This window comes from Polistes fuscatus, unplaced genomic scaffold (assembly GCF_010416935.1).
Source record: "Polistes fuscatus isolate 324 unplaced genomic scaffold, CU_Pfus_HIC Scaffold7, whole genome shotgun sequence".
NCBI lineage: Eukaryota > Metazoa > Arthropoda > Insecta > Hymenoptera > Vespidae > Polistes > Polistes fuscatus.
The window spans coordinates 6,966,138-7,192,370 of record NW_025113151.1 but is presented as its reverse complement, the minus strand read 5'-3'; the positions used below and the strand labels follow the sequence as shown (position 1 = coordinate 7,192,370).

Here is a 226,233-nt window from a genome sequence, read left to right as displayed (position 1 = left end):
GCAAGGTCGGTATTGATAAGTGTGATTTTCAATGTGCATACATTAATGTATACATCATTTGTCAAAGGACGGGGACTCGGCGGAGCGGTTGTACGAAGGCTGATCCTTCAGGATTAGTCGTTGGGTTGTTGCTCGGCACGGTTTACCAGCATCTTTCTCGTGTTGCTCGTGCATCGGTAGGCGGCTGATTGCGCCGAGCGCGTGTATGCACCGGTCTCGCATTATGCACGCTTTGTAAGCCGAGCTGCTGAAAAATTAGTTGCTTTCGCGTTGGCGCTCTTTCATTCGCTCGCTCCAAAGTGCCAAAGATGCAACTTAATACGAACCCGTTGCTTTGTCTCGGCGAAACGAAAAGCTTGTCAACGAATCCTCTCGCTTTTCCATCATCGGACTTTCAGAAAGAGAATAGCCGCGTAAAAGGGATATTCCTTTTGTTTTCCATCCGACTTTTACTTGCGCGGATACAAAATAAATGTAAATTGTACGATTCCCGTGTCTCTTCTTCGTTTCACGAGCGAATACTCTTTTATTGTATTCTATTCTATTTCGTCATAATCTATTCTCTTCTCCCGTTGGGTCTGGATTCGTTCCAGCCCATATTATTTATAAGCCAGCTATTTTATTATGCGTCATAATTATTCAGTTCGGCTCTTTGTCGTTCTCTTCCCTTTGCTCGTTTTCTTAGACGTCTCTCGTAGTTGGTCGGCCAGGCCTCGACTAACGTAATTGTTCCTTCTGCTCGTCGTCGTCGTCGTCGTCGTTCGAAGAAATAAAACTACGACATTTTCAAACGTCTACGATAGGCCCCTACCTTATTCTCGACCAATCACGTTTCTTCGTATCCAAGCCGAACTTGGAGATAGCGACAAGTGTCGGCAAGTGACCCTTCGCCTTAACCTTTCGACAGGTCGTAAAGAACAACTCTAGAAAGGGGAAGTTTTAACTATAAAACCTTCCCGTCGGATCTGTTTCCAAGCACCGATACCGTTTCCGAGCACATGGAAACGGTAAATTTTCGATATCTAGATGTTGACCGTCGCGCGCAAACGTTCCAAAGAGCAGCGGTCCGTTCTCACGGTCAGAAGTCAACTCACGAGGAAGTTTAAAGGCGTCGAAAAAAAGCACTCGACTGGACGTACCACGACGAGAGCTTTAACTTAAACCGTAGCGATAATTGAGTTCGAACGCGAGACCGAACGATCGCCGGAGGGAATAAAGAAACGATTCGTTTCTTCGTTTCTTCGTCTCGCCGAACCAATCATATTTTACAAATATTGTTAACGTTCAAAATTGACCATAAGCTGTGGAAGGAAGGAAAATCTGTAGGCAATGTTTTGATTGGATCTCGACGCGAGCTGTCATCGTTCGTCGTTCCTCTTCGGACAGGGCCATTAATTCGAGCGCGTGTCGCGATATTTACGGGGGTGTACCGCTTCGTCAGATCCCTCTTATTTTTTCTCTTTTTTTCTCCGGCCTCCTCGTCAATTAGTCTCTCAACGTGGTCTCGCACGGCCCACGATTCTCTCCACTTGCAACCTTTTCTTCTCCCGCAAACTCTTTGCTTTTCTTCGTCCCACGAACGAGAGAGTCGGTGGCTCGTGTTTTATTTCGACCGTGGCCCTTCCTTCGTGCCATATTCCGTAGTCCGTGTTATACATATTGCAGTCTCACCGTGACACGAAAGACTCTTTTCTCTTTCTTTACGTTGCACGCCTCCGACTACCGAAGCTACGTCGATCGTCGATTCCGAGTCTTTCGATCTTCTCGTGACGAGATTAGTTTTGTTATCTTGTTCACCACCGAAGATGCTCGTAAAAGGCGTTATTGCTATTATTACTATTATTGCCATCATTATCGAACGTTATTGTCTCGTCCTGTAGGCTGCTCATGGCGCACGCTTAGGGGGAGAGAAATCGTGAGTCTCGAAGCGAGCCACTGATCGGAAATCCATCCCGATCGGTTGCCGTTACCGCGTATAATATACGACCGAGCTCTTCCGATACTTATCTTCTAATGACGCCGCTTTACGATCGTGACTTTATTCTCCTTTCTTCCGTATCGGGCGTGAATCGCGTTAATCGTACGGGTTTCATGGCACGACGAGCGAGCGAGCCAGCCGAGGAAGAAATTAGAAAGTAGCGACGAGTGATCTGGATCTTTCTTTCGTCGATTGATTGAACAGAGTTTATCGAGAAAACCGGGAGGATCGATATACCGGTCCCCGTCTTGTTAAAATTAGTGATATCGAGGGTGTTGGAACGGGAACGGTTCTCGGCTGAGAAATAGTCATCGCGGAGCGTTTCGATCACCTAACGATTTCGATCGGAATGCTCAAGCGGACACCGTACCGCGTCAATTAGACAGATCGGAATCTTGTTTTCGCATCGAAGGATCGTTAAGGACGCTTTGCTCGCTCGCTTCGACCATACTGCCCGAGGAAGTGGTACGTTTCTCGGCCGTGGGCTGCTTTTAACGACGATTTTGATGAATTTAGTCGGATTTAATTAGGAGTCGCGTATTTTCGTAGCCCGTTAACTTAAACCTCTTGCCCGGGCTACAATTGAAGAACCCTAAGAATCGAGTTTTGCATGCCTCCGGGACAAAGCCATAAAATACCAAGCGTAACAGCTTTCAATTACGAGTTCCCGTACGAGTTTGCCATAGGCCGCTCGTGCGACTAACAGAGGAAAAAGAGATAAGAGCGCCCTTCGAATTGCACACCTCGTCGGATCAGCTATGATTTTCTCTAACGGTTCCACCAAAATCTCAAAAATAACTCAACTCTTCCGAAATTCTTTCGACTAATTTCATTCGAGGATTCTTCTTACACGCCTCTAACCAAGGGCACATATGAATTTCAAATGATTCTACTCGTTGGTACGCGCTATCGAGGAGAGCTCTTAGCGACTTTTTTCCGACTAAGTTATGTCGAGATATTACGAGCCTTAAAGGTCGTCCCGCGCTTGATTGGTGTCGCGGAGGTTGTTGTCGCGACGATGGTACACGCGCATGATGTTATACGAAGGACGAAAAAGGACGCGAGTGACGGGTTGCATGGTAATTGGCGATTCATCAAGCTGCGACAAGATGCGGTCCTGCTAACCGAGCATACCTCGAGCTCTTCTCGAGGACGCGACGTGACTTTGCTGAGAACCCTCCTCTTGGAACACTCTGCCGACGAAAATGTTTGTCTAGGAGAAAACTGAGCGAACATTCTTCTTCTTCTTCTCCTCTCTTTCTCCCTCCCTTCCTTCCTCTTTTGCTTTTCGTTCTTCGAGCATCCACTCGAGAAGAAGAGTGAGTCCCCGCGCAACGACTTTCTTCTCGGCGTAATTATTTCCTTATTTTCCGCGGAGATTTCGAACTTTGAGAAAGTAAAATCGAGCATCGCGAGTAAAGGTGGCGAAGAAGAGAAACGAACGTTCGCCTTTAACGACCGTTTCTTTGATTTTACGATCGTCAGTTTGAGCTCTTATCCAATAGGACGTAAGAACGCGTTCACGACGGTCATTCCGTTCGTCGATCGATCACCGAAAAGACCACCACCGCGCGCGCGTATTTTCTCTTTCTCCACCTACGTCCTTTTTCGAGCACAAAAAGTGATATTCAAATCGTCGACTCTCAGGCTTTCTTCTCTTCTTAGAAAACAAAACAGTGGGTGGAATACCTCGACAGCTGCGCCCAAAGACTCTCCTCCTCTTTCTCTGCTGTGCCCCACCAGAGATCCGACGATGGTGGGTGGAATGTCGTAGATGCGCCGGACTCTCTCTTTTCGGCACCGGCCGTCGTCGTTATTATACAAGAACCAGTTTCTGTTTTTTTCGAGAAAATTAAAATTCCTCTCTCTCTCTCTCCCATCGCTTCCTTTTTTTTCTTTCTTTCTCATACCTTTTCTCTTGCGTCGATCTTCACCCACGATCTCGAAACATTGTCAAAACTCGACGATCGATCTTTGCGTCATCGATGCGCCCGACATGGCGTTACGCGTTCGAACGAAAGTCGTGTTTCCAACGGTAATCCGAGCCGTAATTCATTTGGAAGACATCTTATTGCGCCGTCGTTGTTCGAAATCTCGAAAGAAACGCTCGTTGAAAAAATATCTCGATAGGCATTAACAAGTTAATCGAATTCACAACCGGCTGGATCAATCGGTCCACTTTCGATGGCGCGAGAGACGATAAAAGAGATGGGATTTTAACGGATCAACTTTGGCCATATCTCGAGATAAGGTCTAATCGGGTCGGGCCCCTTTTAACGTTTTGTATCTCGCGAGGCTAAACGTTTCGCTGGAATCGAAAACTCGTCTTTGGACTTACGACGGAGTTGTTGACCGTAGCGGTGCACGCACACGATGCTCGAGCGCGCGTGATCGTGCCGTTAGTCGTCGAGTACGTTCTCACCTTCTGCCGTCTTTCTAAATACGCGAGCGTAGTCCTCTTATCGTCGCTCGGAATTGGCTTCTGCCTTGCGACGAACGACGAACGACGAACGACGAACGACCAGCGCTTACGAGGAATTTTGATTATCGTTTGCCACGGTACTTCTACTTAAGCGGTACTCTCTACTCGAAAGATCTTGGCCTCGTACGAATTTCCCTGTGTAATTTATGAAATATAAATCCAAAGAGAAAGCAACCCTCTAAGAAACTTGACCACACCCCACCACGCCTCTCATTTATGTCCCGACTACGTTTCCTTTCTACTCGGATCGTACTGCGATTCCCGTGTCCTTTTTTGCCACGAGTCTCTTTTGTTCTTTCATCTCGGCCCGTCTCGGCCGTTTGTTGTATCTTTCTCATCTCCACTCGTAGCATTTTCGAATGCTGTCAAAGGACCAAGAGAAGAGGGGCCATTAAGATGAAGAGGCCACGAGGAGACGAGAGAGAATAACTAAGTCATTTGTTTGGCGAATCGATTTTCGAGTCTCGAAGCACTTCGGTCGGCGTGTCCATCCACGGCTTCTCGATTTGTCCGTTTTGGGGGATACTCGCCGAGCGTGAACTTTCGCGCTCGTCTTTCCTTTCGAGCTTGACCTCTCGAAGTTCGTTTCGTTTTTTCCGTTCCGGCACCTCGGTTTGGCGCATTAATAACTGAACGTTTTCGAATTCATAATTATTTTTTGCGGTTGGCACGAGGATCGAGTCTTGGGTGGCGGCGCCTTCTTCGTAGGAACGGTCATTAATTATTATACCCGACAGAGGAATAAGGGAGGCGCGAGGAGACGTTGACTCCTTGCTAGTGGGCAGATAGGGAAAGAGTCTGCGTTTGCGTTTGCCTTTGTATATGAGAAGAGGAAGACCAAATCGAGAGAGGATGAATAGGGAAAAGAAAAATAAGTCGACCGCAGGGAGTAGGGAGTGCAAAGCGACGACCGTAAAAATGCTCGAGGACAGATCTCGGATTGGATTGGGTTCGTTTCGCGAACCGGATAAGATCTAAAGGGAACAACGACAAAAATAGACAAATTCCTTTTTTAATAACGTCGCGTTAGTTTTATCTTTCGTTTAGTTTTCTCGTCAATTTAGAAAGTAAATTGAAACTCTGGCTCTATTTGAATAGAGAAAATGACGTTCGGCGACTAGTAATAATGAGATTCGATTGGTCTCTATCGTGATATCTAATGGTCGGGGTTAGACGGTCGTTGCCGGCACGTCGTCCCATGTTTTTTCTCGACAAGGAGGGAGGGTCTTCTTTCGGAGGAAGGTTAGCGTGGGCGGGTCGTTTCTGAGATCTTTGGAATGTCACGGGTTATTACGTGAATTTACCGTGAATTCTGTATTAGTTCTCTCTCTCTCTCTCTCTATCTCTCGACGAAGCTTTACAAGGTGCGATTAGGTATCGATATATCGCGCTCCGGTGGTCCGTCTATTTCGTCGAGACGTAAATCGAACGATTTTATCGACGCTTACCGTGGCACGGACTAGACGTTTGCCACTTTGCATTTCGTTCCTCCCGATATCGGTCCAAGTTTATAGACGTAATCGTATAAATCAATATCTACGGATATCTACGGACAGGCTTTCCAGGAAGATATATCCGACATAAAAGATCTATTTCGCTATTTTGTTAGACCATCGTGATATATCCTATCTAGTTAGATATACATATACGCGTGTTTAATAGTCCGTTCAAATAATCGAAGCGTGTCGCTAGCAACTAACTCGAACCTTCCGACAACTTTGTCATCGAAGTTTCGAGTTTCCCTCTCCGCAATCTCGGAGACGACAGGTCGAGTAGATGCTTGGTATTGGTATTAGTATTACTGTCAGCCTGGCTGTCATTGAGCTTAGATCGCGTTCGTCGCAGTACCGTGACTTTCTACAGGGTGCTTCTGGTAGTACATAGGCGAGAAGTGGAACGCGGGATATCTCGATTGGCCGACAAACCAACGGATCGACAGGTGAATATACACATTACAAATAGTCCGTTAGGAAATTATCGATCGATCTGACATCCTCGGTGGCCAGTGGTATCGTCCAAAACCGATCGAACGGATCGAAAGCAAAGCTCTGAGTTGCTTTTAGTGAATTACGAGCTCCAATCGTTCTTTTTACTCTTTACTCCGGTATCCCTTTTTTTTCTTCCCGTCTACCGGGCCTCGGACGTTTCGTCAATTCATTTATATTTCATCTTTATACGATGCCCGTAATTAATAGCAAAGATACGACGTATTATGAACGATCTTATCTCCTTTTGGAAAGAACTGTCATAAAAACGTGTGCGCTTACTTTAACGGTGCGTGAAAAAAAAGGAAGAGAAAGGGAGCGTATCAACGCGCTACGCGGTCGGCATAAAAACGGCAAAGATATATTTTTGGAGATCCTTAAGGGGAAACAGGATCGCTTTTAACGTTATCGTTGGCAGAGCCCTAATAGGACACGGATCTTGCGCGTTTGCCGCTCGAATACCAATACGCGAGGAGATAAGAGCGATAAGGCTTTGGGTACGAACTTTGAATAATTATCGTTTCGCGTCGAGCAACGGCTTAAGACGAATTCCGCTAAACCCTCGTCAGATTTCAAGCCGATATCGCCGAAGAAGGACGTTCAAATTGACTCGCGTCAACGAAAATATATACTTATTTTCGGATAGAATTATCTCGAGTATCGATAATTTCTCTCGATGGAGTTGTTATTGCGAGAGAGAAAATATCAAGAATCACGGATCAGGAACGTTAATGAATTTTCGAATGCTCTCCCTCTTTCTCCCTTTTTTTTCCTCTCTTTTATTTTAGTCGAGAACATCGGCATCTCGATAAAGATCGAGAGGATATCATCCGTCGTTTCTCGATTCATCCTTTTACATCTATCTTCTCTCTTCTGGGAAGAGAATTCCTTTCTACGATCGTCTAGCAAGCAAGTTCTCCTTTTCGAGCGAGGTCTCTTACACGTGGTACGGGACAATCTGTCCCGTATGCAAATGCAATTTTGCGCGTGCACGCACGCACGCACGCAAGTGGTTGGCAATATTTCGGGTATAAGAAATGGGAAGCAATCTATATGTAAGTAAGGGCCCGAACCGTACCCGCGACCATTCGAAACAACGTTTCTCTCATCCGAAGTTAGAAGGAAACATTGGATTGGAGGATGTAGCGAAGGAGAAGTCGGAGGTAAGATAACATCTCGAGGATCGGTAGCCGAGGGAGCAAAGTTATAGATCATACTAATGGCACTCGAGCGGCACGAGACAAGCACTATGCCAAGCGGATAACCATCGATACCTATCGAATAGATCCTTCTCCTTTAAGAGTACCCGTGTAGTACCTACGTGTTATATTCGCTCTCGTACAATCATATTTTGCGGTAGCCATATTCCATCTTCATTTGTTCATTCGTTCATTCGTTCATTCGTTCATTTCTTCTAATATATACGATCTCCCCGTGAACTAGAGAAATGAATAGAAAATACCGTAACATAGTAAACATAGTAACGTAGTAAATTTGAAGATCCCATTAGCAGGACTCGGTATATATAGCTCTTATCGCAAGCTACGTGTACTATCATTTTGCGCTACCGTACCACTTGTTCTTCTACACGTATAACCGTGGACTTGCTCGTCCCGAATCGAGTTCGGTATCGAGCTCGCTATCGAGCTCGCTATCGATCTCTAGGCGTGGGTGTTGCCGATCTTTCGACGACGATCCCTCGACAATTTCTAAGCGCTTTATCGCCAGCGAACTGTGGCGCCACGGCATTGTTCTCTCCATTCCGTTTGTTTCCCTGAATTATCGGCGATGATATTTCTTCGAGCCATTTCGCGTTACGTCGCTATTTGGCTATTAGAGAAAATTGATAGGTCCTATCGGCAAGCGCGTTTTCCGTAAATTACGATGAAACGCGTGCTCGTTAACGGGCCCCGCTCGACGACCAAGGATAATACCTCGGTGACAGATAAAGTAACGGTACAACGATATCCGAAGAAATCGTAAAGCGACTCGATACGCGTTCGCAAATAGGCTGCAATTTTTGTCAAGTACTCGCACGTACACACTCTCTTTCCTCCTTTTTCTCCCTACTTCGATGAGTATAAATTATCCGCGAGAGATGATTTTATGTTTGCTCGCCTACGCTCGCCAGTTTCATTTCTCGCGGCTATAATCGCAAGCTTTCCCTCGCTTTGCTTACGCGTTTTCGGCCACTAACTTATGTTAGTCATACTCGGCAAGTCGACCGATTTCCTGGATAATTAAGAAATCGTTCGCTTTGGATCGTGGGAAGACGCGAACGTGGAATAAGTTTAGTGCCGAGAGAGAGAGACGGAACATGGCGCGGTAAATTATGGTAGTCGTCAAATTGTCAATCCTTGTACGTTGTCGAACGTAATTAATCGTAAAAATAAAGGCGTTCTCGAGAAACGCTTATCTCGTAGTAAGGACCGTGGTCCGCGCGCGAGCTTTTCGATAATAAATCGTCGGAGAAGGCGTCATTGTAGATAATAGTCTTTTCATAGTGGTTTTCTTTGTTCGTTGGTAATAACTAAACGAGCCCTCGTCTCGTGGTCCTCTGGCAGGTATCGCGCGACGAAATTACCGGTGCGCTCGTCGCGAGAAGCATCCTTCGATTATGACATTACCGACCATTTGTTACGACTGTCATTAACTCAAGACCTTCGACCTTTCGAACGCGTCGAACGGGCCCTTTGGGATCGATCGACTTGGACGCGTTCGCACGCACGCACTCACGCACGCACGCACGCACTCACGCACGAACGATCGAACGAACGAACGAACGAACGAAGATGGAGAGATAAAGTGGTAAAGAGTGAAAAAAAGAGAGGAAGAAAGGAAGAAAGTGAGAGCTTTGGAAGCATCGGACGAGCGTAAGATAGTCGTCGGGGGAGGCCGTAACAAATCTCGAAACAAACAGATGCCCGTAGATTCGCCATTTAAAATCACAGCATGAATGGCTCTCGTTGACCCGTACTAGAGTTTAATTTGGAAATATGTCGGTCGGTTAAGGGCTCTCAGAGGGGGGTATAACGCTCGTGCGAGTACTTTCCTCGTCGCTTCTCGAACCGCCTCTCAAACCGCCTCTCAAATTGTCTCTCTCTCCTTCCACGGTCTCGCGCAACCCTCTAGGAGAAAGGGGGTAATTTATGCTCCCGGGGATTTCGGGCTTTTAAACGCGAACTTAATAATAGACTAAACGGCTTGTTAACCTTAATTAGCCGTAAATCAGCCGCGAAATCCGTCCCACCCTTTCCTTCTCTCGAACGAACCCGGATTAACTGCCCTACGTAATATCTACTTCAACGAGATATTACCAAGTTGTTCTATTCCTTTCGAATTTCGTTGCAAGTTTGCGCTTCTTTTTGTTCTTTCCAGCAGCAGTCCACGATTATGACGGGAGGAATGCGGGAGGTAGAATTTCCCAATGATCCTGCTCGACCAGAAAGCGCAACACAATTACGGGTCAATGATCGTATTATTCATGTCGTGTCTCGCGAGCTCGGACCTGTAGTTAACTTATCTCATCTACATAACTTCTTCTCTCGCATCTCGTTCGAAGATTCAAACGACTTTGGTGCACCGAGAAACGCACCCTGCTTCTCCATTACGCCTTGGCAACAAAGAAAAAGAATAAATGCGCGCGAGAGAGCGCAAGAGTATCGAAAATCAAAAGGTTTGCGATTCGGTTAGCATGAGTGACATCGGCACCCTGTCGACACTTTCATTAGAAGCATCTCGAGAGAAGCCCATCGACGATATTAATCACCGAGCGGCACAATAATTATCTAGCGGTCGTGGTACGCGTTTCTCTCGCGCTATGTTCGATGTAGGCGTAAAAGCAAATATGGGTACCATTATCATGGGTGGTCGATGCGGAAAAGGTCAACATACTTATACTCGGTGTAACCGGAGAAGCTTGTAATGAATTACGAGCGAGCGTTCGTTCCTCTCGTAACTCAGGCAGGAACCCCTAGTTACCTTATCGGATCTTACGCGTACGTAACTTTCGATCGAATCGTATAATCGTGCGACACGCGACTCGATTCTAAAGCCTGTTCCTACGATGGAATCTATGGGAACGTGGGAAAGTATAAAGTCGGAAGGGTTTGGACAAAAAATCCATGGCGCCAAGGCACCCATTACGACGAGCACGTTATACAACTCGTGATTTTTGCGAGAAAGCGCGTCAACTCGATCGACACCTTCGACAACGTTCTTTCGCCTTCGCGAAAGGCATCCCTTGTTTTTCAGAGCAACTACGTTATCTCTTCGATCGGTCGTTCATTTTTCTTCTTCGTCTCGCGATAAGTTGAAATGCTTCTTCCCGTTGGATTGCGTTTGGACAACGTCAAAGGCGAGTCGTTCCGATAATTAAACGAGACGGAGAAAAATATCGCAACACGAGCGTTCGCTAATTATTCATCTTTCGCATCGAAGACGATAACGAAACCTGTACGAGCAACGCAATTTTGTCTACTACCAAAGACCGATCTATCGGTACCAAGAGAGCAGAGTGGCGCGGAAAGAACTTACGGGACAACCTAATATATCACGTTAGGAGCATTATTATAGTCGTTACTTCTCGGACGTTGCTACTGCCGCGTATTCTTTTACGCGTTCGCATAGCAATCGCGTCGGAGTCTTTAGCCTTTCGCTAATATGGCAAGTTTGCTAATTAATTACCCACTTATCTCGCTGCCCCGGCATCGTCGACTCGACTTTTATTACCTCCATGTCCAACACAATGGCGTTCGAGTACTCTCCGAGCGAGTACCAATTCTTGCAGCATCGACACTTTCGTGTTGCCGATGCGCATTCTATTAGTTTTACAATTTGATAACGTAGGAATTTCATTGTTATCTCTGGTTGTTGAAAAAAAAAGAAAAAATACAACTGTAATTTAACGCCAGGGCAATTTTCTTTTTAATTCGACCGACCAAATTCGAACGTGAACATTCTCACCGGTTCGGCGACGATATAATTGGCGCGGGAATTATTCAAGTGCTCCATCTATTCTCCCTTTTTTAGAAGAGCTGGAGAAGTTAATCTCGCGAAACGTGGCCGTTAATAGATTGTTAAAAGCGCGCTTAGAGAAGGAGTCGGCGAAAGCATTTATCATATAATGGATCGTCGAAATGAATTTTAATCGGATTCTCTGTAATCCCGTAGCGGGGCTGCGCGTAAAACACGTGGAATTCATCGGGGGAGATTATAGAAAGTTATCGTCGATAACGTCGTTATTAGACGTGGCGCGTTTTAATGCTCGGTTCGCATAGAAATCTGCTTGACAGTCGAACTAAGCCAAATGTACATTCGCGATAGAGAAGGTTTCTTGCTTCTCGTTCGATCGAATGCCCACCACCTCGTAGCGCTCTCGCAACTATGTTTGCTACTACTAATGGCAGCTATTACGGATTTCGTAAAATGTAATCGCTTAATATCCTAGCTGCGGTGGATCGAGCCAAGTCGCTTGAATGGCATTACGCGCGGATAGCCTCTTATAAATGGAACTTTGCAATTAAATGAAGCTACCGGCGAAAGAGAGAAGATCGCGTAGATATCCGCGTACGCTTTAGCGACGAGTAAAACATTTTTCGAAAATAAGGCTAAAACGAAACGGGCAAATAATAATAATAATAATAAAGAAAAAAAGAAAAAATACGCAAACAGATCGAAGGATATCACGGCGTACGTTACGCTTCTATCGTTTCTGCACTTGTCGCGCGTCGTTAATGTCTCTTGCAAATGTATCGAAATGGCACTTGGTACGCCCGTTCGAGACACTTTCGTAGTCAGCTGGACACCGTTAAGAAACTTATCTAGGTGATTCGACGACTCGTTTTATCAGAGTAAGAGAGAGAGGCGAAGAAACGAGGACGTATCGCGACGAGATTCTCTCTTATGGGGGAAATATCGAACTTTATGAATCCTTAAGTAGGATACGAATCGTCGAAAGGTAGTGCTCCGATTATATCGTTTCTTACAAAAGGCGAGGAGACGCGCGCGCTGTCTTTGAAACCTCGCTTGGAGATATATGTATCTCTTTTTCTCTCTCTCCGTGCCCATGTCGAGGCGAACACGACAATATACGCGTGTTTTACGAGAGAGAAATTCACGCGTCGACTACTCATTCGCACAAACGCCCACGTTGTTGCGCGAGTCCGCGGGCTCGCGCGTGTCGCACAATTTCGTACGGATGCGGGACGTGTACGCGCGCGAGCTTAAGTGCTTTCGATTTCCCCCTTCCCATCTCTCCCTAGTAGTCGCAAACACTCGCACGGATTACACGGAGTCGAGCGTCGGTCGCATGTAATTAAGATCCGTCTTGTCAGGGGCTTCCCCTCTCTCTTTTGCGTTCGGTCTCCTCGGCATGTTACAAGTACCTACACACTCGTCCGTAACATTCGCCTTCCCGTACACCTTTTTTTCTCTTATCATTAGTCACCCTTTGTTTTCCAATGCTCCTTTTCGTTTCGTTTCTTTTCTTCTTCCGTAATACGTCTATCGGAGCATCGATATTTTTCACTTTTAAATAATATTATTTAATGGATGCGCATACGCGCAATGATCTATCATTAGATATGCAAATGATTTACATAGTAGACACTTGTACATTTTTTGAATAAATAAGCAATACTTTTGTTTATTTTCTTCCAAGTAAGAAAAATTGTTGACGCAACCTCGCGTGCCTCTCTTTCTCCGCTCCCACTTTTGGAAATTCTTTTTCTCGAAGAAGGGCGAGTCATCTAGCACCACCTACCACGCTGTTTCCCGACGACTACCACGCGTTTACTTTTGTAGCTTGCTCGCGGCTTCCATTTGTATCCGATCTGTTACAGATACCGTGCACGTTGATACACGAGTGTAGAGGCACTTAACATAAGGTATACTTCGTTCTGTCCGATCGAATGGCTACCATGTACTCCTCTCCCATAGCGGCTCGTGTTACCGTGAAATTTACGGTCGGACGACTTTCTATGGGGTAGGATCGACCGTCGAGACGGAGCCATCACCTTGAAAAATGATACGATTGCGAGAGAGAAAGAGAATATAAGATATAGACGCGTTTCGAGAGCCCGCGAACGGGCGGAACGCTATCGGCTAGGCGATGTCTCTTTTTTCAAAATGAAAAATGAACTATTTCATTTTGACTGGGTAGTTTTCTCGGTTGTAACCGAACGCGACGTAAAAATACGGTACTAATGGAAAGTTATGAGAAGGGAAGAATTCGAACGGCCACGGCTCGCTCGTATTAGCTCAAGTTGGAATCTCCTCGTGGTCCGCATATATATTTTGACAGGACAAGAATGAAGCGTAAATAGTGGCGGAATGCATGCGCGCGGTGGTCCGGAAAGAGTCTTGGAAAGGCGAGGGAGAAAGGGACGGAAAGACTACGAAGATGGCTATCGTTTCACGACCGAGCGCGTGTTTACTCGGTTAGTATACGGAGGTGCATCGGTGGTCAAACACTCGAACGATGGCCAGAGGCCGGAGCGCATTAATACACGATATATCGCCAGATCCGTACGGGAGAACGGGAAACCCGTCTACTGGGACACAATGCTGCTAGCGTCTGTGCGTGGATGAGCGCGCGCGCGCGCGTTCATATTAGAGAGAGAGAGGGCTCTCGCATGTCGCAATCGGTAATAGAGAGAAGAAGAATTCCTCTTTCATAAATTTCTTCCTACGAGCGAGAAGCACGTGGCCTCGAGGAACAATGATTACGCGACCATCTGTGTTCTATGATGGATCTCTCTCTTTCTCTCTCTCTCTCGCGGCTTTTTTTGTCTCGTTCATCCGCTTGAACCCGAGGGTCAAATCTATGCAACTTATTAGATGATTTCGTGACGAACGGAAACTGCCCACATTCGTCACGATATTCCCATGTGTTCTTAAGTTTAAGAAAACTCCGCTCGCTCCACCGCTTATATCTGACGCAACCCTGCAAAGCTCGCTTTTGATCTTCCTTTGGTCTTGGACGAAACGGGTTTTCCAGCGCGTTCGTAAAAACGCGAGCGCGCACCCTCCCATCGCGTGACCAACGGCGCCAGATCCGCGCGCGTTACTTTCATCCTTTTATGGCGAAAACGGCCAAGTAAAAAATCGTGTAGCCAGGAGGGATTAAAGGTCCTTACGCAGGCCTTAATAGTCCTTAATTGAAAGGCCGCTTCGCGGTAGGGAAGGATTTTCGAGTGGACATCTTTATGCGTCGCGGTGTGCCGTGCGCGTGCGAAGTCCAACTTTCCGAGTCGACGAACAAGAGAGGAAAGAGGAGTGATCGCATTACGCTAACAACCAATTGCCTTCCATTTATCGATCCAGTTTAGAAAAACTACATTTTAGGATGTCGTTGCGTTTCCTTTCCCGGCAATACGAGGGTCTCGTGTCGCGTTACTGCTTCATTAGGCAAGAATTCCCAGGAACAGCGTGTTCTCGCGTCTTCTAGGCTCCAGTCGTTATCCGTGTCTCAAAGTGTTCCTTGATAATCTCCGAGAGACACGAAAGCAGAACGAATACCTACCAGTAATAAAAAGAACGATATTTTTGTTAGCCGAAAGTACGAGTTAAAAGCCGTGATTAAGGCGTTAAGCTTCGTCGAATAAGAGCGCGTAAGAGGATTCGACGATAAAGAGCCGTTTAGCGAATTCACCGGACGAACGTGGTTTTTTTACGAGCCGTCGCGTTCCCTCCGAAAGCGCTCGTTAACGATCGGCCCCCTTCGATCTCTCGGCTGAAGCGCGTTAACGCGTCTGTTTTGCGAATTCCCGGCAATAAATTCGAAGGAACCGCGATAGGGCGGAGTACATAAAGAGGATAGTAGGAGAGATCCTATCCCGTTTTGTTCTACGAGTCGATTAGGTATGCGCGTGGTCGTCGACGATGCCTAGGAAAGCGGATGACCGATATTCCGGAGCGCCGATCGAACGAACGCCGCGCTCTTATTGCTCCCATTAGTCGTTAATGTATGCAAAATATCCTTATTACGTCGACTGCACTCTGTCAGAGTTGATCGAGTTAAGGCTCGTCTCTCCTAATTATTTCGTGCGAGGATACTTAACGGCTGCCCCGCTTATACGTTCGTTTGTTCCGAACGATTTAAATCCTTCGACGAGAATCGCCCGCGCAGGACGACTGCCCGGCCCGTAATCTTCCGCTATATTTCACTGCTATTGGTATGGCGTGCAGGTTGCTTAAGCGGGATAATCCTCCGACTATGGACCAGACACAGAGAAGATTTTAATTAAGCCGTGACACTCGACGACTAACGCGCCAAAGCCATAATAATTTGTCCTTATCGCTTTTGCGGGTGGTGCCTTAAACCACTAACTTACATAGGAAGCATAGGGACTTTGGATAGTCGACGATATCGCGGGATGATTTACATCGGCCCTACATCGACGCGATTCGCCGTTTCTTTAAAGCTTATCTCTCTGGTATAATTAGTCGATCCGTTTAGAAGAGACCTTTTCTATCTTTTCACTGGCCCGCGTAAGTTTTATTGCTCGTAGAAGGAACGCTAACGCGTAGAGACGCGCGATGGCGCGCAGAGACGCGATGGCGCGCAGCACGAGCTTCCCCGAGAGTCACAAATTTAGATCGTTAAATTGAAAAATATATTACGGGTCCGTTCGATCGTCGAGCGGAAATCTAAGAAGGAGTCGTCTCTCCTCCCTCCCATTTAAGAACCGTTCGACCGCGCTTACATATATCTCGTAACGCGTAGTATTATATAGCGTATAACGTCCGTTTTCTCGGTTACTCTGGGAAAGAATGCAATAAAAGTGATCCCTTATATCGACGATGGAATTACGAGCGTGCGTGTTTTAGGGTGTGCGAGAAATTACGAGCGGTCAGTCGCGATGCGGTGCCATCCTCCTCTCGGAGGAATCGAACGGAAGCGGCCCCGGAATATTTGTAGCCTAGCCTATGTCCTCCCACGTGCCTTTAAACGTCTTCCTTGCTTCCAGCGTTAATGCGGGGACACGCGACCGACTACTCCTCGATCCGCGCCTATTTTCTTCGTTTCGCCATCGAAATTCCTTCGAGCGTAGTTAATGCTAAGAAATTAGACGATTACGTCGTTAGCGATTTAATGTAACGAGGGTAGGCGGTAATTAAGATCTCTAGGAACGAGTGCTGCGTTCCTACTTCTATCCTCTTCCCCGGTGACCGTGAATTAATTAGCGCGCGATTAATCGTCAAAGTATTTCTCCGAGCGATAGTTAATTGAATTTACATTTATTCGCGCGTCTAATGGATAAAACGAGGGACGCGGCCGTTCGACCGCGACGAGGACAAAAAGGTGCTTCGAGACTCTCCTCTCGTCGTAAAATCGTATCGGTAACCCAGTTATAATTTGTGGTGCGAAGCAATCGACTCGTACGACTCCAAATTATTATTTGGCGCGGTTTATGGGACACCGTATAAGCGGGCTAACGCTTATTTGCTCCACCGCAAAACGCCTGTCTGGGTGGTGGCGCGACCGAGACCTAATCTAGCTCGAACGTAAAGTCAAGAAAAAAGATGAAATTTATCTGCGAAAGAAGGAGGAACGCGAGAGGAGAGATCTCAGCGGTGGCCGTCCGAACGAGATCTCGCAAATCACGAGCCTCCTATCTCTTTCTAAGCGTATACGCGAGTACCGGGTACGGTATGCGTAGGTACTCGTATCGAGACGCGGAATGCCGTAGACCGCCCAGCCGCCATAACTTGGATTAGTTAAGACGCTCTTCGACAATGTTATGCGTGCTGCCTTCTCTTCTTCCTCCTACTCCGTCGCGTCTCGCTAGCCGCTTTCGATAAAATTTACGAGTACGACCAACTCGGGAGAGTAATTCGATAGTTTAGCCGACCGATTCAGGTTTCCTCGTGCAAGTTGACTCTCTCGGTCAGATGATTCCTATTAAACGTTTAATTGATAGTTTCAAGGAAGCCAACACGGTAGCCGGTCGTCCGCTCGCCATTTCCCTACTCGAGTTGACAGCAAATATTTCACGATCGCGAGATTCGTAAGTGGTCTCCGAGTCGTTCAAAAGTAACGACATTATTTTTTTATTTCTTCTTTCGACGAAACAAATCTCAGCTCTCTTCTTCCGCGAGTTCGTTGCTTTTAATGTTTCGTAATTGCTTTCCGTTTGCGGGCTGCGGTTAAATATTTCACGTACACCCAGTGGCGGATTTCTGCACGGTTGAACGAGGGGGGGGCCTCTCTTCGATCGAAGGAATTTCCGATATTAGGTCTACAAATAAAACCTTCGATTTGTACACTTATTGTTTATTACCTTTACCAAATACGTCTATGGCTTCATATTTAAAGAGGAATCTTAAAATCGAATTGTGCCTGGGGGGAGGGCCTTCCAAGTGGTAAATCCGGCAGTGAATGCATATACCTCTAAAAGCCACAACCACACTCTCCATGGTAACGTGCTTCCACCGCAACTATCATTCGCGATATTGTCTTTAATTCGTTCCTCGATGCGCTACCAACTTGTAAACTTATCTCCGAGTGGTAACTTTAACGAAGAGAGCAAGGAAAAGTGTAGGAAATAGTTGTTAGGTATATCCAGCTAGCTCGTGTTTCCTACCTACCTACCAACATCGTTATCAGCGGATTCACGGAGAAGTGGTAAATCGAGATAAAAGGACGAAGGCACCGAATGGTCCTGGGAATTTGCGTGCGTATTTCGTAAACGAGAGAGAGAGAGAGGAGAACGTGGGCCGTCCCGTTCATAAGGGCCGCGTGGTCGTCGTCGAATTGTCTTGCCAGAGATAAAAAGTTGATATGTGGACGTTCCTCGGTAAGAAGACGAGATGGGTTAGAAAGGGTAAGGACTGGCAGAAAAGGAGGGACGAAGATAAAAGAAGAAGCCTCTCGTACGCGTTTCGGACCCGGTGCACCAGTCGCCGCGGGTCGTATAGCGATCTTAAATTGGTTTTACAAATTTATCGCTCGAGGCGGATGTCTAAGTCGTCTTCCTCGTCGTCGTCGTCGTCGTCGTCGTCTTAGTAGCCGTTGTCTTTCGGTATCTCCTAACCCTCGAGTCCTTCCTTCCTTTTCCAACTAAACGCATCGTCTTTCTAGAAAAGGGTCATTTCGTTTCCACGTCCGAATTGAGATAGGAAAGAATTTACGGTTCGATCGCACGCCGATATTCGTTTATGTCTTATACTAGGTACGCCGTTCTTTTTCTTACACTCTACCCAATTTCTTGTTTTCTTTTCTTTCTTGTTTTCCCTTCTCTGATGTTCTTTGGAGAATTCGCGGTTCGCTCGATTCGCTCGAATTTCTCAAGGCAAAAGTTTGTCTCCTTTTTTTCGAGAGATAATTTACATCGATCGTAAAAGAAAAAATACCTTGCGAATAATTCGATCGACGAGCGATTATCGAACGCGATAAAGTGTAGTTGAAATATCTTCGGAATAAGAAAAGAAATAATCGACTCCGAGTAGTCGGCGGAGGTCGTTGGCTGGATGTGTCGGAGAGATGCGTAAAAAGGGCCTCGAGCGCGTGTCTTTCGTAGCGCGTAAATATAATCCGCACCGAAAGCGAACCAAGGTTTGCGGCCTTGTCCCTTGGTCTCGTCCTTTTTCTTTAGCCGTGAGAAAGGAACTGCTTGACCGATTTCTCATGTCACCGTCGCTGTTTCCATCATCGGTATCGACCGTTCGATAGCTTTATCATTGCGATGCAACGTCATCCTTCAGCCCGAGTGGAAAAGAGAAAAAGAGAAAGCGAGCGTGGGAGAGGGATAGCTACACGCGTCTATGCCTCGAGCTAAAGAATAGCGGTGGGACTAGTTATGAATTCCAGTAGCGGAAAGAAATAAATACTTTTTACCGTGCACTCGAATTACTTTCTTCCCGCGTATGTACGGTTATAGGAAAAATAAAGTCTATTAAAAGGGGAAAATGTGGGAGATGAAAGTATTGGCATCGGCGAGAAGCTCTTCTGGAGTGCTCTTCTCGACGTCGTCGTGGCCCTATTGAAAAGCGAAGGTAGATTTACAGCTACGGTGGGAAGGGTGAAAATTTACTACCGACTTTTGGCGGAGTCTCACCCTTTGCGCTCGTCCTGCGACTGCTTTAAACCAAGCACCGAAAATCGAATAATGACGAGCTTGTCCGCGTGCTAAAGAAAGCTTCGGTCTTCGCATTAAGCAAATAAATAACGTTCGCGAGGCGAGCATCTATGGTCGTGGTCGTCGTCGTCGTCGTCGTCGTCGACGTCGTCCAGTACGCGTTCGTCGATGAGGGGAAATTTATTTAAATTTTTACTACCCTATAAATAAAGTCTTGGGTATTGTGCGATCGTTATGGAAGGAACAACGCCGTGACGAGATGGTGGCCGGACGGATAGGAAGTCTCGCAAATGCCTTCTTCTTCCTTTCTACATTTTTTCTCGAAAGATCGTAACGTCGCTCGTAGCGTCGCTCGTAGCGTCGACATTCGAGCACCATTTTACTTTCTTACGAAAGTTTATTTCTAAATATCGATTAACTAATTGGATAAAAGTGAAAAGGTAAAGGTTTCGACCGGACTCGATCGGCCGACGTCCCGGAGATCTTCTAACGATCTTAACGCTAACGAGATAGGCCAGTTCTAGGTAGGGCCCCACGTTAACGACGGCCCCCATCGTCCGAAATATTTTATATCCGAGATATCTCGCAGAGCGGATCCACCATTAATTTCCGAGGCACCGTCGTTTCGCGCCTAATAAATGTTCTCGTGAAAGACTTTGGAGATCGTCAATGCACCTCGATTCGATAATTTACAATTTCATTCGCCGTAAATAAGCGCATCAGCCGCATTTATGGAGACGGCGTTGAAGGGACCCGAAGCTAAACACGCGATTAAGCGTCCAAAATAGATCTTTCCGAAGGATTTGTCGCGAAATAAAAGGAAATTTGGAAATATTCGTCGATCTTTGGGTTGCCAACGATTTTATTCCTCCCGCCGTATCGAAATTTCGCTAAACGATTCTCGAGTTCAATCTCGTCGATATTTTTGATATCGGATAAAATATTGATTTATTCAAAACCGGTTTTCGGCTGTTAGAAGAAATAGGTAAACGGTATAAATCATATTACGATATATAGTCGTGTTTGGATATTCCAGGGAAGGTTGGAAAGATCGTTACTCTCGGAAGATATCCGAAAACAGGTTTCGGTTCGTCGAGAGAAACGTCGTGCCGCGTGCTCCGCGTTCGAGCTCCATCGATTTCAAGAGAGAACCGTTTTCGACTCGAGTTATATATCTACGGTTCGTAGTACAGTTTTCTTCGGGCGGTAAGGTAGTCGACCACTTTGCCCGCAGTTGCATCCTCGAACGGCGATATGCCGATTTTATTCCTCGAATGAGCGGACGACGTTCCAAGGGATTATTAGTACCATTAGTACGATCGGCCTTATCCGCTATTGATAAAAGTATCCCGTTTTGCGGTATAATTGGACGCGTATACGCTATCTTTCGCACACACATATATAATAAATTACTATAGTTTCGACACAACCGCGTCGTAACTTTCCTATAACAATGTGGCTTGCGTATCGCGCTTAATTAACGCCATATAATAACGTCTATTATATTATGCCAATCCATTCATTAACACCTTTTTGTTCCAGTACACACCGTTGTAGATACCGTTATTAATTGTATTCTGCATTTCCGCTCGCATAAATTTACAATACTGGACGAATAAATATGCGAGGAGGAGGAGGAGGAGGAGGAGGATAGTTTTGTATGCAGAATCTGCGAACGCGTATGAAACATTAAATGCTTTCGTATAGTACGCTCGAAGATAAATCCTTGAATCGTTGACAACGCGATTGTGCTATGCGGAAGGAAAGTCGATGCAATTAGAGGGTTTTTCTTTTAATGACATCGGTTTATTAATCCGATATCATTAACGTTTTCTTTCGATTGGAAACAAACAGAAGGAAGCTTTCATCGGATATTCGATAAGGTTGCACGCTCGAGCGTTGGATCTAAAGCTAGGATCTATCGGGTAGGGACGGTGACCGCAGTTTATCGGTTTTAGCGATCACGCGACTATCATTCATCGTTTCGTCGCGATATAACGGCTTTCCCTGTAATCGCTCGTAAGAGAAGTTTCGATGTCGTCGGTACGATATAGGATCGTTTCGTTCGGTTCTATATACGTAATAATACGTGGAAACCACGCTAGTTTTGCTCCGCCTTTCTTGGTCACGTATGTAATCCCCACCTACCTGCAATATATATGCTGATTTTTCCATGCCCGGCCCGCGTAATCTACTACAAGGCGCGAGAAATTCAAGACTCGGCTGGAAAGTCTTTTTCCATTCGTAAACGATTTATTTTTCATATTTCATTTCGCGACGCTTTTGCGCTTTGCGACCCTTCCAATGTAATATTCGAAATATCATAATATTATACATATTCGTTGCGACGCGTTTACATTATCATCCAGCGAAATGAAATTATTCTAGCAATTGTCATTAAGTTGCGCTGCGACGACTGAAATCATAAATTATTATAACGATTTTCAATTCTCCCATGTACCACTCTCCATTAGAATTGTAAACAACATTTTCGATTTATCCGGGAATATGCAAATATCACCGTTAATGACGAATAAACGAGAATCTTCGGAATGTACGCGAGTCAAAGTTGTTAACTACAAACGAGAGAGGTTTATTTAAACATTTGATCGTTCGCATATAGGAGGCACGTTCGCTAATACGTCTTATTCGACGTATATTTATGATTGTCCCTTTTGGATACCTTTAGGGCTGTCGCGAGAGGAATAGAGGTGGTAGAGCGAGCTGCTCGGTAGCTCGGAAGCTCGGTCGGTAGAGCTCTCGGTAGCTCGGTAGGAAGGATCCGGTGTCCTGCGCGGGATCATCGATCACCCTGCCCCGAGGTAACGGCATCGCATTTAGTCGGGCCCCCTCTTGGCCCTTCTCCCGTTCTCCGCCACAGACAGCAGACCCTGGTTTCGCCCACCGCCTCTCGCTCATTGTCAGACAATTTCTCGGCTCTCTCTCTCTCTCTCTCTCCTTCTCTCGTAGGTAGCTCCACAGAAGCGTGACACTTCGGGGAAACGGATGAGGCTACCGTGACGAGACGTTGGGAATCCGTTGGCTGTTCGAGCGTGAGCCTTCTCCGATCTTCTTTGGCCCGTCTTCTCGCACCCTTTCGGGGAGGAGTCCTAGAGGGTGGGAGTCGCGTGATGGCATCCCCGTGCTCGGTAAATAAATTACCTCGGTCTTATCAGGAGTAATAGGAGCGCGCATGACACAGATTGGTCGGCGTCGAGCACGCGAATTAAAACTAACTGCGAACGGATCGAAGAACGAGGCGACGAGGCGACGAGAAAAAGCTACAAAGTTTTCTTCGACGATCGAATGTGCGTCCAAAGTCGAAATTTCTAAAAGCGTTCAATTGATTACTCCTCTAGTCGGAACAAAGAAGAAAGAAATCTTCCGTTTGTTTCGATGTTCTCTTCACGTACACGCGTTATTCTTCTTCTTTTTCAGGGGTCAATCGCCATTCCGCGCGAGACGTGGTAACACTTTGAGAAATCTCCGACGCTTAAGGAAAATCGAACGAGTCGCCTTTACCGATTCGTCGATCCCGTTTCCGTCGGATATATTTTACCGGCAGAAGCGATACAGCAAGTTCGTCTGTACGTATCTTACGTAAGGATAGCGAAGTCGATCGGATTCGCGGAGAATGTTCGAACGGGTTTGAGAAACTTTTCCTACTCACCTTCTCCCCCCTACCTATCTCGCGTGTACGCCACCTTATTTTCTTATTTTCTACTCTTTTCTACTCTTTCCTACTCTTTCCTACTCTTTCTCCCTTTTCCTCGGGCGAAAAGTTTCTTCTTCTTTCCTGCCCCGCGTGAAATAAGAGGGATACTTTGGTCCATCGCAAAAGTGCACACACGTCCGAACGACTTTGGAAAAGTTCTTCGAGGGAAAAAAGTGTATCCGAGTAGTAGCGTCGCGGCGCGTCATGCTCGCGCGGCTGATCGATACGATTTTATTGGCCCACCGAGATTTATCGAGGAGCTGTTTTGCATATGATCGATTTGCGTCGACTTTTCCTAAAGCCCTCTCCCCTTGTCTCGTTCCTTGTTCCCATTTCCTACTTACTACCTCGCGGATAATTCAACTTTTCTCTTTTCTTTTTGTTGCAGGTGAGTCAGTGAAACAATCATATTTGTCATCCACAAATTTTTCCAGGACTAATGGAAACTCTTGCGGTAAGACCGCTCCTTGATTTACGATCTCGGGATATGAATGTGCAGACGGAGCTTCGGTAGAAAGTGTCGGGGTTTGAGTTATTAGCTGAAAAATATGTTTTCGCTGGAACTTTGGATTAAATTGACAAAGAGCCCAACTTTTCTACGTTACGAATCGAGTTCCAAAGGCGTGATTTATGTATATCAAAGAATTTAACGGGATATTTCGACGTTTCTCCCTTTGGATTTTCCAAGTTCGATGAAACTCTCGTTATATTTTATAGCTTTTGCGAGATAGTCGATTTCATTGCGCGTCCGATTTAATGCTAATGCCATTGGAATTCCTCCCTAACAATCCTGAATTATGGTTTTAATAACGACTATTAGTAATTAGGCTATTCTCGATATTGCTCCGATCGCGTTTATATCGATGGAAATTAGTCCAATCGTTTGTGTCATTTACCATTTGACGATTTATACGAGATTCGACGTGGATCATTGGAAACATCGAGAAAGAACCCTCGAGTTCCAACTATCGCGGAATCAATTGCTAAACAATATCCATCCATCGCTATTGCTTTTTACTATTTTTATTTCATTCGCGATCTTTTATAAAACTTATAATAGCAAATATTCTCCATTTATTCATTAACCGCGCGAAGGAAAATTCAATTTCGAACGACCGGAAGCGTCTGAAATTATAATTAGTACTCGCTAATCCTGTTATCCTTTAATCGAGTTTATATAATAAAGAAAAATTCAACTCCCGCGACGGGATTTTCTCCGTTTCTGTTTTTTTGTAAATCGATTAATTAGAAATAAAATATCGCGTTGATCTTTCATCGTCTCGTTAGGAATAAATAGACAAATTATTGGAGAGGAAAAGCAAATTGGTAGATAATCGATGATAAAAGTTCGCGTATGTAAAGTTAGCGAAGAAAGTTTGGGAAGAATATCCACTCGGAGAGATAACATCTAGGTTGCGTCTACTTGAATCTATTCTGACCGAATCCTAGATTAGACAAGGGCACCGTGCATGTATGCGCGTATGCGCGACAATAAAAATAATCCTTTGAAAGTTGGAACGCGTTAAAGATTCGTATCTATAGAAAATCTATAGAAAATCTATAGAAAATCTATAGAAAATCTATAGGAAATCTATAGGAAAAAGCAAATGGTATCTCTCTCTTTTATCGAACGAATTTATCGGGGAGTCGTAGAAAAACGGCCGAGTTCTTTGAATTTCGTGGAACGATATCGCGTTAAAGTTGTTCATTAGACGACAATCCAGTATGTTGGAAATACGTAACACCTCTTTGACGGACGCGATCCTTAACGGATTCCGTTTTGTGTGCTTAAGGAATCGACGTCAAATATAATTACCGGTTTCGTCTGTTTGCTACTGGTAAACACACGGACGGCTAATACGGTCGAATACAACGTTCCTATCCTCTAAGGAACGGAAGCTAGATCCTGGTGCGGTATCGACCTCGGTCTTATGCACCCCACGGAAGTTAATTCGAGTCTTGCGAATCTTCGTACCGGCACAATTACGGTTTTAACCTCTCCCCCCGACCTCTCTTCCAGTTGGAGCTTATATCGCAAAGCCTTGTAAAAGCGATGATAAAGTCAACCAACGCGTTTACCACTAATTACCCAATATATTCCTTTCTGTCCTTTCTATCTAATTTAAATCCTACCAACTTTTCTTACTCGCTCGCCACGCGATTTTTCCTTACGCGAGATAGCAAATTTTCACGCTTTCAAAGGCATTCTCCCCTTCAAAGTTTCGTTTTGCGAGCTCGCGTCGAAAAGAAATAAAAAATATACGCGTGCAGTTCACATGCGGTAGAAATGAAACCTTTGTAAAACTAAACTTCGAAAGAATGAGACGAATGTTTATATTTTATACTATTAGGTTGTCTCTCCGTAAGTTCTTTCCGCGTCACGCTGATGTTTTATTAGGTGGAAATTTCACCCCACCTCTCCAAAGTTATCACTGCGCAGGAACATAGAAAATAATATACTTTTGTTGAAAAAATTACATAAAATAGATAAAAATACTAAAATGAGAACGTTACAATCATATATATATAATGTATTAGGTGTATGATTTCCTTTATACACACGCGCAACGTTCGGAAGGTCCTGTAAATAACTTTCACCCAAAGAACTTTAACAGAGGACAACGATTCATTTCAACGGTGGATTTCGAAGAGGATTGTACATAGATCGTATAATCCGAGCTTTTAGACAAGAATATACATTTCCTTTGATTAATTAATGATATTTTAAGGTTATATAATATATAATATATGTATATCTATATCCGATATAACAGGAAACGCTGTATAGTGTATTCTATCTCATTCTCTCGCAGGCTAAATCTTACAGATGTATATGTTTGTCTCTTTGTAATGTCGCTTCCTCGTTTCCATTTTATCGATTGCATTTCATCGAGTTTCAAATCGCAACGATTTAAAAGAAGTTTTTACTTCAAAAAATGGGGCGCAATAACATTTTTGTGAAAAGGATAGGTCGTTTCGGAAGGGAGAAGGAGAGTTCGTCCTTTCGACGAAGAATATCTCGTTGGCGGATACAAATTTTCGGACTAACGAGCATGTACAGACTTCGTATATATATATACATGTACATAGGTATATCTTTTTGTAGAAAGAAAAGAAGTCGGGTCGAGTTAAACGAGGACATTTGCGGAACGTTCTTTCAAAGTGTCGCCGCATAATTAGGTCCTGAGAGTACGTTTCCAGGTGGGATGGGGGAGAGTATAACTTTTTAAGAGAATCGGTACGGCGTACATTCTCTTCTCTCTTCTCTATCTTTCACTTTCTTCGAGATACTTTAAAAGCTGGTGTGGCCCTTTTCGGAGGAGCTGGAATAACGGCGCGTAACCTGCGCGGACTACGCGTTTATTAAATTCCTCAAAGTTTGTTCGCATTTGACTCTAAGGGTGGCACATCTCGTCGTCTGTGGTTCCTCCTACTTTCACCCTTTCAACTTAGTCTCTCTCTCGTCCTCCTCGTAACTACCATATCGTCATCTTTGCGGAAAGCTTCTAGCACGCGCCAGACTTAAGCGCAATTTAATATGGTTTAAGTTCGTGCAAGGGTTCCGGACGGAAACAAGTTACCGCGGCCTAATCAAGCCTCGCTTTAACCCTCTCGAGAACCTGTTTTCCGTCTCTCTCTCTCTCTTTCTCTCTCTTTCTCATTCGCTTTCCTCGAAATCCCGCTCGGAGAGCTGGCAACTACTTGTTCAACTAATAATCGCGCAGGATTTCTAAAGTGAAACTTGCCAGGCTGTGTACCGTCTATTTGCTTCGGGCATGTGCGTCGCGCGATAGCGTAACTTTGATGCATTCGAATAGAAAAAATACTTTTCACTCGAGTCACTTATTCTTTACGAGACGAACAATTGGTAGAAACCTCGGCGAAATGATCTCCGTCCTAGGATCATACGAAATGGCGCATATTAGTTTCTAGCCGAGAGTCGTCGCAGCGCGTTTAATTCGATCCAAGGTTTATAGAGATGACTCCGAGGAAGAGAGAAGGGTTAAGTAACGAGCTTATCTCGGAAGTATTCGACGTAACTCGAGCGAAGGAGCACGAGATCCGAGGCCAATCTCCGATTAGAGACAGGGAGACGGAGTAGAAGACAGTCGTCTTTGCTCCTATCTCCGATGACGAGTTTCCTCTATCTCCCACTAGCAAAACGTTACGAGTCGCCAGATTCAAATTAATTCCTTTTCCTGCGATGACTCGAGTCGTTTTTTTCTTCTTTTTAACAGCTCTCCCCTCTCGTTAGCGATCTGGAACAAGAAAAAGGAAAATAAGAAGAAAAGAGAACAACGTAGGTGCGAACGTGCTTTAGGTATACGGGCAAATAAAAGGAAAAACGAGAATTCGTGGAATTCGATATCGATGCAGGACAGAGAGTAGAAAGTGGAACGGAAAAATTCCGTCTGGTCAGATCTAGATGCGTTCGCGGAGGGGTAGGAGGAGGAGGGTAAAATGCGACGATAAGAAGACAACGTTCTCGTTGATACTCGATACGTTTAGCGCTGGGAGAATAACAGTATGTTAACAACATTAATCTATTTGAAAGACGTAAGATAGAATTTTCCTTTTGAAATTACCGTCGTTAATCATTTTGGAGGGAAAAATGTTACGCGAAAGCAACACGATTTTAATCTTCATTGTCCATCCACGAATCCGCACTCGTCGTACACACTTGCATGAAAAGAGGAAAATGTTCTCGACGGTATTATAAACATTCACTCTGGTGGAATAAAAAAAGAGGACGCGCCGCCGAGGAGACCCTCATAAGCCGGAACATATTCCGCGAAACGAGGAAGGCGTTTGTCGAGCGAGTAAAAAAGCTTGCGAGAGAAGAATACGGCAAGAGGATAGGGGAAAGATCTCGGCGTTGACAAAATTAGTTAGCGGCTATTTTTTAGTTCTCGACAAAAAAATATCTCCGATGGAATCATCGCGCGCGTTTTATTAACGATAATTTGCGCGTTATCGCAAATAGGGCGAGCTTACGAGAATTTGTTGTCGCGCGGTGGAAATGTCGCAAAATATCGGGTATGGGTAGAGGGGCGCAGGGAGGAACGCACGGAGGGAACGCAAATCTGAATCGATCTACTCGACGTAGATCCAAATCGATAGACTCGATAGAATCAAAGGAAAGAGATACGCAAGGTAGAACGCACGCGTCAGATTACCCAAACGACCAGTCAAGCTGACATCGATGCGGTAGAAAAGGGGGAGCACCGAGCTTGCCGCGTAAGCAGATTACGTGACTGTGTAATTGAATCGGCATTCTAAATGGTTGGCCACTAATTAAGAAGACGATCGATCGATTATCTCGTATCGATGTACGTGGAACGGCGGAGGGAAGGTCCTTTGCTCGAGCTTCTCTCCCTCGTGGCGATTCTAGCCTGAGCCTGGCCGGCCGGGCGATATAGCCCGGACCGATATATAGCTGGGCCGATATAACCGTGACGGTAGCACCGAGTTCGGAATCGGAACACGTTCGGGTGGGCAGCGCGTCGTCGGCGGGGGCTTTTGCTTCTCTCTGCGAGCAACCATCCTAAGTCCGTTATCAGCGAACCCCAGCTCCCGGACGCTTCTACCTCGACTAACTGCCGATTATTACCGGAAGCATAACCTCCGATTAAAATCACCCCTTCGAATCGTGCTTAAACTTTTCGTCAAACCGATCGATCGCTCGGAAAGATATAGATCCGTCTTTGAAGGATCTGGATCGTAATTGTGGGTCTTTTTTCTAGGTGGCCTCGATGATATAGATATACCACGATACACGTAGGTATCTCGCGTGCGTCAAGCTTTTTCCGAGAACGCAAACCGTATTTTTCCTTTTCTCTTGAGATTAACAACCGACGAATCTCCCTGGTTTATATAACGGTTGAAACGCGCTTGAAATATTGAGGCGCTAAGCTGGGCGTTTAGCATTTTTCAGAGAAGATTATGCTTCAAGGTGGATTCGGTATCCTGCGGGCAGACGGGCTTTCAAGGGATTTAAGAGGCGGGTGATAAATATTAAAATAACAATTTGAATTCCACTTTCGTTCTAGCACCCCGCCCCCGCGCCCCCACGCCCCCTGCCCCTCGCTCGAATATCCAGTGTCGACGATGGACGATGAGATCGAGGGAGAAGAAGGGATGGCTTTGCTTACTTTGAATTCATATAATAATCATCTTACGTACTTATTGTTAGTTCGTTTGCTCGTTCGTTTGCTCGTTCGTTTGCATATTCGCTGCTTTGAAACGATTCTTTTTATTAGACGCTGCCGGAAGCTTTGCGCGGGTAAATCATCAAAACTCGAAGGAGAGGCAAGATTCGTCTCTTTAGAAATGATTTTTCTTCTTTCCCGTCTCTTCTTCCCCTAGTCTCGACTGAAAAAAATCTTTCAAATCGATATTCGTAGGGTTGATGCGTTCGTTTGCGAAACGCGATCGAAGCTCCTCAAAGTTTCGGCAAATCGGGCGAGCCAAATTGCGATCGTTCCATTTGCCAGATATATTCTAGCTTCGGGGTCTCAGAGCGCACGCTCGAATACACCCTATTACACCGTTTGAATCTACTCTTAATCACGTGTATATCGCGATTCATACGGGACATTGAACTCTCATCTCGTCCGTAAGACAATTCGATAAAGTCGCCAGAATAGAAGACGATTCGCGAGCAAATTGTTAATCAAAAGTAACCCTTGCGTCGCGTACGACGTTTACCACAACCAACGAATACGCGATTCCCGGTTAAAGTACTTATTTTTTAATTACACCGTATTTGTGGCGGGGGAAAGAGAAACGCGTGAAACTGCAAAAGGAAGGAGATGAAAAAGGTGCTGGTATAGCTCGAGAGCCGCAAAGCTAGCAATTATTTTTTGTGTTTCGCGCACTCTTTCGCGCGTTAAAGCGACTCTGCTTGGACGGTTGGTGGATGTCACGTCGAGGTTCGGTAATGGTGGCGGTGTTGGTGGTGGTATTGGGGAGGAGTGAAAGGAGAGAAGGTAGAGCAAGAGGAGAAAAGTGGGTGGGCGGACTGTTGGTCGGTGCACTCGCGACAAAGGCTAATTGCAAAGCGCGGCTGAACCCCGTCGCAAACGGGAACAAGCCCATATTACGTTGGAACACAGTCGTCCACTCTCTTTCTCTCTCTCTCTCTGCCTGTTTCCCTCTTCAGCACATTCGACCGAAGCTTCCTTTTCCCACTCTTGCCAGCCTGCACACGCTTTGTCCCGTTTCTCCTCTCTCGGTCGTCCTTGTCCTCTTCGGCAGCCAGCAGCGCGGTGCTAGAGTAACGACGGGTCAAGCGATTTCAGGTTAGGTGTCGCCTCAAACTATGCCCTCCTAGGTACTAGTAGTTTCCTCTCGCTCTTCATTCTCGGTATGATACACGCGCAAAGCATTTGTGCACAATGGTGCGCGCAGGTAAACCTCGATCCGGAGACCGCACAGCATACAATTTCAGCTTGAGCGCGAATCTCGGCCGATCCTCTTTCCATCTCTCTCTCGGCTGGCGCGTTAAAAGCTCGTGTCGCTTGTTGAACGCCTAGTTCGCACACTAAACGATACGCTCTGTAGATTGCTTACTTGCTCGTGGTCGATGAATGGACACCGATCAACCGACCGACCGATCGCTCCGATGGGAATTACCTATTCTTTATTTTGCGACGACGCGTGCATAACGCCGAACGTATAATAAGTCTTTACGAGAGAATAAACGCTTTTCAAAAGAACGAAAATGGCAAAGAGCTACGACCAAGAGAAACTTTCTTCTTTCTTTAGAAAAGTTCTTCTTGATTTTTTGTTTCTTCGAAGGAGACCGTATTTATGCGGAAATGAAGGTGGAAATACCATATATATATATATATATATGCATCTAAATGTAACTGGCAGACCTTATTCTCGTAAAAAGTTTCCTCGGACGATTACGAATCGTGCTTGGTAATTGAACGGGCAATTGAAACGATCTTTATCGAGGTGCTACAAGGTTCTTACGGTGCGCGCTCACGGAAAACGCGAACTAGTTTTATCGAAAGTTCTTTTCAAACCCTTGCCTTTTCTCTTTCGAACGTGTCAGGATCATTCTCAAGAGTGTTCTTTCAGTCTTCTCGAGCAAACTTGTAATTAATCGTTTAAATATTGATTGAACTAGGATTCCTAGCTGGCAAAACAGAGAGAAAAAGAGAGAGAGAGAAATTCATTTACTTGGAGGATACTCGAGACTGGGAAAACAACGATTCTTCGTCAACGTCGTTATCGTTTCCATTTAGAACGCATTACAGCTTCGAGGTATATTTCCGAAAAGTTTGATCGGAAAGCACGCCGGACGATGACCGGCGTAACCCGCCGCGTCATCGAATCGATTTAGGGTGACGCTTAAGAAACGAGACGTAACAAGCGCGAGCGAGGGTAAAAGTGTCGGGAAGGACTTTGGATATCCTTTCGCCGTTGCCGCTTCTTCTTTTCCTTCCCCGAGGTAAAAATATCGATGCGCGAGCGATAGTCGATATTACATATAAATACCTGTATAACCTTTCGCACAAAAGACGCGGAGCACGAAATTGAATTCCTTTTGCTCTCGGCATCCTCGTGTCTCCGAGAAACGGCCATCTTGAAATTCCGTGGTATCGCAATATCCAGCAACGTCGTGACCTCGTATTGTGGAGGAGCATGGAGGAGCGTGTATAATGTTCTCTCTGTCTATCGCTCTCTCTCTCTCTCTCTCTCTCTCCTTTTTAAATATATAAAGTAGATACCTATCAAGCACCTATCAAGTATCCTCAGTCGTCGAATGCGTTACGTTAAACTTAACTCGGGATCTCGTTCTTTCAAATACATTTTTACACATTTGATCAACGAGCTGGTTTCGATGTCTACGGTAATTACGGTTGCACGCAGGTAACATAGCGAGGCAAAATTCGTTGAATTTGATTAAAGCTTAATTTTAAGGACCCGCTTAAAGCGGTCCTTTTTCGCGCGTGCTCGGCATAGACGCAAGCATATAAATCCTTAAGCACCGAACAAAAGACAATCTTGTCGTGTTCTCGGCTTGTTCCCCCCTCCCGTTGGAACGTTACGGCCACAAAATTGCATTGTTACCACGCCTCGGCACCTTTTCTCCTTTTCGTTGCATAAAAGAAAGAAGTAAAGGACGAAACGGGTGCGTTGCTTCGCTTGAAATTAAAAGGAGCTGAAGACAATAAGGTAGGAAAATGTAACGATCGAGCATGAAATTGAAAACAGCATTGATCCGAGTCCCGTCTATTAGTCGAGAAAAAGAACAAATTATGTATGAGAGCGAGTGAAAAAGGACGAAGACTTTTATAATCGTAAAATAAATAAGTCGCATACGCGCGGAGAAAGAACGTTCTCGCATTTTCACGTTCATGCCGAGCTCGAGAGAGCGTGCGGGGAAAAGGCTGTTTCCTCTAAGGGAAACATATCGATCGAGGCTGACGTTCGACTCGGGAGAGAGAAATTGGAGCTTTCTTTGGTGCGCGATCGGCGGCGATCCTTCTTCGAGGCGGATGACGAGACAGGTTTCGTTGGAAGAAGAGCGGGGGGGCGTCTTGGTTTTGTTTGAATAGAAAGTTATCTTCATTCCACTCGAGGCAGCGTTCTCCATGGCGGAGGCCGATGAAATTTGGCGGCGCGGCGCGCGAGCTTTAGAGACGAGCTTTAGAGATCTCTATGCAGCCAAGCCTCTCTATACTTTCGAACATCTTATGCGAAGACCACAATCGAGCCTTGGCTATTCGCGCATCGTCGCGCCGAATGCGCATTCATGCGGAAGGTACTTAAGATAAATTCTCTTTAGATAAACGGATCGCGGCGGTGGTGGTGGTGGTGTTTTCGTGACCTAGCAGCTGACGCGTTGCTGCCCTCTTCTTCGCCTATGCGTCCTCCTCCTTTGTCATCGCGCGAATAAATTTCTCATGGAATTCGTCCAATCTTTCTAATATTTATTTCTCGGTAAATAGCGTTCTATCGTTTAGCGGTTTTCTCTTAGCAACGAAAATGCTTATCTTAGAAGTATCGACGTTTCGAGTTTAACATCCAGAGTGACTGATTATGACGGAAGCGAGCACGCGATGGAAAGGGGAAGAAGAGTTCGACCCTTTCGAAAGGAACAATAATGGAAGCGGAGAAACGGACCCGCAGCAGCGGTGTAGCTGCTGCTTCTACCGAATCCCTCCAGGCACGTTCGACTATTAACCTCGCTGAGATTCGGAAACACTCGGAGACCGAAACCACCGTCTCTACTCGTAACCCCTTCTAGGATGTCTCAACGAGACTTCCAACCGGCATAGCAGCGTCTATACGTAATAAGACCGAATTCGAGCCCGAACCAGAGACAGACATAGTTTCCAACCTATTTTCCGAGCTATACTCCTTTTACCCTATTCTCTCTATCTCTTTGCTCGATTTTTCTCTTTTATTCCGTTCGCCGATCGATAGATTTGGACTCGGTTTCTCTCAATGAGAGAGAGAGTCGTCGTGGTGCATGGCGTATCGCAATATCGAGGTCACTCTCTCGATCGAAAGTTCTTTCCTGCGGAATTTCGGTGAGAGTATTCGCCCCGAGAGGAAGAAGGGGTCGGTCGCGCGTGCCCAGCGGACAGTTTGAAAAACGACACGGCGCGATACGCGTTACTCGAGCCCTGTAGCGGGAAATGAGACACGGAGGGGAGCCTACCTATGGAAAGGGTTGCTTTAACGTACGGTCAAAGAGATAAGGGAGATCCATACATAGATATTTATTATTACGACGGCGAGGGATCGTTATTCAAGGCCGTACGCCGGCCACTCGCTCAGTCACGAGTAGGATATAAAAACGTATAAACGATCGCAGCCTGCATAATTCGGCCAACGTTCTCTACCTTTCTTATTTTCTTTTCTCTTCTTTTCCCTATTATTTCATTTCCGTCATTCTCTTTCCATTGCTACAAGAAAATTCATTTTTATCGTCTTTTTCTTTCCGACTGCTTATTGTTTGATTAAACGAAGCAAGAGACAAGAGTCTTTTTTCCAAAGTAAAGAAAAAACGAACAAACCGAATGGAAACTCAAAGAGAAGGAAAAAAATGATCATAAAGCATAGATAGTAGTAGTACTTTGTTCGTAAGGCTCATCCTTGGGTAAAGCCAAAGAGAAAGAAAAGGACGCAACTAGGAAGGTAGAGACGCCTAAGAGAATATTTCTACGGCTTGTGCTGGCAAGCTATTGCCAATACCTATAATTCAGACTTAGCGTATATTATGATCGTACCCGGTAGAAACGAAGATGCATGCCGTATGTAGCGTCGATTGTCGAGGTTCCTTCTCTTTGTTTCTTTCTCTATCTCTCTCTCTCTTTCACCCTTGGTATAGTCGTGCCGTTTTGCGGAAGCCGGTGCTATTCGGATGGGAAGCAGCAGCAGCAGCACGTTTCGACGTCGCATTCCCCACGTAACGGTACTGCGGCGCGTCTTGGTGCGCGCGTTCGCGCGTTCGAGCGTTCGCGCGAGCATGTGTGCGTGCAAAGTTCTCCGAGTTGGAATTTACTGCGTGCTTACGCGAATGATGGTGCACCTGGTCGCGGATACTAACGGGGGGGCGCGAGTTGGAACGAGAACGTAAGAGAAACGTAAACGAATGAGGACGAACGAGTTTGTACGAGAAGGAGGAATCTAAGGGGGGAGAAGAAACTCGCTGCTTCCCCACGGTGTAACTTGGTTAACGGCAAACACGAACAATTTGCTATAATAATTGGATAACTGATAATAGGGGCAATTTGATCGAGACTAAACGGATCTCTCGTGGGTCGCCGCTACCCCTGCGTTATCTTGATTATCGTTATTGTCCGTACTCATTAAGTGGCCTCAACCGATGGGGGTTGGTTCGCTCTCCGGCAGACCTCTCCGTTATTTCGAGAAATATCTCGTACCACGGTCGACCAAAATCATCGCGAAAGAATCTCTTAACGGTTAAACTTTGAAAACCGAATTGCGCACATTCGAAAATATACATCTCGCGGCAATCGCGATAGAAAAGGATTCGATTTTAGTTCCTAATATGGAAAAGAAATTCAAGAAGTAAAAGTACAAGTAGAGGAACGGATAGATCGAGTTTCCCATTTAAAGACTCGCGGAGCGTACTCGATTATCGTTGCGAAAGCGATAACAGAAGTTGGGAAGGATCGTGCGTTTCTCCGCTACGATACTGACCTTTTTTTATCTTTCTTTTTCTCTTATAATAGTGATAGTAGTAGTAGTAGTAGTAGTAGTAGAAGTAGTAACAGTGCAATGCGACGGAATCGAAGAGAGCGCGGGGAGACGCGTTAGCAAAGTTCTCGGAGTTCTTGGTGGAAGTGGTTTTGGGGCTGATTGATTCCCTACACCGAAATGGGGATAACGATGGAAAGTGAAGGAAGGAAGGAAGGAAGGGAGGGAGGGGTTAAAAGGCACATAGCAAAGACGGCAACAGAGAGTGGAAGCAGAACCAAGACTACACGGATTGCCCGCGGAGAATCGTTGACTTCATCGAGAACAACGATTCGATTGATTTATCGTAACTGACGTTAATTAATCGGAGACGACGTCTGTGCATTCGGGCTCCCAACGGTACTTCTCAATTCGATGAGAGCTCGGGAGACTGTAAAGTGGCTTTCTTGGCTTTCGAATCTTACGGTTTTTCGCGATAATCGTTAAGAATTGGCGAAAATTCGACGAGGGCTTCGAGAAAGATCGTTCGGGTAGGTTGTCGTTTTCAAAGCTCGTTGTTCGCGTCATCGGGAATAAAGTTTTAATATGGTGCTTCGAAGAGTGTACCGAATAGAAATAAATGAAAAAATAGCGATTGGAATAACCAGAAGGAGGTAGAGTCGCGCGAGGATCGCGAACGTCAGCCGTCTGGCGTCAGGTAGAAAGTAGATATAGAGAGCGGCGATGTTCCTGTTCGTCCGGCGATTCACCTGGCGCACGCGCCGAGTGCTCCCGCCCTTTCGCTTCCATCCCTCGGTGCGCATGGTTCCTCTCTTTCCCCCTCGCGGAGACTACTCTCCTCCGTACCTCCTGCCCCGTGTCCCCAAGGAAAAGAGAGCGAGAAGGAGGGAGGGGGAGTCGGGTTTTGGGTTTGAGCTCGGTCGACGCTCGAGCCGTGCTTCAGTCGGCCGGCAAGCTCGCGTGCCGAGCCTTCGCGACTTGTTCCTCCCTTCGAGAGGTAGCCCTCTCGGCACCCCTTACGGATAATCTTCCGTTTGCGGCCTCGATCGAATGCTGCCACCCTACGCGCGCTATGGATCGATCTACAACGGAGGATGATATCGGATAGCATTCCGCACTGAGAACTTGACTTTCTTTTTCCGCTCGGTCTCCGGACCGGAGAATCCTGTGCGATGACGACGACGACGACGACGAATATCATACTTTCGGATAATACGGAGTAACGAGAGTGATAGGTGTGAAGTGAATTACTTATTCGAGTGGTCGGCTATCGATCATCCGAGAGATTCGTCCTATGTTTGACAAAACTTTTGCGGACATTCGTGGGTTTGTCGCGTCGTGCGAATGGCACCTCTTCTTACCTTGGGACGATCAAAAACGGACGCATCTCGTTGCTGGAAATAAATCCTTGTGCTCGGACAGGGGGAGAGTGGGGGAGGAAAAAATATAAGTTTGGCGAGCGCGAGATCGATATACGCGAGGCGGTGTTGTGCCGAAGTAACCTTGTCGCGTCGAGTTTTCGAAAAAACGATCAACGATCGCGTGCGTGCGTGCGTGCGTTCGTTCGTTCGTTAGTTTTCCCTGCTGCGTCGACGAAGAATATGATCGGTGAAAGAAGAGGAAAGGAGAGAACGCGTGACTCGAGCCGGGGCCCGAACGAGGGATCTTTCGCTCGCGTTAATCAAAGGGCAGCGCCTTTGCGAGATGAACAAAGAAATGACAAGGCCGACAGGTAAATATTGCTTGGCATCGTCACCCGATCCTATCGCCGTTCGAAGCTCCCCCTTTTTTTTTCTCTCGCCAAATAACTGTTACGCGACGAAAAAAAAAAGAAAAAAAGGAAAATTACATTTCCACTCTGCACGCGACTTCTTTATTTTTCTTCTCGAGATCGAAAAGTTAAATCGATAGATCGAAAGTTAAAGATATTTACTCGGAAGTCGAGTTTCTCGAAGAAATCAACGATGAGAAAAGTAATAGGAGAGAGTAAGTTGGAGAGAATGGTAATCTGCCTCGGATATGTTCTCGATCTTTATTTGTTCTTTTCTTTTGGTCGAATCCGCCGTAAGGTGGGGTGGGGGGGAGTTATCGATCGAGAACTCGCGCCAATTGAGATTTTTCGCGCATCTTTTCGCGTTCTCGCGTTTGTCACCTCGAAAGCGTTTCTTTCGCGTTTAGCCCGCGTATCGCGTATCATAGGGTAAATATTTGGGACGGAGATCCACGCCAGAAGATTAGCAAGAGCGATCGCATTTTCTCCGCTTGGAGGTTTGATACCTCGTTACGCGATTGCTCGTTTCAACGAAACGTCCGGAGAAGAAGTATCGCATCGCGTATTTACCTTTCACTCGCACTTTAGAAACTTTATGAGAACCCGAACACGCGCGCTGTCCGATTCGAAGGATCGTTTTATTTTGACGCGTCGAACATCGCGTTCGCGATACTTTGCTTATGATACAACGAACGACGATGTCGTTCGAATCTTTGTCGAAGATAAAACGTAATTAGCACGAGGGAATCATTTTGTTTCCATTATCGATCACCTACGATAATCGCGTTCATCGTTTTCATCGAAATCTCGATGAAACGTTAGTAAGCTCGGCTATCTACCGGTAATTCCGTGCTTTGCCCGTCTTAATCGCAGGAAAGTTTACCCCGAAGCTCACACCTGCTGCTTAAGTTCTCGCGATCTCAAGAGAATCGATTGCCACGGTATATTCCTCTCTCTTTCCTCGGCGTTGTAACGATGACGGCAAAGATAAAGTCCTGATTGGTCTGGAAACTTTGAAGGGAACTGTAATGAAGCTCATTGGAAATTACTCGTGGTGGGCTCGTTATCTATGATCGTACGAATGTTTGATTCGCGAGTTTCCGACGATTTAAAAGGAGCTATTGTTGCGAACGGTTTTGATAAATGTTAATTAACGGTGCTCGCTGCTTCTCGCGTTGCTATCGAACGATACGAATTATGGAGTAACGAGTTTATTCGAATCACGAATCGCGAAATAGTTTTCGACACTTTTCAATTTTCGTCTTTATTATCTTAGAATTCGCGTACCTGGGAAAAGAAAAGCGAGAATAAGATAGACTTTATTTGCGGCAAGTAGTAATATCGGCGTTTCGTCGGACTGTACCGCTTTCTTATCCGATGGATAATTAATTACTCGGCTTCCGTCACTTCTCTTTTCCTTCTTTCTCCTTTTCATTTTCCGTGTGTGTTCTAGCAAAGGTACTTTTCCTCTCTCTCTCTCTCTCTACGTTGTCGACTACTCGACGGAATCCTTTGTCCATTGAAATAGGTTGGTTCGCTGCGTTGCGTCGTTATGAAAGACTCGCGAACAGCCACGATTAACGGTGCTACGATTATTTCAACGCTCGAAGGAACAAAAGAATTAACGACGACGTTTGTTTTCAACGTATTATAATAGTGTTACCTTCTTTCTTTTTAGCAGCTATTTCTTGCCGATATATGTTAAATCACTTTTTTGCGCCCCTTAGTAGCTTCGTGGAACAAACTTTGAATTCCCGTCTATTTTCATTTTATATTTGTTTTTGTCATTTGCGTGGCCGAATATATATATATGTATGCGTTTGGTCGTTGTTACGAAAATACGAAGATGATAGCGAGCTGTCGAAAAAACCTAAAGCCAATAATTTCATCTCTTCTCGCATTTTACTTCACTCTTTTAATCTCCCATTGCGTCATTCTTTCGGGATTCTCATTAGCTCGCTTTTTCTAGCTTTTTATCTTTGTCGAAAAAGTGCTCTGCTAGGGAGAACCGGCACAAGCCTTCATTCGTACTACGCGTACTTTTCATATCTACTTTTTTTTTTGTCCTTTCATTCGACATTCGACCGACGAATGAAAGGAACATTTTCATATGCGCATATTATTTTATAATTTTAATATCCCCCCGCCCCGCCCCGGCCCGGCCCGCAAACCTTCTCGGTTTCGTTTCCCTTATTTTACAATTTATTACACGTCAATAGTATGCAATGTATACACGGTTATACCTGATTTTTACGTTATAGTCTTGCCAAAGAGAAAAAAGTAATAGCATAGACTGTGCAACAATTCGCTTCGATCGATTTTTGACCTATTTAATTAGCCGTTTATTTTGTTTGTTATTTTGAGGGAAAAATTTGTCGCGAAAAATTTGTGTTGATTTCGTAGGAATACCGTTGGTTGTTAGCCCGTTTCGGAGATATTAGCATCGACGGTTCGACTGTTTTCCAAGAAACGAAGTAGGTCATTGTGCCGGTGGCTCTTTCGAGAATTTATGTAGGTCAGCGGTATCCATACTATGGAAGGCTCATAGTATCGAGACACTTTTTTTTGCGTCTATCGCGACTCGTCGGAGCTATATACCGATTCCGGGAATTTTCATACACGTGTGTGGCGATATGTATGCGCAAACAACAGCTGTGTTTAGAAGAAAATGATGGTAGTAAGGGTATTTAAATAAACATACACACACGGTTTTCTCCGATAGAATGAAGAAGAAAACGCAACCTACGTAACTAACTTATGTAAGCGTTTTCGTGCTACCTTTTAAAATAACGCATCGGTATGAACGTTTATTTAGAAACTACATGCATACATAGATTTGTAATGCCGACAAATCAATCGATATCGCAACCATGGGTTCATTGTCCCTGCCTAGAGGTCTTACGTTAGATTGCTGGTCTTTCTCCATTTCTCTACCTCCTACTACGTTTACGGATGGGAAGTTTCCGACACGATTTCGTGGAATTATCCAGGCTAAGAAACAGGAACTGCGTTAATACTCCAAGAGTAGGGTACTTGTTAACGGCAACTCGTAACTTTGGATGATTACTCAGAGCTGTAATTGGACTGCCCGAAATCTTCGGACGGCGTGTAGGGTAACTCGACTTACGAGTACAACGGACATCGTCGTCTGAATTACATTTAAACGCGTTGCTCGGCAATAGTTTGCTATCGCTATTTCACCCTTCGTCGCTCTAATTCCCTTCGATTCATAAGAATCAAACGAAAGATCTCTAAGATCGTATTTTTCCTAAATTATTCTTTCAATCTCTTTCGCCGAGTATTTTCTTTCGCGAGGAGCTCCATCGAGTACTAATGAAACTTTGTTCAAACTCGTCTTAATCCGATATCTTCCGGAGCGGTCGACTTTTTCGAGCTTTTTCGAGCGGTCGAATCGAGTTTCGTCTGGACGGAGAAGAAAATACCGAGCGAGGACGAGAAAATTCGAACAACGAGTCGACCAAGTATTTATAGAGTCACGTATAAAACAATAAAACTTTAACTGGCTAAGAAAACGATGAAAGAAAAAAATCACGCGGTAATGGAAACTTTCCTAACAGTTTTGTTTCGCTTTGAAAGATACTCATTCTCTCCTAGTCCTTGCTCCATTGTACACACGCTTGGCGTGGTGTTTGGTCTACGTTTAGGAGGAAACGCAATTGAAGGTACATTTAAGGTAAATACCTTACTCCTCTCGCGGCGCAGCACCTCGAAGCGGCCGCAGCTATCAGAGGAATCCGTGCACTTTCAATTAAAGTGACGCAGTCCCGCAGCATTAAGAGCGCTCGAGGCTACCGACCTGTTATAGCTTCAATTAAGGGTCAGAAGATGCGGAGGGAAGCAGGGGAACGAACGGGAGAGAGAACATTTACTGGCTTTTGCGCTTACTTTAAGGCTCCTCGAAAGGAACACGGGCCACGTCCACCATGAGCACGACGACGACGACGACGACGACGACGACGACGACGACGAAGACGTCAACGATGAGCTACGGTTGCCGAGGAGGAAAAAAAGGGAGCATCTAAAAGCTCGACAAAGTTTCATTTAAAAAGCTAATTAACTTATCCAATTACCATCCTACTCGCGTCGGCGTCTTACTACGGTGAAGAAGGACGATGACGAAAACGAAGAGATAGTAGTTACATCGAAAAGAGACGGCGAACCTTCTAGAAGCTATCGGTTAAAACTGCTCTCGGTGGAATGTCACCCTCTTTATCTCGGGAAGATGGCGGATAAACGAAAGGACCTGCCATTTTAAAGGAAGCTAAAAGAAGCTAAGAAAAGAAGGAAGGAGGAGGGGGGCTGGACTAGAAGGCATCGAGAAAATCAATTTGGCCGCAATTGCACGACCTTTTTTTACGATCTTTTAAGTTTAGTGTTATATTCCGAACGAATAGAACTTCCTTAAAGTCGCCAAGGATCTTTTTATCTTTTTTCTTTCTAAATAGCGTATCTTGGTATTTTTTCGACGAAAAGAGACGCGGGGTAAATACCCTACGCGAAATCGAACGAAACGAGTTTATCCTTGTATACGTGTACGCGCATTTAAGCTTCCTCTATTATTTCATCGTAATTAATTCTACCACGTTGTCCGAATGCGGGTGATGGATTCACCTGCGTACACGTTCCGCGTACACGCTCCACCTACACGCTCCGCGTACACCTATGTAATATACATACATCTACATATATATATTTACTCGATGTAATATTTATACGTAGGAGAGAAATTTTTCTAACTCGAAGCTTTTGTATTTACGTGTATCGCTCAAATAATAGTGGCGTAAACTGACGCACTGCCAGGATTTGCGGAATACGTATCCACATGTGAGAAAATATCGTGTTTGCTCTACCTGATCAAATAGAAGGACGTATATACCTATTGCACGGACTACCGTCACCTTTATGAAGACTAACACGCCGAGAGAAAGGGTGAGCGAATGGGTCTCCTCCCTGCCGTTTGGGAAACTTCCTCCGTATACCTGTATCCCTGGTACCCCGAGATCGGCCAAAACCTAGGTCCTACATTTTCCATCGACTCCCTTACGTAGGATTGCTCCTGTATCCGCGTCGTTGCGCCATTAACCTTTCGGGCCAAGACCCGAATATTCCAACCCGACACTTTGACCCGGCCGCGTCGATATTTTCCCCCAGCATCGTTTTTACCGAGCACCCGATTCATTTTTTTCCCTTTGATTCCGAGTTTTTTTGTTTTCATCTCACCTCCGTCTTTTCATCTTTTCCAAGGATTTATTCGTTCTTTCCCTTTTGCAAGGTTGCAGCAATCATCTCTCGGAAAATATGCTTATAATGCGCTTCCCTTTTCGCGAGCGATTAGTACGCCCGAACGCACGGACACATCTTTGACCCTGGAGGCTTCGCAAACCTGCTTTTCATGCTTTCCCCTTGCGTCCTCGTACCTCCCCAGCTATCCTTCTCTCTTTCCTTATTTTCTCGTTCTTTCACCTTCTCTTTCTCTCGTGTAAATTCGCTCGAATGTCACTGCAGCAGCAAAGTACTCTCCTTAAAGCGAGATCGCTTTGTTATCTCGCGATTACGCGCTCCGTTGCATTTGCATTAATTGCCACAGGTGCGCGCGCACGCTCCGAGCGAAGATGCTCTCTCTCTCTCTCTCTCTCTTTTAAGTTCTATGCCTTCTGGAGATGACGTTCTTAACAGCGTACCGAAGGATTAGGTATATAATCCCTTATATTTTCCGCCTTTTACGAAATCTCCTTACTCTTTCCCTCCCTCCCTCTCTCTCTCTCTCTTGGAAATCTCTTTTATAGGCCTTGGGAATCTTTGCGTTTGCTCATTTTCTCCCTTCCATTCGTACCGATCGATTCTCGACGAAGGTAAATAAAAAAGTTTACTATTTTATATCAGATTGCGTTTAAAATCAAAGCAAATGAAAAAATACGCCGTGGGAACGGTCGCGCATTTGGGATTTACGAAACGTTTCTCTATGTCAGCGAATACGAATAGAGGATGTCAAGAGTAACAGTGACAAATACATAGCCTTCTTCTACGCGTAATTTCTTTCCTCTCATCTTGATCACGCAAACCCTTTGTTTATATATAGGTGTACTTTGCGTCTAGATCTCGTGGCATTTAAACTCGCATGGCTCCCTTTTCTCTCTTTCCGGTGTCGGAGAAAGGAAGGAAGCAAGGAAGGAAAAAATTGACAACGTCTAGCGAAAGAGTGTATCTAAGAGAAACACGGAGAGGAGAGGAGAAGAGCGTAGTCACGGAGGCTGCAGATTTATGCTTGTGCTTCATTAAGTTCAGACGACGACGGCAACGATGACGACGACGGCGACGACGACGACGACGACGACGACGACGACAACGCTTTGTTTCTCTCGTTTGCCAGAGACGCTGTGACTCTTGTTAGAAATCCAAAGCTTCTAGGAATTGAATGAAATGTGATAAAATGGAAGCAGCTAGGATAGCTCGTGACACAAATAGATGTCGTATTCTAACGTTACTTTTACTTCGCTACTATCTTTCCTCGAGATAGTCTTGACATTTGTAGCTAGCAGGATTCAACATTTTAACTAAGATCGTTAGATTTTCCGCTATAGACGGACTCGCGCGATCTCGATCGTCTATATTTCAATAATAATATTATTCGTGTCGGAGAGCATTAGATGGAATCTCGTTGAACATTGTATGCACGGACGCGCATGTGAGATAGGTTAGAGCGAAATCAGCGTCGAATCTCCGAAATCTCGTTCGACGCGAGATCGCGCGTATCGTAAGATCCCGTTGGCGATGAGACGTCACTTACAGGAGCGAATACAGAAACAAGATGGAGAGAGGCCGAGGGGAAAGGTATTCTCTCATCCACGCACCCGCCCACCACCCCTCGCGCGAAAGATGCTTTGCACGCGCACGTTTTCGCGTAAACCTTATAAACGTTTAACCCGCGTTGGAGTGGATTTGCGTGCTCTCCCTCGTTTTTTGCCTTGGTATATGATCTAACCCGGCTTTCTCGGAGATAGCGCGTAGTTTTCTTCGTTCCACCGGCGCGTCGTAAAATCATAGATCGTGTCTTTGCCTGGAAAGATTACGTTAACGCGATTTACGGAAGAAAATTGACAAAAGACCGTGGCCGTATCTTTGCCTTTTCGGAAAAACGATGTTGTTTCACGCTCAACGAATTTTCCCACGATTATTTTCCCGACGCTTCTCAAATTTGTTTCCGCTTTAGCAGACCTATGTAATACTCGAGTAGGATAGGAGAGCGAACGAGGATAAAGTCATTAAAGAAACACGCTCGTAACGTTCGTTCGACGTAGCTTCGTTTCGTTAAGGCTATACGTAAAAGGCGTGCACAGTGCATGCGTGTACGTTGGGGAGAATTTTCAGCGGAGAGAGAGGGAGAGAGACGAGTCGTTCGTTCGTTCGTTCGTTCGCTGTTAAAGGTGTCGAGTTCGATCGTGGATCTCTCTCTCCCTCTCTCTCTCTCTCTCGTTTGCCTAGCAGTCTTCTAATTACATCGAAGACTTGAAAACCGTCGATGAAAGGGTGGAAAGGGACAGAGGTCGATGGAACGGGGAGAAAGCCGACGGAGAACACGTCGAGCTAGCAGAAAAGATGGACGGGCACGCGTCTCGCCAACTTGAAGACTTAATAAAGGCTTTCCTGTTACAAACGCCTCGAGGAAGGATTCTAGGGGATAGAAGGGCGAAGAGGAGCTTCGGACGTGGTTGTTTAATGTATCGACTTCCTTTCGACTCGTAGTAGGCAAAGGATGTATAAATACATTTGTTTCTTTTACGAGCCAAGTATATGATAAAAGCTCGAGTTACGTGGCCCGTGCCGCGAGATTGCAATGAGGTTCGCGTGTTCGACTAATAGAATTAGCAAAGAGGAATTTTTTACCTCTTTGAAATTATGACCGGACGTTTGAAACTTTTCCATTCTAACTGGGATCATCGATCGTGTAACGATATTCGCGTTGAACGTATGTACGTCTGGTCGAAGGTTCGTATTTATTAAAACCGGACCGGCATTGTCGTTTAATGGAAATAAAACTGCAGTTAATTCTTATCACGTCGCTCATTGTATCGGATTTCTCCGGTTTGCGCTTTCGCGTATTGCGTTCTCGAGTTGTCACGGATTTCACAGTTCGCGTCCCAAGCGAGCAGGAGCGCATTTCATTCGGGTCAGTCCGCAGCCCTCGCTGCAGTCCTCGTTGCAGGACAAGCTCGATAGGTTTCGACGCTTTTTTGTCTTCCCTCCCGCTCTCTTCTGTTTTTTTTTTCTCTTTCGAATGGCACAAAATGGAGGATTGAGCGTAAACAAGTATTTATTAGGACTTTTTGTCTTTAGGCGTATTATATAAGAAACACAGTGTCAACCCTGTTTCGCTATCGAAAACGAAACGAGGACCGATGTTTTCTCTCTCCCCTTTTCTACCCTATATATAGACGCGACTTGTTTATTCTCCGCGTTAGCAATGAACAAAGGAAGACACGGAACGAAGAGGTAACTTTGGAAATCCGTGAAACTCAACGGCAAGGAGCGATCGTGAAAGGAAATAAAGAGAAACTAGCGAAGGAAAAGGGAGGAGGAAGAGCTGCGACTCGCTCGGAATATATTTCGTGCTTGTCTATTGCTCCTCAAGACGAACGTCGTCTCAAGGAGGAGCGACCTTTTTCTAATCTCGAGAGAAACGTGGTAGAGAGTGGTGCATCGGCTAAAAAGAGACAGGGGCGCAAAAGTATAAGAAAGAGAGAACGACCGAGCGAACGGCAGCCTTTGCTAGCGATAGAAACGAACACTGGGCTGGAGGGTGCTGGGAGGGTGCTGGGAGGGTGCTGGGAGGGTGCTGGGAGGGTGCTGGGAGGGAGACGGAGCACCACCGAACAAAAAGAAAAAAGAAAGACGAAGAGAAATTTCACAAAAGTTACTTTTCCGCCTTCCTCCTTCGCCGTACGATTGCACCGAAGTCCCCTCCCCCGCTAGAGAACAGAAGGAGATATTTTATTCAGGAGTCTCGTATGAGAAGCAGCTTCTACCTACGGATGCAACTTTATTATTTAGCCGAGGATCTCTCTTGTACCGGCGGTGAAGCATATCTACCGCGAATCCACGATCCTCGAGAATGTTTAAAAGGGGGACAAAAATTCTACGATCTCCCGGATGAGATCGCCATTATCCTAATAGCTGAGACATTATTTACGAAAGTTGTTTCTGAATATTGCAAAATGTTATCTCGGTGACGCGAAAGAAAGAAAATTGTGCTTTCAAACTATTCAGCATAATATTTCGAATGCGTATATAAACGTTAGGAAAAGCGAGTTAAAATGAAACTCTCGAACATCTTCGATTCGTAAAAGTTGCGAACAACTTTTATTTTTGTCCTTTGCCTATGCGAGTCTACTTTTCTTTACGATACCACGATACATTACATTACGCGTAGCGCACGAAAGCGCAACAAAGCGATTGTAACATTCGCCAAAGAGGCAACGATCAACGAAACGCGATCTTACGTATCGATCGATCTTTTCCAAAGTACTCGCAATTCTTACGGGGGTATTTAGAAGAGACTTCTCCGAATTGTGAAACTCCTCTTACCTCCGTGAAAAATTCGTTTCATTTATTTATTCATTTATTCCTTTATACGTCGGTAATTCTTATACAAAGATATTCATAGAAAATACAATAAGTCGTAATTCATATATGCGCAATGAAATTTTGCGTTTTTAAGTCGCGTAGCGAGTCGATATTCGAGCACGGGGATATTAGAGGTTGTTTTTTCTCTCCGAGAGAGAAAAGGAAAGGAAACAGCATAGCGCCGAAACAAACGATACGGGTGTAATATCGCGTTCTACGCCGAATGAAATACCGGCGGGATCCTATCTTCGCGGTGAAGACCGGTCAGTATATCCCATTTGTCTTTCGTAATAACTCGATTCAGAATTTTTCTGTCGCGAGTAGCGCTGCTACCCTAGCGTAGAACTATACTCGAAATCGATCGTAGACGATACACACGCGTGCGTTCACCTGCTTTTCCTGTTTTTACTCTCGACCTAAAGCTATCCCCTCTGTGCGAACTTTGATCCTACGCTTGGCTTTTGTCCGCTTCCCTCGAGCGTTCGATCGTTGGTTGGATGGTTGGTTGGTTGGTTGGTTGGTTGGTTCGGTCGGTCGGTCGGTCGGTCGGTCGGCCGGTCGGTCGGTCGGTCGCTAGCTCGCATGCGATGGAATCGAACGAGCGTATACCGTGACCTATCTCACAGAAATCGATACTCAGCCTGAGGATATCGAACTCTAATATCCTCTTCGCGAACCATAGACGTTGCGACGTCGCGATTCTGTCTATTTCCCGTTTGCCACCCTTTAGACGGTGGTCCATCGTATCGTCCCTTTCACGGACCTAACTACTGCCGTTCTCTGAATCTCCCCTTTGAATTTAACAGAAAACAGTTGTTTTTCTTTTGCCGTTGCAATTGAAATTTCGTCTCTATCGCGATTCTTCGCGCATCGTTGCGTCTCGTTCAGACAGAATGCTGACATATCACGAACACGTTACAAATGAATCGACGTACACGTACTACCCGCCGCTTTTTTTCATCAGCTGTCGCGAATCTTTCGGCGAATGAAACAGCATTTCTCTACGTTTTTACATCGTTCAATTTTCCTTTTATTTCCAAATACAGTTCTCATCGTTGGCGATCGTTGGAGTGCAAGCTCTACGCTGTGACCTGCTTTTCGTCTCAGCCCGAGGGCTCTACTCATAATCGAAAAGAAAACCGCGATCGGAGTTATAGATGATATGAAACGGGAGATGTTCCGTTGTAGCAATTCTCGACGTTGAAAGAAAAGTAAAAAATGGGAAGAAGAAGAAGAAGAACACGACGAGAGGGACGTCGTTGAGAAAGAGATACAAGAAACTACAGAAGAAATAAAAAGATACAGAAGAGGAAGGAAAGGAGGTTAAAGAACGTTCGGAGCTTGCAAGCAACATCGCGATGATAGAACGTCGGCTAAAGGAGGGCGAGAGGCAGCAGCCGTGGAATAGAAAGTGGAAGGGCTAGGGGATTACATCTAAATGGAGATGTCTTGTATGCAGAGGCGCGCCGTCAGAACGATAGCAGCTCCAAAGCTGCGCCACGAGTCCCGGCTAAAAGACAAAAGTTGCTAAAAGGAAAATCTATCGAAAGTCTGTCTTCTCCACCTTTTCGCATCCAAACCTCCTGCGTATTCCTTTTACTTTAAACTCGCCTTCTATCTTTTCCCTTCTCCGCCCTCCTCTCCTCTCCTCTCCTCTCCTCTTCCAAGTGCCATCCCGAAGAATAAAAACTCTTTCGTTTTGTATTTTTTCGTCTTGGGTACTCTTCGATGTACCTATCAGCTCGTCCTCGGATCATCCGTTTTTCTTCTTGCCTTTTTTTCAACGTTTCTTCCCGGATCTGCGACGATTCTCACGATATCAAAATGACGAGAAACTGCGCGATCGTATATCGTACTACCTACGATACAATAATTGGGCTCCGCAGGGTGCAGCTCCTCCTCTTGATCGGTTTTAACACCGGAGGCGATTGACCTAATTTTTTGTCTCTTTCTTTTTCATCGCTTTTCGAACACGTCGGCGTTGCACTTTTTCGAATAACGTTGCGTGTCCAATTAAATCTGCCACTCGTTTTTACCTTGCTCCTATCGCCCCCCGCCCTCTCACCCTCCTTTTCTCATTTCCCAAGCCGCGCGTGATATCCCTGGGCTCTGTGTAATCCTCTTACAAGCACTTATCACCGTCTTACACGCGAATGCGAATACGCGAGTTTCTCGAAATTAATTTCTCATATCTCGTTAATCCGCAAAGACACGAACATACATAGAAGGGAAAGTAATTTTAATTCTAGCGTTTGTCTTTACGTCGGAAGCGACACGTAGAAAGTGCATACTAATTTTCATTTCTATTAATTATCGTCGCAACAATTCTGACTAATTGTAAATGTATTTTTAATCAAACGCGAGAGGATATTTGTTCGACCTTATTCGAGCCGATCTACTTTGGAGATCGCAAAACTCGATTACTTTCGTCGAAAGCACCAGCCTATCCGTTTACTTTTCTATTCATCTCTATAATTTCCATCTCTCTCTCCCGTCGCGGATGCGAAGAGTTCGATATTAATTGGAAATGCTGTTTCTTTGAGGCAGGACGGAAAGGTGCACGAAGATTGGTCGAGAGAGGAGACGGAAATAATTTATTTAGTCGCTTTCTCGTAATTGAATAGCTTCTGGAGGTCACGGTCGATGGATCGACCGATGAAAGAAAGATCCGAATTAAGAGGGCTACCTCGCAGGAAATGGAAATCAGAAAGCGCAGGTATCGATAACCACCCTTCTTCCTTCCTTCCTTCCTTTTTCCAACTATTGATTTATCGGAGTTGTTACAGCCACGACCCATACCTCCAAAGTATTTTTTTTTTCTTCTTTTCTCATATTCAACCGGCAATACATATTGTATCATTTTTTTATTTACTTTTGTATCCTTTTTCTTCTTTTCCACTCGTAAACTTATTGCAGTGCCGCCATGCGAATAAGTAAGTAAATAAATAGATTAAGAGAAAAGTTACTTTACGGAGAAGGAAAAAAGTTGAAGCGTGCAGTTGAAAATCGAATCACCAAAGTAAGTTTTATGGCGACATGTCGTCCCGCGAGAAAGGATCGATCATCTTCTCGTTATCGCGTGGAAACTTTGTATCCACTTCTTTGGAAACCACTTAAGAGACTAAACGAGAGAGATAGATAGATAGATGGATAGATAGATAGATAGATAGATAGATATAGCCGAACTAATAAATAAATAATCCATTGTGACAGCTTAGCGGCTTTATTATCCTATTTCACAAATCCACCGGTATTGTTCCTTATGCGCGAGAAACGCGGATAGGAGAAACATAATCGATGAACCAAGTGTGCGCGTATCCTTTAGATATGGTAAATTATTGTTGCCTGTACATCATGGGTAATGTGCGGGGAAATAAGCTGTCTTAACCGTTAATAAACAATCTTAAAGCCGGGATGACCATAATGATAAATCCTATCTTATTACTAATGGCTGTCCAATTTTTTTGCCATTAATAATTCCTATTAGTTATCGGCATATACGAACCTACAAAATAGGATCTTTCGGATGGTTTCTTTTTTCCCCACCGAATTATTATTATTATTATTATTATTATTATTATTATTATTCGGTAGTCAAGCAGCAATGACTTTTTAATTATTATATTTGAATAACGAATGAAAGCGTAAATGATTAATCGAGTAATTATTACGACGTTATCATTTTATTCCTAATTAAACATATCATATTGACGTTGCTATCGGGAAAATGTTGGATGTACCTATAGATACAATTGGGCGTCTACGTGTGTGCTGCGTTATAATATTGCATAGATATGCATTTATATGTGTTATAGTTAATTTGAGGAATTAAATATTAAATTTTATCGATGAAATTAGCACAAGTACGGTACTGATCATTAAAATGCTTATGCGCATTCAAACTATCCTCAAAGTTATGCCCATATTTTTGGAAACACCGCGTATAGATGTACATATCCATATTAAAAAGGCGTCCTATTACAATAGTCGTTCAATGCCATTAAAATACATAGGCGTATTCGGTCCCCTTTAAGTTGGTAGCAGTAGTTCGTTCCGCATCCGCTGACGTTGAATTTTCTTCTTCTTTTTCCGTTCCCGTTGGTAGAGCGAGCGCGAATGGTTCATTATTGCAGTAGCACACCCTCTTGTCAGATACGACTGACGCTCGTCCCCCTACACCCTTCAGCGCGATCCATGTACCATGAACAAATTTTCTTTTCTACTCTTTCTCCACTTACTCCCTTTCGCTCTTCTTCCTAGGTTATACTTTCCACGCTTCTTTGACTCGTACTCTTCACCAATCTCATTTTCACTCGTATCCACGTTACTTGTATTTTTTTCTTTCTTCCCTTTTCCTTTGCATTTTTATATCGCTAAAAATAAACGAGTCATCTGTCATTTTATTTTGTCTATCCTCTCTACAACTACATCTTCAGATCGTAGAATCGAATTTATAATGATGTTTGCTCGATAATTAGTTCGTTATGAAATTGTCGATAAATCCGTATTCGCGTATTCGTCGCGTTCTCGAGGCCAGAAATCTTTCGCGTGTCACATATTTTTCCTTTGCTAGTAGGACGCTCGGTCAAAGTAAAAGGAATCTAACCGAGCCAAGTTCCACCTAGGAATCGTGCCAAGGTTCAACAATCTACCGAGGCACCGCCAATGCGCCGCGCTCTTTGGATTTGCCTTCCGCGTATCGAGCCGCCGCAGTTTATACGAATGTCAGGTAAGAAACCATCCGGCGGTTTTCGTCTTTCTTATTTTCGACCAAGAGCGAAAGAACATAGCTATCGAGCATCCTTTCTATTCTCTTCTCCTTCCACCCTTGGAGGAAATTCCAAGCTTCGCGAAAGCACCCAAGTAGAAATACAACCTACGAGGGATCGTTTGCAAATGTTTAGATTTCTTTAAGTCAGAAGAAAAATATTTACCGCGTCTCTTTGAAAGTCGGTATACTTTCTCTTGGTAGAAGTTAAAAGCGAAATAAGATAGCAGCATCTCTTGCTTCTCTTTCGAACCCCTTAACTCATATAACTATCGTTTCTACAAAAATTTAACGAATCTACGTTTTCGTCAAGCAAACGTTTCCTCTCTATAAACAAGAGAATTCATAACGACTTCGTATATTAGGAGGATTGACTACGAATGCAACATCGAATCCATTGAATTTGATCATTTTCGGTCCTTGAGTCAGAGCTAGGAGATTCGACGATAGCGATAAGCGAACGAGCGATGGGATAGAAGAAAAATGAAAAGACTTTGAATAGAAAAAAGGTCGTCACAAGAGAAGGAAAAAAAAAACGATAGAGGCTGTCTAACTTTTCAAGAGATACCTGGGACTGTAGTACGATCAACGGCACACCAGCACCAGCAGCAGCAGCAGCAGCATCAAGGAGACACGAAGGGACGCGTTGAAGAAGGGCGCGATTTAAGAGGCTCCGGGGCTAAAAAGGAGGGTGGAAGGGTGGAAATGACGGTTCGACTTAATGAAGTGCGACATTCGTCTTACTTCGTATCATGCGACGCTAGACGGCTTGGGTATATCTACTCGCCTAATGGCACGACTCACTCGGATCCTAACGAAATTAAATGGCTCCGGTGAGGCGAGCGCGAGGCTCGTCTCTCTCTTTCTGAATGTTCAAGCTCGTAAGCATAAGATATCGCCTACTCGAGCCTCGTAGATTTATTTTCTTAATTAAAATGCATTCTCTTAGAGCGACGCCGACGTAAGACGACATTCCGTTAAAAGACGGAAACTAACGAAGTGGATCATTTTATTTTCGATATTTCGATTAGTATACGTTTTTCAAGTTCTACACATTTAATCGAACTTAAATAGATGGCTTTTGCTTAGGTACTTACTTTCGTCGTGCTCTTTTTGCAAATGATTAAAATTCTCTTTCAAAAGCGTCCTTACGCATGTTAAATGAACGTTCCATTTCAATGCCTCTATCCAACAATAATTTTCCATTTCCCTATCTGCTTTGCCATTCTATCTACTTTATGTAGGAATATGCATCACCGTGCTTCTCTTCATGCATATGAGTACGGTTTTATTCACGATACTCGATATCCGAGCTACTTTCCTCTTCGACGGTTCAAAGATAGTCATAATTAAATGCGCGACCAATCTCAATAATGCGAGATAATCTTGCATGCGTATTCTTCCAGCGTGCTTTCCTTTTCAATCTAAATCTCCTTGGGTTTGTGACATAGATAAAAAGAGAGAGAGAGAGAGAGAGAAAGAAAAAGAAAATTGGTTGGCTCGGTTTCGTTAGTTCGACGTTACTCGCGTAAGGCGAGTTAAACATAACTCGCCTCAATTGGAGTCCGTAGAAAACAAACAAAAGTTACTTGCCAGGCAGTCGGTAGGACGGAAGTACCGGATACATTCCCGTTCTCTTTTCAACCAAAGTCGTCCTTCCTAGCAAACCCTTCACTCAGACCGGCTACCCCATCGTCACGGCGGGATTAACTTCCTTTGCCGGGTGAAATTAAATTATCAAGTTTTACCGTACGGCCAGTGTTGGAGAGAGAAAGAGAGAGAGAGAGAAAGAGAAGGCTCGTATACACCTTCCACAAGCGGAACCAAAGCGAGCCGTACTTTAATTCGATTAATTATTTAAATCAGCCGGCTTGCAAACACGTCTACGTCCGCACGGAATAGCCATCACCGACGGAGTTGAGCTCGACGAGGTCTTATCACTTTTGATCCAACTTCGACCTTGCAACGAATTTCAAAGTTCCCTTACTTTTCCTCAAATTTTCGATCCACCGTTATCGATACTATTTCCAAAGATTTCGTCATCGTATTTTTGCTGTTTACGTTAATATCGTTAAACTACTTTTCAACGGAATCTTGCAAATGGGATGAAAATTGGCGAAAGAAAGTATACTTTCAAAGTCGAGATATTTATTCGAGTCGTGAGAGTATATAGTTATAAATCTTATTTCACGTTCAGCGTGCAGCATTAATAATGGTTATCTTTCATAAAGTCGACCGGTAAAGCCTTGTAGAGCAGCGTTTCCCAAATGGTAGACCACAGACCACGGAAGACTCCTTCCGTGGTACAGACGGTCGTTTACGAGACTCCACAGCTGGCCAATGCAAGGAGAGAGAGAGAGAGAGAGAAAGAGAGAGAGGGGAAAGATGAATAGATCAATCCTGTGATATAGACGCCTCGGGTTCGATACTTGTATAATCTAACGAAAAATACTATGCATAGATCGTTTTTAAGTGGATACTAAAAATATCGGTCTTCATTAACTCTACCACCGCTGCTCGGTAAATTTAGTTTACCGATAGTATCGATCGATTTTCTCAAGGTAATAAGGTCATCTTTTAAATCTCGATAGGAAACGCCGAGCGATCGTGACCCAGTCGAGTCTGATTGGGTTAAAATAAATATAGTTTAGCGAGGCTCGCTTCTTGGTCAGACCGGATCGATATACGAAATAAATATTACACGAGACACTTGTGCCCGTTTACATTTAGAAGAAAGGGTGGAAGGGACGAGAGAATATCGTTGGAAAAGATTATCAGCGTTGCGATATGATTTAAGGTATATATAACTATCGAATCGATAAACGTTTCTTCCCACGCTGTGTTGAGTTAGGACAATCAACTTGTAAAGTTAAATACCAAAGTCCATCTCTATTGACGTAGGAAAGGATGGTTGCCCCATACATAAGCTGTCGGAATTATCCTCGCGAACATTCGACTTTTAACCATGATCCATCACGTTTGATGAATCGCTTACGTCCAAAGAATTACATCGAATCGAAGCTGCTTACTCTCGACCGAGGGGGAAACGTCGATAATCGGACCTGACGTCCATCCGATCTTTCCGTCGATTTTGACTCGTTCATCCTTTTTAAACGCGTTCCGCTTAATGTATAAATGCGCGCGCCGATTATTCGGAAAGATTCGAAGCGCTAATCGGCCGCGCATCCCCACTTTTCGCCCCAGCTACACGTTGGGCCCGCTGACGAAAGCGCTCTTTCTATTCTTCCGGTGGACGCATACCAGGACGCTGCTGCGTTCATAGATTATATTTAAACAGTAGGATCTGGTTTTGCTCTCGCGCGAAAGTAAAGGCAATAGGCGGCAGGATTGTCGTTGTCCGAGCGCTGGCTGCTGTGTTGGCAAGGAAACTACTATGAAACAAAGTATGTTTATACGGTTGGTTCGTTCTATTCTCGGTGGAAAACTAGCGAGAACATGGTGGTCCTTGCTATTGCGTCTCGTGCCGCTAGCCGAGAACTACTTACATACAGGTTCGGATACTAGACGACAAAGTCAGGACTTGGTACGACAGTTTGGAAGGTCGTATCTGCTCGTATTCGAGATGTGTTTCGGAGAAGAGCTGTATGGAAGTGAAAGGGACGGACGATGGTGTGTATTCGGAGAGGAGTTACGGTGTGTGCGAGAGGAAGAAGGGAAGTCGTATTACCGGGACGTGTCAATTGTTCGAGAAGACCGGAAACTTATCCTTCCTTCCGTAATCCTGTCCGAAATGTATGGAGTTTCGAAGCGAGACGTGTTTCAAGGACGCTACCCGAAGCGTCGAAAGTTCTCCAATAATGCGTGCTGCTTCTACCGAAAGCTCTCTCTCTCTCTCCCTCTCATTTTGTTCCACCTTCGCTGGTAACACGTTCGTCCAGCCATAGCTTCCGTGGTTTTCGACAATACGTTTGTCGAAGGATAAGAGCGATGTTTCGCAACAGTGTTTCACCTCGCCTTCCTCGGGCGAGTCTCAAGTATCGGAAACTAGTCGAGCGTACAAATTGAATCCATCATTGTTTCTCGTACTCCGAACGTTCTCCGCTAACTTTTCTCTTCCCTATTTCTTTCCTTCCTTCACCAGGTTTTATGTTCGCATAAGGAGGAAGAAAGAAATACGTGGATATCTTGAGAACATTTTAATGCCGGTAACGGGAAGATCGTGACGCGATTCGAATTTCCTCTCTACGAAAGCTCGGAAAGCTTGTGGCTGTAAATGCAATGCATTACAAGTAGCGTTAAGGAGAGATTCGATTTGCATTTCATGCGAGAGAGAGAGAGAGAGAGAGGGCTGGAGAGATTGTCGCATGTTTGCTATGATAGTATCGGATTGTACATAGAGAGATGGTACAAAATGCTCGTACCATCGTTTAATGCAAACGAATCTGATCGATGTTAAACGAAAATCTCGTATATGAATATGGATCATTTGCAAGGAAACATTTGCTCTAAATGAAATAAATGAACGTTTACGTCTGACGATATCGATACATTATTTTCTATGAGATATTGCGTTCGTATTATATGAGAAGATTAGTCGCTGTTTTACACAGGCCACAGACGTATTGTAGTCGATGAGCCATATAATGAAGAGATCTAGCTTTGATGAACAACCAATCGAAATTAAGCGATCGTTGGCCCAAACACGCTAGTATTTTCTCTTTCTCTCTCCCGCGTAATCAAATTTTATAGATATGGAAATTTTATCCGATTAAGCTCCATAATTAATGCTTCATCCGACGGCTAGTCGTATTCATTACTCATCGTTACAACGATATTACAGTGTAGCGAATAATTTTAATGGGAGATATATTTCGTCTCGTGCATTTAAACATAACAGAGAATTCTTTGAAAGCACTCGATATCGTTGCAATTGATAATTAACATAATTAATACGTAATGAATACGCGACATTCGCGATCGAGGAGGAATCAACGGCGAATTTCGAATTCCTGGCCTGATTCGATTTCGACGAAGGCTCCTCTCTCGTTTTTGGCAAAGCCGCGGTAAGTGCAAGTAAAATATGGTGGCCGGTCGGAAAGAGCAGACGCGGATGCAGACAGGGATGCAGACAGAGATGCAGACAGGAGAGTTATCGAAGCGTATACAAAAGCAGAATACAAGAGGGACCGAGGGACGGTAAACAAAGCAGGTGTGCGGGAATTTCGGCGCTCCCGCAACCGAGTCAAATATAGATATCTTTGCTGGTAGGGGTGGGTCTGCTGCGGTTTGCGCTTCGGTATTCGTTAGAACGTCCATCGGTCTCAAAAAACAAGTAGGGCGACATTAAAGGTAGGCTTGTAAGCTCCAATTGCCGAATCAATATCTTTCTTTTGGTATTTGCGCGAACGTAGTAGCCACGCGTACCGCCGCAATTCTCCGGAGGAAAATTCATGCCTGCTACGACGTTTTCTACAATTTCCTGGGAAATGAAAATATTTGTTAGAGGGAAGCGCAAGGCGCTACTGCTATTGTAATACCATTTTATTGTCGTATAATAGCAATGTTGCAACGTAACGAGCTTATCTTCTCAAGTTATCGCGATATTTGAGCGTAGCTGCGCGTACTACCGTTGCTGCCGCGGAGAGGGCGCGAAAGACCGGATAAACTGTTAATTATAATTACGGTCCCTGTCAGTGCGCATAACGATGAGTGATTTGTTTGGTCGGTTACATTCAGGAGCAGCTGGCAATAATGTTGGCCAAGCGGGGGTATAACGTGGTGGAAATAGGCGAGCATCGATAAATTATAATAAACTGCTGGATTGTCTTCGACGTTGGAAGGGCAGATGGAGGGGGATAGAGGAAAATGGCATTTCGAGCAGGCCGGAAATTCAGGGCCTTCGTGACCGAACGTGAAACTGAGCTGCCGTAGGATGAAAAGGTAATATCCTGAAAATCCCAGGGTTCCGTTCCTGCACTTTTTTACGCCATATCGCCGCGATCGATTATCCGGGCGTAGGTGCTGACGCCTCTTTTTTTTCTTTCCCCACGTGGACCAACTAGGAGCGATCCATCGTCGTTCGATCCTTGCCAACCCTACTATGGGCAGCAACCCTACTATTATTTGGCCCGCGCCAATTTCCAAACTTCCAGTCCGCGATTACGACGATCTCACGATCGTCCGTGTCCGTGTTGTCTCCTTGCTCTAGGAAGAAAGAACAAATAAAAAGAGTCTCGGGCCCTTATCGGGCTATTTATCGTCGCGATTACCACGGACATTATCGCGGATCGGATTAAAATAGTGATTAGCAGGAGAATCGGGTGTGTAGGTTGTGCGTGCTCTCGGCCCTTATCGGAGCGGGCCAGACGATAGCGATCGGACATTTAGTACCCTCGATAGTGACGCTAATCCGGAGTTACGAAGGAAGGAAGCAGTGGTTGTCAACCCTTATCCCAGCCTGGAACAACGCTTTCTCGCCACTGAACTCGTACACGCAATCAGAAGCGCATGTAAATTGAAGATTAGCAAGCCTCCTCCTAAACTGATTACCGTCCGATACCCACGATAAGCTCGTTAAAAAGCTCCTTCGCTTCCCAGATACTAAGCGGAAAACACTTTGCGAACGAATACTCTACACCAAGGTATATTATACTTGTATATACTTAGTAGTTGTTGTTACCTCGCTACCCATATTATCTATATGTAGTCTATAGTAGTAGGGTCGGTGCAACTCGTTACCGCGATACTCGACGATACTCTCGACGATACTCTCGACGATATACCCTCGACGAACGAATTTCCCCTGCGTTTCTATTCCGAGAAAATCTTCCCTTATCGATTTCTCCGTCTTTTCGGCGTTTCGCCGTTTCGTCCTTTCGCCCTTATTTTTAGGCTCTATTCTAGGAGGCATAAATTTACGCTCAATTTTAAGAGTGACCCTTGATTTATAACGTTGGTAATTCCATTATTGCTAGCTGTCGAGACGAATGAAATATGCGCCAGTGTAACGCGAAGGATTTGAAACGTTGGCCACCGTTGCTAGTGCTAATATTACAAAGGGGATCGCGTTTCATTGATAATACCACGCTGTGATATACACTTCTCTGTCAGGCAAATTTTGCCGCGTTCGAGGTGTGGTTCTTTTCTTTGCGGAAAGAAAGACCTACTATGGACGTTAATAGCCACCCTTTCTACCCTCCTATTCTAATATACCTACTTGGCAATCTTCTTGGGAAAAAGTGTCAGCTTTTCGGGTGAGCTTCGATCGCTCGTGAAATTACGTCCAACGTTCGAGGACTGATGAAGAGTATCTAGGGTAGAAAGGATAGCATCAACAGGGTGGAAGATGAATTGGCCGCGATTTCTTTCGTTTAATATTTTCTTTCGTTTTCCGCGTGAAAAGATCGGTGTCGCGATCAGCGCAATATCATTAACGAAGAGTAAAAGGGGGAACTTTTTCTTCTTATTACGTATACGAGATACGTGTGTGTAGTTATTTTGAAAAGTTTTAGCGATAAGACAACAACCTACGGGAAAAATCTTCAAACTTGGTAAAACATTTTGTATTTGCGTTGTATATTATTTCTTTTCGCATCGCTTCTCGATATCTTTTTAGAAGCACCGCTTTTTTTGATTACTTTCGTCTCGTTGTCGTCTCTTTGGGGAAAAGTTGGAAAGAATTAAAGGAGAGGTTCGACAAACTCGACGTTATTAGCAGCGCTCCGCAATAGCTGTCCCATTTCGATGGGATATTCTATAATACTTTTTTCTCGATCCTCCATTTGTCTTCCCCTTTCAAAGGAATATCTTATGTCGATAAATACATACGCGAGATATTATTATTTTATTGTCGTCCGTGATGGAAATCGATGAAAAGCGTGCATACGTAAATTGTACTTTCCTAGCTCGTATTTCATCGAATCTCGTTCCCCGCATCGACGTATACGAATCTCGTATGAATTTACCGTACTCTTATTTTCGAGCATTCCCTCTGCGAACGCCTTATTGCTAGGATTTCCGTGTTTTATTACTCTCGGCCGACTCTTTTCTCGATGCATCCTACAGATTCTAATAGTGGATATATTTCATCCAGTGGACAGACATAGAAGGAAAACTTTCGATAAACGATAAAAGCGAGTTCGCACTTCCGCGGTTCCTTCCATCGACTAATCGATACTATTACGGTTCGAAGCGAATCGCGTCGGCCAAGATGTTACGTTTACGTTGACAAAAAGTTTACTTAAACTAAATATTTGAACGATCCCCTTATATTCAGGTTGTTCGGCATTTTCCTACAGTTCTTCTCTCCTTTATGAATATTTAACGCGTACCTCTGGAAAAAACTGTCACGAAACTGTTTGAAAAATTGTCACGTGTTTCTTTCCTCTCGGTCGGTGGAAAAAAAATAGATACCCGATAGTATTAGATGGACGATATCTATTGCCTTGCGGGATAAAATAGAGCAAGGACCAATATTTTTTTCGTCGACGTTGAAATTTGTTGCGTTTTTAGGGGCGCTTTTCGAACTCTATGCTCGATGCGTAGTACCTACGTCGTTAACACGACGATCAGACATTTCTATTGGATTTTTTATTCGGAACAATGCACGATGCGCTCCCGTCGAAACCGTCGTCTCGCGTGGTACGCGTTTACGCTCATATTCTACGAATCGTTTTGTCCAGTTTACAGGATACCGAACGATTTTCATTTTTCCACTCCGCCACCCTTTCGGTCCTTACCGTACGATTCGCGCAGGTCTGCATGCAACAGGCGCTCAAATTCATTCGATTTGTATTTCGCTATCCTTTAATCCTCTTGCCGCATTTAAATTCCTATAAATATGCGCGAGAATGTCCCGTTGGAAAGATCGGGGGAGTGTATCTCTCTTTCTCTTATTATCCGTCCTTTCCTATTTTTTATCTATAGTTATTTTTATCGGCGATGCAGGCGCATCGTCATCTTTTTAATCTGTTCGCAATTTCGATCGGAGTACGTTAAAAAAAAATCCGATTTTTACGCCGAGAAAGGATATATACTCGGCGTGCACTTTAGTCGGCGAGCAATTTCGTCGCCTTTTCGCAGACTCCACTCTGGCGAGATGATGAGAAGCACACACCACTTTCGCTCTACGACGCGCATAAAAGCGTGCGGCTTTGATGAACGAGTTTATAGATTGTAAAGGATCTTACAGCGAGTGCAAACTTTTCCTTTTTATAAATCTCCTACGCTCGCTCGTGATATCCTTCGAACGACGTTCAAACCAAAACGCAACCAAACTCTATTTTAGATTTAAAGTTGAGGCAAAAGTTTACCATCTTCCCCGGAGACCAATTTCGTCGGGCCTTCGCAATTCTCGATGTCATCTGTATACGTATATCTCGTAACATCTACATGAAAATCGATACGCGAAAATAGATTTGCCTGATATACATGCTATGCATACAAAGTGTATGTGAAGTATATATTCCGATAAGAACGCGTATGTTTTTTGAATTAGGCGTGGAAAAACGTTGTCGAGATAAAAAGAATAGAAGCGCGCGAAGCGATGAAATTCCGTCCAGGAGCAGATTCCTGAGTAAACGATTCATTCGAGCTAATAGGCGAGAGTTTCTAACTTTCTAATTTTTATTGCGAATCTTGCCCCGTTTCGAAAGAAAGAAAGGGGCGACTCGTATTTCTTGCTCAACGTTACGCATTAAAGACTTTACCGTCTCGGTAAATGCACCTCGCTCGCCAACTTCGACTCGCAACGGCGCTAACAAGCCTTACGAATAGCTGCAAGAATTTGTAAGTTTAACGGACTATCCAAGGAAGAAATCCTATTGCTTTACACGCGATGGCGGTTGTAAAATGAAATCTACTACGAGGAAAGGATTTTGCGAAGAATCGTAAGCTCGCTAAAATTCGAAATGTGATGAATTTTCTATCGCCTATTTCGATAAAGGATATAGTATCAAAATTGTTTGTACGAAAATAACCAGCATCCCGTTGTCCTAGTCTGGTTAACTGGTAGGATAGTAGTTGCGATAGAGAGGGAAAGACCGTACAATCGTCCTATTACGCTCTAAAACTTCTTTCGGTTTCTCTCTGTAGGATCAAGAGCTTAGCCAGTCAAAGAAGCGTAACCGTAGAGAGACTGTAATCGGATTCTTCGTTCTTGTCACTCTTTTCGATGTTCAACTTTGTGTTTTCGCTCGGAGTCCATTTTCGGATAGGGTTTACGGTCAAAAATAAATTTCACGTCGCGCAATCCCTCGTCTTTGACAATTTATTTCACAAGCGTATAATTGACAAATCGTAGTTGGTAATATTTTGGCGTTCAAAGAAGAGAGAGAGATTGGTCGGATTTTTGTACTCGTGGAAAACTGGAATGAGGTAAAGAAGGCGTCAGTCACTAGTGATTTAGCTGGGAGGAGAAACGAGGAATTTATGCAAGAGAGGTGTCCCAACGGTACTATCTAACGACGATCCTCTTGTCTCCGACCTCATAGCTCCCGTTCTACTTTCTCTTTTTAGTTGCTCGTGTATCGACAAACGAGAGGGCGACCGCTAAATTAGATAAGGACGGATTTAAGCTTCAAATTTAGATATGCGTTGGAGATAAAAGCGACGGAGTAGAAAATAAGGAAAAACGGGCAAAAGGAAGAAAGAAAAAAAAAGTAAGGAGATGAATAGCGTGCTTTGACGAGATAGAGGGGACGACGAATCTTTCCACTCTTCCATATCCAAGAAGACATGCGCTTCCACGGCTTTCCTTTTTTCTTACCCCTTGTACATGTACTTGCGTGGATACTGTTTACCGATCGCTTCCGTTTCTTTCTTCGACGAAAGGCCTTGTTTTTATTTTTATCAACGGTCGCCGCGCGCGTCTTCCGTTCGTTACTTTTTCGCATTTTTCCTTTCTCCTTTTCTCAGGGGAAAAGCTTCGCAAGGCAAGAGTCCTTGTTCGTGCGGAGGGCATTAACGTATCGCGCGATGAATACAAAGTGGAAAAGAAAAGGCTTGCCGATAGAGAAAACGACTGTCGACTCGGGGATTTCGTTCTACGAGTTCGTACTATGAATTTACCGAGAGAAGCCATCTCTTCTTGATCCTCTCCTCGCCCCCACCTTCGCCTCCACCCTCGGCTATCCCTACCACTTTGAAGGAATAATCTTCCACGACCCTTTTACGCCCTTCCGTCTGCTATCTTCTTTCGCCCTTTTGATCCCGAAGAACGGACGCACCCTCGACCTTTTTCTTTTCTCTTGTTCCATTCGTACTTCTCTCTACTCTCCCTAGAGACATCTGCTTTTTTACCTTTTCTTTGTCTCCGAGCTCGCTCATAGCTCTTTTCCCAAGCCTTCATCTCGACCGGACACGGTGACGCGCTATTGCTGCGGAAAATTGTTGAAAAATCGCTTTTCCTTCTCTATCCTTTTCCGTCTTTCGATAATAACCACCTCGACGATTGTTGCGGCTCATCGAGGTTACGCCTTTTCAAAAGCGGTTAGTCAAGTGGTAATCATTTTCGAGAAGAAAAGATGGAAAAATAGGAAGAAAAATGCTGCCGGATGTCGACCAGCAGCAGTAGCAGCAGCAGGAAGTTTTTCTCCTTTTTCGACGAATGCTAAGCGGCTTATAACCGGCCGCGCCCACAAATAGTCATAGTCTCGCGGAGAGTTATATCACCTAACATACGAAAAAGGACGTTTTATTTTTATTTTATCTCAAAATCTTATCAAGATTAAGAGCGAAAACAAACAATTGCGCGCATCTAGCAAAAATCTATAAGTTTGAAAATCATTCCTCTCCGATAGTCATACGTAGAAACGTAGAATATCATAGTTCTCTTTTTGGCAAATAAAAACGAACGTACTCTTTTGAAAGTATACTTTATGTTTCCAACGGTTACGTTAAAGTTGACGCGGCAAGAATGTATACAATGGACGTAAAGAAAAATTTTTCAGCATGGCGTGGCGCATTTTATTGCACCTATTTCATCGTACATATGTAGATATATTATATGCACTTTATGTTTGAGATGCAACGCGTGTACGTACAATAATGAGAGGTTGGAACGGTGTAAAGTAGAAATTTCATTTGGACGTATTTACGGGTGTAAAAAGAACGATGATCGTAAAAGCGACTGTTCGTGTCACGAGTTCACCGCGTCATACCTCGCCTTCTATTTCTATTGTTTTTCACGAAATTCGAGAGATGAGCGAAACGTCTATTCGAGAGGAATACGATTTTTGTTTCGCGCGTGTAATCGTTTCAATGCTGCAAGCGAATTTATTGGAATTTGCAGGAAGTCCAAAACGAAACCAAAAGATGAGTGACGTAAAAAACAAAGTAGAAAATAGGAAAAAAGGAAAACTCAAGAAAGCTTTTATATATCAGAGAAGTAGTTTACAACAACATTTCACGATGCGATCTCGATAGCGTGTGTGCATCGAATTTTACGATTTTAATTCGAAAGAGATGATTTTATGACGGGTCATGAACGAGTTACGCGGATCGTTGTTTATTTTACTTTTTCTTCTGTGTGTGTGTGCGCGCGCGCGCGAGTGCATGGCCAATAACATTAGCTGCATATGCAGCACGCGCGACGAAGAAAAACGAGCAAAACACAGTAGCGGCGTCGAGAACAAATCGTGAAAATCGCGCTAATAATGCGTATAATTATACGTTCCTCTTTGGAAATAACTATTTTATCTCTGCGAAAGAAAATTGCAATTTGCGTGAGTTTCATGGTCCGTCGACAGTTATCGTCAACTTTTAGCGTCGAGTTTAACTCGTTAGTTAAGTACAATTATCACGCTTCGAATAAATCTTTCGTTGGAGCGTGTGGAAATTTGGAAACGTTGTCGAAACGTTGTCGAAACGTTGTCGAAACATTGTCGAAACATTGTCGAAACATTGTTCCTTCCTCGCGAGAGAAAGGTCCGGCTTATAAGGACTTATCGAAGAGGTTGGTAAAGACCGAAGAGATAATACCGTCTCCGACCGTCGATTAATATATTAGGAATTAGGAATTATTCGTAAAGAGGGTTAGGATAGAAATTCGTGCCTTTGGAAAAGCTTCCCATAAATGATGCATCGATTCAAGAATTTCTTCGATATACCGTTAAGGTGGGAACTAACGAAATAAAAGCGATCGCTCGATATTACATGGTTATTTACGAAGACAAGGTTTATCGAAGCGGAATGGCCACTCCTCCCGTGACGATCCTTTTGAAAATCCTATTCTCGTTGAAAGCGATCGCGGGAGTTCCATTTCGGTGAATAGGCACGCACGGTATAATCGAAGATGACTTTTCGGTCAGCGAATTTGACGTTTTGCATGGAAACGTATCTATACATCCCTTTAGTATACATATACCTCCTATATATACTATCTTAATATGCATAGGAAATATTTAGATCGTGATTTTGAAAGGTAGACAAAAACCTGCTAAGCTTTTAACGTAATGACCAAAAATAAAACCAATCGAAGCAATTTTTTTTTATTTATCGCTGGTCTTTTCAAATTGCATATGCCAGTTTAAAGAAAAAAAGGATATACCAAGAGGCGATCAAACTTGGACTCTTTAAATTCCGTTTTAATGGATCTCTTTCTTTCTCTTTTCCCTTTGGAGTTACTTTCTCTCATCGCAAAGCTTTTCATTTGAATGTAAATTTTGCGTCGACAGCGCGTAAAGCAGAAACGTTGAACAATGTTTTGTTGGCGGGGTAAAGGCGGTAAGTCAGCGGTAAAAGCAGTGGCATACGATTAAAATTTCATTTAATCGTAGTTAGCGAGAAAAATGATTCCTTTTATTCCGAGAGTACACGCATAGACTCTTACAGGCAACCTGACTGATATCTTCTTGAACGTAAAAGGAAAAGGCAGTCATTGGAAGGGAGAGGATAATAATATGCTCTTCAGTGAAATAACCTTTCTGCGGCGGTAGAAACGGAAAAAGGTAGAACGAAAGAAAGAGAAATAGGAGGACGTTCAGCCGGCCGTTTCCTTTTTATTGAAGTATTTGTTTAACGGTGCTGGTGCTGGTGCTGGTGCTGGTGCTGCTGCTACGAGTAACGAGATGGAAGAGTAGTGGTAGGAAAGAAAAAGAAAAAGAAGAGACGGAAAAAGGGTAAAGGCGTCTAAGGTGGCGCGTCGTTTCTGTGAAAATTCTTCTAGTCTAGATACCTTACGGATAGAGAAGTGGCCCCGGGGGCGTGCTCTCGACTTGGCCGGACACGGAAGTGCTATACTGGAGAACGCGTAACGACCACCTACCAAATGTACCTATCTGTCCTATTGTGTGCTCGTCCCTGCTATATATTTTTACTTGTAGAATGTGTCAGAGAGATACTTTTATATTGATAGACGTCGAGCTAAGCTTTACCTCTAAAGTTCTAACAAAAGGCTCTTTCGTATCATCTTTAGGTATAGGTACTGCGTCGGCTCATAAATTAATCAATCCATGGAAATCTTTAAAAATGTAGTTTATAGTTTTTAGTTAATATCAATCGCTAAATCGGTATATTATACTCGATCAAGGATATTAATCGATCGACCCTTTGGCCTATTATAAGTGGATCGTAATTTCTTGTTAAGATTAAGCCAACGTTGTTCGAGTACTAGATGCTTTCATAGCAGAAGACTGGCTTTTGATGCAATATCCGCTTAGGTTGGCGTGATTAAAGGTATGCGCGCACCTGCGTTCTCTAGTACTCGCAAGCCGATCGTTTATTCGTTGGAAATTCAACGAGACATTAACCATCGCTCTGTCACTGGCCTTAAAGCGACCCCCCTTGTATTCCTTTCTACTCCTAATCCTAACGTTTCATTGCACCAATTATGCTCGAAACGCGTAATACGTAACTTTGAAAACAATACCGCACGAAGCTCGCTATATTGTCCTTGCTAAACCGACTTAACTTATTCTGTTCTAATTATTAACGCCTTTGCTCTCTCTCTCTCTCTCTTCTTAACTTTAAACAGAGACAAAGAGATGGAGAATAACCAAATTCTTGTCGCATAATATATATATATATATATAATATTATTGCAAACAGTGTACCTATACGTATATCGAGCGTGCTTCGAAATTCTGCAAATAATGTAGATGGTGCAGAAAGAGCCTAGAATTCACTGGTAAATATTGAATTAGAATATCGGACGACGTTTCACGGATGTTTCCGTCTTGAAATATCTCTATTTGCTTGGCAGGAAGCTGTGCTAGTGTGCAAAGCCTCGGATATATTTGTAATCGACAATAAAAAGATAAGAGATAAGCGATAATTTGAAATATAGCAACATCGATGCAGGTACTAGCGCTATAATCGTCGACTACTCTGATAGCGAGTACAAAGCCACGAAGGAGAGGTCGCGCTCGTTCTCTGCTAAGTCATTCTATAGATAAAGCGGTCGTTATGTCATCCCTTTTTTCCGAGATCGATAGCACTTAACGCGGGAGCGTCGCGTGCCTTCGAACGCGTACACCAGTCATTTTCACGAGCTCCTACCCTTTTCCATTACTTTGAAATCCCACTCGAAGCACGTGTCCTCCTGTCGTACCGTCGTTGCGAATGTTAATTTACGTTGCTTGATTTACACCCGATAATTTGTCGACGCGTTAATCTTTTCATTTGACTGCAAGGCAACGACCATTCATTTACCGATTCTTGGCGGTTTCTCCTTCTTCGGGCGCGACGACGAGCGCAGACGCAAACGAAAACACGAACGAAGCTTGGAAATAGCTCGACGTTAAACATTCAAACGAATGGCAAAAAAGAAGATGCATTTGCATCTCGCGCTGCAACTGTGAATCCACGGGAAAAAGATAAATAATTCAAAGCTTTTTACCTAGCCGAGAAAGAAAAAGAAAAGAGAAAATTTGGAACGGTGGCAATGGCGATTCGGCCCAAATCGACGGCCCAAATCGACGGATAAATATCCGCTTGCTTCCTTTTTCGTCGTAAATATCCGCTTGCTTCCTTTTTCGTCGTAATCATCGACGACGTCATATCGTAAGTCGATGCTCGCGCAAAGTTAACGGGGTGACGAGGCATTTAACGAGCGGTTTATCAAGCATTCGGGGGAGCGTATCGTCGTCGTGCCATCTTTCGCTTACTATTTTCTTCCTTTTATTTCTCCTTTTCTTTTCATCCAACATTATTCCCGGTCGCGTTGTTCCTCATAATTCCTCGTAAAACACTTTTTCTTCTGCCCTCCTATCGTCCATTCGCGTTCTCCTCTCTCGTCCCCGCCCTCTTTCTGTCGTCGTTTGCATAAAGTGAACTATCCGCACTTTTAATATACGCAAATGAAGTTGCGCTCCGGAACTAATCATATTTGCATACGAAATAGCAATCTCCTTTGAGTCTCTGTCGTACTTATTAAGGCAGTTTAGTCGTCGACAAAAATGTATCGCGAATCGCCGAGTCTTTACGTTTCTTCTTTTTTTTTTTACGCGTTACGCGTATTTTCTTCCTATAGACATTTCATTTTTATTTTTACTTTACACTCGTACAAGATGGACCCCGCGTTATTTTCGTCCATCTATAAGATTTATTTCCAATCTTTCGCGTTATGAATAACGAATAAGATTTTTAGTTAAGCGATAATTCGAAGCGATGTTTTGTCTGAGAAATATTTGATGAAATCTATCTTAAAGTTAAAGATACTCCAAGAGTAGATTTCGTTGCGGGATTCGAAAAGTTTTCTAACTTGATTTTCCTACTGCGAGAACCCTATCGTCGTTTAGTTATGCAGTCGGTCGAAGTAATTTCATTGACGAACCAAACTGTTACGTTTCAGTCGGCGCTCGAGTTACATAACGTACACAATCGAAGTATTCCCATTAGAAATTAACAAAAGCCTGTCTTTGTGTACAATGGGTTCGGTTGACAGGCATAGAAGATTGGAAAAGGGTGAAAGGTAAACGTTCCTTTTCACTTGCTACCGTTTACAGAGCTCTCCCTATGTAGTTAGTACTTCTTTACTCAACTCGCAACTACCACCAGCGTATAATAATATTCCTTTCTCGCGTATGCTTCAACTGGGAAACTTTGGAGCCGCATACTAGAACGTTCCTCCTTTCTCTCGCAGATTCTTTTTCAATCGAACGCCAATCTTAATAACGATTGCATGCTATTTCTTTTCTCGCACTTTTGATAAACGATTAAAAACTCTAAAGTTCTTTCTCACTAACTCGCTAATTATCTTTTAACAATTTGACGGGCTATTTTACTAACATGATTAACGAGCTCTCGATTTTCTCATTTCCAGGTGCCGCTTTGTGCATCCACTAACCGCACGAAGAGCCGCTTGACTAATCTTCGAAAAAAATGCATCCTCCTAACTCTCCTTAAATCTCGACGATCGTCGTCGTCGTCGTCGTCGTCGTCGTCGTCGTCGTCGTTGTCATCGTCGTCGTCGTCGTCGTCGTCGTCGTCGTCGTCGTCGTCATCGTCGTTGTATGGGGTGGCTCGAAAGTTTCGTATTTTCCCTAGCGAACGTTTGAAATCCCGTGAGAATCGACGTGATATGAGTATTGCGAAGATGCGAAAGAATCCCAAAGATGCGCAGGACCAGTACCAATGGTTTAAAACTCGATCTAACGGAAAATACGCCAGGTAGCTCGTTGGCTAGGCTACCGAACTTGGTCGAGCATGCGGAGAGTTGTCAGGTCCTGGCCGCCGGCACGGGAGAAAATTTAAGCAGCAAATTGCCGAACGTGGTCGAGGGCTCGATGGACTATGGTAGCGAGCGTAGGTCTTCCCGATACTTGGAGTATCAAGATTCTAAACCCTACCAGGATGGTCAGGTCGCGTCGTCGGTGGGAGGATCGGTGGGAGGTTCGGTGGGTGGTACGTACGAGCACGTCGACTATCAGGATCAATTGAGGACTGGGTATAGCAGGAACTGCGAGAAGAAAAGCGGGACTGGCTACGGCCGAGAAAACGTCGATAGATACGTCGAGGACAATAGAATTTATCCGGAGGACGGTCTAAGGTACGACCGTCGAGGACCCCTAGAGGAGAGAACTTACGAGGAATCGGATTTAGACGGTTCTTACGAAAGAAGCGACGCTCAAAAGTTAAGCGTAAGAGCTTATCCCGCGGAACTTCAGGATACGACGACGAGCAGACGGTACTCGAGAGACTTGACGGATTACGAGTACGCCTCGAGATACGCAGAGGAAACCCTCAAGCTCGAGCCGAAGAAAGATCATCATCATCATCATCACCATCATCAACAACATCATCACCATCCCCACTCCGGCAAGATCTACGAGCCGGCCGGAGCGTCCAAGGGATACGAGTCCGGCGTTAAAACTCACGACTCTGCTTACGAGCTCGATAGCTGTGCCACCGCCCAACATCAGGACCCAACTCCTTCTTCCGCCACCGCCGTCGCCGCCAGGAAGTATGAGAACAAATATCATTCGGCAGGAAAAATGTACGGGACTTTACCGAGGTACGAGAGCACCGGGGGCAAATCTTCCGCTTACGAGACCGGCTACGAACCGAGATCGTTCGAGTCAAAGTACGAGGAACAAACTTACGACACCGGTAGCAAGGCTTTCGATCCGAAATACGAATTGACCAGCTCGAAGAGTTACGAGAGATGCAAGTACGATGCTTCCTCCTCCTCCTCTAACGCCAGGTATCGCGACAAATCTTACGAGCAAACGCTCAAGATCGGTGAACTCTCTTCCTCGTCGTCGGCCGGTCCTTACGCGAGAAAGCAAAATCAAGAACAAGAGGACATGACCGCGGAAAAGATGAACGGTTACAGGAAGAACAATTTCGAGGCCTACGGGGTTTACTCCGATCCGGAGGACGATCACGGTTTTCTAGCCGAAAAGAAAACTCCTCAGTACACGTACAAGGGGGTAGTCGTTAACGCCAGCGGAGAATCGAGCGTCATCGAGAAGCGGCCAAAGGACAACAGGCAAACGGAAATGCCCCGGAGCCCTTGGTGCAGGCCTATGATCTTGCTGCTCCTTCTGGTCCTCCTCGTCGTTATTTTCGTATTCGTCGCTGGAATACTTTTGTACTTTAATTGTAAGTCCACATTTATCACACATTAATAGATATATCTTATCATTAGTATATTCGATACACACGTTAATGATGCTCATTCGATAGCCGTTCTTTTTATTTATCGTCCCGAACCCGGTCGAGGCGGACACGTTCCGACGATACGTTAAGCCGGAATCGCTAACTGTCTCTACGGGTAGTTTTATACGTCGATATTTTGATATGCCCGGCACGTACAGTCTTGCCACTAGCGAAACTGTTTGTTCGGAATTACAATGCGTCTCGTAAAGAGAGCACAATTGGCATTGAAGAAACGAAAAGGAAGAAAAATAAACGTTAGACGTTTCGCGCTCGTAGCTCGTAGAAATGTAGCTTCCTCGAAAAGACGCATCTAACACGTCCAACTCGTTTTCTTCCGTCGAATCGAATAATTCCTTATAAACTCGAAGAAATCCTACCGACTTTCCGCGTTAAGAAAATATCTTTTCGCGCGAAGATTTTGTTCAGGGTTGCGTCAGGCTTTCCGAGGAAGGATCAATTTTAGCTTCGCGGTTCGACGTGGCCGAGTCCACCGCGGTCGCTAACAATTCCGTGATGAATTTCTATCGCGGACATTTGTTATTCATTGTTTCCAGCCTTCTTTCCTCGGCGCCCCCACCCCCCCCCATCCATATACGAGGATACCGCGCGTACGTAGAAAAGAAGGGAGCTGTCTACCTTGTCTCGGAGCATTATCGTGAAGGATCGTCTAGCTGTAGCGATTGGAATTTATTTCTCCGTAAGTTTTCTACACGCGTGGAATGGGATATAAAGAGAGGGAGGATGAAGCGAGACGGTCCCTGTAAAAGACGTTCGAAAGTCACCCAAGATTTGTCTTCGTCGTCTTTCATTCTTCTAACTCTATACGGCGATACTTTGAATGCTTAACGGAAAAGATAAAACTTGCCGTAGAGAAGAATCGGAGATGTCTTAGATATTTCATTACAAGGCCAATCTCGGGTTCTCGTATTTATAGTATGTAACGATCGATGAAGATCGTAAAAGGCGTTACGTTACGTCTCTGAAATCCAATTCGACGAAACCTCCTTAACATTCGTGTAATGGGAGAACACGCCCTGCTAAAGGGAAACAGGATGGTTATTTCCTCGAGATTTCTATTCTACTCAAACTACATTGCTTCTGTTGCTTTGTTTTCGCGACGGACGTTGACTCGTCGTTGTCGCCTCTAAAGGTGGTTTGATGAGAAACCAAAAAAGAAAAAAAAAAAGAGAAAAAAAAGAATAAAGAACGAATCCTCTCTCGCTCTTGGAACGATTTAACAATGGTATTCACCGCGTTAGAGTAGGAGGGGGGTGATAATGGCGACTAGTGTAGAGAGAAAAGTCGCGGAAGCGAAAGGCGAGCTCTCGAGTTTTCCCAGGGTAGACGAGGATCCTTTGCGATAGCGCTGATAGACGACGGGGATCGCAAGCGGGGATCGCAAACGGGCCGAAGGGAGTGGAGCATTCCGAGTGGCTGCATTTGGCAGCGGTCGACGGGTTCCGCCGAACGATTCGGTTTATTTTCGGGTCAAGTTTTCACCCGACCGCTTCGCAATCAGACAGAGCATAGTCTAGCGGACAACACATTTACTGCGACGTAGCACGAGCACGAGCATAGCATCCCTCCTCCCTACCTATGGTTTCATGGTTCTCTTCTGTCGACTCGACACCGCTCGTTCTCTCGCTCTCTCAGGTTTCCCTTCTACTACATACCATATATGTATATTTCCCTAGTCTTTTCTCTCCGACTCTATTTCTAGCTCGTACGCTCGTATTTTCAACGGGATTTTCGGAAAATTCGATTGCGCCCCCGGCAACGGTGGGATGTTACTACCGCGTCCTGTTCACGATTCCTGTCGACGCCATTTGTAACGAGCACGGCTCGACTTTCGGCGAGCATGTCGTTTCTATCGATAAACTGCACTCGGGCCTTTATATCCGTAGTCGAATCGCGGGAGTCGAGTTACCGTCCGTCCTGCCAACTATCGCTCCTCCAAAATTCCGCTTTTACATTTGTTCGCTAAAGAATTCGTGCGTTTACGGACGGACCCAGGGTATTAGGGCGTTGTTAATAGGAAAACTATTTCACCTTCGAGATAGGGAGAATACGAGAAAGGATGTTACGGGCAAATTCCTGCAGAGAACGCGCGAGTCGGCAAAAACTTCGAATTCGAGATAAAAGTTGGACGTGAAAGTATTAAGGACGATAGAACCCGAACAACAACCCTTTGGAAATATGAAATTGCGCACGTCGCGTAGCACTTTCCAAGATCTTTTCCATCCATTCTCCGGCATCGCTTTGTGCGACGAGCACGTGTCACTTTAGTAAGCGATGAAATTTATCTCGCGAGTGGATCAGCGCGTCGTTAAGAGGGATAACAAAGTTTTCCAAAGCTTCGGGAACCTCTTCCGAAGGTTGCAATTTAAACTAGTTACCGAAACGTTTATCGTCTCGCGGCAACGAATTTCGGTTCTCTGGTCGTCTCGTAAATGAACGAGAGCTTCGCCAACTAAGTTTCCTCGAATCGCAGGCGCGCGTATATTTGTACCAGTTTCTTCCTTAAAACGTATCTGCTGCTCGCCTATCCGTCTGGCTGCCTACCTGCCCGTCTGCTTGACGATTTCGCTTCAAGGTGCAAAGTGCTTCCGCTCGCAATTTTGCTATTACTCGAAGATCCAATTTTCTCCGTCTTTCTCTTTCTCCCGTTTTCACAAAATCTCCTCCTCCCTTTTCTCTCCCTCACCTATTCCTCCTCCATCTGCTCTCAGAAATCTAACCGTGAAGCTCTCTTCGCAGTTCTCCTCCTCTCGTCCCCCCCCCAGTCTCGTGCGTTTCGCCAAAGGAAGAATACTACTTTTCTCTCTGGATATATACGCGAAGAATAAATGAGCTAGCTATGGAACGAGCTTAAACGTTCGAGAGACGTTTTAAGGATAACGAGGGCAGTAACCGGAATACCTTGTAATAAAACACGAAATTGTTTGTGATCTCGAATAAGTATCGTAGGAAGGGTCCTCTACTTTTCATCGGAGTCCTCGTCATTCTACTAACGAGAGCAGGAGAGATGGCAACTACGTTTAACAATACCATGAAACGTAGCTTACGAGTACTATAGTTAAGATTACAAATATCAGAAATAAAAGTGACCCTGACGCAATGAACGTTTTTAATTGAGTTTAATCGAATCCGTCGAATAACACGTTTCAAAGTTTCGTAGGCAAGGATCGTCGTTTTATCTATCGACGCTAATCCCTTGGTTGCTAAATGCTCATCGTTAATCGCAGTAGAATAAGACCGGCTAAAATAAATGCGGTGATTTTGTCTATAAAGTAGCATCGGTGCTCTTCGTAATTTATATGGAACAAATGCTTGCGAGCGGGTTTTAGGAGGATCGTGGAAAAGCGGATAAGGAGGAGCCGAGGCTAGAGATATTCTCTGGCCTTAATATGATCGGCAGCGTCCTTAATCCTACAACCCTGAGCCCATCCCTGAGCCCATCCCTGAGCCCGTTCCTGAATTGTGGCGCTGCGAGCTTGCCTGAGAATGAGGACGAAATGGAGGAATCGCGGGAAACGCTCATAAAGGCGGATGCGAACGCGTGCCTTACATACTAAATTCTCATTCTACGCCAAAGGTCCGCAGTGCATGTACGGGACAGCTCGCATCGTAATCCCTTCACGTAAGCGAACCCTCTGCTCTTCGAACTCTGTCCTTTGTGCATCGACGCTTCGATCGATTCGCTTTCTCGACCTTCCGTCGTCGTAGGTTTCCTATTTTCTTCTTTTATTATTTCTATATTTCTTTGATACATCGACAATGGTCCGCAACGAATAAGCATCGTCCGATCCTCCAAGGTAGTAACTGCTAATCGACCTATCTTGCGTCATTAAAAAATCTCTTTAGGATTCCACTTGCGTATGGATGTCCAAAGCTTGATAAAACAATTACAAGCTATTGCTCTGCATGCATGGTCTTTAACAAACGGCTCCTTTAATGAAATTCTTCGTTGCCTGTTCCACCTTTGTCCGGGCATATATTTTAATAAAAGATAGTAATACCTTTGTTCTCCTTTTTTCTTCCTTTGTCGCAAGCCTTGTCATCGGGGTATATATATAATATAATAAGTAGGCCGAACTTTCTCTCTCTCTATCGTATATTTCGGCTAAATCCTGTTCTGCGTATGTACTCGTATAGCATTTCGAGCAAGTTGTCGCAACTTCTCGCGAGTTTTTCCGTCACGTAATTCGACCTTTATATCACTTAACGCATCCTCCATTCTATCCTCGGCGCGTCCGTAAATTTTCCTCCTATGCTTTCGTCGAAATAACGTTGAAGGCGGCCGCGCGTCCGTGTGTGCTTGACGCAAACAGAGAACTCACCGGAGTTGGTAAGTATATTGGGCACGTGGGCGCAGTTAGGAAAGACGTGAGCACGAAACTGGAAGGAAAAGTTTCTTCATTTTTCGCGTCGGTCTGTCGGTCGGTCGGTCGGTCGATCGATCGATCGATCGATCGGTCGGTCGGTCGATGAGAACTTTTGCTGAAATATTACGAGAATCAATCGCTTGCACGAGTGGCCTTGATCGAAGAGTCTTTCTCGTGCTTTTTCCGGATACTAGTCCAATCTCGAAACTCGTTGACGTTGAGAAAAGTAATGAGCAAGCTTTGAACTTTTCAAAGTGAGTTCTCTTAGTAAACGTCCCAAGTACAACTAGTACAGCTAGAGTCGATAAAGAATATAAAAATATCCTTACCAATATTAATTATTAATCATTTTTACTCGTTACCTGGAATAACTATCTAAAGTAAGGAAAAGGGGATACGGTCGGACTGCATTAATCGTCGCTGCTCGCACTGCACGTCAAGCGTCGAAGTTATCGATCTCTCGATATGGAAACGGATGACGTTACCGCATTTTCCTCGTATGATCCTCTAAAAAGGATCTTCATGTTCGTACGATAACGATAGGGACTGGATACGAGCATAGAACGTTTCACTAATTATCTCCTATCTCCTCGTGTGAATTTATCGGCACGAAATACTCGATGATTGAACGGATATTGGACGTGGAAGAAAGTACTATCGAAATGATAATTGCTTCGTTCATCGAGATTTTTGTGTTAGTAACGCTTATATGATAGATATAGATAGGGGCACTATTTCATTTAATCATACGACACAGAGAGGATGGATTAACTAGATTAAAGGCATATTACGGTAGAACGGTTATAAAAGGGAAAAAAAAAAAAAACGAATACGCTTGATTTTGATTGGACATCGTTGCAGGAAGTAACGCGAAAATACGCCGAGCGTAGAAAGGAATTTAATCAGTCGCTGTGTCGCATACTATTCAAAGAGCTTGACGGGTATGCTCGATTCGGATTTGCGTAAGCTACGGGAGCTAAAGTTAGCATAAAGGAATCGAACCGTTCGTTCCCGATTTCAGTGGCACATCGCCTCGAGATACATCGCCTCCCAGGGATGATTCCGACCGCGCGAATCAAAGCGCGGCGATGTCGTCACGCGGGACGAATCTTAATGGAGCTCGAGTTAAATATAATAGCGGAAAAGTTAATGCGTTTCCAACTTTGTCGCGCCGATTAAACGATCTAGGCCGATGCATTTTTAGGCACGGCAGCAGTCACGAGTCTAAGTGCTCTCAAACTCTTTCGTAAATGGAATATTTCGATTCCCTTTGAAGTTCCTCGCGAAAGTGTGTCTGTACGGTACTCGATCCTCGCGATAAAGAAAATTTGTCTTTTCCCAAAAACGCTAGAGATGTCTTCAGCTTTTGTCACGTTCATAAATCGTTTTACAAACCATCTCTTTTCCCCCATTCCTAATTGTACCGTGGCAACGCATTCCGTAAACGCCTGCGGCTCCGCGTTTCAAATAATTTACACAATGTTTTCCAACGCATTTTCTAACCGTTTAAACTCGCGCATTGTTTGCAACTTTGTAGATATTTTATCGCTACCCCATGACGAACGGACAAATATCGCGCAGCGACATTATTCAACAGCTGCACTTATTACTCTCCGTTGATAAGCGCGAGCGATCGAGAAGGAAAAGGAGAAGAAGAGGATCGATAAAGAGTAACGCGGCATTGGTAGTAAAATAGCAGGTGGATGGAGCACGTAGGACGTTTTGGTACGCAAAGCGAGCGAGTGTAACGGGTGGCGTGTTACGCGTTGCTTGTGGGAGTGACGACACGTGTTAACCATGTGCGTCAAGCCGCAGATAGAGCTCGACACGCGAAAGGGGAAATATCGGAGAAATATCGGCAAGATTTCGGCGAAATATCAGCGAGTTCTCCTGGAAGCCGGCTGCATACATATCGTTACTTTGTCGGCGCCGCGTGTCTTCGATTGCTCGCCGTTCGGAAGACGTTCTTCGTCACTTACACGCCACTTACACGCCACTTTTTAACGTCCTTGCAAAGGAAAACAATAAGTATCGTTGGATCACGAGTTTTCGACGAAAAAACCTCTAATTCTAGTTGCTTTCGCGTTCGTAGCAGTATAGCGAGCCTTATACGCCATTCGGATTTCGAATTCGGTTGCATCGCGAAACAATGGTTATTAAAAATTTTACGTTATCGCGATCTCCGGTCGTCGGTAACTTAATTATAGTCAAAATCGTCCAAATTTGCATTCGGCAAATATACGATATATAGTATAATTTTTTGCATTCGTAGATAATAAATTGAAGACTCGTAAACCGCGCATTATGAAAATTGTAGGAAAATATCGCGGCACGTTGCGATCGTGGGTAATAACAATAATAACGCTTGCTTTGAATACATCCAACAGCGGCCGCGAATTCAACTTTAATGGCACTCGTTTCCCAATCAACATTTCGCGTCGTCCGCGCAACCTTTTATAGATTTTCGATGTCGTAATTAATTAGAAGCACGAGCTTTATTTATTTGTCGTTAGTAGGCAACGTCTTTAACGCGGATTAAACGTTTGGTCGCAAGCGGCTTCTCCTTTATTTACCCAAATTCATATGTAAACTTGTAATTATTTTTAATGTCGTACGTATGTACCGGCACAACGGTCGGAGGCTCTTCATTAAAGAGATATCCAGGAAAGGATAATTAAAAGTTTCACGAGGAACATCAGACCAGGAGCCGGATGTTGCGCGAGTCAAGAACCCGAAATTCCCTGTTATTTGCTTCGGAAACTTTATCCCGGGCCGAGTTAACGTCGTCGTCGTCGTCATCGTCTAACCTTCCAGCGTGTTTCTCCGTTCCTAAACTGCCTCGGCAGGTTTGCGTACGATCAGGGATCGCGTTAGTCCCGCAACAACGCGTTCCTACTCTGCGTTTTATTTTTATTTTGTGCTTTACCTAAGAGATGATCGATCGCTAACATAATAGAAAGGTTCGCTTGCTTTCCTTCTCCTACGACTAATTTTTAACTAATACTAACCCTTTCTCTTTTCAGATATGTCCTACAAACCCCGCCATCCCCCTGTGGAGGGTAAGTAATCGCGAATGCTTGCAGCACGTTTTCGTCACGTTAATGCTTCTCGCGCGTCAACTAATCGATAAATACGTAGTCATCGCAAATCTTGATTTGCCGCGTCGACTATAGCTCTCTCTCTCTCTCTCTCTCTCTCGCTCGATCGAAACAAATGTTCTTTCTTCGAAGAAGGAAATTCGAAGAAGTAGATTCGATTCATAGAAAAAGTGCGAGCGGGGTAAAGGGAAAAAGCTACTTTGAAAAAGACGTATTGTCATTTTGAAAAGCGATCCTCGTTACTTTCGTTCGCTTTCATCGGACGATGAATAAGCGCGGGCTGTGTGTGCGCGTATTCTTTCCCTTCTTTGAAATCTCGGAGAGAAAGAGAGAGAGAGTATATTCTTCGCGAAGCAGACAACACCACGGCGGTACTATATTCATTCTACGTTGTAGACGTTTTGTGCCCCTAATAGCTCCTTTCCTAATCATCGACTTTAACAAATCGCTTGATATTCCGCTAAGCGGAATACGCACCGAACGAATTATCGGTCTAAACAAAGGCCACCCAAAATGCGATTACTTTCCATCACCGTTTCTCACCTTACCAGGGCAAAATCATTGACGCGGAGCAAAAGGAAGAACAGCTTCGCTAACGGATTTTCATCAAATGAAAGTAAAGTGTTTCTCTCGTGTTCGTTAGCGTTTCCGCGTTCAATTGAAAATGCAGCGAGGAAAAATAAGGCGCGAAGAGTTAGTATTACCGCGCGTTCCACGGAAGACAACGCTCGCACCGCACGGTTATGCGCCTCGTAAAGCTCGTCTTTCATTCTCTAAACTTTGTTACTTTCTGCAATGAAAACTGGAAAATTTGCCTACACTTTTATTTCCGCTCTGTCACGTTGCCGGAGACGCGGAATTCCTTCTCTCGTTTCGCACGCGTACCCACTATAGTGGATATACGTAGGTGTGCGTACACGTACGTGCATCCTACCTACGAGTGCACGGACCCACTCGAGTATACTGAAAAAACGTTTCGCGTGTTACGCGTCTAAACGTAATTCACGATATTTTTAGAGGAGAAAACGGAAACGTAATATTCTCCAAGCAACTACCTATGTATTATATAGTATTAATTTTCACATTTTCTTTTCACTCTTAATTAACAAAATGGCGTCGATGTTGTTACCTCCTATTTTTTTCTCTTAACTTAAAGGGGCGAAACAAATCGTAGCAACGACCTATGAATTTTCTCTCTTCGTCTTAGATTTTTCTTTTTCCACGCTCATTTCACAGTCTATTATCGGAAGCAAACGAGTTATAGGCGGTTAAAGAGAGCTAGAAAGACTACGATATGGAAAGGAGAAAGAGATCGAGAGCCGCGTTAAAAGGTAGAGACGGAGTAGTGGATGAGCGAAGGTGGATGGAACGGAGTAAAGGAAAGCAAAGAAAGGGAGGAGTAATGGATGTAAAAAGTAGGGAAAAAAATATACATGCATTTGTACGCGCTACCCCGCATCTTGCTCTCTCTCTCTCTCTCTCTCTCTCTTGGCGAGCGTAATTACAAACGTTTGTCGGCAAGCCTGTTAATTAACGGCGCGCGAATAACGAGGTTAGACAAATAGCGCGTAGAGGACAAATGACGAGAAAAGTTTTCGATTCTAGAGCCGTTAGTTTAATCGTGAAATACGATGCTTCCGCGGAAAATCTCTGATCGTTAAACGCTAATGCGCGGCTTTTCCGACACGTCCGAATACTCCAAAGGGAAACATCTCGGGGAATAGACTCGAGGATTCTTAAGTGAGCCTCGAGAATACTGCTAGCGGCACGATTATCAATTATTAGCAAAGTTAGAATACATACGTAGAGGAGCGAACGTAGGATAGGGTTACCATTGTTCGAATAGTTTACCAATACTAACGTTTCGACGATGCACCGCGCACGGATATTCAAAGTTCGAACATTCGGATATTGAATACGGTTAGGCGGAAATTGCGAATACTCCGGATGACGTGGATACTTTGACTGCGGTTACTTCGAGCGGTATTAGATGTTCCGATGACAGTGTTACGCACAACCGATGGACTTTGAGTTCGGTTATGGACTGGAATGCCGGATCATTTGGCACAATGTATACATTTATACGGCTGCATTCCGCGTCCTTTGACAAGCTTAAGCATTTTTCCATACCAGAGTTATCGTCGATTATGCATTTATTCGCGATATAATATCGTACACGTCACGATGTCGCCGAACACCTACTCCTCCATCGACGTAGCGCCGAGTATTTACGCAAATCCAGGCATCGCAAGATGGATGCATATCGATATACGTATCCGACACTCGAGTACAGCCGCGATATGGAGTCGTCGAATAAATCGTTCGCTCCCTCGCGAAAGCTTCATCGTTGTCGAACCAAGGGAAAACGACAAAAATAGAATAAAAGAGGAGGAGGAGGAGGAGACTGTTGGGAAAACTGATGGCAAAGTTGAGAGCTCTTAAGGGTTAAAAACGTCCAATGGTACTGCGTTCGTCGAAGAAACGAATACTCGCGAAATATTTGTCGTACGTTCGAGACTTAATCATTCCGGACGAGGAACAATGCGCGTTGGCGAGACGCGGAGAGCGTTCTCCGGAGAACGATCCGGCTGGTTAGAAATAAGGCTCGTAAAAGTATGGTCGCGTAGTCTCTGACAGTGCTCTAGAGGATGAAAGGTATTCTCGGAATGTCGGGGAAAGGCCTGGTAAAAATTTCTACCGAAAATATTCTACGACTACAGGGTGCAGTTACTATAAATCCCTGCGTCCTCGTGGTCTATTCTTTGCCCCTAGGAATGGGGAGAAAGAAAGATAGGAAGAAAGAAAAGTAAAGGGCTCGAAAGAGAGACGTAGAAAGGGTAGCGGAGGAATGCATACGGGGAAGAAAAAAGGAGGCATTCCTCGATAAATTACGCGCAGAATAGGAAGAGGTGGGAAAGTTCTCGTACGAGTTTAGGACGAAGCGGGGGGAAAAGGGCGATACCCGGCGAGATCCACCTTTTCTTTTCCGTTCGTCCTTTTTATTTTTTGCGCTTTTTTTCTTGCCTCTGCCCCGTTTGGAATCGCCCGCAGCAAGGCTCGGACGGACATTGGCCAGAATTATCGGACTATCCACTAATATCGGTCTCGAGCTTGTCGCGAGCACCATGCGCGCGCTTTACCAACAGCTACAGAGCAGGTGTGTTGGAGAGCTTTGAACTTTGGGTAATAGGTTACACGCTTTGGACCATTGGGATTGGAAAGTTGTTGTATATCGTCCGCTAAATCCACTATCCTCGTAATCATCTAACGACGATGACAATACGCCATCCGCTACTATCGTTCGAACGATCTTTCGGTAATCACTGGATTTAATTTTGCCGTTACGCAACTCCCTACAATGCTTTCGTTCCTCTCTCTCTCTCTCTACATCCATTTTAGTTAAAATTAAAAATCCTACAACGTTGTCGTTACCACTCTCTAATTATATGTTCGTTAATTAAGCCTTTTGGAGGAAAAAGATGGTAGCAGCAGTCGCTATTATTGACGCGCAATGTACTTACGTTCTAAGATAAGGTTTCGCTAAGAAATTGCTTTCCCCCCCCTCCTCCCGAGATAAAGCTAAGCTCTTGAGCTACCTTCCCTCTGCGCAAATCCTTTCCTTCCTCTTCTACATTCGTCCTATGCAACCAACATATTTCGATTATTCGTTCTTCGACTATTTCTCGGTTATCGTTTAAGAATACGATCAAAATGAAAAATATGTAAACGCGTATAGAAAAGTTACGATTTTTCTTTTTAACATCGATTAAACGGCAAAGTTCTTCGGATATTTCTCTTTCGCAAATTAATCCGCTCGGATTTGACACGAATTTTGACTAAATAGAATTCCATCTGGCGTAGCTTTTATCGATGCAAGTATCGAATAAGATCTTGATTTAGCAAATATTAGTTATACCGACAACATCGTCTATTGACACGAAAAATTGATTGATTTTATATAGCTCGGAGAGTATTTTACGTTTTCGAAAATCCATTTTCACGGAATCAAGGATACTCTCTCTCTATTTATTATTCGAAAAGCGTTGTTTAGTAGAATATCAGTGATATCGATTGCTACGGGTCGAGGGTGCGAAGCATCATTTTGTTGTCCGACAATCGTTTGTGCTCGACGCGAAAATAGCGCCGATTCGTGTCGACCGCATAATGAGCGACGTAATAATAACGTGTCATAACATTTTATTGTATTTACGTAACGATTGCTACCTCTACGAATTATAATAAAAATGGATACCGAACTGAAATTTACTTTTACAGATAATCCCTCTTATCGCCTCTCGTTCTCTCTCCCTCCCATCCTCCCTCCCATCCTCCCTCCTGTCCATTACCGCTTTGTTAATCAAAAATCATTTTATCGATGAAATGAAAAATTGTGATGTATCGCTTCATTCATTTATCGGCTTAAATTTTATGCAAACGTTCAATTTTGCATTCTGCTTATTACCAATCCCTCGACATTTTTAATCTTAATTTGACGTTAAACAGTAAACAACGATCGTGTTACCATTGACGTTCGCATGTTGTATTAGTCAATTTTATTCGTTACCTTTATGCAACGTTATAGAAAATGTCGATTTCAACCTTTCCAACGATTTAGAATGCTATTGTTCGGTAAATGCATTTGCTTCCTGCATAAAAGAGGTAAAAAATGAGGATGCACTTCTGCGTGCATTTTACCAAGTTCTACATTGACATTGTAAATTAATGAACTGCGGAAAGAGAGAGAGAGAGAGAGAGAAAGAAAGAAGCTCCATTTTTTATCATTTATCGACATTTCCGCTTCCTTTCGAAAGAAAGAGCGGATTTTTAACGTCAGCTACGATTTTACGTTGTACCTAGATATCTATCTACGTTTGCGCGTATATCTATATATAGGTCGAAACTACGGTTAAAATATATTCTGTTTGCTCGATCGATTCGTTCGAGCGCACGGAATACATTTTGCGCAGCGCAACGCGTATCAAAACAGCGAGCGAGCAAAACTAAGAGAGAACTAGAATCCAAAGTTTTCCTTTTTTTATATTCACGCAGTGATATTTCACGGGCGATAGCTTACGATCGCCGTCGTCGCAAATAGATTAAAATACTCGTCAATGTCGTAGTTTCGACGATCAAACGCGTTTAAACTTTCAACGACAACTGGAAATGTATAATTTAGTCATGTTAATGGTGTATCGAGCGAATTGTAAGCAGGCAAGATAGGATCTCTCTCTCTCTTTCGTGCGCGCGCACGTTTGCCACTATGTGTCGGTATAGGTGCATACTCAAGTGGGGAGAGCCTTTAACTTCTGTAGCCGCGTACTGTAACTGAGACATGGTCCCCCAGGGGCTACCGACCGAGATTTACGAAGGCAGTTTCCCTCTATCGTTCGTGCACTCCTACCCCTAGATAACTCATACATAAAGAAAAACACGGAGGAGTATTCTTCGATGTGCTCGCAAGGCTACTACAAGGATTCTTCAGCGCCTTCTGCAAACGCGCGTCGCTAAAAAGCATTCGGTGGCATTTGATTTTCCTTTCGAGCTCGCCTTCCATAGGGATGAACGAGAAAATGTCGACAATTTACCAACACACCATTGCCAAGAAATAGTTTCGTTGTGTAGTCATCGCAGTAACCGAGAGACCCGAGTCTCCTCCTTGAGAACATTCTTTTCGCATTCTTTATCGATATCATAAAAGCTCGTTTAATGACGAAGCGATCTTGCACGAAGAATGTAAGAGAAGAGCAAAGACAAAACTCTAACGTTTTCTTTTTACATTACGATCACGGTTAATTACTAAACTTTCCAAAACATTGATCAAAACACGAGCTATTGTTATACTTTTCTCATTAACACTTAGCGGTAGGTACAACGTCCAAATGTTTTTCATAAAATATCTACGCGTTTTTCAAATATTTTTAGCGCCATACAGTTGAAAGCTCGTAAAGGTTCAAATAAATATGCGTCTGTTGTTTTATAACGAACCTATGGGAAAAGTACAGCAAAATTTTGCGAAATATGATAAAAGTATCGTAGATATATATTATTCGTATTTCGTACGAGTTGGTCGTTCATTTCTAAAAATTCACATTTTCAAATATTCCCTAGTTCGTTACATACCTATTTTGTACGATATATCTCTCGTCGATATATTCGAACTGTTATCGTACTTAAAGTTTTAATTTTCCCTACAAAGACGCAATTTCAAAGAACGAGATCCGGATTTCATTCCATGGGGCTTTCTACGACAATGGAAGAAAACCAATTGAATTTTTGATGATAACCGTAGAGCACGTATTACAGATTGCACCGGCATGTCCCAAAGTACCCCGGCTTTCTCTCTCTCTCTCTCTGACTAACACTCTTCGATATCCAACTCTAGCTGCACGCTTGATTGCGACTCAATACCAGCTTTTCACTCGTCCTGATATGAACTCATATACCTTCCTATCTGACTGCACGTTCTAGCAACAATGGTACATTACGACCGTTTAATCGACGATAAATCATTGTACGATAACCGTGACCGTTACGGTTACGTTTCAAGAAATTCGCATGTTTTATTCCGATTATCTGCTTCGGCTTTGGAAATCCATTATTTATACCGGATAGTCGAATACGCGTACATCGATGACCATCGAGTACGTTTATTTAACGATTACAATTATTTCGACGTCAGTCGAAAAAGCATCTTTATGAGAAATAATCAAAGGGAAATAGCGATATTGTAGAGTAACGCTTTATATCGATTAAAAGCAAAGATACATACATAATTTGGGATTAGCATCAGAAATGGTATCCGATCAGCGAATGCGATTTCAACTATATGCATATAGGCGCTTTCCTAATACGTGGTTAATAATACCACTCTATAAAGGCTCAGTGTGAATCGTTTACGATAAGCTTTTACGCGCAGCCTGAATATACGATAAGGTCGTTCGTGCGCAAACTTTGCGTACGGATTTCACGGATCGTCGCTGTTTTAAGGATTATCGCGAGAGTACAAGGAATAATTTGAACCCACGATCGAAAGGAATATATTCCTTGGAGGGAGATTTACCACAAGTAAACGATAATGAGAGAAAAATAGTTTGCCGAAAAATAACGCATAGACGTCGCGAAAGTGGTACAGGTGCCAGCTACGCTATGCTCGTACCTATTCACTTATCTTTGCGTGTACATGCATTAAAATACACGTGGCTCTACGTGTATACGAGCCTCCTATGTAGGTATAGATATATGTATATTGCGTAGCAAATGGCCAACGCCAACCAACCGACTAGCAGCAGCAGCAGCAGCAGCAACAACAACAACACAACAGCAGTAACAGCAGCAGCAGCAGCAGGGATGTCGGTGGCACCACCACCACCAACCGGAGGGAAACTCCATAAAGACTGATTTACGCGTTGGATTTATGAAGACCGTTCGGTTTTCTGGCCAGTATTTCACCGATGCCAAGCTTTTTTCGCATGTGGAACTTTCGGTTTCTTTCTTTTTTCAGCCCCTACCTCCAGTCGGTCCCTTTTTTCTCTCAACCATGTTACCCCTATCCTCTAACTCTTCGCTTCCATTTCGCTGTCCTCCAAAAACGCGCGACGGTCGATGCACTCGATTTCGATCGTAACAATGCACCAAGTACGGAAACGCGCATCTACCTATTCGGTTATATAGGCTATGTATGGGCTACGTAGATACATAAAATGTATCACCGTTACGTTTTATCGCTTCGTTAGCGTTACGAACTTTCATTGCGCACCGGCGAAACTCCATCTTTGGAAAAGTGGTGCTAAAGCTACACTACGGTAGCGATATTTGCGATGCCGGCAAGAGTCGAGAAAGCACTAGATAGAGTGGTTTGATGATCGAATCGATCTTTGATTATTCGATATTATTAAACGAATATATAGCGGAGAAAGGCTGGATGGGTCAGCTGTAAGTGAAACGTATCGAGCTTTAAGTAGCCGTGGAATGCCTCACCGTTAAGTCGAAAGTAACCGCACTGGCGGCTCCAACTAACTCTCTCCTGCCGCAACTCTTACTTACTTGGTGCTATAACTCACTTAGACCGAATCGTTCGGCGCAGAGCTTCTTTCTCCGGAGTAAGTACGAGAAAAGACATTGAAAATAAAAGAGACGTTTGCGAGAACGTACGTTCTCTTATAATAACTACTATTCGCCTCTTAATTTGAGGAAGTGTAAAACTCGGGACTCGGACGCAGCTCAGCAGCAGCGCGCTCCGAAAGTATTTAATCTCCTCGGCTATGTGCTTATAATTGAGAATTTCCAACTCGAATAGTACTCCTCTTGGTTTTAGTTTGCAAAAAAAGTAGTAGAAAACGGAAGTAGAAATAAGCGATGGAGAAGCTTACGAAGGATTACGCGAAGAACTTGCTTCTCCCGCGAATTCCGTTATTTTGTCTTATTTTGAGCGAACCGAGTGTACATATGCGAATAATTACTACGAAGCTAGAGCAAAAGAATAGGTGTAAGAGTAAATTAAACTCTCGCTTGGAATAAGCTTTTCATCGGTCCGATGTCCCTTTTAAATAACGAAGAAATATCAGCAAAAGATTGACTTTCCGAAGCGAGTCGCGCCCCTCTTCGGAGACAAAGGGAAAAAAGAAGTGGTGCTCGCGAGAACGACTACGCCGGCGTGCTAGACGAAAGGGTTCGGGCTTAACGGGGGCTCTCTATGTTTTACGAGGAAAGCGTAGAATATTTTAGGCGGTCTCGTTGGTCCCTCTACGGCTACGGGGGGAGTAGAAGAAAGAGACAAGGGAAGAGAGAGAAAGGGATGGCTTTCACAAAGCTGTAGGATTTAACTCTCCAGTTCGGAGGGTGGACCGTAACACTTCTAGTAAGGGTGTCCAAATGCTTCGTACGGGAAGCGTTCCGAGAACCTTGATAGCGGCTGGCTCCAATCGAAAAGAGCTAATGAAAAGGAGAGAGAACGGTAGGACGGAGAAAGGAAAGGATTGACTGCTACAGGCGAGGAGTAGATGGGGCTTTTCGTGTCTGGGTCGCACGAACAAAAACAGGGTGTCGGGACAGAGTGCTCGGCTCGGACAAAGGAATACCTTTCGAAACCCTAGACAAAAGGTTAATCTTTCTTTTTTACAAACTTTACTCTACTCTCTCGCAAAACTCGGTTGGAAAAGTGCTGTTACGAATTAAGAACGCGAACATTAAAAATAGCGTAGCGACGATCGGTAGAAGAGCTATTTGAAGAAAATTCGTGCCGATGCTAAGTCAAACTTAGGGCGTATATATGTGTTCGACGGCACACGCCAACCAAGTCCTTTCCTACGAGTATATTAGACTTTCTAATACAAACCGCCGTGTCGGGTCTTACGTATATTAATGCACATTAGCCCGACCCTTCCTACCTGGCCGCGTAAGCAAAGGTTGCGCTCTCCGCGAATCACCTTCCTTTTCGTTCGAGTAAATTTGCTCGCTGATAATAATCGATCGATACTCGGACTCGCAACGGATGTTTGAACCGAACAACTGCGCGGACAATACTTTTATTACTTCGGTCGGACCGTAATTTTTGGAAAAAGCATTATTCTCCGATCGCAAAACTAATTTCGCGCTATTATTCGATTCGGAAGGGTGCGCGAATACTTGGAATATGCGGATCGGCCAGACAAATACGACTCGTGAGAGACGATAAATTCGCGAATATCGATCGTCGCGATAGCACCTAAATAGCGACTCTATTCTCTCGTTTATCGCCCAAACTACCTCCCTCTCCTCTTTCCCCTAATGACCGGCATTTCGATTCTTCTTAACGAGCGCAGACGTAGTTACGCTTTTCTCGATGACTCGAGCTGGCTTTGTCCGACCGACTCGATACGCGTCCGCAAAATGACCGGTTTTGCGATCGCGGTCTCCTCCAACCTTAGCAAAATTGTCCGACGAGAAAAGGGATAACGTTAATTAGGTACTTTACTTAATGTCCCTTAATTGGTTGATCGTTCGAGGTTCTTGTTTCGACCTCTATACGGGGGCCTTCTTCTCTCTGCTGAAAATTCAACTAAAATCGCTCGAACATATAAAAGAAAGCTTCTCGGATTTAAATGATAAATTTTGTTCCAGTTAAACCCGTCGGCTCCGTTAATCCTTGCAGTCGAATACTTCGTATTTCGATACTTTTATTCTCTGGAGGAACATTACTTCTTCTTTTTGCATTTTTTTTTTTTTCGTTATGTCATTCGTAGAATTAGCAACGCGCGAGTGTCCTCCAATGCAGCTTTTTTCCTTTGGGATTAATTGAACGAATAACAAGGACGACCTTTTTCAAATGTACTCGTATTGGAATCAATTGGCCGTCTGCAGTAGTAGGTCGTCGTACCTTTGGACGTTCGAAATAAACTGAAAGGAATAAGGCGACATCTTTTCAATCCCGCTAACCACTTCCATTTAGTTTGCCCGAATGCAAAAGTATCGTGTTTCTCGAAACCTTTCTTTCTCGTATCCGTGTTTGTAGTCGCATTAAAAATTCCTTACGTACGAATGGTATTTGTTCCGAAATAACGAAAGTCGAGTGAATCAATTAATCAAGAGGATGATCGAACGCGAAGATCATCGTTTTAACGTTTTCTCTTCTCTCCTTGTAACCAGAGAGACGACTAAGAGAGAAGGAGAAACGATAGCTTCCAAGATGAGGGAATAATTAACGCGAGCAACGATATATAGGTCGCGGCGTTTTCACGTAATTGCTGCAGAAATTGCCATCGCTACGAACATCGTCGTTGCTTCTTAGCGGCTTGACTCTAGGCTTATTTTAAATGTGACGTGAAATCTACTTAATCGTCTTGCGAGAAGCAATTAGAAGGATTTCTTTACTTTTCTCTCTCTCTCTCGTTTATTTTTTCCTTCTTTCGTAGTCTCGTCTGCTTATCTTTGGTGAATTATCGGACCGTATCATTTTTGATCCGCCTTCCGAGAGTTTAACGTTAAATCCTTAAGTCTCGACATCGAGCCGTGTCTATTTTGGAGGGGAGCCAAGGATGATCCGTAATTTGGTGGCATTATCGTCGTTAAAAGAATATACCCGGTTCCTCTAAGAAAATCTTGTCGTATTCGATATCGCTGCGATAAGGATAATAAAGCCGTTCACCTTTCTTCCGGCAATCGTTCGGCTTGATCGGGAGTGCCACTGCGAGTCGAGGGTGATTTCGAGCATGAAAGAAATGGTATCTGTTCCGTAACAAGCTGGCGGTTTCGCTCGTGCCGGTAAATGTACCCACTCGAAAACGCTGGAGTAGGTACAAGTAATGCCCGAAGTTAGAAATTAGTAGTGTTTCCGGCCGTTTAAAAGATAAAAGCAAACTTTTCCCATTAATGCTCCTAGGGCTGAACGTGGTACAAGAAGGAGTAGGGGCTGTGAAGGACGAGGTAACACCACGACGGCACTATTCGACTCAATTGCGATCCTTCAGCCACCACCACCACTCTCCCCATCGCGCGACGCGGTCGCATGTAATTATTTCTAAACTTTTCGGCTCTCGGACTTGCATTCGCTCGCGCCTAAATAATAATCATTTCCAATTGTTGTGGAGATAAAATAATGGAAAGATTCCTCCCTTACGAAGCGGCGACAAAAGATCGAGCACGGATATCCATTATAAACCGACGACGGTGGGTGCAATTTATTAGCCGTCTCGACGGTGCTCTAGGATTTGCAAGCGAAACGTTATAATGGCTATTTTTGGCAATTTCCATCCATCGACGCGGCGGCGTGCGTTCAACGACGATCGAGCTGCATCAGGATTCGCGAGCCATTTGAAAGGGAAATCGCATTTTCGAGGAAAAATCTGGCGGCTTGTAGGAAAATGCCGATTATATTCGGCCGGCATAAACGTACCGCTATCCTAAACGTCCTCGTCCTAGCGCCTAGGGAAATCATGCCGGCGATCGTTGGAAAAATCACTCACGTTTAATACAACCGATGTAGATTACATTTGGAAATTTGACGTTTCGTTACGAACGCCAAAAAAAAAAATGGAGCGAGATATCTCGTCCTTGCTCTCGGTAGTTGCATATCGATTGTCCGAGCACGTTCCAACCTCCTGCGTTATTTTATTAGATTTTCGATTGTTTTCAAGACTGCTCCACCGGGTGACGACAGATACGCGCGATTAGGGTAACAGCTTCAAATTTAGTCCTGTAATTTGAAATTTATGACGAGCCTTATTAAGTTGGATGTGGGAATAAGTAGTATTTTAGCAGAATCGTATGCACGAATATAAAATTTAATAGAAAAAATTTTTACGACGCGTACATCGTAAAAATTCTTTTACGATAAGAGCTCGGCCTTGTCCGCGTATTTCGAAAGAGGCACGTACGCCAAGTTCAAACACGAGAAAGAAATATAAGTTGCCGAACCACAAAGCTGAAAGAACTAATATATCCGGCAGACAGAAATAAAATTATTCGTCTGGAAGGATATTATCGATATTCCAGCAAAGCGAGACGAGCATTAAGAAGATATAGACTAGAAGGAAAAATGAAACTCCTGTCTCTCTCTCTCTCTCTCTTCCTAGAAAGTAGATTGCATAATATTCAAATGAACCAATACCGTCTGTTTTTCTTTTTCCAAAATTAATTTCGTTCGATATAACTCGACAAAGTTGTCTCTTCTCGCTCAGCGCCGTTATCTGATCACGCCGCGTCAATAACATTTACGAAATGAAAAATGTTCTTCTCCGCGAGAGCTTAAAACAACGCTGAAAGTTGTTTCAGTTTTGAAAAGCGACTTTCGCATCGGCCTACGCGCTATCGATTAATATAATGGACGAAGTTTCGAGTTTTTCTTGTTTTTTTCCTTCTAATATTTTATATTCGAATTTTATACAACAGAGTGATTTCAGAAGCGACGTTAGACGTTTGCCAAAGAGTCTCTTGCTTTTGGTTCGTTCGGTCTACGCGGATCACAGGGTTGACTGTTTGAGCTTGTTAAATATAATCAAAACCGAGATCTCCATTTCCATCGCATCGAGCGCTTTGCATCGCGGCGTCTTTTCAATAACCGTTCAATTTATTCTCCCTCATTTTAGCATGGTATTGTAAGAATGGAAGTTGAAGAAAGATGGATGTTTAAACGACGACGACGACGACGACGACGACGACGAGGATGCGTGGAAGGTGAATCGGAAGAATAATAAACGAAATTGCAGGAAATTATAAAGGACGGCGCAACCGGAGTGACACTCACTTTTCACAGTGACTTTATTAAAATGCTCTACTTCGAGACGGCGCTACACGGGCAACGGTACGATATTAAATTGGCAGGATATTAAAATGTACCTCGAAAAAGAGGACGAGGTACAGAGTTCTCCGACTTTTCTGACACAATCGTTTCCATAACATCCAGCAGCAGCAGCAGCAGCAGCAGCAGCCTGTTGTGCACTAAGCTAAATATATGAAGCTATCAAAATCGACGAATATCCTCTTAATCCGTGCATACATTTCTATGGGTTTTTTTTCGTTTCGCATTGAAGAAAAATGAGGAAACAAAGAAAGGGAACGTTCTCGAGTAGTAACGTTCGGACTGTGGTCAAACGCGATGCGAGAATAGTTGGGACGAGCAGTATTGTGAGCAGGAGAAACAAAGAATTGGCTCGTACTCGGACGATTATTCGCCATTTACCGAAGCAACTTGTGAAAAAGCAACGCTAAGGAATACTCGTGGTAAAAAAAATGTATGAGGGTATAAAGTACGTGTGCAAGGATAAGCAGTAGTAGGCGGTGGTCTCTTTTTCTTTCTCCTTTTCTCTCCGAGAGTCGAGTCGCCGAGATAAAAGGCGTTAAACGGAAAATGTGAACCTAAAGCCGGCCGCCATCGCTTGGGAGAAAGAATCCGATGGAACGGTGATAAAAATGAAAGAAGAAGAGGATGGATGCTAGTGAAGCTGAATCGGTAGGTAGCCTCGAGGATGAAAGAGAAAAGAATAAGAGTCGTCGTACGCGCGCTTACGTTTACGTTTTTTCGGTTAACCTTTGTGGCATTTTAATTAATCTTCCACCGTGGTCCGAGGGTTGAATATAAAAAGATAATAGGAGCGCAAGCTAGAGAACTTATTCATTTTTCTAGTAGGTAATACTTATTACATTAAATATCATTTCTAGCGTTAGGGAAAAGTAATAGAGGTCGCACGGGTTTTCTAGTACGTTGGGGAGTATTAAAGGAATCTTTCATATTTCCATGAGCATCATATGGAAAAACAATTTACCGCGAAGCACTCGGCGTATTACTCTAGGAAGCTAGAAACGCAATACGAAACGCAATACGGAACGCAATACGGAACGCAATACGAAACGTGTCGTCCGCGTATAACTCGTGGGAGAGTTTCTCCTCGGAGAGACGGTCTCTCGTTTTCTCCATATCTCGCTGGACGTTCGGATCGTGAAAATAAAGAGAGGAATATCGGAATTCGGCTTGGCTCGATGCCACGGCGCTTCGTCCTACCGGAGCGGGTTGGGGGGGGGGGGACTTTCTCGCCTTGTCGACAAAATCATTGAATCATTAAATCATTATCGAATAAAACGCTAAATAGTTTCCTTCTTGGAGGCCGAAGGAACGTCTTAATACCTTTAATCGAGCGAAAAAGCCGATCGCGGTAGTCCTCGGCTCATTGAATCTTTCGTATACATCGACTCGAGCTCGGACACGTTTCCTTTCCCCTGCACAACTTGCACATTTCTAATAACGGTTACTACGGCCAATTCTCATTTGCGTTCGACCTTATCGCTTTCCAATATTACGTCAATAATTTCCAGTTTGCCTCTTCCTAATGGCCGTTGTCGAAGGGCCGCGAATAAAAAGCAACTCTCGTTGGTATTCGTTTGTTCCTCTCCCTCTTCCGCCGTTGCCCGAGTCGAGTATCGCGAGGAATATTTTTCAATTATCCTACGGGGCCTTGAAGAGAGTTCGCGAAGCAACCATGGGGAAAAGAATCGTTATTATTGTAATCTAGCCTGGAGAATTCGATTAGAAAAGCGAGTATCGAAAGCGAATCCTTCGACGATGGCGAAACTCTATTCGGTCCTAGCGCGTAACGGCACGTTGCCTCCGTTCCGCCCTTCCTCTTGCCCCTCCTCCCCCTTAGTCGTGTCCATGCTTGCTCCTAGGGCTTGTTTCTGCCTTCGAGATTAGGAGGCTTTAAATCAGCCGTGGAAACGTAGGGATGGGTAGTATACCCGTTCTTGCTTCCTCTCCGTATTCCTGCATTTGCTGCACGTACAAGCGAGAAGGAGGGAGGAGAATAATCTAGTCGACCAACGGCGCGTGGAATTAAGGAAGTCTGCGGTCTTTCCAAAATCTCGAGCAGCCATCTAACCAGCTCCTCCGCACTATTGGACTTCCGCCTTTCGAATAGATATCACTAAAAAAGCTTCCTCTTAATTGACCGCTATGCATTCGAATCGGCTACGGCTTCGAACGAGAATTATCGGTTTCGTTTGATCGTCCAAAAATATGATTCCTCGTCTATTAACATCCAAAATTAATTTCCCTATTACTATGTTTCCTAGGCGAGGTCGTATTTCTTTCGGATCGAAGAGCGTGCGCCCGTTAGATCGTAAAAGGTAAAAAGTAAAAAGTAGAGAGAGATTGAAATATCATTCCACGTAACGTCACAGAGATCTGTTGATCCGAGGCTTTACCGCGAAAATTCTTCTCAACGCGTTGCGAGGATTTATCGGAGCGGATAAAAGGAGTGGCTTGCGTATGCTACCAACCAACCAACCAACCAACCACCTACGCGTTTCGTCTACATCGGAATGAAAGAAGAAGATCGGAGAAATAATTTTGACCTCTCTCCCATTCATTCTCTGGTCCATATAGTGCGAACGATGGGATTCGATAACACCCTGCAAAAGAATATCAAATCTCGGAGAGTTCTCCCCCCTCGCTCAATTTCCCGCTATGCAATTTTTTATCCAAATATTTTCGTCCCCACGAGCACGCGTTACCGTATCGTTCTTCCCTATTTTTACAAAACACTTTGTTCAAAATGTTCGGCTAAAGTGCTTTCGAGGTGAGTATTATCGGAATAGAAAGGAATCCATTGGCACGATCCCAACGTTCCTCGTCTTACGAAAAATTACAGAAATTACCGAGAGAAAACTTTTCGTTTCGTTTTCAATCCTTTTTATTCTTTTTTCGAAATTACCTTTAGCGATATATCTTATATTAGAGCATAGCATAGATTCTTTGAAAAACCAACGGGTCTGTTCAGCTTGAAAAATGTCGGATCTTTTGTCTCCTTTCTTTTTTTCCAAAATTTACATTTTCTTTCTTTCTTTGTGCAATCCCAATAGAAGCGTTCGCGTTTAATCCATTTGACAAAAGAGCCGAGAACGCCGTCTTACCAGTTAGAGATGGGACAAAGCCGAGAGATCGCGATAAATCTTTCGTCGACGTGGAAGATCGCAACTTCGTATTTGGAGAAAAGAAAGCCTTGAAATAATGCGAAAGAACTACCGCGTCCGGATGAAAAAAGCCTAATCGGCATATTTACTCGATTCTATCTAATATATCCATAGATGGGTTGGTATTATTACTCGGCTGTGTGTTTGTAACTCGAGAGGAAGACGTTTCAGTTGCAAGGGAAACACCTTCCGACGTTCGATAAATAGACTTCTCGATAATGATCCCTCAAGATCGCGAGTTCTCTTGGAAAGACCACGTATGATCCTGCATATGTGCTAGCGTGCATGTCATGTTTCTGCTGTACATTCCATTCCGCATATCCGACACACATCCACATAACTTTGGATTTACGTGGTTCTCTCCCTTCAAATTCCGAACTCCGACGTCCTCATCCCTTTTCCTCAGCTAAGTATCTACGTATTTCCCTCGTAGATGTACGAGTACATGCCGTATGTATATGGTACAACGTATTCCATAATGTTTGTATTACGTTTGCACGCTCGCGATCGTCCACGAAGAATGTGTATTTTCTCTTCGAAGAATTCCGTTCGGGAACGTAAACAAAATGCAACCGCTTGTTCGAGGTAGGAAACAATAATAATTTGCGAACAAAAATAAGAAGAAGAAGAAGAAGAAACAAGTCCAACCGACATTACTCACGGATATAGTATATCGTTATAAAGATGGAACCTTGGTTAACGTAGCAACGGGTGTATCATCAAAATATCTCCGAAAAAGCCTCGAGGCTTTTAGAAAATGCGAGCTTCAATTTTCTAGCATTAGATCGCGTAGATTAGATCGCTACGAGTATTCTCTCCTTTGATTTTCGACGGCGGCTTTCGGGTACGTGTAAATTTGTATTCAGCGTTCAGGAATTAATTAATTACGTCAAGTATCATCTCTCATCTGCTGGCATATCCGTTGCTGGATCCGCTACTGGCATTTACATGTGTATAATCCAAAACCAATATCTGAACGCAATGTTACGTTATGATAAGTATGCATGCGCCATATCGCGAGGATTATCTTCTACCGTGTTCGATACTAACGTATCTTTGTGCTTGTTCTGTTTTAGGTAAGGATCTAAATTTCGCCAGTAATAACGCCGGTGAGTGTCACATCTAACGTTTTTACTTACTTAGATAATCTAACTCGGTGTAATGTTAATTAAGTAGACAAAAGCCAAACCGGCTCTAATTTCACGTCGAAGTAACCCACCGCACAAATCAGGTTTTTATCCAAGATAGAGGGGAATGGTAGACGGGCAAAGAAGATATATTATTTGGAAAAAGCCTTCTCCGGTGGCGCGTAAAGATGGTCTTTCACGAGGAGCCATAGTTTCTGGAAAGCTAGACTCGCTGGATAGCTCGCTGGATAGCTCGCTGGATAGGGCAAAAGTCGAATAAGAGAACTGGATAGTACGGAGAGGGGTTTACTCGAGAAACGGGATGTACCGAGATAAGGACGGCAAATTGCAGGCAATCTTGCTGATTAGGCTCCACAGTAGTAATCCTGAAAGTCTCCTTGGTAGAAGCATCTATATACAGTTCTCCTCCTACCTTCGAACGCGTATTAGGCGAAGAAAAGCGAACGCGATCGGATGGTGGTAGTAGCAGCAACAGCAGCTGCACCACCAGCTGCACCACCAGATGCGCGAGGAAAGCCCAGTCCTGTGCTATCTAAAAGACTAGAAAGAAGGAAGGAAGAGCTGAATATCGAAGAAAAAGAGTCTATTACGTGCAAGCCGATCGACGATACGTCTCTTCCTCTCTGACTCTGACTCCGACTCCTGATTCGTGGATTCAGCTAGACGACTTTCGGAGAAAATTCTGCCAGCAATTTTCAGTCGACAAACGTTCCTCTCGTAGATGGAATTTTATCGTCCCTCGAAAGCAGTACGACCATTTACGAGTTATAACAAGTTCGTCGTTTCGCTGCCGCTACCTCGTTAATGAACTTCCTTGCTCGAGGACGATCGAATTATTCCAAGGAAAAATTATTTATCGGTTTTAAGTAGACCATGGGACCTACGGATCAAATATTTTAATAGCTTTTTATAGGATCTAACGAAATCTTTATGTACCCGTAACCATGTTCGGCTAATTAAAGAAACATAGTCCGAGCGTCGGAGACGAAACGTATCTAGATAAATACTTTGTACCTACAAAAATACGCGATCTCATTTGGCGATTACGCTCGGTGAAAAAATAAAGGAAGATGAAAAACGTATATGGTACGGAAAGGGGGGTAGTCGATTCCGTAAAAGTTTCAAATTCGTTTAGCCGTTACTATAGTACGCGAGCCTTGATTTTTTTTTTATTGCGGAATCGAAAATAGAGACAAAAATAAATCGACAGACGTATAAATAAATATATAAAAATCCGTCGCGCGCGCGAATGTATCGACTGGTCCCTACTGTCTATCTCTCCTCGTTCATCCCCTCGGTCCGTGTCTCTGTTTGCTCGTCTTTCTCCTTCTTGACCGCGCGTTTGAAAAAACCTGGACGTGCCCATCTACCGTTGCTGCTTCACTTTCCAACCACTTTTTTTTTCCTTCAAAAGCAATGCATTTAAATTATTTATAATGTAGTCGCTTTTTCAATCTACATAGCACGGCATTGGAAGTTGTGCAACGAAATGGCGGAAAAAGGAGGACGAAGGCTTTGGAGAGGAAGGATTTTCTGATTGGATAAAAAGAAGACGGAACGAAGCTCGTTCTTTACGACATTTATCCAAAATGTTTCTACGATTAGCCGAATGCCAGTGTGTATCGTCGAATTTGTTTGCATTTTACTCGTCCGTTTGAGGTAGGAAAAATTTGCTAATTATACGATCGGCATAGGAAAGCACGAGGCCATTTGCAATCGGGCTAATTTAGCGAGCGACGCAACCCGTTACAATCTCTTTCCGTAGCCTGCACATATCGACCCTCCCTTCCCGTTCGAGCCCTTCCGCGTACATGGAATATGGAGGGACAAAAAAAAGATTTCTCTCTAGTTTTTCTTTTTCGGTGGTCGTGGTTTAATTAGAAGGCTGGAAATTAAAACAAACGAACGACGGCGCGGGCCACACCGAGCGGCGGCGAGTCACGCGAAACCGTTGTTTTTCTTTTTCCCTTTCTGCCCTTTTTCCTTTTTCCATCTCTTTGACTTTTTTTTTCAAAAGCTCGCAAACGCCGCCATCACCGACGTACGAATGTTTGCAAGTCGACGATTCATAAAAGTACTCAAGCTATTATTTATTTTTACCACGACTGAATATTTTCTTTTCAAGCGAACTTACAAATTTGAGTACGTTTCCGATGATTATTTAATATCCTATCTTGAAATATGTCATTTCGTAGCGAGCATTCGAAAGACGTCGAAAGAAAAATCCGTGCCAGAGAGGGAGAAAGGGAGAGAGTTTGGATTATGGTGGAAAAACTCGAGGGGCGGAAACGAAACAAGGGATGTGATTACCGCGTCGTACTCGGAATAACGTAGATGGAGAAAAGTCGGGAAGAGCTTTGGGATGGGGGAGAGTAGGAGGGCAGGAGGGTAGGAGGACGCGCGGATCGCTCGAATTATCGAGTGCTACGTTACGGTTTTATGCAGATTTGCCAGAAACGGCCGGCAGTTTCGGAATTAATGCCGCTCGGACAAATGTTTCGTGGTTTTTCTGCTGAATTATCGTACCCTCGGGCGCAACAAAGCGCATCCTCCGCGAACGGAAACGTGTGTGGGTGGTTCGTCGAACGTGCCGGACGCGCGTTCGTGCACCCGATCACCTCGACGAGATCGGAAATATGTTATGGAACGTCGAACAAACAATCTAATCGCGTAGTCGCTGCTACCTTACGATTCTTGACGAAGAGAGAAACGAAAAGTAACGTATCCTACTAAAGTATATATTCGAGATTTACAATGTCCGGATTCTCTGCATTTACCCTAACATATATATATATATTATATAGCTAGATATAATATACCTTCATATATATGTAGGACGATATCGGAGTACGGTGGTTCGTACGGCCGATTGTAATATCAACGTGCCGCGGTTAGATCGCGTCCGGAATTACCGCAACGTCTACCACCGCGCGCAAGCCTGACTGCGTCTTTTCTCTTTGCGATTTCCGCCAAGGTGTATTCGGCAACTTCATTGTCAATTTTGAACTTGCGAGTTTCCTCGAACGACACGATACATTTATCTCTCTCTCTATCTCTCTCTCTCTCTCTCCCCCCCTCTACAAGTTGGAAACTTTTGTCACCATCTCGGAAACTTTCTTTCCACTTTCTCACATTTCCCGCCCACTGTTCTTGTAAAGATTTCCGCAACGACTCCTAGCTCTACATCTTCCTATTGCTTTCGGAAATATTTGAACGAGTCACGAACGATTTGTGAAATAGAACGACTCGCGTTTGAAAATGTCTTTTTTCTATTGAAAACAAATATCGCGCGAATCTAACGAGCAAGTTTAGTTAGGTTTCTCTAGCCGCAGGCTCGCTCGCGTTCCGTTTCCTATCTCCTCGAATTTAAACCTAGCCCGAAGCGTGAGCGATCCGTTGATCGCTTTCTATCCAAAAAGTGCGAGAAGCGATCGTTGAAATGGACAAAGGGCGTAGACTATCAACGAACTTATCGTTCGATCTTCCAACGAGAACTTTTCTTATCATCCGTCCGACAAGTAGATACTTATGTAATTTCTATCTTTTGAAAAAAAGAGTTAGATACAAATATCGAAAAAGTAGGTAAAAATAAGGTTTCGTTGAAATTGAGAAGTGCGACTATATGTAGTTTTCGTCCGTTTCGTCGAGTCGAACGCACGGTCTACTGGAAGTTATCGGTTTTCGGTCGCATCTAATGAAGAGCCTATAGTTGGCAATAGTTTCGCGGTACTCGAGAGATTCTTCAAATTCTTGGAATTGCATAATATCGCGCATACGTTTGCGAACTATCGCGTAAACTTAAATGAACCTCAAATATAATCGATGATCCTTATTCGTACTCTTCGATCGCCGTAGAAATCATCGTGATTCCGTAGAAATGAAAAATAAGTTTGAAAGTTTAGCGCTCGTAGCGTAAAATATTATGGCAAGAAGTTGCGTAACATAAATGAATGGACAAGTTTCGTAATCGCTGTCAGCATCTTTAATCGGTAGACTTCTCGGCTAATTCGAAGCGGTATGACATTGTGTCGTAGGCGCAGCGACAGAATTCAGGCCCGTCCAAGTTTCTCCTTTCGAAGTGCAGCCTTATTACGTCGAGCGTGCAATACACTCGATCGTATATTACAAACTTTAGCCGTAACTAATGGCGCGCTTTGCATGCGTTTGTTGAACAAACGCCTAAGACCTAGAGAGTGCCTCGGAGCCCGTCAACTTGAGAAACGAGCGCGAAATTTCGCTTAGACCCCCCCGCGGCTAAGTTCCTTTGCTTGCAAAGAGAACGTGCTTCGACGAGCGTCCATTTGTTGGCGACAATGGCAAAACTTTCCTTTCCCTTCCTATTTTTTTTCTCCTCTAACTCGTTCGACAGGACGAAAAAGACTTTAGATTCATTTTCCCGTAAATAAAAGCGAAAGATAGAGAAGCGAATGGAGAGCAAAAGATTCCAAGCACCGCGCGCGCGCCCCAAGAACAATCGATAGTCTATTATTCCGATTTCTATGTATATACTCCATCTGCGGAATTTAAGACCGTTCGTGCTACGTCTCGAAAATTCACAAAACTTGCTAACATAACGTTGTTAACTCTATTATATAACGATTATTTCCCGTGCCGATCCATTGCAGCGCGCGACCAACAGAAAATGAGAGGAACGGATATTAAGCTTGGAACTAGGACGAGTGAACTTTTCGGCTTTCGAACAAAGAAAAGTTTGGTGTATTTGAGAAAAGCCGTCGCCGGTCGGAGGAGAACTCGTTGTTGGACGGCAGTATCTGGTCCGAGTTTAACCCTTTTTCTAGCTTTTTCCTGACGGCGTGGAAGCAAAGTCATGACCGATGGTGCAAGGACTGGCTCCTAGCTACCCTTTATTTCCGGCGAATGCTGTCCAACAAGGCGTTCGCCACACAATAGGGCGAACTTTCCATTGTGTCCACACATAAACACGCTTCGCGAGCACAGAGACAAGGTCCCAAACGGTCACCCAGGAATCTTTGCTTTTTCACCCTCGCATGATTGATGATTTCCCTCGCGTCCTCTACGCGTTACGAAATTAAGGGAATTAACGACCGAGTCAAGATTACAAACTGCCCAATTCTCCCATGTCTTTGCGAGCTATAATCGCGCATTAACAACGAGTCGGAAAGTTTGACAAATTTTCAACTTTGTCGTAATGCCGAATCGAAGTATTTCCCACTTGCGTTTGAAACGTTTAAACGGGGCTTAAATACCCAAGTCGAAAGACGCTTTTACGCGCGCTGCGAGTTCCACCGTCTTCAAAGTTTCTAGCGCGATTTTGCGGAACGTCGAAACATTACCGCGAGCACACTCAATTACAAAACTGTCTTTAACAATCCTACTTCGTTATCCGATATTAATGCCTTATTGCTCTCATTATAACGCTTCCATAATTATTTCTAACGATACAATTAAGTAGCATTTATTGCGAATCTAGTTAGAATTTTTCAATGGACGAAATCGTTCGCCTAACTTTTCGGTTTAATTTTACGTAGCAACGTTTCCCGAATAGTCTTGCTCGAAGTAAATGATTCCGAAGGAAGGACGGAACGATGGAGGAGGCGGCTTGTCGTCCTATAAAATACCCGTTCAAACTTATCCTGTAAAATTAGGAACTCGCTCGCGTTTCTCTCGAATTATCGAACATCGTGGGAAACACGGGAACGCTTGGCAATCGTCGTAAACTCGCCAACCAGAAATGATGTTTTTACAAATTACATCGGAAGAAAAAAAGAGTCTCAAATTGTCAACAACGAGTTAACAAATTCGTCGAAGGAATGTAATAAGTTGGTAACATTGGACAGGGAAATATGTTGGCAATTTGATTCGATTGTCAAGACCATTCTCTAATGCAATGTCTCGCAAAGTTAATAGTCAATTACGGAACGATCGAAGGAATAGATAGCGCGGTAGGTATCTCCATTCAGGCGTCCGACAGCTTTGCTCTTTCTACTCTGGCCCATGGTATACATAGGTATATCTACGTGTAATAATTAAGTCCGTTCAAATATCGTAGGATGGCGGCCGCGGTAGGATGGCGGCCGCGGTAGGATGGCCGCGGTAGGATGGCCGCGACGAGACAAGCCAGTCGTCTACTCGGCCAAGATAATTGAATAGGGTTTTCGAGTCGATGCTCGCGTTTCCTAGCCCTGGAGAAATGGTCCACGGATCGGATGTATTGTTCGAACGCAGTCACTGAAACGGTTCGAGCAACGACCCTTTAGTATTTATAGCATCCAACTATATCTGGTACTAGAAACGTAGCGCAGCTACACTTTTTGCCCCCAAAGGAAATTCAACATTCCTCCTTGGTAAGCTTATTTCATTTACGAGTAAGCTGGTAAGTAAGTTACGGGGCTTATTTTTTATTTTCCGTTGAAGAATAAATCGGAGCCCTGGTTCTCATCGATCGATCGCTGCTCGTTGTAATCAGCGCAGATTTCGCGTGCAACGCGATCGTAACGCGAGAAAAAATAAGCCCTAAGAAAAATCGATTGGCCTGGTTATTCCTAAGATGAGGAAAAAGATTGTCGAGAACGGTTACCCGCAAAAATTTTTCGATTGAATTTCATACCAATTCTCTTTTCGATTTGCGTCTTTATTCGACTTTATTCGGTACAAACTCGATTTGACAATTCGACGAGTAACTCGATTAACAACGGAGTTCTCGATATGGTTCCGACCTTTATTTTCAAAGTAACGCGACATCGAACCACCTAATCGAATAACGTTTTCGAGCGATTTACTCTACCCTACGTTACATCCTTTCCTTCCTATACGACTCCACTGGGTCTCGTGATTGCATATTGTCTCCAATTGAACTCGAGCAAATCCTTCGAATTCAACGATCGTGTATGTACAAACTGCGCTGACTCAATTATGAAAAGATAATTTGCCTTCTAGAAACACGATTACATCTTTTTTAGTTATATTTTTCATTAGATTATTCTTTGCTCCCTGACATATATCTCATTCTGCTTAATTGTACCTTTCGTATCCGCATGAATATGAAGTATACTAAGATATAATATAATATTATCCGCAATATTTTTCTTTCATCGGTAGTTTGTTTAACATACAATATAAACAAATGTACATAAGAAAAGAAGATTTTTGCAATGAATTTAAAGAGTTCAAAGAGACGACTGATAGGGTTGTGTATTATTTAAGTTGAAGAAGCTCATTCGGTTTCGGTGCAGACCCTAGTCGTCCTTTGGAATCCCTTGAAGTGCAGGACTGCCTTCCTCCTCGAGTGTCATCATCAACGCAGTGCAACGCGCTAACGTTCGTGTTCGTGCTCGTGCTCGTGCTCGTGTTCGTGCCCGTGCTCGTGCTCGTGCTCGTGCTCGTGCTTTGTCTAGGTGTGCATGCGGCCAATTATGAAGGGAGCTTTAATTAGAGAACGCTCTACAAAGCTCGCACGTCTACTTGAAATTGCGCGTATATGCCGATGATACTCGACTTTACTCGCCTTCGTCCTTAAGCGTCGATTGATTCTGACATCCGAAAGCTTCTATCTCGAATATACGCCAAATAGAAAGCCGTTCTCTCATTAGCTTCGCCTCGAGAGATAGCTATTAATATTTTTTTCTTTTTAACTAATTGCTAGCCACAAATGACGAATCTTTTTATCTTTCCACTTTGATGAATTTATCTTCCTCTCGCTTCTTCTTCTTCATTTCGTTTTCGTTACGTTTATGCCAAAACGCAAGTTGTGCCTGCTCGCTCGTCAAAAAAATCCTCGACGGATTCACCCCTGCTTTCTCCTTCATTCCTATTTATTATATCTCCCGGTATACACCGATAAATTCCAGGGAATTTTCAACCGCGTTTAGTCGTTGCTTTTTATCCTACTCGAATCTCAGCTAAACAGCACTCAAAGATGTTTAGAAAAATGAATGGAATAAAAGTGAGACTGAAGATAAAATTGGAAATAAATCAATAATGGCAATCGCAAAACATTCCCTATAATTTTCTGTCTTGTTAAAAACTGATTGAACTCGTTTTTATTGACGTTCTGGGAAAAGTTTTAAATAGCTCGTTATATTATCACCTTCGATATCGCGTATCGTCGTATTATCCTTTTTAATTGTTTAACAGGACATATCGTGTTTTAACGCGAATATTTGTTTTCTTACACTCTACGTATGGTAAATAAAGGTATAAACCGTATTTATATTCGAGAACTACAATTAATCGTAAAAATAAATTTGGTATCGTTTCGTCGCGTTTCATCGCGATGGTAGGGATAAGAAGATGAGCGGAATAACGGTAGGATCGAATTTTTGATTGCGTTAGTATTCTCGTATTTTTTAGAGCGCTTGGAGATTCCCGTTGTCGATGGTAAAAGCAAAATAGGTCTGCTAGATGGAAGACTAAATCGGCAAAAGATCTTGCTCGACCATTCACGTTGGACTTTAGGTAGAATCTATATGGAAATGATGCGTCTGCTCCAGGCACTCGGATTTACTTAGATCCTTGCTGGCTGGCTGCTAGCTGGCGTATGAAGTGTACGGGTGCGATCTCGCCTAAGCTCGTATAAAACAGTAGACGAGAGAAAAAGCTAGCGAAAAGAGAGACTGTTGCAGTCGATCACGGTTAACTAACCTATTGTACCTCCGAATTAAACTCCTCTTCACCGTACGAGCGAGCTATTCATTTTGAATTTTCCTCGAAGGAGGATTTGAGAAAGGCAACATTTAAGAAACTGCAAGCAGAAATATGTTAGATTTGGAGTGTACTTTGGCCGCTAATTGTTTCCAAGACAAGAAACTTTTTTTTTGCGTGCCACGAACGATCCTCGCTTCACCGACTGTACCCTCCCTTATCGACGATGCACCCCAACTTACCCCGCCAATTTGCATTCACCATTCATGAGTTTCTCCACTGTAGAGAATCGAGATACGCGCAAGACCCTAGGAAAGTACGAAAGTTGGCTTAGGAAGGTAGGTCGCGATCTTCTTTTTTCCCCTTCTCATTATATTTAAATAGATGTACGCGTTCGGTACGAAGTAGACTCTCTTAACCGTAGCAAACTCTCGCGAAGAGAATATCAAGTTCGTATTAAATTGCAAATAGGAAAGATTTATAAAGCGGCATGTTAAAGTTTAATGTAAAATTGCTTAATAGACTCCTAAGAAAGAGTGGAAAGCGTATCGTCAATCTTTTCTTTCGTTTAGATTTTCATTATTCTTCTTTCATTCGAGGTGATCGCAGATTTCTTCGGTTCGCCCTAGCCTTGAATAAACATTGAGCGGATGACGCGGCAGGCCACTTTGTCGTCGAACGAGAGAAAGAAGAGAGCCGGAGGATTCCTGAAATATGCTCGAACAAATTCCATAGCGAGAGAGCTTTTTTCCACTCGATCGAGGCGCAAGGCAAGGAAAGGCAAGGCAAGGGAAGGCAAGGCAGCGTCGAAATGCTTTCCGCTCGCGTTAGGCCAAAATTCTCTCGGCAATGATTTAGTTGACCTTACACGGGAGCAAATCGAGTTTTCAATTCCGTTCTAGTCGGGTTGGCACCTTTGGAGATGGTACTCTGGTGTTGGCCCTTCGGAGTGGGTCCGATTACGGATATAGCGAACGGTCGGTTGTTCCGGAGCTAGCTCGGCTCGCTGCTTATCCGCTGAATTTCAAACAGTTCGCGCTAGAATTTGGCGCGTCCTACCCTCCGGATATTATCCACGTATATTCGGTGTACTACTCGAAGGTGTGGCTCGGTGCAGCGCCGTACCACTGACCACCGGCACTCCGCTACCGAGGTCCCGCGGTACCGGAGAACTTGGGAATCGAATTTGCATGGAACGAGTAGGTATGTCATCTCCAACCTATTTCCCTCTGTTTCTCTACTCTACCCTCTATCTATCTAGCTAGATTGTGAAAACTTTGCTAGTTGGAAGCTAGCAAGGTAACAGGGGAGATGCACCTATCGAACGAATCGAAACTATCCGGCATCCGTGTGGCGGTCGAGACTTTTTACGACTCGAACGATTCTAAATGTCATAGCTGCACGTGTACTGGCACGTAGGACAAACCGCTGCTGGATGGAACGGCTACGAGAACATTCCGATGTTCGATTTTCAACGAATTTTCCTCCACCTTTGGCTTTCGAGCACGAGACCGTGACGAGATGAAAGAACGAGGAATATGCCGATATGCGACATTGGATGCCCCCATACGTCGCGAATGCATAGAAATTCTCCGATGCGGAAATATTCGATGGGACGATCGTTTCGGTCTTCTTTCTATGATTTCCCCCTAAATAAAGCCAAAAAAGCAAACCAACGAAATCATTCGTACTCGGAAATATCCTGGCCAAAGTTCTGTTTCATTTGATCATTATACAAGGAGTAGCGCTCGTATCCTGGAGAGATATTTTTTTCGAATTTATTCGACGGTACGAGCCCGACGCCGACGCGTCTCTTCGGCCGAGCTATTTATTATTTCGCATATTTGTTCCTCTTAATTCGCGCGCGAGTCAAGACGAGTTATCCAAGTATCGTGCATAATTTAGCATTCCGTTCCGAATACGTGTAATAATGGATAAAAAAATGCGCAGGCTAGCGTTGGAGTTGTCGCGGTCGGCGGCGGCGACGCTCGTCTTCTGATTTATTCTCGCAACGTATGACGAGGAATCTTCAAAAATGCATGCTTTAGCCCGGTACGACCTAAGCTTTTTCGAAAGTTTAAGGCTAAATTGAAGTGCAATTAATTGCTTTGACGACGATAAAAAGATAAGACGTATCGCTAAAGGTGACTTGCAGGGCACACTTGATTACCGGCAAGAAATAATTATCTCGCGCATCGTCATCAGAAAATGATCTCGAGAGGAAACTCGGTATAGTCTGCGCTGATGAAAAGGTGTGCCAGTCGAATAGGGAGCTCGGGGAGGGGTGCGAGAGAGGGATACAATCTTGCGAGATGCAACTCTGCGGCTTCGACGAGAGAGAAGGGCCCTCGAAAAGCCGACCCTCGACCGGCAGCATGCTCCTAGCGGCCGCGCTGAGTAGGGTGTCTTATGGTTGGGAGCGGCGGAGGCCCTACGGCTAAGGGGTCCGCCGACTTGGATGGAAAGTGGTCGCCCAGGTAGGAGCTTCTTGTCTCCGTCGTTGGAGTGTACTTCCGGCCACCCTGCAGCATGCAAATATTGACTGCGTCTTTCCCCTCGATCTTTCATACCGTCATATCCGTCAACGCGAAATCCCAGTAGGAATGTGTCATTTGACCGACGAGGCTTGCCAACAAAAATAATAAGCCATCTTGCAACTTTTGCAGGGTGCTAGTAGATTGCGCGTAACAGCTAGAAAGGTTAGGTAGGCGGTGGGTGTAAACCTTCTCGGTTGGATATCGTAAAAAGATGCTACGCTCTATCCGAGGACGCCTTCGCGATCTCGTAGGTGGCCATTTCTTGGGAAATATTCTTAGCTGAGAGCTGGAGAACGGGCCTGAGAAAGAAGCACATTTAACGACCTCCTACGCGAATACTCGCGTTGTATTCTGCATGAAAATGTCGTCTGATACGAACGCCTAGTGGAAAAGAGAGAGCACCGGGAATAATTTTAAATTTAAATCCCTTTATGTATTTACCTATGTCGTCTTTTATATTCGACCATCGAAACCAAGGGAGATCTTTATTCGTTTTTCAGTTTTGCGCCCGGTGCCTCGATGGATCGAAAAGTGAAAACTTTGAATAACGGTTGCACGGAAATCTCGATAGAAATTCATTTATTTCGTGAATTTAGTGAAAATACTTAGGCGAAAATATTGTAGTCGTCTGGCGTTTCGGAGTAAACGATCCGACAGCATTAGCAGCTTTCTATTCGCCTAATGATCCAAAAAATGAATGGAGTGATTTTGGAAATCGTAGGGGATATCAATCAGTTCGATTCTGCGAAGAACGTGCTGGCCGATCGGCCGCGTCATTCATCACGAGAGATCAATGCCAGAAGCCCCGAAATGCCTAGGCACAATAATACCGTGAAGTGGAAAATTCGCATGTGTACTACTCGGCCTCTCCTACGTTCGATCCTGCACTACTCTTTTACTTCTTCCATTTCTTCTTCCGCGTCATCGCGGAACAGAAATTCTAATGCATTTAAAAAGGTCAAACTTGGAGTGTTACTTTGAAAACCACTTTGCGGCACTCCGGTAACCGCCACAGGATTCGTCCCTTCATTACGTCAGAGGCTCGACCTAATTTCGGATAGAGAAGTTTCGTCTTCGAAAGGGGAAGTTTGAGAGCCGCGCGAGAAGCGAGTACGCGTCGGCCACGACAACGATAACGCGCACTAACGATAGGAACTCTTGCGAAAATGGCAAGTAGCACGAGCCTCGTTCGAACGAGTAATTCCGTTTGGACTAATGTTCCCAAAAATACACGTAGCTTAGAACGTTACGAGAATATCAATTGAACGCAAATGTCAACGATTTTGGAGCAACGCGTACAAATATTTCTGGCAACGCTGCATTCTTGCTTATATGTAATTATTTCGGCATGCGACAAAAAAACACGCCCTCCCTAATGCCTTGGATAAGTGAAGTTTCATAGCTTATACGTTACCATAATAAAACGCACTTTTAAATCCTCGTCAAATTCCTGATCGCGAATATTCCGTGTATATCGTGCTCAAATTATTCCCCTGCCGTTATCGTTAATATATATATAATAGCAGAATATAGTCGAGAGAAAATGAAATTTATAATAATAGATCTAGTAATAGATGCGAACGAGCGGTCACACGCGTGTAACGTCGTCCCAGAAGAGTTTAACTAAGTGGCAAGTTTCGAGACGAAATTTAATTTATTATTTTAGTGGGAAATGTCGCGTGTTTCCTAACACTTTAATAAAAAGAGCATTAGAGGACAGAAGCGTAAATTGCGAGTAGAAAGCAAATTAGGAAGTGCCGTTTATGTTATAAGATCGACTACTCGCGTCGACCGAATTACCGCGTTTGCCCAAAGTATTAACTCTTTGCGATATTTGAAGTTTTACAATTTTATGAGAAATCGGGGATTCGAAAGTTTGTTCCCACGACAAGAAATACAATGGTTTCTTTGCTTTCGCGTTCGCGTTACTTAGGTAACGTTTAAGTAGACTCCGGATAGAGGGTTGCACGGTTAGGAAAGGTAAGCACGTATCTTCGTTATTACCTTTATTAACGAAAAAAGTCAACTGCGGTGGGTAAACTTGGCTGAAGGGAGAAATCGCGGTTATACCGCGGCAAAGTTGTTCAAAGTTTTCCCGTGCGCTAGAGAACTCGCGTCGAGATTAAAATGTTGCCGAGAGTATCGAAGTTTCGGATAGAAAATTAAAGGATAGATTTGCCCGTCGAAGTAATTCCATCGTCCGAGAATACCATAGCGTTGTTTTCCCTAACGGAAAACAAAGCATCTTGCAGCCGACCGATAACTAATTGCTACAAAGAGGTTAGCTACTTTTAGAACAATTTATCGATCGTTTAGACTTATTAAAAATATTCAACTGCGAGTCGAATCGTTTCTTCCTTATCCATTGACTCTTCTTCGAAGGAGAAGCAATTAAAAATTCTCCTCGTAAAACAAAGTCTTTTTCTATCTTTCAATGTTTTCCTCCCTCCGCCCTTTCATACTTTTTCTCGATTAATAACCTTTTATCCTTTTAACGAGTAGCTCGAAAAGTTACTCGACGCCGAAAGGAAAAATCCATCGAATGTCTGGAAAGTTGATGCAGGTTGGAGTACGCGTGCACGTGATATATAGAGAACCGAAGAAAAATGAACGATATAAAGATAGGATTAAACGGAGGAAGCTAAACAATGTAAAAAACATCTATTATGATATTTCGGAGCGTTCGTTTAAACGGTAAGGAGAGTTTTGGAAGGAGTATTTCGCCGTACGATAACTTTCACGAAAGAGAAAGACCAAGCTGTCGTGTATCACAATTATCCGAAAATGGTCGAGGAACAAGCTTTCGTAGCAAGTCCGTGCTGGTTACGAGCTCGAATCGAGCCACCTTCTGAAAATGGCTCGCGGGGAATGGGCAAACGTTGAACCTATACCTCCACTAAATTCTCATAAATACCACCCGATAGTAGTTACCAAAGATATCTCCGAGAGATCTCTTTTTCGATTCTTCCAAGAACAAGTCAAAACTCTTTAAGAAATCTTTTTTTCAAAGGAAGAAAAAAAGGATGCTCCGTGCATTGTATCCTATTTAGAAAAATTTATGAAAGAGAGCCGCAAAGACTTAATATTCCCCCTCCTCGTAGTTTACTACTTTATACTCATTCCTACTCCGGTGTTTCATTTTCATTTTAATAATCCCAATTGTGACATAATAATTACTGGAGCGAGTCGAGTGTTTCGCACAAAACGTACGAGGGCTTTGAATTTCTTTTTTCAGCATTTGGCTGGAGGAGAAAGGGCGGGCGGAAAGGACCCGTTGTAGATTCCGTTGGTATTACTAGGAATGAAGTCCTTAATCTTAATAAACTTCAGGGCTCCATGCCACCATTTACCTTTCCTTACTATGATATCTTTCCTTACTTTTCTCCTTATTTCTCTTCCACATTCTTTATCTCTCCTTTTCTGTCTTTCCTAATTTCTATTATCCGGAGGATATGGAATGATAAATTCATGCAAGGGCTTTCGCCATAGGATAAACTCGCGAATCGAGGCCTCGCGCACGAATAATCGGTATTCGTCAAATTATTCGAGAAGGATCCACGAAGTGTTCGCAAATTTCTCTTACTCGTCGGTACTTGGAACGTCCGGGTGAACGACACTATCCGATTGTCGAACAACGCGAAACATTCGTCGCGAAACTCTCCTCAAAGTTTCGAGATATCCTTCACAGAGGATTGCGTTCTATCTGATTTGGAAATTTCCTCGATCCCGTAGATTACACAGTTAATTACATTAATGCTTCTAATGCTATTACAAAAGTATGAAATTTATTTCGCCTAAATATACAAATATTTCTATTTTATCTCATATGTTTATATTTTCATATGTATATATGAAATTTGTTTAGGGAAGATTACAAACGGAATAAATAAAAGTATAACGAATGGCGCTTTCGTTTCAGAATAATATCGATACGTTTAAAGGTATTAATGTACGCTTGTTCCAATATAGAGGATATCGAGAATACGAAATCGATAACATTCTAATGGGATAAAGACAATGAAAATTTATGAAAACTGTCGAACATTGAAACGGTGAAACGGTGAAACGATGAAAAGTATTATCAGAAATAACAATGACGAAACGGTCAAAGGACTTCAAAATGAAACACATTAGAAGCAAGGAACTTGACAAAATGGATATATGAAAATATTATTCGCACGTAACGACAGCGAACGGATAACAGAGTTGACTCGACTACCTTCCTTTTCTCCTATTAAATGAAAACTTTCCCATTCTATGGCTAGCAGTAGAGTTATTAACGATCGCGTACAGCCCGACGTCGCATTCATTACGAATTATATCTATTCGTCTCTACATAGTATTCTAAATACTATCTATCCTATTTCAACAGAGCTGAAGACTTCTCTCCCTTTATCTATCACGTTCTCAATGGCTTTATATCTTTAGATAAATAATGGTATGGATGCGACCGAGTCGGTCCTTCTATCATTAGCATTTCACCTCGAATGATCTTACGAGATAGGAGCGGGAAAAAAGAGATACGATCCTATCGCCCCGGCCTCGATATATTTTCTATCATGGCAACGCATATGCATAATTATGCAAGCTCGCATTTACTCGATCACACGCCTGCGATAAAAAAGTATTCTCTTGCTTTTTAAAACGTCCTATTTAATAGAGGAGAGAGAGAGAGAGAGTACAAGACTCCTTTTCGCATCGACTCTCGATTGAGAAAAAGTTTAATCGTCGAGTTTCAAATACTTGGTTAAATACAGTAGCGGGAACGCAGAGTCGTTATACTATGTAACTTTGAAACCGTCGTGAAACAACCTCTCGTTGTTTGCGTTGAACTCGTTTGAGCATTATTCTACGCGAGCTTGATTTTCGTTTTTCCACTCAATCCGGGATCTTCCAACGTCGGCGTCTTTCACTTTACCGTACTTTGATGAGTTTCTCAAATGAGTTAGATGTTTTACAGTGATTGAGAGTATTGCTTAACAGAATCGCCTTGTAATAAGACAGATTAAAGAATAGAGAGAATGCAAAACTGCTACCTTTTCTTGCAAGATAAAACTCTTATACCCAAGCTGCCTTCGATTTTTTATTCAGGAAGGAAAGAAATGTCCCCTTAGAAATGAAACGTCGTCGTCTGGTCGTAATTACGTCGGAACGACAACGTCGGGGGCAAAGTCTTTGAACGAGGGAGGAGGAGGATTTGAAGAGCGAGAGGATAGGTCGACTGAAATATTCTATAGACTGACACGACGACGACGACACTCGAGTCGGCTGGTTTAGTTCGCCGTAGAGAAATTCTCTTCTTACGGGAGCTTCCTAGATACGTATGGGTTGTAACTCCAAGGTGAAAATGAAGGTTGCGCTAGGTCGAGCGTTAGCTGACGACGGAGGTGGAGGTAACTACCCTTGTAAGAGGATACCTAACGACGAATGCCAAAAGAAGGAAAAGAAGTCGTGCATCCTGCGGAGATCCGCGACACCTTCCAAGATTAACTTTTAAAGTGCTTTAAGAGCTCGGCCGACAAGCCACAGTTTATTACTCAATTCGGATGATGGACGAACCAAGCGGAAAAAACGAGGGAACGTCCCACGTCCCAAAGCTTTCTCTTGGCATGACTTTTTCATAACTTTTTCATGACTCTTGGAACGATGAGCCGCGGCGCAGGTCGGTAGGCTTTAACTCGCCGATAAAGATTACGATCGATAGGATTAATGGCAAATAAATATATGCACGCGGGGCTGCGCCTAAATATTAGATTCGTTGGAGAAAAATTCAATGAAATTCCGCAGCTCGGAAAGAGCAAGTAAACGCGGTAAAAGCATAATAAGCTCTAAGCTCTTCCGAATATCGGAGAACCGATATCGAGCACCGCGTTCGAAAGAGGAAAGCTGTATCGATGCTTTAGTTTCATTTGGAAAGTGCAGCAGAAGCGAAGACTGCGATTATCGAGATGCGTTGTAATCAGCTCTCAATGGCGATCGCCGTCCATTAAGGCTCCCCATTCATAAGGTAGTGAAAAGCGCTCTTAGGAGATCACCTCTCTTTGTCTCCGGCTAGCTCGTACAAAAGCCTTTTCTATCGTGACGTTAAACAGCCGGTCCCGGTTAAGGCCCCTACCTCGACCACGACTTTCTCTTCCTTCCTTTCGCGTTAACCGAATTGTAAGGGCACTTAGCGATACATGGGATATCCTGCTACGAAAGTATACGACGATAAGGCTGGCTAATTAATTCGACACACTTTTAACGCGCACTCGAGTAAAATTCTCCTTCCCCCACCTATACAATGGTGGGGGATTTACAACGTAAATCGATTATTTTCTTTCATCTTTCATCTTTCATTCCATTAACGAATAATTATTTTACATTTGGATATGTTAGGTTTAAAGCGCGATCGTAGAAAGCATTTCGATGGGAAACGTTCTAGTTCAATATCTTCCGTATAACTCGATTACCGTGCCACTTGGTACGTAGTAACGCTCTTATCGCCAAATGTTATTACGCGCAAAAGACTGAGATAGACCTTTGACCGAGTAAAAGGTGTGTTCCCTGATGCGCAAATTAGCTAATTATATAGACGAACTCGAATCCACGTTCATCTTTTCCGGAAGAACGATCACGCATTTAGCGCAACTATAATCCAATAACGAATGAGATTTCGGCATTAAAATAGGCGTGACGTTCGTTTACTTTCGAAAGCGCCTTCTATTATCGTATAATCCGCGGTGAGTAATAATTCGCATTTCACGAAGATACGATAGACGGTTGAGAGAGGATATTTTCAATGGTCGTTTCAATATTTACCGTTTACGAGAAAAATAAGTATGCATTTCTCCGAGATAGGAATCGAGCTAGAAATCGAGATACGACTAGAGATACTTTGTCCTATAACCCTCGGACAGCCTGGGAACGTCTTCAAATTAACTTCATTTACGTTGAACTTGTTTCGCAATTCCAAGTAGACGTTTCCGAGTTGGGAGGAAAGAGCTGTTTTAACGCGATTACGCGAGTATCCTACAAAGACCGTACGTAGCTTTTAAAGTAGTCGTCCTTCCGATTGGCTTCGCGAAGCGTTTGTATTCGGTACATAGACATAAGCTATTATCAGTTAAATGAATTACTCGTTGCTACTAGTGTCGGAAGACGCAACCCGAAGAACGGAGCACGCGCGGATACTTTTTATTCATCGGAAATGAACGTTAAATCAATCGCATTATATCGACGAATTACGACACGTCTTGGACCAATATAGCGCATACTGTCGCGTCGGGAAAAGACAGCAGATTGAAATCAGGGTCTATTGATTTTATGTTGTTATATGCCTAGATCAAAAGCAATCTCGTTGCCTTTATGAACGAGCTTTTATGTATCATACGCCATTTACGGGGTTAACGAGGGCGAACTGATTATCCTCGAAATCGTGAGATCAAAGCAGAATGGGGAAATCAATTTTCATATACTACATCCGATGAAAAACTACATAGATAAATCTCGAATATTTATAAATCAACAAACACGAGAAATCATCTCGTACACGTAGTTGATTTATATTCTTTAACGCAATGAGCGAATTCCTTTTTGCAATGAATACAAATGCTTTACTGCTTTGGTTAATGGCTTTTTCAACAAATGTTCTCAACGATCGTCGATAAGCTATCGATTAATCGCGCTTATCTAGATTAAAATACGATGTTACTGGTCGATATAGCGATTCTCCCATTTCCTTACAAATTCAAGTTACTTTGTTCGTTTTGTATTTTTGGAAAATGGAGCGCTCTTTCGAAACAGGTTATAGGTCATAGAAAATGGCGAAATAGAGGAAATAAAGAGGAAGGTGAATACACGCGTGGAAAGTGTACGAGTTGTACAAAATCAGGTCAGCGCCGTGTCCTATGTACCGATATATTTTAATGCAAACATTTCTAGCACGTTTGTAAGGGAAACCATTCGATTGGAAAGAAGAATCGATGATAAGAGAGAGAAAGAAAGAGATAGCACTTGAAAGTAGTTGGAAGAAAGAAGGTGCCAAGTTTTCAAAGAAGGTCTCGCATTGACAGGACGTCTGCTTCGCCACATTGTCAAACTTCTTTCTTTTAATCTTATCGTTGCTTTCTCCCTCCTAGGTGGAAAATGAAAGAAAAAGGACGGAAAGAGAAAGAGAAATAAAAATAGAATAAAAGAGTGCAAAGAAGAAGCAAAGGGGAGAGCCAAAATAGTTCGAATCCACTCTCCACGCTCGAGCTGCTTGATATTCTAGTTGCGGTCCGTTCGAAATTTAATTTCTAGACTTTAGTCTTACGAAAGATAGCCGATACTCGTAAAGAGAAAGGGCGGGACTACCGAAGGTATTGTCGAGGCTAGTGGACAAAAAGAATGCAAATTAGGAAGGAGTAACTCCTACACAATGTCGTCTCTTTAGTTAATATCTATCTGACGTAACTAGGAATTACATTTTTTTACAAGAGAAATGTGAACCCGAGAGAATCTTCTTTATCGATTTATCCAACGTAACGTTCGCGTAACGTTCGCAGGGGCTGATTTTGATTTTGACGTAGGGCAGTTTCGGTATTGTAAAACCGGCGGTTTTGTCTCCGAGCGTATCGACAATGGCGCCGGAGACAGGTTGCAAGAGGTACTCATGGCTTGACGCTAATTAGCTAGGCGTTCGATCGATCTATGATGGGATGATGGGAGGAGACGGTTGCGAGTGGCTTTGGCGTTTCATCGCGAAAATAATAATCTATAACGTCGGCGGGCTCTCTATCAAGCGGCTTCTCGCATCCTCGTTGCATTGTACTTTGGCGGACTCGTGTATCGACGGTACTCTGTCACCCCGGCCGACCCTGCCTTCGTGACGTTTAACGGGCCGCGCTTTGAACGAAAGTGCTGCCGAGACGAAACTTCTGAAACTGACAGATGGTCGAGCGCTGCAAAGAAAAACAAATGCCCGAAAGAGAGAGAGACGAATACCGTTACTATTGAAAATACATTTGATTTGAGTTATTTATAAGTTACAAGGAGAACAATTACAATCGTGTAATTCGGTCGATGCAATGTTCCACGCACCGACACGTACGAGTTTTCCCTCCGTTTCCTTCCTTCCTTCCTTCCTTCTTTATGCAGCCGCTTCTGACATCCAACGAAAGAGATAGAAGACAAAACTACACATATAAATATCATTAATTCATAAATTCGTTTTGTTTTTCGATTCGATTGCGATCAATCGTCTGTCAAATGCGTATCAACGACCGACCGATAGGTAGGTCTCGTTTTTAATTTACAGGAATGATCGAGAGTCAAGGATTATATTTTCAATGCTCGTAGAGTGACACAACGATCGATGCCAGTGGCCGAGTTCTACTCGTCTCACAATTAATTTCGGTTCGCTTTAAGTGCCAATCGATGTCACGCGTACTATACGTCGGAGTTCCAATTTTGAGAGATCTCGCGTCGAGAGTTGCTTTAATAACGAAACACTTCAATAGTCACCCCGTGAACACCTTGTCAAAATTTATTTCTTTTTTGTCCTTTTTCTTTATTTTAGTTTTTTCCTTTTCTATTAATAGAGATAACAAAAATTCAGCGATCGGCAGGCACATTGACTGACAGTCGTTCGAATCGACAAGCCAATATCTTCTCCCGTCGATGAACTCGAAGAGAGCTTAGAAAATATCGATGGGCTCTTTGAGAAATAGATGCTTCTCGTTAAAGTAGAAATTCGCTCTTTCAAAGTCTTCGCTACGATCAGAGAGATTCATTAATTAAACTCGTGTAACTTTGACAAGTTTCCGATGGAGCGAACTCATCGCGATTTCGAATCGAATAGGAGGCGCTAAAATAATGTCGCGGACGAGGACGAGGACGACGACGACGACGACGACGACGACGACAACCATATCCTCTCCAAATTTGTGCGCAAAGTCTTCTTCAAAATATTGCAATATTTAACAGAAGAGTCTCTTCTCTCCGTTCGATCGACTATCCCGACTAGTCGAGTTAGCTTTCCTTCGCGAAGAAAAGATCTCATCAGAGGCTTCTTGTTACCTCGCGAATCGATTTTCTGGCCAATCCTTAAAATTGCCACTTCAAGTTTCTTCCTCGAATCGCGAGGAGTATTTATTACAACGGATCTATATTAGAAGAAATGATTAACAGCGATAAATTGTATATTCGAAATATTATTGCGCGATCTATAAAATATTCTTCTTTATGCAGTTTGTAATCATCTTATTGGATTATCTGATTGAAATTTGCCCGGAAGAAAATGGAGAACTGCAAGAACGCCGATAACCATCGAATAGTGAAATTACTTCGAAGAGGCCCACCGACAGACTTCTGGGCTGACAGTTAAATAACTAGACTACTTAAAATACTCTCCATACCTTACTGCCGCTGTCTCGCGAAACGATTTGTTACTTCCTTCGCTTGTAATTACTTTCACGTTTTCCTTGAAACTCGTATAACGAGGCGATGCAGCCCACAGACTTTTACATGTTTTCGGCTAATTGTAAGTCGGAAAGTACGGAAACTCTGATACTTTGTACTCTTTTCTCTTCCTCTTTCATCCAGACGCTTTTTATCCAAGTTAAACGGCTTACGTAGACTGAAAGCACTCGAAAAGTCCGCGTGTATACGATTAATCAACGGTTAAATAATAGCAATAAAATCTTCGGTTATCTTTCGACGAGTACACGCTCAGCGAATATAGAGAAATAACCGTAAAAGAAATATGTTTTACGCTTTTCGATAGTGATGGATAGTAGATGGATTCTTAATAGTCGTCTGCTCTGAAACATGTTCGATGCGAGCCGCTGACACCACCGCCATCGACGTTGAACGTGTCTCGATCTCTGGATGAAGCTCCATTCTCCTATCGAAAATAGAAGAATTCACGGTGGAAGGTCGTGACAGTAATGCCAAGAAGCGCATTTCCTTTTCTCCCTCCGAACCTTTTCGCTTCCTATATGGAAGCGAAATCGATCCCTTTAGAAAGAACGAATCGAATTAAAGCTGCATCCACGATTTATAAATTAATGATCCTTCGGAGAGGTGTGGATTTTAATTGTTGCTTTACGATGAAGAAAAGAGACCAACGTCCGTTGGATGGACCTTCCTTCCTTATAGATCGAAGGAATGGTCGGAGGAATGATCGGAGGATTTGTGGAAGCTCGAAGACGACTACGAGCCGTAGTAGTAGTCGTCGGTCACCTAAGGTCCTGACAATAGGTTTTTACTCTTCTTTCTCAATACGTCTCTATCGTCTCTCCTCAATGCTTGACGGATGCCCGACCATTTTACACTTTTTCCTCCTTTTGTAAGAATCCGTGCAAGGATCAGCTTGATCCTCTCTCGCGTCGCAATCCATTTCTCCATTTTCCTTTTTCTTCTTCTTCTTCTTCTTCTTCTTCTTCTTTTTAGCGAAGATCGAACTCTTACATTTTTCACAAACTACTTTCCTCCTACTTTATTAATATCCCTATGCGACTTTCTTTCTTGGCGCTGTCACGGAATGGATGGAAGGAATAAGAAATGTTGGCAAGACAAAAGCGAGAGTGGTTTAATCAAAATAGACGCTAATCGCGATCGATCGGAGGAAAGCGCTAGTAGTAGATAGGATGCGTGTCCGGTTCATCGGGCGCATTATTCGGCCGAGCTCGTTCAGGATGATAGTGTGGTAATCGTACTCGAGCGGAGATACCTATATAGATATTTAATTGGTTGCATTTAAGCGCGCTTAGCAATTATAATCCGATGCGTTAGAGATTAACGAGCTACTTTCGGATAATAGAGAATGCCGAGTAGACGACGATCGCGCCGAGGACGGGACGAGTTTCTACCAGATTACTTGGCTAAATTTCCAATTTTCCGCCGTTGCGACGGTGACGACCAATCTCCGACGCCACATACTTGGCTGTAATCGAATCGAGATTTCATAAAGTCTCCCCGAGGCAAGAGGTTAATTGCCAATTGATACGAAACGACGAGGACGAAGAATTTTTCGAATGCTAAAGCTTCTCTACCTACCGCTACCAACAAACTTTTGCCTGCCTTGTCCCTGTAATACAATTCAAACGTATGCCAATATTTCTTATTTGTAGGATCGCTTTAATTACTACTTCGTTTGTCCGTACAACGGAGGAACACCGTATTCGTTGCGTGAAAGGTCGAGAACGAGCCAGCCAACCAGCCAGCCAACCAGCCAGCCGCCTCCTACCTATATCGCCGCCGTTCATTTATTCAATCCGATTTACGAGATGATACTTTTTTCTCTCCCGGTCGATCGGTCAAGGGAAAGATAACGAGATCGTGTTACTCGCGAATGCATTTAATCGATCACCCGCTTTCATTTTATTCAATTCGTTCTTTGATTTATTATTCTCGTTGACCCGATTGAAGAAGACACGAGAAAGATCAAATCGTTATATCGTCCCTTATTTATATCAACGCCGGGTGTCTCGCGGTAACGAGTCGAAATCGATATCACTCGACGAGAGCGTTCTTAGGTTTTCAAATAAAGAACGAGGACAAAAAAAAACGTTGAATTAGTTATCGAACGATCAAAAGACAATATCATTTGTATTCGATGCTGCTAAGATTACTTCGTCTAATTACGATATCGCATCGAAAGAGGAATTTCCTTGACCGAGTTTAAAGGGAAACAATTTTTGGCTAACAATTTATTCGATAACTTTTTCGTCTTTAGCGATCCTTTATTAAGACACGTCGGAGAGCTCGTCGATTATTCGAGAAATAAGGGTTTCGGGAGTCGGGGGAATGACAGATCGTTATCGTCGAGTGAAACAAGCTCGAAGTAATCGAAATTTGCGAGCAGGTGCGAGCTACGTCTAACTACGTAACGGACTAGTTCGAGTGCAATCGGAGAAGAGAAGTTGGCAAAATTGGAAAAATCTGACGGATAAAAAAGCGCCCACGCATACCCAATGTATACCTATCTATCTTTATTTCTAGGAACAACGAACAAGTCCAAATAGGTGAATAAATTCTTCCGATAACAATGAAAATAGCCACCGACCATCGGAGAGACATCGAATGCGTCAATAAACGATTAACAGAACGACATTTGTAAATCGTCTTCGTCCTAGTACGCACGGTACCGACAATTTCCGGTGTAGGATTTTAAGTGACACCCCCTGTACGCAGATATTCCCATTAAGTTCCATTTATAGGAACGCGAGGAGGAACGAATCGATAGGGACAGCGTCCCATCTCTCCGATATAAATTTCATCCGAAAAAAAAGAAACGAGAAAAAGACAAAATAAAGCACGCCGTCAACGAGCAATAATTCACTGATTTTGGAACAACGATCTTGCACGAGAGGGTTGGTTTACGAACGTAGCTCGCGGTATTCGTCGAAGCAACTTTGCACTTGAATAACTTTGCGAGAACTTTTCTTCTCCTCATCCGCAACGGTCATCGAAATCCATCGGAGTCATTCGAACGAATCTTAAGTACCTTATAATTCCGTCGACTTTTCTACTTTTCTACTTTTCCACGACTGAAAAGAATGCTTTTTTCCTTAGAACGCGATCTTATTATAACCCAAAGTTCGATTTTAATCTTTGGAGGAGAATGGCACGTTCTTGGCAAATTATTCGATCCAAATAAAGAGCAGTAACAACGTCAGATGGCGAAGTACGTGTACTGCCGCACACGACCTACGATATTAGTGCAGCAACCTTAAGAAATAGTTTGGAAATCATTCCGCGAAAGATTATGGCAAAATTCGTGGTCACGGAGCAAGTTTTCAAGCGATAGCAGAAAAGTAAGAGAAAGATATTTGAAAGATTACTTTTGTTTCCACCCCTCTCGCAAACACGAGTTTCTTTTGCTTCGCTTTTCCACCCTTTCCGAAAGATCTCTATTCGAAGAATTATCAAAGTGCTGAGCTCGCCGAACGGCGAATATTATGCATTAAACGCGCCCGTTTCCTCTCTCGCGCCTCCCTCGCGACACCTATGCCTCCAACGATCCCCTAAAAACTTGACATTTTTTCCCAAGGATGATGATCTTCGTTAGATCCTAAATCGAATACAATTTGTATCCAAATAAAAACTTACCGTCCACGAATGAAAAAGCAATATTAATTTCTCTGTTTGAGATGTTGGAGCCCCTATAGTCGGAATATTTTGTCAAGTGTCGAGAACGCAGAGACGTGGGTTTGCCGATTTGTCAGAATCGCGTACGCTCAATTTGTACATTTTATTTCCGTCGATTCGATGTTCCTGGTTGAAATAAAGCATCAAACTATAATGTATATAGATATATCGAATCGGGAACGTTGGATAGACCTTCTAGCGAATCGATAACAGTTCACGTCGTTCCCATGCATCTACGGTCTTTCGCGTAGATCGAAAAAGGCATGGAAAAGGGCATCGAAAAAGGCACCGAAAAAGGCATCGAAAAAGACATCGATAATAAAAATAACGTAAATCGCCCAAGTCGTCGAACTTGCCCGACCTGATTTACGATCGGTTTGCTGGAGAGGACGCAGTTTTCATTTCGGTATCGCGCGATTGACCGTGATTCCAAAAATCTATCGCTTATATGCTTCGCTATTATTGCCGAATAATAAATCTCCCGGTTGACGCGTTATAAGTTCGATAAAGTACATTCAACGATAACCACCTTTGCTCGGTGGTGCCGCGACAACGAATGCCGAATAATTCCTCCGGTTACAGCAGAGTTACGAATTTCTTTCGAAAAAGTGACAAAAAACAAATAATTGGCCTTCGATCGAGAAAACGCGTCGACGGGGAGGGAGATTTAATGGATCAGGGGAAGGTTATCGTTCATCGTCGAAACGTCGCTTCGACGAAACGGATCTCCATCATTTCCAATTGTCGGGTTGCTGGAAGGATGAGACGATGCTGCGAATAAACACGGAGGAAAGACAATTTCTACATCTTGTATTGCTTACATAACGTAGCCCGCGACTACAATGATTACTACGAGCAAACTGCTACGACGATTTCGGGTTAGTCGCGTTAAAATAACATAGCCTTATCAACAGCGAAATTACCAATTCGTTTCGTTTATCGGTTCTCTCCAATTACTTCACCGAAATGAATCATCTCGACTCGAGCAACGATTTCGTAGTAGGAAATACACGCTGTGCTCGCGTAATCTGTTGTTACAGTCGTGTAATTCTAAAAGTCCATCCTTCGGATCGATGTACTCATACATATGTAGAAAGTAACCACGCTATTTATGAACGTCGAAAGTTTCCGGCCCCAGCACCGAACGCGGTGATCTAAATCAGTAAAGTTCCTTTTCCCCGTGGAAATCTTCCTTGGTCTCTATGCTTTGTCGATTTACTTCTTCGTCTTCCTCCTCCTCCTCCTACTACTAACTCTCATCCTTTCTTCCGATGATGCGCATGACGCGAGACGACGACAACTTCGTCATAGATACGAAAGAGATATTTTCCAACGGCTGCAATTAAAAAGAAGAGAAAATGTTAGATATCGCGTATTCAATGGCCGATATATTTTCCGAATGATAGAACTTTGACGACAGGTAAAAGCAAGCATTAACCGAATTGCGAGCTTTTTGTCCGCGACCACTAGCCGACAGGCTGGATAATGGATACTTAACCGCTCTGTGTTACGCACCGAGTTCGACCCTCGTCGGTCAATTTTCGCCATATTCCGCTCGAGGATGCATCGGATCATCCCCCTCTTTCCATCTATCCATCCGCGTCTCGTTTGCTCAGTCGTTGCACGATCAATGAGGTCAAAGGGTGCTCGTTCAATCGAAGGTCGAATGGAATTGACGATGCAGATGCATACCAGTACATCAACTGCATCCGGGACAACGGATTATTAGCACGAATAACCAACGTATTGTTTTCATTCAAAGAGATGCGTTTTTCTCATCATTTTGTCACTCGCCTTTCTTTCTTCCGCCTTTATTTTCTAATGCTTCTTCCTTTCGACTCGTTCCTATGTAAATGGGGTAAGAGGAAGTAACGCACGTTCCAACCATTATTACGTATGAAGTGGAATGCCTTAAGACGTAACTCGGACGTGAGGTATAGCCTCAACGACACTTCAAAATTGTTAAGACGCCGCCGAGTAGCAACCTCTTTTATTCGACTTTTTATTACGAGAGAAAAATCATCGGGATGCGCAGGAGCTTGATTAAGTCGTTGTTTAAGTCGCCTCACGCAAAACTACGGACATATTATTCAAATTTTTATCCCCTTTTAAATTTACCCCATTAAGAATGATTTCTACCGAATTATACAAAATCTGAATGTTGCTTGTCCGCAAATTTCCTATATAAGATCTTGTAATTCTGCTTGTAGATCTTATATTACTCGAAGACATCCGCACCATCGATAATGAACGCCTAAACCTGTAAATCTAATTAAATCTTAATTAGATATCGAATTCTGTAATCAAATGTTATTTAATTACGGAGGAATAAATTTTGTACACGGAGAGCGAAAACGTTACGTCTTACCTCTTCGTCGTTCCAAATAATAATAAGATGTTTACGTACGAATCGATTTCCCTCTCTCGCTCACCTTAGAAGCTCGTTCGGGAATGTTTTTCTATGTATGATTAATAATAACCGAATTTTCTTTGTATTCACCGAGAGATATAAACAAAACCGTTCTTGCCTCGTTTCTCTTTCCCTCTCCCTCTTTCTCTCTCTCCCTCTCTATATATTCAATCGTATTGATTAACACTATGACGTCCGGAGGGGATCCAGGTTGGTGCCGTGCAAAAATATTGAATGCTGCTTTTTTTACCGATGTATATTTTCTATTTTTTTGATTTCTTAATATGTAGATTATTAACAAGAATATATATGTGTGTCTGTGCGTTTAAAACAGTTCTTCGATTGAAGTAATTATACAAATAATTAGCGAATGTATTCTTGAATTTTTAATAAACCTAATTGAAAAATAAACATCCATATTAAAATATATATGAAATAAATGAAACAAGTACCACATCATAAAAAGCGTGTGATAAATTCAAATGCTCGGTTGGGTTTTATTTTCTTTTAATCTTACTCTCTATTATTGTGCTAGAAAAACGTTTTTTCAATCAATTAAATTGCTGACATTGGTGCAGTTTTTTGTCGTGTTTGAAATTGTATCGCCTCCGTACCGTCGCTTCCACAAATCATGGCCGATCGATATTTCCCCGTTTCTGACCCGTTTCTGGCCCGTTTCTGGCCCGTTTCAGCATTGAAATAACGCGCTCCTCTGAAAAGCTTTCACTTTTGGTCTCGCTTGAAAATTGCCGGTACCCTTCCGCAAGAAGTTTCACTTGAAAAAGTAGTAGGAACGACGAGCGTTCTTCCAGTTATGCTTGCCATCCTTGCGGAATCCCGCCAGCGGCATGTACGAATTACAAGTTAGACTTCGTTAAATTTTCACGGAATGTCAGTCGCAGACTCGGTGCTGGGAGCTCAGCTAGACACGATGGAGGGAGAGAGCACGTTGGAAAAGGGGTGGACGAACAAACTCTATCCGTAACACGAGTTGGGTATATAAGGTTCTCCTGAAAAATAGATGGGATTCAAAAGAGGTCACGATCTACCATCGGACTCCGTGGGGTCTCCTTTCCCTCGACAGGAAACATCTACGTACTACGTTCTTCGCAGAACATCTGGGCCCTTCTATATCGATTCGCCCTTTTTTCCGAACAACTCTTTCAAACACGGAGGCTACTTTTATTTTCCAATTCCTATTATTTCCATATTATTGATGATAATCGCAATTAACATCAAATAGTTTTTCGTCTGAATTATTTCATTTATGTTTCTATCATACCTATACATCGTAGAGTTCCGTATAACTCATTTGAATAAATTATTATTAGTTTGCCATTTCGCGAAAGTGCGTGTCATAGGTTAATCGCGATAATCGTTTTCCATGGTGCTGTTTATGACAAGCTTGGTCGAGGGAATAAAAGCGGAGATATAAAAAAATGGAACAAATGGACGCGCAAAAAAGAAAAGAGAGAACGAAGCAACTCGTGCTTCCTCGGACACAATGAGATCGGCGCATAATAGAGTACCTACTTCGGTTTAAATTCGGGAATGATTTTAGAATGGGCTTGTGCATAAAACGAGGCAGTTAATTATCACGGCAAATGAAGTGGAAACAAGCTGATTAGTCGACAACTCGATCTTGGCTGCTTCTTTATACTCCTTCATATACGCTTCCATTTCCTTTTTCTTGTTCTCTCAGGACAGTTCGATATAATGGCAAATCAAATCCTGGTGCAAGTTTCGATGTCGGGATTAACGCGTCATTATTACTCCAAGCTCCGTTAACGACGACGCGTCGATTATCGCCGAATTGGATGTCCAATTGAATATTCCATAGCAACGTAATTACTGTATCCCATTGGTTGTCAACCAGGAGTAACCAGGTAATCACCGAACGCGCGTATCTAAGCAAACCGAGCATATCGCGTTTAGGCTCTCCTTCGACTTATATTTTCATTTATTTTAAGGCTTCCAACCGATTTTTTTCTTTATTCTTTAACGATTATTCTGGCTTCCCTTTCCTTGTCATTAACAATAGGACTTCTCTCTCTCTCGTATCAGAATACATTATATTTTGTCGAGACTATATCGTTTCCCGACGCAGATGCAGGAACATTTATTTATACCATCGATAAAAGTAGGTACTATTGCATTACGTCAGGGCTATTCGAGTAACTTTGAATGATCGGATTTTTCAAATAATAACCTATTTCAAAGATAAGGAGTTTGCTTGGCGTGATCGCGTTCAAGAAGAAAGTCTCGCGCGACAATTAACCGTAAAGGCCGTGTACGCGGAATTAGCATTGTAATTAGAGAGAATAGGACTAAGGTAAGAGCACCCTTTAACATTTGGCCTCGGCGTAAAACGTAGCCTGACCGATCGACCTGAGTTGACCTACTCTAACCACCCACCGAGCGCTGCGCCGCCGTGCCGAAAGGAGAAAACCAGACGACCGAACAAGACACCGATTGGAAAACTCTACCTTTTTCCTAAGGATGCAAGGCATTAGGGTTGCGTCAGGGCTGAATTGGATCCGTCCTACTCTTGCATCGTCGTTTAAGAAACGATTCCCCTTCGATGGGGTTAGGGAAGACTAAGCTATCGACTCGACATCCGCCACGACGACGAGCTAATGTGTGTTTGTTCGATCGCGAAGTGTCATGTTTCTCCGAGGAATGCAACGTGATCTTGGCGAGCGAATTGGTAATTAGCCGCGTTGCCAAGTTCCCATAACGATCCGTAGATACACGGAATGAGTTGGTGTCGCATCGGTAACGTGTCACCTGGAAATGCTGGATAACGGCAGCCGGGTCAAACGAGATGCAACGCGCGCGCATCTACGTAGATTAGCGTTCGCTAGTCAAACGTCGAGTATTCCAGCCAAGACACCTATTGTGTCACCGTATACATACCGAGTGTCTCGCGAGACGTCTATTTGCATAGCGATACAAATAGCGAACAAAGCTTTTTTCCAAAATAACGACGCAAAGGATAAACGGCACGAAGAAAAAAAGAACATTTCCCCTGATAACTGTAAACCAAAAATCAATGTCCAAAGATCTTAGATTCTACGCTCTTGTAATAGATATTTTTCTAGCTATGCGTTACTTGCGTACAAAGAAGAAATCAAATGAATATACCCTCTCTCTCTCTCTATATATATATATATATGTATATGCACTTTGAAAATATCGATAGAACGTCGCGCTCGCGCAAAGATGTCTATCGATTTTCAAGGAGTTACCTACCTACCTACGCGCTTTCCAAATGTCGTCGCAAGCATCGGTAATTAGTTAGTTAGATGGTAAAATTATCGAATACATCGATAATTCTTACGTATACCCGGAGATCACTTTTCTTCGATCCTGCAAACTTAAACTTCGACAATAATTTATCATTTCTTCTTCGTCTTCGTTTCCATTATCGTGATTTTCTAGCCGATCGATATTACTTATCGACGCGGATAGAAGTTCTCGATACTTTTAACATTAAACATTTGGAGCATTTAATAATTCAAGTACGCTGCATGTACGTTTAATCCCCTTAGAAATTTTTCATTCCCGTTATCGACGAATTTCAAGGAACTTTTTGGATCAGTTGTCCGTCGTCCTTTATTCCGTCTCTCTCGTCGAATGGAGAGATTTTCTTTTCTCCGTGGATCCTCGTCGAGTAGACATACGTCATAAAGCTAAAAGATTCGTACTTAAAGACGCGACGATGTGCCGACCCTAAAGCGAACTTCCTCCAACAGTAGGTAAGAAAAAACGGTACGGTTTTACGATGCCGTAGAATAAAATGAAATACACGAAGCCGTTTCGTCTTGAGTTCTTTCCCGAGATTTATTCCCGGCCGAACTAAAGAGTATGACTTTAAAGAGTTCACTCCCCAACCCCTCGTACGTTTTATTCCTCAATGAAAAGCGTTCTGGAAAAGTTCTCCATTATATGATCGTTGCTCACGCGTAATTACCCCGGACCGTAGTCAAAGCACCGCTCGATTATCGCGAAAGGAGGCAGTGAAAAGGATTGCAGTCACGAAGACAAGGATATCTTGGCTGCTGGCCCCGTGGATAATTTCATAAGCACGAGTCCCGTCTCGAGGAGTTTTTAAAAATGATTAAAGTTGGAGCAGCGTTGCGTTCTTCCCCAGCCCTTCGTTCTTGCGAATTCTTCTTCTTCTCCGCCCGCTTTCTCTTCCTTCGTCTTTTTTCTAACCGCACCCCACTTTCTCTTCTCACCTTTTATCTTATTCATTTTTACTAGACAAAATATCTGCCCAGAAATATGTCGATTATTGTTCAATTTGCTAACCCTTTGCGCTCGGCCGAACTCGCACCAACTTAAATTGTAGTTTTATTTAGTAAGACGGTAATAAAAATGAATGTAAAAATGAATGTAAAAATGATCAATGAAACGATTGAAAAGTCTTCAGCTCAATTCCTCCTCCTTTTATGAGAAGAGCGCGTGTAGTCTTACGCACCATGTAGTCTTACGGACCGCGACTCGACGCGGGTCCGATTGTCCCTTTCTATTATCCCTCTTTTACGAGCACGCTCCTACAGAAGATTCTCTTTTTGATATAATTACTGGCCGTCAGAAATCCTTGATGAATAAATTAATTCCACGTCCGCATCCTCGGGGCTCGTTTCCATTTATCGAGAGAGAGAGAGAGGGCAGCTATTTTTCTTTCGATTAAGAAATCCAACTCCCTGCGATACTAGCTTCCAATCGGAAAGTAGACCAAAATATTTGTGCTGATAAGAAAGGTAATGCAATAACTCGCGTTCGTATGTTTTTCGAGCAAACGAAAAAACCTTTTTCTTCGTTACATCGGAGTAACTATTTGGCAGTCTCGTTACGACGAATAGCTAAGTCTATAAAAAGTTGACACGAGCTTTTAAGCTTTTTACAAAAAATACCATTATATGAAATGCCAGTCAGAAGCTGTAAAGAAAGTTGAAAAAGATCGAGTAAAAGGAAAAAAGAAAGAGAAAAAAAAAAAGTATAGGTAGGTAGTATTTCCAATTTAACCGCGTCGCTCCATCCGCAAGTTCGGTATTCAGTACGCATCGCGGTTAACAGCGTTTCTTGGAACTCTAGTTAATTGAGTTTTATTCTCGGCTTTCTTAACTCGGCGTTCAGCACCGGCTTCCAGCCCTCCCGTGTATTATTATCAACATCGTGCTCCGCGTACCTCTCTAGATCTTTCTTCGAATGCTGTCTTTTCATTGTCGAATTTCTTAACGCACCTAAACGATCGCCCATACCTACTTACATACTTACGTTGGTTCGACATACTGGCGCAGCTGGCAACTAACGCTAATAAATTGCCACGAAATCGAATTACGCGCCAACTTCTTACTTTCTAGCGGAAACGTGGCCCATAGTATTACCAACCCGAATATATATTATTGGCGAACCTAGTGCAAATTGCCGTTCCTTCATATTACCAAACCTCTATCCCGTATCGATTTCTAGATTCAATTTCACTTCTATTATATAATATCTAATATGTCTTTAAAAATATATTTCTCTATTTTTGTAATATATCAAATGACATAATACGAACTTTAAACTAATACTGTATGATAAACTTGATGCTGGTGTAGAAAAAAGTTCCCTGTCGGATCTTCCAAAAATCGAATAAAATAATTAGAGACGATCAAAGGATTCCTCATTTTTCTTTTCTTTCGAAACGTTCGAGATACCAAAATGTCATTTCTTGTAGCGAAGAAGGATAACTACTTTTTCGAATCAACGAGCAAGACGGATTATGATCGATGAGAAAATTATCAGGAAACCGGAAGTCGAACCCCACAACTCTAATCTCTTATCGGATCTTTCATTTCTACTTTGTATCAATTATTCTCTTCAGCAGGGTTCTTAAATAATTAATCTCATTTGAAACGTCTATTTCGAGTAATGTCGCATTTGAAATTATCGAGCAATTCATTATTCTCATATCTTACTCGAAGTTTCGGTCTTAATGGATTGTACAATGGATTGTAGAATGGATTGTAGAATGGATTGTACTAGGGAATTCGACGTTTCGAAGAAAAATCTATTAAGGTAGAATTGGAGAAAATAATGAAAAATAATGGATAGGTAGAGTGGAAAGATAAGAGAGTAAATTAGGCCATAGCCTATAGACCTATAGGCAATGTACGGTGTGGTATTACGATCGTTGCTCGCGTCTGCGACTTCATCTTTCTCTTTTCTTGTGTGTTTTACAATGTGCGAACTCGAAGAAAAAGTCCAAGGAAAAAGTAATAGCCTCGTAATGCTCCTTCTCCCCCGTCACCCCCGATCGTGTTTACGACATATGCTGACGTAAGCAAGCATCATAAAACGTAGTCTGCTCGCCCGTGTAATTTCATTTCCTCCTCCGGCTCGAAATTGATGCTTCTATCGCGTCCGTTAGTTTTATTTCATAAAAAATGATGATACATTGTCGGCCCTGACAACGCGAAACGAGAGAGCGAATTTTTTAATAACTCCCAGTCCTTGCTCAATTTGCTAATTTAATTATAATTAAACGCGCCCGTTTCATACTCTGCTGAATATTTATGCAATGTCTTTGAATGACTCCGATACTACCCACTCTGATAGCCATATGTAGGTAGTACATATATGCTCGGCCATCACCCTTCGCTATTTCGTTCGCTTGCTACGGCCGCCCGTATTGAACGTATCGGACACTCGACATCAAAGAGTTCGCTGTTAAAAAATGTATTGCCTGAACTCGCTGTTATTTGATATTGATTAACTCCGTCGGCAGATGAAAATAATGATTTGCGATGCATGTTTGCGGTTCCGCCTTGACGTTTTGCTCCTCCTCCTCCTCCTCTTCCTCCTCTTCCTCCTCTTCCTTCCCTTTTTCTACCATTAACATTCATAGGAAGTAATTAATATATGCATTAATAATAGTAAATAAGATTTTGTAATGATTTTTGATCGATCGCCAGTTAAAATCATCTTTTACCCGTCGATGTCGTCGATGTCGTCGGTAGTCGCAATTATTTTAATTGCATTCGGAATGAAACGGAAGTTCTCGAGGTGGCGGGAGCTAAAGCTCGGGGTGGAAAGATCGATAAACGCGCAGAAATCTAAACAAGAGAGTAGGTAGAGCGGGTTAACGCGAACGAACTATAGGATAGGATCGAATCGTCGGAGCGTTGACCCTCCCAACTCTACCCGACTACCCGGCTACCCGACTATAAGCTGCAGGTTACTACTTAACGTAGTCCTATTTACCGTAACACGCAGTAAAGCGCCCTATCCCTTGCTTTCGCCGTTATAAACTACGTGAAATATGCTTCGTACAAGGGCGATTGCATCGGCGACTGCACCGGCGACTGCAAGAAAGAAGCTCGAACGAACTAACGCTGCGATTCGTGCTCGCCATTTCGACATCCCGTCGAAAATATAATTGGCAGGAGCAAATGATCGAAGCGCAGCTCGTAAAGAGATCGCTTTTCAAAGTTGACACAATTCGTCTGCGAAATTGTCCGTTGGCAAACATCGATTCTGATGAACTTTATTTGCATGCGCAGTTTTTTTCTTATCATAGAAAGAGGAAAAGAAAAGAAGGCGAAGAAAAAGTCGATAACTCTGGAAAGAGAAAAAGAAAGGTGAAGACACGTCGGTCAAAGTAACGAGAGTCGTGGAGTCTCTCAAAAATCATGAATGACGTTTCTCCTTCGGAGGGGAAAAAGTGCTCTTTATCGGTCTCTTTCGTCGCGTCCTCCTTCGGAACAATCTCTTTTCTTCGAAAGAACCCGACATCGAAGCGAGAAAAGAAAAGACCGTCTATCCGCAACCGCGGAAAAACCGATTGACCTCCGAGCTTGGCATGAACTGGACGATTTTTTTCACCGTTCGGGGATCAACTCGTCTACTATATTAATGATCGTAGAGCATGGATTATCCGACGAGGTTTCTCAAAGCGAAGCTTCTCTCTCCATTCGCGTAGCAACTTTCTTGGAAAATTGATTGTGCTCCCTCCTATTCTCCGTGTTGCTAGAGCTACGTGAAAAAAGGGAGAGAAGGAAAAAAGGTTGGAAGGAGAGTTTGAACGGGTGGTGCATTCGATCGAATCTGTCTTTTTTTCTTAATTAATATTTCAAGTTACTTTTCTTAATTGTCGGTTAGCGTTGTGCTAAATCGACGATATTTCACGTAGGTTGCAAGTAAGTATATCATCAACGAAATGAACAAATTTCTACGAGAAAGAGATCTATCGATCCAAGCGTCGAAGTGTATCTGTGCTCCTCGTACTTTGAGACCGACTACGGATATCTTTTCTTTTGCTTTTTCCAGAACCCTGCGAGAAGACTTACTGCGCTTGGGGCGCGACGTGCGTCGTATCCGAGAACGGAAAAGCTTTGTGCCAGTGTCCAACGAATTGTCCGTCAAATTCTGCACCGGTTTGCGGCTCCGACGACGTGACGTATACGAATCAATGTCATCTGAGACAAGCGAGTTGCCAGAGGAGGAAGAATACCAGGATAAAACACGAGGGTGCCTGCGGTGAGTAACGCGCGTACAACTTTTTCTTTTCTTCTCTCTTGCGGGATTATTCCGCTTTGGAAAAACTTTTCTAAGCCCGGGGCTAAGGAAATCCGATGTAAAAATATGGGAGCGATATCGATATTATGTCCGATCAAATTCTTTTCTTTTCCTCGAATCGGCTTACGATCGCGGCTTGTTTTCCAATATGTCGCCGTCGCGTTGCATACAAAAGAAAAAAGTAGAAAAGCAAAGAGACGCTCGAAACTGGAAGGAAAGAACTCGACGACGAGACTTTACACCCAAGTATGTAGACGCGTTGCTAAGACACGAATCCCTGACGAATTTTTCATCTAACAAATAGACCGAGGTAGAACCCGGGAATGGAGTTATTAATTTGATTGGAAGTACGATGCGCGATCCAATGATATCTCCCCTGTCGGAAATTCAATTTTGAATCCGTCGCATAAGATTGCGCGTAGAGTCGCTCTGCTACCGTGGAACTTTTATAACCAGCAGACATCGGGGGAAGTCAAAGTTTCCTTCTGTAATAAAGTTTGCAATCTCATCTAACGTCGCAAACGTCTCTGTGACACATCGCTTGATAGCAGGGAGGCGACCACCAACACGGGGGACGCAATCCTAATAATTAATTTTTATCCTAAAAACGAAAACCTATCGGCCGACCAACGACGATAGACGGACTATTTTCGATCGTCAACCATGAATTAATCAACATCCGATATTCGACTTGCCATAACTTCAGCTACTTTTCGCGAAACGTTCTTTCCGATCTTTCTTTGAATAATCCAAAAAGACAAAATTGTTATTAAACGAATGTTTTGGAATGTCGGTTCGTTGCTGTCTGCCCTTTGACGGATAACTTTCATCTCCGTCTCCTAGGTTAACGAGACGAAAAGTAAATTATTATAATAGTAATGCCTTGGAATCGCGCGACGCGTCCTTTGGGTGGTGGCAGCGATGTTGGTTGCATCAGGGTTGCATTTTCTAGGGGTGAGAACGAACCGTTTGTTCTCTCGAAGCGCATTTTCCCTCTTCTACTTCTCCTTCGGGGCTAAAACAAAAGGGGCATCCATTGTTTCCGTCTCGTCGGCTCGTTGCAAAATGAAATGTCATAGCAGGTCCGCGCATGTAACCCTTCGCGAATTATGTTTCTTTACACGCGTATGGATCATTTCAATCGCGCCTACCTATCACAAAAGAATACTTTTTCAATAGCAGGAATGCGAGATGAACGAAGACGGCAAGCGCAAGGTCGCCAAAGTTTATCGTGTTCTTGTTTTTTAATTGGGTCACATGTCTGTATCTCTTTCTCTCGTTGCTCCTATCTCTACTTGGATAGGAGGATGCGCGATGCAAGGTCCTGAAAGCTTTCGTGTCTCGAAAGTGCGAAAGTCGTGCTTCGGGCACAATGAAGGTGCGATCTAGAAAGAGAGAGAGAAAGAAATATCTCGAGCTTTCGTTGGACCAAAGTTACATGTATACTGGCAACGCGTCGACGCATACGCATACCAGAGAACGATGCCATATACGAACACCACTCCAAAGATGCACGCGATGCATCAGCTCCCGGTCTGGCCTCCCTCTCCTCTCTCTTGCTCTTCAGCCGCTTGCCCGAGGTCGCTGATTGTCATTTGCCTTCGCGTACATAGAGGCAGCAGCTTTGTTTACCAGACAATAGACAATCTACGAAGCGAGCGAGAGAAATGAAGAACGAGAGACGAAGGTAGGGAGAGAGAGAGAGAGGAGAGAAAAAGCTGGATGGCGTTATGCGAGGAACAAGGTAAAAAATGACAAGGCAACGTCTCCTAGCGGCGTTTTCAACGTTGCCCAAAGTACGCGTAGCCGATGCTATACACCGTGCTACTCTTTCCTAATCCGTCGATATACGTGGAATATCTCTCATTTAAACAACGAAATGGATAATATTAGATATTTTACAAATTCTTAACGACTAGAGATCGAGAAGGGTCCTTCTCTCCTTTTTGTTTCCTCTTTCTTTCGGCTCGAATGCGTGCACGCGCGCAAAATCTCCCCTTCGTGCATTGGAAATTAGAACACCGTGTTGGTTGGCGTTGCCGCTACAAGCCGCACCGTGCTACAATTTCCCAAAGGTACGCACTCCGTTATTAATTGCAGGCTATATTAATATAAGGGGACGGAAGAATGTAGTTCAAGAGAGAGAGATAGCATTTTCTTCCGCAAAAGACTCGCGTTTAAATAACAAATAGACTTTACAGAGTGGAAAGAAATGAATAAATGGATAGATCCAATTGGTAGAGTCAAGATTGCATCGAAAACATTAGCATAGATGAAAAGGCAATTAATCCATCGAACTTGACGTCGTTAATCCTCGGGATAAAAAAATAAGAAAAAAACACGAAGAAGACGAGGATCAATTAAGTTAACAGGAGGCAATCTCGGTCGTACGCTTCATTACATCTTTGAGGATATAAGAGGCAAGTTAACGGGGTGGGTACGTAGCAGGTACCGAGCAGGTATGTCGTAGGTGGTACTCGGCCAAGCGCGGCCGAGTTTTATCTAACTTTTTCTCGGTGATAAATCGTCGATATAAATGTCGTCTGGACTGGTAACCCGTTATACCGCCCTTCCCACTTTCCTACCACTTCTTCTCTTTTCTCCCTTTCCTCCATCAAACTCGGACGACGTACAATTCTTTTCCTTTTGCCGAGTTTTTCGTGCGACAGAAACGACGCAACCGTAAAAATAATATTTCCTATGATTCTAAGATATTTATATCGAGTGCGAGTCGAAGACAACGGCTAAGGATCGATGCGAAATGTCGCGACACGTTTTTGCCTCGCGGAATTACGCGCTCCTGGCTACGGCAGCGAAAGCGAATACAAAGAAAGATTCCTGGTCATGGGTCCATTCGCGATGAATCCAGTTATTCCAAGAATACAAGATGCGACTCGTAACGATGATTAATCGTCGAGAAGCGTGACAAGCTTCGAAATGAATACAAAATTCATTGCGTTTACCATTGCACTTAATGATAAATATTTTTTCAATATCCTCGCAAACCAATCTAATATCTACGCGTTTCAGTATCTCTCTTATTTTTTTATTTTCAATTGGAATCAGAATAGTCTATCTTACTTTTCGCAAAACTCTCTTTCTCTTTGTCTCATTGTCTTTTTCTCCCGATTCTCTCTCTCTCTCTCCCCCTCGAATTCATCCGGGAACAAAAAGGAAGTAATAAATCCGCTTGAAAGTTCCTTCTATGATTCGCTGTGCGAGTCGTCTTGGCTCTGTAGACGTGACGCACCTTCGACTGTTTGCTTTCCGTCAGTCGAAGTAGCATCTAATGTTCCTGTCCGTGACACCTAGTCTGCGAGACCTACTTTACTTCCCTCTCGCCATCTCTTTCAGTCTCACGAAAGGTTCCGGCCCGATTCTTCGCATACATCTTCATTCCGCGAAATGGCGGAGCTCTTTCTCTATCTCCATCTTCCATTCGTCTTTTCTCGAGAGACGCGTTCTCCTTAGGTCTTCCCGGAGTTTTACCGCTTCCTTCTCTCTCTCTTTCTTATAGGAAATATCTACGGAAGACATAAATTCGACTTAAAATCCTACGGGAGTCGTGTGATTTAGGCGAACTCGATGAAAGATAAACGTACGGAATGCCCTCGCAAAAGTGCCGTCGTCCTATCATAAGGAACGCGAAAGGTCTACCGTCTCTCGAAAAATACAAGATGTATCTAGTCAATTGGAGGAGTGCACGAGTAAAACCGAATCTGCCAAAAAAGCTTGTTTCTTTTGGAAAAATTGTCTTATTCCCATCGTCATAGTTGACAGCTCGAAATACGAAAAAGCGGAGATGGGAAGAATTTTAGAAAAGAAAAATAAATGTAAAATGTGGCCTCTTTCGTTCCCTTGTTTTCTTCGGGTCGCGGCGGTAGAGGTCGCATGTGGCAGCAGTCGGCTCGTTCTCCCTAATCCAAGGTGGCTCTCAATTTAGCTTCCTCAATTTCGAGCCATCTTTTCCGCTGATGCCTCGGGCTCTCTTCAATTATTACAACCGCCGAGGTAGGAGGTATTTTCAGGGTGTTTTGACGATAACTGATGGGACAGCAGCGTCTCGTGCACGGGAACGGTCGTCTTTTGCCATCCTCTCGCTTTGCCCTTTTTCTCCTGCCCCCTCTGCCCCTCCGTCATTTCTTCTCGCGCTTCGTGCATTCTCGTAGTCGTTGCCGTCGCGTCTGCTCTGGAAACTGCGCGTTGGCCTTCTCGTGAAATTTCATTCCAAGACCCATCCCGTCTCGACGTTCTTCCACCTACGCCATTTATGCACCTTCACGATTTATAACGTGTATGCGTGTCGAGAGGAGGAAGGCAAAAGAATTGACTAGAGCATACAGCGTACGTACGATCTGGCAAGACCTGGTATACCATTTTTATTAGCGCGCAAAGTACATATTTCTGGAAGAGCGAATATTTTCATAAGAAATAAATTACGTTTGCGTCGATATCGCCGCGATTCCAAGGAGGAATAAAATAAAGCAAGAAAAAGGGAGTAACGCGATCGGATTACCCGGAATGTTTATTACGCTAGGAACAACTCAAAGAAACGAAGGTTCGCCCGTCGCGTGGTTCAGGTGCTATCGCGTTTCTTCGTCGTTGACGAATACGAGAATGAATACGAGATTTGTCCGCATCCAGCATTCTCGTAAGAAAATGAAAATTTACATTACGCGTGGCCACCTGGAGAGCGAGTCAGCCGTACGAACGCCGCCAAGCTGATCCAACCAAGTAGAATCGTACTCCGTCGGGTCGGATGGTAGAAAAGTAGATAGACGAAGGGATCCCTGTCTTCTTGCTTTTCAAGACAGTAACGTGTAGAGACTACAGGACTATAGCAGTCCGCCAGGGTAGTAGCCAGACCCCAAGTATGAATGTCACGTGGCGGAAACACGACAAGCATTTCGTTCACTCGACGGCGTCACGCAATTTCATATCCGCTCCACAAATGCACTCTTTTTTCCTTTATTTCTCTCTAACCCTCCCAGCCTCCCCGTTACTCTCTTCCTCTTTCTACTTTTTTTTTCTTCTCCCCCCATTTCCGTGCCGCTTTTCTTTCTCCTTCCGTTGTATATATCTGCATTTGTAGATCCACGAATAATAGGTGGTAAAGGAGTATAAAGAAACAGTAATGTAACGAATAAAGAAGGAGTCGCTTAAATCAACGACTCGTATTTTACGTGCTTTAGCCAAGATTCCAAATATCAAAGATACCGCGTAAGAAGATGCATCAAATGTCGTTGTTCAACAACACTCGAGGAAACATGGGCGAAAATTGTACGCGAGCATAATCCGTACATCGTATTAAACTGTAATCACGGAAAATTTGCATTCGAATTAGCGAATATTTAAGAGACACGCCCAAAGACAATATAACGGTATAGCCGTAATTAGCACGAACCGCGCGCGCGCGTCCTCTTTTTGCTTTGGCTTCCTTTAAGAAGAAACTTTGCGTCGAGGATACGCGTTGGGATAAATCCTTGCGCATCGAAACAGATCTTACCTTTTCTCTCGAAAGATCGCACAAGCGCAGCAAAATGGTGGACTAGCGAGTAATGCCATACTAACGAATACATAAATTACGCGCTCTGGAAATTTCAACGAGTTCCGTTGAAACCGTCTTAATCCATTCACCAGAAGGAAGTTTCAATAAGAAGGCATGAGTTATGAGTTGCCATAAAGACTTCTCTATTTTCCCTTTTCCTACGTTTCGCTTCCAACCTTTCTCAGTTTTCGCCTCTTCTTCTTTCGCTCTCGCACACGCATCGTACTTCTTCGCAAACCTTTCGTCTCCCTCTTTCTTTTTTTCCTTCTTCTTTCGAAGACGTTAATCTTGAAGAATAGCGCGGAAACCTTTTTTTTTTTTTAGGATTCTACGATCGCAAAAATTGTTTGATCTCCTTTTCTTTCGCTACGCTCGCTCAATACCATAAGAAATAACTAGAATAATATTTGATCGAAAACGTATTGCGAAAGATTTTAAAGCGCGTGTATTCAATCAAAGGCGTTCCGCATTTCTACGAACATTAATAAAATATACATATAACCCGAGACGGAGGATAAAAATATTGACTCGGTGAAAATGACAGAAAATAAAATATATTTAGCCTGAGAAGGGATAACGGCCTACCCGAAAACGCATTAAAACTACTAAAAACGGATTTATGTACTCTGATCCTTTGCAAATTCCTCGTATGCGTGTTGTACATAGAATTGGTTCTGTTCAAATACATACGCGTGAAATATATCGAAATATATCGAATTCGATTGTAGGCAACTCTTGCTCGAAGACAATAACGACGTTCGAAAGTTGAGTTCGGGAAGGGTACGAGAACGACGATGCGTGTTTTCGTTACGCCCGTATCCAACCCCTAGAACCGTGATTCGACCTTAATGGATTTTTTGCTCGTCGCCGGCGGCGGAGTCATTAATCGTCGGCGTATGACTTTAAGGCGAGCGAAAGGTAAGAAAAAGCCCTTTGATTCGGGCCGCTCGGTCGTGCGATAACGCTGTCACTTAACTTGACCCTTCGATCTTTTAACTCTCTGCACTTGTGACGAGTGATTAATCGAGCGCGATGGAAACTCTTCTCTTCGATTATTTTTATCTTAACAAACATTCGTGAACGTCTAGGAGAACGGGTAAAAGTAAATACCTACCTATCGAGAAAATCGAAAGGAAAGAACAAAAATGTTCGTCGGCGTAAGGAGTATCGAGAATGACAGGTATTAGAGCATTTATCATTGGCTGGAACATTAGGATAGAGGAGAGTGGTACACTTATTAGCGTGCACCTCTATGCATGGCCTCATGCCAACTAGTTACCGAACCGAGCCGAAGTCCAGACGCGTACTCGAAGCCGGAACCCGGCTATGCATACTTAGTGCCTCGCTTCTGTCCCTCGCTTCTGTCCCACCAACTCGATTCTATCCGAAAGAAAGATGCCCGAGTAGAAAGGAGAGTAATAGTACAGACGCGAGATCGAGCCAAAGAGTCAATGGCCCGACGAGGAGAAACAATGACTAACTTATTTCGCGGAAAGCGTGTCTTATATTATTATTATTATTATTGTAATTATAGTATTCCTATAGAGATGTGAACGATCCCGCCGCAATTTCCGGTATGAGCGATTTTCATACCAATGCGTATTCCCAAGTACCCAGGTAGTATATTTTTGCAACATATCTTTACAAACTCATCGTTGAAATCGTAAATAGTATTTTGGAGACAAGTTAAAGAAATTTGAAACAGGCAATAAGGACGAATTCAAACGAATCCGTCAAACTTCTGTGCTCGAGAAAATCGAATCGTGATCGTAATGCTAACGCAGAGATTTCATTTTTTCCTCGATAATCTCCCGCTGGTACTATCCATATTTTCTTTGTTTTTTTCAATTTTCGGGATATGTATATTCACACAGAGATGTTTGCACGCTAGTTTTACGCGAATCAATCAGTTCACCTGTTAAAGCACACAAACGGATATATATTTATAAAGAGAGAGAGAGAGAGAGAGATGAAGAGGAAAGAGAGATCGAAGAGCACGCAGACCTAGCATAGCAAGCAATCTTTCCGCAGTGGAACGTGACCCGAATCAAAGCGAAAACATAATCTTTCTTTTGATACCTACATCGTTACGTTCCACCTACGTTCATTTGTTAAATTTAGAGGATAGATATACTTTTCTCGTTGAAATTTGAAAACGCATTAAACATAAGGCTACTCTTTTAGTCTTATAACTATTCTTTTATACTCAGCTTTCTTTTTTTCCAATTTTCCATTCATTTTTGAATCTGACACGTATACAATACATTTTCACAGCCTAGAAATTCCTCGTATTCGGAGTAATTGACTTTAATTATGCCGAAAACAGGATGACACCGCATTGTCTCATTGAGATAGTTGGAGATAAAGTGAAGAAGAACGAACAAAAAGAGATACTTGGGGGAAAAAAATGTTGATCCTCTTGGCCAGCTTGATCCTCGCTCTATTTTCATCCGTTTCTCCCTTCCTTTGGTCCTTTTTTTCCCTTCCAGGCTGTTCTTGCATCCCAAGCTCTCTCGCGAAACTTTCGACACGACCGCCAAAGAGAAAGTCGACGAGAGACTCGGTAAAATGCCGCCTCTGCCGCAGCCGCCGGGATCCTTTTGCGAAAAACTTTGACCGAGCATAAAATAACGCTTGTGCAAAGGAGAGAGAAAAGAGACTCGACGGGAGGCGCCTTATCTCTCTTGCGACCTGGATACTTGCTTCATTTTTTTCTCCTTCGTTCGATCCCTCTCTAGCTATCCACTCTGTCACGCTAACGCACCATTTTAACTCCGCCGGGAACTAATTACAAGAGAGAAAGTTTTCCCAACTTTTACCGAAAGGGGATGATATTCGACGAAAGCTTTCGATATTTTGTCGACTTCCCTGCTTCCTCGTCGTCTCTTGCTCGTTATTTCTTGTTTTATTCGACAATAAAAAATAACAATATCTTTCCATTTGATAGTAAAAACATCGAGCGACAGTCGTTTGCTCTAAAAAGAAATAGGATGAGAGGGATTTTCATAAAGAGGAAGAAACGACTTCTGTGGGAAGAAAAAAGCGAGATTCTCGTATCCAGAGGAAAGCCCGTCTCATCTGGCATTCATTTATTTGCCGACTAACTGGCCGGCCTCCGTAACCCGAGGGCAGCCGTGCTGGAGAGAGAGAGAGAGAGAGAGAGAGAGAGAGAGCAGATGAGCGCAACCTAGCAGTAGACCTAAAATTAGAACGGTGAAGAAATCGACGCACGTTTTTGGAACGAGCTGGCAAGTAGTAGTGGGCTTTCTGCAGTCAGACGTGCCGTCGTATAAGTGGCTCTGCAGTGCCGGAAGCTGGGTCAAGTCACGCGGAGGGTTGCCGTCGACGACCCCGACGAAAGTCGACTTTTTTCTTAAATTGTTTCTTGATGTTTAGATAGATACCACCGCCGCACCGATTTTTTACGGACGGATCGATAACATCGGCTGCGTTGTCGGCAGCTGTCGCGCCACGCTGCTACCACCACGCTCTACTCCCTGTTGGCACCTCGTGTTTTTGACGCGGCCGCGGCGGCTATTTGACCGATACGCCAATATGATAATACTCGCTCGCGATCCACGTACCGTAGAGATATTCGTTTCGTGCTTCCTTCCCTGGAAATTAGTTGCGTCGTTATTGATGATGGTATACTCGCGTTTCGAAAGATCTACACCTGTTGCTCGTTATTCACCGATTACGAATACCTAAATGAATCGGTTAGATTGCCTACGAAGAAACAACGAACAATAACTTCAATAATATTACACGTTATAATATACACGATATTATCTACCCTTTCATTTGGAATATTTTCTCTTAAGCAAAGATTTTCCGCTTGGTCGTTAAAAAAGCTTAGGTATACTAGGACTACGAGGAGGATCTAATGAGCTCTAAAGTTGGTAAAGCAAAGGAAACTTTTCAAGTCCCTAATACGTTTTACATTTCAAACCATAAAACTCGTTCTTCGTTTTGGAACTTTGGAACTCATCGAAATTCATGAATAGCATATAATACGCGCGATTAGAGTTTTTCGTGTCGTGTACAAAAATACTCAAAGTTTTCCAACTTGGCAAATTTAAAAAGGAAAAAAGGGGCTTTTGATAAAAACGAGGCTTTTTGGCGAACTGACGTAATAACAGTATCCGAATAAATGTTCGACGCGCTACAACCTTTCCTTGCGAATTTGGATAATAATTTTCTACCGATATCCACCACGAGGAAATCCGAAAGTAATTCCGCTCCGTTCGCAGTCGTAAATCGCGTAACTTTTTGCTTCTCAAACGATACCGGATAATAGATACAAAAGCGAGTTCTCCTTTTTACGATGCTTGAAAAGAAAATAAAGGGAGGAATTGAACCAATCCTCGATTTGACCATATTTACAAATCTTTTTAACGGAATGTAGAACGTAACAATGTGCTCGTTGGCAGCTCGAAAAGAGACAAAATCTCTCCGTGAACACGCCTTGGCGTATTTCAAGGCGACTATCAGGTATATATATATATATGTATGTATAGCAGTAACCTGGCGATGCTCCGACTCTTTCCTCTCGCGATTTTTCCTCGCTTGCTTTTCATATCTCCCAACTTCATCTTATTATACGAACGTGCGTATTCGTAGCGCGATGCATATTACCGACGTGCCATATTCTCTACCAGCGTTTTTACCTTTCCTACCAAAAGCGTGAAATAAGACACGGTTTGCAAAACTCCTAAACGGGATTACGAAAGAAAGGTAAAGTCTTTTTTTCCGCTTGGATTTCCTCCCTACGAATTTCTTCGTCGAAGGAAACAAGAAAAAAAGGGAAAAATGAGGAGTTAGACGGTAGCTTCCTCTTCGCGCCGGGTCAGTAATTTAAGGGCGTACTTTGTAATTTGCTTAATGCCCGAGACGCTCGAATAAATCGATGTTTTCGCTTTGGTTGAAGCACGCGTCTACCCACGCACGCACGCACGCACGCACATAGGAACGACAATTTCGTAGCGACGAATCGCAGTTGAACATGCCAATTCGAAATCCACGTTCTTGGAAAATCGGATCCGCGCGGAAGACTAAGAGGGTGGGGGGCCCTTTGAAAAGAGGATTCTCCGCTTTTGCGAACGATTCGAGAATATCTCGTGGAAAGTGTCGTTCTTCCTTTTCGTGGACACGCTTCGTCGTAGCTGACCGTATTGAAGGAAGGAAGGAAGGAAGGAAGGCTGATCACGTAGACCGGATTCTGCAACGCCCCGAATCGAACTGAATTAAACCAATCTCGGAGGGATTTAAATAATTGAAATAAACTTGGAGTCCGCCGAGTCGGCACATCGGCTACGACTCTCCTTCCTACCCCCTAAATAGCATCCCACTTTGAACGATTACTCCTAACCGTTCCCCGTCTTTTCCAACCCCGCGATTCGACTCCCTACGTCCAATAAAATTCTTCGCTATTCGAAGAAGCTAAAACCCTCCCGCCGACCTTCCTCCGCAAGACTCTCCCAACTTTGTATTCGATTTGAAATTCGGATCGAAGGCTAACTCGGAAGAGAAGAACCTTACGCGGAACGAGAGTCATTGTCGTTTAGACGCTTTTACGTGCCTTTATATTAATCGTGACTCGCACGCGATAATGTACTTTTAAAAGCCATCCCTCCGATCCATTATTCATGTATTTTACATCTCATTTAGAAATTTTTCTAAGAGTCAGCAGGATGCGCATGCTTTTTCTCTCCTCCTCCTCTCTCATTGTCGAGGAAAAATATCTCGGTAACTCTCCTAAAAACTAATTTCGCATCGACGAAACTTTAGAGAAAAGTGAAACTTCAAATATATTGTCATAATTCGTATCGACTCCGAATTCTTTGGGATTGAAAAAAAAACTCCAATGATCGCTCGATTTTCTTCGAATAATTTCATCTCTATATTCGCATATGCGCGACTCTAACATACAATACGGCTTTATTTTTCGATCGGCCCTTTTTCTTCCTTCCATTTCTCATATTTTTTCGTTCGAGAGATATTTCCCGTACGATCATTACGCTATCGGACTTATGACCCGTTTACTCTCCATAAAGGTGAAAAGGAAAATGGCGTGTCTACGAGACCGAGAGAAAAAGAAATTTGTCCGTTTTTCCTCTCATCGGTTCTTCCTTCTCTCATGAATCTCGGAAGGATAAGCGCGAGAAAAGATACAAGATCGTTGGAAAAAGAATATTAGCTCGGAACTAGCGCGTTCGTCGTTTGATCTAAGGAGGATGATTGGCATCGAGAGTGGACACGAGCGAGCTTTACGCTTAAATCACAGGCGTGGATTAGAGCTGGAAGAAAGAGGCTGAATTTTTCACGAGTTTTCAAGAGTAATCCTCGAGCGTCGTCGCATCAGGACACGAGAAGGCGCTTTGCTTTTTACTCGGACGCCGACTTTCTTCCTTCTCTCTATCTTTGTTCCTCCTATCTGATTGCGAGCTGGAAAAAGAAAGAAAGCTTCTTCGTCACTCGGCGTTATCGCGAACTCGTTAAAATCCCTCGGAGAACGGTAAGGATTTCCACCTTGCATTCGTCCAAAGATTCATTTCTCACTTTTCAAGTAGGTACGCGGTGGGGGGGGGCAGGGAGTTGGGGGGGGGCAGCGTCTAGAAAGCTCTCTTTCTCTCTTACCTCGCGCTATCCGCTACGTTCCCTCGGGGCAAAGTTATAAGCCACGGGATTATAATGACGAGTCGATAAGGGAAGACAGGAGAAAAAGGGAGCTCCCAAGAAATCGCTATTAACTCGGAAGCTTCCTGCTCTACCGTAAACCCTCCTCCCCATCGTCCCTTGGACTGCGAGTAGGATTGGCATCGATCGTCATCGAGAAAAGTAACGAGAGCAACCTATATCTACCTCTTTCTTCCTCATTTTTTTCCGTCTAGCTTGCTTCTATTATAATATCTACGTAGGTATGCGATCTTTTTCTCCGACCAAATGGGCACAAATTCCCGTTGTTTATCCATGAAAAAAGCCAAGGAAATAAATAAGATGACGATGGCGATAAAACAATGGAAAGAATTCGAGCAGCAGAGAGGAGTGGTATCGGCAAAGTTTATCGGTTCGATTCGCGCGTTCTAACTCCCTACCGCATTCGCAAATCATTCGGCAAAATATTGCCGAGCTTCCTGCACGTTCGCTAGACTGTTACGCGATACATTCTCCGCGAACGATTTGTTATCCGCTTAATTAATAATCTACCTTCTCGCGTTGGTATAAATTATATGACTATGATGCTCAAATGGCGCAATAAATATCAGAGAAAATTAATCTGCGACCGTCGGATTCGTCGGGTCGATGAAATTTTGCGATTACGAGACGCGTTGGTTTGACCAGCGCGTCGAAATATGATGCCTACAGGCTGCACCGTCGCGTTCCCTTCATTTTCCCAACTTGGGAGATCAAACGAAATTTGACGTGGGCTCGCGTTAAAAAGTATTATCGAACGAAACGGGTGCATTTCGTAAAAGAAATCGATGCGCATTACACAGGTATAGTAAAATAGGTGTGTAGAGAGCTTTCTCGATGTTATCTCTCGAGAGAGTCATTTTAGCAAGTATTACGACGGCGAATATCGACGAACGAATTCGAGCTTTATCGGGGATATCGTCTGGGGCCTCTATCCTACAAATCCAAGTGGAACTTTTCGAACGTTCAAACGCTCGTCCAACGAAAACTTTCAACTCGGAGCATCGAACTCGATTATTACTTCGGCAAAGTCGCTCGCGACCGAACGAGCTTAGAAGCAACCGAGCACAGGCTGCTCTTAGGATTAACAAGAACATGCTCGCTTATGGAAAATCGCTGTCGCCTTTTCGTATTTTCCTTCCTCTTCCTTCCTTCCTTCCTTCCTTTTGTTGGCTCTATTTCGTCGTGTTCGCCGTGGCCTCCTCGGTCTTGTCGCGGAACACGAAGCTGCGCCATGTGCAAGTGCTTTACTCAGCTCGCTCGTCCTTTCGAAACTAAACTTTCTTGTGGAAAACAAGAAAATTGTAAGAAGCTACTCGGTTTTCTTTTCCTTCCTCCTCCCATCCTATTTCCTTCTCCTTCTCTTTTCCCTCCTAAATCTAATCTCGGATACACTCTCCAGCTATAGAGAAGGTTCTTAGGATTCTGCGAGTCGATACCAAATGATTATTTTATGAGAGTCGAAAGGATGAAGAATCACGGCTCGAGGAAAAAAACGAATCGATCTCCTGGACAACGCATTTTTATCTTTGAATTTTACATCTCTCTCGCGCGGAAATGTATAAGACGAAAGAGGAATAATGATGGAAGCGAGAATACTAAATCACTGAGGAATCGGTGGAGCACGCGCGCACACGATATTTTTTATCGCGACAACGTTCTGCCCGTTAATCTGCGCGACAGGAATACGAACCTTTTTCTCTCCCTCTCTCCCTTTCCGCGCTATTTATAAACGTTATCCGATCTACTCGCGAATACGAGAAGGGAGGGTATTTTACATGATGTACCTTAACTCAGCGGTAAATCGCGAAACGAGTACTCTCGTAAACTACAAATATATTAAAGCAAAAACTTGGCGATCGCGAGCTCTCTAGCGCCGATTTTCCTCCAGGGACGAGGAGTACCCTAGAGATGGCAAAAAGAGAGGGAAAAGAGAGGGAGAAGAGAGAGGGAAGGGGATGCGCACGATGTACCTGTCGTAAAAGCAAAAATAAAGATCTGCCATCTGAAATGTCATGGGACTCGTTCTTCGTGGATTCCGCCCAATGGTCTACCGCTATTCCTATCAAACCCAAAACCCGACTGACCCGTTTAAACTTTAACATCAACATTTCGAATTAGTCGCTTCTCCGAACGACCAATGCTGTACAGCTCGATTATTCTTCTACCTGAGAAGTTTCTTTCTCTGATTCGATCGGGCGTCACCTCGTCAAAAATAAATAAGTCGTCAATTTATATCGAAGAAAAGCAATTTTTACGAGTACAATGGCCACAAAAGCGTAGATAAGAAAAGAATAGTAATGAATACTTACTCGATCTCGACGCAGCTGCGGATCGGCACCGACTCCAATAAGATAAATACTTAGTAAGTGAACGAGAACCAATTCAAAGGGAGAGCACACTATGAAAGAATAGAAGATAACGAAGAAACACGACAAAAATGAAATCTCGAAAACACGCGTGTCAAATATCGGGAATAGATTGCAATTGAGACTGAAGTTAATCGAGAAGAAGAAGAAGAAGAAGAAGCGATACTCGACTGTTTTCGTAATGAGTTATACCAGTAGATGCTGCCACCTCTCGGTGATCGGCCGCGTTTAAAAGAATCATCAACGGGAGCTTCGATACGCATGTGTGCGCGTGTACGTCATATAAAAAAAAAACATAAATGAAGTAGAAAATGTATAATACCCGATGCAGGAACACGTCTCGTCGGAAACCTAGAAGAATGACGACTGAGAGGAGAAGGGATATGCGCAGATGTTAAGTTCATCGAAAGAACGGTCTCTCGGTCGTTTAATGTTTTCTTTTTAATGTTTTTTCCTTCCTCTTCTCGGTCGGTGTTTATATTCCAACGTTGTGTCGTTTTTATTCCGTTATGATTTACTTTAGTCGACTGCGCGCGCCACGCCGAACAATAGGTCTTCCCACCGCTCGGAAAGAGAGTCGTTGTTGCCGTGTCAAAGTAAGTTTTATTATTATTATCGATTATTATCGATTTGCCTAGAGTTTGACGTACTTGATACGTGCACAGGTATAGGAATGAAAAGGAAGGAAGTTACGCCTGGCGATGTCGGTTTCTTTGGCCACAACGGGATTCCCCCATGAATATGTATGAGAAATACAAACAAGCTCTACGTACAGGTGAGGGTTGAAAGCGGCGGGGAGAAAGAAAGATGGATGGAAATCATAATTATACGGTCGTTTGATCTTTCTAACATGGACGAGTTAAAGGATAAAAATATGAATCGAGAGGTACCGCGTCGACGCGTACGAATAACGATCGATCGAACGGACGAACGAACGAACGAACGAACGAACGAACGAACGAACGAACAAACGAAACTCGAAAAACCTTCGTCGTACACGTTGCCACTCGTCTGCTAACGTCAATGGCAGTTACACGGCAAGCATGAAAATCGTTCGATTCACCACGCGTATATATAGGTATACTCGTATTTTTCCGAACTATGGCACTTATATCGGTGTTTATACGATACAAGTGGGACGACGAGTAGGACCTCTCTATATATAGTCATGTGGATACATTTTTCATTTCTCCTAGTCGTTAAATAAAAATGCTAAATCGTGCCAAAAGTTGGATTATTTCTTGGTATTATTCGACAACGACACGAATATTGGCGGGAATCGATATCATCGAGGGTGCGTTACTATAATATGGGGTTAGAAAGGACGGTTCGCTATTCCTATCGACGCTCTTACACGCTTCTTGATTCCACATCGAGCATTCTTCCAGCGAGCTAAAGTTCGTCTCTGCGGTGTTCCTACCATCCGGTATCGACTTTTCCGCAAATAAATAGTCGAATATTTAATCGAAAAGGTAAGAATAGGGTCCATTTAGAAATGACTTTCGTATCTCTCTTGAAATGTATTTCATTGAAGTTTGAAGAATAAATTTAGATAGCGAATCGGAGGTGGAGACAAGATGGGCTCGGGTAGAACGCATTCTCTCTAATTGAGTTCGGACCTTACACGACGGCATTTAGGGAAGGCCGCAAACAGATACGGGGCGCATATGTCAGGCAAATAGAATTTCGGGCGGGGGTGTTCGGAGGACTCGGCTGCAGGATGTTTAATCGGACAGGACGCGCTCAATGTTCTGAAAGGCTATCTGTCTCGATATAGGTCTCGCTGCGCGACCGCACGCAGCAGGACCGCCGAGTAGTAGGCGCTCGGAATACGTCGTTGCGTAATGCACTGACAATGAGGATCCATATTAAACCGGTAATGGCGCCATTCAGCCACGCGATAACCCTCGCGTCGCCGTTATCTCCTCGTTTCCTTTGGCCGATCGTTTCTCCTGCCAAGCCCTTTTTTTCCAACCGTTCTAACACGTCCTGATTAGATTTTATCCACCCATCTCCGTCTTTTATTATCTCTCGCTTCCTTCGATGCAATAAAGATCGATTCGAGCACGCTGCTAACAAATCTCCTAACCAAAAGTTTCCTCGTTTCGCATTTCCCTTTTGCAATTGTAAAAGAACGCGACTGATTTATTATTTATTTATTTCACAATTAAATATACAAACAATTTTCTTTTTCTATCCCTTCGTGGCAACGGTTTCGCGTCACGATTTTTCCACTCTCCCCGCCTCTTCCTATCCTCTTTTTCTGCCCGTTTCCGTCCTTGCTGAACAAGGTTACGAATAGGATAGCACGAAGCGTTCGTGAAAAAGCGAACGCAGTGTGCCGGATATGCGATCCAGGATGTACTTCCGGTGGCACGGATTCCGCCTCATCCCAAACTCTCGCTCCACTTCTTTACTCTTCGAGGCGCGGAATTCGCGAGCAAATATCTACAAAATCGTGTTTTCAGGCTTGTTCTCTCTTTTCCCAACTCTATGTTTGCTACCGCAGCGTGCCAGCCACCCTATGCATTTATCGTATATCGCGCGCCTAATGGAAGTGGGTGTTTAGCGAGAGGAGAAATTGTCGACTCTACCATCCAAAACAATCCACCCTCGCAATAGCTTGGTCGTGCTCGTGCTCGTGCTCGTGCTCGTATCTTTGTCCGACAGGACCCTATTTACGAGCATTTATCGCCTTCGATCCCGTCTATCCTCCAATCGATCCTAGAAACTATCGCGTCGTGTTCGAATAAATCACGGCCAAGTGTGTAACGCAGGAAATCAGCGTTTCAGACCTTTCCGCAATTTTCTCAATCGGTTCATTTGAATCGAGCCAAGTCTAGGACAAGCTACAATCTAGGTATGTACCCCATACCTATTATTCATATTTCTATATGTAATAGATTGATAAATGAAACGTAGGAAAAAAAAAACAGTGATAAAGTACGAATCAAGGTAAACGTTAATCCATTTGCGATGTCAGTTTTGGTTAACGAAGAAAAATGACGGAGCAATCGGTAGTTCGAAACGATTTCACGAGATTTATATTAACGTCTAACGGACAGCGCGCGGTCGACGATGATATACCATGAAATATTTTGCAAACATCGCACCTATGGATGATCGTTCGCGCTGTCCCATGTAAAACGTATTTTATTGGAAACTTAATTACTTGCAAATAGGAAGCGTATCGCGAACAGAATCTCCTTTCGGTATTTTTAACAAACGACGATGGCCCGAATTTAGAACGCAAATGTCAAGTTTCCTATCGGATGTTATACCTCTCTTAGATTTCTTTTCATGGAGAAAAAGGGAGATGAGGGCTTATGATGAGGGTTTAATCGTTAATGTAAACGTACTGGCGAGTCGGATTAAGAGGTTACGAGATATAAAGAGCGGCAAATGTTGTCGAAAGGTGTCTCGAGATGGTTTAACTAACCGCGGAAATGCCAAAGCATCTCGAAAGACCACTCGTTAGTCCTTCTCACAGGAGACGACGGAATCCTCTCTCTTTCTCTCTCTCTCTCTCTCTCTCTCTCCCGATGCGCTTCTCGATAATCTCATCTAAAACCTAACCCGGAAAGGGCTGGATATCGACGAGCCGATGACATCCGATCCTAAGAGCGGAACGAAATTACGGCAAACTTCGTTACGTTTCGATACTCTTCAATTTAACGACGTTGCATCATCGTCGAGGACTGTATTTTCTTCGAGACGGTTCCGACGATTTCCTTTCCAAGCACGAAACGAACGTCATCTTTTTTCAACGTTGTTTCGCTTGAAAAATGAAACACGTATTAATCCCTGTCACATTTTCTTCCAATACTTTCATCGGTAGATTTTCAAAGTGCAGAGTAAAAAAGAAAAATCCTTCTCATCGAAATTTTCGTAATCCTAACTAGAAAAAGTAAATCCATATCGTAATATGGATCGTAATATGATATTTTACCAAAATTTGCTCGTATAGCATTAGATAATCAGAGCACGCGATAACGTTGCCGGTAATGCATGCGCGAACAACGATTGACCCCAAGCTCTGATTCGGTTAAAGCTGCTGTGGGATTCGCCTATTATGAACGCTTAAGTAGACCTCCAGCACATATTAAGCTATTCAACAGCTAACTGACTTCGCTTCCTCTTCATCGCTATTCCTCTAAATGAGTATTTTTTGGCCGTTTATGAGCGATCTTTATGCAATCGCAGGGAACGTTGATGATCGAGTTTAGGGATAGTGTCGAACGAGGAATAATAGAAGGTGGAAGGAAGGGAAGAAGAACTCGGTGTAAAATTCGGGTCCGAGATTCGTGGGACAGGCCACTAAATTTCCTGTCCAATTTGGGTGTACACGATTGGTACGACTATCTTGTGTCGCTTGGATGTGTACGGGGATGCAGGGATGCGTAGTCCTGACCAGGGACAGCGAACGACCGTGTGCGTATAGTCCAGCCAAAGTACAACGCTTTACACCGTCATGGATCACCCGGTATATTTATGTACATATATACACTCGAGCGCACACGCAAGTCTATTCACGTAGATCGTATATTTAGTAGGCAAACGATCGAAAATTCGCGATGACGTTCTCAACGGAAAGCTGCGCGACTTTAAACCCCGACCGACCGTTTTTTCAAACTGGAAGCATCGTAAACTGCTTTACGTGGATGCATTTAATTCGACGTGTATTATATCTTTTATCTTGGATACCCTACGACTCGGCTATCGTTTAACTGGACCGTCGTCGAATGCTCGCTCCGTTGGTACGAGTTGTTATAAACTGTTAAATGTTCTAAAGACCGTAATCGACGAGTAATCGGTGCGCTTAGACACTTTGGCAAGCCCGCATATCCGTCGAGATCGTGTCGCAGTACAAATACAAGTTGCGATCCGTTCCAACGTATAAAAGTCTCTTGGAACGGAGTCTGCAGGAGTAAGCGGATCATCAAATGGTGTAGCGCAAAATCGATATCGATCTCAGTTAGATCGTAAAAAGTATTCTTAAGGAAAAGAGTAAATATAGCTCTCGTTAACGAAGTACGACGGGGTCGATACGTAATTAACCGATTTACCTCTACCGAGATTCTTGGATCGATTGATTTATCAATTTCATGCATACGTGTACAAGATGCATACAATACGTCGATAGATTGTGCTAGAAAGCGGACGACTAATAGGAAGCTCGCGTACAAGTACATTCACGCACACTCGGTCAGTACCGAGCGAACCGAGAAAGCCGCAAGCGAGTTCGCTTAATACATCGTTGTTCCGTCTATAGGAGTCAGATCGAAGCAACGCTAACCTAGAGGAAGCACCAAATCCGTGGAGGATACCTCTCAGCGTTGATTACGTGTTTGTCGACTGTCTTCAAAGTAGGTGCTTAGATCCGTCGTAGAGCCGCACACTGCCGTGCAACACCCTGCCGTGCACCACACCACCCATCAGTTCGCTGTGTATGAAGCCCAGGAGCTTCGAATTAGCCTCTCGAACCTCTAATTAGCTCTTAATTACTAATCGATGAGCAATGACAACGTACGAATTGTTTTCCTTAACCAAATATTCCTTTTTCAAAGCTAACGTTTACTCGACAAGGCTCCAAAAAGGATGATAATACGAATAATTTATAGTATTATATATTTTGTGCACGTCGATGCAAAAATACTTATACTTAAATTATAATATAATATAGACAAGTTCTCTCCATCCTTCGGAATAATTACGAAACGTACAAGATGCATTAAAAGGATTTGCTTTAACCGATGCTCGCTGGTGCTATAATTTCACGATAGAAGGGGTTAAAGGGATGAGAACGGGTAGATGAACGTGAAAAGGACCGCGTACGCTTTGAACTCGCAGTCTGTAAAGATTCGCTTTTATGTTGAAAATTTTCGCGTACGCATTTGGCGATGTGCGATAACTAAACGGATCGAGCTCGTTTTAGTTCCAAATACGCTAGTCTAGTAGCTAGTTGTATTAGCGGCTTCTTTCACGCGAGATGCGAATCAGCGCGAACGCGTTTCGATGTAACCACTTGTTGCGGAATGACAAACCGTTATCCGTACGTATATCAGCAAGCGTCTAATAAAGTTAACGAGTCGATCGGCTAAACTCCATCCTATACAAGAATATCCAAATTTACCCATCAATTCGCAATAGGAAAAATCCTCGCACTTGGACGCGCCCATATACTTTGCTACTTTGTCGAATTCCTCACACTAATTGTATGTAGGAGGGAGGGAACATCAATGTGCGTGCCGGCGGAAATCGAAAGGGTGCGTCTCCAACACTACAATTCAAATATTTATAATTCAGATATTTGTCACCCCCTTTCACCGCCGCGAGCCTTCATTTAAGCGCATATTTTCGAATTGAAAATAATCAAACATAGAGAAAGAGAGAGAGAGAGAGAGGAGATGTGTTCTTGACGTTTGAGACTCGTGTTGCGCATGTATTTCGATCCACTGATAATTTATACGCTCTCGTGTCCCCCTTTCCAAAGGCCCAACCCCTTTTCGTTGTATACAACGGTGCGTTGATTAGCATTGCTATAACCAAAGCAACCCTAACGCAAACTCTCTATCTCGAATCTTGACACGCGGCCACGATAATTGATGTCATTCGTAACGCGTCTTACCTTTTACAATATGTTCCGCGATGTTCGAAAACTTTCGAGAAATGACGTATCGCGATAAGCATAAGCAAAGGAGAGTTCAAAGCTTTCTTATCTGACTACTTTCGATCACTGTCCACGTTCCAAATCGTAATCGATTATCGAAGGGCAGCCAATGCTCTTCGTGATTACAGCGAAGTAGCTAACCAACGCGGTGGTTCGGCCTCGTCGTACTATGGCGTACTTGCTTTGACATATCCTGTGTATTGTTCATTTCGGTAAATCCGCCGTTAATGCGAATCCCATTGGTTGGTAAGCGTTATACGCTCAACATTCGCAGTACGCGAACACAATTAACAATAATGGCCAGTATATTGGCGCGTGTGATTAGTTTTCAAGCGTGAAGCTCACGTCATTCGTTGGATTAATTTAAGCCCGACTAATTTAGCGGAATCATAGTACGATGCGCGTACAAAGCCGCAAAATGCGTGCTTTTAACGGCGAAAAGTAGTCCAACCGTTGGCAAATAAAGACCAAAAATATTTCACGAATTCGATAAGAAGACGTATTCTTTCTATTGCCCATTTTTGCGGCATATTTGCTGAAAAGCGAGAAATTCGCTTTAAATTTCCCCACTAGCGTTTCATTAACGTAAAATTATTACCAAGGTACAGTCACAAACGCATCTATCTATCTATCCTTATACCCCAATAAAGTTTGTAATTAAGTTAATGGACGTACCTTTACCGCTTGTCGAAGTGCTAATGGAAACTATACAATGATGAAAGCGATTCGATCGCGCATGTCACGTCGCATCTGACAAACTATATTTTTCTATTCTTTTTTATAGTCAAAAACATTATTCCTTATTTTCTACCTAAACAACTATTTGTAATAGGTGAAAAACGTTCCTTTCCAGTCAACTCCGGACAGCACGTTTCCATTATACGAATATATGTTGACACTAGAAAAGGTTTCTGTGAAAAAGACATATTCGTAAATATTTGTAGAGATTCTAAACATATCTGCATGTATGTGGATAAGTCGATAAAGGTAAATTAACCGGGTGCACCACTCGACTGTGCTTGAAAATGATTTCGACTGTAAAAGCGAGGTTTAAACTTTGTTCTCTTTCGCAACGTATTCGCGATTCACAAGGAGGAGAAAATGAAGAGGACGCGGACAAACGTTGCGGCTCGTTTAACGTCCATTTAATCGCGTGGCAAACGCGGAGATCCAATTAACCTTAAAGGGAAAGGGCTCTGCCGGATGTACAAGCAACGGATTGTACAGTCGCTTGGCAATTGGAAAAATTGTTGCCAAGTTAAAGTGTTCGAGTAAATATACGACAGAAAAATAAGGACGTTATTTCTAACATCGAAATTTGGATCGACGGATTGGGAGAAATTCTTTCGAATAGGAGCAATTTGTCACTCGACAAATTCGCGCTGGTCTCTTTTTGCTTACATATGTATGTAAGCCGACCGCCGGCAAACTCGTAATCCCTTCGAGCGATGCGATTTAGGCATTACAAGTACCGGAACTTTCTCGTCCAAATGCCCTGTCGCCCTGCCGCCCCGCCGCCCCGCCGCCCCGCCGCCCTGACCCAGAATAGTTGCGGTTATGCTCCAACTCTATTTAAATCCTTATCAATCTACCTTACGTTAGTTTGTCTAATGACGGATCTGTCTATAAAGCAAGAAATCCTATTCGAAAGAATTTTCTTTTAATGAAAGTCGACTTATTTTTTCAATCGAAACGGCACTCCTATTAACTTCTCCCCTTTTTCTCTTCTTTCTTCTTCGCCCTAGCGTTTCGCAGACCATCCAGCAGAACTCGATATACTGCATACGAGTTCGGATGGTCTCTGAATATTTAAAGAAATCCCACGTGGATCTAACGCGATATTCGCACGATTCCTTTAGAAACTCCGATACGTCAAGGATGGGAAAATAGGAAGAACTGAGAGTACCTTTGGAGATTGCTCGCATCAATCAGATAGAAAAGAAATACCAGAATGTGGAGGTAAAGGAAAAAGAAAGTAGAGAAAAGTAAGTAGTCGAAGGAAAAGAAATAGAATCGAAGGATACGGTAGAAATAAAGACCGATTTCTATACGCAATTCTAGGACTAGGAACGACGATAGACAGTATAGAGAGTTGAACTCCAATTCTCCTATATTCTTGTCAAAAAATAAGAGATACATAATGTTAAATATTACTTTAGAAACAAACTATAGATGAGATATGGCTCAACGTACTTCCTTTGCGACAAAGAAAGATATTACGGTTAACGATTCGCCCGAATTTTTTGTACAACTAAGAAAATGCATTAAACTTAGAATATTCTTTATATATATATATATAATTATAACGTAGGTGGGATCGGTAGTTTTATTCATCATCGATGATAGCAAGCGCGACGACGATTCTTCACGGTCGACCAATTTCTTCCTGTTATTCGTCGTATCAACGAATATGTAAGCGATAAGTCTTATTTTTCTCGTGAATCAGGACGAATGAAAAGATCGAGGTCATTCCGGTAGCCTGTAAGAGAGAGAGAGAGAGAGAGAGAGATAGAGCGTTTGAAAGCCGTCGTACCTACGACGAAGGGCGAGATGGAGAGAACGAGGAAACGAGCATGAGAGAGAAATCTGAACCGTTGGGAAATTTTCCATGCGTGATACGAGGCTTTGCTACATTTTTTCCCAACTCTTCGCCTAGGTGCCCCTCTCGAAAAGAAAAACAAACAGACCACATTTATTTCCACTTACTAAATATGCTCGGTTATTGGAAATAATATAAATATCTCGTTGGATGCTCTTGAAAGAATAAATTTATGCAATTGGAAAAAGCGTAGAACGAAATAGGTTAGTGCTAGGTAAGAATAGTAAAGCCTAACTCTATTGTTCCATTTCACGTGGAGGTTCCCTTTCCAGTGGCGGCCACCCTACCAGCTGGCCACCACCCAGCCCACCACTCAACCCACCACCCAAATCGGCCAGACCACCCAGTCGGTAGCATATCATGGGCACACCTCTATTCTGTTTTCCCCCGGAAAATCAATATCAGAGGTCGGCAGCGCCTCTCGGTGGGTGGTTCTCGTCGGAGACAAATCTCAGTGTCTGGAAAATCCGTGCTTGGCGCCAGTTAACCTCACGCAAAATCACCGTACTCTTACTTTTTGCGCAACACGGATCATCTCTCGAACGTTTCTCGAGCAGGAAAAAGAAGAGACTTTCGACTTGCATTCGCGCGCGCGTGTATGTGTGCCGCCTGTGAACCTTGCGAAGAGGGGGGACTAATTCTCGAGTCTTTCCTCTCACTTTTTTGCCGCGTTACGTACCAATTGTTCACGCTCGCCGAGAGTGAACTTTGAACTTCTGCGGAAGGTGCAAAAAAGAGAAAAATCTCGCAGTAGAAAGCTCGTAAGCCTTGTCAACAGGATGGTGTCAGGATGTGTGTCATCCTGAACGAGCGCCATATTGAAGAACGATAGCGACGCCATCGCCACGCTTCTTCCTAGCGCGGCACTTTTCAAATCTGCTATATGTGCTTTCATTTCGCCGACTCGTCCACTAGTTTTATTTATTCATTTTTCGCAATTTTATGCGTCCACGTTACCACATATATCGTTTCTTTCGCACGAGGCATGCTGCTCTTTTCTCTACCTTCGCGTAGCGATCAAAGACTTTTTCGGCCTAATAAACACAGCATCATTAATTATCCCGCGAATAAGAACAAAGTACACTTATAGACGAGCAAATTCTCTTTAACGTTGAAAAACACGTCAACGAATTTCTTTCATTTTCTTGGCAAAAAGTTAGGAGATTCTTGAAAATTTCCCTTCACGGTTCCGCACATCCGTGTTCTACACTTGTACGTCTCGAGTTCTTTGACGTAGATACCGTAGATTCTCTTTGAAGTCTTCTTAGCTTTTCTATCTCCTCTACTTGCCTCATCTTTGTACGTATATTTAGAGTATGGTTGCAGAAGGCCACGATGAAGCCTCTCGTGGTACGCCTTTTACGCACTTCCTTTGAAATCGATAAAAGATGCCTTTGATATTGCTGAACCGTCGATGAAATTCAATTTTCCTCCTGTCTATCTTATTATTTGGATACCGATTAAATTGCTAATAAGAAAGAAAGAAGCAAAACGTAACTGCATGATACAAACGTTCCCAATAAATACTCATATTCCTCGGGGAGTATGCAAATCTAGGATCAAATGATGGTCGGGCGGAAACTCCATCGAAATTCGATCAGAAGAACCTTCGCGTAGATCGCAACCCTGGCGTGCAAGGATACTTTGTAGATTTCATGAAAATACTTCATAAAGGATGATAGAATTTTCATGGCACGGCCGACAATAAATCATCCTATCGTCGAATTTATCGTACTTTAGCTGCGTATCATACGAATAACGAATTCTGGCATATTATCTCGACTCGTTTAACGGCGCGATATCTCTTTTAAAAACCTATATTAGCAGTAATGCGCCTGTTATTATACCCATGCGAGAGAGAGAGAGAGAGCCCGGGGAGAGATAAAAGGGCAACGAGACTTCATTTCGCACCTAGATGATAATAAGCATCGTACTAACGACACGCGAATTAATCGGATCAACTTGGCAGAATTTTCATTGGAAATGTAATATTTCTAATTAATTCCTTGGCAAGTTCATTTCTCTAGAGCCTGAGGGAACGATAACTGTTCGCTTTTGGCTCTCTCTAGGTTCCTCTCACGTCAGTGTCACTCTCTTGTGTGCTCTCGATTTACAGATTAATTAACAATTTTAGATAAAGATTAACGGTGCCCCAATGTCGAATGCTTGCAAAATCAACAGAATGATTTATACAAAACTCATTAATGAACCTCGATGCAAATTTAGCGGCACTATTTTTAAATATGCAATATCACGGACGCAAGGAGCTTCATTCGATGCATTTGATAGATTTTTAGGAAGATCTATTTTGTAGTCGGTTCCCGTGTTCGAATTCTTAGTACTCGTGCCAAGTCGAAAAGTAGAGCTTTCGGCGAACGCGTACATACTTAAATAACTACGAACGACCATAGTTATGAGAGTTCTATTTTAAAAACTCAGGAAAACTCTTATCCGATTATGCGAATTTTAGCGAATGGTCAATTGGCCGAACGTAGGGCGGTGTTTCTAATAAAGTAAGCATCGTTCTGCCCGAAACCCCGAGCGAAGGTGGTGGAATAGAAAGGAAGGATTGCGGGTGTACTTTACGGTTTACTCTGTAGAGAAATAATTCTCCTCTATATTCGTACGCACGAGCTTGTAACGTGGTAACGTATACGCGCGCGGAAATTCCACAAAGAGTACTCGCTCTACTGAGAATATCAAAGCTTATGAAAAGGTAGAGTAGTTAGGCCGCGTTACCGTTGATGCGGATGATGATGTTGGAATCTTCATTGGTATCCGACCGCTACAAGGAACTGTGCTAGCTCCTTAACCCTTTGAATAGGGAGTTATCGCAGTGTTACTAAACTAACTTACCAAACGTCATAGAATCAACAAAGATCTCCAGGTTCAACAAGCAAATGACCAAATTGCAAAGCATTCAAATACCAAGACCAAGCTTAAATTAACAACGGTGCTACGTAGTTTGACGCAAAATTCAAAATGTATCATTTGTACAGTTTAAACTGGTTTATACGCTGCACTCCTATTTCGAGAAATTCTAAGAGAAGCCCAGATTCTTTAGAGTTTGTTCGCACGACTTTCTTGGGTACACGCGAAAGTACATATTTAACGAGGAAAAGATACGAGCGCAAGCTCCAGTTTTACAGAGAGAATTTTCTCTCTCTCTCTCACTCTCTTTACCCCCCGACCCTCTTACTCTTCTTCTCTTGTAACAAAGATGGAGCTACCCGGAACGATCGTAATTCTGTCTACTATTGTTTTCGAGTAGGATTTCGTTCGATCCATTGTTTTCCATCGGCCTTTATTAGATTCGCGTTGAACGAATGACGAACGTAACAAGAATCGGAAACGATAATAAGAGAATAATCTATGTCGGGAAACTGTTTATACGACAATTGTTGATAGTTGTTCGAAAAAAGGTATAACGAAAGGAGGGAACGGAGGAACGAATTCAACCATCAATTCGGTGATTTAGAATTTTCTTATTCGCCTCGATAGGTGGGATATTAAATAGGTTTCGTTCGTAAATAAGAAACATCGACGCGCGCGATCCTATCGGGGTAAGTCGATGGAGAATGCAAGTGGATGGTTTCCTTTAACTGAGATAAGGAAACACGAGAGGGTGAAGAGGAAAGGTAAAAGAGAAAGATACCCAGGGAAGGATTGGCCAAGGATCGATACGATAAATCGTCCTTATACAGTATACACGTATACTCCAACGCACAAATATAGACACGCATAGGTATCTTATATTAGAAGGGAGACGCATTAGGAAATCCACACTAATCCAAACTTAAAGGCGGCGACGGTTGGAAAGCAAGAAATCGACCAGGTACCACGCTGCTGGTTCCTCGGATAACTCATAAATAAACGAGCATACCCGGTATAAGCAGAAACGTTTATGGCACTAGCATACACATCGTATAGACCCTTTATGTACCCAGCCTAGACACAAACTACTTTAAAGTTGCACAAGTCGAGATCTAAGAGCGCGCAACGCCTCCACTACTTTTTGCCTCTTCACCCTCTATCCCTCCGCCGGGTTTTGCTTCTTTATTTCGTCCCTTGCCACGTGCGCCGTCTTCCTAGTAACAATGAAAAAAAGCAAAATACGTAGAGACCGAGAAAAAGAGAGAACAAGTTTGGTCGAATTAAAAGTCAGGAAGGTTGGAAAGATGTTCGTAAACTTAATATCACGAGGAAACAAAATTTTCATTACTTTCCTAAGTACGTACTTTCTCTTTTCCCTCTTTCCCTTCTTTCCCAGAGGAAAGATAATACCCGAGAAAATAGAAATATTTTAACAAGCAGAGACTTTCTTTTCAGCAATTATTGGTTGCACGCACAATGAAAATAAAGGAAGAAGAGAAAGAGGATTTGATTATGATTGAGCGATTTAACGAAATACAGCTTATTCTCGGCAAAAAAATAAGATACGTGTGCGCTGTTAGCGAGGATTTTGGAATAACGAGCAGTGTTGCTTCTTTATTCGCAAATAAAACGCTTATTCCGCGCATTATTCATGAACGAAGCTCCCGCCGCTTTTTTTCTTATGCATACATAGCTCCTGTGGAAGAATAAGAAAGAGTCTCGTTTTGCTTATCATACGTACAAGCTACACGACTCGTCTCCACCCCGGAGAAACAAGGACGATTCTTTCTTCCTTCTAACTCGTTATTGCCGCAACGTAGAATAGAGTCGATGAATTAAAGTATTAACGGCCGAATCTTCGATAAACGTAAATCCTTTTTTATGCCTCGAAGATTCGCGTTAGACGGAAATGTTTAGAGCACGAGGATAATTAAGCGCTTTTTAGCTTTCTTCGAAGAGCCCTTTTATCGTCCTACTCGTTGGGAAAAGTCAAGCCTAGAAGAACGAACGGTTGGATTAAATATTAAGATCGTCCTTTGCACGCTACTTTCGCGGGATTATTTTCTAGCGAAAATACTTTACCGACTTTTTTCCTTTTTAATATGTAATTTTACGCGATATAAGCGCGTAAACGTAGCTCCTAGCCCGAACTACCGCTGTGGAACAACATTTCCTTTCTGTCGAACAAAGAAAAGAGAAAAAGAAAATCTTTCCAAATCTCCACTTAAAACACTTATCGCTTGCACTTTAGTAGAATTTGAAAAATATCGGTATTTCGTCTACTTGGCTGTCCCCTTGTTAGAATCTTTAGTCTTGCTTTTCACTCGTAAGCTAATGTTTCAATCAAAATAATCATTTGAAAATGATGAAAGATGGAAATATCAAATGCTCTCTTTACTGTGCAAATATGAGCTTAGGTATACATCGTACGCGTAGGTAATAATATATGAATCTCCGTTGCAAGTAACGTAAACAGATATAATATTTTCTAGACGAAACAAACGAGAGACCAAATAAAGCAATGTAGCCTTTACGAATCGCACCCATATCTCGTCGCTCGAGAATAATTACGGCATACGTATCTGCATAGATATGCTCCAGTTAAATTCGCATTTTGCTTACGCTTACTGAGTACTAATAATCATTTTTATTTCGCTTCGTTCTTGGTTCGCGCGAATCGCCAATGAATTTTTATCAACGACCAAATTGATCTATATTTTATTTCCTTTATTTCGAAGAGCAAGAGAGCAAATAACGCATTGGTTTCTACGCTATCGTAAAAAGTCCTTAGAAAAGCGAACTATCGGATTTTGCGGTAACACGCACCACGTAAGTATAATTCTTTCATTTGACCAAATCTACGATCTTATCCGTCGTCGAGGGAGGTCAGCTAGGAGGCTAACCAGGAGACTGACCAAGTCGAAGAGAAGAAACGCGAAAGTAATCGTTTCCCTCCCTCTCGGTCGCGAAAATGAAGGAAACTCACGCGACTCGCTCGCGACCAAGCACGATATTGCACGTTTCCAGGACCGTATTATCGAATTAAAAAGGCAACTAGTTCCCTTGGGAAAGCGACTTAACGGGAACGTAAAAGGTAGACTCGTAAATCGCGCGTGCATTTTGTACTTTAGTTAATTGTAATCCGAAGCCAAGTCCGAGGGTATGTATAATATCTACGAGACATAGGGACGCGTTCGCGTTTGGGCGAATTGCAAGAAATTTACGTTTACGCTCGTATGTATAAAACGCTCATTTAACGCGTCCATAAACTTCTATCAAGTACAAATAATAAGATTTCTTCTTTTTCTCTCTCTCTCTCTCTCTCTCTTTTTTTGTGGAGACTATTTTGAATTAGGCATAAATTGTTTCTAATGAAGGAATAACTATAACGCGAAATGGACCGACATCAAATGGAATTATCGATAAAACGTTAATCCACGAGCGTTTCTTGCGAGCGCGTATGAAAAACCGACCTACGTATTTGGACATAAAAAAAAGTCAATTACGCCATTCTGTCCGACGTTAATTGGGTTAGGACGATGCCGGATGGACGAAGAGCGAATAGGGAAATAATTCTCAACGGTGTGTCGGAGCGTGGTTATCCCGATCGAGGGAAAACAGGGCGACATCGAGCTCGTAAATAAAAGGAAACGCTGGGAAAGCAGTCGTCACCGGCAGCCCTTTCATCCGCGTGCCACCAGCGTGCCTTCCCTTTTCTTTTCCCTTTGAACGTCCGCGACGCCCTTCCACGAATCTTTATTTCTAATCCCGCTTTTCTAATTTCCTAAAGTTTCTACTCTACTGCGGCATGAAGAAACGATCCACCAATCACGATGACATTTATTTCCGTGCTTTACTTCTCGGGTGTTATTAAGAAGAAAATGTACCGCGAAATAAGTAGCGCTATTTAAAACTGCAAACCAATAATTACATCATTACGCATGATATATTAGACGCAAAAGTGAGTGTTATTAATCACGTTGCCGCGAAATAAATTTTGATACGATCAGCGCCCGTACGCGCTCTACGTGCTTCCTAACGAAAGCAGCTTAGCTCTCTCTCTCTCTCTCTCTCTCTCTTTCTCTTTCTCTCTGCCAAGAAGAAATACCAAAGAGAGAAAAGTGCCAAGATAGCTTTCCAATGATGAACCCTTCATTATAGTTAATATTCTTAAAAAGCTCCTTATTTTATTTATTGTCTTACTATCGTTGCTGCATCGTGTTTTGTAAAAGTCGCCATAGTTCGTGAAATAAGTAGAAACGCAGGTATACGGTCTTTCTTGTTCGATGGTTTTCCGTTTTTCCCTTTGACTACTTAAATTTTAATCTGCTCTACGGGTCGCATTCTAATAATACGTTTTGGCCTTGTTACAGTGCTCCGTCGTAAAGAGAAACTAATACAATAGAGCTTTTAAATGGAAATCCCTTTTGACTTTGGTCTAGTAATTTCTTTCGGCCTTTATCGCTCGAAAATTCTTCCTTCCGGCGCACTCCGCGCGCGCGCGCGCGAGCATAGTTTTGAAAAACTCGAGGAAAGGAAATAAATGATCCTTCTTTCCTTTTCGCCTTCCAACAGATCTCTCGCAGAGAAGTAAATAAAATAAATAAAGCCGTCCGATGGCAGGGTGAAAATTCGAAGCCCTCGATATGAAGAAGATAATCGAATGTTCGATCGTAAGCACGTACTACGTTCTGATGTACTTTGAACAAGCAGAAGTCATCGTACGCCAATGCAATAATAGAAAGTTGTCTGTCATTTTGTACGAGGATAGAGGCAGGCTGCTTTGGCGGTTCGCGTCAGAGGATACAAAGGAATTTCATTGAAAATATAGCAGTTGCTTTGGACATCTATAAGTAAATTCCGTATAATGAGAAAAAGATGATATAGATAGTCGTTGTTGAAATCATAAGAGGTAGTAGATAGTAAGAACGGGGTGGTGGGCCTTCTGCCATGCGATCGCTTCGCGTTCAGCTACCGATAAAAATCTAAACGAGGGTTAATGGCGCATAACGCTCTAACGGCACGTCCGAATCAGATATAAGACTAATCGACTCTTATCCGGCATTGGACGTGTGTCAAGGAGTCATTGTTCGCCTCGTCTCTCGCTCAAAGTTTACCGTTTAACTCTCCCTTACGCTTCGTGATTCCGCATTCCCGGTATGATGGCCGGCATTTCCTTAATTAGCATAGATAATGGAGCCGTGTGCTAGTCCTTATATAAACTGCGTGCTCGAGAGACAAAGAGAAAGAGACCAACACACAGAGCCCGCTTTCAATCCTCCGCTCAGCGAATAAAGGTACTCGCTACAGTCTCGCCTTCGATTAGCCAACCAACTAAGTAGTTTAGGATAGTAGTTTAGGGTCGTGTCAGGAGTGGATCTAATAACCCATCTACGCGATCCCTGTGTGTGTGTGTGTATGTGCGCGCATTCGTTCTAATTCCAAAGACAATATATATATATGTATATGGCATGGACGAAATCGAACGATTCTCCGCATAACGCGTAATTGATCGTATTAAATTTTCACGCGAATTAATACGATTTATCGTTGCTCGATCATTTTATTTAACGTTTGAAAGGTTGTTTGTACTCATCGGGTGATAAATAAACACAGATGGATAAATTCGTATTCCCCATCGCTGTAGGAACGTGCGTGCTTTAAACGATAACGGATGATAAATTCGAGATATTTCAAATAGCTATAATATATCGTAGAGCACAATGCGACGTACGTAAGTACCGTTAGGTCGCTCCTGCTGGAATCTAACAATAAGTAGAGAACATATTCGAGTGTGGTCAGCCAAGTAGATAAGCGCTGCAGGACGCTTTCAAATTCGCCGCATATGAGAATTTAACAAGCAACGAACTTTCAAACTCGGAAAAAGCGATTACGTATTTACACGCTCTTGTAGAAATAGTAGGGCTCTAATCTCAGGTAGCGTGGTCCGCATGAAAGCTACTCGCGAAAATAATGCCAAAGCCCCCTCCCCGCCCTATGGTACCGCGCCAAGCCGACTTTTCTTTCGGGACATCGTTAAATATGTTTTATTCCAACGCTCATCCGCTATCAAACTGGCTCTAGCCATATCTCTCTATGGAGAAGGAAAGGGTTTTCTTCTAGCTGAAGCTTTTTTCATCTTCCCCGTGCTTGTCATCGATACTCCCCCCACGTGGAAAGTGTATTATTAGGAAAAAGCAAGCATCTGTAAAATAGGAAGAGAATCGGGGCTCGAGTAATAGGATGCAGTTGGTCGCGGAGGTAATAAATTATCCCGCAAGCGTTAACGACGAGCTGCGACGGTCAGACGTCCTGGCAAAAAACACCAAAATGGATTATTAATTACGATATCGGGGCACGTTGTGTACGAGATGAAAATCGTTTGGACGAAGAGAGGAGAGACAGAAATTCATTGTACCAACCAGCGAAAACGTAATTCTCATTTATTTTTACGAATACACCGTTATGCGGCTTCAAATAAATTCTTTGCAAATCGAGTCTATCATTCGATTATTCGCAGCAACCAAATGCAACGACCCGAGGCTGCATCCAATTACGAGGGATTTCGATTAAATCTGATTTTTTGTCGATTCGTTGATTCGATTATGCACCCGAAAAGTGACCCGACGAGATTTAGTCTAGTCCATTTATTATCTAGTCCATTATATAATAGATATCGTCTGATTTTCTACGCTATCTCTTTCCTATGATCCTTTGTCGCGAGGGATGGGCGAATAATTCGATGGAATCGGTAAATTAGAAAGACAAGGTTGGAAAGACCTGGGTTCATATTGACCTATCGGTTCGTAAATGGAAGCCGACTAGGCGGAGACGAGCGCTAATTGCGTTTGTCATGCCGATAATTAATAATGCATCGATTGGCGTTGCGACGACGGGAGGGTGGCGAATTAAATGCATTAACGACGATAATCGGGTTGCGGTGAATGCGAAATCGAAAATACACCGGGTGCCAAGTTATTGAATGCAAACGATCAATCATTCGGACAAAGTCCTATCTTTCTTCCGGCCCCTTTCCTTCCGGGCTTCCTTCGATCGGCGGCACCCTCCTATTCTATTGAGCTACATCCGCTCGCGGCAACCTTCTTTCCCCGAAACGCTTACTTTGCATCTTTCTTCGCATAATAGAGAAGCGAATCGACTCGTACATATGTAGCTGGTACGAGTAATCGTACGGATGTGCCCGATGACGAGCCAGATATGTCGATTTGCTTTCCAGAATGGGACTCCGGAAGCAGGCGCGAACAATGATAACGTACGCCCTTCTGATACTCTGCGCCGCCTTAACTATATGCCATTGCTGCTACGTCTTTCCAAAAGGTACACTTTCATTCGAGTCCATTATATTTTTCATTTCTACTCGAAAAACCCGAAATATATTACTACGTCATTCGGCGAACTTTGCGCGTTTAACTTGCATCTCGTTGCGTGGACCGAAGGAGCGAACGACCGCGAGTTTACTAAACCCACCATCCAATTGTATAATATGTAACGTTAAAATGGAAATTCTTTCTTTGTTGCAGAGATCAAAGATCCGTGCTTCAAATTGAACTGCTCTCAAGGGGCCCAATGCGTGCGAAGTCGCGACGGTACCGATGCCTCGTGCGAGTGCCTACAAATCTGCCCGAATTTGGGAGATCACGAGGGCTCTGGACCCGTTTGCGGGACCGACGGCATCGATTATCCGACCTTGTGCGACTTGAACAAAAGCGCTTGTACGAAAGGCGCAAATATCAGCGTTGCTTTTCAGGGTAGATGCGGTAAGTCATTCTATTACATACATTTTTATACATTTTTATACATTTTCAGAGGATCCAAAGCCGATAGAAAAATAATATGATTACAAATCGATGTAATAAATAATCTACAAAAATACGAATCACGCGTCGATTCCAGCAGGTCATACGTGACGTACGAACGTTTGCAAAGCTCGGACAACAGACCTCAACGATCAACCGATATTTGTAAGCGAGTTTATTTGTCGCGAAGGAGATTACTTCCATCCGAAAACGCTGAGCAAGCGCGTTCCAATAATATCGATCCAAAATTTGATTCGTTGTATCGTAGGTAATTTCATCCAATGAAAATTATTCATATATTTTCCATAAAAAATTTTTACCATCGTAATTTCTCCAATACTCATTTGTCTTAGTTTCTTTTTATTTCCTACTTGACTTTCCAAAGCGTCGTCTCCAATCGTAAAGCAAAGCCTTGCTCTGGCATATTATCATAATGAAAGAAAAAAAGAAAATGTAAAGGCGTGGCTATGATCGATGGATTTAATTTATACCTTTTATACCTTAACGATATTTTATAGACACCCTGGCACGAGCAAACATACCTTTCGAACGAGCGATCCATCCAACGCGCAAGATGAAATACCGGGGAGAAGAGAACAAGAGTCTTACCGTATTTATCGTTGAATTTGCATTCGTAGAAGGAAAAATGGAGGAAAAACAAATTCCAGGAGTAATAAAAGGATCTGCGAGAAACGTTTGAAGTCGGTCGGTCCTCCTTTAGCTCGCACCTAGGCAGATGCGGACAATGATAAATTAGCGGATGGTTAAGCTTTCGTCTGAACGCGTTCGCAGACGAAACGCAAGATATATTCGACTCAACCTTGACGCAAACGGAGTCAAGCTTCGGTGCTTCTATCTACGATTCTAAAAGCCCTTTTCCATACGCGCAGTCATCCTACTTTCTCTCTCTCTCTCTCTCTCTCTCTCTCTCTCTCTCTTACCTTTCTCTTTGTCACATTTACGAAAGTTGCCGAGGCACTTCGTCTCAAACGCAGTACAAACTTGGCAGGCGTTTAATCAACCGAGTAGTAAAGACAAATGTTTGATCAGACAGGTAGCAAGAGGGAGCCCTTGTTTACTTAGGATTAAGTAAGTTCCATCCCTTGTGCTCTCTTCCTTTGGCGTTCTCTGTCTCTCCGTGCGTCGTTCACGCTCGACTTTCTTCGTCTTTCATAGAAGAGACAAGTTCTCAGACTCGGGAGATGATATTCGATGGTAACAGTTACGATAATCGCAGCCACCGGTTAACGAGCTGGTTAAATACATTGTCGAACGATTCGCGTCCGCTTTCCTATCTACCTTCGCTCCTACCTACCCTGTTGTTAATCTCTCTGGGGATAAGGAAACGATGCGAACGCGCGAACGATATATTCCGCGTAAGTACCAAACGAGAGTTCCTCTCAGCTCAGATATTTACGAAGTTGCTCTTTGAAAATAGATTTTTTTCCATCGTTCTTTCACCTTCTTACTATTTTCTATCTCTGTCAAAAATATCACGTAATAGGACATCTCTGTAAAAGGACAAAAATGCACGAGTTAGAAATCTCGAATATATATTCAATTGTAGCGTACGTACTATCGTCGTCGTCGTCGAGTGCAAATTGCAAATTTTCTGCAATCTGTCCGTTTGTGCGTAATAACGATGGCGTGGAAACGACTAGAGACTGCACCTAAATCCAGTGAGCCTTTCAGTTTGTTAGAGAATCGGGAGAAGACTCTAAGGAAGAGAAAGTCACACCAGGACGATGACGTCGGAAGTTTACAAAGATGAACGTCTTCCTCTTCCTTCTTCCCCTCCGTGCTCTTATACTCCTTCTTTCTTCCGCGAGACTTCTTCGTTTCCCTTCCTTTTCAATTGTATTTCTACCTTGGTATTGTATAAGGAACAATGAAACGTAATATCCCCGAGAATCCTCGTAGAGACGGAAAGAGTCGGCCTTCTCCCGTTCTCCCTTTCTTACTCGCATTAGTTTCCGTATTCTGTGCATCTTGACGCAACCCTGAGCAACGTTTATCAATCGGTGCCAGTTGGTCCCGTGGTTCACTTTTAAACGGCAAAATCGATAATAAATTGTCCGCGACATAAAGTATCACTTGGCATTGCTCGAACCCGCTCCTATCTCCTTTCTTTAGACCGTTTGTTCGTTCGTTCGGTCGGTCGGTCGGTCGGTCGGTCGGTCGGTCGGTCGCTCGCAACGTCTTTCGTTCGTAGAATAGCTCCGGATACGAATCTCGAGTGGTGCCGACGATAAATCAAATTAGCTCGCAAAAGTTTCGAGACTTTCGAGCCACCGAACTCGTTTCGCTTGCCCCCTCCCCATCCCACCTACTCTACCTTTTACTTCCCGATCGCCAATCCGAACCAGTATATTGAAAATGGAGAAAATGCTATGGGAAAACGTTTTCCATAGAGTTGGACGAGTTTTTCTTTGAAGATTAAAAAAGGAGATTGCTCGTCGCGGGAGCGAACGAACGAATGAACTAAAGAAGGAAATAGAATCATCATCTTGAAAATGTATAACGCGACGATAAATAATAACTTGAGAAACATAAATTGATGCGATATCAAAGTTAAAAAGATAAAAGTCTAAGATATTAATAGAAAATATTCCAATCCTCGAGGAGAAAGGAAAAAGTTTGAAGGAAATCGAGGGAGAAAAGTTACTTCTTCGACTAATTAACGCGAAAACGTATAGGCAGAGATTAGAAGCGTCTCCTGTTGGCCTACATTTCGTCGAATAAACTCACTTCAACTCGAGATTCTTCTTCTGGTATCTTGGGTAGAAAAACGAAGAGGAAAAAAGTGTAGATAACCCATTGTTTTCACGCTCGAGCGGGCCGCGTAAGGGTCTCGCGGACGAGAGTTTTAGATACGACGAGGTTCGATTCTGCAAAACGGGTTCAACTAAATTCTCACACTCGCTAGGCTAAAGTATTTGCCTCTCGTCGAACCTAGGAGAGACACGTATGAGAGGAAATCTCGAAGGAATAAAAGGGTGTGCGAGTGTGCGCGTACGAAAGGCAGACTGGTGACGACGTCGTTGAAACGTGTTTATCCAAAGACCTTTTGCGAACAGGTTCAACGAAACGGAAGCTCCTCTTTCGTTGGATCGACGCTCGATTTTCACTTTGAAAGGGAAACGTATCAGAGAAGAAGAGGAATACTATAGGAGTTCGAAACGGTACTTGGACAACGAACGTTGTAACCGAGACGTAACCAAGACGAATACTGCACTTATTCGCCTTGCACTTGTTTCAACTTATTTCAAAGCTCTGTAAATAGAAGAAGATCATCCTTTATCTTTTTCCGACGAACAAAGCGAATAACGAGTGTGCGATACCCGAAGAAGAGGTGCGCGACGACGACGACGACGACGACTATGGGCTGCACACTATGGTGTGCGCAATGGCTTTGGACTGAGGAAAATGAAGGTAGATCGAACGGAAGTGGGTTATACTGGTGGCGTACGTTAACCCGGAAGCAGCACCGCGGAGCTGCTGTTAACATAAACCCAGTCATTCCAGCTCCCAGACATAATACCTTTATACGACGCTCGTAATGTTCGCTCGCAATGTTCGCTCGCCTTCGTTTCGCGTGTCTCTCGTATTCTCGCTATTTTGCGAGCAATGGCGGAAGTAGCAGATAAGGCTGCCATATTCTCTCTCCCTTCCCCCCCCCACTCTGCTCAAAGAGCATACAAAGAGATACGACAATTACGATTTATGCGATATTCGAGCGAGTTTGATTAAGCGTGCTCGTGCTCGAAGAAGATCCCTTTGAGAACTGCGAATTTCCTATATAATAATATTACACATAACTGGTAGAAGAGGGAAGAAAAGTTCCTCGATGGAAAGACGAATGGCGGCTCGGTAACTGGGGGGGAGGGGGTGGTGGTATCGGTTTTGCGCAGGTTTGCGTTATCATTAAATATATCCTATCTGGATCTCTGAACGTAGCTTATCGAGCGCATCGTTGCGAGAGAACGAAACCGAAGCAGATCGATCAAATACTATTGCATCCGTTTGATGCGTGTGCATCGGTAGGCTCGCGGGAACGTTCGAACGTCCATAAAATTGAGACCGATGCAGATTGTGAGTACTCCGATGAAAAATCCGTTTCTATCGTTCTATTTGGCTTCATCGACAGTTCGCATTGGTCAAATTCCCGATGATATACGCTTCTTTCCTTTTCCCAATTCATTGGACGAAACAATGAAAAGGCTCTCATTGCGTATTTTTCCACTGGAGCTCTTTGCAAATGATTATTACTTTTTTCAAAGTTATTTCGCAACGTGATGCAAAGTGCAGGGTAGTAGTTTGGCGGAGAGGGATAGAAAAATGGGACGACCGCATGGAAAAGTTTCGCTCAAGTTGGAAGATTAGCGGGATCGCACGGCGAGGAGGCCAGGGCGAGGAGGCCAGGGCGAGGCCACGGCGAGGCCACAGCACTCCTTCCACGAGGAGAAAGCAGCAGACACCGCGCGACGCCTGAATGCTCCGCTGGAGCGAAGAAAAAGGATTCTACCGAGGAACTTAAAAACAATTGCCTTGTGGCAGCGATGCGGGAATTTTAAAGACACTTTCATCGTTCGCGAGACTCTTTCTCTCTTCCCTCGGCAGATCCCTCGGGCGACCAGGAGACCGGGAGACCGAGCCGATGGAATTTCAGTTATCCTGTCCACGCTCTTTCTCTCTCTCTCTCTCTCTCCCCCTCTGCCGAGAAAGAAAATTCATCCATCAAAATATAACTTCCCAACTACACACTTCAATTTCCATGATTTATGCGCATACGTTTTCTTTCCAATAAATAACTTCTCCTTCTTTCCTTTCGATGGAAAAAGAAATTGGTAGGAAATGAAGGTAGGACGTCGTCGTTGCGCGTAATCTTTTTCCCCGTAACAGGATGTAAACGTATGTATCTAAGGAACGATAGAAATTTGGTCCTGATGATTCAAGATTATTGTCGAACAGGAGAAAGATCAACGTCTCGTTAAATTGTATTCGACGTTATCGATCTTCGTTGGAAAAATACTTTATGGCTCTTGTTCGGTATTACAGATCCCTGTGGCAACGTCGAGTGCATGGAACCAGAAATCTGTCAGTTGGATGGCTCCAGGCAACCCGCTTGTCGTTGCGGTGAACAATGCGGACTCGAATTTTCACCCGTATGCGGAAGCGACGGTAAGACTTACTCGAACGAGTGTAGCCTCCGACAAGAAGCTTGCAGATCGAGGCTTCCACTTCGGAAGATCTATAACGGTGCCTGCAGCTCAGGTAAGACGAAATTCCGAACGAATTAAATGCTCTTTATCTTCCAAGCCCTTTTCCTACTACGAGTGCGATATCTATACTGAAAACGAACAATGAGAATTTAGCGATATATCTACGCACAGTTCGTAGCAGCAAACAAACCAAAGAGCAGCAAATTTGCGAAAAGATCATTTGCCGAGTCGAAGATGGCATTGGAATGAGCCAACGAAACGTATAATCGAAAGCCACGTTTTCCACTCAATTTCTCAGGTATCAATCCCTGCGACGAAGCCAAATGCGGCTCGTACGAACAATGTGCCATCAACCGATATGGTATTGCGAGCTGCGAATGCGGTCCGGAATGCGAGCCGGTCATGAGACCAGTTTGTGCGCGCGGTGGCACCACCTACACGTCCCTTTGCGAGCTCAAGAGAAGGGCTTGTCTAACGAAGAGCAATATCGAGGTCGCTTATACGGGTACATGCGGCTCCAGAGGACCCTGCTCCGAAAAGGTCAGTCTAACTCTCCCAGTGCTCACCTATCTATCCATCTATCCATCTAGTATCCAACAAATTGCGAACGAGAGGTAGGAAGGTATTTCGCGATTTCCACTCGCATGAACGCGTGCATCGCTCCTATGATTAATGATCTCTCTTTACGACGATATTCCCTCGACGATATTCCCTCGACGATATTCCCTCGACGATATTCCCTCGATAAGCCAAATCTTCGCTCTTCGGCGGCTCGACGAAAAGAAAATTAATATGATTGTAAATGAAATAGTTATTTTATGAGAGTACCTCGTCGTTCGCATTAACATTTTCTATCTTTCCTTTCTCGTTGCTTGCTTTGATAACGTTTCAAATATCTACGATCTCTCGTGAAAACTCGACTCGACGTCAAACGAAAGACGGGAAAAGACACAATCGCGTCTCGACTTTCCGCACGATAATTAATTACGGACTAAAGTCGAGGACGAAAGTTTGAGAAAAGATTGCAAGGTATAAGTGGCTGTAAAAAGTCGCTTCCACTCGAATCGAATCCTTGGATATAGGTAAGTAAAAGTTATCGAGTACCGGTATTGCACCGCGTCACAATCTCGTAATATTTCTACGAGCGGAATTCAGCATCGGAGAAAAAGGACAGTGCAGCGCAGTTATCTAATGGAGCAAAGTACATTAAATCCTGAGAATTAAAGCAGCCGAGCGTAGTAAATTATGCCTCGCGATAAAATATCGTCAGCAATAAATTATCAGCTTTGGGCGAGGGTGCGCGCTCGTGGATAGAGTCGAGAGCGCGTCTCTTTCGACGCGAACTAACTTTCCCGGGATAAGGCTCTATTTAACGCGATTAATTAAACCTACAAACGAATTTAACCAGAGAGGCGAGCAATTTATTTTTTTCCTCACAGGTCTGCCAATGGGGTGCAATTTGTGCGGAAAATGGTGGAACCGCCGTTTGCGAGTGTCCTACCTGTCCTGCCGAATTTCAACCGGTTTGCGGAGACGACGGCATCAGCTACGGAAACGAGTGCAAACTGAGATTAGAGGCTTGCCAACATCGACGGGAGATTCGGGTTCTTTATCAAGGCCTTTGCAGTGAGTAATCAAATAATCGACAACATTTCGATAGTAAACAGTACCCACGAATAAGATACGCTGTTCCGATCGCAGCTTCGATCGCAGCTCCGATACCAGCAAAAGCTAAATCGAATTTATCGAAAAAGGATTTACACGCTCCTTCCTACCTACTATGGTCCGCTTGTCAGAACGTTTCTAAACTTGCTACCTAATCAATTTGCCGTGCAAGACGAGATACGACTTCAAGAATTTGTCATAAATACCGAAACATAGAAATGACTATGTTAAAACATGTCTCGCTATCGATAACGAGATATTCGCAATGAAAAGACGGGAGAAAGAGAGAGAGAGAGAGACATGGTACAAAGACTCTACGTGACACGAAAGGAAGAGAGAAAATAGGGACGCGCCTCCTGGAGGCGATACGAAATTTATCGTCCGTCATAACAAGATGACAAGGATTTCTGAAAGCGCGGAAACTACGATATAGTCCCGCTTTAATCTTCCCCATTCTACATTCTCTTCTTCCTCTCTCTCTCTCTCTCTCTCTGTCGCTGGTTCGCCCTCTTTATGGAAATTACTCGCGAATGACCCGGCTGTGCACGAAACAAACGTACAACTCGAGGGTTCGCCCCGAGGCTGGGTACCGCGTGACACCTGGCTCTGTTCATTTCCAACGCAAATTCACACATTCGCGAATGCATCTGTCGATGCCCTCCTCTTCCTCTTCCTCTTCCTCTTCCTCTTCCTCTTCCTCTTCCTCTTCCTCCAACTACTATTCCCACTTCTTCTCCAATTCTCCTCTAGGACTCTCTTCGCGTACACTCGAATATCTACGTGTCTCCCTGACCTACCGTCATCGTCGTCTAAAGATATTATTCTCTATGAAATATCTAAATAATTTCATGCGTTAATATCGAATTTTGTTTTTCCTGCACGCTTAATGCATGAAAACATTATACGAATATATTTCCATTTAAATGAGAATTCAATTCTCATGAACGAGTCGGCGCTTTGTCGGGTAAGACCGATCGATACGAAATTTGCGAATACATCGCTGTTTTCCCTTTGCTAAGGATTTCTACATTACATCTTTATATTATTGCTAGATACGACACTGTGATTCCAACATATAATATAATTTTACGTCTATTCGTTTAAACTACTAAATTGCTCAACGTGCGATTACGCAAAATGTTTCTTAAAAGTTATTTATTTATTGAACAAACAAAAAATGATACTTTATACTGAATTATGTGAAAAAACGTGAAAAAAACAAATTTTACTTAGCGGCAGACGTTTAGACGTCAAAGTCTAACAGAAAACTGATTAAAAAACAATATAAGTTAACGAAAAATTTTTTGTTTATACATTAGGCCAGTAAAGAGATCAAGTTTAAAAAATTCATCTAAAAACATAAAATAGAAATATATTACAATTATTTTCTATTTAAAATACGTTAATAGGTAATATAATATTTCAACCAATATATATGTGTTAAAACAAACTGAAATATAAGTAGAATGCATTATATTATTAAAATAATTGTTAAATAATCGATAGGAATGTCTATCGTTGTCTAAAAGCTCGGAGTATATGTTCTATGATCCCTCCTCCTCGAAATCAACCGTTGAAATGAATCGTTGTCCTCTGTTAAAGTTATTTTGGCAAAAGTTGTTTACAGGACCTTCCGAACGTTGCGCATGTGTACAAAGGGAATAATCCACTTAATTAATACAATTTAATATTGTAACGTTCTGATTTTATCATTTTTATCATTTTTATGTAAATGTTTAAACTAACGTACATTTTTTTGAACGTTCTTGTGCAGTGATGACTTCGGGGGATAAAATTGTATGTTGCCGATAAAGAAAATATATTTTTCTCAAGAAGATGAAATGAACCGCCTTAGCTACGTTGATGCCGGCTAGGCCCCGCTCGACTTGCAGCAGACAGATATACTAAATAAACAAACGCGCGATATCAGTTTTCTGGCACACCTACAGTACTCTAGATTAATATCTATTCGTACACGACTAAAGGCATAAACCTGAGCACATAGTTTCGGTCCAAACATCGAATTCTTTTCGCTAATAAATGCGCAGCTTCGATCGTTCATGCCCCTTATGAAAGAAGTCATTAATATGCAAGACTCTATGCTTTTAATTAAGAACGAGCACTAGCTCGCGTAAACGATATTAATAATACATCCACGAAACAAGCTCTCTTCGTAGAAGGAAATAAAATTCTACCGAAGAGTGATACGCGAAGATATTACAACGCGATGAGAATTGTCATTTTTATATCGCTCGAAACAATCTTTTAGAGATCCGTAGAAATATGAGTCAAGTTTCAAAAGATATTTCGAGATAGGAAAAATGATAGTTTATTATATATCTCGGAACGCGATGTTTAAAAATACGTCGTACGTACGTCGATTTTCCTCTCGCGACGTTAACTTGCATCCTACGTTAGATTTATAACGTCATTATGTTTATAAAGTGATACTAATTTCCTCTTTGCAGATGGTTGCGAGAATAAGAAATGCGAACATTACGCAGAATGCGAGAGCGACAGCGCTGGGGAGGCAAAATGCGTTTGCCCGACTAAATGCGAACATTCGGTAAGTAGGCACGTACCATCCTGGGGAAAAACTCGACAAGTTATATTACAACTTTCTTTAATTTAACATTACTCCAAATGTTATAGGATACAGAATAGACTCCTATATTATCTATGTAGTTATTCGAATCCTCTTAAGCGAATGTTATTAATGGCAAAATCAAGCGATTTATCTTTTATCGTTTGGTGACTAAAAAAATATAGGAAATACGATTAAACCGTAGGCGAACTTGTGTTACAAATGGAATTCATATCGTTCACGCAAATACATAGGATATGTATATGCATATGCGATATGCTCGATAGGGCGGGCATTCATCGTGGGACGAATATTTGACTGTTGTGTTACGTTAACGAGAAGGAGGCTTAGCGCGTGTCGGGTGGCCTTCGATATACAATAACTAGGGAGATAGGAATGTTTGATGGCTCGCTTCTCTCGTTTTTTATTTCATCTAACAGCAACTATTTCGTTATCCCGTAACGGGAGAATCGTTAGAGCATATACTTTCCAGAAGAACGAGCGATTGTCGCTTGATAGATTTAACTCGCAGCTGCGTGAATCAGGGTGTTTGTTTTATTTATTGAATCAACGATATCCGTACCTTCCTACTTCTCCATATATATTTTTTTTTGCCTTTCGATGCTTTCTCATCCGGACATTGAAAGTTATATATCGTAACGTCGCGTCGCGTCGCGTCGCGGGTGTGGTCGCCGCAATCGTTCGGTGGATTAAGAAGGCGAAGGAAAAGCTAAAAGAAAGAGAGCTTGTCTTTTTATTTTCCAAGAAAGAGTGCTGGAAAAGAAGGAAGATAAAGACTAAACAAAGAGAAGAAAAAATAGGGGAAGAAAGAGAAAGAAAGAGAAAGAGTATAGAATTCCCTTAGGACTAGACGACGTCACGAAAGAAAATCCATAGTCGAAAAGACAAGCGTGAATTATTTAGCATTCGCACGTTTCCTGCTTCTTTTAATCCCGCGTGTGCTCTCGCGCCTTTCCAAACAATAAATCAATTTTTAATCGTCTATACTTGCGCAAATATTCAAACAAATAAAAAACTATTTACTTATTGCGAGTTAAGAAAAGAACTCTTATCGATAAAATTAGTCAAAGTTTCTTATCTTCTTTTGATAGTTTATGAATCGTAAGAGGAAAAATCTTCTCCTTGCTCATCTCGGACGGTATAATTTTCTTGTTGTCCTTGTCTACTCTTTTAACAACGAGCCATTGCTTATCTTTTCACAATGTAACGTTATTCTCAGGGGAAAGAGTCGACGGGGAAAGTTTGCGGATCCGACGGTGTAAGCTACGAGAACGAGTGCGCCCTGAAGAAAGCTTCCTGTACCTCGCAGACCGAAATCGCTATTCATTATATGGGCGACTGCGGTTAGTTATTTTTTCCTTTGAATTATAATAAATCTGTATAATAGAGATTATTACTAGATTCGAAGAATCGAAAGGAATTAAGTGGATGGAAAATTCAAATGGTTCGCAGAACTTTGCGCGAGGGTGGAATGCGAAAACGGAGGTCGGTGCATGGCAGGAGTTTGCGTATGTCCGGAGATCTGTCCGGAAAGTAACGGAGAGCCTGTATGCGGTAGCGACACGAAGACTTACCAATCCGAGTGTGAATTACAAAAGGTAGCTTGTGGGAGGGACCCGAAATTGCCGGCCTTGCACGTGATTTTCTACGGCGACTGCGGTGAAAGACTCGCTGTGGCAGCGCTGAGTAAGTTGAAAAATTCCCTTTTCCGAAAACTCCTCCTCCCTACTAAAACTCGTTCGTTCGCCGATCGAAGATTCGAACAATGTGTCCCGGAGGGAGGGGAAAAAAGAGAGAACAAAAAATAACTTACCGTTCGACGAAACAATGGATAACGCTCGACAATCGCCATCGCGAGCTAGACGTTTTGCGATTCCGATCGAACACAAAAGGATATTGAAGGATCTATTGAAAGAGGCATATCGAGAACGCGCTCGCGCGCGCAATTCTATCTTTTTCTATAATAATTATTACACCAAAAATATTATATTTCAAGAGTTATCGCGCGCGTGATCAAATTATAGTCGATAAAATTCATTTCGTCCTTTATTCGTCCTTTATTCGTCCCTAATTTCGTTCCTACTGCATCCAAGTGAACGCGAATTAACGTTATTCGCGATTACCGCGATGGATCGACTTAAACGATTGAAACAGTTGGCAAGGTACCTTTTTAAAACGTATTATTTGAAATAATAATGCATTCGAATATCTACTTAATACGAATGAACGCTTTTTAACGAATGCTTCTATTAATTCATTTGGAATATCCTAATCCGCTTTCATCTAATTCTCTCTTTCTCTCTCTCTGTCTCTGTCTGTCTCTCTCTCTCTGTCCGTCTGTCTTGAAATCGCTCGAAACAGCGACGATGTCGACACCGGCTCTGACGCGCGTGGCCACCACGGTCGCTGACGTTACCAGCACTCAAGAACGAGAGGCTTGCAAGGACATTCATTGCGATTTCGAGGCCACGTGCGAGCTCGGACCAGATAAATTTCCAAGGTGTAGCTGCCGATTCGATTGTGCCTCGATATCGCCGGAAAATATGCGTCCGGTCTGCGGCAGCGATCTCAGGACATACTCGTCTCTCTGCGCGATGAAGATGGAGGCCTGTCAGCGACAACAAGAGTTACGGCTGAGGCCCCTTGATCTGTGTCAAGGTTGGCCATTTTAGTTGCACGTTAACAATGCTTCCACCTATTATTCTTTCTTCATTCTTTGATAATACTAATACTGCTAACTTTTTCTATACAATGTTAAATTGTACGATATAGACATTTCCTTTGATTCTTACGATTTGTGATTACGATTAGATTTAAGCGGCTTTCTTTTAAATTCAATTTAATTTTGATTAATCGTCCAGGCATGGAGGTAAAACCGTGCAACGGAGATCCGCCATTGATCGATGCCGATGGCAAGGAATACGATTGCGGAAGCGGACCCGATCGCCGAGATTGTCCGAGCAACAGCTATTGCCATCAAACACCGCGATTCGCTCGCTGTTGCAAGAAAGGTAACAACCAACCTAAGAAACAAAGTAATTCGAACAAAACGATCAATTGGCCACTCTTTATATTCCATAGTCCAAGGAATTCAAGTGGTCAAGTGCTCGGATTCCTGGCACGGATGCTGTCCCGACGGTAAAACCGCAGCTCTAGGACCGGATGGCGCTGGTTGTCCTAGTTCATGCAATTGTAACAGACTGGGTAGTGTATCCGACACCTGCAATCCGGAAACCGGACAGTGCGAATGTCGACCAGGAGTGGGTGGTCTTAAATGCGACAGATGTATGCCAGGTTATTGGGGATTGCCAAAGATCAGCGAAGGACATCAAGGATGTATACGTAAGACGAATAATTATATTTAGTATGCTTACACGACGGCCGCCGCCGCCGCCGACTTTATCTAGATAGTATATCTTTCCTTCGTATCTCTACAGCTTGCGGTTGTTCTCTCTTTGGTTCCGTTCGAGAGGATTGCGAGCAAATGACCGGACGTTGCGTCTGTAAGCCCGACATTCAGGGCCAAAAGTGTACAATTTGCACCGATCACAATAAAATACTAACGCCCACCGGATGTTATTCAGGTATCTCGTAGAAAATGTCAATCTCTTTGACGAGTAAAGAGAAAAAGACAATCTACCTGGGCGTCTATCGCTTACTAACCTACTCTCGCCTACCGCCTACCCGCCTACCCGTTTACCAACTACATTCGCATAATCAATCCTGCAGCTGAGATGAAATTTAACATTGTACTTTGTTATGTTCTCAGCCGATACGATACCACCGATCCCAACCTCTTGCAAGGAACTGGAGTGCTATTCCGGAGGACACTGCTCCGAAATAGGTGGTCCACACTGCGTCTGTCCGTCCTCCTGTCCAACGGACATACCGTTGGTACCGGTTTGCGGTAGCGACGGACAGACTTACGACAGCGAGTGCGAACTACGTCTGTACGCGTGTCGTCACCAGGCGGACGTGGTGACCCAGGCCTTTGGTCACTGCAGAGGTGGGTTCACTGAGCGTACGCCGCACAGGCCGCTTTACATTCTGCGTTACTGAACATAGAAATGATTGACGGAAAATAAGGGGATAAGTGAGATAGACAGACGGTAGGTGTATCCGTAAGAGCAAATGCGCGTCTGAATACAAATTAGATCATCAAGTTAGGAATGTAAAGGAGATGCACCGTTTTGTCTAGACTACTGCGTTTCTCGAAATTAACAATGCGCTAATTCGACGACTATATATTATAATCGGATACGTCGAAAATAATATATTGTTAATCTATAGAAAAAAAGGAAATTATGAGATTTTCGTCGCGCTTCCATAAGCTATCTTTATTCTTCTTATTTTTCGCGATCGAAGCTAAGAAAGGAATGAGATAATAGGCGCGGCGAATGTCAAGGAACTAACCTGCACCAGCCTATTTCCTTTGTATCCAAAGGTGATAATAAACTTATCAACTTTTTACTGACATGTATATATGTATATGTTTATAACCCTTGCACCTCTCTAACCACCCGGAGCCCACAGGTCGGCGGCGGCGGCACTTTACTAGCTTTCGCAATCGACTTTGAACTCGGCACCATTTTCACCGTTACGACGACAGCTGCTTGCTCGATCGACCGATGGATCTCGAAGGATCTGGAAAGATCTAGATCTAAAGAAAGAAAGAAAAGAAGCAAAGGATGTCCAGTCCTTTTTGTTTTTTTCAAGACGGCAGTTTACCCCTATCGCCTATTGTGCATTACGTTTGACAGTTATTGCTTTCATTAATCAAACTTATCACAGCATATTCGTGAGGGTGGGTGCACGAATAAGCCAGCACGCACACCAGTACGCTCATTTTACGTCGGTAATTAGTTTCCCAACTCAAATATGAGCGCTGAGCTCTGACAAATTGAAACCACGGAATCGACCCAATTCAAATTCAGACTTTAGCCAAAGCTCCTCGATTCGGCAAGCATACCGTTACCTTGGAAAATATTCAGCCGGATAGAAAAGCCAGCTCCTCGTTCGCGAGACACGCGAGCCGACCAATTCTATCGCCGAACGCGAGATCTAATTATAAATCATTCTCAACGCTCTCCTTCGATATTATTAATGACAATTGTTGCCAGTGGAAAACTGTTCCGACCATTTTCAAAGTTGCATTATTTCCTTCTCTCTTTGGAAAACGATCGATTTGAAATTCCCGACCGGAATCTAAGGATAGTTTTACGATAAAAAGAGGGCATGCAATTAATCGTACAGTAATGGTGGCTGTGTTCGAGGTGACACGATCGATATCGGAGAATCCATCCGCTTTAACGAGCGAGCGAGCGAGCAGGCTAGTGGTAAACCAAAAAAAAAAAAGAAACGGCAAAAAGGGAAAGGGAAAGGGGGAAATACGGTAAGATCTTGTCTCGTTGTTTTTCCTCGTTTAGACTCCTCTTTCCTCGCATTACTCACCTCACGGAAAAGTTCGTAAAACGAAACGCTGAAATCTATTAAATTCGCCGCACCTCGTTCCGCACCTCGTTCCGCACATCCCACCCCCAATTTTTGATTGGCCAGTCCTCGAAAGTCCTCTAACCGTCCTCCTTCCTAAAACCTCCTCCTTCCTAAACTCGATTCGACTGTCCGACTCTGGCGTCGAATAAAGTCAATTCCTTAAAAAGTTCTTCTTCCTTCTCGGGAATCAAACATAAATCGCATTACATTGCGTTACCGCTCACCTCATTCCGTGACTTTTCGTTTTCTCTTCGATTCCTCTTTGATTCCTCTCCGACCGTTTGCTTGCTCGAGTTTATCTATGCGTGTTCGTATGCGTCTACGCAAAAGGATGAAAATAAGAGAAGAAAATGATGAAAGGAACGTAATGGGAGATACCACTTTGCTTCCCGTAAATAATGCATGTTATAATTCCTGGAGAGGGCTAGGGGTAGTCTTCCATCCCCGCGCCAACCAACGATCACTTGGATATCCTGAAAGCGTGACGGGCCTTTGACGGTCGCGCGAGTAATAACGATCGAGTTACCGTCAAGGATACGGTAACGAGGGAATTGATCAAAGTGAGGAAACGAGGGAAGACGAACCATGTCTCCGCTCCACCTCCTCTTACTTACTTACTTACTTACTTACTTACTTACTTATTACATTCCACCCTTTTCACAATTTCTAAACGTTCCTTATTGGTCAAACTTGCTGTTTTTCCCAAAAGAAAACTATTCAAAATGAACTTCCGACTTTGTCTATTTCAAGGCAGATACTTTATTTTTCTTTTCTTCTTCCGTACGTAAGTATCGATACAAAGGCATGCTTCTAATTCTCAAGAAATATTTGAATCTTTGTAAGCTGAAGATAATGGAAATTACTATTGTATAAGGATATACAATACTTGATACTCGAGGAAAATTTATTACAAATAAATGCCTTAGACGTTTTTATCCCTTTACCTCTCCTTCAAGCAAGAATAAATAAAGAGAAAGACATCCTATAAACGATAAAGTCCGTTGACCGGATTCTTTGTCCTCTTTGAACGCATAATAAAAAAAGCTACAGAGAAAAATATGAATAAATACGGATATTAGAGTAGAATAGAATTCTTTGAGTAAAACATACTTTGATCACCGATAATGCACTTTCTTCGATCCCTCTGATAACTGAAAATGAAGAACATGGTAATAGTGGAAGACGACAAAATAAAATCAAAAGAGCAAGATTCGTTAGTATCTCGATTTTTCTCAACTTTTTTTCTCGTCGAAAAAGTAAACTCGTAAAAAAACATCCTCTTACTCTTATAGGAATATGCACACAAGGAAGATAAATTTAAAAACAAATGCTTTCGAAAAAGAATCAAACTCGAGCGAAGCGTAGCAAAGGAAAGGCGGAACGTCGTATCTTGCAAACGTTTCTTCTTCTTTTTTTTCTTATTTATTAGACCAAGAACAATCATTTATACGGAGTCTACTTTGCAACAAGCTACATACCAAACATTTTTCGAACTATCGAAGAGAAAAAGTACAAATGCAGATAGAAAAGCGAGCATGGGGGAGGTTTGGTTAAATAAATAATAAAAAATACGAAAAATAGAAAAAATTCACGAAAATCTTGGAGGAGATATAATAGGAAACAACGGTGCACAATTGGAAAGTAATTAAAATCCCATCAAGCCGCACCCCCTGCCCCTCGATCCCGTTCACCGAGTTACAACTTTTGTTACTCGCGGCTTGACTTACGGTCTACGAGTCGAACGAGTCGATAAGATTAGCTTTCGGATTCTCATTATTTACAGAAATTGCTATGCATCGAGGCACGTTTACTACTACTCACGCGTTTCTCTTCCTTCCAATTTGATTACTTCTTTTTTATTCGATCGATGCAAAATAGAAATAACGCGCGAAGATGCAGCATCTAACGTTGAATATTTTCACGAATTTATTGAAACATCAATAGTTTGTCAACATCATCGGCGGCGGCGGCAACGACGACAATTAATCGAGATTAAACGAGCCAAGTATTGTTCGCATTGTCGATCGTGTAAAAATGACCATGTAAATATGCTCTACAAACGATCCCTTTTAATGAAATTCTCTCCAGTCACGGATTAATTAGGGTGAATATATATTTATTGCGACCGCAGGCTCATCGTCTCTCCGTTGCATCCGCAATTTAATATAAATTTAATATAGATAGTCGCGAGCAAATCCCATAAAAGATTCTTTTAAAGCGGTCAAACGAAAATTCTTAAGATCGTTCCTTCGCATTATTTTATTTTCGCGAGATTTAAAATGCATTTAGATTCGTTTCTAATTGTAAACACTATATGTACATCTACTTTCAGTAGCATATGACGTTTGAGATTAGTTTAGTGGAACTCGCAAGAAAGGATCAATTTCTAAGTAAGTAAAGCGAATGTTCATTAAACTTTCAGACGATCCTCTCGTGAACACGGACTTTCCCGTTAAGAGATACACTGCCGTGCAATACACCCAACCTGCAGCCGCTATTTCGCCATTATCTAAATCTACCAGGCATCTTTTGGTCCCAGAACCAGATCCACGATACTATTACACTCATCGAGCTCATCAAGAAACCATCACCATCGACAGAGATAATCTTAAGCACGGTAAAACAAAGCTGATCTTTGTTACAAGATTCCAACATGTGTCGTGTATTAACGCGAAGAAAAGGAGCGCAAGATTTCCCTTATTATCCTTGCATTAGATTTGCAAACGGAGTTGCATATATTTTCTAACGCTAATTCTATTCCACTAATACGGTATGGTTTGCAGATGATAGGATAGATAGATAACCGTTAGTTTGGATTTCGTAGGAGTTGCAGCGGTATATCGACCGACTCCCGCGACGATTAGGGTCGTCACGGCCCTTCTCGGTGATCTTTGTACCGACGACAAGGATTGTACGATTCCCAATAGCGAATGCTCTAACGGTGGTTGCATCTGTTCCGAGGGTTACGCAGAAACCAGTGATCGACAAGAATGTTTCGGTAAGAAAATTTTGTCCGTTGAATCCTAATACGCCGAAATACGCCGAAATACGCAGACAACGATCATCGCGTCTCAATTTTCATCGCAGCCAATTACGTGCCAGTGACACCGACGGAGGAATTTCGTGCCTGTCTCTCCTATCCTTGCCATATGACATCGACGTGCATCGACCTGCCGAGCGCAACATTTGTCTGCATCTGTCGGCCGAATTATACGGGGCTGCTGTGCGACGAAGAGATAAACAAGAGAGATTACGAGGTACCTTCCTTCGACGGTAAGAGCTACGTCAGAATGAGCAGACTGAAGGCTTATCATAAGTTCAGCATCGAGGTAGAATTAAAGACCTACGCCGACAACGGAATTATACTTTACAATCAGCAGAAGAGCGACGGGACCGGTGATTTCGTTTCTCTCGCCATCGTCGATGGGTAAGATTTTTTCAATTTCCTAATATCACCTATTTATTACGACTCGTGTCAGCCAAATCATTTTCTGTCTCTCTTCAGACACGTACAATTTAGATACAATCTCGGCAATGGTCCGGTTGTCCTCACTTCACCGGAGAAAGTCACCATGAAAACCTTCCATAGAATAGCAGCGAAAAGATATCACAAAGATGGAGTACTGATCTTCAACGACGGCGAGGATATCGTTGGTCAGAGCCAAGGAGTCCTCAAATCCTTGGATCTCAACCAGGATACTTTCGTTGGAAATATGCCGAGCAATTATTCCAAGTGAGCGAAATTACGCTATGCATGAGTATCGAAAGATTATGCGCCCATTTAAATTCGAGGTTCGATTAGAGTCAATATCCATATCTAATATTATGTTTCGTTAACGTTGAACAGAGTCTACGACAATATCGGCACTAACCACGGTTTCCTCGGATGCATACGAAAGCTAAAGATCAATCGCATCTTCGTGGACCTGCACGTTGGACAAGACAAGGACGTTTTAGAAACTTATCGCGTAAAGGAATGCGGAGACAACGCGTGCGCTAATCTTCCCTGCGAAAACGGCGCGACGTGCCAGCCAATCTACGAGGAGGATCTCTGCAATGGCCGGGAATGTCGAAGATTGCAGAAGAGGGCCAAGAACAGGATTAATAATAAGAACGGCCAGAAGAACGGCCAGAAGAACGGCCAAAAGAACGGCCAAAAGAACGGCCACAAGAACGGCCATAATAACGGACATAAGAATGGCGTAAACATCGTCAGATGCAAGGGCTCGCATTGCGCCTCGATCGATCAACCGAGATCGAGGAAGAACTCGAAGAAACGTTGCGTCGGTGGCAAGTGCGATTACGACTACGATATAGATTTCGAGGCAAGTTTCGATCGTGGAAATTACGCGGTAGAAAAGTACGAACCACCGGATTACAAGTGCATTTGCCCGCCCCAATTTACCGGCCGAAATTGCGAGGAATCATTGGACCCGTGCATCGACGAACCCTGTCAGCACGGTGCCACTTGCGACATACTGCCTCAGGGTGGATACGTTTGCAAATGTCCACCCGGTAGGACCGGCGTACATTGCGAAATTCGTAAGTATACGTCTAGCTACTTAAAGCTACTTAAGAGCTTTACAAAAGATTCATTCGTTATTTTCGATTTGTTTCGCAGTCGATGCCGAATTAACGGAACTGTTAATACCGGAAATGTCCGGCGACGGTTTCCTCGAATTACCATGCCTCGAAGGAGTCGCCAAAGCTTTTTCCATCGAGCTGTGGTTCCTAACACGCGTCAACGACGGCCTTTTATTATATAACGGCCAACTGAACAACGGTAGAGGCGATTTTATCAGTTTAAACTTGGTTCACGGTAGACTAGAGTTCAGGTTCAATCTCGGAAGCGGTATCGCCAATATCACGTCGCCGGATACCGTTACTCTCGATAATTGGCACTGCGTCAGAATAAGCAGACTCGGAAGGGAGGGTGTTCTTCAACTGGACGATGGAACGGTAGCGAGAGGACTCTCTGGAAGTCCTCTCACAGAATTGAACTTAGAAATGCCTCTCTACGTGGGTGGAGTCAAGTAAGCTTTTTTACCAGACGCTACAACCTCGATAGGTTGAGACAACGCGCAACAAGTTGTTATTACAACGACAAGCGACACATTTTCATCGTCGTTTCAGACATTGGAGAGAAGTGCATCGCTTGGCGGGAGCTTGGACCGGTTTAACGGGAGCCGTGCAAAGGCTGATGGTAAACGGCAAGACTTATCAAAATCTTGCCGTAAACGTAACGCAACACAACACAGAAATCTACGACGGGTTACCGTGCCCGAGCAACGAGAATCCTTGTCACAACGGTGGCGTTTGCCTTCCCTTGTTGAATAGCTACCTCTGCAAATGCGCTACCGGCTACAACGGACTGCACTGCGAGTTTTGTAAGTTTTGGCCGTTTCTTGGCTTCAAAGCCAACACAGTTTGTGACACGAATAACCAATCCTAACAATTCTATTCGTTTCAGTCATGGGATACGACGTTTCGAGCACGGAAGATTCCAAGAGACCGGTACGATTCGACGGCGACAACTTTTTGCAATTTAAACATCGTCTTGGTAGAAGGTACGTACGTGATCTTGCCTTTCCTACGATCGATCGATCGATCGAGAACTAATCTCGTTTCTTTAAAAAAGTTTCGCTAGAATCGGCTAGTTGGTAAGATTAACCGAAAGTGAATGAGATCGAGCGAAAGTGCATGAGAGAGAGAGAGAGAGAGAGAGAGAGAGAGAGATAGAAATCCATAAAGAGAGCACCGAAGTCCTACAACTTTAGTAACGCGTAGTTCGCTTTAACAAACCCGTTTAAGCGAAATTACTAATCTTCTGATTATATAACACTCCAACTAGTACTAACACAACTAATACTACCCTCGGCGAGTATTTCGAAGAGTCCTACTCCGACTACGACTTGGAGGACGTCGAAGAGTACGAGTACGACAGTTACGATTATACGGAGTAAGTTTCTGATTGCTGTCACAAATGTGTACCGCGTATGTGTGTTAGAGAATGCTTCCTCCTTCTAGTCGCGTAGCGCAATATCGCGTCTACGATCGCAATTTCTATCGCAATTTCTATCGCAATTTCTATCGCAATTTCTATCGAAAGCAACGATCGATCATCTTCGTTCATTAACGACGAGAAACATCCTTCCGTTGTAAGCTTTTAACCACGACTCTCCTTTCCTTCCTTAAATACTCGCTTACTAAAATACATACTTATTATGTATTACAGCTTGACTCGTTGAAAATCGTCCGCCCCTCCCCCCCACCCCTCCCCCGTTGTCGTTGTGTAAGATGCTTGCACGTATTCCTCGTGATGATTTCAGACGCAGAGGGCAACAATCCAATAAGTTTGAATTACGACTGAAGACGATTCATTCCGAGGGTCTGATCGCTTGGATTGGAAGGGGAAAACTCGAACACCTTATACTTTCTTTGCGCGGAGGTTACGTCGTTCTCTCTTACAAGAGTAAAACGGAACAGATTAACGTGAAGAGTAGGGTGAGTAAAGTATTCGGACACGCGTAATATAAGTAATAATATAATTAAAGTATAAGAAACAATCGCACGACACCTAATCGTTGTTTTCGTAGGAGAGAGTGGACGACGGTGTTTTTCACCACATAAGAGCGAGTCGGAGAAGACGCGCCTCGACGATACAAATCGACGAGTTTGCCCCGGTTAAGATGCCGATGGAGAGTGGAACTTTACTTACGACCAATGGCAAATTATTCATCGGCGGCAAACCGGGCCACCGAGGCATCAAGGGCTGCGTCACGGACTTTATCATCGATAAGCGTCGATTGCAATTAGTTAGACGGAAAATCGACTTTTGTCACGACAATGACGTATGATGATAACGAATCGCGGAGACGATCAGACGATTCGCAAGATTCGTAGCTTTTCTTCTCCTTTATCATTCTCATCGCCTTCGTCCAAGTTCGTCTGGATTTCGCCTGGCTCGAAGATATCGAACGAACCTAGAGAGGAGGAAGAGAAAAACTTTGAGAGATTTTATTAACGGACCGAGTCCTTCTTAGATCTTTCTTCCTGCCACTTCCTCCAATTCTTTTATCGTTCGCTCCGAACGACCACGATTCCTGCCAAAGTCCCACATCGCGAAAAAACGATCGCTCTCCGTCATTTTCGCGACTGCCATACTTAATTCGTTGTCGCGTCGTGTCTCGCCTTCGAACGACATGCGCTGCAAATAGAGATAGAGATAGATAGACAAAGAGAGAGAGAGAGAGAGAGAGAGAGAGAGAGAGAGAGAGAGAGAGAAAGAGAAGAAAAGTGCGAGCGCGGAAAAAGTGCTGCGTTTTTTTCATCGAAAGACAATAATATATTTTTAAGGTAATACGATAATTACATGCATAGTATTATATGTATATGTACGTAAGCATGCTCGCGACATTTATTCGAGGAAGAATAAGAGCGCGTAAAACAAGCGGAAAGTAAGGAAGGACAGGCGAGAGAGCATTTGGCCGAGATACTCGTCTTTAGATATTTACGATAAGCTATGCTAATGCACTTAAAACAGAAGGATAATAACAAAGAACACTTTACATTGCCAAGACTGAATAAATATTGGGACGAAAGAAACTGTAGAGAGAAAGTGAATGTGTGCGAGAGAGAAAGGCGCTAATTTGGTGTTACGTTTGAGTGTTTGGTAGAGAGATTTAATGAATATGAATTTCAAGAATAGACGAATGTATTTTAATGGACTGTTATAATTTATATCCATAGTACGCCATATGTATGCGAAAACAAATATGACAGGGATCATAGATTCCTTGTATACACGTACAAACGTTGACACACATTTACACAGTTAAGCACACGCTATTGTTTTTAGGTAGGCGAGGCTTTTTACAAAATGCGCAAAAAGAATAGATGTATTATAAATATATAAATACTTATACATATAAATATATATATATATATATATACGGATTGCATTCCATGTTACGGTGGATATCACACGTGATAAGCGAATACGCGCTTATGCATTATCAGATGTAAGACGATAATGGATCCCACCCAAGAAAAACCCCGCTTACGCGTGTAATCCAACGATCCGAACGAGGATATGTATGCGTGTGCGTGTGCGTGCGCGTGTGCGTGTGCGTGCGATAGAGATATACGAAATATTAAGATATATCTTATGCGCGTGCGCGTGCGCTAGAGTTAACGTTTCGCAAAATCTGTAAATAACCGATATACGTTGATCTATCGATTACAAAGCAATGATCGTTTAGAGATGTACAATACTGGAGCTAAACGAATGTAACGACCTAATAATAATAATAATAATTATAATAATAATTATAATAATAATAATAATAATAATCGTGTAGCGTTTCACGAATTAGCCTTTCCATGCGCACGCGCCGTTTTATAGTTTGTGCGTCGGGCCGATGCGATGTGTTCTTCCGTTCCGGGGCGAAAACGTCTAACAAATAAGAACGCCTAAAGATAATTGTAAATCGTCGTTACTTTCTATCGATTAGAAAATACGTAAGCGGCTGAACGCACACTTTTTCGATTGTTAGCGATCTGGCTCGTTCCCTCTCTGGAAATGTACGAATTTGATCTCGCGCGTCGCACTTCTTTGACGATGCACGAATGCCTAAGTTCTAACTCTATATCAAATAAGGTTCGATACTCTATTTTTCTTCTGTGTATTTACATGTATTTTTTAACATATTTTCCATCGAATTTTTCCTTTATGCGAATTTCCAAAAGACAATTTTCCAACGATATTAGAGTTGGCTACGATACGCGTGCGAATACGACCTTTACCATTTTTTACCACTAAAAACGATTAATTATCATTGAAATATCTTTCTCTTATCCGAAAGATCGCTCTATTAGAGGATCTTCTCGAATTCTATAATCGTTCGATGATAATATGTATTACAACAGTTCAACGGATAACGCCTAATGCAGATTTATGATGAACGATTATATTATAGATCGATCGATCGATTATCCTAAAATGTAATCAAGGCGAAGCAAGATTACGCGCGAACAATGAATCGATACTAATTTAATAATTAAGGCACGATATTATATCCTTCTTACCTGTTTATCGTTATTGCCTGAGAAGATGAAAGATCGCTTTTCTCGTCAACGCGAGCTACGAATTATCAAGCAATTTCGAAACATATCCCTCTTTTGAGATACGTATTCACGTAAAATGTACATATATGTATCTTCGTTTGAAACAGAGTACATACATATCTCTTTCCCCATGCATTTCATCGTTTACATATCGAACTGAATTAATTATCGTACGGTCCAATAACGAGTCGCATTCCAACGAATGATAATAAATGAATAGTTATATTGTTGCGAAATAAAGGCGAATAAATAAATGAAAAAGACAATTGAACGATTATATCGACGTAATGTATTTGATCGCGTGTCTGGATATAAGAATTATCATCTTTTGTATCATTAGAGATTGTTCGAGAACGATTGTTTAATGATTCGAGAGCAGGAACAAGCAAGCGTGCGGCGAACAATAGAAAAAGATCTAACTTTACGAATAAGCTTACTGCCAATCCAATTCAAGATTCTACGATCCTGTCTTTTTCTCGATCACGGTCACGGTGTTCCTTGGATGATTTTCAATTTATGAGTACTTCCAACATTAAACGAGGACAAAAAAGAGAAGAAAAGAAGGATAATAAATGGAGGCTGGAAAGGGAAAATCGAAGAGAGAAGAAAATTCAGAAGATGCGTTCGCGGTTCGACTCCTTAAACGGATAAACGTCGCAAGATATTTTCGTGTGGTCGATATTCACGCCACACGAATCTACACAGGACAAGAATGCACACGTCTTAATTAGTTTTTTTACTTTGGATACCGTCGTTATAACACGCGACCATTTTTGGCGCTATCTGTCCTAAATACTGGAGCTACACTATGTAACAAAGTACACTGTGCATTGTAAAGTGACTGTATATACAATTATAAATTATGCAATTACCTTGAAACTCTGCCATTCTTTTCACGCACGCACGCACGCACGCACACACAGACACACACACACAAACTCTCTCTGAAAAATATCTCTACACGAGTTTAGTAAAAATTCATTTATATCTAATAATCTATTTAGGCGTAATATCACATTAAACGAATCGATTTTTTCGCGGGATATTTACATCGAATCGCACTCACGCAGCACATCATCTCTCATAACGGTCATTAATATTTTCCATTGGCACGTCGCGAATTATTTGACAAATACAATAAATACATTATAGCGTGAATCACGCCGTAAAACGGCACGAACGAATGTATTGGATTCTCTGACAGGAAAAGCACCAACAGAGGCATCGATGAAAACATCGCGTAGACATTCGCTAAACATTAACTGATCGGTATTTCTTTAGCGATCTCTTCGATCCGTCTTTTAAAGTCCTCGCGTATTTCGCCAATGGGCTTCACCAGGAATATTGGCACGTCGTCGTCCCTTCTCTAAAAACACGCATGCGAAGAAAAAAATGAGATGAGAAGGATCTCCTCTCGATCGTGTGATTTATTTAACGCTGTGCGATACTTTCGACATTCCATTAAGTTATTTACCTGGAAAAGACATTCCCCCTGAAATTCAACGAGACCCTGTTTTCTGGCTCTTAAAAGAAGACCAACGCATTTGTCGCTGATGTGAGTGTAAATGTTGAAGAGATCGCCAAACGTGATGCCGATGACGTCCGGTTGATCGCGACATGGCGTACCATTTTGATGAATGACATCGCATAATTCCAAAATTTCTCGAAGAATATGTGCGTTAGCTTTGCGACCGCGTATATCCGAAAGAGATCCCGCAGTTGGCCTGAAATATAAAGACAACATTTCGACGAAACTCCTCCAAGAATAACGAATTTGCTTCTGAAATTGAAAACGTCTCTTGAACAGCCTACGTACCTTCCGTATTCGTCTTTGGAGAATTTAGGTTTGTCGATATTCAAGCCGGATGTAAATGGATTTTTGCTCTGTGCGTCTTTGTGCTTGTTTGCATACTGGTCGAACATGGCTACCTTTGCTCCCAAAGATTCCTGAAGCCCAATTCAAGAGAAACGAATGAAAATATAAATTCAGCAACTTTCCGAAATCCGTTATCTCCTATGTAATGTCCGTTATCCTCCGTATCCTTGAATTAACGCCGCCGAATACGTCTATTCTTAACAGTGTTGACCGAACAAACGGTCTTTCGCGAAATGAGCGAACAAAAATGACGAGTAGTAACAGTCGCGAAAACCCTACGTCGTTACGCTTCCTTAGGAGGCTTCCGAGCATAAAATCTATCAACGGCTTCAATGAACGTAACATTCTATCTTATAAATAATAGAATCCTACATCCAAATAATGATTCAATCCAAATAATGATTTTGATTGAATGAACAGTTATTAGGAAAAGTAGTACGATAGATAATTTTCTTCTTCGAGTAAAGATTCTTTTCTTCGAGTTTCCGTTTGCCTCTGCATACTTCAATACTTATAATAGAACCGAAAAGAATAAAGCGGTAAAAAAAAAGCATTGAGTGACAACGTCATCCGACGTAAGCGCGTTTAATCAGCACGGAATGTTGGAAAAAGTCCAATCTTTTTCGAGAAACGCTCCGCGAATTGGCCGTGACCATAAAAGACATCTCGATGGCATTCTGACAAATTTCCGAATCTATGCTGACTGCTACATTCATATCAACGGCACGTGATATTCGCACGAGATTTTCCTCTTCTCTAGGAACGAATCTAAGGACGAATCGAGGAAGAACCTTTCCGCTATGCAACAATATTTTTCTAAAACGTGACTATTATTTTACAATTATTATTTAGGAATACAATACGAATGGAAATGAAAGATTAAGGTAAGATAGAATCGTTTTCCAAATATTGTATATTAGAAATATTGTTTTTTAAGTTATTGAAGTGAATTAATCGAATGTAAGGAAAAACAATACTCACGAAAATTACCAAAGACATGGTTAAAGCCGTAGATAAGCGTAGGAAGAAATCGAATATTAATACTGTGATTTGGTATTTTATCAAGAATTATTACGAATAATCAGTTATCCGGGAAGATGATTTTTCCAAAGTTCTCGACTTGTTTAATCGCTAAAGTTTCGCGTATTCTCTACTTAAGCACGTAAATATGTAAGCTAGCCCGGTGTAACGTTTCTCTTATGAATGCGTCGTCGCGACGTCGTGCGTCCTTCTTATAAGAAAGAACCGACGTCAAAAATCTCCCACCAAAGGCGGGAGATCGAGAGCGTCCGTGGACGCTCGACGAGCCCAAATATTTTCTGCTTATTCGAGCCAATTTTGTAGGAATCCTTGCTTTTTGATTGGCTGCCAGCAGATCCTCCATCTCCGGAAATGATATTTCCTCGATTCACAGGAACGGAAAGCGAGCTCGATGGATTTCATTCATTTGTTCTCTCTCGAATTATGTCTATTTTTTTTTTCCACCCAACACGTCGATACGACCAACTAAATGTTTCTCTGCCGATCCAGCATCGTTTATCGCGTTTCGCCCTCCCCTATCAAAAACCTCGAATTGCCTGCGCAGAAAATTAGTATCCGAAAAATAAAATATAAAAGATGCTTCTCGAGATGATCGAGCATCATATTTGCGCAATTATGTAATTTATTCGGATTTCAAATTCGCGAGAGTTCAAATCTTTACTTCGTAGGGCGATAAATTAACTCTGGCAAAAGTAAAACTTAATCCAAGCCATCAAAATGGCACTAGGAATTATTGCGATATGCTTTCATTCTATTCGATAGTGCCAAAACGCTCTTTGAATTTCTCCGAGGAGCACGCTTCTGCCGCGTGAAAATGTAAAGAAGGAAACGAAAGACTTTATATGCATGTAAATGCAATATTGGTGCATTTCAAGCATGTATATTTCACGTAATTGCATCGAATCGCAATGTAACACGACGACGACAACGACGACGACCGTCTTAATTAGGCTTATGTGAGTCTGAGAGCAAACTATAGTCAAAGGTTATTATTACCTTACACCGAAATGAACGAGAAAGCAACGCAAACTAAACCGATATCTAGAGAAGAAAATCTATCTATTGGAAATGAGAAGATTCTTGTATGGAAATTCGTGCTCATTGAAAAATATATTCGGAGAGTATAGAGATGTGACTTTGAAATTGTTTTAGAAATCTGAAAACGCAAACACTCGGCCGGAAACACGAAATTAGATATCTGTTTTACGTCGTCTCGGCATCAATGAACGTCTACGTCAGCGACCGTGACGGTACGATGATGCTTTCTCACTATAATAGTAAATGTAAATTCTTAGGATACGTAGGACTGTGAGTCGTCTTTGACGCGTAGGTAGATATCACGAACGATCTAACAATAAGTACCTAAATTTATCCGATGTTTACGCTCTAAGCAAGATTTTTCAATAAACCGATTCATTCCACACTCGTTTCGTCGAATTTACCTAAAGTTCAACCTGAAGCTCGTCGACTATATTAGTATTGGGATACTTCAAAATCAAACTCGCAGATAACAAAAGAACTCGGCAAAAAAGTACAATAACATATTTTTGAAAACTATCGTCGATCGTTTCGTTGATCGTCTTCAATAAATAATCTGAAATAAAACGCGATTATGTAGAGTTCTTGGAGGGGGAAATGGCTTTCGTGCATCATTTTGTTCGCCTAACTTTCATTCCGAAGAATGCAATAAAACGCAAGGAAGGCACGAGATCAGAGGTCAACCGCGCGCTAACTGGGCTAACTATAAATAATTCTCGAGCGGTCTATGGCACAATACTCGCTCGCTATCTCAATGAGAAGTACCAGGTGTTTGTATAAACAACGATCGCGTAATATGCATTACAGAAATCTTAGACGTAATTCTATAAATGCACATTAATGAACTGTGCACAAATTTAGGATCTAAAGTCGCGCTACGTAAACCTTCCTACCGGAGTTTAAGGCACGCTCTTGTAAATCGTTCGCCACATGTGTGTGGACATAAATAACGAATAAATTCATTTCTATAATCTTGTATTTTGTGCTTTTTTTTTTATAAAGAAGAGATACACGGATATATGGATAACCTGACGTCGAGTTATTAATCTTTCACGAGGCTTCGTGCAACTATTAATTGAATCAAAAGCAAATTCCACGCGAACTTTCCGTGTCGTTGAACGTTTCCAAGGGGGGTGGTATAAATAAGCAAAGATACGCTCTCTTCGATTGGAGACAAGGGCGACGTGTGGCGCCTCATCAAGGTCAAGATTGAAAAAAGTAATCGACTATTTCGGTGACCGACGGGACATCGGTTCCGTTTTTAAGGACGCGTAGGAGCTTATCTCTCGCGTCTGAAATGACGCAAAGACGATCCCCAATCTCGTATCTTGAAAAATTAGTTTTCGAGATGAAACAAGATTTCTCGTTTTTCGCTAGAAACGTATGTATATGCGCGCGGACGACGTTCCAATGGTTGCACGAAATCGCAGCATAATTCATGAGTGGCCCCTCATAAATTTCCCGCTCGGACGAGTCATTGCGTGGAAAGCGTAGATGTGAGAATAAATTTGTGACGCGTCAGCGAACGATTTATTCGAGAGACCCGACATTTCCGTAAATCGACTAAAAATATCTGACCGGAGGATTGGAAAAATGAAAAATGGAAAATGAAATAGGCCTCGAAGGCGAAGGCGTAGGCGTATGCGCGTATCAACGCTCGTCTCTCCAACGATTTTCCTTTCTGTTTCCTTTTAAAAGCGGACAGGTGTTGGAATTCGTTCGAAATTCGCGGTACACTAGTTTCCTTTCTTGAAATAGTATCGTCGATACTCGCGTCAAAGAAAGTTGCTCTGGGAAATAATGAATAAGCCGTGTCACGATGCAAGAAGGCATAGAAATTTAAGAAGATTCATCTTCGCTCGCAAGCGGACCCGGAAATCTCCACTAAAAATTATTTTCTCTCAAAGTTATATTATTTTTGGCCGCGTGCGTCACGCTTTCGGATTCCAAGTTTACTAATCGTTTATCTTTCGAATCAAAAATCGTTCCTATACCCCGTTTCATCGACATCCGTTGGCTTGAAAAAATAAACGATTTATCAGAAATAAAAGATATTTTCCTCGTTGTGTGTGTACGACGACGACGACGACGACGACATTCATCGATCCCAAATCGACCGATGGCTAATTCTACAATTTAGGAAAACAAACTTGTTTTAAACGCTGACTGTCTTTGCATTTTGCCAATATACTACAAGCGTATTTGCATGCGTATTTGCGATCTATAATATAATTGGTACCTATCTTAAGACAGCGAGAACATTGTTCTCTCTATGAGCTATAGAGAAGCTATATAGAATCTACTGACCTCGGATGAATCGGAATCGTTGTCCATTCTCGTAAATATAATCAAATTTGGGACGTCTTAGAAACACAATAATGATTTCGATATGGAGCTAATAACAACACCGAGTGAAGCAGCAAGCGATGACTTTGCTATGACGGTGGGCTTCTATTTTCGATTGACTGCATCGAACACGTGGTTACCAAATGACCAAGTGACTTACGAAAACTTAACATATACTTTAGGATAGTCCAATTTTCTATTTACATACATACGTACTTGAATATGTATGAGTATTTCATACGATGTATATGTCTGATGTATGAATGCATCAGAACATTTCAAAAAGACGCAGGTAATTTTTGACAAATCTGTATTCGAAACAATTTTATAACAATGAGTCCATATAAATATGTATTCGTGTACATGATCAGATGTCAATCATACAAAATACAAAATGTCTCAAGCTCTTTCATTGAAAGATATTATATACAAGAAAATGGAAAAAAAAGGAGCAGAAAAAATGAGTTAAGCGTTGAAAGTACTCGATGTGAAAGCCCTCTCGCGTTATCAAAGAAAATCTCCATAGTCGATTCGATATTGCGAGATGAAAAGAGAATGAGAGAAAGAAAGATATATAGATAATATAAGATAGACGCGGTCGGAAGCGCAAACTCGAAGAAATCTGGCGCTTGCGCGAGCTTCGCTGCGTTTTGCAAGCCGCGCGAATAGAGGTCGTTCGTGTGCTGCCGTTTCAGTTCACCCCCTGTACACATAGAAGAGTCTCTCCCACCCTCCCTCTCTTCTCCGTTTACCGTGTTTTAATCCGCGACATATCACGAAACGGATCGCGAGAAGTAAAGTACGCGCAAACTGCATTCGCCAAATTCTTTGGCCTTTTCTTCTTCGCCTTCTTATTTATTTTTGTGACTCTACTACGACCGGTGAGTAAACGCAATCCCTTACTTTCTGTTGCTTGAAAAACGCACGATCGCTAAACTCTCTCTTTCTCTGCGAATCGATTTGCTCTGCCAATGCCCTGGCTAACTACGCGTTTTGCAGATATTGAAAATTATAAAAAAAAGATCAAATATCGCGTAACTAGTCGTATATTAGGTATATGTATTGTATCGGATCGATATGTATTCCTGAAGATGGAGAGGCTAAAAGAAAGGAGAGAAAGAGAGAGAGAGAGAAAGCAAAATATGACCGGTTTTCCGGCTCTTGGTCAAAAGAAACGGTGTATAGTAGGACATATTGATTCGAGCGCCGCGTCGCGACCTACGAATCCGCCCTTAAGTTTCTCCCTCTTCCTCTCCCTCTCTTTTTGACATCGTGAGCATCGGTGAGCAGCGCAACGCGGAAAATCTCAGTAACGCCAGTGCATTTTCACCGCGAACGGCGAAAAGTAGAAGAATTCTGTCATCTAGAAAGACTAGAACCGACCATTACAATAATGCACTTTCTAAACAACGTAAAGTTCTTTTATGCATCGTTCTAATGAAAGGTAACATTTTATTATCAATTCTGATAGGTTAAGGGGGATCGATCATTCATATTTTTCTTCTATTATTGCGCGATACGTTGCAATCGTATGGCTTGAAAAGAAGATTGATAAATACGTCCATACACGGCTGCATATTTGGAAAAAAAAAGGTAGCAAGTTGCGATAACGATCTTTCGATCTGGAAACATACCGTAAAAGACGCCGAAGAAGATTTAAGGAGGGAGATTATTTGGTAAGGTTTCTCTCTGTCTCAGCGACGAAATAAGTGAACGTCGTTTCTTCGACGATTGTTATTACGGACAAACCGACAGACAGATATATATATATATATAGGAAAGTGACAGAAGATAGGAATCGAGAAAAGGCAACACGTGCTGTAGTTTATAATTAGAAGAGGCCAGTGTACGGATATACATACACGCGAATTAAACTTGCTCGCCCTGTGCAACATTCGCTTGTGGTTCTAATTTCGAAAATTATTCGTAGGATAATTCGCGCGTTGTAGAGCACACCGTAGAGAAAATTCTCTAATTTGCGAGAGCAACCCTTTTAGCCTCTTGAAAATAATCAATACTCATGCACCCCTATCTTTGGGACGCAGGAATGGAGATCGTTATTGCACTTCTTTCTAAACAACGCTGAAATTTGGATATTCGTTTGAATGTCCTCGGAACTTTTAAGCGGGAAGACGCGCGCACATTTCGGGAGGTCAGTAGTCCTCGGCAGTAGAATTTTCACTTTCTACGTGAAGGAAGGGATGAAGGGGTCGGTTGCAATACCTCGCGCGCAACGAACTTTAAACCCAAGACTGCTCCTTGATGGCTCCTTTCTGTTTTCAGGATTTTGGTAAAGCTTCGAAATGGGCAAAGAAAAGATCCACATAAACATCGTGGTAATCGGTCACGTGGATTCGGGAAAATCTACGACCACCGGTCATCTGATTTACAAATGCGGCGGTATCGATAAACGTACGATCGAAAAATTCGAAAAAGAGGCCCAAGAGATGGGTAAAGGCTCGTTCAAATACGCGTGGGTTTTGGACAAATTGAAGGCCGAACGCGAGCGAGGCATCACCATCGACATCGCCCTTTGGAAATTTGAGACGGCCAAGTATTACGTGACAATCATCGATGCGCCAGGTCATCGCGATTTCATAAAGAACATGATAACCGGTACGAGTCAGGCCGATTGCGCGGTCCTTATCGTGGCCGCTGGTATCGGTGAATTCGAAGCTGGAATTTCAAAGAACGGCCAGACCCGCGAGCATGCCTTGCTCGCGTTCACTCTCGGCGTAAAACAGCTGATCGTCGGCGTAAACAAAATGGACATGACCGACCCACCGTACTCGGAGAGTCGATTCGAAGAAATCAAAAAAGAGGTGTCGTCCTATATCAAGAAGATCGGCTACAATACGGCATCGGTAGCGTTCGTCCCAATTTCTGGCTGGCACGGTGACAACATGCTCGAATCGTCCCGGAAAACGCTCTGGTACAGGGGCTGGAAAGTCGAACGTAAGGACGGCAACGCCGAAGGCAAGACTCTGATCGAAGCACTCGACGCCATCTTACCGCCATCGAGGCCAACCGACAAAGCACTTCGTTTGCCTCTTCAGGACGTCTACAAGATCGGTGGTATCGGCACCGTGCCCGTTGGTCGCGTCGAGACCGGAATCCTCAAACCAGGTGCGTGCGTGCGTGCGTGCGTGCGTGCGTGCGTGCGTGCGTGCGTGCGTGCGTGCGTGCGTACGTCTGTTCGTTGACCCTCCCCTTATTATACGAAAAGATGCTTTTTATCAAGAATGTCGGATATTTAAACAGGGATGTTGGTGACCTTCGCTCCGGCTGCGCTTACCACCGAAGTGAAATCCGTCGAGATGCATCACGAGGCCTTGACGGAGGCCTTGCCAGGCGACAACGTTGGTTTCAACGTCAAGAACATTTCGGTGAAGGAGTTGAGGCGCGGCTACGTTGCCGGGGACTCGAAAAACCAGCCACCTCGCGGGGCAGCCGACTTCACCGCTCAGGTCATCGTTCTCAATCATCCCGGGCAGATCAGCAACGGTTACACGCCAGTCCTCGACTGCCATACCGCTCATATCGCCTGCAAATTTGCCGAGATAAAGCAGAAGTGCGACCGCCGTACCGGTAAAATCACCGAAGAGAATCCAAGGAGTATAAAGAGCGGGGACGCGGCCATCGTGATGTTGCAGCCGACCAAGCCAATGTGCGTCGAGGCATTCCAAGAGTTCCCGCCTCTTGGTCGTTTCGCTGTGCGCGATATGCGTCAGACCGTTGCCGTGGGCGTCATCAAGGTACGAACGACGAGGAGATTAGAGATTTTCTTTTCCTTCCTCGATTGCAATCAGATCCCTTACCTTAAATATTATTTCTTTGCAGAGCGTCAATTTCAAAGACACCCAGGGCAAGGTTACAAAGGCCGCGGAGAAGGCCCAAAAGAAAAAGTAACCATCAAGCTTCCTCGGAAGCTCCAAGTTGACGACTGGTCGGTCCAAAGGTACAAAGACCACCACCGCCAGGGTCTTTTATTCCAGCAAGGCGCAGTTCGCCACCGCTGTTCCTACGTTCGATCCTCACTCGATTAATATCAAAAATGAAAAGATGTTGTGCTTGCCCCCGTTACATTACCCAATAGTATTGAATCCGCGCATCTATCCGAACCTGCACATACAATTCACCCATACCCCGCGCACCCCTCACATATGCTAGGGTTCATTGGGTTTTTACTTTATTATTACGTCGACGGTATGTGTCCATTTACAGGTAATTACTCGGTTTCCTTGGACTCTGTGTAGTAGTTAGGTTTTTCAATTAATATATTGAAAAGACAGGCGGGATGCGCCGTTGTATGACGCGCATTATTATTCGACGACGCTCTGCGTACGAGGCAGCGTGCCACCCCCGACTAACCAGGCAAAAACGGTGATGGAAAGATAGAATGGACTAAAAGAAAAATAGCGTGCAACGTGGAGAACCAGATTATAACTATAATATTTCATCTCTTTCTCCATTTGCCCCTCTATATTTGTCTCTAACAACGCGCACTTGCAAAGAGAGCTGCTTGACTTTAAACTAGCCTGCGCTAGTTACTTCAAAATCCGCTGCCTCGCATTATTATTAATCGCATTATTTTTAATCGATTAGTTTCGAATAATTCGTTAAGGCTGATTTGTTCGAAAACTTGGTTGTCTCGTTGCAATTCATTTGACTACTTATATAAGAATATCTATATAATTGATAGGATATTAGAATCGTACACCCTTATCTATCATCTCTTTCAATTATCAACCCATATCTTAATAATTCTCTCTTATGACTCGTGCAACAAGATGAACAGCGGCAAGGTTCGATCGTAAGGGCGCGTGTGTCTCCTTGCCAGCCCCTATTGCCGTTGGTACTACCGGTGAATTCTGCATTCCTCCACTACTCCATTCCATTCTTCTTCATTCCCTATCTATTTCTATATTCTCATAGACGCGTTCTATAATTGTTTTGCCCCCTAGCCAGATATTATGTTGATGTAATAAAAACAAAATTTAATTGCACATCGCAAATCGTCTTTTTTCTTGTCATCGAAGATTTCTTTAGTCCGGATAATATTATATTGCTAATATTATACGATTGGTATATAATACATGGGTGAGAATACAAACTACCATCTATTCCAACAATATATATATATATATATATATATATATATATAATCAATTTATGGTAAATATAATTTATTTCGCAATAAATTCTTTGATAAAGTTACAACTAAACATAATATTTACAAATATATTTGACGCAACAAGTCGATCTTGCAATGAGTTCAATGTAATATAGGTCTTTGTCAGTCTTTAGTCGCTGAGACCTGTTTCGCGAGACATCTAACAGATTAAATTGTCCCGCGATCGAACGTGACACGAGTTCATTTTATGATTCAAACCCGACACGTATATGTTGATGTCTTCAAAGTGTGTTGGCGCGCTCGCGCACGTCTCTGTGTAGGCACTTTCGGACGAACTCGTTAGAACTATTTTACAGATTTAACATATAACGTTCGAGCCTGTTGACAAATGCTGTTTGGCAAATGATCATTAATTATTAACGCGATCTATGAACTGTCGCGGCAAAAATAAAGTCATCTATATTGATTTCTTCGTAGTACTTTCGTACGTATACGAAAAATGAAAATTACGAATTACGAAGCGCTCCTTATTTTTGCTGGATATTGCGTGCGTGGGAGTCGCATCTTATTAAAAGAAATTAACAAAGAGGGAAATATTAAAGATCTAAAGAAAAAGCGAACAAAAAACAATGTAAATAATGAAGAAGAAATAATGAAATGAAGAATTAATAAAAGGGCGGTACAAGCACTCGCCAACCAATTCGATGATCATAAACCGACCTAACATCGTGATTGGTCCTTTACGATCAAACTTCTTCCTAAAAGTGTCGTCTTTACTTTTTTTCCAAGATTCTTGAAATGACTCCATGTGGAAGGTGAAAGGAAAGAGATCGCAAAAAAAAAGACAAAAAAGAATAAAAAAGAAAAATTGGAGAAGCAATAAGAGTGACAAGACGAGAGGAAAGACACACCGAAACAAAAGTGCGAGCTGAAGCTTCTCTTCGTAATATTCAAACATATTTTGTCTACTTCTAATCGTCTGTTCTTTCGAACGATTGTAAATGCTAAAACAACCCACAGCCTCGGTAATTGAACAAAATCTCCTCTCGACATATTGCGCGTGGATGCGCAATGTGCTCGACAACTAATAACAGTAATCGTTAGAATAATAACAATAGTCTTAATAATAATAATTATTATTCTCATTATTATAATTATTATTATTATTATTATCATTATTATTATTATTATTATTATTATTATTATTATATATATTATTATTATTATTATTATTATTATTATTATTATTATTATAGTAACAATAACAGTAACGTTAATATTAAAGAGGACTCCATTCGTCGAAACGTAGTTCGTTCTCTCCTAAATACATATACTATATCCGTAAAAATGGAACAAATTTATTTTTTCGAATAAATAAATTTGTCTTTTCAATATATATATATATACATAATAAAATGCAATACTTTTGTGCAATACTAGAACTATCAAAAACGTTCTATCGAAATAAAATGGAACTAAAACGATTAATCGTAAGATGCAGAGGTACGAATGTCGCACTATACGATATATCATTCTTGCGTATAGGAATATCTCCATTTAGACGTGTCACTCTGTTCCATAAATGGAGTCCTGTCATATACGTATCGTACTTAAAATATGTATCCATATATATATATATACCTATATATATAGTAGGTACATAATATTGCATTCAATATTGTGCCGACAATATTTGTCATCGCGATGCGTTCTTTCGTTTCGTAAAAGAACCTTTGATATTTTTCACGAGTTTATTACAAAGAGAAAAGGTATAGTAATATACGGCGAATACAGCAGGACACAGCAGAACGCTTCGCAAATATTCCGGAATGTTTTTCGAATCGTTCGCGAATCCAGAAAAGATGACAATGCGATGCGTCTAATCGTACGCTAGTAAATAGCAAAGGAAACAAGTTTTAGATCCGAATATTTCGATATTTTTCGGGATCTTGTTTTCCTGGACCCCTTTACGTTTGATAAATCGGACTATGTTGCGAGGACCAGGGGACGGCTCCGTTTACGGTATTGCTCGTCAAAGTTGTTATCGTTGGATCTGTCGCCGTCGACGTCGCCGTCGTCGTCATCGTCATCGTCGTCGTCGTCGTCGTCGTCGTCATCAACGTCGTCGTCGTCGTCGTCGTCATGGTAGTTATCGCGATTGGGCTAGCCGCTGATGGTGACATCGAATGTTGCTGATTAAAATTGACGGATATGGTGATCGGATGAAGGACCGTGTCCGGTCCGTTGTCTGGAATAAGTCCAAAATGAGGGCTCAACATGGAAGCCTCGACGGTGAGGGGAACGTAAAAAGACCCGCCATCGTGAAGTGCGAAAATTGGCACGCCATGAGAGGAATTGTTTTGTTTTTCAGGGCTCGCGCACGGAGAAGGGCTCGACTTGATCCTCTCGGCGGAAAACCTCTGTTTGATCGAGCTTTTGAACTTGTAATTCTGAGGACGATAGTTATTACTCGCGCTAAGAGGTGTACTGTGCGAATGGCTGCTGTGGTTACTGTCGTCGCTGACGATCGTGGGCGGTGGTATGACGATGCCAGAGCTGCAACAAACACCGGAATGTCCGCCAATCGGACGCGGAGGACGTTCCGAGTCGCCGAAGGAACTCACGCCCGAACTCGAGCCGTGATCAGAGTGAACGGTAGGCTGACATATCATCGGTATGCTCGGGTGATCGTAACTCGTAACGCTCGCACTACCGCAGTTCGATATTGGCAGCATCTCGGGTTGAGGAAAGCCCAACCTGTCGCCTAAAATAAGCCATTCATTTGAAATAAACACAAGCAACGTAGATTTCTAGATTATAGAGGATAGACATACGCACTCGTGGCCAAGATCTTCTCGCAATGCTGCTGCAAATGATTGGTCAACTGCACGCAAAGAGAATCCCTAGCGTAGAAGCCCTCGACCTCGATGAGAAAGTGCATCGTTTCGCTGAGACACTCTTGAAATCCCAGTCTGTAGTGCTCGGCCGCGGTCGAGGCCGCCGCCGCGGTCGAATGGGAAATGCTGTCAACGCTGTCTTCGGGGTGCGCGTGCACAGGTGTCACGCTCGCCTGCTTCGTCTCTAAATGACAAACCGAGCAAAATAATCCGTCGTCATTTTCTCATCTGCTCGCGAAAAACATCGAAAAGAAGGACGAGAAATGGTGGGTGGGTGGTTGGCACAACGTTAAAGCAAATAAAATGGCAACCTTGTCGAAGACCTTGCAGGTGTTTCATATGACGTATGGCCATCTCGATGATCTCGGTTTTTTCCACTCTGCCGCGACCCTTCTTCAAGTATTCCGCGGGAATCAACCTGCTGAGATCGGCGAGACAATTGTTCATGCGATCTCTTCTGCGCTTCTCGATGATCCTATGCGACATCGGATCTTGCTGTAAAGCAAAAACGAATAATCGTTACCAACGATCACCACATTTGTCGAGTAGTTACGCACGCAAATACTATTAATTAAATCTTTCCGAAATTTCAATCTTTCCGAATTTTTATTATCGCAACACTCGCCATTAATAAAAAATGTTTATTCAAATTTCAAGTATAATCGCATTCGATCAATTCGCAACTAACAATAAATCCCAGTCCGTCGATACTAGCAAATGTGCTGTATATAAAATGTGCTATAATATAACTATCTATATATATATTATTATTATTATTTGTCAGTAGAGATTATGTTTGGTAGATGTGAACGAAACTATCCTTGGCGTGCGTCCAACGAAACATTTTCCACGTATACCGCGCGCCAAAATGAATCGTCGTTTCTCGTATCCGAGTACTCGAAGTACAGACGCGTAGCAAATTTGTTCTCCCTTTTATGTCATCGAATCAATCTTTACCTCTTTGTTCAAGCAACGTCTTTTCCTTGGTGGTGGCGAATGTACCGACGCGTCGACGTGATTAGTCATCGGATAGTATTGCATATTCAAAATATTATCCATACTGTGTGTGACCATTGTGCGTTTCCGCGATAAGATGACAGAAAGAAAGAAACAAAGAGAGCAAAGCGCACGAAAAAAAAAGTCGCAGATGCAATAATTAACACATAATTTGGTAACAAAGCACTAATGCACCAAGTGTCAGTAATGAAATAGTTGAAAATCGTCGAATAACGGGGTAGTATTTATTAGTTTCGCGACAGATATACGAAAGATAAATATTATTAGCACTGCGCGAATAATATAAAAAATAATATATTGTTTAGTATATCAGAGAGAAACGTCCTCCTTTACGAATGGCAGGAGAGCGACTACGTTCCACCGGCCTCGAAGCTCTTGTTACTTTAGCGGCGGACGGAGATGTCGCTCGGTGATGACGAGAAACCGACGTCACGTGTTGTAAACGCCATGCACTACGCCCAACACGTGAGCCAACGAACCTATCCTTCAATCTACGCATATACCTACACAATCTGCAATATATAACGTACTGCACGCGTACACACACACACACATACACACACATGCATCTCTACTAGCTAATGTAAGCTTACTTATGTACTTGGTATGCTTAATACGGAACGTACATATCAAGTACGACTTAATCGAAACTTTCGGTTGCTTATCTGCGACAAGTTCGTTCTGATATTATTCCGAAAGTCTTCTTCACAATCAGTGTTCAACAAGATCTTTTCATCTTCTTTCTCCGATTCCATATAATAACAGACTATTATAATATTAAAACCGATCGACGAAAATAGCCAACGCGGTGTTACTTTTTTAATATCCTTAGTAAAGCCGTGTGGAGCCTAAGCAATGTTAGATATGTACTTAAAACATTTAACATTAAAACCGCGTATAAGGATTTTTTCGAATAGCAATAGAAATAGATTTCTCTCCATTTCTCCCCCATTTAACCCTATTTCTCCTTATTCTACTTAACAATTTTGTACGTCCGAGAATGTATTGCATAAGTACATACATAAATACATAGACATGTACGTATACTTTGTAAACATCGTCAATATTTTTTCTCTACCAAAGAGAAGAGGTCATCGAAGTCCCGTTAGATAAGCGGGATGAACTGGATATAATCGAGCATTTTTTTTTTATACTACCCGCGAGAAAGAAAGCAAAGAAAAGATATTTCGCGAATCGTTATTTTGATGAATCTAACGAAATAACTTGAAAATGTTTTATAATAATCAGGCAACATCAACCACACGTCATTTCTTAATAATATTCGAAACGATTTTTCGCAAATCGTGAGATTTTTCCTTTCTCTCGCAAACTCGTATGTAAATACGAATATAAAGTAGCAATCGAAAATTAGGTATCTCCAATATTCGGGGTTATTATCATTTCTTGGTAAAGCATCGAATGCAGTAGATAATGAAAACGAAACAGTTTCTCCGTATACGCGCATATGTACGTATATATATATATGATCTCTACATTTATATATGATAATATAGATATAGAATAAAACAGCGAGTCAACGTTACGAGCCGCGCATTGACCTCAAATACACCCCGAAGGAAAAAGACAATTCTGTTGATGCAAGAGAAAGATGAAAAAAAAAAATTGAACGAGTATGGAAACCGCTTTAACGAGGTCGAGATATCACATTGCCCGGTTATAACCAGTCCAAGAAGATGTTCTCGTATTATGATCAGAGTTTATCAAGAAGGAGTCGATCTTGCTGTTTTTCAAACGATAACTAGTCGTCACCGGATTCCGAACACATTTACGGGAATAACAACAACATAACTAAGACGAGACGAACAAAAGGGAAAAAAGAGGAAAAATGAAACAAATTCTACAGATTCGACTCGAAGCAAATTAGTTAGTCCAAATGAATTTCATTTGAAATTCATACTAGAAAGTGATGAAACGACAGCTGTTATCCGCGACAGCTGGACCGGCCTCGCCGCTTAAATATATTCCAAACAATTCAATGACGCGCGTTGGAGGATAGAAAAAAATCGACGCATTTGACGCAAATGTCTGATTCACGAATCATACGAAAAGAAAACTTATCATCCAACGAAAAAATAACCTATCGATGATTCGTCTATTTGTAATCATCATTCGCAGCAACGAGAAACCAATAAGAGGTGACAAAGGGTTGGCAAGTATAAAACAAGATCAAAGTTTTTCGACTTACAAAGTATCCGCTTTTGTAAAATACGCGTTTAATATCGGATTAGTTTTCGTATTACGATTACTCGTCGCATTTGTAAGCCTCCTATGAAATTCGTTTTAGCAAGAATCAAGATGCACGCTCTATCCCAAGAAAACGCGCATCGGACGAGCAAACACGTGCTGCGCGTTGTTTACCGTTTTCGATGCAATAAGTGGGAATACATTATTTTCGTCAAATGACAAAACGACGACGACAACTACGACGACAAGAGCAACTATAAAAAGCACTCGAGAAAAGTCAAGCTCGTTCGAGAGCTCGTTCAAGAGATCGTTCGAGTTACAGCCTACCTTTTAAATACCACGCCGCGTCGTTTCAATATACAAATTACATTTATTATACATTTATTATACATTTATTATACACACGCATTATACACATGTATTATACATGCATATTCTACATATCCTGATCGAGTTATTAGCGAATTACTTTGTTAAATAAAAATTAAAAACAAAATAATATAACATATTATCGATATATCATAGAATATAAATATGACAAAAACTAAAGAAAATGAAATAAGAACAAATAAAGAATCTGACTAAAGACGATTCGATCCGACCAAAGAAGAGAGGGACCGCTTTCGAAGATACTAATAGCACTGCGCGAAGTCCAAGTTGATATCCAATAGCTCTTTTATTCGTTGGAAACTGGAAATAATCGTGAGTCGTCGAATCAAGCTCTCGTGACGCGTCGGCTTGTGTCAATAAATCTCGATTCGTGGCACGTGACGCAAGAAAAAGAGATCCCCCTTGTAGACTCCGATAAGGAGAGTTAAAATATTTTAAATAAAGAGACGGAAAGAAAGAGGGAGGGGGGACGATCGTATTCACTGCTCGAACTGATAAAGCGCGGAAATTGATAAAGCGTGCGTGTGTGTGTGTTTATGTACGCGTGTCTCTCTGTTTCTCTATAGGAATTACGTACGTCTTAATAAAATTCGTGCCATCTGACCTGTCAACTTTTCTTCTGCTTAAATCCAGCTCGTTCAATCCAGTCCTCTAAGTTTATATTAACAAGAGGATTAGATCTTCTAATAAGACATTCATGCAAAACGATCGTAATTGTGTGTGTTACCGTCATTAATTAGAATTTAGGTAGATCAAAGCGACGAAATATTGTATTAGACAATATCTCGAATACTTTCTCATACGTATGTATATTAGAAGAACTTTAGTTCTTATTTTATTTATAACATTTATCGTGTTTCTCGTGACATAGTCGTTTATCGACGAAAATTGCTCGCACTTATCGTTGCGCACGGAATAAAGTTGAAACGAAGATAAAACGATAGCAAGCGGGAAATACCGAATAACCGTTAGTCGCGATTTAATCTTATTTTCGCGTTGTTCGTCAGATAATCTACGAAAGCAGTTGAATCTCGCGATCTCGACTAATCAATCCAATTTACCACTTAATATTGTTCTTCTTCCGTTTTCATGAAAAAGAAAGGAATATCTTCTTTTTAGCTCGAATATACGAAAAACAATTGTTCAACAAGAGACGATTTGATCCTGACAACAAATCGATTATTCCAAGTTAATCAAACCGACTGTTAAATTTAATCAGAAAGGATGGCTAATCAATAAATGGTAATACGAAGGAGAAAGAGAGAAGGCTTTCCGATAACGTAAGCTGTAAATATTGGTAGATTTCAAGGAACGATAGAAAATGCAGGCAAGCAAACAAGCGAGCGAGCGAGCAACGATGACGACGACGACGACGACGACGACGACGACGACGAAAATGTCGAACGACTTTCGAAATTGTTCGGACAGCGAGCTCTTACTAAAAGCGTCGAAGGAAAGAAACAGACACTCGTGACCCGAATTATCTCGAGACACGTAGTACACGTGTCGACGATACGCGCCGAAAAAGATAGACGAAGCGAACGAAAATAGTGGCCATGAAAAATCTGACAATCGCCGATCTACGCTCCCTTCGCGTTTCAATTTTATTCATTCTCGAGAAGGATCAATTGACGCTGCTTGCAAATTCACTAAATTATTCTTTCTAATCATTATAAAATTTCGACTAAAAATGTCTACCTTCAAATCTGATATAACATCGCTATTATTTTTGAAAAATAAAAGAAAGAATTAAAGTAAATAAAAAGTTATTTTGTCGTGTGCTTACGCAGCACATGTGTACAAAAAGTCACACGTGTACAAATCTTATGTTGGACCTTGCCTCTCAACTGACACAGCAGTTATTAGAAGAGAGAACGAACGCATAACGTGATCCTGAGTCACAGCCATGACCGAGAAAGCAACCAGGTATTCCCACCGTCGATTAATCGATCCGGCGGTACAGAATTGCTTTCGTGTCACGAAATAAGCGTGCCGCGTGCGTTAACTCGCACGTACCGCCTTGGCCAATCATGTTTAGAAATGCCGTCTAGAGGGAGTAAGTTCTATGGGTACTTTTCATTCGATTTCATCGACTGCCAAACTTTATAGTCACAGGCTGTTTAATAAATACATAGAGAAACAATAAATGCAATAAATGCAATAAATGAAATAAATGCGTACAATTAGAAAACACCTCTATTAGAAACAGTCCAATCAAGCTTGCGTCATCGAAAGGAGAACAACTGGAAAGGATTCGCTATATCCGCGTGCAATATTGTTGCTTATAGGTGGTTGTGTCGGACGATCAATCGGTGAAGGATTAAGCGGTCCATTACGCAACATCCAATCGCCGAGTATTACGCAAGCGTAGATAAAGCCTAGGTTTCCTCTTCGTTTTATTTCGATGACACGGCTCGCCGACAATCGTTATTGGCTCTTGTTTCCCTTCCACGTAATTATATAGAGTATGTTGTATATTTGGAATAGCTAAGGGCTATTTCATTCGATGTCGAAGGAAAGATTAACACCGTCTTTTTGAGAATTTCAATATCGTAGTTGGATACAGAACTTTTCTCCAAAATCTACGCAAGATAAAGAGTTCGTTCTTCAAAGTATTCGTGAAATCAACGTGAATTCAATAATAAATACAAATTATTAAATACGGACATTGTTTGTGTGTGCGCGCGCTGCATTCAAATGCAGGTATAGCAAAAAAAGTCACGAGTAGGGAAGAGAGGAAGCGAGAAAAGAACTTGAGCCCGGGGTCAAGAAGCAGCGGCCGTTGTCGACTTGAGTAAACGTAGGAACATATCCGTGTCCGACAAGAGAAAGAAGATATGCAAACCCAGACTCAAAACGTTCATAAGACTTATGTAAAAGTGGCACGACCGATCGACCGATCGACCGATCAACTGATCAACCAACGCATTAGCTCTAACATTAAACATTGCCAAAGTATTTTTCATCTCTTTCGCCTTGTCATTCGAAATTAAGAGCAAGGTACGAACTACTACTAGCCCGTTAAAAAAGGAAAGAGAAACATTTGTTTTGAGTATCCAAGTTGTAGTAAGCTGTACTTTGAACGCGACGCAACTCGCGCAGCTGCACGTGATCGAGCAAACGCGAGTGTGCAACAAACGAAACAGCTCTGCATACAGCATATGTAAATGACATATGTACATATATACTTATAATATTTTACCTTGCCACATTAGCTACACTCGCGTCTACATTTTCGTCAGCTTTATCGCTTTCTGCTCTAATCAAGTAGATATGTATGTAGATTTCTACCAAATTCTATTTACATCGAACTGCAATACATATGTCGAAATTAGAATTAATTCGATTATCATTTTTCATTAAGTTTCATTTCATGGAGATATCGAATTGAAGATTCGTTATTCCTTCTTGTCCGCTCATACACAAGGGTTTACAATTGCATGTACGTTTAGCGTGCATTATGGTTGCGCACGAGAGACGATCGATAAGTCTCTTTTAATTAAATAGTCGAAGCATGATAAACAAGGATTCAAAGGAAAGACTCTAAAAAGCTGTTTACGTTTCAATTGTTGTTTAATTTTAAAAACGGTAACCTATTATCAGGTGAAAAGCTCTAAGAGAAAGAGAGAGAGAGGAAGAGGGGGCAGCGTTCCAAGAAATATTGCGTTCGTGTGTCGCGCGATTGATAAACGAACGTGGTATGGCACGTGCTGCGAGAAAATAATTCTTCCTCAGTATTTTCTTCCACGACGCATCAGAGTCGTGCGGCTGCCCATATTTCTCGGGGAATTCTAACTTATAAATACATACATATATCCTCGATTAGATTTGTCAAAATATCGACATGTATCATAAGCCTAGGTGGATATCTACATGCATATTTTGGTTGTCGTTGGCACACTAAGTACTACACTAAGCACTATGCAAAAATAAAATGCCAATACTTATCTTTGAAGATGAAAGACTTACTCTGGAAACCTTCTTCTTAGTGTAAACTTCATCATCCTCCGAGGCGGTAGCGAAATTCAAGTTTCCTTCGCAATATCCTGTCCCTAAGCCAATTCTATAAATTTCATCCTTGCAGGATCTTCCATCCAAACTGAAAAATAAAATTAATGTATATGTGTACATAAAAATAGCGGTTAACATAGGTAACATATTTTTTATGTATAAGGATATTCGCCAACATTTCAAATTTATGAAATCATCCACTATCCTATCATCCACTATATATCTATATATATATAAAGAAATCCGTAATTGAAGAGAAATATGATGCTGTTTATAGCTCGTCTTTGAAGGAATAAGACGAAAGAGAATTAACGACAATTTACGTAATATACGTAATACTTGAAATAGCTCGGTAAGCGATGGAGCTTCAGTCAATAACCCTGATTATACTGGAGATTATACCGAGGTTATATCGAGGCTATATCGAAGTTATACCTAGCGGCACGCTTATACTCCATTATAGATTTTCTTTCCTATAAGAAAAAGCATACGGAAAAAGCTGGTATCTGGCTCGTATGCGCCGCGAGCCAGGCAGAAACACGAACAGCATTGTCGTTCCTTATCAAATTTACAGGAGACGCATATATATATATATATCTTTTTTCTTATATTCCCGCACAATAGTAAACGACTTAAAGAGGCTCGCTGCTAGCTTTTATCCGTCCTTAGAGTATGAATTTTTCAAATAGCGAGTATCGAATCGTGCCTTTTAAACCGACGATGTGATCAAGTTCTAATAATAATTTAGATTCGCGAGAAAGTAAACTAACAGATTTCGTTGACATCAGAGCGAGACCAAAGTCGTAAGATTAATGCACGAGACGTTAATTATCTACATACACGAGTAACCACACGTTCCTTTACTCGATATACGTCGTCGTTAATCGCGATTCGATAACAGCAGGTAAGGCATTTCGACTGGTAAATATAAAAATAAATAAAAAGTAAAGAAAAAGTTCAAGACAATGCCTACTCCTATTGCATATCGAACATATTCTTTCTTTTAACAGACAACAAATTTCACTCTAGCTCTCTTGGAATGAAATCAATTTCACTACGTATTTAGGCCGAGCTCGTTTTCGCTTATCGACCTACATCACAGTCACGAAATAAACGAATTATCTATCACAACGGAAAACAAACGTTGACGCGATGATGACACAAAAGTCGGTAAAAAGAGAAATCCATTGAAATGAAATAAAGTTTTGCCGGAGTAAGCCGTGCTTTCTAGCGAGCACATAATGCGCGCTGCTAGATGCAAATAATGCGCATGCGAATGTGTGCGCACGCACGCATTCACAATCTATTTTATCGGTGTAAGAAATTACTCAACGCAGGGAGGCCGAACTGGTTATGCTTAAGAAAACTATGCCTCGTGTTCTCGCACGTGGTTGACATTTTCTTGCATGTGACTCTCTTATAGATCGTTCTCCCCTTGGCTTCTTTTCCCTTTCCATCGATCTCATCTTCTAATGTACGGGATATATAATGAAAAAGATGCGATACGCGCAAGAGACATCTATACGAAACAGCGAACGCTTGTCTTTTACTTTCCAAGATCTTTCAAGAGAACTAAATTTCAATGATCACAAAAATAACCGAAAACTTTGCTCGGACATGTCGCTTCGCGATTGACATTTACTATTGCTATGTAGGTACATACGCGCTAATAGGTGCTCCTTTGCGAAAGCATCTTTTCAAATTCGTACAAGTAGGAGAAGAAAAGAAGAAAAAGAAAGAATGTTCTCTTCTACCGATTCGAGATTTGTTCTGAAAAGATCATGACATAATGGCGTTTGCGATTCACGACGTCCTTCAACGACCTTTATATCGACATCGCGCAGTCCGTGGTTGCTCGTGGTTGCTCGTGCATGCGTGCGTGCGTGCGTGCGTGCGTGCGTGCGTGCGTACGTGCATTCACTTTCACGTATTATATCCCCATGTATGTATAGCACTTACAACACCCACTCGCAAAGACTCGGAGGACCTCAGAGGGGACCCCACCACCAGTAGTCGCGACTAAGAACGGAGAGAGAAGGAAGGAAAAAGTAGCGAGATAGAGATATCGCGCACGTGCGCGAGGTAAACCATCGTGAGACGAGTGCCTCCATTTGTACATGCGTATTACTTACCTATCTCCGTGAAAATTGCGCTCGCGCGAGCTCTCTGTAAAAATATTACGTTATTATTAGCAAAGGAGTACGTGGTAGCCAAGCTTTTTTTAGAACTCTTTATCGGATACGTGCTCCTCGTTCGTGAAATAATGCAAGCCGTATTAGTCGCACAGTCGATAATCGATATTATACATACATATATATAGGTATATCGCGAGCGCGTGTGGGATGTCGTATCGAGAGCGAAGGCTGGAGTTCGAACCTTTATTTTAACAATTCTTTATATCCTTCTTCGCTACTTTTCCTTCTTTCGCGTCCTTGAAGTAAGGTATAGACTTACGTTGTTAAATCAATTTGATAGAAAATTGGACTCAGCAACGAAGAAAATTATATACGTATAGTGTGCACGATATGTACAAGTATGTACGTATTATAGATACATAAATTACCTCTATTCATCTATGAACGTCCAGGCTTATTTTGTCTTTTTTCACTTTCATCGTATCGGTAAACGTTCGCGAGCTTAGGACGCACGTGCGGAATGATTTCGTCTACATAATACTACCAACGTACGAGAGCAAAACATCTTATTGTAAAATTTTCTATCGTTATCACCTACTACGCAACGATAGAATTGAGTCGCTTACGTTATACCTGTACAGTCGCGATTTTCACCATTATTTTGATTAGTCTAACGAGTTGCGATAGCACTGGTAGCCGGTTAAAGCTCTCTCTCTCTCTCGATTACTCAATAGATCGTTGTAGAACATGCGAAAGAGATATGTATTCAAAGAATCTTCGATCTGCTCTTGTCTGAACGAATCACGCACGATTTACGCGATTGTCCTTTGACAATGAGAGATTTTTATCACTGGCGAGATGCCAAAACGAATGGGGGCAGGATGAATGGGCAAAATCGCGACCAAGTTTTTTGTCTTTATTAAATATTCTACGTTCGTTTACTTCTTATTAGAGTATTCGGCTGTATCGAAATATAATTTACCGATTCTTTCTTCTTCTTTTTCTTTCCTACCATTCTTTTTTAGTCCTTCTCTGTGCACCAAGTGATAATGTGCACAATTGTGTATGTAATTAAGTAGGTAAATGTTTACATAAATAGTACTCAAGCCGAGTTTAATCGAATCGTTTCGCCTGTACCTACACTGGCAAACGGTAGGTATGTTAGTTAATTAGTTAATGACGACAACGTGACGAGATATGAATTGAAATGAGGATGTTTCACATGCATACGCACATAGATCGATGACAATCCTGACCATTGGGAAAAGACGAGAAGATAAAAGCTGGAAAACTAAGCAGCTCCTTGTCAGTCACGTGCCAATCACCAATCATAACAATGATGGTGCACCTGCCTGGCCTGTGCGACATTTCGAGCGTGTTGCAAACGTTATCACGTTAATCTGTGATTACGTCAGTCACAAACGTCAGAGAACAAAAAATAAGAAAAAGTGATACCTGGCTATTACAGTCTTCGAGTGATAGAGACTAGATACAAGTTCGAAGATTCATCGATGATATGTACATAATATATACAAGCAGATTCTTACGCACGTGAATGAACGGCAAGTAAAGAGGTTTCCTAACAAACGATTTCATTTGCAAAGAAACCTTTGGAAGTATTTCAAGGTCCTCAGTGTACACGAGTACATGAGTATTTCGCGATTCTTTCATCGAACTAAATTTCCCAAATTCGAGCGATCCTTTGACGAGAAAAAGAAAATCGTTCGATCTCGAATTTGTATTGTGCGTTATCGTATACGACTTTTAACGAAAGAACACCTTGATTTTGTCCTTCACTCGATAAAACTATTTTCACTCTATTTGACTATAATATTCGGGTAATCTTCCTCTCTCTTTTCGGTATAAACAACAAAATTGAAAATCGAGTATGTTCCATCTCCGAATTTGGTCGCGCGCGCGTGTCGCGATTTCTTTAATTACGTAAGAATGGTATCAAAAGTTCTCGCAAAAGCTCTATGTTTATTTGCCGATGACGCTAGGGCGCCGTTGCGAAAGGTCAAGGATGCGCCGTAGAATAATAATATACCACGTTAGTTATAATTAAAATGAAGCACCGCTCAGAGAAGCTACCAGAGATGGGTTAAAATAGAATTTCCAACAAAGTGTGCGCATCACGTGAACCTTGCGTGTCGGTTCTCACCGAATCGTTGCATATCGGTCGTCGATGAGACGACGCGCACGATACTATAATTATTATGGAGAGCATAGTGTATTTTAAATAGAAATGCTTCGAGCTATCCTTCTTATAGGATTCTTTCGTCCAACGAACTCGGTAGCCTTGAATGCCTGTCTTCGGCACATGTAATCAATGAATATGAAATATTTCCTTCTTGAAATAGAAAAATTGATTCGAATATCAATACGTGTATCGATATTCGATTGATATTCGGCCTATCGACGGCCAAAAGAGTTGTCGTTTGATTGCGTTCATCGGCCCCTTACAAACATAGCTCATAGAGAGCTTACGTACACGCGTACATGGTTCAGGCAAGCAAGCAAACATGTCGCGTCTCCCTTCCGTTCGCATGATACCGGGTTGCTCGCTATGTAAAAATACTAACCTACATAGATCGCTCGAGTGTCAGCATAGCGCGTGTCGGACAACGTGACTCTCTTGCTGAAACGCGTTGCTTCGTGCCAGCTCGTTCGCCCCACTCAGCGCTCAAACAACTATGATTCGCACGTTTCCTCGACGTTTCGTCTTTCCTTTTCCACCTGCGAGATACTAAAGCTAGCCTCACGCTTCGTTCTCATTCTCGTGGACTTACGAGTCGTCAGATAGGAGAAATCGTCTTGCAATTGAAAATACGTCGACAATAGATGAGAGAAGGAAAGAAAAAGAAAAAGATGATACAACTTTTTATGTTATTACGTCAATTTTTCCTTCCAATATACCCAATATATCCTATACATGCTTAAGTTTTTACTTTTTTTATCAACGATCTTTAGCAATACGACTCGTAAAAAGATTTCTCTTTAAAAAACTTCCATAGAATCTAATGTAAATAATGGATGCAAGAACTGGACGATTTATTATTGCATGCAACGTTTAAATTTCTTTTTCTTTTCCTTTTCCTTTTTTTTCCATCTCTATCGACAAAAATTTTTTCTATTTAATAATTATTGAAAAATATAAACTTCATAATCATATCTCAAGACTTTAGAAAGATAAAATTTGATCATGTTATCTCTTTATACTACCAAAATAATTCTATTTCGATAATAACTTCTGATAACGTTTCGCGTCACTTCTCTTATGTGCATACATAAGAGTCATACTGCGGCGTTGCGTGCTTATGATCGCTTATACATTTATCCGTCCTCTGTTATAATAGTTAGGAGTGAGCGTCATTCTTGATCGCCCAGCTCAGTGATTCCGAAAAAGACGCAAACCACGACTCTACACTTTTCATTTTCTTTTATTTTACCACGTACACATTCATACAATCAAGTTTATCGCGGTATGAACAAGAAAATTCATTCGCATATTGAGAACGTGTGCACGTTAAACATCGAACACTACCTACTATATTTCACGATTCTAGGAATAGTTTGGCCGGCACGGTTAAATTCGGCAATGCTCGACCCCAATTTCGAACATTTGTGCGATTAGAACCTTGACTCGATCTCACAGGAAACTTAAACGTAATGTTTCTTTCAAACTCACCTAATTTCGTTTCGTTCTTTCTTTTTCTCAAAGAACACAAAACTGACCAATTATGTTTGGTCAAAGCTTGGCCCTATGTTTGGCATATTGTAAAGTATGCTCGATCGATCGTTCGACTGTAAAATGATGAATCACAGCGGTCGCATCCTCGAACGAATAGTTTAGTACTATTTTCCACACACACACTCACACGTTCGCGCGTGCAAGTACGCTTGTCGTACATTACACCGGTTGCGGTGTACAATTAAACAATGCGCTCTCGCGGGGCAAGCACGCGCGACTACACGTGCGCTTTCAAGGTAACTCTCACTTTCCTTCTCTCTCTCTCTCTCTCTCGCACACAAATACATACATGCATGCACGCACGCACGCACGCACGCACGCTTCTCGTTAGCTTTTTTTTTTTTATTCTTCCGTAGAACAGAAAGAAAAATCTAATGAAAACATGAAAAAATGAAAAAATTGAGAAAGAATTTATAAAAAAAAGACAGCATAAAGATGTGTCATGGCGACCCCTTATCGCGACACGTACGATTTTATCATTGAAATTTTCCATCCTACGTAGCTGTTATACATGCGTTAATAAGTAAGTGTATTGACGTATATAATATAATACATTACAAGCTTGCCGAAAATTCTTCTTTCAAATTCTACCGACGAAGCATCGCGAAAAAAGAATTTCTCTTTTATTCATTTGAGAGTAAAGTTACGATCAGGATCACATAGCATTTGAAAACTGTTGATCCAGAAAGATCGAAACTATTTATATAATCATTTAGAGAGATCAATTATACTACGAGAAGTTTGATTCGTTGTCGTTGAGATCGAAATCAAAGAAATGAAATAAGGTCATTGCTTTGCGTTACACGATGTGAATTTTCATGTCTGTTAGAAACGATCCTAGCTTATTAAAAAAGAATTAACTCTATTATCGCACGTACGCTCATCTCGTATTTATAGAACGTGTCGACCGATGATGATACAGTTTATCGTCCGTGTAACAACTATCAGCGCGAAATTACTACGCTAATATTTCGTACACGCGTCTTCTCGCGTATATCACGTCGTACTTTATTATTAAAAAAAAAAATAAGAAAAGCAAGTTTTATCGGTGTCCGAAAACTAGAAAAAGTAAGTTTAGAATCATCCGCAATATAGAATAAAATAAAATTTCCGAAAACCTGTTGACGACGTCATAGGGGATCAAAAATGGAAAATTTGGTAGATAAGATCAGCGCGCGCGCGTGGCGTGGCGTGGCGTGGCGTGGCATAGCGTAGCGATGCAAGCATCCCACCGCCACTGAAAGCCTTGACGTTTAAAACGGACTCGAAATTCTATACGAATGAAAAATATGTATTTCTATGCACATATGAGTGTCAATATTAACCCTAAACCAATCCTTCTCTCTTGTATTTTTTCGAATGTTCTAATAAACTACGCATACGAAAAGAGGTAGTTCTTGGAGCGGTAATTTAATCGAAAGCAATAAATCAGAGTCAATTCGACTCTCTTCAATTTAAACAAGCTTTACTTTGCGACGTTCGCGCATTGAGCGTAGGCGACAATTAAAGAACGCTGATTTAACCAAAATTTTTTTCTTTCTTCCTCTATTTTTTCTCCTCATCCTGGCGCACTTAGCTTAAGAGGACAAACTCATATATTTACTTGCCAAGAACAATTGTCTCTTTCTATTCTGATAATCTCATTTCGTTAGTCTTTTTAAACGGATGAATAAAACTTCACAAAGCGCTCGTTGTCGCGCTCGTTGTCGCGCTTTCGTACACTTTCTTCCTCCTTACCTGGCGGCTCTGGAGATGAACAAGAATGTACATTTAATTACCGTGAATGAAGGAATATAAGAGATCTTGTTTCACTAATTCTCTTGACTCGTGTATTTAATATTATTCTAAGGAAGAATAAAAAAATAAAAATAAAAAATAAAATAAAGAAAAGCGGATTCAAAAAGTAACTGTTGTTAAAATATTACGAGGTAAAAGACTCGTCGAGCATACGCTTTGCACTCACTGCCTTCGCGTTCCCATTCCTTAACGGTAGTAAAGTATCCGGAGCCTTCATAAATTCCCGTCGCGTTCAGAGCAATCAGCGTGCAACCAGTAATCGAAGACTAATGTAAGGAGTAACCATCTTACAAGGAATAGAAGGCGAAGCACGATGCGTCTGTGCATTCGCATCCATAAATCCCAATAGTACATAGATATTAGGAGTATTTAATTAAGGAACAGAAAGAGGAAAGAAAAGAAAACTAGCACCTTCAAAGAGAATTCTTTTATAGGAGTATAAGTAGATATTATTGTTTCTACATTTAAAGAGTTTACTTTCGACGACGGGAGAAAACGCGAAGGCAAGCACGAACGGAAAGAGATTTCGAGATTAAATCCAGCTCGCGACAGGAAAAGATAACTAGCGTTCGAGTAAGTAGGCGAGGCGAGAGAAGCAATCGATAATCCAAAGGTTGTTGCCATTGCTGCTGCCCGAGTATGCGAATTCCCACGCATAAACGAGTGCGGACAGTGCTTACGTGACCGAGGATGGAGAAACGAAAACGTGGCTTGGAAACGAGCACATTTTACTTTTCTACTAGTTTGACCATGTATGTACATACCTCTATGTAATCGCGTGTACTTATGTACACAGGTACATGTTACAGATACGCCTATATTCGAGATGCCACACCGAATAATCCTACACTCTTACGTTAATACTACGAATTTATTTACATTGAAATTCGAATTTCAATGACGAAAGAATTTCGTCAAGTGTTTTACCTCTTACGAAAAAAGACAAAAAAGGCAAAGAAAAAATTCGACCTTAGAAGTACATGATTAACGAAATGATTTCAAGAGAATCCACCAAGTCCCGTAATAATCTTTTTGTCCTTTTCCATGACGCAGGTACTGATCTCACTTACGTCAGTGCGAGACTTCTTTTCCGTTCGACTGCGCACCGTTTCGCGATTCGCTTTCGAAGCGACGATTTTGAAAGGGAAACCGACTATTCCTCATGAAAAAAATAAAGCTCGAGCATATCATCCTAAGAATTACTACTTTATGTTGAAGTACCTACTTCTCCATTCTCCGCGAATAATAAATAAGCCAATACGAATAAATAAAAGCAATTTGTGCTCGTTCCGTAAGAGCTTAGTTGATGAGTATCAATGACGCTAGTTAATAAACGGCGCATTTTCCTTCGTAGGTATTTTCAAGTAGGTTGCTATGTCATTTCACAATTATACCTCCGCGTCTGCAAACGTCACATTTTCATGAATTTTCGTTTCAACGATATTATCATGATTATTAAAAAAACAAAAAGTAATATGGAATAAATATAGAAGATCTATAGAAATGTTTCATTATCCAACGGCGTACGGACAAACTAAGAAAAGCGGAAAAATGGAAAAATGAAAAAATAGCAAATTAGAAAAGTCATTGATGTCGAGCGATCAGAGTTTGAAGAAATGCTTGAACGTTTGCTTATACGTTCGAATATCTAATTTGGTCGATCGAGCGAGCGAGCGACCGAGCCAAAAAGTACGCGAACTACGTGACGTTGTGGCGCTCGATCAACATGAGAGAGAGAGAGAGAGAGAGTAAAATGGATCTTCTTGCGATTATTTATCTTATCTACAGCACACTAGCAACACGGCCATGAATTTTCTGCGTTGGACACTTTCGAAAAGACAAATAAAATAACGATATCTACGAAAGTATTTGATCATCAGCACACGGGGCGATGTAAGAAAGTCAAAATCGAACCACCTGAGTATTTTCCGCGATAACGGTCGTCTTAATTGCTCACGCTTGATTATTTTCAGAAGCATTTCGATCACAAGAAAAACAGATATCGTTGACCTACCATACATACGACTATGAACATTATTCTCTTTCAATTTTCCATGAATGGAATTTCTCCCTATCTTTCTGTCTGATTCATGCCCTCATAACCGACTTGTGCACTATCTCTCTCTCTCAAATTCTATTCCATACTTATTTATATATTATACATATGTATGTATCTTTACGCAAAACTTTAACTGACACACATATTTGACATTTAATGCTGCTCGTTACATAATTAAATGCGAGTCAAAAGAACGATTGAATTATTTCAAATTATGATAGTAGACCGTAGAAATATTTTTCATACGAAAAATGCGATTTTGTAAAGCGATGATTTAACTTTTATTAATTGTAAGAAAAAAATAAAACAGAAAAGAAAAAAAGTAATGTCTTTTTCGATGCAACGATGAAACGACTAATGTCTTATCTGTTGACTCGAAAGCACGCGCTTTGCGATATGACTGATCGACTGAAAATCAACAGCCTTAATACTTTTTGTTTATAGTACTAGCGTTTCAAAGAGCACTAATCTATTTCTTACCTCTCGTATTTGACTTGCATAGAATGAGTGGAGTTGTCTTTCCAATAATTCTGCGTCTCCATCATCTTGAAGCATAGAACGAAGTTACGTCAGAGTGTCTTTCAAAAGTTAGCGAAATCACTCTTTCAAACTCGTTGGAATAAACCGAATGGGGTGATCCTTTTTGACACCCTTTGCTTTGATACTTGAAAATGTCGAAGAACGTGACAAAGACGAAGCTCCTCCGCTCTCTTCTTGAAAGTTGAAAAAGGTTGGTGGTAATTTTGCAAGAAAGCTACGATTGTTCGATTAGCACGAGTGGGATGAAGGAAAGGGATAAAAAAAAAAAGAAGAAGACACGTGCATGCACGAAAATAATTGGAAGGGTCGTAATGACAGTTCTTTCTCTTTCTTCTTGATCGATCGCGCGCACTCGTAAAGCGATTAAGTTAGACTCGCCTCCGGAAAATCACTGGCACATTCAATTCAGTGCAAGCCGTGGATCGGCCACGTTCCTTCGACTTTCCACGTCCAGTTTCGCGGCAAAGTTTGTACTGGCGCCCTTTCTCTCTCCGAGTTTCGTTAACTAGTGCGCGCGCAACAGAGATATCACAGCCGCGCGTTCGGAAAGATCGAGACACTTTAAAAAATCGTTTGCGTACGGTATGGAAAATTGAATAACTGAAAAAACGTTAGAGTTCTCTGCCGTGACAGTAACCGTTGCGACTCACCGAGTGTATACTCACCGATAAGGCCGTTGACTCGTTCGACCGAGAAATTCCACGCGATACGTACGTTCCTTACAGAGTGACTGAGATAGAGAGAATGAGAAAATCGAGTGAGAGAGGGGATATTTCAGGGCCGTGTTGCAACTTTCGTTTCCCCTTTTTTACAAATAAAAGAACTCGCTAAATATTTATCAAATGCGTATACTCTTTAAATCGCGAACAATCTTTAGTCGAATACACAATTTCAAGTTTGGGGAAGAATAAATAATGCTGAGAAACCTGTATCGATAATTCGATGAAGCGCCTTTCGCTTGTAACGCATAGCACCCCTGCAAACAGCTCGTTTCCTCGCTTGCTAGCTCGTCTACTCCAATCTCTTGTTAAGTGGAAGAGAGCGAATGTATCCAACTTGGTGCCCTACTACCTTATTACTACCTACTACATTATTTTCTTCTCTTCGAGCAGTCTTGTGTCGTTTCATAAGGAGATTTCTAATCGCTTAATTGCTATTTTTCAATATTTATTTAGTTAATTTATCCAGTCTTTTCGTACACACGCACGCACGCACGCGCGTAAGTTTGATTATATTTTTGTTCTTTCTACGAGAAAAATCTCACGTGAAAAAAACTTTAAAACTTATTACTAACAATAGATGAATATTTCAAGAAATTCCGGTCAGGTTATATCCAGTAGAGAAGCGTTAACGAAGCAACGACGTGTAACAAAATAATCTACCGTGTTGTTCTCTTGGCTTGATAAAATTATATAGAGCGATGAACATTTCCGAAATGAATTTAGCGACGCGCAAACTCGCAACACATTCGTCATATCGCATCTATAACATTTCAAATGTAAGAAGAAAATCAAAGTGTATTTTCATATATTCTTATATCTTTCTTCTATATGTTTGTACGTACATATGTATTACTATACATACATACTAGGCAAATATATTACTGACAAATTGTCTTGTCTCTGTAATCGTTGGAAAATAATCGACACACACATATGTTATGTATTCTAAAAGGAATAAGATACAAATACTAGAATTTCTTTCCAATCTTTTTACAATTAGTCCACCCAGTGTTAATAAATCATAGGCGTTTTGTCTATTTGTCGCATAACGATGATTCGATCTTACGTACGAGGGAATAAGAGAGTAGAAGAAGAATAGGAAAGGAAAAAATGGTTGAAAAAATGAGTGACTTTCTAGGTGAAAGCCTTTTTCAAAAGACTATAAGTTACGTTGGCGAAGGAGGGTAAAGCGAGAACTTGAGACGCTACTGACCACTTACAAGGCGAGCCACGTCAGAGTGCAGTATGTTAAGAGAGAGAAAGAGAAAGAGAGAGAGAGAGAGAGAGAGAGAGAGAGCGAGTAAGATCGAAGTGAGGAGGGTGGAGCAAGGCAGTTGCCACGCTATGCGACACGTGCGTTTGACGTCACGAGGCCAGTCACGCGAGCTCCGTGTGCTCCTGGTCACGTGTTCTGTCACGCGCTCAACCTCTCTTTACTCTCTCTCTCTCTCTCCCTCTTACACTTTCTCTCTCGCACCCATTACAATACATCATTACTTCATAATGCGTGAATGCACGTGCGCGTGCGCATTTCGAAGAGAGCATCAACGCGTTATGCATCCTCACTTTTTATCCTTTTTTTACCTACGTCCCTCAAAAATCTTTTTTCTTCTCTTTCTTTTGTAGCTTCTTTACTTTCGTAATCATTTCTAATAACGATCATTAATTATATTGAAGGTACGTCTATAGAAAAGAAATGCTAAAACATCTGTAGTAACTTTTCGAAAATACACCTTAGAGAATACACTGTAAATTTTTTAACTTTTCATGATATAGTGAAACTAACTAATGATTTTTGTTCCTTTAAAGGATAGTAAAAGTTATTTAACATTCATTAATGAATTAAAAAATCTAGATGTATGAAGTATTTTATAGACTTCTAGGAATAGTGTGATAAGACAAACATTTCTTCACACACAAATATGTATTATAAAAGAAATGATTACTTCAATAATCATCAAAGTATAATATATCCTATATATATATATATTATTTTTGTAATTTTTAGTAAAAAATTATTATCACTTATTTTAAACTCTTAACTAAGAAAATATCTTTTCTGGTAGATGGTGCAACATGTTTATTCCGTCAGTAATATTTAGTAATAAACGCTACCATTAGGTAGTGTAAGAATACATCAAGTATCTTTGTTGCATCTTCAAAGTCTGTATAATATATCGAGTGTATAAATGTATATAATTTATGCAAGTTAAATATATATATTTAAAAACCTACAGTGTATTCTCTGTAGTATATATTTTAGAAGATACGAAAGATGTTTTATTACTTCCTTCTACTAACGTACCTTCCAATATAGTGAATGATCTTTATTAGAAATTATGACAGAAATAAAGTCAATGGTCAATATTTACCATATCAGTAATAGTAGTGCTTTACCTTCATCTTATCTACCGTCGGAAAACGTAGTTTTCTACTTTAAAAATTATCAATAGTCGGTAATTGCAGTTTGTTTTTTTTACAATAAGATATCTAATTTCTAAAGCATTAAAAAGTTGGCATAGAACGTCAACAGCTGAAAAAAATTAATAAGTGCATTTAGTTGCACTTATAATTTATTAAATATTAATATGCTTTGATAGTA

At 42.7% G+C, this 226,233-nt stretch overlaps 4 protein-coding genes and 3 long non-coding RNA genes across 20 annotated transcripts; 4 read left to right on the top strand and 3 right to left on the bottom strand.

The window, feature by feature from the left end:
* Positions 1-26,900: 26,900 nt before the first annotated feature.
* On the bottom strand, positions 26,901-34,572 carry LOC122524308. The gene is made up of 2 exons (XR_006305500.1): positions 34,495-34,572; positions 26,901-27,501 (listed from the first exon to the last, which is right to left on the bottom strand). It is a non-coding gene; the product is annotated as an uncharacterized LOC122524308 (long non-coding RNA).
* Positions 34,573-36,360: 1,788 nt separating this feature from the next.
* Positions 36,361-191,551, top strand: LOC122524356 (agrin-like). Of its 8 annotated transcripts, XM_043646562.1 has the most exons (28): positions 36,361-37,160; positions 68,831-70,611; positions 78,077-78,112; positions 95,665-95,697; positions 131,743-131,952; positions 166,286-166,522; positions 171,620-171,835; positions 172,082-172,323; positions 173,223-173,409; positions 175,917-176,014; positions 177,273-177,396; positions 177,506-177,739; positions 178,415-178,711; positions 178,915-179,064; positions 179,135-179,395; positions 179,491-179,637; positions 179,823-180,059; positions 183,969-184,163; positions 184,371-184,544; positions 184,634-184,973; positions 185,052-185,279; positions 185,394-186,088; positions 186,168-186,579; positions 186,680-186,933; positions 187,017-187,113; positions 187,398-187,505; positions 187,876-188,050; positions 188,143-191,551. In XM_043646562.1, exons 2-28 carry the CDS (start codon positions 69,123-69,125, stop codon positions 188,401-188,403), a joined length of 7,137 nt encoding a protein of 2,378 aa, XP_043502497.1. In that variant the 5' UTR covers positions 36,361-37,160; positions 68,831-69,122; the 3' UTR covers positions 188,404-191,551. The 8 variants fall into 8 exon arrangements, with proteins under 8 accessions (XP_043502497.1, XP_043502498.1, XP_043502504.1 ...); XM_043646563.1 differs by lacking the exon at positions 95,665-95,697; XM_043646568.1 differs by lacking the exons at positions 36,361-37,160; positions 68,831-70,611; positions 78,077-78,112; positions 95,665-95,697; positions 131,743-131,952 and adding exons at positions 156,273-156,595; positions 165,982-166,082.
* Positions 156,642-160,938, top strand: LOC122524359. The gene is made up of 2 exons (XR_006305521.1): positions 156,642-160,100; positions 160,200-160,938. It is a non-coding gene; the product is annotated as an uncharacterized LOC122524359 (long non-coding RNA).
* On the bottom strand, positions 190,939-197,156 carry LOC122524358 (actin-binding Rho-activating protein-like). Of its 3 annotated transcripts, none has more exons than XM_043646570.1 (4): positions 196,935-197,156; positions 192,489-192,619; positions 192,147-192,396; positions 190,939-192,038 (listed from the first exon to the last, which is right to left on the bottom strand). In XM_043646570.1, the coding sequence occupies exons 1-4, from the start codon at positions 196,959-196,961 to the stop codon at positions 191,931-191,933; spliced, it is 516 nt and encodes a 171-aa protein (XP_043502505.1). In that variant the 5' UTR covers positions 196,962-197,156; the 3' UTR covers positions 190,939-191,930. The 3 variants fall into 3 exon arrangements, with proteins under 3 accessions (XP_043502505.1, XP_043502508.1, XP_043502507.1); XM_043646573.1 differs by lacking the exon at positions 196,935-197,156 and adding an exon at positions 193,539-195,239; XM_043646572.1 differs by lacking the exon at positions 196,935-197,156 and adding an exon at positions 193,530-195,236.
* Positions 197,157-197,650: 494 nt separating this feature from the next.
* Positions 197,651-201,979, top strand: LOC122524355 (elongation factor 1-alpha). 2 transcript variants are annotated; one of them, XM_043646560.1, is made up of 4 exons: positions 197,651-197,854; positions 199,257-200,099; positions 200,235-200,728; positions 200,814-201,979. In XM_043646560.1, the coding sequence occupies exons 2-4, from the start codon at positions 199,277-199,279 to the stop codon at positions 200,880-200,882; spliced, it is 1,386 nt and encodes a 461-aa protein (XP_043502495.1). In that variant the 5' UTR covers positions 197,651-197,854; positions 199,257-199,276; the 3' UTR covers positions 200,883-201,979. The 2 variants fall into 2 exon arrangements, with proteins under 2 accessions (XP_043502495.1, XP_043502496.1); XM_043646561.1 differs by lacking the exon at positions 197,651-197,854 and adding an exon at positions 197,861-198,417.
* A 1,865-nt stretch (positions 201,980-203,844) lies between these two features.
* LOC122524352 (hairy/enhancer-of-split related with YRPW motif protein 2-like) lies at positions 203,845-223,003 on the bottom strand. 4 transcript variants are annotated; one of them, XM_043646556.1, is made up of 7 exons: positions 222,850-222,927; positions 214,760-214,793; positions 214,587-214,646; positions 212,586-212,715; positions 205,316-205,499; positions 204,946-205,188; positions 203,845-204,871 (listed from the first exon to the last, which is right to left on the bottom strand). In XM_043646556.1, the coding sequence occupies exons 5-7, from the start codon at positions 205,488-205,490 to the stop codon at positions 204,075-204,077; spliced, it is 1,215 nt and encodes a 404-aa protein (XP_043502491.1). In that variant the 5' UTR covers positions 205,491-205,499; positions 212,586-212,715; positions 214,587-214,646; positions 214,760-214,793; positions 222,850-222,927; the 3' UTR covers positions 203,845-204,074. The 4 variants fall into 4 exon arrangements, with proteins under 4 accessions (XP_043502491.1, XP_043502489.1, XP_043502492.1 ...); XM_043646554.1 differs by lacking the exons at positions 214,587-214,646; positions 214,760-214,793 and having other exon boundaries at positions 222,850-223,003; XM_043646557.1 differs by lacking the exons at positions 214,760-214,793; positions 222,850-222,927 and having other exon boundaries at positions 214,587-214,726.
* LOC122524354 lies at positions 206,431-209,216 on the top strand. Its single transcript, XR_006305520.1, has 2 exons — positions 206,431-206,486; positions 207,536-209,216. It is a non-coding gene; the product is annotated as an uncharacterized LOC122524354 (long non-coding RNA).
* Positions 223,004-226,233: the final 3,230 nt, after the last annotated feature.

Bases quoted from the DNA above. Each gene is read 5' to 3' on its own strand.
- LOC122524356 (XM_043646562.1), top strand. From the start codon at position 69,123: ATGCGCAGGACCAGTACCAATGGTTTAAAACTCGATCTAACGGAAAAT. The intron at 95,698-131,742 runs GTGAGTGTCACA...TGCTTTTTCCAG, and splicing joins TTTCGCCAGTAATAACGCCG to AACCCTGCGAGAAGACTTAC. The intron at 177,397-177,505 runs GTTAGTTATTTT...AATGGTTCGCAG, and splicing joins TCATTATATGGGCGACTGCG to AACTTTGCGCGAGGGTGGAA.
- LOC122524352 (XM_043646554.1), bottom strand. From the start codon at position 222,914: ATGATGGAGACGCAGAATTATTGGAAAGACAACTCCACTCATTCTATG. The intron at 212,716-222,849 runs GTAAGAAATAGA...TTTATTTTTCAG, and splicing joins ATGCAAGTCAAATACGAGAG to TTTGGATGGAAGATCCTGCA. The intron at 205,500-212,585 runs GTAAGTCTTTCA...TTTGCTTTACAG, and splicing joins CTAAGAAGAAGGTTTCCAGA to CAAGATCCGATGTCGCATAG.
- LOC122524358 (XM_043646570.1), bottom strand. From the start codon at position 196,961: ATGGACAACGATTCCGATTCATCCGAG. The intron at 192,620-196,934 runs GTCAGTAGATTC...ATTGGGCTTCAG, and splicing joins ACGATTCCGATTCATCCGAG to GAATCTTTGGGAGCAAAGGT. The intron at 192,039-192,146 runs GTAAATAACTTA...GCGTGTTTTTAG, and splicing joins AGGGGGAATGTCTTTTCCAG to AGAAGGGACGACGACGTGCC.
- LOC122524355 (XM_043646560.1), top strand. From the start codon at position 199,277: ATGGGCAAAGAAAAGATCCACATAAACATCGTGGTAATCGGTCACGTG. The intron at 200,100-200,234 runs GTGCGTGCGTGC...ATATTTAAACAG, and splicing joins GACCGGAATCCTCAAACCAG to GGATGTTGGTGACCTTCGCT. The intron at 200,729-200,813 runs GTACGAACGACG...ATTTCTTTGCAG, and splicing joins TTGCCGTGGGCGTCATCAAG to AGCGTCAATTTCAAAGACAC.